This window comes from Anopheles moucheti, chromosome 3 (assembly GCF_943734755.1).
Source record: "Anopheles moucheti chromosome 3, idAnoMoucSN_F20_07, whole genome shotgun sequence".
NCBI lineage: Eukaryota > Metazoa > Arthropoda > Insecta > Diptera > Culicidae > Anopheles > Anopheles moucheti.
In genome coordinates, this window is record NC_069141.1 from 10336878 (window position 1) to 10621111 (window position 284234).

At 46.0% G+C, this 284234-nt stretch overlaps 23 protein-coding genes across 26 annotated transcripts; 14 read left to right on the forward strand and 9 right to left on the reverse strand.

Moving 5' to 3' along the window:
- Positions 1-3827: 3827 nt before the first annotated feature.
- Positions 3828-11060, forward strand: LOC128301749 (uncharacterized). Of its 3 annotated transcripts, none has more exons than XM_053038369.1 (5): positions 3828-3945; positions 4040-4150; positions 4346-4546; positions 9130-9376; positions 9452-11060. In XM_053038369.1, exons 1-5 carry the CDS (start codon positions 3916-3918, stop codon positions 9736-9738), a joined length of 876 nt encoding a protein of 291 aa, XP_052894329.1. In that variant the 5' UTR covers positions 3828-3915; the 3' UTR covers positions 9739-11060. The 3 variants fall into 3 exon arrangements, with proteins under 3 accessions (XP_052894329.1, XP_052894330.1, XP_052894328.1); XM_053038370.1 differs by having other exon boundaries at positions 4349-4546; XM_053038368.1 differs by having other exon boundaries at positions 4040-4546.
- Positions 11061-17362: 6302 nt separating this feature from the next.
- LOC128303987 (uncharacterized) lies at positions 17363-20951 on the forward strand. The gene is made up of 3 exons (XM_053041097.1): positions 17363-17432; positions 19283-19537; positions 19610-20951. Exons 1-3 carry the CDS (start codon positions 17363-17365, stop codon positions 20521-20523), a joined length of 1239 nt encoding a protein of 412 aa, XP_052897057.1. The 3' UTR covers positions 20524-20951.
- Positions 20952-30399: 9448 nt separating this feature from the next.
- Positions 30400-36802, forward strand: LOC128304670 (uncharacterized). Its single transcript, XM_053041879.1, has 3 exons — positions 30400-30547; positions 35010-35471; positions 35544-36802. Exons 1-3 carry the CDS (start codon positions 30400-30402, stop codon positions 36596-36598), a joined length of 1665 nt encoding a protein of 554 aa, XP_052897839.1. The 3' UTR covers positions 36599-36802.
- Positions 36803-37015: 213 nt separating this feature from the next.
- On the reverse strand, positions 37016-39444 carry LOC128303290 (F-box-like/WD repeat-containing protein TBL1X). The gene is made up of 4 exons (XM_053040190.1): positions 39318-39444; positions 38274-39229; positions 38096-38212; positions 37016-38029 (listed from the first exon to the last, which is right to left on the reverse strand). The coding sequence occupies exons 1-4, from the start codon at positions 39373-39375 to the stop codon at positions 37646-37648; spliced, it is 1515 nt and encodes a 504-aa protein (XP_052896150.1). The 5' UTR covers positions 39376-39444; the 3' UTR covers positions 37016-37645.
- A 436-nt stretch (positions 39445-39880) lies between these two features.
- Positions 39881-40839, forward strand: LOC128301900 (60S acidic ribosomal protein P1). Its single transcript, XM_053038570.1, has 3 exons — positions 39881-40066; positions 40375-40627; positions 40702-40839. Exons 1-3 carry the CDS (start codon positions 39992-39994, stop codon positions 40713-40715), a joined length of 342 nt encoding a protein of 113 aa, XP_052894530.1. The 5' UTR covers positions 39881-39991; the 3' UTR covers positions 40716-40839.
- A 203-nt stretch (positions 40840-41042) lies between these two features.
- LOC128304305 (ribonuclease H2 subunit A) lies at positions 41043-42160 on the reverse strand. The gene is made up of 2 exons (XM_053041476.1): positions 41911-42160; positions 41043-41851 (listed from the first exon to the last, which is right to left on the reverse strand). The coding sequence occupies exons 1-2, from the start codon at positions 42110-42112 to the stop codon at positions 41061-41063; spliced, it is 993 nt and encodes a 330-aa protein (XP_052897436.1). The 5' UTR covers positions 42113-42160; the 3' UTR covers positions 41043-41060.
- Positions 42161-42513: 353 nt separating this feature from the next.
- On the forward strand, positions 42514-45642 carry LOC128302320 (E3 UFM1-protein ligase 1 homolog). Its single transcript, XM_053039116.1, has 5 exons — positions 42514-42672; positions 42756-44204; positions 44305-44769; positions 45102-45313; positions 45384-45642. Exons 1-5 carry the CDS (start codon positions 42599-42601, stop codon positions 45536-45538), a joined length of 2355 nt encoding a protein of 784 aa, XP_052895076.1. The 5' UTR covers positions 42514-42598; the 3' UTR covers positions 45539-45642.
- A 5144-nt stretch (positions 45643-50786) lies between these two features.
- LOC128301793 (monocarboxylate transporter 10) lies at positions 50787-61286 on the forward strand. Its single transcript, XM_053038423.1, has 4 exons — positions 50787-51129; positions 58179-59315; positions 59381-59452; positions 60624-61286. The coding sequence occupies exons 1-4, from the start codon at positions 50802-50804 to the stop codon at positions 60656-60658; spliced, it is 1572 nt and encodes a 523-aa protein (XP_052894383.1). The 5' UTR covers positions 50787-50801; the 3' UTR covers positions 60659-61286.
- Positions 61287-62353: 1067 nt separating this feature from the next.
- On the reverse strand, positions 62354-93468 carry LOC128302171 (uncharacterized). The gene is made up of 6 exons (XM_053038923.1): positions 93400-93468; positions 93001-93184; positions 77541-77645; positions 77043-77403; positions 64834-65189; positions 62354-64491 (listed from the first exon to the last, which is right to left on the reverse strand). The coding sequence occupies exons 2-6, from the start codon at positions 93122-93124 to the stop codon at positions 64376-64378; spliced, it is 1062 nt and encodes a 353-aa protein (XP_052894883.1). The 5' UTR covers positions 93125-93184; positions 93400-93468; the 3' UTR covers positions 62354-64375.
- LOC128302174 (uncharacterized) lies at positions 78546-79470 on the reverse strand. The gene is made up of 2 exons (XM_053038925.1): positions 79438-79470; positions 78546-79358 (listed from the first exon to the last, which is right to left on the reverse strand). Exons 1-2 carry the CDS (start codon positions 79468-79470, stop codon positions 78546-78548), a joined length of 846 nt encoding a protein of 281 aa, XP_052894885.1.
- On the forward strand, positions 84436-85482 carry LOC128302172 (uncharacterized). Its single transcript, XM_053038924.1, has 2 exons — positions 84436-84498; positions 84577-85482. The coding sequence occupies exons 1-2, from the start codon at positions 84451-84453 to the stop codon at positions 85417-85419; spliced, it is 891 nt and encodes a 296-aa protein (XP_052894884.1). The 5' UTR covers positions 84436-84450; the 3' UTR covers positions 85420-85482.
- LOC128302175 (uncharacterized) lies at positions 86667-87538 on the forward strand. The gene is made up of 2 exons (XM_053038926.1): positions 86667-86770; positions 86843-87538. Exons 1-2 carry the CDS (start codon positions 86726-86728, stop codon positions 87467-87469), a joined length of 672 nt encoding a protein of 223 aa, XP_052894886.1. The 5' UTR covers positions 86667-86725; the 3' UTR covers positions 87470-87538.
- A 569-nt stretch (positions 93469-94037) lies between the features above and the next one.
- On the forward strand, positions 94038-97553 carry LOC128302434 (dnaJ homolog subfamily C member 16-like). Its single transcript, XM_053039255.1, has 6 exons — positions 94038-94207; positions 94285-95650; positions 95718-95949; positions 96141-96315; positions 96381-96585; positions 96663-97553. Exons 1-6 carry the CDS (start codon positions 94038-94040, stop codon positions 96894-96896), a joined length of 2382 nt encoding a protein of 793 aa, XP_052895215.1. The 3' UTR covers positions 96897-97553.
- Positions 97554-97762: 209 nt separating this feature from the next.
- Positions 97763-100953, forward strand: LOC128301396 (TBC1 domain family member 23). 2 transcript variants are annotated; one of them, XM_053037846.1, is made up of 3 exons: positions 97763-98007; positions 98235-99568; positions 99686-100953. In XM_053037846.1, the coding sequence occupies exons 1-3, from the start codon at positions 97991-97993 to the stop codon at positions 100408-100410; spliced, it is 2076 nt and encodes a 691-aa protein (XP_052893806.1). In that variant the 5' UTR covers positions 97763-97990; the 3' UTR covers positions 100411-100953. The 2 variants fall into 2 exon arrangements, with proteins under 2 accessions (XP_052893806.1, XP_052893805.1); XM_053037845.1 differs by having other exon boundaries at positions 98235-100953.
- A 495-nt stretch (positions 100954-101448) lies between these two features.
- On the forward strand, positions 101449-130644 carry LOC128302093 (protein pinocchio). The gene is made up of 5 exons (XM_053038820.1): positions 101449-101902; positions 103061-103428; positions 127760-127859; positions 128801-129068; positions 129150-130644. The coding sequence occupies exons 2-5, from the start codon at positions 103173-103175 to the stop codon at positions 129384-129386; spliced, it is 861 nt and encodes a 286-aa protein (XP_052894780.1). The 5' UTR covers positions 101449-101902; positions 103061-103172; the 3' UTR covers positions 129387-130644.
- Positions 130645-131454: 810 nt separating this feature from the next.
- LOC128300161 (uncharacterized) lies at positions 131455-142318 on the reverse strand. Its single transcript, XM_053036131.1, has 16 exons — positions 142261-142318; positions 140094-140457; positions 139703-140037; positions 139213-139628; positions 138931-139141; positions 137790-138025; positions 137579-137709; positions 137179-137516; positions 136687-137111; positions 136555-136620; positions 136451-136487; positions 134889-135121; positions 134341-134812; positions 132497-132948; positions 131763-131828; positions 131455-131682 (listed from the first exon to the last, which is right to left on the reverse strand). The coding sequence occupies exons 1-16, from the start codon at positions 142316-142318 to the stop codon at positions 131503-131505; spliced, it is 4020 nt and encodes a 1339-aa protein (XP_052892091.1). The 3' UTR covers positions 131455-131502.
- A 2006-nt stretch (positions 142319-144324) lies between these two features.
- Positions 144325-166367, reverse strand: LOC128300814 (facilitated trehalose transporter Tret1-like). Its single transcript, XM_053037013.1, has 5 exons — positions 164649-166367; positions 146834-147197; positions 146544-146736; positions 145325-145475; positions 144325-145200 (listed from the first exon to the last, which is right to left on the reverse strand). Exons 1-5 carry the CDS (start codon positions 164692-164694, stop codon positions 144524-144526), a joined length of 1431 nt encoding a protein of 476 aa, XP_052892973.1. The 5' UTR covers positions 164695-166367; the 3' UTR covers positions 144325-144523.
- A 6640-nt stretch (positions 166368-173007) lies between these two features.
- On the reverse strand, positions 173008-176644 carry LOC128304043 (facilitated trehalose transporter Tret1-like). Its single transcript, XM_053041166.1, has 8 exons — positions 176542-176644; positions 174639-175005; positions 174362-174554; positions 174110-174272; positions 173739-173959; positions 173382-173582; positions 173228-173293; positions 173008-173160 (listed from the first exon to the last, which is right to left on the reverse strand). The coding sequence occupies exons 1-8, from the start codon at positions 176585-176587 to the stop codon at positions 173008-173010; spliced, it is 1410 nt and encodes a 469-aa protein (XP_052897126.1). The 5' UTR covers positions 176588-176644.
- A 2368-nt stretch (positions 176645-179012) lies between these two features.
- Positions 179013-187524, reverse strand: LOC128300164 (gustatory receptor for bitter taste 66a-like). Its single transcript, XM_053036133.1, has 6 exons — positions 187004-187524; positions 186042-186860; positions 184078-184219; positions 182449-182517; positions 179237-179326; positions 179013-179138 (listed from the first exon to the last, which is right to left on the reverse strand). Exons 1-6 carry the CDS (start codon positions 187522-187524, stop codon positions 179013-179015), a joined length of 1767 nt encoding a protein of 588 aa, XP_052892093.1.
- Positions 187525-188398: 874 nt separating this feature from the next.
- On the reverse strand, positions 188399-190042 carry LOC128304916 (uncharacterized). The gene is made up of 6 exons (XM_053042159.1): positions 189531-190042; positions 189036-189452; positions 188843-188969; positions 188703-188774; positions 188545-188634; positions 188399-188467 (listed from the first exon to the last, which is right to left on the reverse strand). The coding sequence occupies exons 1-6, from the start codon at positions 190040-190042 to the stop codon at positions 188399-188401; spliced, it is 1287 nt and encodes a 428-aa protein (XP_052898119.1).
- Positions 190043-192690: 2648 nt separating this feature from the next.
- LOC128300166 (leucine-rich repeat-containing G-protein coupled receptor 5-like) lies at positions 192691-194887 on the forward strand. The gene is made up of 2 exons (XM_053036138.1): positions 192691-192725; positions 192793-194887. Exons 1-2 carry the CDS (start codon positions 192691-192693, stop codon positions 194885-194887), a joined length of 2130 nt encoding a protein of 709 aa, XP_052892098.1.
- Positions 194888-196574: 1687 nt separating this feature from the next.
- On the forward strand, positions 196575-198785 carry LOC128304796 (uncharacterized). The gene is made up of 2 exons (XM_053042031.1): positions 196575-196609; positions 196676-198785. The coding sequence occupies exons 1-2, from the start codon at positions 196575-196577 to the stop codon at positions 198783-198785; spliced, it is 2145 nt and encodes a 714-aa protein (XP_052897991.1).
- Positions 198786-254409: 55624 nt separating this feature from the next.
- Positions 254410-267712, forward strand: LOC128303324 (zwei Ig domain protein zig-8-like). The gene is made up of 8 exons (XM_053040249.1): positions 254410-254668; positions 260971-261128; positions 262242-262319; positions 263200-263332; positions 263433-263552; positions 263725-263830; positions 264054-264151; positions 267270-267712. Exons 1-8 carry the CDS (start codon positions 254599-254601, stop codon positions 267527-267529), a joined length of 1023 nt encoding a protein of 340 aa, XP_052896209.1. The 5' UTR covers positions 254410-254598; the 3' UTR covers positions 267530-267712.
- The last annotated feature ends 16522 nt before the right edge of the window (positions 267713-284234 follow it).

The following is a 284234-nucleotide window of genomic DNA, read 5'->3' on the forward strand; positions in this document are numbered from 1 at the left end:
TCACGAATGAAATACTACCCCCGGCCAGAAAGGAATCGTGGATACGCGAAGAACAGGACTGGCGAAAAGTGCTACCAAACACCTTTACGGTACCATCCTGCCAACGTTTGTGTCACAGCCGAATGCCACACACTGCCGTCTGCGCGTTTCGTAATTGAATTGCATTCTCACTTTGAACTGAGGCGTAGACAAACAGACTAGACGAGACCGGACGACAACCGAACCCTGCAGACAGTAGCGCACACAAACAGAGAGAGAGAGGAACAGGCGGCAGGGTTTCCATCTCGCTGTACGGTTCGTTTGCTTCCGGTTTGCTTTGCACGTGGGCGAGGAAAAAAAAAGTCAGCATCCAAGTCACCAGTGCACCCGACGACTAGTGCGATCGACTTGAGTGGCTTCGACGTGCGTTAGGATGTTTTAAAAACGTGCTTTTACTTCCTGTTCTGTTCATTTCACCGATGTCTATTTTCGATTCTTGGTGGTGCTCTTTTTCTAGCGTTTGTTGGGATAACTTATTCCAGTGTCTGTTTGTGGATTGTGAAGAGCACGAGGAAAAAACCATTTGGCTACGAAATAATCTCACCTTATAGAATGGGGAGCCTCCACCATCGAGACATTGATTTAATTAACTTGTCCGACACTTTCACTCTGCCAACTTGCTCAACACCTTCTGCTAGATTACATCCCTGTTTGTGCTTATGGCTAAAGTCCACATCCTACTCCTGATGCCATTCCTCCCCGACTGACCTAAGGCTTTCAAACGAACAATAGGGCACAGTGGGATGTTTTGGCCAACGTGCCGAACATTTCGTGGATCACGTTTGCAATCAATTCTGAAGTAAATTAGCGTAAACTTGCAGCACACAGCTCAATCGAACTTTATCAAACTCCACCGGAAAGTCGTGCGGTGCGCATTTGTCGTATGCAAATGGACGGATGGTGAAATCTTTGCATCTTCTATAAGGCACGTATACGAAGGCTTTGGAATTGAAAGCAATGGCCCTGGCAGAACTCATCGCCTTTATCGCTAGCGGGTGCCTTTTGTGATGGCTTCGGCCCACCTACGGCGATGCAACAGACGAAGGCAATTGAATTAGTCTAATCTGGAACGCCATGCATGCGTCGCGACTGCAACATTGAATAGTTTCCGTAAGGTACTTGGGGATTGATCACAATCCTCCCCAAGGAGCTATTAACCATTATCAACTGGTCGTGCAGTGTCGCCTGGTGTCTCCGGGGAGTTTGGTGGAGATTGGGCATTTAATCCCATGAAGAGTGACACATCCTCCTGGTTGTGGTGGGTTTGCGTAGGTTCAACGAATGTACTCCACGCAGGGAATATACGTTGCCAATCGCATTTACCCATTCATTCCCATGCTGCCACCCTTGAAGGAGCTGCGAGCTCGGAATCCAATTGTACTTACTGATGGAATACGAATAAATGTACTGTCGGGAAACCGAATGGAGCTCCATTAGTCGACGGAGAGACGAGCGAGAGATCGTTGTGGAATGGGAAGATTTGAGGTAATTAATAAAAAAAAGCCACTCGTCTTCCAACCGGCATAAGGGCAATGTCGTTCATAAAAATAATTAACATGTCCCACCATTAATTAATGTAAATGAACGTTCGGCTCACTAAACGAGGAATGGTGAGCGAGCGGCAAAGCGGCCGAGAAAAGTAATGGCATTAATGTTAACTTTTAATTAAATTTCATGCGAGAAAATGGGCTGCCATAAAGGAAGATGATTTTCTGTTGTTTGTTTTAATATTAATATTAGAAACTTTATTAGAAACAAGAACTCGTATAAAGCGTTTCAGGGTATGGCACACATTGCCATTTGTCCAAAAAAAAAGAATGATTGTAAGCACCATAACTCTCACGCTACGACGAAACATTGTCGCTCAAATTAAAACGTGTTCGGGACGCGGCCCTTGATTACAGACCGTCCGGCCATGAGAAAATGGGAACGGAAAACGGCTCCTTCTACCATGCTGGTATCAAGTTGATGGATGAAAATCGTTCATCATGTGAAAGCAATTCCGCCTCACCAAGAACCCGGAAGCATAAGGGCATGGGGCGCACAAAAGCATCAACTGCACACCGGAGAGCTTTAAAACAGCTTCCGTGTGTTCCGGTTGCTCTCGTCGTTGTTTGACAAAAAAGAGAAAAAACAATCCCCGCATCCACCACCAGATGCGAAGGGTTTCACCATCATGAACTCAAATGATGATGTAAAAGCGCCAAGAAAGGAACAGGATGTTTCTTGCAAGAAATGTTCCACCGCTCGGTACAGCGGGAGTGCGGTTTCATTCTCAACTCATTTCTCGTTGTCGTTGGCAAACGGATGCTTCAACGTCCTGAAGGAAAAATTGTGCGGTTGATGGTTTTAAAGGTGGCGGCCAGGCCAACTGCACGGATCACTTTACCGCCGGTTGGTTGAACATCTTGCGTCAACAACCCCCGGGGGGGGGGGGGGGGGGGGGGCAAGTAGGGTAAGGCAGATGAGTTGCTCACTTTTGTTACTGTTGTGTTGTTGTTGGCCTTCCGCGTTGCATTCCGAGCGCCAACCCTATCAAACCGCACTATTTGTCCACGGGACGATGGGTTTGTCCTAGTTTCAGTTGATTAATCATTTCATTTCTTCCCATCCGTCCCGGGCCACACGACCGATTGGACCGATCAACAGCATCGTCGTGGATGTCCGTGTGCTACTGCATCCTAACGGAAGGATAACAACGGACAGTTGTTGTCGCTTCTGTCTGCATGGAATTGAGTTTTTATGTTGATCCACTCCATTTCAGCGAAATGATGCAAAACGAATGTTTTTCCTTCTGATTCATTGCACAAGGGCGCGTGTAGTTTGGCACTAGCTGCTCCGTATCGCTTCTCTTTAAAGCACAACTGAATGCCGGCTGAACACAGCCTCAAATGTGTTATTCTATATTTCATAAGATATTTAAAGGGTCAATAATTCTGCCAACCAAATCTTCCAACAAGTTGCTGCAAAATTATTTCCACGTTTAAAAGGTGAGTTAGGCCTACGGCAAAAAAAACCTTCATCGACGAAGAATTGCAAATGCCCGCAATCCGGTCGATGAAAACGGTTTCTTCACCCAGGTGACAAGCCGATGACGAGGGTTCATTTCAACAAAGGTGTGGGCGAAGCAACTTTATCTAATCAGCATGATAGAACCTAACACCGGTAAATGTTCCCCACCGCCGAAAGGCTTTCTTCCAAACACAAACAATCCGATGACGCTTTATGTCCGGAGGTACGGAGCGTATTCTGGATGGCGTTTTTTTTTGCCTTCTTATCAGTTACCCACCAGACATTGGCGAAGTTAACGTCTATAGCGTCTGTACAATCAGGAAGAAGTTAATGTTAATGATTTGTTCAATTTGTGTTAATGATATAGCTTCATCATCAACATTTTAGACTATTCCATGGAATATTTGTATATTTATTGAAGATAATAAAAATTTGAGGTTCAGAAATGTTTGAGCATCGTTATCGTTGGTAACCACATCACGATATTGTGGAATATTATTTGAAGTTATCATATATGACCTTGCGGTTTATCGAACAGCTCACGAAATATGCTAGCACGGAAGTATTCTAGCCAACCATTTCAATCGCAATACTGCGCACACACACACTTACTCAAACGCGTATCATCGTAATTGAGTGACAATGTTTAGTCTTATCATCGATGGTCTATCACTATCACTAATACATCACAAAAAAGAAGCCTTCACACATGCACTTCCCGGTGTTTGAGGCTATACACTGAAAGCAGATGCAGTTTCTGGGTCAGCCTGTCGAATGGTGCACGTATATCTTGTAGTAGTCAATCGACTGTTGATGTGACCGAGCTTGATTCAAACGCTGCCGACGCGAGGAGGAATAATAAACATGAGAAAACTGTTGCCAAAACCACCGCATGTAATGAGCTATGACGATGCGTGAATCGCTGAAATCGCCCCTCCCGGAACACAAACTAATGCAGAATTTTTATCGTTTCTTCTCTCGCCAACAGATGACACACCTCCAGCGGCACCGGCTGGAGTCAGTGAGTGACCACAGCGGTCCGACCAGCTCGTCCAGCAAGTCGGACAGCTCGGACGGTTCGGCCTCGGAGATATGCGAGGTAATGCAGGAGTGGTCCCTGGACGGTAGTGATCCCCAGTCACATCCGATGCAGCTGCACCACCCGAACAACCATCAGCACCTAGTCCATCATCAGCATCACCATCATCATCACCATCACCATCATCACAACCATCATCGCCATCAGTCGCACCACCGTACGCTTCTTACGACTCACGAACATCTTCAACATCAGCAGCCACAGCAGCAGCAGCAGCAGCAGCAACACCTGGGTGGACTGATCTCACCCAACTCCAGCTACACCCAGGAGGACGTTGACGAGCAGGATGACGATCTCGAGTACAGCAAGCACGACCTCATCAGTCTGGACAACGGCATCATCACCGACTACGAGCGGGCACAGGTCGAGAGCTTCTTCAGCGGACTCGGCACCGAGGTGAGTACAGACATCGTCGGGGCGTCGATAAATCAATTGAGTGGCCTGTGGAGTGTTGCGTTGATGATGATGTCAGTGTGGCATCGACCGAAGCCGAGGTGATAATTGGAACATGTGCATGTTCGCTTTGACAGTGCGCTGATTGCACAGATGGGCAGGAATTAATGTCATGTGCATTCGGGCAATCGATTGGTTGTTGCTTTAATGGACATATCTTCGTGAACTTCGGGACCGGCGCTTGGTAGTCGGTTGAAATTGGTGAGACATTGGAGTTGCTTGCTATGCTTGTACACAAAGATCTGCAGTTAGTAGAGTTCTTTATCGTTACGGACGAGGGTACGATAGGTGTTTTAATTGACAATTTATATGACCTTACCGAACATTATCTAGAGAAAACGATTTATTATCTATAAAAATGGTCTGTTTGTCGCATAAATCCCACACAAAGATGTGTGTCACGTCGTACGTTTTGCAAAAGTATCCTTCTTATCGATGTGGCCGGAAGCAACAGGGCCTCAAGAGTAATAGTGCCCGTCAAGCAGAAGGTGTCAACAAACAATTACCCTCTTTTCGGCCTGCCACACGGTGAGCAACAGTGAGTCATTAGCGCACCCCCTCACACCCTACCGTCGCGGCATAACACGCAACAGTATGTGGAAGGGCTCAATTTTCTTAGCCGGCGGCAACATTAGTGACAATTATTATTGCCACATCGTGAGTCAGAGTCGTTTGGTTGTTTGCTGAAACAGTGAATCCGGGTCACGTGGTTCCCCGGTCGGAACGCGGACGGGATGGGAGAACGTGTTTCATGGAAGAATCGCTCGTGTGCTGTCACCTACAACAAAGGCAAACGCATCAAATGGCTGCTCGTTTCGCATTTTATCCTTCGGATAATGTTTCGAGTGTCCAAAGATGAGTGTCACGAACCGCACATCACTTCCCGATGGTTGTTTGGCGTGCCGAAGGAAACGAAAAGCTTCATGCGAATAATCACGATTGAATGACAGCGAGCGATTTCGGGATCTTCCTGAACCGGGGGTCGTGAGAAGTAAAACTAATACACACACGCACATATACGCGAATTTCAGTGACGCACGCAAAGTCATAGGCAACGTGATTTTTCGAAAAAAAAAGTGCCCATCATCAACCGGAAGGTTGGGTGATGAACCACGTGCACGCTACGGATACACAATCCAGGCTTCAACATTCGAAGCTCAACAAGATGGAGAAGCTGTAAAAGTCAGCAAAAAGCTCGACTACTTTGATATTCCCTCTGCTGCTGCTGCTGCTGCTGTCGGTATGTCATCGACGGGACGTCACAGTGATTGGGTCGTTGTTTTTTCTTACCTCCCCCCCCCTAAATTCGCAACGGTTTGTTATTGTTGTGTGTTGCGCCCTTTTGCTGTGTATAGTTCGCTTTCCTCCCGAGGGGTGGATTTACTTAAATGCGAAATATGTTTATACTCGTTTGGTTTTTTTTTCTTTATTATGACACTTACGCTCTTTCGCACAGCATCCTTTGCTGGAGCAGTAGTGAAGAAAGCCAGCGCACAAAACCGACCCAGTGCGCTTTCTTTCGCCAAATGAGGATTCTGCCGCGAAAGCACATTAAGAAAAACATTCGGAGCAGACGGAGCACAAACAACGGTGCCTCCCCGAGATCGACAAACAGTCTGCGCAAACACATCGGTGTCTTCCCCGTAGTCCCCAAAAAGAAAGGGAAAAGGAAGGAACACCCCCGGGGGCAACAAAGAAAAAGGTGATTTTGCATCTTAAATCGAAAAGTTATCATCTGTTAATGATGATTTGTGGCTTCGAAACGTCTTTACTGGCAGATGGCGTTGCTCAGAGTGCTCACAGATATATTTTTTTTTGGTTATTGTTGCGAAGTCCTTCTCCTTCATGCTGCCTTTTCGCGCCAATAATGATCAATACAGTTTGGAGGTGCCTGGAGAATATCCTCCAGGCACTGCGTGGAGACAAAAAAGGCATACGCCTCGTGCGACTAACAAAGAACGTCCACAGCAGGCAACACAGGATGGTGATGCGCGTCTGCAGATGATCGCTGATTGTGATTTTGGGAAAGATGAAGAAATTTGTCAACACAAAGACAACAGCTTTGGCGAAAAGGGCGAAGAATCATGGCCAAGGAGACAGGTTTTACACAACTCCATAGGGAACCAATCAAGCGATTGAATGTTTGCTGAATCATTGTGAGATATTCGTGCATTGCTGAAGAAGGGGAGCTTAATAAAGGTATGCTCGTTTGCTTACAACCATGCCATCCCTGCGTACATATATTTACGAAATATTAAATCAGATTAATCTTTAAGCCTCCAAAATCTTCAATAAATTAGTGATCTTTTCAGTTAATAAATTGGATCGTTTATTAATAGGTAAACTTTGCGATAAAACCAAACGCTCACTAAGAGAAATTAAGTTCACATCTTTACAATGTGATCTGTTTAATTATATCACTATTAAGAGAAGCTTACGAGATAATGAATGGCTCACTGTTTTTAGTCAACACTGTCATAAAAAAAACCACTCTATTACGGTGGAATTGTGGGACGAGAGAAAGATGCGACCTAACTAATATAAAGCATCATAACAATTCCGCTCATTTCTGTTCGTGCTGTTGAGATCTTCGTTTTTGTTTTGCGCCAAACAACCACCATAACGATTCCCAGTGGAGTCATCCGGTATGGTTATGCGGTGAAAAAACGAAACCACCAACATCAACCCACAATCAGCACGCAACTCATTTGCTCACTTGCTTTTCTTCGCTTCATTATAAAGTCTTCAAATTGGTGAACAAACAGAACAAAACTTCTTACAAGACTGCCACCATTACCATTCGGTGGCCCTATTATTTTTCTTTCACTCTTCACCAACCAACCGCCGGTGCCTTATTAGCATTGAAAATGGTGCAAAAATGTGTACATATGAGACCCGCGAGTAAAGGCATGCTGCCGTGGGGGCGGTGCATGTTTTACACCGTAAAAGCATCCGGAAAAACGATGGCAAATCTGCCGCAGCAATCGTTCACGGGCCGTACACCGTTGGTTGGTGTGCCCGGTGTGCTCGGTTTGCAGGAAACACGGGAGCTACAAATAAAGTGCCATAAAAAAGGTCAAAATGGCCCAAACTTTATCAAACACATTTAGCATAAACTTTTCGCCCGGTGCTTCTGTTCTGACTTTTGCCTTATGGTGTACTACACGTCGGCTGCACGGCTTGCTTCGGGTTGGTTGTAAAAGGAACACACACCGGATACCACTCCATCATGCCTGAACAGTTCCAATCATTCAGAGTTGAAGTTTTGCAGGATAAAAAGGTACACCTGAATGGCTAAAAAAAAGCATCCAAAGGCACGTACCAACTTGGAGGAATGAATTGATAGAAGACTGTAGTCCTAGGTCCTCCGGTTACTATGGAAAGACACGGGTCTCGGTCTACTATTAACATATGCTTCACAACTCCTTCGTCAATCTAAATTGCAAATAAAATCCCCGATACGACTTCACATATTTTTGCCAAATGCCGTTGCAATTTCATTTAATTTCGACTTCATATATTGCGTTTATCTTCCTTTAGGGGATACAAAGATACCTCATCCTCTACTTAATAACCATGTTAAGAGGTTAAGAGGAAGATGGCGTTAGCAAATGAAAAAATAGGGAGGGAAAAATTAGGTGTTGAATATTATTCAACGGTCGATTCGAATGCGACAGCTGGCTTCGACCATTTGACCATAGAGGGTGCCACATCGAACGGTGCAACGGATCGAGCCGAGCACGCCCGAACTAAGAGGATCAACGACCGGCTGGGAGAGAGAAATGGGACTTTTTTAGCTCCTCTTAAATAGCCAAATCTAAGGCAATCGATTTGGCAAATAAAGTTTGCTAAAATAAGTCCTGTTTGTGTGTTTTACTATGCTTGTGCATTAGTGTTTTTAAGTATTTGGAAGAACGCTGTTGCTTGACGCAACATAAGGAGACACCATAATTAGGAAGAATTGGTACAAAAAGGACCCCGGATAGCGGAAGTCGAGTACTCATTTAGTACTCTGAGTGAAGTTTCACCGAATAAACAAAACAGAGAGATAAACCAAAGATTTGGAGCCTGAGATTTTAAAGACTACTAATTTTTTAGAGGCCTGAATGAGACTTAATCTAATGTACAATTCATATTTGTTTGAAGGCATTTCCTCCTCCAAACAGTGAAAGGTCACCTCATCCTGGGTGTACTCGGCGAGAAAAGATTACTAATTAAGTTAAAAAAGAAAACTAAATCTAATGAAGCGTCTTCATACCAGCTGCTACAGGATGGTGTTACTCCTCCAAAAGTATTCCACAGCCCAGCTGCAAAAGTATTAACAGAATAATATAGGCTCCGTAGAGCTTACCCGAATAAGATAGGATACTACTATTCCGGTATCTAAATAAGATTCATCGCACTTTCCTTAGACCATGCATTAATAGTAATTTGCAAACATGTTACCCTTGCGTACGATTCCAGTGGACTTAACCTTACATTCTCCTTTTCTCTCGTTTCATGTCTTTTTCTTTACCTATGCGAAGGTGTACGTTAGCTCATCGTTGGCCAATCTGTACGAGCGCGTCGGCAAGGAGGACTGGCGTCTAGTGTTTACTGGTATACCGGTGCTGCTACACGACAAGGGCAGCACGCGGTCACGCTGCACACCGAGGGTGTCGTTCGTGCTGGCCGAGCGTGGTACGTGCTTCGCCCTCTGGAAGGATACCATCGACAACCTGTCCGACTACAAGGTAGCAGCGGCCGCCTTCCATACGATGTGTCTATCAGCAGGTAACGTCCCAATGTGTTCATTCGACACCTCGACGCTTGATTGATGTCTAATTGGTGCATTTCCCTAATTCGCAGATCATCGGAAAGTGATCGGTTTCAGTTTCGATTCGAACCAGGCGGCTCGGGAAATGTGGGTGCGGGTAGAGGAGCTGACGAGCAATCCGGAAAACATTGCGCTGTCGGCACCGGGCAGAAAACGAAAAACCCAGAAGCGTGCGAAACCGATCGTGCTGCCACCGAAGTCACAAATTTCGCAACCGTGCCAGTTCAACCACGTTACCAGCGTTACGACCGGTGACACGCAGCGTTACTTCAGTCTGCAGGCGTTCGTTTCGGCACCGATGAAGCACCGAAGTCCTTAAATGAGGACCACTTAGAGCGGATCCAACCGGGGATCAGCATCGAACCGAACCGATCTTTTGAGATAATCTCGAAAGGAATCGCATGAAACATCTTGCTTCTCACGTTTTTCCATGACACGAATAGTAATGTGTCCTGGAGTAGGAGTTTATTTTCAAACTCATATATATATATTTGCTAGCGTTTTTTTTTATTTGCGTCCTCAACATGGGCGGTTGTGCAATCACGGGGTGGTAGTATGGACTTTATGCTGAGTAACTAGAAAAGGCGTTACTATGCCACTAAGTAATGTAACGATTGTATGACATTCAACGAGGATAAAGTACGAGCAAGATAGGAAGTACGATTTGTGGAGGAAAGGAAACGAAATATTCTACAACTCCAGCAATTCTGTCCTCAAAGCGAATTCAGGTTATTCCACTCAATTATGATCAATGGTTTTATCTATACTAGACTTAAGATTCACATCTCTTCATGTAACACACAGGAAAACAAACAAAAAAGCATATACCCCCTTTTTCAGCAGCAACGATTGCTAATTGGTCCGATACAGCTGTACCAGTACCAAAATCGATCTTACGCTAGTGCTGAAAACTAGACTGCAGTGCCACATTTTGTAGATGCTTAAGAGATTTAGCTTTAAGGAATGTAATAGCAACCAGGAACAGGAAAACTGTTGGAAAAATAATGCGGTACCAACGTGTAACCATATTTAAATACCACCACCATCCGCGCCGGTATCTAAAATGGAAGAATGGTCAGTTTGAATATAAATGTATGTCTGTGATAAACGAAAATAAGACACATGAGACATCATCGTACGATGTGAACGCTGGTCGGTGCGACCGGCAGACAACGGGAACGGAAACGAAGCAAAACTCCACAAAAACTGTTAGTTGTTAGCACATAGATGAAGTTTCTTATTTCACATTTTCAAATATATAAACTCTACTCAAAAACCCAGCATCGAAACATTGGCTTGCACTTGCTGCCCCTTTGCCAAAGCATCAATTACAATACATTCCCGTAAGATGTGGTTTTTTGCCCATGAATAACTTTTCACCCAATATCAAGCGATGCAAAACTCCACCCCTCAACTGTTGTAATGTCTATTAACAATCATGCTTTCCAACATGTACAGAACAGAAGGCAGCATTCATCACATCATATGAATGAAACCGACAATGGTCAAAACGTTTGCGATGCGCGTTTATATTGATAAATGTATCTCGGAAGGAAGTTGAGAAACAGTTCCACGTGCTGTAAATATTTGCAATGAACCTTATGTGTAGTTTGGAAAATAAATTTCAATTTTATCAAACGATTGGACCGATGTTGTGTGTGTTTTTGTTTTAGATTATGTTAATATCACACGAATGCAATGAGAACAACTAAAAAGTGCCGAATCTATACGTTTGATATTAAAATTCAACTGTTTTCGTATTTAAAATTGAAATATTTCAACGCACGAAATGAAGTATGAAATATTTCAACACAATCTGTCCAGACGTCAAAATGGCATGCAAGCGTTTCATTGATGTTTCACGGCTATTGCTGTTTAAGAGCTGTTTTACGGTCTTTTTCAGCAACGATGTCCTCTCTTGTACAACAATGATTGTTGTTGAATTAGAACTTTCTACGTAGAAAGCAAATCAAGCAATTAATATCTGCAATGTCTTATGTACAGTAGAAGGATTTGCAGCTTAACATGCATTGGAATTAAGCTAAAAAATCAAACGTAATTTGTCACGTAAACATTGGTTTAATGAAGGATATTAATTCTGCAGGATCTTATGAATTCTTATCAATAAAAGTAATACTGTAGCTGTATAATTATGTATGGATTAAAAAGTAATGGTAAAAATCACACCATCCAACAACTCACGCAACATTTGCGTGTCACATTCCGATCCATCACCTAGCTCCCATCCGCAGTTATAAAAACGAAGTGCCTGCAATCGCCATTAGAAGCAGTAGATGAAGGTGGACGACAAACGACAAAGGAACGAGATTCGGTAGGAGATCAATCGAATGCAACAAGCCACCAGGTGCAACTTTCAGTTTTTATGTCCCTCACCCTTATCACTTCCCTCCCGTACCGTCCCGTCCTGCCTATCACTCCGTTCCGGCGTGTGTGATCGGTTTTGTTCGTTGCGGAATGGTGAGAGAATGAAAGCGAAATTTTCACGCCACGTTCCCTTTAAGAGAGTGACATCACTGCCTTATCGGTACGGTCTATTCATCAATCTGTCATCGATCGATCGATGCAGGGTCCTACTCATCGACCCTCCCCGAACGATGACGGACAACTGGCCGGCCACTGTTCCATAGTGCACCCGTGCAGACCCGAGGTGGAAAAATCCTGAAAAAAAAGGAAATGGAAAAAAGTGCACACGGGGATGCACACTGCCGCAGTTATCACCGGCAAACCTGGTGACAGTCCGTACATGGTGATGCCGGTTAACTGCGCGCTTAGATCATGCGTCTTATATATCGTGCATCAGCGCGCACGGCTGGTGCGCCGTACGGACGGTCGGATTTTACGTAAGGCATCCCTGGAGGGGAACGAGGGAGGGGGAGGGAGAGTCCCAGTGGTATCAGGCGGGAAAACACCCACTTTTCCAAATTCCAAGAACTGTATCGATGGGTATGTTGTGGCAGGCCACGCGAACCGGGAGTCGGTCAGCCGCCTCCATAATGGGTTGCATGCCACTAACACCACACCGTCCGGTTTTGGTGTGGTTCACTTCGTCCACACGATATGATGTGATGCTGTGCATCGTAGGCACAACACTCATCATCACAAAAATCCCGTGTGTTTGCAATAGCGGGGAGGCAGCACTAGGTCAATAACATCTACGAGGCACACGTGCACCATGCGACCGTTGTTGAAAGTTTAGCACATGCAGCCCTAATAGGGCCGTCCTATGTGTGCAATTAATTTACACCACAAACCAGATTGGGTCCGCCGCGAACTCTGGGACTTCTTCATCTGGGAGTATTGCCGCGAACTCTGGGACTTCTTCTTCTGGGTAAAACCGATTGGAGATATTAATATTTCCAGTAGTTTCGCCCAATATCAGTTAAAATTTCCTACTCTAGATATGAGAGGTACATTGCACATTACGTCATTTACAACTTGTGTCCCCAAGAAATCGTCTTCAAACTTCAAGATTGCCCTATGGAACCTCATGATTCCACAGACAATCCCGATCGATCATTGCGCATCGTCGATCGGTCGCACTGATAGCGTATCAACGCGGCGGTGTGAATCACCTCTGATCTGTTGCTAAAACAAATCCCAAAAACAGACCTCCTGCGGGATCTGCGTCTTCTGCTTTCATCATCAAGCAAAACGATACGGCATACGGCTGTGTGGCGGATGATAAGACACGATGATGCGCTCCTTCGCCAACCGGTACAGTGTTCAACGCCATCATCTGCAAGCATGGAAATGTGACGCGTCTATTAAATTAAGTATTAAATTTAGAACATCTTCAATTGACTCACACAAACTGCGTGTACACGTGACGTTACCGCGCCGTCCAGCGGTCGGGAAGAGCGGATCGGAATTGTCACTCCAATTATATACTACCGATGCGAACGACACGAGCAAACGGCCTGTTCCAGCGGAACCCGAGCATACCCACACACCCGTGGGAGCCATTTTGGCACGGAGTATCAGAAATAGCTCCAGATTCTGTAACCCTTTCCACCCGTCCTTCCGAGGGTCCCACAAACATCCTACACTCGTCGCGGCGCCATCAATTCTGGAGTTCAATCGATGTTCACAAAAAAGGCGGCCACACTACACCACCACCAAACGGAAGCGGTTTGATGCGGTCCAAAGCGGCTTGAACCTGGTCCCGGTTGGGGATACGGAGATCCGGCGGGCTCATACATTCATTCATGGGCAGAGCGCGCAAGCGTAGAGGAAACACGGCAAAAACAAGCGATCGGCGCCTGACCTTTTTTTTTGCGGACTCCACCATCGTGCGCGTCTTCGCGGGTCTTTGCGGGATTGTGAATTAGTACAGAGCGGGCCCCTTTTGCGGCTGTGACTTTGTCACTGGACAGAGCTGCTTTCCGGAATATGCATGATCTTCATGACAGAATGGGTAGCATTATTTGCGTGCGCATTATTATCGCGAAAGGGAGGCAGTTCTATAGCGTACGTTGACATGTACTAATTTGTTATGCATCAGAAAGGTAAGTACGGTTCTGAAGATGGAGAGGAAAGTTTATTTTTTATTTAAAGAACTTTTGAAAAATCTTTGACGCTTTGACGAAAGCTTTGACATTCCGACACCATCCGAAGTTCTACGAGCTCCAGCATTTTTACCAAGACTTGGCAGATCCCTGAATACGGATCTGTTGAAGTTGAGTTATTCTGTTGAAAAATGATTTGCAAAACCTCATTCAATGATTGACCTTATACAAAATGGCACGATATTGATCAGTCGTTCACTGCCTCGTTACCATATCGAACACCAAGGAATTGGAAGATGTGTCCGAAATAGAATCGTGCACAGAATTGACGTGATTAGAATTGGTGATTGTTCCCAAAATGGGCCGTCCCAATACCTCAACATATCACCCCAAGAGACCACCACCAACAAGCTGCTAATCGGTTTGCATTCGTTATATTGAACTTCGGGACGGTACCGACTTTCGGCGTCGATAGTGACCATTTTTTCTTGACCATCGTATCACCATCGTATTTTCCTGCACATCCGCGTGAGCGCATGAGTAAGCGCGTACCGTACGCTGTTATCCACTTGGAGAAATTCAGTACCACCGATGTGTATTCCGGTAAATCACCAATCACCCGGCAACCCGGGAGGTTTGTCCGGCGGTAATAATCGCCACCACCGTCTGTGGACGATGGCACGTGAGGAGCGAGCGATGAGAGCGATGCGCACATATTGGCTACATTCATGCCGCGAGTTGTGAGGCGATGAAAGTGAAGAAATAGCTCCGCTTGACACTAATGGCAAATGACAAGGGTCCTTCTCATCGGTTCCGTGCCGGCAGGCACCAAACAAGTACCGTAACGTGCGATATGCGCAATACACATCATCACTGTCACCGGGAGCTTACGTGCCGCAGTCGGCACACCAAGCAGTGCGCGTACGCGCTTCCGGAACTGACCGCCAGCCGGGGTATATTAAAGTTCTTCGACGACGTGCTGGTAATGCATAAGCGAACGCCATCGTTTGTCCCGAAACGCTAGAAACGTGAAAGAGAAAGTGCCTCACGCAGAAGGAGTTGGTGTCGGATTTTAAATTAACGTCCCATTACGCAATGCTTGGATGGTCTTGCCCGTTAGACGAGGATTCCACGGTGAAAACTACCAGAACTAGCCATCAGAAAGGGAAACTTATTCCAGATCGGCGACTCGGTTCCGGTATGCCATTTTGGATTGAAAGTTGACGAAACTCGAATTGCTTAATGGTGCTTCATTTGGTTGATGACCATAAGTCGTCACCGGAAGGGATCGCATTCCACTAACGCCTGAAATAGTGGCTCATCATGTCAAGTCGCCTAACGCTGTCAGAAACGCTCTGGATAAATCCTGTAATGGAACTGTTTCGCTCCAGAACGATCGATCGGCTAATTTCCAAGTCCAAGTAGAAGGACAAAACGAACGGCATTTAGAAAGGCAGATGTATCTGAGTGTGAATTGCCGCACTGCAGAAGACAATCATGAATAATCCCGCCAAGAAACACAATCGCCTTAACTAGGCATCGCCACCGTTTCCGTAATGAACTTCCCAAGGACGCTTGCGCCGTCTGATGTATTTTGCGTGTACCATCACCACAGTGAGTTCGCGGTTTGTTCGTACCTACCAAATGGGTCAGGCACGGTTCCTCAGAACTGGCACGGTCCCTCACCGGGCGTTATGATTGCGCCCTTTTGCGCCCCACCTTTCACCTTTTTGGAACGAGTGCTTATCAAACGCCCGGAATGCTCTGGTTGTTTGTAATTCTTTCATTCGTCACTTCTTTTCGCATTACTTCCTGCAGCTTCGACACCCTCGCCAGCCTATTCCAGTTGTGTCAGATGTGATGCCACGTTTCAGTGATAATGGGTGGTGGTATTTTTTTTCCTTCTTCCAGGAATTTACTACCAATCCTACCACACCTAGCACACCGAACCATTCATGGTCAACGTACTCTAAAACGTTGTTATCAACCCTCTGATAACGGGTAGCACCACTGGAGGTGAGGTGAGGCGAATCGAGTTCATCAAGAATTCGTGGTTCCTCATATACGGTGACGGAAAGAATTGGAAAACGTCACACGTAGCTGGTAAGCTTAGTATCCACCCAAAGTTCCTTTACCTTCTACTGAGCATCCACGACTTGCAGCGATTCGACAGCAACTCCATCTGGGGTTGAAATTATGATTGATGATGATGCTGCTAACCAGCCCCTTGTCAGTAAATGGTGCGAATAGCTCCATTACAAGTAGCCAGAATGAGCGAGTTCTCCGTCTCTCGATCTCTCCAGCTCTCGGTTTCGGATCCTTTCTACTCTCGGGGAACGTTATCGGTGGCCGTGCGCGTGAGTATTCGAAACCCTGGTTTGCTGCGATGTGTAAGTAGGTTCATTGCCAAGAGCACTACAAACTGGAGCATCAACCACCCGTCAGCTATGGTCACCCGGATTTTCATCTCACATTCTCTCTTGCTCCAAACTATTCTTCACTGCTGAAGTTCTGATCACTAGAAGAACGGGGGCAGTGTTGGCAACATTACAGACCTGCTGGAAGTCACCCAGCTTCAGGACGTTGGTTGCCCTGCACTAGTAAGCTAGCGCTAGGGGTAGTTTTCTCCCGCTCAGCGCCAGAGTACGCATCTCAGAACTCGGAGCGATCCGCGGCTCTCGCACCAAACGGTCCAAAGCATCCCCTGGGACCACTACTAGCGGAGCCGCGATCGCAATGATCATCATTCATATATGCACCGTACGCTCCGTTGGAGCACTGCTGCCCACTGCTGCCCGCCTGCTGATGGATGCCCGTCGCTCAGCCCTGGACGGGTGATGCTGTCCAGCGCAGTCCGTCCGGCAGTACACTTACACCAGCGCGCAAGCCGTATAAATTCTGATCAACCGACATCTCGCAATTTAGTTGCAGTCCGATATTTCGTACGAGCGATTGAAGACGATTTGCTACGAGCACGGTTCTTGTCTTGCGGCCCGTAGAGTTCCGCTTGTCTTTGGGCGTTCCGGAGGCTGTGCCGAGGTGAAACATCGTGTGAGTGTGTGCAAAGATTGTGTTGCCGTGCCCAATTTAATCCGATCGCGTCCTGAGAGATCAGTGAACCGACGACGCCGTACAGCGCACAAAACCACTGTTTGCCGTGCCGTGTGTCGTGATACCGTGCGTGAGTGAGTGTTTGTCAGAACGGATGTTCGCTGTCCGGTGGGTCTACTGTGTGCGACTCAGACCCCCGTGTTCCAGGTGAGCGCGTGTGCGAGTGACAGCCGACCGGAAGCGGCCAAAAAAAAACCGAACCTCCGACCCGTCAGTGATACAGTGATACAGTTCCCGTCTGTCCGACTGCTGGTTGCCAGCCACGCTGAAAGTGTTCCCTGCAATACGCCCATCGTCGTTCCCATTATGCACAGGCTGATAGTGCTGCTACTGCTGCTGGCACTGCAAATAGCGCGCCATCGTGCGGCCGGAAATGGTACGGTTCTACTCTCGTTTCACCTACGGGGGGGGGGGGAGGTTCACAAAAGTGGGTGTGTTCGAGAATATTTATCCCGCAGTTCCAAATCTACAGACGTCACGACGAACTCCACCGCGTACGTCTGTGTAGAGGTTCAGGAAATGCAACAAGCGCAGGCATCCATTTATCCAATTGCGCATTTGCCACTCTGGTGGTACGATGCTGAGCAATTTCACTGCAACAACCCACCAATTGCAGCGCCATTTGCTCCACTAGCTGCTGTTTGGCGCGATCGGTAAGATGCTGATGCACTCGCTTCCCGAATCGCGCCTTCTTGTTGCAGTGAAGGAGGGGGGGAGGGGAGGGGGGTGGGTGTAGAATTCGCCGTAGAACTTCTACACGACCCGTCAAGATCAATCAGTACACGTGCGTGGCTTAAGTAGAGGCATCACTAGCAACTCTTCTACCGTAAACACACATGTCCGGTGTGAGGGGGAAATCCAACACCACACAGAACTCCGCGTCCGGGGCGTCCTTGCTAGCACTAGACACAACACAGAAGAACCAATCCCATCGTGGCAAAACACTGGTTCGTCCGTAACCACGTTCTCGAAACAGCTGGTTGCTAAGTGAGAGCGTGAGTGTGCGGCGATTGCGATGATTTGTCGGACGGGAACGGGCTAACGGGCGCGAAATAATCAAATCAATGGCGTCCGCGCCACCGCGTCTCCGGCGGTTCGTCCAAAAGGGCAGTGACGAAATCGGTGACGATGAAGTTCGTTTGCAAGTGCGACAAAGTATCGTACACCTTTTGCTATACACGGGGCGCTACTGCTGATGTGTGTGAACCTTACACACCGGGGCAGCGATCTGGACCGCGAGACCAGAAGCATCCGCGCGCTAAGGTCAAATGAAAAACAATTTATGTAAAATCGCAATTGAAATGTTTAAACATAACAAAGAAAAGAAAAGTGTTGCACATCAGCGGACCGTTGATAGGGGTATGTGTGATGGGGCGCAGCCTGATGACTGGTGTACGTGATAACGCGGGGGCAAACCATGCCGTCAATTAGTGGCCATTTTTTAAAGTGATCTCCACGTACGCGTACGAGCGCCATCGTTCGGGGCAAAGGGGCACTCGAGAGCGGGTTGTGAAATACCCGGACGTAAGTAGTGTCCGACGATGACATTATTTCCCGACGTGGGAGATCCTGCGATCAACGTTGTCTAGGGCAACAAAGTAAATTACACATGAGTAATCTGCTGATTCTTCAGCTCTTCAGCCTTTGCTGGATCTGCGTGTGTCTGATCATCTTCATTACATGGCGTTACAGCCCACATTTTGTCTACGCGAAATCAAGAACAGCGTCTGATAACATCTTGACGCAAAGCGCCTTTCCCCGATGTGGCGCTGAAGGTTGCAAAAATGTGGAGCTGTTACTCAAGCAGCAGCTCACTTACCTTTCCACCGTCACTAAACCGGGCGGTATTTACACGCCTGCTGACCTTCGATCCGCGTTGCGATCTGCAATCACCGTATCAAATATGTTTTGCTTCACCATGGGATGCCGTCCGATCAGCAGGCTGTGGCTGTACTGTAAACAGAGGGTCACACGTTTTCCCCGGGAATAATTTGTTTCAGCTATGTTTGCTTCAGCGGGACTTTTCCATCTCCGTTTGCTCAGTAAAACTAAAATAAAACAACGGTCTACAATTTCCATGGAATTCCTGTTACGTGGTTTAGAAAATACTTTCTCCACTTCAAACTCCGTTACGACCAATGTCGGAGATTCTTCGCTCCGATCACTCTGAAATACGTTCTCGCGGTGATCGTTGAACGTAGGCAATCTTTTAAAGCGCAATATCAGTTCTATTCCGACAATTTCTCATTACAGCGGTGGAACGTAACTGCATCGTGCCGCTGAAACCGGACTGGTCCTACTCATCCCCGCTGATATTCACACAGAACGGTGTACTGATCTCACCCGAAAGCGACAGCCAGCTCATGGAGATTACACTGGCCACCGGTGATGAGGTGGTACTCTCCTGCTCACCCAACTATTTCCGTGAATTTTCCTCCGAAAAGGTGCTGTGGGCCCGATGTAAGAAGGATACAACGTTTGGTGAGTGGCAATCATGTCTAAGGTATAGTAACAGAGCACTAATCAGAAGCATTCTTCGTTCATCCTCAACAGTGGTGAACGGTATGGATAAGAACTTCGTGTCGGCATTGGCATGTAAGGAGCGTCCGATCGAGGAGATCATTGTGGCGGTGCGTGGATGTCCGGCAACGTTGCGCTCGATAGAGTACGGGTTCACCAATCCGGTCACGAACAAATCCTACATCCTCGGCGAGGCGTGCTACGACGTAAAGCTCGGTCGCACTCACTTCATCCACACCAAGGTAAAGTCCGGCACCAACAGCATCGAACAGCTGGCACTCAAAGTAAAGGACAACGCGACTTACTTCCACGGCTATCATCCGACGCAACGGTACAAGGTTGACCTTAGCAAAGCGCTCAACATAAACGACCAGGCGGAACGTTTCCGGCCCGTGTTTGGGGTGAAGAATGCACCCAAGATCGAGTCCCGCCGGTACATCAACGAAGCGCTGCTCACCCACCGACAGTATCTTTCAGTATTAAAGATGGCCTGGAACTACCAGATCGTGAAGGATCGCGATCTGCTGCTGAACCTCGACCGGTTGCTGCAGGACATCCGCGCGCTCGAGGTGTCCGAGGTGGAGATATACACCGGGGCGCACGGCGTCATGACGCTACAGGACAAACACAATCAGAGCGCGGAGGTGTACCTGGTGCGAGAGAATCGCTTCCCGGTGCCAAGACTACACTGGACGGTGGTGCGCTCGCTGGAGCGGGCCGTCGCGTTTGCCGTCTTTGGCAAATCGCCACAGACCGAGCAGGAGCAGGAGAGGCGAAGCTTCTGCGCGAACCTGTGCGAGCAGATCTCATGGCTGAAGAAGCTCCACGAAAACGATGCGTGGCAGGATGGCCGAGCCGGGTACGTACTTTGCTGTGAGCTGGAAGATTTCCGCCGCACGGTGAAGGAGATGCCACCGATCAGTGGCGTCAAGGCGGTACTCGTTTAACGTCCCCACACGGTTGGTTCGGTTGGTAGCCCACCCGACCACAGCCAACAAGGCGGCTTAGTTCAAAAGACTCGCACTCGTCATCTGCCCAGGAGAGGGGACACCTTGCTCACGCAAAAGATCGTAGCCATAATACATCGGGACGGAAGCAGTGAGTTTTGGCCGATCGGATAGGCTAGGAATTGGCTACGCTCGGAACTGCTACAACTATTGCTCTATGGCTGCTGCTAGTACTTCCACAGCTACCACAACTACTACTACTTCTTCTGAAGTCTCTCCGGCCCGGCTCGAAGCCGGTGTCGGCATTGTGATTTTAATTCATTTTTTTTGTGTGTAATGTTTTAAATTAAAACTTTAGCTGTTAGAATGTAGTATTTTTATGAAAACAACCAACAACAACAAAAAAAAAAAGTCCAAACACATGAACAAAACACTCATTGCGCAAATAAAAAGTACAATTCGTTTAGTGTGCTTGAACCGTGAATAATGTTGTGCTTTAAGTTTTAAGTCAGCGCTTTGATCGGTAGGTATTGAAATAAGGATGTTTTGTAGGAATTTTTCACTGATCGTGAAGAGAGGGATCATTGATCCATAGCAACGTTACACGCTTGGCCTTCAGTTTGCTATTGTTCATTCAGTCCTTGAAGTCCATTTCACAAATTCATTCGGTGTTCATGCAATATTACTGCAGTTGATATAATTGTAATTGTAATCATTTTTTTAAACCCTTACTTCAAACCCTAAAAATCCAACAATATTCGTCAGATATTTCTGACGTTAGGTTGATGAATTGATGTTATTAGCATGTAGAAATCTCGCCTTATTTCAAAATCTTCTTTATTGTAGATGTTCTGCTGTTTGATCTACGAGTCTTACTTTGCCCTCATCAATCGTCATTAAGTCCCACTAAAATTTAAGTAATTGACATAATGTTATTGGGTTTGAGGTTTCAATAGTGAACTGTTCTAAGAGAATTTTGAAGATATTTCACTAGGCGCTGATTGGCCTAGCATAGAGATGTCATTTCATTAATTTGATTTGGACATCGGAGAAATGAATTTTACTGAATACCAGAAAAACAGATATCGAGGTCATTTAGGCATCTTTAAGTTGTTTAGAGTAACACAAAGTTTAAGTTATTCTTAGTTATGAGGAATCTTCAACAGACGCATCTCATTGGAAGGAATGCACGAGTCCACGACAGTTTATTCCTCTTCTGAACTGATTTTATTGACCTAATCTTCTTCACATGCATTGATGCAACTCCTTCCAAATGACATTATGTGTGACATTCTCGATCGGGATTTTTAGACCATCTTGTCTGCGGCCAGGATAGATAAGAAATCGTACTGTTTCATGCCAAAGCTGGTCAAAACGTTAAATTAACGCGTCTTTTGGCAGCCGATATGAAGCGTATATGTGCAGCACGCAACATCATCCACCACCATCAGGCTAATCATCTATTTTGGCCAAACCGTGGGGTAGAAAGTGTCTTTTGGTTTTGTTTCCTTTTGTCACTTTTTGTTCACTTCATTACGTGATCGGCATTCTACACCGGTTTTGATGGTGAGGTTTGCCGGTGAAATATGCAAATGTCACTGGACCGGCCAAACGCATTTAGCCAGCAGACCGTTTCACCGACCAATGTGCGTCGGAACATGTGCTGCATAATGTGTTTCCCTCCCCACCCCCCAATCATTTGCCAAATGGTTTCTGCGGGTGCATCGAATTGGGTGAGCAGTTGGTTGTATATTTTCAGCAGGACGCTTCTCCGCTTCGATGACCAAAAGGCCAAAGAAAGTGATCGCTTGGAAACTGTTTCACCGAACCACAAACCGCTGCGGCTCCGTGCGAAACGATCACCCCGTGTTTGAACTTTCATAGATTTATGCAAAAATGTTCGCCCAAACTATCTCTTCCAGGCAATCGCTGGGAAGGTGTTTAGCGGGAGCGTGCTTGTGTCCCAGAAAGGACTTTTGAGCTTTCGGCCCACCGAGAGAAGATGGTACATTCATGCACGTACTGATTTTCCCTTTCTACAAAGGTTCGAACTCGCGGTCAATCAAATGACAACCCTTTGCGACTGTCAGTGATTCGTCAGTAAAATGATTGTGACAAGCTTTCGTTCCATTTGCGACAAACGGTGCGGTGCGCTTGGGTGCCACAAGTGTTTCTTGAGCGCATCGGTATGTGTTGCCGTCGACATCAACCGGACGCCAACGCAAGAAGTGTTGTAAAGTTTGCATACGAAGCACGTAATAAAGCTCTTGACACGTCGGGTAAATCCGAGCTGTACGATGGCGATAGTATATGGGAGCATAACGTTATACAAGCTCGTTTCGTAAGCTGTTCGTTGTAAGATGTTTGCGCACCGATTCCGGACCATCTTGCAGTTGCAAGTGCCGGTTAAAATTGGTACGCGCATATCTGAGAGGTGATACAATTCCCAGGAATGTAGATATCCATCGAAGATGCATCGAGGACCATTGACGATTCATTCTCGGTACCCAAAACAGTCAAACGCTGTGCGCACAGCGGCAATGCGGCAAGAAGTATCATCTCACAATGTTCAGACAAGTGTATACATAAGTTCACACCACATCAGCTAAATGCAGTCACCATTGGTGAATGAATGATGGGAAAACTCCGTACGCGAAATGCACGCGAAAGATATGAAGCATAATGAGGTAACTGAGCTACTACTCTTGGAAATGTTTACATTGCTCATTTAACCCAAATCAAACGTTGGATTAGCTTCATTTTTCACTCCAAATGAGTTACGTTCGGAGGTTATTTATTCAATCTTGATAATGCCTAGACATTGCATGATTTGAAATATAGATCTTTACAGACTTTGAAGAAGATTTCCATCGCTATTCGGTAGAAATGAGGGGCATTGTGGATAGCAGCGTCACATCAGGAGTTAGTCACCAAAAAATTTCGAATCTGGTGCCCAAAATGTACGCATTTCACTAGACGCACCTTGTCGCCGACGCGTTACTTCCGACATGATCGTGACAGCGTATTCAGCCACTCCAGGTTACCGGGGCTCCAGGTAAAGGTTAACTAGCGCGATTGAACCTCGATCGAGCCACTTTCGGCGCTCCGTGCAAAATCCGTTCCGTAAGGTTATGGCCCGCAACGGAACATGAAGTAAATACACAGCGCAACAGAGCGTCCTGGTTCCGCATCACCCATCGCTCCTCCGGTAGGCACTACTACGTAACTTGGAGTGGTGTGCGCGTCCAACCCATGAAGATGATTGGTAAACGCTGGGAACCATCTCTTTCGCCTCAAGGTGTTTTGGGGGGGCTCGATAAACGATCACGCGTGATCGTACACCACCCACCCACCACGCAGTCTCACGCATGTTGTTGTAGGCCAAAGCCAAAAAAAAAACAAGAAGTGCAAGTCGTCAACATTTCGCGAGCAAAGCTGGCTTCTCGAGCGCGCGCTGGGCGTTTTCGTGCCCGCCATGACCCGATCGTGAGTCGATCGGGTTTGAAGATGATGCAGACACGCATCCAAACAGGGGTGGTTTTGTGATTTTATGTAGTCTTCTTCTTTTCCTCCACCCGGCGTAAACGAGCTAGGTGGAAGGTTAGAAAATGCGAATAATACACATGCGGCCGCGGGTGTGCGGAGGAGGCCGCGAGCAGTGCGAAACAATCGCGCACAAAACAACGATCAGCAGTAAACCGATTACTCTATAACACGGCCACGCGAGATGGGGACCGCGGATAGCAGATAGAAACGTCAAACTCTGGCGACAACGACAAAAGACCCGGGCGAAGCCACAAGCCGGGCGAAAACGGTCATAAAAGAAACAAACCCCTCCACGACCATGGGGACCGTCTCTTCCACCCCTGCTTCACACAATCCAGCTGAGACAGTCAGCGAGAATCGCGAACGAGAGCACGAACACGCGCGGCTGAAGACAAATGGAAGATGACAGCAATAGCAGCGGCGGCGACAAAGGACCCCAAACGAAAGAGAGTGAAAGAAAGCGACGGTGAATCGCGGACACAGAGAAAGCCTGCGAAAGACGCGGTTGATAAGTTGATAGAAATTCGAAATTAGAAGCAAATAAACATGCAGTTTCATGCTTGAAACATTAAAGAAACAAAATATGGTTGATGCGAGGCTTTAAGGATGGTTAAATATACTGTTAGACTAATTAGTTTATGCAAGAAAAATGGCCAGGTTGAATTGCTAAGAACTAATTAACCTGTGGTACAATTCCTTTTCGTTTGAAGATGCTTCCTTCTCCAGTCTTTTCCCGGGTGTATTTGGCCCTGTTAGACTATTATTTAGATAGCAACATAAAATTATAACCTCTGCCTGAGTTAGTTTGGATTCAAACAGGCGATAATTTCTTATTTTGACATTTTTTGGAGAGAATTTCATGAGAATTCCGTCCTGAAAGACTTGTGTGTCATTTATAATTATTCTGTTATGTATATTTCCTGGTGGGGGTTTTTTTAATGCAGTATCTATACCCAGAATTTTTTTTTTGAGTAAACGCAGACATTTTAGTTTTAAATTCTCGAGCTCCTCCGCAATTTATTTTACGCTGATATCTTTGGAATGCGGTCCTTATGTCCACGTAGATTAAACAAAGGTTTTAGAGCTATTCACAAAGATTTCCGTTTAACATGCAATGATGACGCCATTTCTAGATTCTGTTCAATTGGAGCAAGAATGTTCAGGGATTTTTTGAAGCTACAAACAAAAACTGTACTTCAATATAAAATATCTTAATCTAAAAATCTATACTTCATAATGCTTCACTTATGTCAACATCGGGAATTTGAAAAACTTCATTAATGTAATTAACGAAGTGTTTGAAACCTGTTCCTTTCTTGGTAGTGTAAAAAAATAACATTCCAACCAAGTGCTACCGGTAAACATAAGAAAACGCTACAGCACCCCTTTTTCCACAAACTAATCGTGCCGCGAGAGCACGAAAGAAAACGAAACCGATGCAAGGCGGACCCACAAGCCACCGTGGGCTTCCCCGCAAATGGGAAACGCGCCCGCTTGAAACGCACGCACACACCCCGCGCGGTGGAAAAGAGACGAAAGCTGCACCGCAGCGCGCCAAGCCGGTGTGTGTTGGCACAAAAACTCGGGTAGGGGGAAAATCAACCACACGCCCGGCTCACCCCAGCAAACGGCGACGACGGCAGCCCGATGATGATCATGATTTAAAATTTAATTCATTTTCAAATCAAGCGATCATTCGATCTTCAACAGCATAACAATACGCAAGCAGACACTTTTCCTGTCGATCGCGAAAAAGGGCGACACAAACAACACAAACCAGCCGGGTGTGCGAATATTGGCGTGCGGTGTTTAGCTGCGTTTTCCACGAGTGTCCTTCTCCTGTGTGGATTGATTCGCAGTGGAGTTTGCTGTGTGTTTTTATTTTATTTTACAAGTGCGAGTTTTGCGCAAAAAAGAACGAGCAGAAAATAATAGGTTGGTTTTTATTGAATCGTGTCACAAATCGAGATGATGATGAAATTGACGGGCATTATTTGTTTTATGGGTTTTTTCCAAGTGATTGTTTACGATGTTTTGATAAAACCCGAACCAGTGTTGTACATGTGTGTTTGTGCTTGGAAGAGAGACGATTTTCCCTACCTTGGGAAATTGGTTTCGTGCATTAGAGCTACATCAGTCCGGGCCACAATCGGTGACTTTATTGTGTTGTAAATCGACTTTAACGGTGATTCTTGGAAGCCAACGTTTTCCAGTACGAGGAAAATGTAATTAATTTTCATCAAAATTAAAAGAAAAAAACAATTCTGCTTGGTGTAGCGCTTGAAGTGTAACGGCCGTGTGTGGTGTGTGTGTGATTAATTTGTGGAAGTATTAGGTCTTGTGTTTGGTAGTTTCGTAAAAGCCCTAAAACTATAACACATTCTACTAATTCGATCTGTGCATTCGAAACTGTCAACTGTATGCAAATCAAACTAGCTGTGCGCAATGTGATCTGTTCGCAAACCCCGATACAGTGCACACAAGTAAAAGTGAAAACATAAACCAAACCCAACAATCGGCCACAACAATTTTTATTCTTCGCGGGTCAGCACAAGCCGCACAAACAAAACAAAAAAAAGAGATGTATTACTATCGCCACGGCACAACAAAAAGTTTCACGTCATGTTTCACGTGGAGCGAACAAAAAAAAATAAAATCAACACCACGTACCGCCAAAAAAAAATCCAAACCGGCCCAGCCTATAAGGCACCGCTAGGTGATTTTTCTTGCCAAGAGTTCGATCCGGTTTGCAAGCCCGTTAAAAAGGTTTTGCTTGGCAGATCCGAAACCTTCCGAAAAATCATTCCGGGAACTTCTGGGCTGGAGCGACAAAAAAACATGGAAACTGAATAAAGGGGTAGCAAAAGCAAACAAAAAAGGGTTGTCAACGTGTAGCAGTGGATGGTTATTGATGTATTAATTACCCTCTGTGATTGGGCGCGGTAATGTGTTACTGAATTCAGTGGATAATGTTGGACCAAGCGATGCATTCACGGCAGAAAATTGTGTACAGTTTGTCACTGGAGCAATGCGATAAACGACGATGCGAAATTGTGAGCAGTTGAGAATCTTCTGCAAAAAAAACTTTGCGGAGGGAAAGACACCCAGAAATAAAAGTAATGAAAAGAAAATTATAGAAAGACAGTGAGAGCAGTAAATCATACATTAACAACGAAGGAGAAAACGAATCTGAACAAGAATGAAATACGGCAAGATTATAAATGATGATGATCTCAAGAAAAAAAACACAAAAAACAATACGAAAACTCACCAACAAAGACATAAAACGGCACTCGTTCTCGTTCCTTCAACAATCGTGTGTGCATCGTGTTCATAACCGATCGTGTTTTCCTTGCGGGACAAGCAACACGTGTTTGTGATTGAGGCTTTCCACCCCCTTTCGTCTAAGTGCCAGAGCTTCCACCCCTGGTGCGTGTACGTGTGTGGGTATGGTGGGTGATGTGTGAATGGTTTTTCGGAGTTTGTTCTTTTTACGTCTCGTTCGACCAACGCTGCCCGCGACCTATGTGCCAGCAGCAATGATCTACAATTCCGGAACCGATCGTTAAGCGCCCTCGCTTGGACGAGAAAAGGAACGACTCCAAAATGACACCCTTCCGACCCCTTTGTCGTTGACGAAAGTGGTCTTGGGAAAATATTGATTTCGGTCAAGTTCAAAGTGACTTTTAATGAAGTGATAGTTTTTTTTTACCAGTCCTCCTATCCCATAGCTCTCCACCGCCCTTCAGCATCTCACTTTCGTTCGTCGCCTGTGGGATCGGCTTCATTCTCGCTCTTTTGCACTTCCCGCCCATTTAATCTTTCCAGTCGACTGCATATATCCCTAAATAGGGTTTAACATGAGCTCCAACTTTTCCCTATACATACTCCGCATGCTGGTTTCGACCGTTTCTCATTTTACTTTTCGCTGTTACTTCTCTTTCCCACTGCCTGCCTGTTTCGTGTTCATCGCGCCCGCGAACCCGGTGACGGTGATGTTTTATTTGTCCACGGATTCGTGACTTCCTTACTCGGCCAGTGTGTCACTGTGGTGAGGAACGGGGCGTTTTTTTTCTGTCTTCTTAACGTTATGCGTTTCCGTCCGCGTAAACTGGATACATTAGCCGAGCGACGAGAATTCCCATAAGGTGCGCCCCCGAGAGCCGTTGCAGTAACGCAACAGTTATCGACCAATTATCTTAAGGTGAGCTAAAAGTTAAATAATTTAATGTTTTCGGTGTCATTTCAAGTGTGATGTTTCTGATATAGGTAATACAATTTATCAGTGAAAAGTGCAGTAAAAAGAATGATAGAATGGAGATCATCATGAAAAGAGCAGCTCGTTTAATAGGCACTTCGGTTTAGCCATTTATAGAAGCGTTTAAAATTGAAGTAGAATATATAGCGTTCTGTCTTGCCTTTGAAAGATGAAATCGATTTTGAGAAGGAAAAATCGACGATTCGATGACTGACGGCCAATATCTCAGTTAAGTAAAGCTTCATTTCCATAAACGAATTCATTTTGACCAAAAAGTGAGAAAGACTCCACACATTACAATTTAACCTGTAAAGAATCCAGAAAAGGTTTTTACTTCACAGGAGTTTCAAGTTAATTTTAAAGTAGGAGCCATTTTTGCCATTCAATCCAAACAGAACTAGAACGTGTCGAGGTGCCGCTGGATTCTTGTCTGAGTTGTCTCGAGTGACACACAAGATCTAAGTATTTCGGATCATCATCCAGAGGAAGATTCTATTTAAACATGTTAAATGACATTAAATGAATGTCAACAAAATCTAAAAATGAATTACACTTTAGCACATAAACTCTTAAATACTGTAACTAAAACATAAACATTGTAAAACAACAATGTAGGAGCATCTTCCTGATGATCAGGTTCCCACTTCCGCAATACTCCCCAAACAAACGAGAAAACAATTCACTCATCTGGGTGGAAAACAACGAACCAAGGCGGAAAACTTGTACAAAACCTCTCGTAACTAACGTACCTTGTAATTCGTCAGACGTCATCATCGTCCCAGCTCGTCCGGTTTGCCCTCGCGGAAAACCTGATAACTGCCCCATCTGATTTTAGCATGCCCGGCCGCCACCAACGTTCGGTAATCGAAACGATGCTCGGCGCGCCGCCCATATTACAGCTAATTTAGGGCTCTTTAATGTTTGCCCCGCATTGCAGCATGACTAGCAGGGCCGTGTAGCCACTTTTACCGTGCGGAGAAAAGAAAAACAACGCGTTGGCAAGTTTGTTGCCTGCCGCGGACAACAAAGCCCATCGTATCGAACCCTATTAATCATCTCTTTGACCTGGGCAGCGAGGCTTCCGGCATAAAGGTGCGGGCCAGCCAGGGGGAAAACTCTTCCTGCCTAGTATCGGTTGCTTCATCCTTCCCTTTAAAAGGAAGCCTGTGAAGCGATTAACTCTAATCAGTGTGGAACGAATTTGCACCACACGTGATTTGATTATCGGATATATGTTTGGATCCATAATTGGCCCAGCCTCACCCACCCACACGCAGCAGGGCGTGTAGCTGGGCTACCAAACCCATCCCACCTTCTGCCGGCGATTTGCGCGTGCGAAATGAAAACTTTTACTTTCATTCAATTACGGGCCGATAGAAAAAAGGCACCACAGCCTCGAAACAGCTGGTGCTTAGGTTGGTTAAGTAGGTTCGCTTTGTTGTTGTTTGGTTTGAAGCGTTTTTCACCGGTGTGCATAATTGAACGGTAGTACATCTTGCGCCGAAGATCGGCTTCTTTACGTAATATTGATTAATGTTGGTTGGCGTGTTTAAAGTGTTTCAGTTTTTGTTTTTTCCTCCACATAACCTAAACTGCACTGCATCATTTGAGTGTGTTATCGTTAAAGGAAATGCAAAACGATACCATTGAGAGCATTTCACAACACGATCTTCGGGCCGTGATGCTGCCAAGGAGCTATTTACACAGTGTTGCTATTAGAAAATCGAGCACAGGGCTTTTGTAATCGAACTGTGCGCGACTCTACATGGTGGCATGATTGTGCAACAAGTACCATGACAGTGCGCGGTCATAATCGATCATAATCTCGCCCGAAAAGCTCATCCACATAAAACACTCGAACGATGAGTGATAAAGCGAGTGCATCGTTGAAATGTGAAACCAACGAAAGTGTTTTGAGCCCATTGAGGCCACCAATTGATGCGGCCAGTTTGTACGATCGGGCATCAAATCAATCGCATCAGGGTTGCCTGGTTCCATTAAGTCTAATATGTTTATCTTCTACACTCTCTTGCACCATAGATACCACAATAAACGCCGTAAGTCACATCGCGATGCGCCGCAACCGAGTGTGGCCGTGTATGGTGTTGCTGATTGTTGTCTGCGCGGAAGCGACCGATGCTCACGGGCATGGTAGCGTGGAAACGTTACTAGCACATGACATTACATCGAACGAAGCTCCCAGGGATGATTTCAATAACGGTAAGTAAAACAAAAAACTACGATCGACCCGGAACCAACCTTCGTTTTCCTTCAAATATTTTTCTTGGTGCATTAGATGAAGTGGTAAAATGATTAATATTGTTTTCTTTTATGCTATAATAAAACAACTTTCTTGTAGTGGAGTAGATATCAGAGAGTCCTGGAAAACGTATCAAAACCAGAATAATAATGATTAATTAAGAGGAATGGTATATATTTATTTAACGGGAGATTTACTGTTGGTGCTTTAGAAAAAGTATGATTTTTACTGCACATTATTATATTCTTATGAAAAGCTGAGATCCGATTGAATTCGAATCCGATCTGACTCGCCTAGTACTGTCTTCTCAATCAATATTTTAAAATTATATTATATTTCAATATTTCTGATAGTTTCTCCATTAAAAACATCACATAAATGCCCAGTTTTGAGTTTTTAAGTGCATTTCTCCCTTAAATAATAGTTTAAACGAAATTCTAATTAAGCAAACAATGTACACATAAAATCCACCTTTAATACCCATCAAACCTGTAGCACGATTAGTTGTGTGCTGTTCTTGGCTTTTCCAACAGCCACTCAATCACACAACAACAATGCACCCATACAACCCACGGCTGAAAGTAACGTTTAATCGATCTATTTTTATGGCAAAGCTCAAACGCGTCTCAGCTCAAAAACCGTGCCTAATCCGCACATGGGCAGATCAAGGGTGGGCTTCACGATCAACGGAAACCTACCACATCGGCCCGAGCATACAATGTTGCTGTAGATACGGTGATAGCCGCGGCAAAACCTCTCTAAACCGCTCGGCAAAAGACCATTCCCGTACGGCCACAAAGGCAACATTTTGGGCCCGTGTGCTTCGCAACTGATAAAGCAAAATAGAGGCGCCCTCGACCGGCTGTGGGATTCGTTTCGCACATTCACTGCCATGGCCACGGTCACCGTGGACCGGCACGACCCGGACAAGTACGCGGGCTAGGCCCATTTTGGGAGAGTTGAACCCACCGTTCGGGTCTTAAGGTCTTCGCCGTACGTACGCCCGGGTACGCGGGATCTGGTTCCCAGGCTGGCTGCGTAGCCGCGCACTGCTCATTCGGTGCGTCAGCCGGCTTGGTGTCGTGATAATCAACTAAAATATTTTATTGATTTCATTAGTGAAACTACCCCGACCAGCAAATGGCGACACTATCGACCGTTGGTGTCGTTGGTTCGTTTTCCCAAGCGCTGAGCGATTGCTTTAGATGGTGGAGCGCTTTCGGGATTCGCAAACCCACGGTACACAGACTTGTTTATGCTACTTAACCATTTATGTGCTTTCTGTTTGTACTTCATTCACACCGAGCAGCGGCATCGATCGGCCACGAAACGGGTGGTGATTGCGACATGTGGACATGATCTGCGGCTGTCTCAAGGGCTGTTAGAGCAGGTGGGATCGTGTGTATCATACGGGCGCTTCCCAATGCTGATACATGAATGGGCCGATAACCGATGGGCGGCTCTGCTGAACGTACCAAACAAGCGCACTCCATTGGCGCTGCGGGAATAATGCGGGACGAAAAAGGGGCGAAGAAATGTTGAATGAAGTCGATAGCAAGCGTAGATCACTTGCAAAAACAAAAACGGGTGAAAACAAGAATTTTCCTTCATTAGATTGTGGATGTTTCCGAGGGTGTATGTAAAATTTGAACTGCAAAACAAAAGACTTCAATAGTCGAACAAACGACGAACCTTTCATTCACGTAGCATATAAAGCATTTAGAAGGACACATTTATGCTTTTTCGTGACGATGCTTATACGCGTAAATCACATTATGTGGTCACTGTTTTACTAGCAGCGAGTTGACTAATACAGACCAGCATCACTTCACCATTCGTCACGTTCCTTAAGATGGGTTGCTTTTTGCTAACTTATCACCGCCGGGATAAATGTCTACATTACCGGTTGGCCACAAACCCGGTTCCCCGGTTTGCACCGTCTGATAAACCACCAGCCACCAAACCGATGGAACACCCAATACGCTCGTAGCTTATTGTCACTTTCTATCCACAGCATCCTTCTTCCCTTGCTCCCTTGGCGGGAAAAAAACGAACCAAGCTCGGAAGAAGATTTATCATTCAACTATCATTTAACAGTGGCCATAATTCGCTCATTACGTGCCGCCCGTGTGGCAATGGCACTGATCAATTGTGTTCCGTTTGTCTTCTGCGGCAGCAAGCGACCAACACGATTGCCGCCGGTTGATACTCGCGGAAGTACGTCGCGATCACAGAGCCCGTGTGAAGGAGAAGCAAGCATTTCGCAGGAAGAAGCATCGCGGGGCAACCGGGCGCTTCCCTGGCAGAAGCACTGGGTGTAGTGAAATGGAGAAGAAACGACCAATTAGGTAACACTGCCAACCGACAAGAGGGATCGGTTTTTCCTTTGCTTTTCTTGCATGGCTTTTTTTCATCCACAACAAAGAGAAACGTCCCGCCAAAGAGGAAGACACTTTTAAAAATAAACATCCTCTTGTCCTCCGTTGCTCCCGACATCCGACACCCAACTGATGATGATGGGAATAATGCATTTCCCAAACTTCCAGCAACATCAGCTACAGAATGGCACACACGGACAGGACAGTTACTTCCCAAGACTCAAGAGGTGCAAGACGCGCCAATGAAAAAGCGACGTGATTGCCTGTCGGAGAAAAGTGATCACCTATTCGTGGAGTTCCGTGGTGGCTGCTGAGATGGGAAAGGGATTTGGTAGGAGCGTCGTATTGAACACACTGCACTGGTGGCATTCGTACTGGATCCAAACATTCGACATGACCACGAATCAGTAGCCACGAAAAGGCGGTGTAGTTCAATGGTTAATTCAGCACCTTAACCATGACCTAGGGTGAGGAAGAAGCTGAAAGTAGAAGTCAATCTGTTCAAGGGCTTAACATGGTTAATACAGTGCGTTTCAAGCCATTAATATTAGCTTCGCTTAGGGTAAATATTTAAATTACTAGTGTAATCTTACAGAGAATGTCTATTCATAATATCTACCCATTATGAAAAAATTCATCCCAACATTCAGAAATACTTCACTACCTCAGCTCAAAGAAGTAAACTTGGAACTCTCTGTAGTGTCGGTTCTGCAGCCGAGTTCAACAGCCTTTACCGTGGCCTATGGTGATGGTGGCACACTTCCGAAGGTTAGGATCATGAAGTACCGATGATCGCTTACCAACCGGCTCCGAAACAGGTGCAGTTGCGCAGTTCACCAACTGCCATGCAATGCGGGCTGGCGTGAGGCTTGTTTTTTTTTTATTGGCCATTGTTGTCTCCCAGCTTGTCAGGCCCGCAACATACCACCAAACGACCCCCATAAACGAGACTTTCCATCTCACAGGTACTTGGCGCATGATCACATCGTTAGAAAGAAAAAAATGGTTGCGGGATTGCGCTTGCTGCTTTTCCGCTGCTTCTTCGCCTATTTCACCTGATCGAATGTTTGCATTTTGCACCAAGAGGACCAGTTCAAGGGGATCCGTTTTCCACATAGAGCACCACGCAAGAAGAGAACAGCACATTCGAAATGCGATATAAAACAAAACGCAATCTCGTCCGTTTGGGTTTAAGATCATCGTGGGTAGGAGCCATTTCGCACATGCGTTAATTCCGCGACTTGGTTTCGTGAATCGCCATTGACAGCTATCTAAAAGCAGAAGCAAACCGCAGATTTATTATTTAATTAACAAGAAAACTCCCGGAGTTCAGGGGGCATGAAACCCAATAAAAGATGATCAAGTACCGGCACCGAAAATGAAATCTCAAGGTCTTTTCCCTTAGACCAGTGGAACCCGTGAATCTATTTTCAAGCACACGCTGAAGCTTAACCGTGCGCTTTGCTTTCTCTTTCAATCTTTATCCCATCCTAATAAAACCAATGACAATGGAACTGCCGAAAGGAAACACAAACGATGGAAGGTCTTAATTAGGTGCATGAACTGTCTAATTGAGGCGCGTAACGAAACGGCGCAAATCTATCACGATGATCACAGATAGGTAATAAGCATTATGGTTATTATAGAAGTAAAACAAAGCTACAGTCGTATTGTTTACAGCATGCTTGTGGCACTAGAGAGCATTGCATCTTGCAAAACGGTACCTTATCGTTTGTTTGATTATTTGCAATGTTGATAAAACGGAACTGTTTAATTATATATTCACTTTTCGCCAACTATATCTCCTGCAAGCTTTAAATACGTGCTACCGAAACATAAGCATAATAGCACACTTGTGGACACATCGAAGGTTTGGGACAAAGAGAACAGTACGCTACACGTTTTGCGTTGATCTCCCAACGACGCAGCAGTGCTGCCAACCAGTAGTTTTTCTTCCAGAGTGTTTACAATATGTTGTTCTATTCTAGTAGAATACCATGAGTAGATAGAATAAATGTATAATGCTATATTGACCTACGAACAGATTTGGCTCGGAACTTTCACTCGCCACGGTTGGAATACAACGAATGGTTGCCGGTAGGACGAGGTGATCCACTGAAGAATGATCCAACGTACGACTACAGTCCACCGGTGCTGGACCGCGTCCGTTACTGGTCAGACGGCGCCAAGGATAAAACATCCGGCAACGACATCCTGCTGCTGGGCGTTCCCTCAAAGAAGACGGTCGGCGTCAGCAAGGAGTGGAACAGCTTACCCGTGCGTCGTAACTACTATTCACCGGCGCATCACCAACATCATGCGGTAGCAGGTCCGAATCAGTTGCCTCACACCGTACTAATGCCACCACCACTGAACAACTATCCGGCTGGTATAGAAGGTGCTGGATTCTGGGGAGGGGCAACTTCTGTTTCACAACGAGTCGACACACAGCCGGGAGATGGGTTTAAATATCGTGCTGGAAGCTCTTATCAAGGACAATTCACTGGTGAGTTGTGCCTCTGCGATGGTTTTCTTTTATCCACACTAAATATCCTCTTTTTCTTCATCTCTTCCAAAGGTGGAAAGCCACATCCGGAGCCGCCGATTTCGCAACCCATCACAGCACAATTTCATCATCATCATCAGCCTCAGCTTCAAAGTGGAAGTGGGTTTAACCGTCAACAACAACCGTACGTTACGACGATTCGCCTTACGACACCAGCCGGTGACACTGTAAAGCGACCGTTGCTGAAGACAATTCTGCAGAATGAACATTCCTATCCGTTCACTAAAACTGCTATGACAAGCACAGTGACTGAGTACACTTCCGGCGGGTTCTACGATGCACAGAACATCAACGCCATGGCACAAACCATCTTTCATCCTCCGCAAACCACAGAATATCTACAATCGCAACCATTGCAGCAATCTACTAAAACAGCTCCAAAATTAAGCAAAGATGCCCGTCCCCAACACGTTACGCATGCCGGTCCATTCGTAACACCAGTGAGTACTCACCTGCCAACTATGATGACCACAACGACTTCACGAAGCCCAACGATGACGGTACCGAGCACTTCTAGCACAATTCACACTATTGTAACGACACAGCCTACACCGCAAACCATGACGACCGATTCTATTTTTTCACACTACAAACAACCAGCCGCGCCGGAACGTTGGTCACCATACCTCATTATCGAGGGTCACTCAAAAGTAAAGACGTACGGTTTAAACACGAACGATACGCTAATGCAACTTCCGCGAATGGTCCCGGTCACTAGCACAAAAGATCCGATCGTACGGCACGTGGTCAACCGGGATCCTGAAACCGGAGCGGAGCTAGGTGTGACGCACATCGCTACCAAGCGTCCCCCAGTGTACGAGGTGCACACGGAAGCGGGTCCTCGATCTACAATGAAAAATGATTCTGTAAAACAGCGGCAAGAGGATGCGTCAGTCAACACACTACTCACACTACTCGATGAAGCTTCCTATGACGACATGCTCAAGCAGGAAGGAACCGCAGAGAACGTGCTGGACGCAAGTGCGGCCGCTTCCGGCAGTAAGGATAGCAAGACGCGTCGAAATGTGCGCATCACGAGACAGATTTACCGGCTCGAACGGCCATGATCTTCACAACGCGATCGGGACTACAACAACTATCCTTTTGCCCCCTTTTTTTCCTTTGCAAGGCACACGCAGCACAATCTCAAAGGCCATATACCAGGACAGGACCAACTTTCACTGTACCGCACGTAATCAATCGAACAAAACTAACCATAGTTTAGAAGAACACATTTTGCCAACGCCTCGGTGACAATCAGAGATAACACACACACAACAAAGAACCAACGGGATCGTTTCGTCGTTAGTATTCGTGTTTGGTAGTAGATACGAGTTTTATCGGCACAAAGGTCATCTGTAAATAGTTTGCGTATATGTTAGGTTATATTTTGTAAGCACAAGTAGGGTAAGTCGATTTGTGAATAATTTACGAATAAAAAGATGAAACAGCAGAAAATTGTACCATAAACACATTTTGAAGGCATTTACAGCTGAATATTTATTTATTCTTTAAAAAAGCCCGGCCTTTCGAATGCGAAGAAGTTGTTGCCTTTCGTCTGATTTTTTGCACGCGAAAGTCCCTACCGATAATCGAACTATTCCTAAGCATGATTTTATTCTGCACGATAATGAAGATGTCTAATGTCTAAAATTTACGTCTTAAATCTTTAAGTTTCCGTTCTGTTATGTTTGCTCTCAAGAACGTTGGATGCCTTCAAACAAACCCCTGCTCATCAATTGGAAGTCGATGCAGGCTGATAAAATAAAAGCTTATATCGATCTGCACACAATATGCAATCTCGTCTCTTTCCCTACAGAGGCCTAAATAATCTAGTGCGCTAATGCCGAACACACGCCAAGTCTTCCGAAAGCGGTACAATGGGGGGCGAATAACGTTAAACACGGATATTGTATAAAGTGAGCGCCATTCCCAGCGAACAATCCACGACGAGTACCGATGGATGCGAAATGCTCCTCGCCATTTTACTTGGGATGTGTTCGTCGGGCGCCTGTCAATGATTGTTAGGATTTTTTCTCGGCCGCCGTCAGCAGTGGTGGCGGTGGTCCTGGTGCCGATCCGGGTGCTCCTGTACCAGCGGACGGTACCGTCGCTCATAACTTCCGGAGATCCAGCACGAACACACTGCCGTCACTGGCACTGGCGCCGACTTTGCTGCCGCGCGAGTTCCAGCACACCTCGAATATACCACCGGTTCCCTTGTAGCTGTGCACCAGCTGTCCGCTTTGGGTGCTCCAGATGTGGACACACTTGTCGAAGCTACCGGACGCAAGGAATTTGCCGTCCGGGCTGAACGCCACCGAATACACCGGTTCCGTGTGTTTCGTGAGCGTGTGAATGCAAACGCCTCGTTCAACGTCCCATAGACGTACGGTCGAATCGAAGGAAGCGCTTGCCAGTATGAGGTTCATGTTAGGATTCTGTGTACCCGTACCCGTTGGTGACCATTTGATCGTGTAGATCTCTTTCGAATGAGCCTGAAAGGGAATAGTGCGCAACGATGCATTAAACGTCTATGGATGTTACTACCTAGCCTGTCCTACCTGAAGATCATGCACACAAGTGTCTTGCTTCATCGACCAAATCTTCAGCGTCATGTCGTCTGAACAGGAAGCCAACAGCTGTCCCTGGGGGTCCCATTTGATAGCATTGACTTCATTCTGTAAAAGATCATTTCAATGAACTGACGATCGTTCTAGCACGCAAAACATTCATTATTACCGTGTGTCCCTGGAACGATTTGATGGGTTTGTCTACGCCTAGCTTACAGACGTGAATGCATTGATCTGTGCTGCAACTCGCAAACGATTGATTCGACTGCCAGTCCACATCCAGCGCCGGTGCTGAATGAAAGCTAAATTGCTGCGTACACTGGCCGGTCGCAGCATCCCAGATGATGGTCGTTTTGTCCACACCAGCGGAAAGAATGTAATTACCCCGTTTGTTCCACTTCAGCGCGAATATGGGTCCTTTATGTTGACCGAGCGTGCTTGCCAGCAACCCATCCGTACGCCAAATACGAGCATATCCGTCGTATGAACCCGTCGCCAGCAGTGTACCGTCACAGTTCCAATCGAGCGATGTAACATCCTTGTTGCTCGGTACCTCCGTACCACCCTTCTGGATGCAGTGACGCAGTACGAGTTGATTCGGATTGGCCGGATTATCGGACATATCCCAAATGCGTGCTGTGCTGTCACCTGATCCACTGGCAAGCAAATCTGTACTCGGGTTCCAAGCACAGATGAACACCTCACTTTCGTGTCCTCGAAGAACCGTCGCCTTGGAGGCGGGAATTTCAATGCTTTGATCTACTTCCATCGTTTCTACTGGAGCTGGGGTTGTGGAAGCAGTAGTCGTCGTAGTTGGCGGTGGAGCAGCCGGTTCCTCCGTCGTACCATTCGTCTCCGGGGGTTCGGTTTTCGTAGCTTGCTTTTGCTGGTTTTGCATATTCTGCCTGTTGGCAACCACCTCCGGCATGACCGCATCGATGAGACTCAAACTTTCACCCAATCGTTGCTCGGTACCATCCTCTCCTATACTGATTTCTGCCTCGGTATATTGCAACCCTTTCTGCAAAATGCTCAACAGGGCGGCCGGTGGTACAAGGGCTCCATTGATGTTGCTTTGTGAGATGTGTGATTCGATTCCGAACGTGTACGCGGAATGAGAAAACCCTGCAAAAAAAAAAAATGCAAATGAATCAACTCGGTGATCCGATGGACACGATCGTAGATAATCATTGTTTATGGTGTGTCCACCTACCAGACTCCTGCAGATAGCGGTAAACCAGGAAGTTTACCTCATCGCTAGAGAAACTCATCTTGCTGTGGATGTGTTTTTGCCTGATCGGATGTATAAATCCACCCGAACCCAAATGCTTTTATGGTAGTAGATTGTGCACTAAGTGTATCTGGAACGTTTTGGGGCGTACTCACAACATAAATTCACAATATTCTACGCTGGAATGCGATTTGTTTTTACTTGCAATGGTTGTTTTTTTTCAATACCTTTTGACAACCGACCCAAGCTATCGTAGCGTCTAGCAAAGACACGCACCTTTGGACGAAATCATCATAATGTCCTTATTTATTAGAAGCTATTTTTGTAAAAGGGTGCCAAAAATGTAAGTGAGACTCATTAGGAAGGTAAATGTTTCAAATTTCGCATTAAATATGGTAAGAATATTTCTCATTTTATTTCCGAAAATACGAGAAGAAACCCAAACGCCCAAAAAACATGAAAATCTCTTGCAAGAAACATGCTAGTCATCATTTTCTTGACACGCTGTCAAAAGCTGAAGTGTGCTTGGCTAGCGGAACCTGTCCCGTAAACTTCCTCTTTTGTGATTTGTCGTGAAACTGTGCAGTGTTCTCCTCCGAGCTAAGGTCAATTTTTGACGACTTGCACGGTTTTATTGAAAAGAACCCCCTTAAATAATGGCTCTTAACAAAGCTGAACTAGCCTGTGTTTACTCGGCACTGATTCTGGTCGATGATGATGTTGCCGTGACGGTAAGTTGCCGGGTTTCAAAGATTGCTCCTGTGTTCTTCGTGTGGTGTGTGTGTGTGTGTGTATGGGGAGCACTTTCGCAGGAGTTTCGTAGTTTGACTACAATATAAGTTCCAAACTTTAGTCAATTTATGGTACTAGCACGAATGGCAAGCTTGAAGATCATAAGAATGTTACTTCCAAGCATGCATTGGGAATGCGGGTTTTTCCTTGCCACATAGCACACTGTGGCCAGTGCTTGTTTTCTAGGTTATGGTTGCGATCGAGTGTTTACATCGTGCGTTCTTGTTTTATCTACGGAAAATTACAGGATGAGAAGATTGCGACCATCCTGAAGGCCGCCAACGTTGACATTGAGCCGTACTGGCCTGGTCTGTTCGCCAAGGCTCTGGAAGGCATCGATGTCAAGAGCCTGATCACTAGCATCGGCTCCGGTGTCGGTTCCGGTGGTGGTGCCCCGGCTGCTGCCGCTGCTGGTGGCGCTGCTGCCCCAGCTGCCGCTGAAAAGAAGGAGGAGAAGAAGGAAGAAGAACCAGAGGAATCCGACGATGACTTGGGATTCGGTAAGTGATGCGAACGTGTTGTGTGGTGCAAAACCCGATCTAATCTGGAACTGTTTTCTTATCCTTTTCCGCAGGTCTCTTCGGTTAGATCTTTCTCGCCGTTCTGGAATGTACGATGCAAAAGAGAGTTCAATCTCTTTTTACTGTACTGGTATTTGTACAACTATTCTGTACACGTATGAATAAAACATTGATAAAAACCTAACTTGATGGTCCACACCTGGTGTTGCATTGGCTTAATGAAGAGTATTCGAAAAGGGGTTGTTTCTGCATTTGGTTACGAGAAAGCTATTTAGGTTGTGATATGTTGGTCCGGTAGATTTGGTAGTCTTCTCTTGACACGCACATGTTTTCAGGCATTTCTATCGAACGTCGCAGTGCTGATTATCCACTCACTCGTAAAAGTTTACTAGGGCGATAGGTTTTATTCCTCTTAAATATCCGCAACATGCTCCAAACAACGATCACGGAAGTACTCATTACGCTTTCTGTTCTCGTTTTTAGATGCCGAGAAATACTTGGACAGTTTCTCGCTTCCATATGTAGCCTTCTGATTACCCTTCGCGTCCCCTTCATCTTCAAACTCCATATCGTAGGCTTTCTTTTCAAGCGCATTGCTCGCAGTAGACCAACTGAATCGAACCAACCGTGGAAACCCAAAAACAAGATCAATTTCTCCCAAAAACTGCTTCGTCGTCGGATCCCCAGGATATCCGCTACCGAAAGAGTTTTCTTTCTCGTTCGGTCGTTCACGGAACTGCCACACTTTCAAGGCATGATCGCGCGTAACTTTCGCAGCAATACTTGCCGCCGATACGATTGGATAGGTACTATCGGCTTTCTTAGCGACCGTTATCTTGAACTTGGGAAAGATAGCTTTCAACTTGGCTTGATATTTCTCCGGAGGACCCACCGTGTCCACGTACACCTCGGCAATGTTCACTCCGGCTTCGATCGCGGCGTTGATCAACCCAATAGCGGAATCCATCGACACTTCGTTTAATGAATGTTTCGTTCTTCTCAACATGCTCATCGAGATCACGTTCGGTGAAATAGCTTCAATGGCCCAACCAAGCGCTTCCACAGCGTAGTCTTTCCGGTTCATCTCATCGAAAATTTGATCTCTCTTTTCCTCGGTCAGCTGCTTAGAATCGGCAAATCCCAGCTGTTTCAGGATATCCTTTTTCGACAGAGGACAGAACGCAATACCGTACACCATGGGGCCTGTGGTAAAGGCAAGGATTATTTCACTCATAACAAATAATTTTAACTCTTCATCTTACCAAGAACTGGCCCACGACCGGCTTCATCCACTCCTAGCATACAAGGCTCGTCCTTGCACAGCTGCGGGATATCGGAAACGTATACGAAGTTCTTTGCATTATTCTGCTCCACAATGTATGGTCCCAGACTTTCCAAACTGTTTATGGTGAGCTTTTTCGTTTCAGATTCGCTTTCAATTTCTCGCTTCACTTTGGTATCCATTTCAAGGGTGGAAAACGGCGAATCTTTTATTCTGCACTACCAACTGAACTTGCTGATTTGCCGCGCAAAGTTTGTAAACAGCGTTGGAAGTGTTGCCAGTTGTTTCATAATAATAAACAATTTGAATTCTTATCAAAATTACATTTGCTAAGATTGTATTGTTGATAAATGTACGAAAAAATGTGATACTCTTCTAGATATTACCTATTTATGTTGTAAAGTGATCATTTTCAGTGAAATGCTCCAATTTTACATTCTGTTCCTTCGCCAAATCTGGCAGCACATGCATTGTTGTGACAGTTACATTTGACAACAGATCCAAAACAGCTTGACGTTGGACTGTGTATGTGGAACAAATATTTCCCTGATTTCTGTCCTCTCGTTCGGATTACGTGTGGGAAACCAAAATACGGCGAAAACCCTTTTCCCATCATCAACATATTCGGTGTATTTGTGAACGTGCGCTCGACGATCTAGTCGCCTACCATGGCCGATTGGGATGAAATCAAACGTTTGGCCGCTGACTTCCAAAAGGCCCAACTTACTACCAGCCTGCAAAGGTGAAACAGTGTTTGATGTGGCAAAACTGCTCGGAACATTCCTTTCACCATGGTGTTTTCTTCTTCAACGCTTTTACTTGCAGACTCTCGGAAAGAAATTGTATCGAGATTGTAAAACTACTGATCGACAAAGGGCTTATCGATGTGATCTATACCAACGATGGCAAAGAGTACCTCACGCAAGATCATCTACTGCAGGAGGTAAAAGATGAGCTGTACGTTCGGGGTGGTCGTGTAAATTTGATCGAGCTGGCCAAGGTTTTAAATGTTGATTTTGCAAAGATCGAGTACATTGCCAAGCGGCTGGTAGATCGCGAACCTGATCTGCACCTGTTGCTTGGTCAACTGATCGAGGCGTCCTACATTCAGCGTGTGGCTTCAGAAATCAACCAGAAGCTGGTCCAGTATGGTGAAATCAATATAGGACAGTTGACTACAGCGTACGACTTGCCGACAGATTTCATCCTGAATCAAATAGTGTTGGGAAATTTGCACAAAATCATTTTTGCCAAACAGGATCCTACAAATGCGCACATATTTTTCACGCAATCGTACATCATGCGCAACAAGGCTAAAATTCGCGGTGCACTTGCCGCGATTACAAAGCCTACTCCAATTTCCGTCATTCTGAATCTAACCGATGTACCGGCTCGCATACTGTATATGTCGTTGAACGAACTTTCGTCGCTTGGTTCGGTCACGGTACAATCACCGGCCGGCCAATACATACCGCACGTGTACGAACGAATGCAGGCCGATTACGTGAAAGATTACTTCCAACAGAATGGATACATAACGAACGACACCGTGGCCAAGCTGGGAGTTTCGGATGTTCGATCGTTTGTGCGGACCCGATTGCCGGAAGAGAAGTTGATTTACATGAAGAACTGCATCGTCAGCAATCGGCTTATTGAACGCGTTACGTACGCGATGGATGTTTGCATAAGCAGCAATTCGTATCTGGACATGTCAACCATTCTGCCTCCGGCTTTTAGCAACGATAATATGGAAGAAATTTTATCGCACGTTCTGACGCCGGCAGTACGTAAGCAGACGTACGTGTTTGGGACGGTTGTACTAACGGTAAAATTTATGGATGAGTGCGTCAAAGGTTGCCAGGAACTGGTTAACGAACACGCCAAACGGGCCGTCGAAAGTGGCAACTATCAGAAGTACATGGCGGAAAAGATGATGCAGCAGCAGGATGTGGACCATTTCGCGATGGACGAAGGAAAGGTGGATAAACGGGAGGAACGGCGCAAGAAGGCCGCCACTGGAAAGGGTGGTGGTGGAGCGCAGGGTCGTGAGACCAAAACAAAATCCACGAAGAAACACGCCCGTGGAAACAAGGGCAATGCGATGGATTCGGATGACGATGTGGAGATGCAATCGGGTGCGGGAGGAAAGAAGAGTGGAAAGGAACCGCACATTGAGCTGATCACGGTGAAGGAGATTGCCAAGGTGGTGGAAAAAACGCTCGAACCGGAAGGTCTGGAGATGCTCGACAAAGACCTCGCAAATCATTACTACCCGTAAGTGACCCTTGTTTGATGCTTCAACTTTTCTATTCCACTTTCAACTTTTGATTTTTGATCTATTCAACTTTTCTCATTCCAATTTTTATCGTTACAGCATTCTTAGCAAACAGGCCTTGGCCAAAGCGCACGAATTGTACGAACTGTCGCTTCAGAAGAGTAATCAAAATCGGCGCCAAACGCATGCCAGCATTCAGGAGAAGCTAAACACGCTCTATAATGATATTCGTCTGTACGAGAAGGGCTTGAAGCTGTTCCCGTCCGATGTACAAGGCCAGCTGTTAAAGTATCTGCTGAAAACGTTCGGCACGGACGTGTGCAACGAAATATGCCTGTACGTGGCGGCCGAATGTAATCTTAACACTAACTTTAACGCACCACTAACGGCCGAACAGCGCACAAAGATTGCGAATGACAGTGGCGCGGAATATCGGGCCTCGCTGCAGACGCTCTGTAAATCGCTCACAGCCAGCGAAACCGTCGAAGATTTTCTGGAGAAAACAGAAAAAGCGATGCAGGCGTGCAGCATGATGTTGAAAAAGATTGACAAGAAAAAGGATAGGTACGTGTGGGGGGTACGGTGCGGAAGCGGAATCCGTTCATTACGGCCAATTAACGTAGATAACGAATTTTAATTTACCGCTCGTCCGATCCGATACGCTGTTGCGATATCGATGCGATGATGCTGCATTTCCCAATCGTTCGGTCGCTTATGTTGCTAAATTGGACATTAATTAAGTTAAATTAGTCGTGGGGAGGGTGAGCGTAACACGATTGATACGTCTTGGAAGTGCAACACGTTGGGATCGGTGTTTTTTTGCCATAGTTTAAAAAATTCTTTATTTTTTATTTATTTACGATTGTTCGCTAACTTGTTCCCCTTCGTTGCTCTAGAAACCTAATTCTCTGCCACAAACATGGTCTGCTGGAGCAGCTTACCAACTGTACCGATCCGGCATTGGTACTCCATCTGGCCGTACTGATTATCTTTACCATTTCCACCCAAACGATGCTTCACGCTTCCGGTCGCCATGTGTCTTCCATTTTAAGCTTCCTGCAGACGGTGCTGACCGCGGATGATTCGAAAGTGTTCACCAACTATCATGGTAAGTAGAGCACCTTGAATGGGCTGCATATAAGTTTAAACACACAATAATCTATGCTCTGCCTTGTTAGATCTTGTACTGAAGCTGCTGAGTACGGAGAGTGTCACCACGGAGGAAGCCAAGTCAAATGCTGAAGATATTACCAAGCAGCTGAGCGAACAGACACCGATCGTGAAGAGCATTGCTGGCAACTTCAAGAAAGCGGGCGTAACGGCAGTAGAATAGTGAGGAGCTAAACGAACGGCCGATGGGGTTTTACTCTTGTGTGGAAGTATTCTTCTCTTTCCGCTTCAATAAAGCTAAGCTTGTTAATTATTTCGCTTAATGAATTAACGAGATCTTGATAACTTCTTTACATCCTAACGTGATGTAGGTCGGAATGAATTCTAGATGTTAGCTTCGAATTGTTTGAACACTACCACACACGGCCCATTCGTGAGCCGTACAAACTTAAGATGGATGTATGATTGTTGATCGTTTCGCTCAGTTGGTAAATAATTACAGTAATTCAATGATGGGGCACAGTAACCAAGCGTTTTACCGACAACGTGACAAAACCCGATTATTTGTATGCAAAAAAAGAGTTGCGTTCTAATCTCGTTCATCTCACCAACAGCACACTGAAGCGCGAGAAGACGACGTTTATCGACGAATTGCGGTCACCTCTCGCGCTACACTGTGGTGGTCAAAGCGCCCGGCGTCGTAAAACTTGCGCTCTATGCTTTTGTAAGCAAATTAACGCGTACGAATTGATTCACAAGTGGACGTGTACTATTATGCCGCTAAATGGTGGTTCAATGGAGCTAGAGCCTAGGAGAGCACCTCCCCATCCAAAAACACGAAGTTGAAGTCTACAGGAATTGACGACAGTTTGTCCGGATCGGAACTAGTGTGGCGGTACGGGTGAATCCAGTGTGCGTGTTTTCGGTGTTCGGGGGTGCAATGAGAGGGTTTTGTTGTTGTTGTTGCGCTCTAGATACTTTCTTAAAAGTGTGAAAACTGATACGAACTGCTTCTTCACCTAATTGAAACACTCAGCCACAATCTTCACCATTTGCCATCACGTGGAGACCGTTCCTTAATTCATGATCCAAGCGCATCGAGTTGTGCGAGGAAAGGGAGCTCCACCGCCATCTCCCTCACTTGTCGGCCATTTTAGCCGGCTGATTCAATCGGCAGCGAATGTTACATCAGTTTTCTGTTAGAACCCGCACACCGGCGTGTTGCGCCAGGGTCAAATGTGAATCCCTATGGTTTTTTTTTTTGCAGGGGTGGCCTTCGGTAGGCCGCTCGGTATGGCATTTTTTGATTCCGTTTCGTCCGGTAGTTGGTGGTGGTAGTGTTTTTCTCGCCTGCTGGTGTTTCGTTTTTCGTTTCGTAGCTTTCTATTTGCTGTCCCATTTTCACCGTTGCTAAGGAAGTTCAACGCAGCAAACCCAACAATCGTTACGAACTGCAGCGAAAGTGTGCGTGTGTGTGTGTTTTGTGAAGAGTTTGAACAGCAGGTGAATGTCAAGATTTGCCTTTCATTCGCTTATCGGGTCCCTGCACGTGGACCACGCATCCCGGTTTCGACACGATCGCGCTGCACCGTATCGGAAAATCGTACCTCCAACCGACCACCGTCCTTGATTGGATTCGCCCTGAGTGTGCTCGGCCCGTTGTTGATAGTCGTTTGGTGATAAGATTTAGCGGCACGATAAGATTAACGATCGTGGCACCTATAGGATTTCCCATTAATGAAGGTGCGTAATGAGAACGAAAGACTTGCAAAGGACCGATACAACACACACCGTGCGAGCTGATAAAACCGCTCCTGTCCACGTATTCTCGAGTGTGCGGTGCAACGGATTGGTTCATTCAGTGTCTCGAGGGTCGTTATCGTGGCGTTTTCTTGTCGGGTTTCCCACACACGGCGTGCGTAAACGTCTCGTTGAAGCATACGGTTGATACAATTTTCACGGTCACTGGCGTGTAGGCGCCAAAACAGGAAAGAAGGGTGGGACCGCCACTACACGTGATTCTGGAATTAAAAATAGCTGCTTCCCGGCTTTTCACCGAACCGAATACGCCAACGCATCGATTCGTTTCGGAACTTGTGTGTGTGATGTGTGTAGATGACTAGTGAAAGGTTAGTATGAGTGAGTGAGATTTTCACAGGCTTCTTGGAAACGCTCGAGCATGTCCAACAGGCGGGCAACTTCCACGCACTAGTATCCTGCACCCGGAATGTCAGAAACCGCGTGCTTTTTCGTGTTACGCAGTGTCTAACGCCATCGTGTTGCGCGCCCCGTTCAATCGATAATTATAGCACGCGACGGGAGTGTAGTGTCTAATGAAGGGTCCCCCAATACAAGCACACGCGCGCTGTCCATTTTGGTGAATCAAACCGGCACGGTCGAGTACGTCAGAGGCGCCGGCCGCTTGCATAATATCGCGCCCCATACCCCTGGGTGCGCTGAGTGTAAAAAACACCCCCCGATAAGAATAGTGTACGCGATGGGTTTTGGGTGTGTGAGAACGTAAACAAAAGGGTGACGTTAAACGTGGCCGAAAAGAGGGAAGCAAGATTCAAATCGCTGACGTGCTGTAGTGGTGCGGGTTGCTTGGATATCATTGGACGCTAGTTGACGTCGTTCACTCCTTCGTCCGGTTTCTTAGGGCAACTAGCTTGTAAGCCGAAAAATTCCGTAGTTTTGTGCGATTCAAAGACATAACATTGAACGTCGAAGATCGTACGTTGATCGATGCAGGTCGGCAGATAGATGCATGTGTCGTTGCACGTGCGTGCCTCACGTTGTAAGTTTCTCACATAACGCGAAAGATATCTCTCTTTCAATATTTGAAGAGTTTCTATTGCGATCTTGACCCTGATTTATGCGTCACGATAAGTGTAAGGTAAAACAAATTGTACGGATATCTGATGGCATTCTTGGACATTTATGATGTCTGGAGATGGACGATCGGGAAGATTCCCTATTTGAGGAGGTGGAAATCTTATCTTTATGCCAAATATTTGATCAAAGGCCTGTCATTTCTTTGACTTAATTTTCCCGAAGCCGGGTAGTCAGTTCTGCCTACGGAAGATTGGTCCGGATAAGATTTTGGATCGATCCTGTCGTGTGAAAACCGACGCCGCTACCAATACACCAATGCACCGGGTCGCACCCACCAAGAGTCCACTAGTAGACCAAAATTCCTCAGAGAAATAGGCAAATAGACCTGTCCACGGATATCGGAACGAGGTGTGAACAATAGTTAGTCTATTATTCTGTTTATTGGGCATTTATATCTATCTACTAGCTTAGTTTATAACATAACTCCTTAATTTCTTTAACGAGAAGCTTCCGTCGTATAGAATATCCAAGATGACTCTTTCGTTTGCATAAGATGGTTTTGATATCATAACTTCAACTGACATCTTCCAATATTGATCGACTGGAAAGCTTTTACGAAGATGAATAAAACTATCCCCGATAACATTTTTCGAAGGAATTTGTCTTATGACCAAAACACACACCCCCCATTAGAACGGGACGGAAATGTGATCCCTTGCACTTTTATCAACCGCTTCCACTGCGTGCGTTGGGTTAAAAATACATTTCTTAAATATTCACCGTCCTGGCTACCGTTGTACGAACATGACACACTGCTGGCCAAAAAAAAATGGCAAAGAAAGCTAAAAGTAAACAAAAACACACAAAAATATGACCTCAGCGAAACTTGACTCGCACAAGAAAGGTGTGTTGAAGGTCCGGGTGATGGCGCAGGTTGTTTTTGTGGGATTTCGGTTTACGCACGTGTTTCTTTGGCTTTCGCGCCATTACTACGAACGATTCCTGAACATCGGCATGCCGGATGGGTGGTAGAAGAAGAAGAAGAAGAAGAAAACACATACAAACAGACACAGGTAGTGCAAATTTAAATGTTAGGGGTGGAAAACCAAGCCTCCCAGTAGATGCCCGCTCACGTTAGCTGCTCGCGTAAAGTAATTCACGTGGAAACGCAGCAAGAATGAAAGAAGCGCCGGTTCGCTCTCGCTGTAGAAAGAGATAGTTTGCTAGGACGTTTCGAGTTGATAAGTATCGAGTAGAGATCCGGGCCGGTATGATCTGTTTTGTTTCGTAGCCTTATTTCAAGAGCATTGTATCTATTGCTATTAGTCGCTGATATACTTCGTAAAAGTACTCCTTTCAATAGGCAAAATTTCGCACAACGAACCCAATTCCTGGAATTCTTGTTTATTGGATGAAGCAGCATAAATTACTTTTTGCCTGAATCTTGGACGAATCTTCATTCAAAAAGAATCTTAAAAAAAGTGATTCAGATTCTTCATTCTGTTCAAATATTGAATTCAGATTGATGGTTCAGAAGGACAAGTTCTTTGGAGGTCTCTCAGGTCTTCAGGTTCTTGGATGAGTCATACATTTTTGAGGAATCTTGAACCTTTCAAGATGATTGAATCCTTGAAGTAGAGTCATTCAGTTAAAGGTTTTAATCAAATTTTTGAATCTGAATCAGATTCGGCCAGCACTATTCTTGTATAATCAGTTAAAGTATTTACAAAATTGAAAAAAGATATTAGCTAATGAGTTTTACAATAATCTTATCTTGTCTTATTAATACACGTTAGCAATGGCTTAATTGTTAGATGTCATGATATTTCCCATCGCGATATCTTGGTCCGTTATCATACTGTTGCATAATTTCCTTCCGTCTTCCGCAAACTTATCATCCGACATGCTGGGCGGAACTCACCCCTGCGTAGGGAGAGTTGCACGCTGGCTCACCAATCCGGTGCTTTCGTGCAAGACGAACGCACCCGATCGACCGCGTGTGTACGGTTCGCGCGCGCGCTTGCCTGTGTTTGTAGTAGCACAACGTGAACCACCAGTACAAATGGCCGACACGGTCGCACGATGCCGCACGCGTGCGGCTAGTGGTGTGCGAGCAAGCGCTGAGATTCTATACTTTCTTCTATCTTCTATTTAAAGCTGCTGCCGGGACATGCTCCGATCGCATAACGGCACCGTCGCTTCACTTGCGCTCTGGTCGTTGTCGTCGTCGTCGTCGTCGCTAACGGCAGTGGACCACACACGGTACGGTCGACCACCGGTAAACCACCGGCAGGCGCATTCGCATCCCACTTCAACTCCAACGCTTGTTCCGTGCGGGTGCGACGTCGGGACGCGAACGATCCGCGTCGGCACACATCCTGCTGCGGCCGACAATGTCCCACTGCCGGACGGTGATACACAGTACGCGAATCACGTCGAGTGCGTGATCACACCGGGGAGCAGTGAGAGTGATTTACCGGCGCCGTTGATAATCGACTCGATCGAGCGGTTCAAGTGAAACTATCGATCTCCAGGCACGGACGTGTGATTACGATCAAGGCGAATCAGTAGCTTATCAGTGCTCGGTAGTTGGTGGGCGAGGGTTTGTGCGGTTTTGAGACAACGAAGACGCGCCGATCGGGCTGACCGATATGACCGAGAACTCGAGAATCGTTAAAGATAGTGTGGCGCCCGTGATCGTCAAGGGTGCGACAGTGAACGGCCACCACACGCAGCTGAACGGTGGCCATGCGGCACTCGGCAAGGATGGCAAAAAGGTAGCCGCCCCGTTGCTGGAGGCGGATCCGCACGCCACGTTCGAGCCACCGGATGGAGGGACCCGGGCCTGGCTGGTGATGATCGGTGCGTTCCTCTGCAACGGTGTCCTGTTCGGGGTGATCAACACGTACAGCGTCGTGTACCTGAGCCTCCAGAAGCAGCTGCAGGAGATCGGCGACAATGAAGCGTCCAGCAAAGCAGGTAAGCCACACGGCAACCGGGCCACGTGTTGCGTTACACAAAATCGATGGAGGCGGATGGTGATTCACGGCGTAATGCTTTCCCGTTATCGTAAGCGTGTTTGGAGTTTGGGACGCGCGTGTTGGGAAATTTGTTTGTATAAAATGACGCATTCGTTTAAGTGAGTGCGAAAGAAAACCAAGACGAAGGAGAGGTAGTTGGGATATTGGGAAGGGCGTATCGGCGTATCGAAAATAACTACAACAGCGCCGTCCTGGCCACACTGTCGGGTTTTAAAGTTGGCAAGGGCAAGGTTGGCGCATCTACCCTTATTTCGCACAGCTTGCCGGCGTGCTTCTCGCTCGGGCGGCAGCGATCTGATGCAATTCTGGCGCCGACTTTCAAAGCAACTTTCATTATTCGGGCTGATTAACGTTAGCTAATTTGGTTTGCCGGTTTTTGGCCATTTTCTTAGCGCAAATGATTTGACCTGCGTTCGCTCATGCTCATGCACCCTGATCATGACTTCGACTCCGAAAGCAGCACAATCAGGGGAAGGGGGGGGGGGGATACGACGAGAATCCAAATAAACAAAAACACCCGCCACGAATTTCTTGCTCCTTTGTCTTTCGGTGTCTTTCGGCGATAAGGGTTCCGATCGTGAGCGGAATGGTTTGCTGGCGTTTGCTGGCGAGGTAAACAACTGCTGATTATGCTACACATTACACAATGGATTCTTGCCGATAGGGGGCGCTGCTGGTACGGGAACGCATTGTGCAGATGGAACAGGTCGTTGTAACACTTTCATTATTACTGGACCAGTTGAACGACCGCAGCGGCATAGTTTGGTGGGGTGGGTTTTTTTGGAATGGTTTTGTGGAACCTTTACTCTCAAGAGCCCGCATCCTTTGTGATATGCAGTTCTAAACCGATGGCAAAACAAAAAAATAAACCCTCAAACACCTTGGTGACAAACAAGTGAATGACGGGTGGGGATTATGGTTATTTGCCACTCACTGCTATCACTGCACAGTATGGGAACGGAACTAACTGCTCGGTAGTTTTGTGGGGCGGAATTTATGGCACTCTTGGACGGTATTAAAACGGTCCCGGTTGCTCTCCCACTTATCAACTCATCTTCTCCCTCCCCGAGCGCGGTGAATTGCCGTGGTGCGCAAAATTATATGCAAATATAATTCGCATCAAATTAAACCACACACCTGATAGTGGAAGGCACACCTCCACCGGGGTTCGGTACAAGGACCTTGAGTGTTTGATGTAAACAAAACTGGTGTCGAAGGCGCTATACTTCCAGCCGGGCCGTGTTGCTAGGGAAGGCATCTCTTGCATTTATTGTGCTTTCATTACGATTATTGCACGAGCACGGCGGGGCGCACCGTCCGATCGCTATCTGATCGAGAGCCGGCAGAATGTGGTAGATACGAGATTAGCAAGCTTGTTTTCTGTCTCCGGTCGAGTGGTAAGCGACACGCGGCCACTTTGAATAGCACGGCAGACTCGAGGCAGCAATCGAGGAATGATTAGTAATTTTCGGACCCGTCTACTTGACGACCGCGCACCGCGCTGGACTGTTTAATTCCATCGCCATCATAGCGATTAGAAGTGTCTCGTGCATTGTGGTGCTGGCAAAGGGCTACTAGATTGACAGTGATCAATCATCAAAGCGATTTGTAGCTTATTTTGTTTATTTATGTGACCTCCGGGACACGTTCGACAACAAATTATATCACAAAACAATGCACTCCGTCAATCGTGCACCTAGAAATATGCATTCTGCTAGACAATGCATAGAAGATCGGTCTGTTTGTGCTCCACCAGCAGCATTCTTTATCATCACCGGTCAGCCGATCCGCCTATCGGCGGGTGATTGTTGGTGGGAAGGAACAAAATAAATGCCAACTGATTGCGTGAAGCGAGCGAGCCCCCCGAAAAAAAAAACACTCACACTCACAATTTGTTTGCGTTGCGCATTCACAACACTGCGGCGTGCGCACAGCGCCAAAACAAGCGGCAAGCGATGAATGTTTGCCTTGGTAAAGAAGAAAGGATACCGTTTTCTTCCCTGCAATGTCCACCCCGAATGTATAATACACACACTCACACACAAACATAGCACAGCATAAGCGCAAAAACATTGCAAACCGAACATAAAAATAGATTCGTCTCGATTTTGCGTCTCAAAAGTCTCGCAAATGGGCAAGGAAGACAGGGCAAAGCGGTAGAAGAGAAAAAGGGTGAGTCTACACTTCAATCACAATCATTAGTGGATGTTTTTGTCAATTTTTAGCTTCACTTTTGTTACACTTTCTCTTTACCACCGTTTGGCATGGCTTATGTGGTACGACCCCTATCATTAATAGGGGTAGTAAACAATTCAAGATAAAAAAATACTAGGGATGTTTTAGCTTAAAGCTTCAAGTTTAGGAGACACATGTCAAGTTCATGAGTTTCAAACTCTTACTTTCAAATGCTTTGCTGCGGTTTAATTTTACGAACTTTTCCTCTATTCTGTTTGTTATTCTACGTAGTTTTTTCTAACTTAATATTGAAACATTATTTCGTCGTTGTCGTTTTAAAATATTATTATTTGTTTTATTTTTAAACACGATAACAAAAAAAACCTGTTGAAAATTAAGGCAAAAATAATGATTTTGCTCTAACTCTATTGGTGCGACCCTTACGATGCCCGCCTATGAGTAAATTGTCATCAGAGGTGGCGACGACCCGTGGAGTTATCCTACTTAGACCAAAAAATAAATATTTGTAGAAGGAAAAAGGCAGAATAAGCTTATTTGTTTCAAATTCTCCCATAAATTATCGTTATCTTGTGAAAAAAATTGTTTAAAATCGCCCTTTGTTAAGGCCGCCACTAGCAATGAACAATGAATCTTCGGTCACATGACGCAATTTTTTTTCTATTGACGCTTAACACTTCAGGATAAGCCGATGACGCCAGGACACAGTGTTATGTGACCATCCGCGCAGATCCGTTCGCATACGCAACGCAAAATAACATACACGAAAAAAGGGAAAAGGCTTCTTGTGACACGTGCCAATCATTCCCGGTTGGTCGTCATCGGCCATTGACGCTCGTCAGGTGTGCGTTTTGTGTTCTTATGCATGCCATTTTGGGACTTTAGTTTTTTTTTTCATGTTGGAAAACATACTTTAATTTTGGACGGAAACAAAAAAAAAAGCGTCTCCCAATTTAGTAGTAGAAGCGACCGCATGCTGGTTGGCCTGAGCGCGATGGACGGTATTTCTTCATCTTGTATCGCTAATAAAGGCACGCGTAACGCGATGTATCAATTGTTGGCGGTTGTGTCTAGGAGGCCCGATTCATCGTACGATAGCATCCTCATCAACCGCTACCGCAACAGATGGGACAGTTCAATTGATAGATAATTCGTTTGACCGATTCCTTACTATCAGCTCGCCATCGCCGGGGAGTAAATTAAGCCTTGCCCAGCTCGTTCGGGCACAAATTGTCTCCAAATTTAGTGATCGCAGTTTCATTAGCAGCGGCACAACAAATTTGGACACAACAGGGCGCAATTTAAGGGGTTGAAGGTAAAGCGGAACGCAATCGCACATCACATCATTGACATAAGTTTAAAACATGAAAACAGTATAACGCCATCTTAAATCACACATGTTCTAGCGCATAACAAAGCCAGAACAAGTTTATAAAAAAGGTTTTTGTTTTTAGTTGTGCGTTGTGTGTGGGAAAACATTTTGCCCACAACAAACGTCTCGCATTCCCCCGATTCTTTACCAGCTTTGCAAGCACGCAGCGGCGATCAGTCAGGGTAAGGTGAGCTGGCGCTAAGTGAGTGTGCAACCTTGCAAACGCCTAGAACGCCGTATCACCTGCCGCCGTTTTGCTATTTACTTAAGCCGGTGACGTTCTGCCTGCTGCCCGAGCCTAAACATGTTTGATCTTTTAAATAATTCATTGCGGGCGCACGTAAGGCGAGCAGTAAAGACGACAACAGAAACGCAGTCAGCAGCTCATTTGCAGTGCCGTTTTATTGCGTACTTAGTCACGTTTTTTTCTTCTTCAGCTTCAAACGGCTCATTTCAGCTTCAACTGCACTTCCTGCATGCCGGAAAGGTGCAGGGCAGGTCGGCGTTTAACGTAAACAAACCGCACTGGAATGCCGTTGTATGGGCGGCAACATATGGGGGAGGTTTTGCCGCTGCCATTATCAGCAGAGCCGAGCGGGATTGAAAAGGTTGAACCGAACAGAGCGGGTATGGCGGGATTCTACGATTAGCTGGCAACATAAAGCGACTAAGTAATGGGTTTTTTTTTGCGCGCTTTGTTAGTGCTGGCCTATAATACAGTGCATTCTTTGTTTAGGGGTTGCGAAGCAGTTAGAAACAGCCGCATAATAGACGCTTCTGAAATAATACATTAAAAAGAGAGAAGTAACCTAATTTATTTTATCATCATACAAGTCAACTATTTCCGTTCGGATCGATGATTATAGTGCGAGTATTGTGAGGCGTGCATGATGTCGATCAAATAGAGGAGTTAGTAACGCAGGGCTCACGAACCAGACCCGGTTAGTGTTCAAATCCCAACTGGATCGTGTGTCTCATATAGCACATAATAGCTTTTAAGTTGTCCACTTATTAGGTCCCCTAGGGGTGGTGGCCCATCCAGGCCAATCCCTCTCAGCAATGACTTGACTATCCGGTTACGTTGCAAAATTATAAGTCAAGTAAGTCAGAAATAGCAGGCATATATGACCTAGTAGCTCGTTACGCCAAGAAGAGAGAGAGAGAAGAAAGTTGGTCCAATATCCTCAAAAATTGAAAAATATAACAAAAAGAAGACAAATGGGAGACATTTATGAGCTTTTTCTTTACTTTTCCTGTCTTGCCAGTATGTCATTAATTCAATGTAATTATGACAGTAGTCATAATATAAAGCAGAGCCTGGTAAACCTCTAAGAATAAGGTAATGAACTAAAGAGATCATCTGATATTGGAGGATGGATTCTTATCAGACGGCGTTTAATCGCCGTTATTACGTATTTCTCAACAGTTTCAAGAATTGCGAAAGACGGTGTGACGTGACATTTACTCGCAAACTTCTACGCGTTAACAGACTTTTACGTTGAAGGAACGTTTTGTCGCCACTTCTGTTCGGTTACGCAGTTTTCGAAACGGTTGCGAGCCAATTCTCCGCCCTGTCGTCAACATTGTTATCCATCGACGGCACCACCAGCGTGTGGACATCTTACAAGCTGACCATATTTATAGCTAACAATTTCTGACGTACTACACCTACCTGCGCTTTGCCGTAGGTCACTCTCCAATGTATGGCTTCTAGTGCTGAAAGTGTTGGGGAGAGTTGTTGGAAAGAGTAACAACCCCAAAAACCACAACTCGTAATAGCAAAACCTGCTCGCTCGCGTTGCAAGTTCGGGAGGCTTTAACATCGTTTCATGGAAAGAACACACATTACACTGCTCAGTTTACACCTTTTATGCGCTGCTGTCAGTCCTCTCAGGTGCGATCAGCCAGTAGCTGTGATGGGGACGATCCGCATCGAACGGCTAAGCCGATCGAATACCAGCATATCGACGGGGGGTTTTGTTTTTTAGATGGTAGGACAGATGGATTATGTTTCATTTCCGTCTAGTCGGTGGGAAACAATTCTATCATTCACATATATTTGCCACTAATTCGAACAAACCGATGAATGCACCCTCCGGGGTGCCATATGCTCGGATGAAAAATCGGAAGAGACAAACATAACATGGGAGAAGAATCCTTACATGGTCGACGCTCCGTGTTTGGCCGCCAGCTATAGCGAACCTCCGCTGTCCATTTCAAATCCAATTACGTTACCAATAAATCATAACATAATTTCGCGTTTCGTACTTTGGTGAGAGAAGAAACGGGTTGAGTTGGCTCGGTATTGACGATAAAGCGCCTCTTTTGACATGTTTTTTTGCCAATGGGCGAACGGAATGAAGCGTTAAACGCCACGTGTTCCTACTAAGCATTTTGTTTGGTGACAAGCCGGGTAGATTAAATAAATGAAAGCCTTTAAGACGGGTCATTGTACTTTAGTTGAGTTTAAGCTAGAATGTAATTTGTGACTATTTTAGTAGATGTCGCAACTATTTCGTTGAAGTGTTATTTAACCTGTCATCCGTACAAGCCAAATCCTATCATGTCAGGAATTTTATAAAGTGTATTTGGTGGGACCAGCTAGGGGATGTGTATTATGAGCTGCTTCAATTAAAAAATTCTACGCGAGGACTACTGACGACAGATGATATGTTTGAGAGGATTATTACGAGATATTGTCGCACATTATCGCGAGAGACTTACCTCACCTAAATGAAGAGTCCTATCAACTTTTTAGAGTATCGCATTATTCTTTCTTCATTCAATTTCTATAGCTTTAATTAATTCTAGGAAAATACTATGAATCATGATTAAATAATCAATTATTCACACAAAAGCGACAGATTTCCTCCTAATTCGTAGTATTATGATGAAGTTCTTTCACATTTTTAATTTCTTTTATTAAAAATTACCCAGAGCTTTTGCATGGAGATTAGAGAGAAAACTTAACGAAACTTAAGGAAGGCAGTTAACTGACCCGAGACACCTCAGTAGCCTGGTGGCTACATAATTGAAGCAGCACGTAGAATTGCCCCGAAGCGCATTACAAACCAGTGATAATAATGTAGCACAGCAACCTTTGCCACAAAGTCATTGTTATTGAGAGCAATTAAATAGTTATGCGCGATTACTTTGCGGCATTGGATCCCTGTGGAGCCTGTGGAGGATTAGCATCAGAAGCGTACGGTGTTTGAACTGATGGGTGTTCTATTTGAACAAACAAACCCCTTTCCGGCCACGGTTCCGTCGGTTGACCGGTTGCAATATAATCCGATGCAAACAAAGCGTTTATGTGGGCCACTCGGAAGGGTTGCCGGACGCTTACGATAGTGATTTCAACTCTGTTAGTTAATCAAATATTAATTCTTGTTGTTTTTTATTTCTGCTTTCATTTTCTACAGCTCTCGTCGGTTCGTTAACGATTGGTACGACCTTCCTGCTTTCGCCGGTATCCGGCATCCTGACGGACAAGATTGGACTGCGACGGACTACCTTCATCGGTGGTTTGCTCACGTGCGGCGGTATGTTTGCGTCGTCCTACTTCACGCACAATGTGACCGCCCTGTGCTTCACGTACGGTATCATGTTCGGGCTGGGAGCTGCCTTAGCGTACACACCTTCGCTCGCAATCCTTGGCCATTACTTCAAACGCAACCTGGGGCTGGTGAACGGTGTTGTGACGGCGGGCTCGAGTGTCTTCACCGCCATCATGCCCAACTGTTTGAACTATCTGGTGGAGCACAAGGGACTGGTGACGTCCTTCCGCATACTGGCCGTCATCTCGAGCTTCGTGATATTTTGTGCCCTGCTGTACAAACCGCTGCAACCACCACCGCCCCCACCGAAGGTGAAGCCGGGCCGATCAGCCGTCAACACCTTCCTGCGCTCGTTCATCAACTTCGACAACTGGAAGAAGCGCAAGTACATCATCTGGGCCGTATCGATCCCGATCGCACTGTTCGGGTACTTCGTGCCGTACGTCCACATGGGCAAGTTCGTGCGGGATAACTTCCCGGAGAAGGGTGAAAATTTGCCCGTGATGTGCATCGGCATTACGTCCGGCTTGGGTCGACTCCTGTTCGGCTTCATTGCTGATATGCCACGCATCAACCGGGTGCTACTGCAGCAGATGTCGTTCGTGATGATCGGCACACTGACGATGTGTTTACCGGCAACCGGTTCGTTCCCGCTTCTGCTAGCCATCACACTCGCCATGGGTCTGTTCGACGGGTGTTTCATCTCGCTGCTGGGCCCGATCGCGTACGATATCTGTGGGCCGCGCGGTGCCACGCAAGCGATCGGGTTTCTGCTCGGTATGTGCTCACTGCCACTGACGCTGGGACCGCCCGTCGCCGGTATGCTGTACGATCAGACGGGATCGTACCAGCTGCCATTTATTCTCGCCGGTATTCCACCACTGTTCGGTGCCAGCACCATGTTCCTTATCCGATGCGTCAAGGATGACGATCCAAAGCAGCAAACGATGGGAACGACGGAACCGAAGCTGGAACCGCTGGCACATGCAGCCTGGGACTGTGGTTAGTCTTGCTGTTGTTTTATACGCAAGCACAAATAAAGCTATCGTTATTTTGTACCATTTTAGAAAATCCAACCGATGGCAAACCACTGAACGGACTGCTGCATCCCGAGCGCCGTGCAACGCTTGCCAGTTCAGGTATTAATGCAAAATCTCCACTACTCACTCATGCTTCTGTGTCGTCCCTGATACTGGAAGCCTACATTGCCGACAATCCGGTATTTCGGCTGTACTCCGAGCGCAAATACTGCTACGGTATCCTCTAACTCGCCCGCATACCTGAGGCTTCCAGTGTACAGATCGCAACCTTCATGCTTGTGTGCTAACATATGTAGAACAAAAAAAAACAATCCCTCCCGAAGCACACGTGGCATACAGTTTGGTAGCTTTAATCGTTTCGTAGCGCTTTCATCATCAACCGCATTTTGCTAATCTTCTTCAGCTCTGATTATTTGTCTTTTTTTTTGGTGTGCATTTGTGGGCCGATAGTAGTACGACAGTACGGAGTTGTCTACCGATTTTAATTGGTACTTTTAAAAGTGTTTGCTGTCCCTTTTGTTGGTGATCATTAGGGCGTTATCGGTTGGTGTGATTGGTCATACCATTTCCGGTAGGAACAGACCGTGTAGCTGTATACAGTTCGGCTTTTAGCGACTACAAAGCGATCTAATCGCCAGATTACATAATGGGTGTCTGCAGCGATAAGACCATTCGCCAGATTTTGTGCGAACGTGTCAGTATTATGTATTATGATCTTCCAACATAATCTCCATCCCGGGGAGGGGAAAATCCCGTATGTGTTCATGCAGATGTTTAGTGGCCAGATCACGCCTACCAGTGTAGATAACCGCATGCATGGTAGCAAATTACGGTCAACCAGATGACCGTGGTGAGACGATTTGTTTCGATTCCGTACGAAAACAAGTGAAGGTCGGCCAAGAAAGAGCACAAAAATTCGCGTAAATAAACCACGCACCAGTAATAACGAATGGTGTTTTTGTTCCCGCGAACCTTTCCTAACAAAATCGCACACTTGCTATGTATGCTTTATCTGTTAGCTCACCGCTTTCTATCTCCGCTTGTTTGTGTGTTGCTTCTGTAGATTATGTTTTTGTGTTATTTTTTTAACTGCTGTTGTTTTTCTGTTTTTGTTTTGTGCTTTATATTTTTCACGCATCAGCTTTTGCTGTATTCTTTGTTTTTATTTTTGTTTTTTTTGCTTATTATGTTATTGTTGTTTTGTTGCCCAAACAATTGATAACCCCCATTTTAATTGTCTCACATTTTTTTGGATGAATCTTTATTCCAGAATCACTTACAGCGGAAAAGAATGAAACGGGTTAGGCGCGGGTGAAATGAGTGTTTGGTTGTGTAGTGCGTTGCGATCAGGCAACAGGTCTGATCCGATTCCGCGTGCAAGTAAGGACTGCCGCACACGCAAATGAAACACGATCGGGTACGCTAGGCTAATGGGGGGTGTGAACAAGTGAACAGACCCCCGATCACTCCATACCTAGCGATGGTCCAATGCTAGGTGCGTGTTTCGTCGTTTTACGTGTAGATAGTTTGTGACTAGATAGTGAAGCCAGACAGAATAAACAAAAAAACAAAACTACGGTGAACATTAATGCCCCACTGTGGGGCGCAAAAGAATAAAATCATACCCACACTCACGCGTAAACAAATAAATAGTCTCAAACCAGCCAAAGTGGGTTGGGGACGGCATAGCCGGACACTGTATCGTGAAAAAAGGCCGCATTTCTTGAAGAGAATACACACTGTCCAGGTACAGAGATACGCTTTTGTACAATATTTATGTTCTAGTAAATAGGATGTTATTCTTTAAACAGGAAGAGAGGTGTTTTTTTGTTGTTTTATAGGGAATAGAGAGAAGCTAAACTAGTTGCAATGACGCTGCAGCACGATAGGCCGTTGCAGAAGAGATGAAAATAAAACAAAACAGAATCTTAAGCTATTGTACGGAATGCGTCTCCGCTGTTTGGTGTTGATCAATCCGAAACGAATTATAATCCTGAGAATGACACCGGACGACTCCGTCCGTAAAGTCTTTTGAAGTCATTCCCCGTGAATGTTGATACGTCCGCAAGAAACGTTGGGATATTAGATCGGATATTGGAGAAGATGCGTCGTACGAAGCTGAGAGTTTATAGAACTTATATAGTTCCAGTACTCACATACACCTCTGAGACATGGACTCTGTCCAAAACTGACAAAATCCTCTTAGCCGCGATCGAGAGGAAGATACTCAGAAGGTTTTTTGGTCCCCGTATGCGAGAGAGGACAATAGAGAAGCAGCTACAATGACGAGCTTTATGAGGTGAACGGCGAACTCACTGTCGTACAGCGGATTAGATTCGCCAGGCTATGGTGGGCTGGTCACGTCATGATAATGAAACCGGACGATCCATCCCGTAAAGTCCGTTTTAGGTCTTCCAGATGGATTGGAGGAGGCGTCGATTGAGATGGAGTGATTGTGTTGATGTGTCCGACAGAAATGGATGGAATTATGGATTGGCTAACGATGGCGCACGACTGTGAGCGGTTTAGAGGACTCCTGTAACAGGCCAAGTTGTTGCGCCTGATAAGTAAGTAAGAAAGTATTGGAGTATACGGCGCTCAGTTGTTAGCGGTGTGGAGCACTCCTGTTGTAGGCCAACATCGCGATAAGTCTGCGGAGTAAGTAAGTAAGTAAATAAACGACTTTGTAAAAAAAATCTGCGTTAAATTAGGAAAACTCAACAATCCACAAAGCAAACGCTTAAGCATAAAGCGTTGAAACGCTTGATAACGTAACTTTCAAATTTTACGCAATAGATGACGCCACCAGCAACGGCAGTGTGTCATGATTTGAATAATACGTTTGAATTGCTTCCCAGATTCCATTGCTGCTCAGCGAAACTGGTGAACAGCACAGTAAAAAATGAGCGAAGCCCTTCTGTGATTTCTTTCAATTTCAAGATGTAAGCCAGCAGAAAGCGATATTGTAGATGTTAAACAAAAATTTGTATAATTGCAGTGTAATAAATGCCAACAGAACACAATCACATATCAGAACCATTGCGAGCCGTGTTCAACGAAAGCAGGTGTGACCACTAACGACAACGATACAAAAACCAATCAACTTACTTCCCATTTTGTGTGGCAAAAAAATGTCAACCGTAAGCCTGGCGCCATACTTGGCGCATGCAAATATGATGGTGGAAATAAGATGTACATGACAAGTGAATGTTACTCTCCCCGTGCACCATCGGCACGACGGTTCTGGTTCAAATCAATGACCGTTTTTAATGTCTTTTATTTTTGTTGTTGTTGTTTTTGTTGTTTGTTTTGTGAGTTCTTTCGATTCGATAGCTTTTTTGGCATTCAATTCGTCCCGCTAACTCCCAGCCGAACTAGCAAATGGGTCGAAAACTGGTCCAAATGGAAATCTTCTTTCTCTACGCACTAGTTGAAGTCTTTCCCAATCACTGGCCGGTGCCGATGTTCAAAACCTTGCATTACGCGCTCCTCCTCTAGCGGAAAACACTAACCTCTGTTCCTTTGTTTTCTACATGGTTCATGCTCATGCAGTTTGACATGTTCATGTTTTGATTATAGTTTCGCCTAAGTAATACGCCGGCCATCTTTGTGGTGCTACCTGGTAGGCGTGTGTTTGTGTGTTTGGTTGTACTGTTTCTCTTGCCGTTCCTAGGTGAACCATGTCGTAAATGTGCATGATGTATAGGCGTGTGTCTGTCATTCGACGAAATGCCCTCCATTGAAACGAGCTGTTTTCGACAATTGTTATATGCTTACCGCCTTGACTGTGTTGTTTGTTTCGGTTTGTTTGGTTTGTTTGCCAGTTTATCCATTTATTTGTTAAACCACTTGTTACCAATATAAAGATTCATTCGCTACGATAGTATACTATGGGTGAAACGTTTTGTCTTATTTGTGTTGGGTTTTATCCTTCCCCACGTCGATCAATATGCAGTTCACGTGCTGTTCGATAGTGTGCCATACTTTTTGCCTCTTGTTTGTTTACCGTTTACAAGTTTACATGGTAGTGATAGAAGTGTATAATTGTACGATTAAAGGGTAGGTGCTTACGATGCTAAACATTATTTACCTCTGAGCCAGTTTCTTGTCATGTTATCATGTGTGCGCGGTTTGTGCGTACCGGCGCCAATGTAATTATTATAGGTGGAGCTTGTATGGATTGATACGATAATATACATCTAACGTTCATTTAGCCTCTATATTGGAATACACTAACGACCGTGCAATGTAACCTCGAGTAGCTTTTGGTTGTACATTTATGTAGGTAGGTAATGTAATATTGAAATGCATTAAACATTCTCCTCATCATCATCATCATTATCATCATTGTGCCTGTGTCTTTTCACAGCTTTCTGGTAGTATAAGGTATATAATTATATGTATATATGTATGAGTCTACAACGAGCAATACATGGATGTCTTCTGCAATGGTAGCCATTCAACGTTTAGAAAGTGAGTAGAGTAGAGCAATACGATATATTGTATAACCGCTTCCGCGTGAACGGCCGTGCCGGTATATGATCGAAACGAAATCCATCCCTGAATGTCACGACAGCAACGATGTCCAAAAGGATGAACCGTGAATGAGCCTCAGCTTCACATTAATTTTCGACCGTATGCAATATGGTAATTGGGGAACTCTCCATTACGCCCCAAACAGCAGTGCGGGTTTGCAACTTAGACGATGGCGATGGAATTGTAATTGTAAGTGCCGTACTGTCGGAAACGGAATGCTTGGGTAGTAGTAGTAGTAGTAGTAAAATTGCGCTTTTACGATGTGCCTCATCAAGATGATTTTTTTTTCTCTCTCTTAAATGCTTTTGCTCAATGTGGGAATGCTTAGTTGCGTTACAATAATGCGTACGTAGAATAATAATTAACACGTGGTACATTGATTTGTGTAGTTTTCCGGTATCTCGTGAGCCTTGGTACTTGTGTTTTGTGTTTGGTCTGGAGCCTGGTTCAATGTTTGCGTGGATCTTCATCCGTGGCCGTGGTGCTTCAAGCGGCAGCTTGTATCGTTCCTCCCTGCTGCTGGTGGCCGGTGTTCGGTGACGCTGCCTGTGACACGCTACGCTTTTTCTTCGACACCATGAAGCGTTTCTGGGGCAGGTATCCTAAAACGGGAACGAATTTTAAAGGACATTTGTTAGAAAAAGTTGCGTTTATTATTGGGTCTGAATGTAACAGGGAATTTTCTTGATGAATGGTTCAAATTTCGGCTTGAAATTAATGAAATTAAGTAGAAGAAAAAGTAGCTTTAGAAAGAGCCGAAATTATTAATTAGCCTACTAGATTAAGTGCAATTTATTGAAAAAAAAGCTAAATCAAGCTTTGGGAAAGTACAGTAAAAATACATTTCCGTTTTCCGAGCTTCCAGACTCGATATCTCCTCTTATGGTGATTTGAACATCAAGAACCTGCTAAAATATACATTTTTCTTCTATACTCGTACTTACCATTCATTACACCAAAACCTTTGCCATCGTTGAGTGCACTGAGAGCATCCAGATCGGCCATCGGAATACCCATATAGTCGACCGATGGTTCCGTCCATCCGTTCATCCACTCGCCAGCATCATCGTACGCATAGCCATCAGCCGGCAGTGTTCCACCCCGAGCACCGAGAAGTTGCTCCAGGGCCAACGGTAGTGCTACATCCGGATACATTCCGTTCGGTGCGTAAGCCAACCCCTCGCTCGGCTGGTCGTCCGTGATGTAGTCGGACAATGGTCGGTAAGGATCGCGCGAATCCATCAGAGCCAGCAGAGAAAACACTTCGGCCGGTGACAGCTTACCCGAGCTGCGCTTTAGGCTGTGAGTTTTTCGGTGAAATACAATTGTAAGCAGTAAAATTATTCCTTTGTTTTCCGTAACAAGCTCATAATGAGGTTTGGAAATGCATACGAGCAATTGCCCGCACAGTTTATAATTAATTATTAATCCTCACAAGGATCAAAGGGTCCCCCTATCGAGGGGGGGTTATCGTTAAACAGCATCATGTCACGAACAGCTTTCACACCGTTCGTTTGCAAGAATTAAGTTTGTGTTGTAAGTGTAAGAACCCCGCAAACACCACTTCCAACACAATCGCTAGAGTATGCTGTTGAAATTAATTAATTGTATTGTAATGCAATCATTACCACGCAGCGGATAGTAATTGAGTTCGCTTTTAAATTCCAGAGAACTGTTAAGCTGTGGTTGGAACCGAAGTGTATAGAAATTCATCCCATATGGAAAAATCCGCACCATCTTTAACCATCGACCAGTTCATCGATTGACTCCACAGGTGAGCTTTTTTCATTTTTCTTAACTCAGCCTCCCCAAAAAAAAAAAACCACAGTTCAAATGGCCTTTCGGTTCGATCTGAAATCTCCGATAAAAATGTCATCCTCTTTCGAAAAACCGTTCCACCCCGTGCGGCTAAAACCCTGATAGCCTTTTCCCGAAATGAACATTTAATTCGATTGCCGTGGAGTGGAGTGTGTTTCAATAATGGCATCCTGAAGCGTTCTCATGCCGTGTTGAAGGTGGTGGCCATAGAGCGAGAGAAAGGGAGAAAGGGAGAATTGGAGACGAAATGCGTACCATAATTCAATTCCAGATTCCCCTCTAGCTAGGGGAAACATCCAGCTGGTCAAACGGGATGGGAATGGGATCATTCGTCTTCGACCTCGCAAGAAGACACCCGTCTCACACGGTCCTTGCCGTGTCTCGCATGTAGAACCGCTGTACGACGACAAGCACCTGTTCGATTAGCCGATGCGATCATTTGATTCGTTAGTGGCAAACTAATGGCTCAAATCTGTTCGCTCAAGTGTGCCTGAAGCTGGTGCTGTTGGAAGTTGATTCCCGAGTCTTAATTAGGGCCAGCTGCAGTACGGCGAGTGCCAAACATCGCTGTGTTGGCGTTCGTAAACAAGCAAAAGATCAGGAGATGCATGGTGTCTCACCTTCTTGACACCATCTTGGTGTGATAATTGATGCAGCAACAACACCTTGGCAACACCATCCGGAAAGAGGGGTTTGTAGCCAAAGTGTTAACACTCTGTTAGCAAACGCAATAAAAGGATGTTTGGGTGCATCGTGTCGGAAAGCAGAAAGTGACTCCTGAACAATAACAAACATCTCACACCAGGACACGCTCATCTCGTTTCTTTGCGATAACACGTCTTTTATGATATCTAATTACTGCAGCCAGAAGTCTGGGGGAGGGTGATTTCTTTTTAGATCAACACGCGTTGCTCTTATTGATATTCGTCGGAGACAATCGTGACCGCCCGGTAGATGGTGTCCGGGTGGTTGTTGTTCATTAGTGTGATGACAAGTGTGTTCTTCCGGAACAGGGAAGATAACCCCTGTACGGGTGAGAAATGGGCCCACCTTTTGGTCGTCTAGTCGGTCGAGGTCGAGTTTTCGGATGGCAAATTCGTATTTCTCCATTTGCTCTATCGGAAGCACTAATTAAGGAAAGGTAGTTGGACCGTATCGAGGCAGCAGCAGGATAACAATCCGGAACAGAAATAACAGCAACAGTTGTGTGTTTGCTTACAGTGCAGAATTTGACCCAAAAATGAAGCGAAAGCATAAAGTAAGTGAAGGATAAACGTGTGTTGCTTTAGAAAACACGATTTACTTGATAATATGTTATATGACTTTGATTAATATTAAAAATTACAATTTAGTGAAATTAAATCAGTAACCAAAATTATATTATCAACAAAGAATTCTATTATTTAAAACAGTTTAAATGATAAATATTCCGGCCCAAGAACAAGATAATTCCATTCGCAATGTAATTATGTCCTATATCTCTAAAACTAGACCAACATATGGCGCACTAGCGGACACCCACCCCAAACGCCATCCCCAAACAGTATCCCGACGTGCATTCAGAAGTAATTGCACCGTAAACCCCTTGCGGGTATGCAATCTCACCGATCCGCTTAGCATCATCATGACAATCGCTTACAACAAACCGCACCAGCGGCTCGCCCAACGCCATCGCGGCGTGTGAGTCTCCCATTAACGGCCTCACTTATCAACAGATTGATGAAACCCAATTACCCGAACGTGCGATATCAACCGGTCGCATCAACGGACGGAAGTCCTTGTGCGTCCTTGTAGGCCGTGCGACGTCAAAGCACTGTTTTATCGTCCCGACGGACTCTTTCCCGCTCGCTCTGCGATATCTGCAAAGGTGCGTTACACCCGATCGTTGCTGGAACTGGTTGTTATTCAATTAAAAAATCACTTCACAAGCACCACCGCGTTCCAGGGCTCCTGGTGCCGAACCTATGCAACGGCCAGGTTTACAATATCAGAGCACAAAAAGCGAATTCGCATCCTTACGAATAATTTAACAACTATGGTACGGCTGTCGGATGATGTTATCCCACCGTCGCAGGGCAAGGGTGTTCCGTACCAACCCACCAACCTCTAAAAACACACACCTCCTGCAGATAAAAAAGTAAAAGTTAGTTTCCGACGGGTTTTTGTTTACCTTCGTTTGTTTTGGGTATTGCATTAGTGCCTTTGGCGCATATCTTCCAGCGAAGGTGTGTTAGGTGGCCATGAAATTCGACAAGTTTACTGCGACACGGGAAAGACGATCCGATGAAAGCGCCTTTGGCGCAAAACTTGCTCCGAAAAACGAGCAAAAAAGGAAATTGAAAAACATGAAAAGAAAATGGCCACCAAAGAACTCCGAAACAAACCGACCACCAACTAAACGATATCTTCACGAGTTTGCACGAAGCAAAACAAAAAACCCTCGGACCAATTCCGTTCCAACATTTATCACCACACTCTGGTAATCCGGTAATGGTTAGGAAAGTGCGTAGCGTTGCCGGCAAAAAGACCGTTCATTTTACTGCTGAAAACCAGCGTAGAATTGATTTTCCAAAGCTGTACACGTTTTTGCGATAAATTTCAAATGGCGTGAGTAGGAATTAAACTTTCATTTGCTTAAGCACCGCTAATGAATTAACTTTAGCAGCGAATATTTATCTGCATAGGGAGCAAACATTGTCATGTTTTTAATTATAAAGTTGCCTTTTGTAGTAAATTTTGTAATAAAAATATACTAATAATTAATTTATTCAACCATTGCATCGTAAAAAACTAATATTGCCCTTTCCACCAACAGATGGCGCTAAATGTCACAAGCAGTGGTTACTATGGTTACCTTTAAAATTCAAAACAATTATCACTAACAGCTTCTGGTTGGGCAAATGTAATTTTATCACAGCTACTTCCTTCTGCAATACAGTTGCAAGCACAAAGCAAAAAAAAACATACATCACAATTCACCTTTCATTTTAATCTTTAATCTTCCGCACACACCCTTCGCGATGAGCCAAAATTAGTCTTTCGGGATTTGGGTGTTTCCACAACAACTTTCCAGGGCAGCAAAAAAAAAAACAAAAGTACAACACATTTAAGCAAAGTGGCCCCTAATTGAATTCTTCCTGTGCGACCTTCGGAGCGAGCGTTTGGGTGCGCACTAATGCTTTGCCCGATTTAAACTCGAACTCTTCGTGATTTGCGCACCGGTTTTGTAGTTTATTGTGCATGATTTGTTTAAATTTCATGCAGCATTAAGCAATTCCTACAGACCCAATGTAGGTTATTCCGACAGAAATGGAACAGTTTTCTAGGGGACAAAGTTGTCTGCAGTTGTTGTGCTGAATAGGAGCAAGTTTACCACCATATTTTCAAGGTTACTCTTCTATTCCATATGAAACTGGTGACGCAAAATTGAACGTTAGTTGACGGAGAAGCTTTTTTTTCTTCCCCACCTGTCACATCACGTCGGTGGGAGAGCTGTCCCTGTCCTAACTGAACCCCATTTTCCCCAGGTCCCCAACAACCTGTTGCCGTCTAATTACATAATTTACGCGCTCACTTCCTCCGTAATCGAGTTGTGTCGCTAGTTCGTGCGCTAATGGCCCTACTGCCTAGCCTGCCCTCGGGAAGTGGTGAATTACATTCCATCATTATCATCCCATCGCCTTGTCATCATCACGATCAACACCCGGGATGTTCCTTCCAGCGTACACACTACCGACACCGATTTTCGATGCAAACGGACTCCGAGTCCCACTCGGAAGGGAAACGCTTCGACCAGGCAATAGATAATTAACTAACTCGCTAATTAGAAATGATATATTTCCCAGGTGGATGAATAATTAGGCCTGGCCGTGTTCGTTGCCGTCTTGAAGAAATGGAGCCTGGGGTGGAGCTGCAGTTCCAATTTTGGTGCGCTAGGAGTTCGTGTGTGATGAACGATTTGCTTCGAAAGCGAGCAGTGTTAAATGCGCTTTTTGCCCTGCATTCCATCACGCTAACGAGTGTGGTTATTCGAGGCCATGCTGAGCTGTAATCCCAAAAGCAAACCGTACGACCCGAAGAACCCGTAAGAGATCGAGTGCGCCCTCGATTGAACCTGTACGGGCGTTGATGGGAATCATAATTTACCAGCTCGATCGTAGCTCAATCCGTACGATGGGCTTCGAACCGATGGTAAACGATGAGGGTAAATATTTGTGTGCCACTTGACTGGGAGCTTCTGCCGAACGAACTGCCCCGGCCGTTTCCGACCAGAGAGGCAAAGAAGAATAGTGGACTAATCCTATTTGTGAGCTGAACTTACACTTAGTGTTTGCTTGTGCGAAATGGGATGGTACAATGAGTCACAAATCGGTTGACCGGAAGTACCTTCTGGAAATAGCAAGGTGCTTTAGAAGATTAAAATCATGCAGCTTGAGCTGTAGGTAGTAATTTGAATATAAAATTAGTAATGTTTAGAGAAGAATATTCTCGGAAAGATAATAAACAAAACCACCTTTAAAGAGCTTTAAGTAAGAAAACCCATCCAGCCAGCTGGTCAACTCCATCTGCTGTCGCTTAACGTATCCGGTGGCATAAAAGTGTGAAAGCAGACGGTCGCTTTCCGTCGCCTTCCCGTCACAGGCTGGGGTGTACATTATGTGACATCATAAAAGCATAATGCATAACACTGCTTCGCTGCAACAGTGCAACGCGGTCCCACACCCAAAAGACACCCGAGAGTGTGGAGCATCGGCTTGACACCGTACCCAAGCAACCAGCAGCAACCGCGCGCAGGAAGGGAACCGTGTGCATGGAAAATAGCCCCCAAGCATGGTAAGAGCGAAAATGCATTTCCTTTTCTCCATTGCAACAACGATCCGACTTACGGTGTGGTCCGAGAAAGGGATCCGAGCAAAATGGCGAGCAAGTGAGTGACTTTCTCCTTAGCTTGTTGCGTTCCTCGTGCTATGGGGGCCGGGCGATGGAAAACGGGAACCCCGGGCAGGTGCTGTTAGCTTGTGGTTGGTTGCTTTGTTGATTTCCCCAGAGCAAAAGAGGAAGGATGTAGGTTTGTGTACGTCGCCCAATAAAAGTACACTGTCACTGTTTGCGATTTGAATTTTGGGACGGGTGAAAGAAAAACAGAAATGGTGCCACAAAAGTAACGAGTTTGAAACTCGGTTGTGTCCAAAAGGGAGGATGCAGGTGCGGATTTTTCCAAAAACGTAATCTGTGACAGACAGTGGATTCTAATTTTGTACAAATGTGTTCCAATGAGTAGCATGATTATGATGATGAAAGAAAACCGAAACATGTGTTAGGCAAGGGGGGGAAATGGTAGAAATATTATCATTGCTACTCAAAAGGGCAACTTCACCCAGTATTTATAAGTCAGATGATAAAAGTATAGACATAAAAAAGAATAGGAAATGTCTGGGCAAAGTGATAACTTCGAGCAGGATATCGGTGATAATATGAAAGGATGTGAGATAACAATGAATAACTGCAACCAACTGGAAGATATGCAAATGTATTTAATTGTTTAACGAACGAACGAACTTCCCATTTATACGTTCAATGTGTGTGGAAATGGATAAAAGCGAGCTATTAATATTTCTGATCAATTACACACAAATCTCACAGACACACAGAGACAATGCGATATAATAAAACTATTTTCAGGTGCAAATGTTTCTAGACACAGCCATAAGTACTGATAGCTTTGTATCTAACAGCCCTCGGAAGTGCGTCAAACAATCGCGTTTTGTTCGATGGAGACGCATGGTGGTTTATAAAACTGCCACGATACTTACGATGGAGGCGCCCAGTACTGTTCGATGGAGACGCCCGGTTGTTCATAACACTTCCACGACATTCACGATGGAGGCGCCCAGTGTTTGCTGCCAAACGGTTGGTAGAATTTACCGATAATTGCGTTCCCTTTTTTTCTGTGCTTCTTTTGTTTTTGTAACAGACATCCCGGAAAATGTTTGCATATCTTTATCGGACGCCAGTGAAGTTCCCCTTCGGTCTGTCGTTGGCAGCAGAGGACTAGTTGTTTTGTTAATTTGTACCGTCTGCACCGGACTGCGTGTTAACGGGACCAGGGTTTTTTTCATGCCGTAACTTCTTTCATCGTAATGAATTCAAATGTAGTTCGTAATTATCAACGCGCTAGAGTTGGCTTCAGGGTTGTAACAAACGCATTGTCTGACGTTCATTTGTGTTTCAAAATTTGCTTCAAAAGTTTTTTTTCCATTGTCTGGGAAATATGCTTTTCTGCTCCCGTGTGTGTATTTGTGTTTGCGGAAGAAACGGACGGATATAAAATTCAATCATCCGTATCCTAATGGGTAATATAAACGGAGACGGAAGGAAACGCTGGACGGTGACGTTGGAAAATTGATTTCCCAAACAACAATTGCGCTGACGACGATACAGCGCTGCTGACGACGACAAGCGATCGCCGTTCATTGTGGGATACAGTATCGTTATACTGTCGGCGATCCTAACATACTCACTGTGTTTAAAAATTTCTGGTATTTCAGTTGCGGTACACTCGCAGGGTAAACCTTCGCATCGGTAAAATTCACTTAAAAGCCTCCATCCCTGCCGGGGATATTAGGAACCGAATTGTTGTATCGGTTGCTGTAGCCGCACCACTCCGTTTTCGGCGTGTAGGTATACTTTGTATGCCTTTTTACACGAAAAATTCTCGCTTGAAATCTTTGCGATATAAGCTACACCTGGAGTCGGGCTTAGTTCGATGGATGAACCGGCGATTCGTGTGGGATAAAACGATAGCAGCTTCAAGAAGAAAAACGATGTAAAATCGGACGATTTTGGGATCGATTTACCCGCAGTCTTTAAATTCTTCGACTGCCAGCTGTTGCTGTGAGTGTTTGCCCATCCAAAGGGCAACTGACACTGTGGAATGCAAAGCGTACGTCATCTCATCGGAACTGTTGCTGTGTGGTGTTTGCTGTTAAACACACGTGCCTTCGGTTCTTCGTGCAGCAAATGGAAGGAAACGATGGCAAAACGTTACGCTAACGCCACTCAAACAGCTCGTCGTTGCGAAAGGTTCAGGAAACCCCTGAAACAGTACGACGCTAAAGCCGCATTACGGTATTCTGCATGCCGCTACAACGCTTATGTGGATATCGGGGTAAAGAAGAAGCGTAACAACGCAAGCAAATCGAAACGGAGCTGCAAGCGACCGGGGCCACGAAGACAAGAATTTGATTTTATGGAACCCCCTTACACAGTTCGTTTGCATTTGGGAGCAATATTTAAAAGGCGTCACGCATTTGCAAGCGACACTCTTGCCCGGGTTCGGTCCCGGCCTTGTGTGCCGATGCACGGTACGGGAGGTGAATGTTTCCGTTCCCGTAGTCGATTCTGTGGCACGGTGGCATAACTACGAACGTAGAAATGGTGCAGCACAACTTTCGAGTGGCAGTTATCGTTGATTTTGAGGGAGGCCGGTGAGAGCTTTCGCACGATGGATTAGGAATCCGGTGACGAAGGATAAAAACTTTTAAATCTTCGCCTTGCAACCGTTCTGTACGCACAACGACATACGTTTGGCAGCGTTTGTGTGGTTTATTTTGCAATTTGTACAAAACGTTAAGCCTGACCCGTTTGCAGCGAGAAATACAAGATGAAAAATCGATGAACAGCGGGAAGTATTGAACAAATGTTGGAATTAAATTCTATTTTGGGAAGTTCTTGAAAACATGAAAATAAAAGACGAGACTAACATTTTATGCACTGCTCTTTTATATCAATAAATCATTATTATTATGAGTGTTTCATACTGCCACAATCAGTCAAAGCTCTCTGCTGTTTTGGGAATCACTATCCGAACTGAGACACTCTATGTTAGGCTATCTTTAATGCTCACCTCTTTAGATTAAAACTGCTGATCGCAAAAATTAATTCATCAATTCATAGATGAATCGAACGCGTTAATTAAAGGGGTTGAAGGTTCAAAATTTTCTAATGCTTTAATGCATCCGGTTTTTTCAAAAAACACTGTACAACAGCTTTCAAAAAATTTCAATACAAGTTCAAGTTAATACCTTAAGAAATGTGTGAACACTGACAAGAAATGTGTGAACACAGCAATTAAATTGACAATTTAATTTAAGAGATATTTTATTTTTTAAGAGACGATTTAATTGAATTTAATGATTTAATAGACAATTTAATTTAATTTAATGAATTTTCAACAGTTTAATTTAGTACAAAAACCTCCCGTAGTGAACATTTTAGTTAAAAGCTAGTTGATGGAGACGCCTAGTATTTTAGTACGACATTACTCTACGCCTGTTTCATAATTACATCAAATTGAATTCTAAAAACTTTTTATCAAAACTAGAACCTTTACTAACAAACAATACTGTAAATAATAAGTAATAACTCCATAAAGGTGAAAATACGGCACTGCCGTCATACTATAAATTAAATAAAAAAAATAAACTCCATAAAGTAACGATCAAAATCGTTCCGTACCAAAGATTACATCGTTTTAATGTTTTTTTCAATAATTTGAGTACAAAGGACTTGTTCTAAGAAGTCAGATAAGGCAGAGATTCAATAATTAGAATTTAGTTTTATTCTAATGTTGATAAAATATTCATATTAAGTTGGCTGTAAATAAAAATTTAAATTATGGACTTTTTCTCGTCGAAATCCAACCGTGTAAAGGCGTAAATTTCATTTAAATTTATATCTACATAAAAGTTAGCTTACTCATCTCACTGCAAAACAAAACAAGGCATCAAAGATGAGACATTATATGTTCAGCAACACACAGATACACAAGCGTTAATTGTGGCAATAACAATGTTTACAGCATCAATACAGCGCCATCGAAACCGGCACGACACGATCTAAGCATCGTTTGCATTGATTGATTCTAAACAATTGCGCATAACATCGGTACTTTCAAACCGTTGCAGACGCCGACTATTTGCATCAATTTGCATCACTTATCCGTTTGTTCGGTTGGGAATGGGACGGGCTGCGTAATGATGCTGCTGACACGCGCTGCACAAATCGTTGGTCGGTTGTTTTCATCCATCGGGATAGAAAAATTGGTTTCGTGGCACACCACAGGACAGGGGTGGTGAACTTTACAGTGATTTTGATTCACCCCTCACTCGCATCAGTAAACATAGTGTTTTCATCTCACGACCCCGGGAATTGGATGAACCGGCACACTTATCGCCAACTGAGCTGCCCGGAAGATTATTAATATTAATGTGATCCGCACCTTCCGCCCCACTCGGGGACGATCCATCGTGCGGTTCTGCATATCATCGGCAGGGAGTTGGCAGGGGATGATAATATGTTTCCACTTCCTTCAAATGCAGCATAAATCAGACTCTTCGGGCGAATTTGTTCAATGGGGCATAACAAAATACTGAAAGAAAAACGAAAACTTTCGACAGCTACGGCAACGGAGTGTCCCGCTGTCAAACCCCGGGTCGGTCAAGAGCAGTGTGCAAACTGCTGTATGGTTGGGATTTGTTTGCAGGACATTTGACACATTTTGCCATCGAATATCCCTGGCCGATGATTGACGTCAGCTCAACGTATAATGACACACATCCGCATCAGGACACGAGGCTGGGCGGTGATGGAAAATGATAATTTTTAGTCCCATGTTCGACCTTCAGTGATCTAAAGTCGGATACTTTTTTTCCGACGATTGAACCTTGCCTTATTGTAAAACACCACTGAAATGTATGCATTTTTGTTGTGCTTCTCTATATAAATGCAATCATCAGTGAGTTTCCGACACAAAAGCTTAAAATTGTCCATCACCGGCCGGGATCAAATTATCACCGGAGACCAGCCTGAGTCGTTTGGAAATCAATTCACTTGGTTGGCGTTAAAAAAAAAACAAAAACCCCACCGGGAAAACGGCAAATCATCATTCTTCTTGCCACCCAAAAGCTTCTTGGGCGGGTGTGGATTTAAGGGCTTTTAATGAAATCGAAAGGTACGAATGACGCTCGGGAATTAGGTTTGACGATTGTTGCCCGTTTCGTTGTATTTGTTTCCGAGGTTCCATTCCATTTTCTTTTTCTTTCTTGTTGTACTTGCTTTTTCTTTTCGTTCTCCCCCGAGAAACAAACACGGGGCGGCTTTGTTGACAAATGGTACACCGTATCAAGAGGGCGTCTGTATGATTTGTTCCTGCTGTGGTGACGTTAGCCACCGTGCCGTGGTTTATTTTCTCACCGATTGTGGTGAGAACACCGATGGAAAAAAGAGGTCAAACACAAAACACTGGTTGGTTGGTTGTACAAACAGCTATTACCGGTTCGTCTGTGACGTAAAGGTAAGGTCTAGCAATTTGTTTTTAAAATCAATGTCCAAACGGCTTAACGATATTGCCAACCAATCGTTCACTGACTGGGTGGGCTGCTGTTTGCGTGGGAAAGATATTTTTATCACGGCTAGTTTGTTTTATCACGATTATTGGTTACTTGAAGCCACTTATCTTTGAATTGTCATTGTTTTCTACTCTCACTGCAAGCATAAAATCAATCTGCATTGATAAACATATTCCAGTAAAATGGTTTCTTCATAATGCGCATTATGGTGCAATATACACTACATTGCATAAATATAGGGGAAATAGTTTTTTAATAGAATAAAATGCGGATTTATCTTCATCATCGGCACAACAACCCCAAGATTTGTAGTAGGCCTGCCATTTCTGGCTTACTTTGATTTATTTTACCACGTAGCGGGATAGTCGTAGTCTTGCTACGGCGGATTGGTCCGGATGGAATTTTGGTCCAGTTCGTTCGTGTGAAAACCGGCGAATCATGCCACCGGGCCACCCCGTTCAGGTCTTTCATAATTCCTTAAAAAATACAGTTTTTTTTAAAGAGCCTTGAGCAATGTTTCTATATAACAATTGATTTCTTCCAGGAACTACTAACTTAAACAGGGACTCCAACATTTAATCTGAGAACTAACATTTAATGTCTTAGTCCAAATATTAAATTATAAAATAATTAATCAGGAAATCAAACAAATTAACCAACGAAACACACTTTAATAGATGGCCCCATTACAGCTTCCAGTTTGTCCAAAAGTCGCGCAAGGGAATAATTAATTTAGTTAAGCTAATATCATACAATAAAACAAGCCTTCATCCGAATGGCATCCACCTAATTGGTAGCAATCCATCTTCGCACCGACTGCAACAACGGTGCGGCCACCCAAAACTGTCTAACTATTGTTGGAAATTCGTTTAAAACTTTCACTCCGCAAGATAAATACGCGCACAAAACCCTGTCCCGGAACTTACCGCATCAGGTGGGGGTGCGATTTTCCGGTTGCCAACGTGCGCTTCTTGCGTTCGCCGTAACCACCGCCACCGGAACCGACGGGCATTCGTACCGGGTACCCACCGGACACGGGCCTGCCGACGAACAGTGGATTGTACGCGCTCGGACGGTTCAGCAGGCTCTGCAGCACATCGTACGTTCGCTGCTGCTGCGCGCCGTACCGTTCGAGTGGGCCTGGCTCAACCGGTGCATCGAACAGCTCCATCGGATACGGCATGGCCGGCAACGGTACACCGATATCCTCCCAGGCACCGTTCTGCGGGATGGAGTTGCCGGAAAAGTCGTTCCGAAGTTCGGTCTCCCGGTAGAGCAGCGGGTTCACTGGAAAGGCGGGTTGTGGAAAGAAGCATTGGTTGGTTTCGTGCGGAAGAAAGTCAATGGGGCGATGCGCATTGGGGTTGAATTAGCAAGATGTTACGGTTTCTCGAGTTAATCATCACCGTGAATCTTGTATGTACCTCCGCGCTTCTGCGGGTTCGACGGACCCGACCGGTCGTCCCTGTACGAGGCATCATCGGTGGTCAGTTGGTTCTGCCCCGGGGAAGCCGTTACATCGCGATGACCTGCAAAGAGTGAAAGTGCAAGAGACAAGACATAGTTTTGCTTCAGTTTTTAATATCACGATCGTACTAACTATTTAAGAAAACAAAGCACTCCAAATATTACAACCACAATAAACATTTATTAAAAACTTTAATTAGGACACCTTCTTCAGACAAACATATTTTGGTTTTTGGGGAGAGCAAAAACAAATTCTCGCCATCTCACTCTGTTAGTTATTCATGGCATGCTCAGATTTATATTAAGTTTGGTTGCATCCAAAAGAGCAGCTACTGTGGCCCTCGTTCCTGCTGCAGGGCCAATGAATATTTAATGTAATATCTTATCGTAGGAGCTAGAGGGCCAAAAGCCAGAACAGACATCTCCTATCTAGAAGGAGCAACACCGAACCAAACAATCTAACGAAAGCGAGCACGGCTGAGAAAGCAAGCGGCAAAGGTGTTTGGAAATGGAGGTGGCCATTTCTTTTTCATACCGCGCCGAAGCAACACTCGCACCGTGGTGGAAGTTGTTTTTGAGCCGGTAGAGAGCCGTCTATTGTCTTTGCGATCTAATCTAGAAGGATTAAATTTAGGACACAATAAAAATTAAATTCATTCATAATTATGCGCGATAACGCGATGCGTTTCGCTGGGGATATACGTTGATAACAACGCGAGATAACAGCGGTGCAATGGTCTACATTGGGTGGACAATGTTGGACCTCGTTAATCTCATTGGTGTACTTGACGCTTATTATGTTATTACCATTAGCGTTGCAACAAATCACACATTTTCGTTTTAAATTAACATTTTAAAAGTTTATTGATATCTAAAACAGCCAGCTGACATTTTATTGCAAATTTTATTTTTAATAACTTCATTTGAAAAGTTTCTCCTGAGTATGGGTTTCAATGTTCCGGTTATGGCTCTGGTACCGGTTCTGGTTCTGGTACCGGTTCGGGTTGCGGTTCCGGTTCGGGTTGCGGTTCCGGTGCCGGTACCTCTGGCTCAATCGGTTCCGGATTGGGAGGCGCCGGTGGGCTATCTTCCGGGACAGGAATGAGCTTGGCATTGCAAACCACCTCCAGCTGCATCTGAGCCAATTGCAGGGCGGACATGAGCAGCTGTTCACCCATCGTCATGCAGCTCACATAGTTCATCCGTACGGCGTCGAGCGCGCTGGTGAATCCGGCCACAGCGTCCAGCAGCTCGCTACCGATGTGCGTGGGGTAATCTTCCAGCCGGAACATGCGGCTCTCCAGCTTCGAGATGATGCTGTTCGGATTGAAGAACACGTTCTCGTCGCGGAACTCCTCGAACAGACCGACCCCAACGTAGGCCGCCTCATCCACATCCAACCGTTCGTAGAAAGACTTGACGGTGGACACGAGCGTATCACCAGCGGTCGTAATGCAGGTACTGTAGGATACACCGGCCAGGTTCATGTTCACCTCGGCACTCTGGCGCACGAAGCTCAGACACTGCTGATCGACCGACAGCGGTTGGCCGTTGATCTGGGTCAGCAGGGTTTGCTCCTGCCGGATCGACGTCCCGAGGAAGGTGCTCTTGATCATGATGATGTCCCGGTGGAAGTCGTAGATCCTCGCCGAGCTCGAAAGGCGCGCATCTGCGATCGTGTTGATCACATAGTCCTGGATCTGTCTGTACAGTGGGTGCACCTCGTACAGCTTGTCGATAACGGCCACCGTTTGGGGACGCTGTGCCAAGGCAACCTATAGCATGGACGGATGTTCGAAATAATGTCACAACATCCTTTATCCTATCCCGCCCAGCCCCAAAAAAAATACTTACGCCTGCCAGAAGCAGCACCAAAATGAGCTTCATATCGATATGAAAATTTCGTCGTTACTTGGTGAACTGAACTACTCCGAATAATCTACCCAGGGTACCAGCACTGGCCCTTTATACGGCCAGTGGGTTCCGGGTTTTCGGTAGCCAAATCAGCGATCCCAACTTTATCACAGCCACGCACGAAAGCAAGCTTATCGAGTGCCGATTTAATCTTTGCAGTTCAGATTTTTATTGTCGCCACCGATAAAACATAAAACGTCTCAATCGATGCTTTCTTGGGGTCGTACTGTCGCAACGGAACGGTATGAGTTGCGCGATTCGCAGCGTAGATTAGTTGCAATTGCACAAGGTCATGCCGGTCGGTCGGAGATTGTCCCCGAATGTCGGCTAATCCACCTTCCCGCCACGGAAGTGCTGGATTATGGTGGTTGCAAGTGAGAGTAAGCGAAGCGTGTCGCGAATAAACAATTCCCGGTAATGTTGTGACACTTTCGGGTAGCATGATCGTCCGGGGCGAAGGGCGGACATGCCTGTTCAACTGGTTCAAGAAGCTAAAACTTGTCAATACGTTACGCAAAAGCAAAAAAACAAGTTCAAAGACCAATAACTTACCGCGGGAAGGACACATTGGGACACGAATTGGTGATGCGAAAGAAATATTTCCAAAATTCAATTTCTCACCTTTCTCGAAAGTGTATTTCGCACACCGAACAAAACCACAACTCATGCCCATGTGTGTAAACCAATCAATCACAATTTGTGTATTATGTGGCACTGGTCCACCCTTGCCTTCAATCTTTTTCCTCCGCCATATGTGTCAGTACGCGCGACCATCTGGATATCCTACCGTCACAAAACTTCACAAAAGTGAAAGGTGTAACCAAATAACGCCAGACGCACGGTGTGTTAGGTGTTTCGTGCACGTGCACGTGGTGAACCCCGGTGGGTCCGGCGGGAATCACATCCTTGAAAGCGTGAAAAGTTTCTTTTCCCAAACGCTTTCGGCAAAGCAACAGCTGGTAGCATTAAAAGTGGATAAGGAAAAAATCAAATGGAACTCTTTAAACTTTGTTCTCACTCTCTCGCTCTCTCTCTCTCTCTCTCTCTCTTGGGTGAAGGATTTATTGAAGTTTTGTGAGGCTTTTTAAGAAGTTTTTTTTTCGGTAGTGTCCCACGGTTCGGTTTGCTTCTTTCTTGCATGTGTTACATTAGCTAAGAGCGTTGCTTATTGTGGGTGCCTTCAAAGAATTGTCGTGCCGGTATTTTTTTATTTATGATACGTTCAATTTGATGGTTGACACAATATTTTATGTAGAATGGTTATTGAAGGAATAAATCATATTCCTATATTCACTTGAAGCACTCCTACAGCACTGGCTCTACTCGGCAAGGGTCGTAGAGGATTCCTCCTCTTCCAACTGTCCCAGACACACCTTTACCACCTGGGTACGTGCGATCTCCAGCGTGTTTCGCAACAGCTCCATTCCACTCTCCAGACACCCATCGTAGCCCGTCTTCACCTGCTTCAGTTCCTGCTCGAACTCCACTATCATATCGAACAGTTCCGTGGCAATGTAGGTCGGATTTTCGCGCAGCTCTTCCAGTCTTTCGTAAAGCTTCTGCATGAGGCTTTCCGGCGCATGGAAAATGTTCTCTCCACGGAATATGCCGAACAAATCGCTGCCGGTGTACCGTGTTTCGTCCTGTTGGATCGTCCGGTAGAACTCCTGCACAACGGTTGCCAACGAGTCATCCACACGCACGATGCAGTTCGTGTACGAAACGCCCACCAGGTTCACGTTCATATCGACACTGTTGCGCACAAAGCCGAGACACGTGCGATCGACCGATTCCGGCTGGCGGTCTAGTATCGTCAGTACGCCCTGCTCTTCCTCGATCGTATCGCGCACGTACTGATCCTTCGAGGTGATCACGTCGGTGTGGAAGCCGAAGATCACCTGGGAGCTGTTTAGCCGTGCCTCGGTTAGGCGATTGATGACGAAATCTTGAATTTCTCGGTAGCGCGGTTGCAACTCCTTCAGCGCGTTTATCACCTCGATCGAGGGATCCCGTGTTTGGCCGAGCGCCAAACCGAACGACGCAAGTAACAAAACGAGCACTATATTCACAGCCATTTTAAAGGTGGAAAATGGACGTTTTTGAAAGTGGTGGAAAGCAAACCGTGTACGAAAGCTTCTGCTGCTGGTCCGGCTGGATTATAACTTTGGAGCAGCGCCTACTGCTCATTTTATAGTCAACTATTCCGTCCGTCTCCGTGCCCATGACGGGTGAATTATCATTATTTCCCATGGGCAGCATTGAACTGCACTTCTTTGTGCAATTTTTAATCAAATTGCTGGTGCTGCACACGGATGAGACAATCGCGTCCGAACGGAACTTATCAGTGCGTTAGACAGATCGGGACAGGTGAGTGTTCTCTTTGTGTGGGTCAACTTCTGCTTCCGTATCGGACTGCTGTCTAATATCCGATTTGCATCGACAGGTGCAACTCTGTTGGGGAAGGTCCAGGTGATGATGGTCCGATTGATTCACACGTCCATCATCTTCAGGTCAACAACACTCGGAGCTGTGTGTGTATTGCAATTAGCACGAATCTTCCCGCTGGCTATTGTTTTTACTCGCGAGAAACTAATCGATCATTTACGATTGCTAGGACATTTGGAACGGGGTGTAATGGGAGGACCTTCATCCATCGACACCTTTCAATCACCATCCACCGCAATGTCTGCCGCATGGCTCCGTCCGCTACAAGTGTGCGATAATGATAAGGCCCCAGTGCTGTGTGAATCACCGGAACTTGGTGGAGATTGGGTTCGCAATCGCACCTACCGCGGCACGATTGTAGTATTAAGGCGGTTTTCAGATTTTGTGAAGCTTATCGATTGCCAACTTCAGCCACGCACTTTACAAAGTTACGTGCTATAATTAGACCACATCCGGGATGGTTCTATTTTTAAGTTTTGTAAGCCACCCAATCCCATTACATTGCAGAAATGCGCTCCTCAACAAGACGTCACAAGTGCCGCAGATAAAAATGAGCGATTCCACTGAAAACTATGACCCTAGCATGCCGCAGAACAATCCCCGATGGTCATGTTCCCGGTGTGCATAGTTCAAACAAAGTCACCGACTTTTAAATTCTGGGTCACTGTAAATTACTTCCTCGTCGGTAGTTTGTCAACTCCGTACAGTTTCTGCGGAACGTGTAACCAGAGGCGCACGAATCGTTGGAAGTGCGGACACCGGCAGACCGGGAAAGCACATTGCTTACGAAATTGGGAAAGTTTGTACCGTGAAATCCGAAATTCTTGCACGACAACCAGGGAAGAAAAAAGCCGGAATACCGGTGGAAACAAACAAGACGGAGCAAAAATGGAAAGCAAAATAAAAAAAAACGACCGATCCAAAACCCCAAGTCGTCGTGCATGTCCTTTGAGGTGCTTCATCTACTCTGTCGGTCGAGTTGAGTAAACGTTTCGTTAGAGAAGTCAGTGAAAATCGTCCGCCCGAGAAAGCGGGAAGAAAATTTGCGGTTTTGTGGGATAGGGAGTGCTGCAAGAATGATTGTTTTTTTCTGGTTTGCGATTGTTTGCTGCTGGGACGAGAGACGATTTGACGCGGTGAGCTGAGCATTAGCTTCGAGAAAATTGATAACCAAATGCCAACGGATCCGGAAGATAAAACACAACTGGTAACTGTATGAATAATTAAATCATTCTAAATAACTAAATGGCGTGAAAGTGAGCTTATAGTTTGATCTTCAAACAATGAAAAAAGATCAAGAACTTATTTTTATCTCCCTCAATGCCATGCGCATCCGAAGAGGTCTCAGAGAGATTAATGCTCAGATCCAAAAAATGTCCACAAATCTTCCATTCCAATCCAATCTTCAAGTCACACGCACCTGTAGTAGGATCAGTTAGACATCCACTTCAAAACGTCACATGCGTCACTGCAGACTGTTGACTCTGGCGAACAAAGCTCAAAGAGCATCATCGTTACTAAAACTTTCTCCACAACAATCGATCGAAACAAACAATTGTCGTGGCACTTCAGCGACACGATTGTTCCAGGATGTCAATTCCGCGAATCCGATTGCGCGATACCCTGGACTGCACTGCAAACTCAACGGCACGTTTTGGCTCGCGCAACACCCTGGGAACGAACGTCGTGTAACGTGCTGGTCCTCTAATACATTCCTGGTCATCCGTTCGAGTGGGTCATTCTATTAGCAAAAAGTACCGATTAACGATCTGGCTGCTTGAAGCGGTGGCGCTCGCTGACCCAGTGCATCCCCTCGACGGGGTATTTGAGCTAGTGGATGACACTATTCCACCCCTACGAGTGCCATAAAGCTGTGTAAATCACCCAACTATTGATAGGCCGTGATCTAATCTGACGGGTTTGGAACGTAGGGCTGTGTGTGTGTGTTTGGCGTTATCATGACGCGCGGTCCGCAGTGAAGTTATCGATTTTAGACCATATGCTTCCGACCCGGCATCAATCATGCTCCACTTAACTTCTAATTATGCAAACGTGCAATTTATGAGAAGGTCCCGTACAAACCACCCACCCTTATCACTCGCATACAGGTAATTCGATAACGGATCGTCCGCCTCCCCGAAGATCGGTAGAAAACTTCTTGCGGCCTGCAAACCGGTGGCATTTCGATGATTTCAATCGTGCAAATGGTTGATTAGAAATTTCTTGAGCTGGTGTGAGGCAGGCAGGAAAGTACGACCGGAACGAAGGCTGCCCATCGCTCGTGGACACCACTCGAGGGGCTAACTCGTCGAATGCGTGCGCGCGATAGTAGAGGATGATGAAGTACTTGAAAACTAATTCCAACTTGGTATAAAAACTTCTGACCTTCCCGGTTCCGACAGACAGTACCATCCCCACAGTAGACACTAACGGCTCGTTCCGAAGCAGACGAAGTAGAATAGAGCAGGAACCAAAAAAAAAGAATATCTTCTCCACAAATTCTTCAAAATGAAAGCGTTTCCTTTGGTGGTTGCCGTGTTCTTGGGTGTTCTGAGCGTAAGTTATTCGTCCGGGCCGGAGTGCAACGATAGCCAGCAAAGCTAACCTTTTCTTACGGTTTCTCTTACGGTACAGGTCACGCTAGCACAACGCGAATCCTCCCTGCGGGTCATCGACGCTTTGCGCGAGCTGCATCCCGCTTACAAGCAACTTCGCGATGTGGTAGTAAATGCGGTGGCCGGAGCAAAGCTCAACAGCTCCGAGGTGGTGTACAAGTTCAACATAGACATTGCCGCGCGCAAGGAATCGTTCATGCAGACGGCCATCAAGACGGAAGCGAACGTGCTGCGGCAGGTGAATGGGCAGGGCATCAGCATCGATACGAGCTGTCTTGGCTTTTTGCGCCAAAGCGTGGACGTTAACATGAACCTGGCCGGTGTGTCGTTCACCAACTGTCTCAACAACGTCGATGCGTCGCTGTCGTCGGAAATTGTCCGCGTGTACAGCGAGCTGGCGGTGAACGAAACGAGCTTCGTGAATCTGAGCGTGTACGATGTGTTCCGCGGCCAGAACGTGTTCGTCAATCCGCAAACGATCGTCGATCGGTTGGTGGAGAAGCTATCCTCCCTGCAGCAGGCTCCCGCTGAACTGGCGCAGGAGCTTTCCCTGCTGGTCGATGCGTTCGAGGGACGACTGGGGGATGTTCGAGCGGCGTACACCAGCTGTCTGACCATGAACGATCAGCTGCTGCAGAACACACTCGGCACGGTGCTGCAGCAGCTGCAGCAAATCTGTCTCGGAGCGTTGCTGCCGGAAGAGCCGACCGAAGCCACGGAAGGTACGACCGAGGCGGCGACAGAGCCGGCCACAGAGCCAGAAGTCGAGCCGGAATTGGATACCACACTGGCGGAAGAAACGGAAGTACCGGAGGAAAATCAACCGGAACCATCCACCCCAGAAGCGGCTTATGCGTTGTAAGACATGATCGATGCATCACAAACTAGCAGCTAATAAAGATGGGCTTTTTAATTAATCACCTAATGCGATATGGGTTTTAATTCTTGTTGGTATAATTTTGAAGTTGTTGGCGGAGAATAAGTATTAATTGTCGAGCTCATCTGACCATTCAACAGGCAACGATATGAAGAAATAATCCTCAAGGTCAGAAATGTCAGACAAAGGTCTCAAAGCCTCCTGTGATTGAAGTGTCAATAGATCGATAAAACCTGCTCTATGATGCACCGGCTAGACATCATAACCTTATATTTGCAATTTGTATTTGATTAGCAACACTTGGTACATATTGATGTAAGGAATTTAATTTCACAAAGGGAGTTAAAAAATTCTTGTTAGATTCCAGTTGAATGACTTAAAAAGGTACTTTTATGTGATTTCTGAGTCGTATCTCAGTAAGAGATCAAGTAAGAGATAACAAGTCAACCGATTCAAATGTATGCTTTTTCCATGGAGATCAGGTGAAATATTCCTGAGGTCTTCAGATTTAATAAGGAAGCAACAAACAAATGAAAGTCCGTCGAACATATTGAATGTCAATCTCCCAATTATTTCATCAACAAGCTAGAACATCCGTAAGATGATCTAGCCCTCTTTACATCAACAACAAGTCTGTTCAATTGAACGTATTTCCTTTTTGAGATCTTTAAGTCACTCTTAACTCTTAATCTTCAAATTTTGCAAATATGTTTTGCCGATGACATCATGCATTCCAACCAAAAGTGCAGTATAATGTTTGTTTTGTGCTGTGCATTTAAATAAAGACACGTCTCCAGCAGTAAGCTCCAATTCTTCAACAAAATTGAGCGATACATTCCACCGTATGATTGAACGTTGTCTTCCGCTTTATCGATCAATTTTGCATACGAGTTGTTGTTTGTCCCATTGTACGCCTGATTTTGCAACACTTGGCCAGAAAATAATACCCTTCCTCAAGTGCACACCATTACACCATATTTTTTTGCCGAAAAGGTGAACTTCCGATCCATTACTACTTCATGCGGGATTCGCTGGCGGGTGCTTATCGCGACGGTGCTTTCTTAATTCTGCCTCACGATAGCATCGGATTGATAAGAGACACGGTGCTGTTGATCACACGAACTTGAGGTTTTGAGATAGTGAAAAGGTGGTCCCCTTCCCGATGGGAGTGGATGAGAGGATATAAAACGTTTGGGCATCGTCGGGAGCTGGTTCATTCGCTTGCTGCTACCTTGGGAGGGCAGAAGTTATCGTTCGAGGAAGGCTAACTACCATCAAACTGGAAATCAAAATGAAGGCACTGCTCCTGTTAGCACTGCTGTCCGTGACTATTTCGGTGAGTTGAGATTCGCTTCGGGTTTGCACGTGAAAGTGGATTAGGTTGAAGCTTATTCCATCCTTATCGCAGGCTATCGCAGCTGATCGCGATGAGACACTTAGTCTGTTTACACAGTTGAAACGCGTGAAAAAGGGCCGGCTGTTTGGAGCGGAAGATGATTTCGTGTCGCTCGTACAGTCAGAGCTGTTGCTGGCGGAGGAGGAGTATGTCCGTTCGTCCATCAATGGAGAATCCTCCATCCTGCAGGAACTGGCTACCGCCGAGGCACAGGCCAGCGGTCCGCACTGTGTAGACTTTATCCGCCAGAAGACGGCACTCATGTTGAACCTTGCCGGTGTATCTTACACGTCCTGCCTGAACCAGGTGGACGATGCGCTGTTCGAGAAGCTGTCCGGGGCTACGGGTGGGGCTGTATCGCGCGACCAGTACGACCAGGCCAACGTGTTGAATGCGTTCCGGGGTGAAAATATCTTCGTCGATCCGGCACGCATACGCAGCAAGCTGCAGGAACGTATGCGGGCCACGCTTAAGCTACCGTCGTTGAGTGCGGCAGCGGTGAGAGAGATTCGTGAAGAGTTGGGCGAAGTGAAGGGACAGTTTGTCGGGTGTATGACAGAGGCACGGGCTGGATTGGACACGGCACTGGAAGGTACCTCGAAGCAGTATCAGATTGTGTGTGCGAAAAAGGAGCAGTAAGATGCTGATGGTTATGCAATAAATGTTGTGAGCTTATGTTTGTTCATTGAATATAATAAATTATTGACCTTAAGTGACTTTCGCGGTTCCAATGTGTTCCAGGGACACATAAATATGGGTGGTTATAGAATTTAATTTGAGAATACACCCAAAGGAGCAGGTTTTACGTCGCAAATCAACATTGTATCGTTCGCAATCCCATTGTGAGAAATCTTATCTGGCGATATCATATGGTACTCACCAGTGAGATGTGAGAGCAAACATCACACTTCATTCATGTTTATTAAAGAAAGCCCATTCATTAAGGACATTTGTAACATGGGTGATGTGGTATACAAAAGGCCAACTAAGCTTTGAGAGTGGCCACACGGTAACGATTGTTGACATGGCGCTGAAAGTGTTAAAGAATTTCGCCAACGAACACATCAGGTACTTCCAGGGGTATTGAATTTATGAGCTTTGCAGCGAACACTCCATTCAGTCTACATAAAGCACCGGAAGATACTAGTAAACAGATAAACCTTGGCACAGAAATTCGGGATTCGTTTTTTTGTAGATACACAAGAAAAAACAGATAATGAGTGGCAGCTTAGCAATGCTAAAATTGTAATCTAATGTAAACAGATCATTGCACACGTTATGTTATGCGGTATAAAAGATCTTTTCCCGTTGGGTGTGTTATCCAGTTTGTTGATCCTCGCCGAAACGCTGAAAGTAAAACCATGAAGAGCTTTATCGTGCTGCTGACCACGATCGGCATCGTTGCCGCTGGTCGTCCAGAAACGGAAAACGTCATCACCACATTCAAGCAGCTTCTGCCGCTCTACAGCTCCAATTTGGACGAGGCGCAAACGGTAATCACCGCCATTAAGAGCAACGTCACGAATCAGTTGGCCAACATACATCTGTCGATTATTGAGAGTAAGGAGCAATTTGTGCATAAGGTGATCAACCGTGAGGATGAAATATATCGCGTGGTTGCGGTCGAAAGCACGGCCGACATACTGTGTCCCAGCTTCATCATGAATATCAGTAAGATGAACGTGAATCTGGCGGGTGTATCCTTTACGAACTGCATCAACGAAGCAGATGAAGCGATAAATGGCAACGTTTCAGCGTACTACGGTTATGTGAACAATTTGGAGCAGCAGATATCGTGGGTACGTCTGCTGGACGTGTTCCAGGGATACAATGTGTTTCATAGTCCGCAACCGATCATTGCCAAGCTGAATGCCAAGATGGAATTACTGCGCAACAACAATGGCACGGCAACGGCTCTAGAGGATGTAGTCGACCAAGTGTACAACGATCTTAGATTCATCCAGGATAACTACGATGCTTGCATGGGCGAAGCATTCAAACTGTACGAACAAGGTGCCAACATGTGCAAGATGCAGCTGGCGATGATTTGCGGATACCACACGGCATAGCGAATGAAGTATATAATAACACGTTCAAAGTTAGTAGGTAGTTAATAAAATTGAATTCAAAACCCATGGAGTTGTTATTGCAATTATTTTCTTGCTTTATATTGCCAATCGTTTCTCTGACTACTAATTAGTTACTACTAAAACCCCCTTCTCTCTTGGTCTTAAGTGAGTCTATAGTTTGTAAAGATCATCCCGAATGATCGATCGATGAGGTGTTCTTTTGAGATGTATATTATGTATGATATATTACATATTATAATAATAAGTTACTCAAAAGGATGAAAACACATCCCTTTATCAAGCACAGAAAGAACAGTAAAATCAGCAAACCCTGAAGAAATCTTTAAAAAGAAAACACTATCACAACTCTTAATGCAACTAGATTACTAAGAGTTACTAAGATTACTAAGAGTCAATTTGAATGCAATTGGACGGACTTCGCCAACAAATAAAGCCCACTGGGCAAATTCTGTCCTTTAAGAATACTGTAATTGTTGACATGATCTTCTTTAATCCACACATCCGTTAGCGAGATAAATCCTTCTTTCCGGCAGATGCTAATCTTATCTGAACCATCGCGGCAAGATGCAAATGGCCCAAAGCCTTGAACCGTTGCTGCTATACATATTTGGCAGTATTTAAGGTAGCGTGTGGCAGTGCTGCTTTGATCGTCAAGTTTTCTGGTGCGCACACGATAGAGACCGCGCGGGACTGATATAGAGAGATGAAACTCTTCGTTCTGGTAGTGTTGGCAGTGATCGGAGCAGGCAATGCAGATCGCCCCGATGCCCTGCTGGTGATCGATACGTTTAAGGAAATTGTTCCCCGGTACCTGGAAAAGATGGATGGCGATCTGCGGCAAATATCCACGCTGGAACGTGAAGGTGCGGGAGCGCTAGCACAACTTCACACCGACGTTATGCTCGCAAAGGAAACGTTCGTCCGGTCGGTCATACTGCAGGAAGACAAGCTGAATGGTTTGATGCGCGCTCAGAACACATCCGTTACCGATGGGCAGTGCATGGCGTTCATCGGAATAGCTGCTCAGCACACGGTTAACCTGATCGGTGTGGCGTACACTAAGTGCATCAACGCGGTCGATGAATCGATAGAAAATACCGTGCTTTGGTACTACACGGCCATGCGTGCGTACGAGCAATCGACCGTCAACTTGCAGCTGCTGGATGCATTCCGGGGCGATAATGTGTTCTACACGCCGGGCAACATTGTGGACAAACTGCGCCAGAAGGAGAAAGATATGATACTGCACGCCCCAACCTTGCCAATCTTGCTGGATTCACAGAGGACAGCATTGCAGGACGATTTGGTAGGAATTCGCGGTCGTTACATCGAATGTATGACCACCGCGGAAATGTCCTTCCGAGCGTACATCGCGTTGGCTCACCAGCAATTGAGCAACATTTGTGGTGGAAATCTTGAAATCGCTGTAGGAACTGAGGTGTATCCGAATCAGGTGAATGGTGGAATAATTTGAAGCGAGTTTTAATAAACACATCCTGAAACAATGTTTCCATCACGGCCGTGAGATGGGAGAGCTTTGTCTGCAATCGAGTGACGGTACGGAGATGTACTTTAAGCGTTTTGTAAAGCGGGCTTCGTGTTTCGGAGCTAGACCAACAACGGGTGTAACGCATTTATGTGCAATTAAAAGGAGTTGCCCCATGATACGAGCCGTGGTTGGTTTTTGATCCTAAGCAAACAACCAACGCCCAAGTTTTCGACAGTGTCGGATTTGAGGTCAAATGGCAGCCGCTCGAAACAAGGCGAACAGGTAGACATTCATCTTCCAAGTCCATCCCACTATCAACTCGCACCGTAAACCCCTATCACTGTGCAAACTGGGTGTCTCATGTGCTTTTGCGTGAGATTGCGCTAGGAAATGGGGAACTGAATTTTCGACAGCATATCACCCGAAAAGGGCTTCCAAATGCAGGCCATTATGGGTAGATCAAAAGAGCACACGTTTTTAATGCAATGTCGAATGAAAACGGGAGGCCAAAAGGAGTTTGAGAAATAGAGTTAGAGGCATTCACAACACAATCTCAAGAGGTCTACTAAAACTATGGCCAGTCATTATTTCTGGCGCCCTTTGTGCTTTATTTACCCGTAGACAGTCCTGCGTACGTGGGGGGATGAGTTCGGATGGGGGTTTACACCACGTCCTGTCGTGTGAAGATCGGCGCCACTTCCAATACTCCACCACGGCCAGTGCGGTTCTTTTGTTCTACACATTACACGCCAACTCGTTTTCATTCTCAGAATGACCAGCTTCATGTTACGCGCGGCTGATAAGCTGATGTTTCCATATGAGATACTTCCAGTTCCGGGGCAAAAATAACACACACACACAGAAAAAAGAAGTTATTAAATGCGAGATTTGACGGTTAATGTGCTCAAACATCCGACCGCAGATAAGTTCGCCACCGGGTTCGCCAACGCGGTGAAGGATGCGAACAACCTGATGTCCATTAACGGGACCGGACCGAAGTAGTATCGTAAATTAAATTTTATTATTTCATTACCTTTTCCGCTTCAACTCCGCGCGCGGGCAAAAGGCGGCCCAGTTTGATAGCGAGGGCCCCTGTTAGAGCTGTTCCTGCTGCTAGCAACCTGTTGTTAGGATGGATATCAACCTTCTTCCCGGCACAGTATCGTAAAGTGAACCGGATTGAGCGCCCCCATTTGAGACTCGTTGGGGACAAACGATTCTCCGTGGATTATAGATTCTGTGCGGTGAATCATTACGGTTCGACCGTGCTGCATGCGGACAACGGTCAACGCCATAAACCACGAAACCGAATCGTCCAACCTCAAGCTAATATGTTTCCTTTTCCGACTGAGTTCAACAACGACAAAAAAAAACACTGCAGGCATGCACTTATGCCGTAGTTCCAGCCATAATCTGCTCAATCTCCCAGAACACTGATGACGGCGGGCGGTGGTTCACAGCTAAAATGGTTCCCAAAACTGACCAAGGCTCACAAAAAATACCTCACCAAACACACACACAAACACGTACACATTCCACTAGGTGCACGAAGCCTACGGCAACTGGAAGTTACGGGGACCCAGTGTGAAGCGTAATTGAGTTTACCAAACCGCGAATGAAATTTTGGACTGATTGTAATTTCCTCTGCACTGTACCTCATTTCGGTGCTGCATTGAAGGGGATTTTGAGGCGATGAGGTGATGAATTTCAATTTCTGACTTCTTTCAATATGCAAATGCAAAGAGTTTGAGGCACTGAACTAACAAAACTTACATAGATTGTTTGAGAGACCAGATGAGGTTTTTTCTTCTGTTCTGTGTTACCACGTTAGGACACGCTTCTGCCGATTATTCCCTCAATAGCAATCAAATACAGGTCACCAACGTTTCGTTTTCACTTGTAAATCATCACTCACAATTGGAAGTGTGGTGAAGTTCTTCCATATGTGCTGCATCTGGAACATCTGTCCCAACCAAACTTTGGCCAGGTAACGTGACAGGATACCTATCGTCCTTCCGACGACTAATGAAAGCCAGAGTCAAAGTGTCAACGAAGCTACCGGACAACGAAAGGAGGTGAAAATGTGATACCGTTTCCGTTTCGTTATTATGTCTCAAGATTTCACACGTGGTCAAGTGGGAACGGTGTCACACATGGGTGCCGCCGAGTGTACGAAACAAAGGTATCCTGGGTTTTCGCCACTAAACAATTCCTGCCGTTCAGCGTAGGTGATGGCAAAGCATGGTGTAAAACAAGTATCCTCCATCAAGCTAGGAGTCATCGGATCACCATGACATCCACCATGGAGCTTCAACGCCACGTGAAAATGCAATTTTCTGTAGTGGTTCGGCTGCAAAAACAGTGCAACAGTGCTCGTTGTTTCACAGGAATTTCTTATTTTCTTATCATCTCGCTGCAGCGGAAGATTGGCTCACCAGTGTGCCCGGTGTAGTAATCTCATCGCCATCGCCTTTGGAAGGCAAATATTATTCCAGTGCCATTTGCCGTCGCTTTCAATTATTACAATACGGAAGACGGATGGGGAGGGAAAATGATAATTTATCGACGGACAAGTCCATGTGATCACTTACCGTTGGCATCCTTCGAGTCCGCCAACACCGAGGTCGGAATGGCACCAACCGTGGCCAGCGACACCAGGATTGCTAGTGCCGCCGCTTGGCCGATGGCCAGGTTCGCTTTGGCGGTCGGTCGCATCAGTTCAAACGAAAAACCGGTAAAACCTTTTGCACAGCACTTGCAATTTTACGTTTCACCCTGCGAGTTGTAACCGTTGGGACGAAGATATAGAGAATGCAATCAGAATTATAAAACTAACGATGTACTCATGTAAAATCATATAATAGCAAGTCACATGTATAAAATGGTAATAGAACAAAACAATTAAGAAAAAAACTTTTCAACAAGTAATGAAACAACAGCGATCGGATGTGTTCAATCACTTTGCAAAAACCAAAAAATGGACGGCTCACATGTAAGATTCACTTTTATCCTTTGCTTCACCCACGGGATATAACTGCGTGCAAAAACAACTACTATTTGCTGACTGAGTGCAGGTGCCAGACACCTGGAACTAGCGCGACGGAGTCACACTCGGTGTGTCTCCGACGGAATTCGAAGTCAACTGGTGGAAAAACACCGTTCAACTGATTTTTCCCGGCACATTTTCTTTTGATATATACTTTTTCCGGAGCACTCACACAGGCGCGCGCAATACGCAAAATGATAACGGCACACATGACGACAGCGGAAGCTTCGGGGTTGTAACGCGCGCGTATATGAAAGAATATTTTTAGAAACAAACAAAGCTCCAGGAACATGTGTGAAGCTTTGCACGAAAGTTTGCTGTTTATTAGGTGGTTTGAATGGAAAAATTCATTAATAGAGCGAGGGAAATGGAATGGATTTTAGAGCAATCGTAGCGAATCTTAGGAAAAATCCATGCAGGGATAAACAAATCCTGATGATGTTGGATCAGCAGGTGCTGGATCGACCACAGTGCGAAAAGTGCGAAAGTCAAACCCTGCATGTCAAACTCCGGACTGACAGTGACAATTAATAAACACAACATTCAACACTTGCAGCTCGTCCTGTTTAGAACTTACCAAAGATGTGCCGTCGACAAAAAACCGTAGTTTATTGGATTGGGTTTGCTTTAGTTTTTGGTACGTTTGGCTTAAGCTTAACCGCCTCGAACGATCCCTACACAATCCTAGCAGTACATAAACGAGCAACGACGCAGGAGATACGCCGAGCGTATAAGCAATTGGCCAAGGAATGGTGAGTACTGTCATGGAAAAATCGATTCGCTAACAAAAGTAGCCACTTTGCTTACTGCACTACACTTTTTTCCATAGGCATCCGGATAAATCGAACCACCCTGATGCGGAAACCAAATTTGTGGAAATGAAACAAGCGTACGAATTGTTATCCGACACGAATCGTAGGCTCGCCTATGATCAGTACGGGATCACGAACGAGGACGCAGTGCTGGATCGAAATCGTCCAGATAATAGCAATTTTGGTCGGTTTCAGGATGCTTTCGAGCATTTCAATGGTGCCCATAACTTTAACTTTCACGATCAAGATATAGGCTTGTATCATCGGCTTTCCATTACTAGCAAATATTACGAAACGAACATTTTGCCGAAAAGTCGCGTAACTCCGCATATACTGATGTTTTATGCGGATTGGTGCTTCGCATGTATGAAGGCGGCAAATTCGTTCAAGAAGCTAATCGACACACTCGAACCATACGGAGTGGTGTTTGCCACCGTTAATGCCGGTCACGAGGAACAACTTGTGCGGAAGGTCGGGGTACACTCGCTGCCGTGTGTGATTATGGTGTTGGATGGTCATAATTACGTGTACAAAGATAGTGTGTTTAACGCGCAGCATGTGGTAGATTTTATACGCCAAAAGCTGCCATATAAACTGTTGACGCCGGTAACAGACAGTACGCTTGATACATTTTTGGGCGGATGGGCAGATAATCGTGTTCGGGCTCTTATTCTAGAACCGAGAGCTCAACCCCGACTGCGGTATCTCATAATCGCGTATTACTTTCGTGAACGTGTTGCATTTGGCTTCGTGCAGCTAAACATCAACGATACCTCGAACATACAGGCAAAGTTCAAAGCTCATGCCTCACTTGATACTTTGCTGCTCTTCAATGAATTCCCATCTCAACCGATCGCTTCAGTTACCATGACGGATATACCTACGGCGACCTTGAACAACATCATTTCGCACAACAAATTTCTTATTTTTCCACGTCTATCCTCGCAAGATATGCTGGATAGCGTTTGTCCTGCCGAATGGAACCGACCGCGGAAGCGATTGTGTGTGGTACTGGTCACTGAAAATACGAGCTCGCATGATGGAGCTCGCACCATTATGCGTAAAATAGCGCTCGAATCGGGTTTTAGTCGTGAAAGAGTCCGATACGCTTACATATACCAAGAGAAGCAAAACGATTTTATCGGTGCACTTTCCAAGCACAATCAACCCAAAGAAACGCTTTTGCAAATTGTGATTTTCTGGCGCCGAGATACCAAACAAATTCGCTACGAATGGGTCCAAGAGGTTGTGCTGCCAGTAGATAAGGCGCTGGAGAATGACACAGAGGAGCAATACTTTAATTATACGAAGCAGAAAATGGACACTACAATCCATCGATTGTTACGCTCGTCAGAAGCTCTTAGCTACGAAACCGAAGTGAAGGTAATTATACACGTAAATGTCCCGAAACATTTTTACCGTACACTAATTTAATGCTTTTTTCTTACAGGCCCTTCTAGATGAGCATGCCGAACATGCAGTGATGCGAATGGTGAAACGTGTATTGCTGGCATTAGAATATATGGTCGACAATTTAGGACAGGAGCACATTCTACCAGCGATATCGGTTATTGGAACAATAGCCTTTATACTTGGCATTGGTTATTTTATGTCCTATCTACTACATTTGGAAGAGGAAGACATACAGCAGAAAAAGAGCAAACACGTGGACAATACTAGTGGTAAGCTATTGAATAAAACAGCATGGTTCCCTAATTGTTTGAAATCGTAAGACTTAGAAAGGCAGATTTCCATGTTGCTTAAGTTGCAATTTAATGCAGTTTCTAATGTTTACTCTATGTGTTTACTAGTTCGACATATTTTCTCTTACAGTATTTATGAATGGTACTAATTTTCGTCGTTTTATTTGTAGGAAAACCAGTGGGCTATGTCCCCGAGCTTCGTCTACATGAATTACGCGCTGAAAAATACAACGGATTGGTTAGACTACTTAAACCCGGTTGCCGCACGATAGTATTGCTTACCGATATGCAATCAAGATCGAAATTGATTCCATCATTTCATAAAGCAGTATGGCCGTATCGAAAGTATGGGTTTCTCGATTACTTCCTTTGTGTTATTTTCGATTAACGCTTTTGTTTCTATTCTGCAGGAACAAAACACTAATGTTTGCCCACATGCTAATTGAAAAAGGTATTGGATGGTACGCTGAATTATTACGTTTGTCGCTGTCAGAATCACGTGAGATGGAAATCAATCCACGGAACTGTATTGGTACGGTCATAGCTTTAAATGGGCATCGCAAATACTTTTGCATGTACCATGCTAAGCATCCAGAGTCGAATCGTGGAGCAAAGGTAATTGTTTACATTGTTCTGTTATATTTCGCTCAAATTACTTAATTTTCTATGACAATTTATCATTCCATTTGTAGCGCATGATGAAAATTACGCGCCATCTCAGTTCGATGCCATCTGATCCCGAGGCTGGAGCATTCCTCGGTATGGATAGTTCTGATTCCGAAACATCCACGTCCGACATATACGAACCAAAGATTCTGCTTGAAGAAAATCTACTAGATGGGTTGCCAAACTGGCTCGATCGTTTGTTTGAAGGGAGCACGCATCGGTACTTCGTCAACTATTGGCCAGACTTTCCTTCAAAATAAGAGCAATCAGTAATGACTATTTGCGAACTTTTGGGTATGTCTCTAGTCGGATTGTTAGGGCTTAATCTGGTTACATCTTCACTTGGGAAGACATACAATCGCAAAGCTTAAAGACGATATTTATTAGTTAATGTATACGTTCATCGTTGTTCATCGTTTGATAGTTTGTTAGAAATTTTGTTTTGCATTTTCTATTTGACAAAAAAGGAATACAATTGTTCAGATAGATTTTTAATTTTTAAAAAATGTTCATTACTCATTCAATCAGCCACAATTTATAGTCCCAACAATTCAATGCATTTAATATGACAAATGTCCCTAAGAATGGGACTTGAAAAGGAGCAGTAGTCAAGCTGCACTTCAGTAGTGTTTAAGGAGTGATGCTACAATTTGGATATTTAAACTATAGACACCGTTTAAGCTCATGATCATTAATCAAATGGTAGTGCTAAACTATGCTCAGAGACAGTACTTGCCGATCTAGTCAAAGATTCGTTTTATGTAAACGAATGTTTATGTTTCATGTTTAAAGGTAAAACAAACGGCTTCTACCAAACAACCCAGCTAACAATTATCTGAATAACATCTGCCTTTTAGGTCGAAAATAAATAGGGCTTGTCCTTTACGTCCACCACAAGCAATATGTCCCACAATTTCTAAAATTATATCGTAAAATAATCGAACGAAATAAACGATAAACATTCAACAACGGAATTTTAAAAGAGCAGCTCTCATTTCATAAACATCTTGGCATCATGCGCCCAACTGTCAGAATGACATCCAAGATGTCCATGTCAACATTGGCCCCCACCCTCAATGCTCAATAAACCTTGGCTGGCACTTATTTTGTTGGCCAGAAAGTGAAGTCAATTAGAACCGAATCGGTGCAAACAACAAACTGCTTACGAATAGTACCGTAGCGCTAGAAGCGTTAGCTGATTGGTTTGTAGTGTTTGGTTTGCAATGACGATATTATTTCCACGACGCGCTGCTTGAGAAAATACGTGAACGGCGAAGGATACCTGCTCGGAACAACAACACACTTTCTGCTGCCACCCGTATTGCTCAAGCGCCCTGTGCCATTGCACGGTAGGATGGAGGACGGCTTGTGGTAAGAAAATCGACGTCACGGTACGGTGAAGACGGTTTCGTGCCGTGGCACTGTACCCTTGATGTGATAAGCGGATGATAAGCGAACCCCTTTGGCAGGCGCTTGACTCACACTCGCCAGTAGGCTGTCTTTTGGGTGTTCGCATTCTTCTGACACTTTTCGTTTGTGCATACGTGTGTGTGTTTGGTTGCTTTCGTCATCTTTTTGCTTCTCTTCTCCATGGACAGGTTGATTGAGCTCGAATCGGCGCTACAGGATGATTGCACGGTGGACGACATTTACGCAATATGCCATGGCAAGGCACTGCCCGAAGCGTTGCGGCTCGATGTGTGGCAAGTGTGCCTGGGAGTGCGCAACAAAACGGACCAGCTGGCACAGTTCAGCGAGATCTACGATTTACCCTTCCAGGCACAGTTACGTTCGGATTGTGAGGAGTTTGTCAGCAAGCTTGGCAATGAGGATGAGGACAAAGTGTCGGTAGTGTGCGATCTCGAATCGATACTTACGTTTTACTGCAAAAACCGCAACCTTCTGTACGAGGCAAACAATGGCTGGGTGGAGTTGATGTTGCCGCTGCTATCCTTGAAGCTGATCCGTTCCGACACGTACAACCTGTTTGAAGCGATCCGCGATACGTACATTCCAAAGGGCTGCGCCAAGAACGGCACGGTGTTTAATGTGTTTCGTCTGTTGCTGCTTTACCACGACCCGGAGCTCTGTACCATCCTGGACACGAAGCGCATTACGCCGGATTGTTATGCGATGGGATGGTTCCAGACGCTGTTCGCTTCCACCTGCACGCTGCCGGTCGTACTTTCAATGTGGGACCTGTACTTCCAGCAGTCGGATCCATTCCTCGTGTTCTTCCTCAGCTTGATCGTGCTGATCAATCAGCGCGATCAAATACTGACGATGAAATCATCCTCAAAGGAGGAACTCGTCAGCTTTCTAGTCAACATGCCCTGCAATATCGAGGCGGACGATGTGCTCGATTTCTGTTCGCTCGCCCAGTATTACTCCGTAAAAACGCCGGCCTCCTTCAAGCGGGATTTGCTGCAGGTGCTGTTTGGTGCACAGCGAGGAACCAGCAAACCAGAGGGTTCGGTCGTCTCACAAGCTCTCTGTTTGCCAGTGTCGGTAAATGAGCTGATCGAGAACGCTTCGATACAGAATCCCCATCCGGAAGCGGTACGATTCTTCCTGGTGGATTGCCGTCCGGCGGAACAGTACAATTCGGGTCATCTTTCCACAGCGTTCCATCTGGACAGTAATCTAATGCTGCAGGAACCGGAAGCATTCCAAACGGCGGTGCAAGGATTACTTCGCTCGCAGCGCAATGCCATCGATGCCAATTCCAATGCCGGTGGAGAGCATCTGTGCTTTCTTGGGTCCGGTCGGCTGGAGGAGGATCAGTACACACACATGGTGGTGGCTTCATTTTTGCAGAAAAATACCAAATACGTGTCGCTGCTGACGGGTGGATACGAAGCGATACATGAATATTTCGGTGAGAGCATGGTAGATTGTCTGGAGGATCACGATCCGCTGAAGTGCTTATTGTGCAACAAGGAGCAGCTTCGGTATGGAGGTAAAGGAGGCGCAAATAACAACAACCAGAAAGTCCTAAACAGTGGTGCCAACAGTGCTAGCAGCAGTGCAACGAACAGTCTCAAACGAGGCAATCAACGAACGGGTCAGACGGCCAACAATAATGGCACCGCTGGCGATCGAAAATCAACGATTGATCTGTTCAGCAAACTATCGCTAGCGATGAAAACCAAATCGGCCGAAGTGAAGGAAAAGCTTATTGATTACATTTCCAACCCCAGTGCAACCGAGCCGGGATCGAGCCGAACCGGTAACGGTGGCGAGAAGCACGTTTCACGGAACGATCGTAACGGTAAGCGGTACCGAAACGTGCCACCGGTGTTCAGCATCGGCGAAGATCATGAAGAGGACGATGAGTTAAACTCAGCCGCTAGTGAATCATCGTCGGTGGCGCGTGGAACTAAAACAAACTCTCAGCAGCAATCCGATCCGAGGGAGGAGATCGTTTCGATACAGGGCTTCTTGAAGGGTCCGGATGTGATACGACACTTCAAGTGCCAGGAGGTCCACCTGAACGGGTACATGTACGACAGCTATCTGTTGGTGACGGCGACCCACATGATCGTGCTGCGAGAGCTGGAAACACGTCGCGATCGGGCTCGCATAATCGTGCGACGGTTGCTGCAAAGTATCGTCAAAATTACGGCTAAAAAACGACATCGGGATCTGATCACGTTCAAATACGGCTACCCGGAGGAGGAGAACCTTGTCATCACGGACATGGATCGGTTTCTGATACCTAACGCGAGCGAAGTGACCGATTTGATATCGCGACACATTATAAAGCAGACGTGAACATAAACGCGAGGGCTTCTGGACAGTAGTGTGTCCCCTTCGAATAGGTTCTGCGTTTTGTTACCCCGCCCACTACCCAGATAGCCATCATCTCAGAGTACTGTAGCCAAGAAGTCATCTAACCTTATCGTTGTTAAATTCGTTGATTTTTGTTTTGTTTTACTTTTTGATCGTATTTTGCTCCTTATACACGCACGAATAGTGATGCTTATATATTTTATTATACTTACGTATTCTAAGTCCGCCGTCATGTCGTGCACCAATGTCCGTTACTTACCGTGCGTAGAAGATTCGACCGTGCTGTTGTAGCATACTGTGTAGATGCACACATAAGGCATACTGCCTGGCGAAGTTTTAAATTGGTTTCCTTATAATCAACCCCCTGGAGGAGTATTATTTATAAGAACAGTGAACTGAATCCGAGATTTCTAATGGTTCCCGTAGTAGTGAGATGTGAGCAAATGGAGGAGCAAAAGCTTTGTGTATAGAAATAAACCGTAAACCAAAAGTTTTCCTTCCCCCGTCATGCAGGTAGCAAGCAGTGGGTGTTGTTACTTAAATTTTAAAACCAAAGAAATGCGTATTTTATTGGGTTTGCAGTTCAGTGTTGCAATGCATCCGAACCAGGGAAAGCTTCAAAGAGATGCGTTCAACTGAAGGAAAAAATCATCTCAGACACATAAGATAACTTTACAAATTTAACGATAATGTAATAAGAAATTTCTTAAAATTCTAATGAAATTAAGTGTGCTTTCAAACATTTTAATATTTGGTTTCACAAAAAAACAAATAAAACTGTCATTTCAATTTGTAAAATGATGAAATTGTTGAATTGATGTCCGTTGGGCAAACCACTGTCATACCGAGCGACATGTCAAAATCAGTTGAAAAACAAAAAATCGTGGGAAATCTGTGTGCGATTTTTGCTTGTGCGCTAGCTTTTTCGGGGAATAGCTGATTTTCCTGCCGAAAACTAGAACCATTGCTAGAGATATCGGCATTCGTTTGTTGCAATTGTCGTGTAATGTTTGTGAAACTGGTAATGTAACTGTTCAAATAAAGTAAAGTTGCTGTAGGTAACAACCGTTGGGAGAAATTTTCATCAGTGAAAGTGGCGCGTGTGTTCGTGGTCCGCTTTTAGTAAGTGGAGCATTAGCTGGTGAACTATTTTTGTTTGCTGCTAGATTTCTCTGGTGCATCTATCACTCGGTCGGTTGCATCTATCGGTCGGTAGCTGCAAAACGCATACGCGGGTCTGTGAAAAATCAATAACATCATCACACCTGAAGCGGTGCTCTCCCCAGTTCGGTGCAGTGGGCTGAAACCTGACGAAGGAATTACGAAAAGCAAAAAAGAAACAGTTTGTTTTCATCTGGGAAGGTGATAATTTTGATAACAAACATCCAACCCACACTGAGCATCACGCCATCCTACGCCCCTGTACTACGCTTCTCCCGTTTCGTTAGACCATCCCGCCGGAGGAACACCACAGGTGAGCCTTTTTATCTTGTTGCTACGCTTAATTTCGCTCGGTTATTTTTCTGCACGACCATTATTTTTTTCCTTAAGTGTCCACTGATGTCGCTATCAATGGATGGGCCCGAATAATATACCCCCAGAAACACAGACACACAGAAACTCCACACCCGAAACCCGGCGAATCACAAGCGGGTGGCTATTGCGGGGTCACGATTTCAACAGTTTAGCTGTGTCAGTCTATTTGAGCGGTGAATATTTGCCGACCCAGCAGCTGTGCCAGCGGTTTTGGGGTATGGTACAATTGTCAATCGAGAAGACAAATTTTCGAAAAAGGAAGCCTATTGTTCGAAGCGAAGGTCCCTTTATGGACGGAAAGGTTGGTGTCAATTATTGTGTGCTTCAAACGAATAGACAGATTTAGCTGATAGTATAGATAGATGATTTATGCATTGGTCATCTGGCGCATCGCATCAGTGGCCGGAAAGTAAGACTATTTTCAGTGCAGATGGATGCACTTTGAACGGTGTTAAAAATAAGTCAGACTGTTTATCTGCACGCACGTGTAGGCATCGTTGGTTTCTAATCTTCCCCCTCAAAGCTTTTTGATGCCTGCTTTACAGCGGACACGTTTTGTAGATCTCCCTCCGTTGTGACCGATAAGCGTTTGTCACTGTGAAGCGCAACGCTCGGCACGCCACCCTCACGTGAAACCTGGTGCAAGAAGTGGCCAGAAGTAGTCTCGCTAGTAGGAAGTCGGATTGTGTTCTCGATGTACTCTAACCTCCTGCTTCGGGTTGTCCCATTAAAACTACAATCTGTCACCTTGCTTTGGGCCGGTAGAGTGGTCGCTCCCAAGAAGGTGTATGGGTCTGCACACTTGCTTGCTTTTACCTGATTTGAATAAGTTCACCTTTCTTGACATCGACATCCAATGCGAACGAATCGTGTGCAGCGAAATGATATGCGTGCGTACTGATATACCCTTGGCGGTTGGCCCTTAATCCAACCGGGAACTGGGGAATTTCTTTGTCCCGGGTCACCAGAAAAAAGGAGCTTCAAACACTACAACCACCCCATCCGTTGATAGCTAATTAACCGCCTTGAATAGTCATGATCCTTCCCCGTTAAATCGCTTTATTCTAACTGAAGGAATTGTTATTTTTTGTTTTAGGTCAAACTTAGCACCCCATCGGCCTAGCGGACAACCCAAGAGTGGCGATTATAGATCCCCAGGAAAACGAGACGGTTCTCTTCATCGCAAAGTGCGTAAAGACTCGCCCACAATGAAACCATACGATAATGGCACATTCGCACCGCGACATTTTGTTTCCGAATGGGAGGACAATGTGATGTTCGATGCGGACGATCCCGACTTTTCGGTCGGCGGTACCGGTGCGGCGAATGTTTTAATGCGCTCGACCACCGGATCGCAGCAGTTAGCCCGGCAACTTGTATCGACGAATATGACCCGATCGGTTACTACCTACTACGGGCTTAACTCTGCCTCGGTTGTGTCGAATTTGAACCAGCTAATGAAAGGTAAGTGGATAAAGAAAGGCAAAATACTGACCCAAATTCACATTTAAAGCGTTTTGCGATTTGAATGTTAAAGTTAGAATATTGGGTTGATCGCACTGCTTATTTATAATGATTTTATTTTGATCGCGTACTGTTTACCTCTCCGGTACTATTTTAAGCTCAGTCGGACAACAATTCCGGTTGGTGTGAAATGTTGTAGATCGCTGGCGAAAGAAATATTGATGTAATGTTTTAGCAAACTCTTTATCCGTAGTCGACGACCTATTCATTTCGGTTCGAAGTCAAACATTAGCCTGAATGGGAGGATCATTGTAAAAGCTCCGTGTCAGAAAGTAAATACATGTCACAGCGGTAAACAGCACAACTAGCGCTGACGTCCTTTCCCCCACTAATTGTTCACTGGCCCAGTTCCTGTTGTGGTTGGAACATGCAAAACATTGACAAACTAATAGTTCGTCACCTGGACCGCACAATAACATAAACCTGCAGCTTATAAACAAGCTTATTTTTCAACCGTTTGCTGGGAGATGCGGATAACGTCCTTCCTTGAACGGTACATGTACGCGTACTTGCCCCAATGTGTGTGTTGCGTGTGGGTTGCCGTCTTTCTTGTGCACCATTTCTTTTCTTGCCCGATTATGGTATGCCCTGGTGTCCCGGTGACACTCTGGGGGAGCGACCTCTCCGTTGATCGAACTTGCTCTGTTGATCGTATTCATTCGGCTCCGACTTCTAATCGGGATCGTCAACAGAAATAAGGAACTTGTTTTTGAAGATTTGCAGCTTCACTGTTACTTTGCTGGGCAAACACAGTGGAATATACGTGTAATATTGTGCTAATAATCCGTACTACAAACACAATCGTACGATCGATTGGTGCTGATCGTGTGAGTTTTTTTTGCTCATTGTCGTAAGGAATTGCTAAGCAAAGAAAAAGATACATCCCAATTAGTTTTTCAGGATGTTTCAATAAAGTTAACCAACTTCTATAATATATAACAGAAAATAAATTGTCCGTATCGGTATTGGACCGTTCGTGGAGTGATTTCACTTCTGTACACAACTTTTTTATTGTTGTACAAAAAAAGGCACGGCTCGTGTGTGTACACCCCGTTTGCGGGTGTTGTTTGTTTGTTCTGGCCCGGTACCACCGTGTGGGCTTTCGCGGGGATGAAGAGGTGGAACTGGCAAAACGATGCAAACATAATCTAATCGACAGGACGAAGGTTCGAGGCCGCATCGAGATGGCCTCTCGGCAGATGCGCGGTGAGATGATGTGAAACCGGGCACTGATGTGTTTATTCGCATACGCCCCTGCTCAATACGATGGGGTCCACTTGGGTATTGCCGCCGTATTGATTGCTCTCGGTAACGGTACGAGCCTCCTTCCTGATTATGATGATGGCACATTTCATGTCTGTGTACATTTTTCTCCCATCTGTTTGATACCCGATGTTTAATCCGACAACGTTTGCTGGTGATGTGTTTTTTTGTGTTGTGGAAGAGGTCAGGCAAAGGTTCCGCTGCAGGTACTCCTCGTAGTGTCGTTTTTATATTATTACCATCTCCCATATCGGACCACCCCCAATTCGTTGGTTTAAAAGTTGTTTTTTTTTCTTCTTCATCTTAACATTAATGTCCAGTTTCGTCTTCCAGCGTCCGGCGTCATCGACTGATGGAACTGTGCTGGCAAACTTTACACACGCGATGACGTCTTTCGTGATATGATCTGTTTACGAATCGTACATAACCTACGCAAACAGCTTCCACCAGGGCAGTAGAGTGGCTGTTTGCGGCAATTGTCCATATGATTTTCTGCGCTCCGATTCACTTTCAACACGATGAATCGATATGTACATGAATAGGTATTGGAAGGGCCTATTTTTTAGCGCTGAATTACTTCCGATGATAAGATTGCGATCGATAATCAACCGTCGTGCGATATGTATGAGTTGGGATGACGCAATTTCTCTGTCCCGTGGCGTTACCATGCGTGTAGGAGGCAGATTATAGGCGCTAGACGAAAATTAAGGTATCTTTCTATTATTGCGCACAGTAAAGGTTTGTTTATATCACGCTTTGATTACGATTTTCAAATCTAACCAGAAGACCTCTACGGTCGGCGTATATTGCGTGCAAATAGGTACGTTTTTCACACTTGAGACGAATATTTGTCTGGCCATAGCTACGCACCGTGCGACTGCACAGATGTGTTTTTTTGAAGAATAACATGTTTTGGTCCTACGTGTTTTCCCCATTTGCGCATTGTTTAATGAGTCACAGTTTTTTGGCATGATGTTTTTATTTATTGGGAGGCAAAAAACATAAACAATTTGAAAACCTCTGGAAAACAAAGCATGTTTGGGAACCAGTGTACCCACAGGCATTGTTGGGGGTATAAGGAGTGAAATAAGAGTAATAATGAAGGCACTAGTAGACCTATCTTTCGCCTTTCTGGATGCTGTCGGATACGGGTATCATAACGGATACCTTGGGGAGAAATTTGGAAAATGATCGATAGGTTCCGTTTGATCCTAACGAATCTCATAACAAGCTACAAAGCTATCGAGAATCGAGATGATTACCCACCTATTATTTGTTTGAAGAAATACAGAGATTAGTCATCAATTTACTTACATAGACTTTCTCTTCTCTAAAGCGATATATTTCGTGTTTAATAAATTTGAGCGCAAGTCACGTGCAATACCATCTTGAAGGTACATTTCTCTCAATGCGAACAATTTGGACATCAATCAATATAGTTCCAGTGTGATAATTGAGGGAATACCGTGGGGTTTTTATCCACACTACTAACCATTCCCACTTACGAATATCCAATCGCACGGAAAATCACGTTCCATTAGCATAGCCGTTGCGACAAAAGCCCCTCGATCGTTGAATTGATCATGAACTCCTTCCAGGCGCTGGAAATTAGCATATTATGGGTTTTCTTAGTTTCACCACACCCGTGATCGATCACCAAAAACCCGTTTCAGGCGACGTTTCAAATTCTTGGTCCACGAACCATGAGGCAACGCGGGAAGGGTGGGTGGTCGTGGGTTGCAAAATTCCTTCCTTCCCATATGAAAACAAACATCACGTGACCGTTTCGAGCTAGCGGTGAAATTTTATCCCACCTCCAATCGGTCGATTCCGCCGGGAACTGTGTGACACACGTGGAACAGGTTTGTAAACAATCGATATCTACAGCACCCCGCTTATATCGGGGAATACTCTGGAATTGGTAAGGGTGACCGTGACTTGGGTGCTGGGATGGAATGCGGAAGAAACCGTACGTGGGGCAGAACTGCAATGTGCGTGCGGGTGATGGGAGTTTACGGCCTTGCCCGAGTGCTCTGCAATTGGTCTAACATACGTAAGTGGCGTTTGATGTCTTGTCGTATCGATCGCAGACTGCGGTGTGATGTCGACGGATGTTTGTGGCCGGGAAATTCCACCCATTTCACACCGTCCAGCCGACCCGGCTTCTTATCAAGATTACTCGCGCAGTTCTATGCGGGAAACGCGGGAAAGCCTCTCCGACAGTGTCCGCAGTTTGCGCGATGTAAACAAAAGGCGATGCTGCCCGGACGACTCTTGGTCGATGCGGCCCGAACCGGTTCGGACCAGTTTGGATGACACCGGGGATCGGGTTTTGCTAACCCGCCATTCCGCCACCATAACCATAATGTTGATGTTTGTATGCTGCATTGAGGCTGTGTTCGCGCTCTCCCTTTTTTTAATGTCGTGTTCGCATCCATATCACAAACCGAGACGATCTTAATGGCATTTAATCTCTGTTATGTTTACTTCTCTCTTTTAGCCGCGCGTAGCCGAGGGGGGGTTGGATTTCCCTGTCAACATAAAATTCGGCTACAGCCTGCCCTAACCGTACCGAAATGGAAGAAGGCTTTGCATTTATGACGCAAGTGACGTAAATTTACATCCCCGAAAATTGCGTTGTTGATTAGTGCGGCTAGTTAGTGGCGGGGCTGACGATCAACCTTCGACCAGGTCAATCTGCATGTGACGTCGCACGCGTAAACATGCGTCCCCCCACTCCCCACTCACCACGCTCCGCACACTGTTTACATACGGTGTCGCTCACTCTCTGATACCGGATTATCCACCGCGTGCTGTCTTTGTGGTATCCGTTTTGGGTGGGTTTGTATTGCATTGACGGTGAAGGTTGGTATGATGTGCGCATTGACAAAATGTACAATTGGTAATGTGCAGCTTATGCTAAACTGGGGGGAGATCGGTGCGATGGCTACGCGTACCACCACCGACCTTGGCTCTGTGTTGGTTGTCTCTTTCTGCAATCCGGCCACCCGGCGGGAGGTCGTAGTATTGGAGATTTGTTTTGGGATTCCCGGCCGGGCGAGAGGTTTGCCGCTTCTTGAACATTCGGCCACATGCAAGACATTTGAAACAAACATATCGATGTGATAATATCTACACATCGTTGATTTGATTTCGACCCGTACTAATAAGAGTGGGCCGGTCTCGGTTGTTGGTCTCGTGCTGTTGTTTGCTCTTGTGGTGGTGAATTTCCGCTTGGACCAGTACGATCGTGCCTGTGGTGTAGAATTTTCCAGGGATTTTTTTTCCACTGCTTGTTTGTTTGTTTGTTTGTTCACAATTATAATGCATTATCGCGACAAGAAATAGTTTGTACCGAAACGGAATTGATACGCACGCCAAGCCACGTTTGAAGGACCTTCTGTGTCGAACCTTCGCTAGTTCGTTCATCTGTGCTGTCCCCGTTACTAAATGTACGACAGCGATTCATGACTCATAAAACTAACAGTTTGTGAGATAAATCGTACCTATCACTGTGTACACCTACATGGTCACGCATCTCAGTGACAGTGTCGGATGATTATTATGCGGTCGTTTGTAATGTCACCACGAGGAATTAGCACCATGTAAATGGCTTCTTAAACGCTGGTACTCTTCTTAGAAAGATGAGCTGCAGTGCTTTGGGGAGTATTATTTAATTGCAATTATTTATTTATTTTTATTCAAGAAGATCGTCCATGCCAGGGAATTGCTTAGAATTGAAGGTAACTTAATCTAGTATACAATTCACATTCGTTTGAAGACATTTCCTTCTCCAAAGAGTGAAAGGTGACCACCTTATCTCGGGTGAACTCGGCCATAATTGCAATTTTTTAAAGTAAAACCGGCTTGATTTTTTTCTGAATGATTGCTTAAACGTGAAGTTCATTCAATGTTTGTAATTTGGCCGGCGAGTACTGAGTACTACTGCAATGCATTGCAATGTTTGTTTAGTGGAAGAAAATTTCTATTTTGATTCTAATTCGCCAACATTGCAAAACAATCGGCGCGGGATTGACGAGGGCGAGAGCGATAGAAACAAAATGTTTGTCAAACATTGCAAAGTTAATGCCACCACCGCCGGGGGTCGGACCATTCTTCGCAACAAAACTCCTCGCTGGGGTAGCGTGCCACGAGACGTGACACGCTAAGTTGCGATTGCATCAGCAAGCATGTACCGAGTTGCACCGGGCGTTCGTTGCGTTCGCGTGTTGATGCCACCAACCTCTCCTCCCATCCGACCCCCGTCCGGGATGAGCTATCGGGCAGTGTACCTACCGATGGAGATGAATCTCTCTTTACATCCCACGGGAATGAGAGCGAGATGCATCGGAACGGAATGGCATGAGCTGCTGGCGTGATGTTCGCGATGCAGCGTACTGCAAGTGTCGGTGGAAAAGTACGGCACAATGGCCGAAGTCTGTCCCGAGCATAATCTACTATCCAGACGGGATTTGTCCTGTCAATCGCATCGTTCGACTGTACCGCAACAACAGGTGTCAGCTACAGCTCCCCGATGAAGATCACCGGTCCGGTGTGATCTAGCCTGAACAGGTTTTGTTGGAAAATACAGTCCCAACACAACGCTGCGGGGACGTATGGATTGTGTTGTTTGGAGAAATGATCATAGTCTCAGGGCTCGCTCGGCGAATTTATTTTGAGATGAAATTATTTTTAAAATACAATATACAGAGCTTCACTTTTTTGGCGATCGCCGTTGCTTTTTCGTGCTCTTTCTTTTCAGTGCTAAGCTGCCCGATGTCACCAACCGAAAACCCGGTGGTGCTGTGCTGACAAATAAATACCAAACAAACGCTGTCCGAGGTGTGAACCGCTGAATGGGCGGGGATGATATACATTTAACGATCCAACAGTACGGTGGCGCGCCAGTGGCGTGACACGGGCGCACCGAGGATTGTGATAAATGATTTTCGGTGTGCCTAGCAACGGTGTGATTTTGTAACATGCAATATATCTGTGTGTGTTTATATAATATGTAATATATCTGTGTGTGTTTATTTTTTTTTTTTGGTTTTACTTTTAGGGGTGTATCGGATCTACAACCCTCCGCGTACCCACACAAACTTGCGGCGACACATTACGACTATAATTCTTGAGGCAAACGAATGTCAGCCACACACGCTGCGACACCTTATCAACTGTTGAAGAAGCTGCACGCGTTTACGCTTATGTGTTTTAACGAATTTTTCAAATCGAATGCATTAGAGCGCGCATACCGCGTGCTGTAGTGTGATGGGACTCGGTCACCGTTGGCTCTATTATATTATCAGTTCATCTGCGGGGTACTAATGACCGGGTAGAAACGAGGGGTGATATCTTATTATATTATCTTATCCCGAAAGGCTCGCTTTTATATTTATCTGCTCGATATAGCGGCACTCACCAAAGGTCTTTTCTCACTCCACCCCTACCATCGCTTGTTCCCAGGCGGCCCCTCCGTGTGTTGGTGTTGCATTTTACAGCTGATTACTGTTAATCCCACTTGACACGAATGCCAGTGCCTGTAGGGTTTTTGTGCCACTTTTTGTGTCCTGCTGCCTTGCCGCCTTTGACACTCTCATCCAATGAGAATGTCATCGTGTGCCGCTCGAAGTCCGAGGGATGATTTTTTTCTGCTATCGGCCTGTAGGGGGTCAAAACGCGCGTTGTTGCCAATTCGTGATAGCGCAGCTTAATGTGAATCTTTTTAGTCAGAACAGAGAAGGTGATTATATTTGTCGCGTTTAAAAAAAAATATATATGTATCCCCAGTGTGGGTGAGTTTGCATTTGCTGTATCATGCGTCGTGTGAGTGTAAAAGTTTTTTTGGCGTATTTTTTTCGTCTTCCATGTGTTAAACTTCCGCTGGGCAATTTCTTTCCCATTAGACCGGAAAGGTAATGATATCCTTTTTGAGGGCAAAAGGTTATCGGGTTTGAGAAGGTTCGATTTTAGATATCAGTTAAGGCCACACAGGAGAGAGTCTCGGATTTTGTTTGTCATAATCTTTTGTGCTGATGTTCATTTTCTGTTGTTGTGATACTCAATTTTGGGTCTGGATAGGAAAGTTTCCAGTGTATGGAAAAAAAAGACGCCATGCGGTACATTACGGCTAAGCATATCAGTACTCCCCCTCTCTTTTCTTGGTGTTATGACCTTCTATTGTAACCGGATTGTCCTTGCTATGAGGGATTATTGTCCGCATGGGATTCTGGAACGGTCCTTTCGTGTGAAGATCGGCGGTGCTACCTACTGGGGAATTATTATATATTACTGGAGGGAATCACTAATTGGCAGCTCAAAACACTGTTCAAAAGACGCAAATGTTTGGATTCAAAAGAAAGATCAGAGATTTATTCTGGTTTAGAATTCACAATTTTGACAGAAAAATTGGGAACGTTTGTACTACGTTGAAGAACTGCTCTCGCGTTAGATTCGTCCGTATTTTATCCGCTCCCTTCTGTCTTTCAGTGTTAGCGATTCGAATTAACCCATCGATCGTGACGATTTCATGACGTTCTTTTTATATTAAAACGACACAATCAATTCGTCGTCCCGGCACCATTCCCTTGACCGTATCTCCAGGGCTCAATTATCGGTCACGTGTGAAAGAAATCGTTGCAACGGCAAGTTGTGGTAAAAACATGCTACCTTCATGGCAAGTTTTTTTGTTGTTGTTGCCAGTATTGGTGCTGTATTAACCTCAAGTGAACAAAAAGGAAGTGGAGATCGATTGGAGGAGGATTGGTTTTATTTTTTCCTCTCCCTCCAAGTTTGCATGTGCATATTCGTGTTTGAAGCTTTTTTTTTTGGAGTTGTGTATCCATAGACCGTTCGTTCGGGGATAGGAAGTTGATTGGCACGTTCATCGGCACCGCGCGCACCTAAGTGTGTCCGTGAGGGAAGCAAGACAAATTTCAACCACCGATACGATGGCACAATGCATGTCATCATTAGAATAATGGAAGAAGTTAACGAAAAACCGCACCGCAATGCAATTACTCTCCTCATTGAAGGTTATTTAATGAATCTTTGTGGGATCCTGGTTATATAATTTCGCAATTACTACACCAATGACTGCCTGAAGCTGACTCCTGCTCGAGGCCAATTGTATGCAAATCATAGGCCTGCACTCTAACATCTTCCCGTACATCTTCCCGAAAGGTTGGTGCCGGTGATCTACGTGACACGATAAACATATCACTTGATATGACAGTTTTTCTTTACCATTTCCACCTTCACACAGCCACCAGCATATCGAAATACGGCGTTCGAGCGGAAAACAAAGCTCGGTTGGACAGCAAAACCATCACCCATCCGGTGCACCGGTGATGCTGCTGCACGCGATTTGCATAATCCTCACGTTGGCCGTCACATGCGTCGCAAGGGGTTTTCTTTATGTGCCGCTTCCCACGTGCAGCAACTTAGTACTAGATTTCATATTTTCTCTCCCCGCCTGCTACCTACCCCACCGCTACTATTGTTCTGTCACAAACGATACACGCACACACGGGGCGCAACCATTTTGATGATGATCGTGTGTCAAGTTTATTTTTCCACCTCAGCTCACCATTCGATTTCGATCGGTTGCCGCCAGAGGGAACAACAGTGGATCACGATTGATTCGCAATAATAAAATGGATGATTAAGAAACGCATTCAACCGTCAGTCTTCTGCTCCAGCACCAGCAGGAGGGGGTTCGTGAGGGAGGAACCCACCTGTTCGGAGCCTCTTAAAGTCTAACTCTTTCTTTTGCGCGTGACCGACAAGAAACAAGCTCTCCAACAGTCTTGTTGGTCTTTGTTTGAACAGTTTTTGTTGGTCTTTCTCTGGCACTTTCTGAATATTGGTTATTGATTGCTACCAAAACCCTGCGGTCACACACGATTTGCGTCATCGCACGTAGTGTGGTCGAACGATCGCGACTGATCGGGAAGCTGTCACAACTGTTACCGTACCGAAGTACGGAAGGATATTGCTTGTTTGGCAGTTGTGAGAAAGAGCAAAGAGGACGTATTATTTAAGTAAGTTTGTAAATGAAATAGTAGATTCAATGAAAGGTGTAAAATATGCCTCCTGTCCCGTGCTATTGTTCGTCTTGCTTTTTGTTACCAGGAGCTCTGTAGAAGAAAGACTGTTTATACCGTATATAAACGTTACAATCTTCAGTTGAATGCTCACAAACTGTGTGTTTGAATTTTCTTTCTAGCACAAAGTAAAAACAACATTCTTTCAGATTTATTCATGCGCAAATACGTTTGCGTACAAATTTCCTTCCCTTTAGTCGTTGCAGCACATTTCCGGGATCAATTAAACCGGTATTATTGTTACCGTACGGAACAACATCCGAATTCGCCGAATTGCCACCATTCCGGTTCCAGATGTTCGTGGCCCGTGTTCGGACCAAAAATCGGTCATCGGTAATATTAATTTCGCAACGTATTTACGCTTGCCGGTCGGAGCATTTTGTGGAAAATTTAACTCCCGCCAAATTCCTACTTCGAAATGGTAAAGCGCGACGCTTGTTTTTCCCGGTACAGGTCCTACTTCGCCGGGATATGAGCTGGGGCATATGGCATTTAACCACCTACACACGGTATAAAACGGCACCCTACACATAAATCGTGGGCAGCAGTTGGATGTATTTGTGTATGTTTGGTCGTACTATCAACAATTGATTCAAGCACACGCGCCGCGAAGCGTTCGTCTAATCACTTTGGGTGTCGTTGGAAGCATGCAATTGAAGGCATCCGGACGATGCGTGGCTGGGGGACGGAAGTTCGCGTGCGAGAGTCTCCAAGCTCCGGCGGTATGGCGAATGGAAACACGAGGATGAGCGACTCGTTACTATAAATATACACCAATTCGATGTGGTGGTGGTGGCAAGTCCAAAAGGCATTTTGAGCGTTGGAGATTAACTGATTCATCTTATCATCAAATGCGGTTGAATGCATTTTGTCGCGATAGCGTACATGGTTCATTCTTAACGGGTGGCTCTTTAGTTCTAACAATTTCCACTTTGAAAGAAGAATTTTAGACCTTCTGCAAATCGAATGTACTAAATTTAATACGAATCTTTTATTTTTAGGCAATCAGTATGCAAGATACGTTATTATGGTAATGATCAGACTGATGATGTGATGAACTTGAATTTCCCATGAACTTGAAGTTGAAATTGGAAGCCCTATTTCTGTTGGTAAATACTGTCCGGATCAGCTTATATTTTCAGACAACAAAGTAAAGGAAGGCACGCAACAGAAACATTAAAAAGGCTACAAACTTTGGCATGTTGGCTGCGAACTCGTCACGGTCACATGACGGTGCGGCGATGTCCATCTTGGTACACAGATCTTCGCATACGTGACGCACAGGAGCTCGCACAGGCTGGTACATCACATAGCATCCATCCCATATGACACCCGCCGTCCCGTGTGAGGGAAACGTCGACTGGCCGGTAATGATGCTGAGTATTTTTAACATATTGGTTCGTAGCGAAACGACCACCACCCTCCCTTGAATCCGTCTGTCTGTGCTATTTTTACACCCTCGTGGAAGGATAAAACATACCGGTTGGGGAGGCAATATGACGGCCGGTCGGTAGTAGTAGTACGGTGTACTATATGCTCGTCCGATAAGTCCGTGTCAAGCACAAGGGCACGATTTGTGTGAGATTTCCACCCTTTTTCCCAGTTACATTGCGGTGCCAGACGCCTTCGCGGTACAATAAAGAATGCGTCGTTCTGAATGACTTGCTGCGGGAGGGCGAAACAATACCGTATGTCCATCATCGGCATTGAGTACAACGGCGGAGAAAGTGTTTTAAATTTATTTGTGCGCACCTGATGGGTAGCGATGAGAATAATCTTGCTGGCTAGACAATGCCAGACGTGGATGGGGTGGAAAATTCCGGACAGGTGCGTGACTATACGGGGCACCCTTTGGCGGAAATGCGAAAATTGCTCCATTCGAATGCAATACGATTAGCACTATGGGTGAGTGAAGGCATTCTCTCAGTAGACGACATAGTAGACGACGCTTTGACGCCCGCCAGCAGTTGCATTCTGTGCTATTATTAGCGGCGTCGGTGAGTTATTTCTGACGGCCATTGTGTTCCATCGTAATAACGTGCCGCAAACGGAGGAGGACTACGCGATCAGGGTGTAAGGAGAAGTGTCATTCCAGCACCAGAGCGCACAGGTAGATGTAACGATCAATGGAAGCAATGTTTTGTAGTCTGAATGAGAAATTCTAAAGATGTGATGCTAGAAAATGGGTTGCTTCTGACGTAATGTGCAAAATGTGTTCCTTTAACAGTCGTTTCTAAAAGCTTTCGTGTTACGTAAAACAACATCTCAATAATGTGCACGTTACATCCTTTTGCGGAGCATGGTACTCCTATTTACAACTCCTTTACGCTCCCTGTTTCCAGCGTATACTTTCGATCTTCTGTTTGATGTAAAAAGGAAAACATTCGCATCGACATCTGTTCCCCGGAAAAGGATCGTGCGCGTCGTAAGCCATTCACTCCCGGTACGGATTGGCGCGACGCCCGGCCTATTGGTGATTGATTGACATTTAATGTCTGTCGCGCCATGCTCCGGAGGCGTCGGACACTAAACCGCACCGTGTGTCCCCAGCCGGGCGCATTCGAGTTGATTTGAAAGTGCACCACCATTTGCACCATTTGCGCGGCGACTGAGCTTACCGCTAACGGCGGCCAGAATAGCGCCTTAAGCATCCTCATTCCGACCGGTACGGTGCCAACCAATGCACAAGATTTATGGAGCTCAGGTGCAACCGGGAGACCCGGGCTTTAATTCGCACTCCGAAGTGCTTTTTTCCTGAGTTGCGCGCGCCAGATGCAAAGAAAGTGTCCTAGTAGCCAGCCTACACACCGTTAGCTCTGGGTGCCGTAAGTGCGTGTGTATCCCTCTCATGCGAAACCGTGTTTCAACAGGGATCGAGTCGTAAAAGACAGACATTTGCGCCCTCACCAAGCGGGAACCATTTTACATCATCTCATCTGCGATGCGAGCGAAGTTTCCTTATTGACCGTTCACTACGCGATTACCCTCTTTAGACCCCTTGTGTGTCGGTGTGTGTGTGTGTGTGTGGGAAGACACGAGATCTAGTCAGTGAAGTACCTCGATACTTACATTCACCCACCCGGCAAATGCCGAAGCCACACAAAGCTGTTCCAGAGCATAGCAATCATTCACGCGTTCGATTCCCCGTTGCTCCCCGTGTTTTATGGGGAATTTTAGCGAACTGAGATTAACACAGCAAAGTGCTACTTTGTGTAAGAAAGGGGGCTCACCTGGTTGGGTAATGGTTTCGGGTTTATCCACGGCGAGTTGTGCAACCGTTGCATAAGTGCAGACTTAAGTAATTTCTGTCTGACCAATTTGCAAATCATTTTTATGTCTGAATGCAATTGTTGGGAAATAGAGTTTTATTGGCACATTATGTCTAAACATACAATTTTCGACGTACATCATAAAAGGTTAGCAAACATGACCCTGGCGTCTGTAAAGACGTTTTATCGATGTCCGACATGATCGACTTCGCTTGGGTACTTCCTTTTTCCCCTACGTTAAGCGGCGATAAGAGACGTTACAGCACGTCGACCGTTGCGTCAATTAAAACATTCAATAGCGCAGCGACACTCACATGCCACGCTTCAACGCGACTCAGAGCCACACATCTCGTGCAACGATCCTCACACTTACCGATTGCTTGGAGCCACTGCTTCCACACCTTCAAGATCTCGCAGGAATGTTGCAGATACTCATTACGGATGTAACAACTCCACGAGAGTTCGACTGATTGGATCACGTTCCCGGGGGATGATGATCTTCCGTGTTCCACTCACGAGTGGGATTATGGAATTTTTCGGGATTCACAACCACCCGGGCGGTAGACGGTGGAACAAACAGTGATTGAAGGTGGTGCGAGTTCTCGCCGAGCAGCACTAATTAATAGCCTGGTAATAGCGCATATTGTCCGGTGCTGTTGTTACATCACCCAACCGGGCTTAACAATGGCTGTCATCGGAGGTACTGGGAATGAAGGTGGCATTTAAGTGGTGTCGTCTAGAATGAGTACGACGTACTGATGTGCTGATAACTTGGTACAATGAACTTCAAGAATGTCAGATTTCAAACGAATGTGAGTTTCTTGGAGTTTGGTTGGATGACTGGGTTGAGTAATCGCAGCTCTGCAACTACTTGCAGGAGAAGAGCTGCGAATGGGAAGTTTTCCAATATGTCCGCCTAATGAATTCCGATTTTACTTCCAATCGTACCGAGGAAGAAGAAACGCATCCTCCGTTTTTTTGGGAAGATAACCGCTATGAGGTAACCGCGCTGTGAGGAAACGCACCCCATCGCCGGACGCTGATGCAAGAAGCTTTGTGGATGTTCGTTACACACCGGCGAGTAAATGTTTAATTCGATTTATCTACAGAGGCAACAGCAGCAGCAGCAGCAGCAAAACACACGACAGCAAGATGGTTCGGTTTTCGTTATGTGTTGTGTGTGCCACCTTTTCCGGTGGGTTGACGCCCGCGGAAATGATAATGGCCACACGTGGGAAGGAAGCCACGTTCCTGACGTGCGGAAAGTGATTGAAAGTGGTATGAAAGTGACAGTGTGTGCAACGGAGACGAAAGAAGCCGAACCGGGTGGTGCTCAATTGACCGTTTGCTACACCCGCCGGTACCGGTAGCAGTAAAGGATATCGAGTGGCTCGAACGTTATTGCGGTTTGTGAGATGTTGAGAGACTTGAGTCTTACAAAACGACCTGCTGCATACGGTGGCACACACACACACCTGTCGATAGTGATGATTGGTGGTGTATTTCTCTTTTGGGTTTCCACACGTACTTGCCCTTTTTCGTAACAATCTCACCTATTGCGCAGATGTCGTGCAACAATTAGCCCCTGTACATATTTCGCCCAAGTATTCCGATGCTCGTGATCACGTTGAATGCTTTCATTGGCCCAAAGCATATCTCGCTTTGAATTTGGCAGCAAAGCAAACCCCCAGAGTCTTCCCGCGCGGGCGTTGAGAGAATTAATTTGTAAAGGAAATTAAAAATGGAAGCGTACCGTGAACATGAAATCGTCTCGATTTCATTCAGCGAAACGAACCCTTCTTGGCGTCAGTTACAAGATAGTAGAAACGGCGACAAATCGCGTGACGGCGCCGGTCGCCGGGAACCGAACAGCTGCCAATAGACATTGGCGACAGTACGCCCCTTCAGTAGCGGTTTGAGCATCGCAATTTGTGTACATGCGACGGGCCAAGGCACACCGGCAACGGGGGCAATTCCGACATGATAGTAGCGTCATTCTAATTGCCTTATAATGAGGCTTGCGAACGGTTAGACATCGCACCGAGGGGATGATCGCGGTGAAAGTGATCACTGATGACCGCAGCGAATATTGCGCGTAACTTGAATGCGTCCACGCGCGATCATGATCGTCGCGTGGTTGTACGCTGCTCAGGGTCAGTTGCTAGTAATTGTTGCTGTAGGTCTGGTCGCCCGATGGTTTGTGCCTCTCCAAGGAACGGGTGATCGTGTCCTGGTGTTTTTTTGCGTTCTTCCAGGAACAGTACACACGCCCAGACGTGGCGTGTGGAATGCGATACCAGCGAGGAGTACCATGCGCGGAGACATTTCTCTAGCACACCAAACATTCTGAACATCCGACCACGAGGTATCGCTCCATCACCAGAAAGCGTTAGACACCTACGATCAGTAGCCAACTCTCGGCTCAGGCAAAATCCAGTCAAAACAAACGCTGAATTTGATAACCGTTTGCTAGTGCCGGGCAACAGAGCAGGCTTCTCAGGTTGGTGGTGTGAAACCATTCGGCTTACCGCGTGCAAGGGTCGTGCCACGCTCTCTATCACAACGTCTCCGCTCGACTGAAAGACGAGCGGCACCGTCGTACCGGGCCACGGTCCCGATGCCGGATGATCAAGTGACAGGAGCGACATTCGTAGCTCTCTGTGCCCCCGGTACATGTGTTTGTCAGTGGCGTTCAGGGGCGTTGAATCATTCCGTGCTGCGTGGCCCCGTTTCAGTTTTCCAGGCGCACACACTTACCCACTCGGATTGCGCGGTACTGTGCATGGCCGGGGAGATCATGAGCTGCCGGAGCTGTGGGGCTGCTCTGATTACGCGTGGATGATACGGACGTTTTAATGTGACATTTGTCGTCAGCGGTGATTTCGGGCGGGAATGTTCCGGTTGAGATTGTTGTCGTCTTACTTCTAATGTAATGCTGATCGTTTGGGCAATAAAAAGCACACTTTAACACTGTAGAACATCAAGATGGATGTGCCTGGTAGCTTGGTTTGCAGCAGTTGAAATGGAACAGCTATTTTAATTTACATTTTAAATGGTCCATATTCTCCCGTTGGGGGGCAAACAACAAGCCCCTCGACTGTCCCATGATAGCCAGAATGCAACAAGACAAGAGCTATCTTAAAATAATCGGGACAAAAATTTAATAAGGCGACATTGCAGCAGCTGTCATCGATGGGATTAAATATCTTGTGTTGTGTTGACTTGTATACAAAATTGGTTCACATAAGTGCACACGTGCAATCTGTCCCCAGCCACAGGTCTCGCACTGCATCCAAAGTCGGCAAACGCAATGGTCTTTTTGCCGTAGCGATGGCCATAAACATGCTATAGGTTTGTTTTGTTGTTGGTGCTCGCATTCACGTCTCGAAAAACCCTCCACCCAACGAACAGAGTTTTCGTGACCGACTCATTCTTCGTCCTCAAAAAGCAACCTCACGATCACCTTCACTCGCGCACAAAACGTTGTGTGGCGTGTATTTATTTACCAGGACGCGCTACCGTTTGTTGGAAGGTCGACGTATCCACGTGCCGTCACCACCGGGGTACACCCGAAACAGAGCGATGCGTGTGTGAGATGCATTCGTGCTCGGGGTTTTCTGTTTTGTTTTGCGTTAGAGTTCGTTTTTGGGCTCAATCGGTGTGGAAAATTAATTTCTCCATCCAACCTCACCCAGCCACTGCTGTGCGCGGACCAGGCCCCCCGATAATCAGCGCCGATTGCTTTCTAGCAGCGGTAACGAATGCCACCGAAACTTCTTCCGCAGTTTGCTTTCGCCAGACGGTGGCCCCGTACGGCGGATCGTTCGTTCAACCTCAACAACGCCGTACGATACCACCATTGGTTTGGTAGCAAATTAGTTAAACACAAAGGTTAAAACCCTTTTTTTGCAAAACCGTTTAAACGATGAAACATTAAACTCTTTTTTATCGACTCAACAACCTCAAGAGGTCTAGAGAGGCCTGGAAATTCTGTGACTTTATTTACCCGAAGCTGGATAGTCACAGCCCTGTGTACGGTGGTTTGTTCCGGTCCGTTCGTGTGAAGACTGCGGTCGCTACCATTATGCCACCGGGCCGTCCCAAAAAAACTCTAGTTGGGACATGCCCTGTTTTCTTGGAGAATTCTATTTCCTGTGTTCGATTGTTGAAAATGGGCTACTTAAAATGCTCGAGATTAACCATTCTGTCCACGCAGTTCGTACCGTAATCCACAAACAATGCAATGCAACTGATAGCAGAGATTAGAAGCAAAATTTCCCCTATCGATAGACGTCAAGTGTGCTAATGGACGAGAATATCCCAGGAATTTATGACAACGTAGTCCGTCATTCAATACTTAGCGTTGATGGTTGAAGAGTAAACAGTATTGCGTTTATTCGATTTCCAGATATACGTAACAAATCACCTTATTTATTTCATTTTGAAGCACAATAAAGTTGTTGTTGATTTCTCATTGTCTCTCTGAACGTATTTTTGCCCTGTATGCGGTTTATGCTCTCAGGCATTATGTGGTGGAAATAAAATTCGCTTGAAGCAATCCCGCAACCAACCATACATCATGGATCGTATGATCGATACTTCGTTTTCCCCCTTTTTTTTGCTACGACGCCAACTATTCGCAAATGTTGCATTGACAGCAGCATTTGTCGAATGATTCGAGCGATCGATCGCGATCGCGACTGTTAGATCGCGTCGCTATACGCGCTGCGCATTTTACACGCGTCAACAAATCCGTATTCCAACGTAATATCGTGGCCTCACCTTCTATGAAGCTGTCGATCTGTCATTCGAACCGAATCCGATCGGTTTGCATCCCAAAACAAACATTGACCCGCTTCGGCGCAAGGCAGTCAACTTCTCCCGTTCCGGATTCCCTTTCCGGAGATGTCCTCTTATAAGGGTGTGCATGTGAGGGTGACACCTTCTAGCTCTGGCTGCGTCATGAATTTCTTGGAGAGAATACTCTGGTATAGGTTTCACTCTACCCTGCGCCCCTGTCACGGTATTGCTTGTAACATGCATTCAAACTCGCATCCATTCATTGAACACCTCCAAACCGAACCATTATCAGCATATGAGATACGATGGTGAACGCGTGGAAGTTTGGTTCGGTATCGCTTTTTCTGTAACCATTAAATGATGTCAATGATAAGTAACCTTTTTCCAACAACACATTATGACGAATAACACGACAGACACGGTGTCCAGTTTGAGATTTTAGCACAGCATGACTAACGTATACAAAACCTTACTTTTCAGGGTCCTATTTTTAAAGTGCATCAAACTAGTGATGGGGAAATCCGAAGTTGATTCACGAATCCACAACGGCGCTCGAGGTTGCAAAACCGGATTCTACTAAAGAAAATAAACTCCGAATCGGAAATAAAATCGGAGGTCGAATATGGAATCGATACTGGAATTGAATCCATAAGTGAATCAGAAATTGAATTGCATAATTGAATCATGGAGCTGTATTGGAGGTCGAAACCTGAGGTAAACCTGGAGTTCAATTTGAAGTTGAACCTGGCGTCCATTCTAGACTTATATTCGGAGTTGCACCCAGAGAAGATTTCGGAGTTGAATATGCAATTCGAAACCAGAGCTCCAGAATTTGAATCCAGAGCTCGGGAGTCGATATTACTCTATCTCCAACCAGCTGTTGTGAGCCGACAAGAATCCGTGTAACAACCCCCACCAGTCCAGGGGTCTCCAAACTGCGGTCCTTGAGAGCCTTCAGCCTCTGTGTAAATGGCCCCCATCTACGGCAGTTTCAACTGCCCTAGTCAGTAACTATTTGAAGTAATTCCGTGATCACTTTAGAATGTCCCAGAGTTGGGTTTATTCGACTTTCCGATGAATGTGGATTTTACTTACCACAAACCCAATGTTGAAATAGTAAATTCTTTCTTCTCTCTCGGAATAATTTCCGATTTTCTACATCTGTTTTAAATATCGCTTAAGCAGCTATTATTTAAATATTATGGCTACTTACAAATGACGCACTTTTAGTAGAATCACCCAGTAAAGATAGAACCAATGGAGAATGACACATAAGAAGAAAGATATTGCAATCGCCCACTCGTGGAGTGAAAAACAAAAATCTTACGATCACGATCTGTATGTCCTTATTTACGCGGCTAATGCTTACTTTCTACCAAAAACACGCTTTCCAGTCTCCCATTCGCCATGGATGCACGACATTACGACCCCTCGGCCCGCCAAACGTCCGGAGTGGGTGAATCCGACTATTTTTCACAACCCCGCAGCGCAGCGGGTTTCCCAAAAGTACTCACCCCCCCCGCAAGAGCGTACTCGCCCATTCACTCTGGCGCACATTCACAGTTCCATTCGCTTCTTTTTTCGCCCAACACACGCATCACCCACGATAACTGTCCTTCCTCCACCCCAAAAACCAACCCCACATACAAAAAAAAAAAACAGGCGGTTTGTGGAGGAATGGCGGTCTCTCTCCTTCAACGCGCGGTCTATCGTTCAATTCGTTGCTTTATGCGCTTGCCTTCTTTTCCTTCTCAAGCGCCAAGCCTCCCCTAATCTCGTCGGCATGCGTGGTGGAGGGTGTGTTGTTTTGTGTGAGCAGGGTGCAAAAAGAAGAGGGCGCCTGTTGGCCCCCGTTCTCGCACACGATACTATGGCGCGTTGATGGTGGTGTGTGTACGATTGCGCGCATTCGAGTTCGCGCGTCGATTTCGTCGCTAGTTTATAAATACGATGGTTCGGTTAGTGCCGATCGTCAGTTGTCGTTCGTTTGTTCGTCCGTACGGAGGCTACCAAGCTACAGAAAGTACCGTGTGCCTAAGCGCAGCAACCTTTGAGTTGATTGAAACCACTTGCGAAAATCTATACCCCACAGCCTACTGTGTCGTCCAGAGCTGATTCGTTAAGTGGAGTTTGAAGTTGGAACTTGTGTCATTGTGCCTTTGGAAGAGTGAGGTGTACGCAGCGCAAAAGCGTCCAGCCCGAACAGACCCAAAACTAAGTGCCTATACCGTCGTGGTAGTACATCACCAAATTTAGAGTGTGTTGCAGTTGACTCTAGTGGTGCAGAAACGCAAAGCCGTGCAAACCCTTGCCGAGAGCATAAAGTGAACCTCACAGCAAAAGTGGATAGAAGTTGGTGAAGAAACGTTAAACATAAACATTCGCTTCAAGCCAGCAGTTCAAAGCTCTAACGTCAGCATCATCCATCCGTCGTCCGTCGTCCGTCGAGCGGAATTTTGTTTTGAAATGTAAGTTGAGCAAGATGCAGTCAGATACGCACCATAGGCGAAAGCGCCTCGTAAAAGCCCTGGGAGGGAAAGTGAAGCAATTGACGTAAATGGATGTATGGATGCGATTCTGCCGTTTTTCGTTTGCCAAGATGAGAAGCAGAATTGGGGAAAGTTGTGAACGTCGGTGGCGGTGCGATGGGGTGGGGGGACACGATCGTGCTGCACTTGCAACCATAGGTCAATGCCGCCGAATGTAGACGGAGTCTTGCGTTGAGTGGAACACATTGGAAACATTTGTTAAAACAACCGAGCGCGTACTTGTGTGTCGCCAACCCGGTATGTGCCGTGGTGGAAACTACAACAAACTCACGGTTGAATTATGCACTTGAGAGCGAACACCACAAGGAAACGGCGGCTTTGGTGGGGCCTGCTCATTACTCCTTCGTGACACGAATTCCTTGAGAGTTCTCTTACCTCGGCGCCAGTTGGTGCCTCGATCTAGATCGCAACATTGAGCGCCCAATGAAATGCACGATGGCGAAGTCCAAGTGTGGAATCATCAGCTGAAGGTGGAATTGCAATGAAGTATCGTATAGCAAACCACAAAGCGGACAACCTCTCCATTCGAACTCCATCGCGGATGCTTGCCAATTCCCGGTTCCTCAACATCCCGCCTTAAATCCGGTGCCCAACCGACCGTATCCGATCGATGGCGGATCATACCGATGCAATCTTGCCCGATCGAGACGCGCTGGAAACATTTCAATCAGTGGCAATTTAGTGACGCTGTCCTCCAGAGTTGCCGTTGCGTCCCGATTGGCGCCACTCCATTGGTGGAGCTATATACGAGGTGGAGGTGTTGCTGAGTTTATTGCGGGATAATTGAGTTTCAACCAGTTGACACTGGCCCGCACCGAGACGGGTTGGGGAGGGAAACCTTTTTGATTGACGAATTCATTTGCACTCCCCGGAAAGGGTTCCACATTGCTGCGATCCCTAGCGGGAAACAAGGGAACTACGCTTCCCTCAGGAGGATCCTTAAGGTCGCTTAGCCATCGGAACTCAGGTCGTCCATCCATCCTTGACACTATTTTCAGGAGGGGGCCTGTGCCCTGTTTTGATTTTTGATTGTCATTGTGTTTGCGTTCGCAGTGAGCCACGTCGTAAAAAAGAGGAACCAAGGACATTGTTTTGCCCGGCTTACTGACGCACGAAGTTTGTTGTCGGTGCTCAAAAGGTCGGTCCCACAAAGTAGACGGGTTAATGTCTAATCGAACAAACTTTGTCCTCGAGAGAAACAAAGGACACTGAAAGTAAAGATTTGGAAGTCATGATTTTTGGTTGTTTATCCTGAAAGAGAGGGAAAAAAACACACATTTACAGCGTTTAGTCACACGACGATGTCTGTGGGTAACTTTTTGGGCAATAAATTGGTATATAATTACATGAGACCACCAACTCTTCCTACTACTCCTCCACCTTCCCAGCACCAACTGATGCAAAAATGCAGCTGAACTCTTTCTATTTGCAATTTTCTGTTCGGCGGTGAAGTTTAGTTTGTTTATTTTCTTTGTTTTTTGTTTCGGTGGTCCAAATCGCTTTCCATCTTTGAGAGTTGGTAAGACTTAAAAATAGCTACTTTCACTGCAAAAAACCAAATCACCGTGGTGAAAAGTTTGTAGTTTGGTAGCATACGCGGGGAGGTTAGACGAGAGAGGAGCGAACATTAGCTCGGGATGAAATGTGTTTGTTGCACACCCAAAGTTGTGTTGTGCAGAAACACGCAAAACAAAAAAATGGTGGACCATTAGTAGGGTGCCTTTCGTGACCATTTCTTCGCTGTGATCGATGGAGCGAGATTGTCCAAAGGGAAGATGAATTTATGTAACGCGAATTTGCTTTCGAATTCACTCACGCTCCAGCATAACGATGGGCCTCCTTCAAGTTGGGGCCAATTCAAATACAATTCGCTAGAAAATTAAATTAATGCATCATCCCTTGAGGCGCATTGCGAATCGCGATGCAACTGTGGTCCCGCGTTGGTGCTCTTGTGTCACAAAAGTGGGTCAAGAAAGATCATCCTCACCACAACATCGCCCCCCCCCCCCATCCAATCTTTAACCCCCTTTTCATGCAGTAAGATCTGCGACGCTTTCGCTCTGCGTGCCCTCCGATATGGTCGATATTGCGATGCGATCCAATAGCTCAATAGCTGGCTGAAATGTGCAACAAGGCCACGGCGTCATCAGAGATCGGGTCACCAACGTTGTTACCCACCAGCCAAACGTGCGGAGAAATCTACGTACAATTTCGAAGTGACATTCGCTGCACACGGATAAAGCGATTTTCCACCACTAATTTTCCACCATTTGAGCGCTCGGGCTGTGAACGGCCGCACGGGCACTTCATTTTGGTGATGTTTTATTAAAGGAAATGGAAGTGTGTTCCATATGAGGGCGATTAAAAACGAAAACATTGACAGGCGGTTGCGGAATATCATGTGTGTGTGTGTGGTTCAACCGCGGGTGAGGGTACGCAACAAGGAAATGGCCGCGAACAATCCACTACCACCCTCTCCGATCAACCAACAGCTGCAGCAGCAGCAACAGCACATAGTAGTAGCGCCACTGGTTGCCTGTTGTGGTTAAAAGGTGTTAGATGGGCCTGCACACTGTCTGCGAGCCCAACTGCCCTTGAACCATCGATGCGACCCACTTTCCGGCTTGGTGGTATGGTGGCATGGTTACAGCAAACCGAACCACTACCACCATCACGGCAAGGTGTGTAAATCCATTTGTGTTCGATTAAGATATGGGTTTCACGCGAAACCATTAGAGAGAAGGGGTTCCCTTCCATCTGTGGAGGACTGTGATGCGCGATCGGTAGGACAAAGGGCTTAATGATGGCTCTAGATACGGACGCACCAGCGCAAAGCGCACACACTGGTATATCCGGGAAGAATTCTAGATGTGCCACTGGTAGAAAGCTCGCACTCCGGGTGTGATGTAAGGAAGGTCGTCGTGCCATTAGCACACACGGCGTACGGCAGAAACCATTGCGTAATATAGCGACCGTCCGCTAATCAACTTCTGGAAAGAACGATCGGTCAAGCGTGTGCACAAATCGACCAATGAAGGAGAGAGGGAAGTTATAACTCGCGGTGGACAATTGTTCTACGACCGGTGCGCCGTTGAGCGAACCAGAGCGCGATAGCAGGGCCGGGTAGAATTACCAGACTGCAATTGCCACTAACCCACTGCAGCAGCACTCGCTGGCCTCTGGGTGTATGTGTTGTGTGTCAGTTGTGGAATACGAAGCAGCACTGCTCTGCATCATGCCCCAACTCCAGATAAGTGACGATGACAAATATTTAACGCGGAACTACCGTGTGTACCTTAATCGAGTTCAATCACGACCATTCTCCGGTTTCCTCCACATCACGAGAATACATTCCGCCGCCTGCTGTCCGCATGGAAGCTTCACGTGCTTGGGTGGTGATCTCGATTGCGAAGCCCGCTGAGATTGGGCGGTGGTACGGTCTGGGCAGATCTATCAAGTGGCGGTTGATAAGGATGCGTCCGAAAATGGATGATGTAATGGAGCAGAAATCCTTGAAGTTTGGCACGGAACAAAATCACGCATCAGCTGATGGATCCGCTTTACCCTAGTGGCCTAGAGTTCGCCGGAAGACGATCTCTCTCGATAGGAATGGTGGTGATTCCCGGCATTCGGGATTGCAGGGTCAAATGATTATAAGAACCTGCGAAGCTAAGTAGAGCTTTCGAGAGATAATACATCGACTCCCTCTTAACATGGCGTTATGGAGTGGGCGCAGTGTTGTTAGTCGTGTAAACTTGAGACAATCCAATACACGATAATGTCTCCACGAAGAAGGGCAAGCACGGCAAGAGAAAACAATTCGTGCGAATAAGTCTGTCAATAAGATACCATCCCGATGGTATCCCCACCAATCTTACCCGGGATATACTTCTGGGGGAAGCCTTTGAAGGTATGGAGGCGTCATAGAGTCCACACAGTGACTGACCGGATGCAGATGGGAAGGAGAGCCGACAGCAGGAATGTCACGCTGCAGTTTGATGATACAATTCAGCGTGACTAATCCCAATGACATCAGCGTACGTCTAGACGACACGATTCTACGAATATGGTTATCTGTCCCTTGCGCGTGTGTCCCACAGCTATGTGTGGAGGGTGGTGGAGGAAGATTTACAGAGTTGGAGTTGGATATTACAAATACCTCCTGGAGTGAGAAACCCGGGAACCCCTTGTACGATGAACACCGGTTGATCGGATGTAATCCATTACTAACAGTTTGTTGTTGTTTTTGTTTTTCCTTCTCGTTTCCTTTCCACCCGATGTACAGTATCTTCGAGTGCGAAGCTATCAGCAATCAGTAACAGCGCCAGTATGTCGGTGGCCAGCGTACAAGCACCCCATCTAGCGGATTTGTGCAGCTCTCTGAGGTAAGTTCCGCAACAAAAAAAAAAACCGCACACAAATCTTGTGTGGAATTCGAACAAAGAGATCGGAGGAGGCTGGGTTTTCCCGCAAATATTTTATGCCTCACCAAAAAAAATAAATAAAGGTTCATTTACTTTACCGCGTTTACCCACATTACACGTTTAATGGTGGAGCACTTTTTTTATTACGACCTGGTACTAAACGGTCGAATGCTTTAGATTATTTACATTCCATCACGTTCCATGCGTCTCCCGTTGCGGGACGGCGGTACTGGAAAGGAGGCAGTGTAGGGTGTTCGAGGATATTACCGTCAATCGAGGGTTTATTTTTAGCAAAGTGCTCATCTCTTAAACACACCGTGCTGTTAATCTCCGTTAACACCAGCTGGTGGCAACAAGTGGCAGTTTAAGGCTGTAGGATGGAATGTGTTTGAACGGAGTTAGAGTTTAATTTTAGCGGGTAATGCCACAAGATTGTGGCGAACCGCTTTATCATGGAGGTTTCTTCATTCATAAATCGTATTCCTCAAACACGCGCACCTGGAACACAAACAAACATTTTTATCACACGCAGAAATAGAACCCCACATCGACAAATCGTATGATTGTCAGTTAGACGTATCTTTACAATGCCTTGGCTCCTTGTCACAAGCCTAAGAACGACTTGTCCTCAATCTACCCCTCCTACATATGACGTAGTTGTCTGAGCCGATTGTGTTTGTCTTGCCGTGTTCATTCAGTGCAGGAAGAAGGTTTGTTTGTTTGTAGGTCTCTCTTGCCTGTATTTGCGATGCGTCGTATGAGAATTTCAGTCGGCGTAGTAAGAATGAATCGTCAAATCATTTCTTCCGACGTCATGTGATGTGGCGTTTACGCAAGTTTCCGAGTTGCCATTGAATGAACGTTTCTTTATTTTTCTCTCCCTCCAATCTTCTTATTTACAGCGGTACCAGTTTGAGCATGTCGTCGTCGCTGTCGGATCTGGTCGGCAGCCCATCGCTCGGTGCCGTGTTCGACTTCCACTCGTCGGATGCGGTGCTTACGATCGAGGAACTGCGCGAGCAGCTTGGCTCATGCTACACATGCGGCGTGTCCTGGACCGAGGATCAGGTATCGCTCGATTGCAGTGAATGCGGCGGTTACAGCCTAGAGCGACCGTGCCTTATCTGCGAAGGCATCTGCGGTCAGCTGTGGAAGCGTGATTTCACCATGGTAGGTGTTACTATTTTGCCCCACCCTCGTCATCATCAGCCTAGTTGTACTAACGCGTGCATTTTCACTCTCTATCTACAGAGCCACGCCTGCGGTAAATCACGCTGGCAGGGTGTGTGCACCAAATTCCCGGCGCAGATGATTCAGCTGCAGTCATCCGCACCGCTCAGCAGTTGTGCCAGTTTCGGTAGCCATCACCAGCTGACGGGTTGTGCCGCGGCCGCCAACAATGGTGCCAGCACTGCCAGCCAGCAACATTTCCTGCAGCAGGAACTGTGCGCCCGGCTGGAGAAGCTTTCCGCGAATGCGCACTCGTAAGGCGCGGGCATCCTTTCCCGGGCTCGGTTGGTCCCGCGTGCACCGCGTTACCGGTTTTGTTTAGGTGTTAATGCAGGAAGAAGAAACCCCCCCCCCACCCCCCTGACGGAGGCATATCCGTGTTAGATGGTAGAAGCCTCTCCAGTTAAGCGTGGCATTGTTTTCCTCGAAGAGTGGTGGAATGTTTCCGCCTTCCATAGCGAGGAGAGATATGCGAACGTGCATATGAGTTCCTACTGATATTGATTATCAAACCGGCACTGTAACACAGAGTGCGAGGCGGTGCAAGGGAGCGTGAATGAGAGACAGAGAAAACTAAGGAAAGGCATGCTTCAATAGTCCTGGAATATGGTTAGGATCAGGATCGCATTTGATGTATAATACTGTATCCTGCTTTTGATTGATTTCCTCAGGCCTTTCGGCGATCGTAGTAAGATTTCATCACTAGTGATTAGCTTTCTTTCCCACGTTTTTTTTATACGTGCAGCAAATATCAGATATAGCTTCATCCCAAAATTATTAGTCCAAATCATCGTAATGATGACCCCCTTTCTAAATCATGTGATAGAATTCGCTCAATCAATGATTAAAATCAGTGGTGAACAAAAATGAAAACAAAAAAATACGACGAAAACGAGAGGAAACTTCTATCAATACCAGAATGTGTACCGTACGTTATTAGCTTAATTATGAGCGGAATGTTTTTCTGTGAAAAACATTAAATATATTATATCGCTAGGAGTAAGGGAAAATCACCATAGAGTAATGGTAAAAAAAGATGTGCTAGACAGAATATATGGCGTGTAGCAACGCCTCAGATACAGAGGCACTAAATGATGGTAAACATTATAGGAATAGACGTTATCCGTGGCAGCTGCAATGATTCTCTTTGGCATTGCACGACACTACCAAACTGAACATCTCGGATATCTCGGAAACGTAGTGAAACGTGAGAGAGCGCGTAAAGTTTGATATTAAACGAGTTATCCAGCATGTTTGGTACGGTCACCACCAATTGCACACAACAGCGCACAAGGCGCGGTGTTTTATTTTGGTAGTTCAACGTATATTTACATCAGTGGTTGCGCTAGCATATGCAACACAAACCTTGCAGCTTAATTAGGCTTAAGGTGTTCTTATTAAGAGGAACCATATTCGGTCGAATGTTATAATGGTTTTGTGTTGCTTTGTGGTTTTGATGATGAATGGAAATGTGGCGGAATCGAAAATCGCAAACAATAAAACAAACTATACTAAAGTATGCATTGTGCTCTGTCGAAATGAGAAGAAAGTTTGTGGTTGTATGATTATATTACCTCCATTTACAAACTTGTGATGAATACAATCCGATTTGCGGTGTGTTGCGATTCCTCTGTAGCAGGCACAACTACCTCAAGAGGCCTGCCAATTCTGGCTACCTTTGAATTATTTTATCAGTAGCTAGATAGTGCATTTATTTGTGCTAGTGATTGGTTCGGATGTGATTTTGGACCGGTCCTGCCGTGTGACGACCGGATCCGCCAACAAATATAACACCACCAATTTGATTCAATTTTATTTTTTTAAAATATTATAATAAGGTCGGCTATCAAGCCTAAAAAAACATTTAACACGCTGCAATATATTGAAGCTCAAATTGATAAAATTGTTAGTAAAGAAAAATTGTACTTCGAAGTACTAATTAGTTCCAAGTTTTGGGTCGCGCGACCCTTTGGGAATGTTTTGTAGGGAGAAGTTTGAGAGCTAGATGGCGCTCTCATCGCACATTGAAGGGAATTTATGCTGCATGGGCACCCAGCACTTTTGACAGTACAATCGTCAAGAAGTGTGGGCTTTGAATAGGCAGTTATCAGACATAGAAATTAACCACCTGGTTTGTAGACTTGAATTTATTAGCATGACATTATTTTCGTTTAATTTTATTGTAGATCACTAAGAAATAATGATTCCTTCTGCAATAAGGAGATGTAGATCTTCGGGCATCTAGAGAAAGCAATAAGTCCTTTTATGTAAAGTTACTCTGAAAGGTTTCGTTTATTCCATGAAGTTCGATTTTATTTAAGTTCGATTTTATTTAAGTTCGATTTTGTCATTTATCACATTTCTTTAAGTTCGTTTAAACACCGTCAACTCTCCCATTACCTGGTGGTTCTTCACTTTCTGTGGTAGACAACAGTGACTTGCCACGCGTTTCTGGTAGAAACAGTATGATTAATATAGCTCCAACGACGCAAACCAACGCGAGTCCTCCCATAGTTCCCGCCAGTCCGACCGTATCAAGCAAAACCGGGAACAGCTTAAATGCAGCGAAATGGAACAATGGTACAACAGTAGAATGGTGCGATGATATTAAGTTGAGCGAGTTTTCTAACGTACCTTCAGCACGAAGAACGCGGACAAAGCGACGATCGTCATGCAGATTGTGCTGCCAATGTTTCTTATCTGCAGACCGCATTCAGGCATGAAATGGAGAGTCAAAATAAAAATTAAACAAATGAGAGTGCATAAACAAGCGTGTCCGATGATGGTATGAAATGGAAGCGAGGGGATGCTGTGCATGCTGTGTCGCATGCAAGCGGTTGCACCCGTGTCGAATAAATCGTCGTGAGAATGAAAGCGCAGCGAAGACATTGAAAGCCCAAGCGAAATGACATCCAGACGACTGCCATACAAATGGCAGGGGCAGAGAGAAAAAAAACGCTGCCAACAAACAAACAAACACACACACAAGAGGCAGAAATAATAAACATGCACCAGGGATACGACAAACTGCGACATAACCCTAACCGCAGCGGCTACCACATCCCGATCGTGCATCCCCATTCTCACCGAGCAGCGCATTTTTCTAACGGACGCGGGCGACGCCGGAACCGGAGAATGTCGATGAACGATGCGCGATAGCCGAATGCCAATGTCAAGGTTAAGGCTATTTAGATAAACCAACACGCGTACGAGAAAACGAACAGAGACAGACACAAGCAAACACCGGCCAGATGTACGTCCACCGCGAAGAATCCGCCAAGTCACTGTGCGGGCGATCGTCGATCATATGGAACAAGGAGGATGGCGTTTATGGCGTTCGTTTCGTTTGAGGGAAAAATTGATCCGACCTTCGACGGCAACACCTCGGCCATGACGACGAACGGCACGGTAAGCAACCCGATCGAGGCTAGCAGGATGCTAACGGACAGGCTGCAGATGGGCAGGAACTGGCCGACACCTGCTGGTATATCGTCCGGAGCTGATGATAGGTAAAATTGCACATAACCGGCCAGGGTGAGATATCCGATGGCCACACCAAGGCATGACACGATCAGCAGGATCTTGCGCCCTATCCGATCGACCAGCGCCAGTGAGAGAATCGTTCCGAGCAGCTGTACCGTGGCCAGTACGATGGAGGATAGTGAAGCAGGAAGGATGGCGTATTGTCCGGTGGCTGACGGAGGCCCAGCCAGCTCGAAGATACTGCTGGCGTAGGTGATAAGGGCTAGTGTGCCACTGGTTTGGGTAAGTAGCATCAGAAGCATACCCATCGCAAGACCCCGGCGGGCTGGTTTCGTGGCTGTACAAGGAGAAGGATATGAGAGGCATCAGAAACTTCCAGATTACTTCTATTAGTGAACAAATGGTGTTAGTGAGGGGACATATCAGGAAAGTGCCACCGTACAACCCAGAGAAGGAAGTCGCCGAAGGATGGATATTGAAGATGTCCAGTATGGGAGGTAAGTAATTATTTTTCTTGTCTTTTAAAGAACAATTTGCAGTATCTCCTACATAAAAGAGATAGGATATAATATAGATCAAATAATAATCTGTTGACTGAAGAGTTCCACAAATCATAAAGCATGGAGCTATTGGAATCGAGAACCATCCAAATCTTTTGCCTCCATTAATAATAACCTTCGTTGTGGTCAATTGAACTGCGTCCCTACCGTTATGTAACGCAAGGAACTCAAGACGTAAAATCGGCCGAAAAGCGAAGTAAGAACGCAAACCTCAGGAAAGAAGCAATGGTTCGATATGACGAATGGAGATGCCACGTTCCGATTCGTTACACGCTGCAACAACCCAAACTTCGCACCCGCCGATAAGTAATCAAGCTACATTCCCCTTTTATTTTTATGCCGCACCCGATAACGGCGACACTTCCAAACGCATCCTATCGCATCACACTGGTTTTGGAACCGCACTGGATGTGCATTATGTGTGGTGCATGGTACCGGCCGGGTTAGCACCGCGGCCGGGGTGTGCTGCGGTGATGATGCAATTTGGCACTCGCTAATCACACCGGTAATCGGCGAGATTGGATGCGGACTGCGACGCACTAGCACTAGAAATGCGTTGGGCCGGTGTTGCATTCCTTTCACGATACAGTAACTACGCGGGTGAAGTGCGTTAACACTGCAACACCTGCACATCCCCTACACATCGTACGGTACGGCCAGCCATGGATCACGGGAACTCTTTGCCGGCATTTGGAGGCAAAGCATAGAAATAACAAATCATCAGCATGAGCGAGTGATTTGTTTGTGTTCCCGACAAGGTGTTTGTTATCTCTCAAGGTCAGGTTTGTTGTATTCCTGAGTAGGTGTACCTATCAGCACGACCGTGTGTGTGGGGGGCGGAGTACGGGGATCCCGATAACATGCAGCAGAGTGCGTATGTGGGAGAGGCTTGCACGATGTAATCGGTTCAGTGATTTAATTGGTTCTTGCTTGAAAAGACATTTGTTTGGCAGCTTTCGACAATGTTCCAATAGAATTGGAATTTATCTTGCTTTCTCGTACTTAAAGAGGAGTTATTATGAATCTACCTTTAGAAATGTTGGCTTGTCATTTGGTGTGGCTATCCGAGAAATAGAACCTATCTTATCTGTAGCCATTAATGTGCGCAAATATTTGCTCTATAAACTTATGCGTATTAGCACGAAGTTCGAGTATCGTTTCACACTCACCGAAGTCTTTCCACGACAGGGCAGCATCCGGAGCCGTCCTTTCGCGCTCTATCACATCCTTTAGCTGCTGGAGCTCTTGCCGGAATGAGTCGGATTTTCCAAAGTGTCCTCGTACGCCTCGGTAAAACATGAGCGATCGTTCCGCCTGCTCGTTCCGGTAGATACGCAGCAAACAGGCCGGTGTTTCTGGGAGAAATATGATGGCAATCATGAAGACTGCTGGCAGCGCAAGCACTACTAGAGGAAACGTTCCAAACGGCACGAGCGTTCCGAGTATGAACGCTAGTACGGTGCCAAGATTAAAGCAGACGGGTAGTAGCGATCCAAGCATGCCACGAATCCGAGGATCCGCAATGTCGGCCACAAAGAGCGGCACGATGCGTATGATGCCACCACCGGCAACACCGGCCAACACACGGCCAACGCATAGCTGTACGACGTCCGTTCCGAAGATGACAAACATCCAGAAAGCCTACAAAGAAGCGGGATATAAACTGTTTGCTACTGCTGGAAGATGCAGAATTACATTTGAGTCTATGCGGACATACCACATGCGGAACCGCGATACACTGCAAAGCCTTGCGTTTGCCTATCCGGTCGGCGAGTGATCCGTAAATCGGCACCCCAATCATTCCGCCGATGCAGAGCGATGAGCCCAACCAGGAGATCTCTTCGACCGTCATCGGTCCTCCAGCGAGATGCGTATCGTTTGATCGCAAATATTCCAGCGAAGGTGACACCCAGCCGAGTGTGAAGCCATGAGCAAGTGCGATGAGATTAGCTGCGGTGGACATGAAAAAACGTCACGCTTTGAAACTCGCGGTTGTTGTTCCGTGTGGAAAGAGCTCATTAACAACCTACCGACGAACGTTCCCAGGAACTGATTTCCTATCGACAGCAAGGAAAGCTGAGACTGCATTCCGCTGCTAAACACCTCTGCACCGACTTAGACCACAGTAGGCAATGGGGTTCGGTACTATCGCACCTACTATGATGTGAGGGTGGCAACGTTCACTAGATGAAACTGCTATAAACTGCGCATCCTATCATGATGCCGTTTGTAACGAAACCCAAACAAATGCATCCCGTATGTCAGTGCCATAGTACGGATGGATTAAGTTTGATGCTTATCTACTATTGCAAGCCATTCTCTCAAACAACGGCACGTGTCAGTGGCTAAGTAGAGGAAGGATTCGTAGGGTAAATAGAACCGTGAAATTATACACAGCCTCTCTGATCTGTAGATCTGTCGTTTAGCAGCAAAGTGTGGCGAACACAAAATAAGTCGTCCAAATGTCACTCTCACGCGGAAACGATGGCTGATGGTGGAGGGCCTGTTCTCGAAAGATAACTGGCTATTTTTATCGTACATCAACCGAATTTATCTAAATAGCTTCGTCTGGATATACGAAAAAATCTTATCTTCTGGGAGGTTGGGTGTAATGAGCTCATTCAGAGGACGGATAAGAGTCTTCGTCTATGTCTCTTAAGGAACTTTAATGTACCAAGATAGTAGGTATTCCGCAGAAACTTGTTGAAAATTGCAGAACAGCAGTGCAAGGTGAGTGTCTCGACATTGTTGAAACTAGCTTCGAGTGCTTGCTCAGAGAGGGCGCTGCTGCTGCCAAGATTTCTGTTCTGATTCGAAGAGGAGTAATACAAATGCCAAATTTGAGGCAACCTATTGAACATAAACGGAAGTTCTTAGTGTGATTTGATAGTGTGAGTGTGATATATTTAGTGATATTCGGGCTTCGACAAGCTGTTCGAATCGTAACTATCTTACTTCGTGGCAGATGAAAGATCTCTCCATTTCCTAAACGTGCATTTCTAACAATAGTTTAACTTACAGCTATATGACCAACCACAAAAACTTTTTTATAGTATACAATTTATTTTCTCCTTGTTTCATGAGATCCATTCAACTATACTAAAATATTTCCATCAGATATTAGATGTAAGTAATCACAAAGGTAATTGATTTAGTCGACGGTTAGTCATCATTACACATTTTGTGCGGAAATAAGATTTTTTCCTTTGGTCTCTGGTACGATCAGTGCGATAACTGCAACGCCAGCGAATGATATTCCTGCATACACTCCCAGCATACCGTACAGATTGATTAGCTCAACCATTACGGGGAATATCTGAAGAAGATAAGTTTTAATAGCCAACTGGTTGACAGAGCATAGGAGGACAGAAGTTTCGTGTTACCTTTAGGCTGATGAACGAAAATATCGTAATAGAAACCATGCTTAGGGTGTTGCCAGCATTGCATATCTGTGGGCAATTGGAGTCAGAAATGAAGCAGTAGTTTCATGTCACTGTTCATACCATTCTACCTACCTTTGGTGGTAGCAATTCCGGCAGTACGAAGAATGGAATACTGCACAGCCCTATCGAGAAGAGGTACACCGTTGCCGAAAGGCTTACGATGGGGAACCAGCTGTAATCCTGCAGCCAACTTCCAGCTGAACCATTAACCGTAAACCAGTTAAACACAGCCAGCAAGAAAAGCCCCAGCCCGGTACCGAAGGTGGAAATGATGAGCAGAACTTTCCGGCCAGCTAGATCAACAAACACGAACGACGATAGCGTACCAACGATCTGGATCGTTCCCATAATGATGGCGGACGTGTTTGGGCTTAACGTGGAACCAACACCAGCGAAGATAGAGGCCGCATACGTGAGGATCGCAAAGATGCCACAGAACTGGTTGATGAACATTAGAAACACACCGATGAAGATGCCCAGCTTGGCTTCGTGTGATTCTGCAAATATAGCGCGCATGGTCATCAGCATGATCGGTTGGGAAACAAAACAGTTACAGCAGCTTACTAAAGTCAGCCAAAGTGATGCCCGAGCTCTGTCCGGCGTTGTGTTCGATGAACTTCTCCATATTGTCAAAATCCTGGCGGAAGGCACTGGTCTTTTCTGCCGGTGTTTTAATACCCTGATAGAACATGAAACACCGTTCCGCTTCTGAGGCTTTTCCCATCTTGAGACACGTTTGCGGCGTGTCTGGAACGAAGCACATCAGCACGGTGAAGAGCAGGGGCAGAACCAGCATTGTAAGGGACACTGTATGGTACGACAACACATCACCGATGACGTACATAAGCAAGATCCCAGCGTTGCTCGTCAGCGCCAAGAAGGAACCGAGAATACCCCGAATTCTAGACGAGGGACAGACATCTCATTAAAAAAGGCGTGTTGCTGGAGGCTCACAATCACTCACTTCTTATCGGATATGTCCGCAATGAACAGCGGGAAAACGACGATGATTCCACCGCCAGACAGACCCGCGAGAAATCGGGCCAGATACAGCTGATGAACGGAGGTAGCCACGTAGGTAATAACCCAAAATGCCTGTTGGATAACAAAAAGCAAACGGAAAGATGGTGTTGGTGGGGAGTGTCTAGGGAGAACGAGGCGAACCGGATACTTACGGAATGAGGTATGACAAGTGCCTGCAGAGTGCGTTTGATGCCAATCTTTTCCACCAAATATCCATACAGGAACGCACCGAAGAGCGCTCCGAGACAAAGAATCGATCCTATCCATGATCCCTGTTCTACCGTGACGGGTCCATTGTCGAGCAGTGTTTGGTCCGGAGACATCAGCACCGGCAGATATGGCGAAACCCATCCTAATGCAGCTCCATGCGACAGGTTGATCAGGTTCACTGGAAATCGTAATATATCGTCATGCGGTACACCTTCGAAAGAGCTTTCCCCCACAGTACTCACTAACACCGGTGGCAAAGATTTGGTTTCGAACACCCTTGCTAGCAGTCATCGTGATCTGATCGAGTTACGCGCACTAGTAACCCTGAAGAGAGCCCTACAACGAACGATGTCCAGCTTGCAAATCTGACTGCGACTTGTGTGGTCGTGCTCGCGTTGCCTCAAACTTATTCGCCATTAGCACACACGGCCATGCGCCATGTTCCTTTCCGGGTGCGAGAGGGCGTTGTTTGATAAGCGTAAATCAATCCACATTAAGCTGGAAGAGGCATCTGGCCATGCACCCGGCTGAATAGTAAACAGTGTCACACCACAGACGCGCGTTGATCTGGGAATGTCCACCGGGTGATTTGACAGTTGCTGAGCACCTGGAATGGAAATCGTTATTATAGCCGCTGTACTCCGTGACGTTGGCAGTGTGACGTTGGCCAGAACTGGACAATACCGGTAGCCGGACATGAGCAGCCGAGATGAGTTTCAGTTAGCTCCGGCCATTATCATGCTGATCATCTGTTCAGCGTGTGGAAAATAATGTTATAATCACAACCGGAGATAAGACAGGAAGCGATTAGCGCATGTTGTGAAACTGTGCTGGGGCTTGGTTGAGGGTTTAGACAAAACGTTTCACTCATGCACGTGTGGGTTCATTTTAGTTCTCTTTCGATTTTGGAAATGATTGTCTATACCTTCAAAGGTAGATAAACAGATTGGTCTCCCGGTACAATTAATACGAATAGAAAATAAGTTTATTGACGATATAATTTGCAATCTCGACGGGAGAAAAAATATACAGGACGCATTATTTGTACTGTGTACTCGAATGTCGTAGCTCGAGTGGATCATCTTTTGGGTTCGCTTTGTATGTTTAAGTTTTTCCCCTTTGTCTCCGGTACTAGGAAGATGATGATGAACACGCTGACCCCGCAAACAGCCGACGATATCCAAACCGTACCATGGATGTGGATGGTCTCCATCAGGATGGGGTAGAGCTTTACGCAGACGAACGCAAACATGCACAGCAGTGTGGCACTAATAGTGCTTCCGATACTACGCAACTGGAAGGATATGAAAGATATACTTGAATGACATTGATGTTTTGTAGATGAGATGTACAGTCGGATCTTACTTTCGGTGGCATCACTTCCGGTACGATGAAGAATGGAATATTGGTAATACCGATGGCGGCTAGGAAGAGTGTTAAGGACAGTGCCAACACGGGTAACCATTCGACACCTTGCAGGTTATAGCCGCTGGTGAGCAGATAGGAGTGAACACCAAGCACGGCCAGTGCCAAACCGACCCCAGTTGCTGATACGAGCAGCAATATCTTGCGCCCCACACGATCAATGATGGTGAACGAGGTGACATTACCGCTGATGTTCAGAACAGCCAAGAGAACCAGCGCCAAGTTCGGGTCAATCCCCGTACCGGACATCTGGAAGATTGTGCCAGCGTACGTGAGGATGGCGAAGATGCCACTGAACTGATTCAGTGCCATCACGAACACACCGATGAAGAGGCCTCGTTTCGCTTCCGGTGTGGCTGCAAGTAACATTAAGGTTAGTGCGAATGGAGTGGAATGTCCCTCAAAGGACGAGCGGTGAGTTAGTTCTTACTAAAGTCAGCCCAACAGATACGGGACTGCGAGCATTCCGTGAGGATAAAACTCCTCATTTCATCAAACTCCGTCGTGAACTCGACCGTACGGTGTCGCTCGTCCGGTATATTACGATAGAACATGAGAGACTGTTCCGCCTCTAGTAGACGACCCTTGCGCAGCAAACAGTAGGGTGTTTCCGGTAGAAAGCTCACCAGGACAATGTACGCAACCGGAGCAGCAAGCATAATCTTCGGTATCACATAGTACGGTAGATAGTTTCCTGCCGCGTAGATAAACACTAGCCCAATGTTGATGAAAATGATCGTCAGCGATCCTAGCGTTCCACGAATCCTTGAAGAAAAGCGAAACGATGAGTCACGGCGTGGAAGACGTCTAAGCGGAATTACCTTTTATCCGCAATATCAGCAATGTAGAGTGGCACGACGCTGACAACACCACCTCCGGTAAGGCCGCTGCAGAAGCGAGCCCAGTAGATGTACCACACACTGTCACCGACGAGTATCAAAGTCCACAGGATAAGGTGTGGCACTGACATAAGCAGCAACGCCACCTTCTTGCCAAAATGCGTATGGATGAGGGCGAAGAGTATCGTGCCGATCGTACCACCGATGCACAGTGTGGCCCCAATCCAGGACGCTTCCTCCACCGTAACTGGTCCACCGGGGAGCGGCGTATCCGGAGACCGCAACAACGGTATGATCGGTGCTGGCCATCCAACCGTCACTCCATAGCTGGCCGTAATGATGTGAACTGTGAACGATCGAGAGCGAGAGAGTGGAAGAACGAATCAAACCCGTACCGTGCTGGGACGTCACACTGAGCATCCTGCAATGGTTTCACCATACTTCTAAGCACTGCCAGCAGCTGGTTGACATTTTCACGGGCCCAAAAACTTATCCGACGTGGCACAGTTGGTTGCACGTCCACCATCGTCGGGTGGGAACTATTGGCATTGTTTACGATTCGCAATTCAACAATAAAAACAAACCCAACCGTGAGGGGCTGCCTCGAGCTATAGACACTTTGACAATTATCTAACCGATTCTAATATTAAACGCGCTGCATCCAACTAACCAATTCGCGCATGCGCCCGTGCCTCACGCTCATGTTCAATTCACCAACTCGGACACGCTGTCAAACGGCTTTATTGGCGGACTGTTTTTTTTAATCGAGGGAGAGTTCCATTTGTTTGAATTAACGAACTGCTGGAGGCTGTGGTGGAACGGGATGTTTTGACGTCTTCGGAACCGTCCACGATGTGGGTATGTCCTGTGCGTTCGAGTATCATGAATATCGCGGCTAACTTTGATCGAAAAAGAAAAACATCACAACTTAACATACTGCTGTAAAGGGGCAGCTTTCCTATAGGGGCAGTGAACCGTTTCTATCTGCATTGCAAGTATGCCATGACTGCTCGCCGGATGAATAATGCACCCCGACTCATCCATTTATGCATCGTGTCCTCTCGCTTGGGGTCGCCCGTCAGACAAGACATCAACGAGCGATGTAAATCGTGTCCTCAAATGTGTGTAAAGGTTTGAATTTGAGAGTACAATTTTGCGACGGAGATCCACATCCCGGGCGACTTTGTTGCTTGTGTCACACCGAAGTTCAGCAAATTATCTACCGAGGTTTATGCTTGGAGCAGTAATCGGGAAAGAAGATGCTCTTGTGTTGGGTAAATAACGCACAACTCTCGGCCGGACACCGGTGCGCGACTGTCTAATGAACAGATCACACATACCTCAGAATCGATTCTAAATGGCGGAACGTGCAGGCATGAGGCGGTCGGTAAGAGAAGCAAATTGAATGATAAAGCGTAAGCAAAGTTCAAAACCCACCCGGGGAGGGGGTTCTCTTCCGGTTGGGTTAGAAGAGCTTTTTCTAATGCAAATGATTGTTTGTGCGGCAGACTGGACACCGCGATGGACTGGAACGGCCGGGCCGGGCTCGTTTCGACGTCATTCGCATGCAGCTTATCACCCGGCCGGTCCCAGGTCCCGGTCCCGGTCGGGTGTTCTAGCGAAAGGGGTTCTATTTGTCCATTTATTATAAACTGTTTGCCAAAGCGCGTTCGGCTTGGTACTTGTGCTTAACACACACACACACACTGTCGCACTGTCTCCTTCTCCCACATTCTTTGTCGCGCAAGAATGGTTCGGCTAGCAGAACGATCGTGTCTAGCTGATCTGGAGTCCCGGGAGTCCCGGAGCCCCAAAGACAGGTTCGCACCTTGCCGATTGGCTTAGAGTTCGTTTCGTTTTGCCTCTTTCTTCCTGCCCTTTCCATTGCTGTATGCTTGCCCGTTGGATTCCGCACCACCTTCACCATCTATCCACGCGCGCAGGTGCCCAGCCATTATTAGCTGTCACCGACTAACTCACCATCAACCCCAGGGGTGGGAAAGGCAGTTCAATGAACCGAATGCGACTGGGACTCCCCAAGTACCCTACCCGCACCACCACCCGCGTTGTGGGTGGGTGTAGTGCGTCATCATTACCACACGGCGACCCACTCGCCGATATTGTCGCGTCGCCCAATCCGCTTACTTACCGGTCGCGATGGCAGCGAACTGTTTCCAGTATCGGCGTGATAGAAATTCCAAAAACATGCTGCCCGCCACCAGGTTGGAATGCACGGAGAACTTGCGCTTGGGGCACGCACCGTTGCGATACTGACCAGCAGCCTGGTGCCGGCTTTCGGCACGCTTCCGACAGTGTGGGTGACCATCTGGGGTGGACGATGGATGGATGGTTATCTTTATTGTATCATCTTGCGTCGGAGGCGACCCGGCGGCACACCCGGCCGTGATTTACGATCTTGCGAAGATTTGTTCTTACCGACTAGATGGCCCAGATAAGCGGGCAGATGTTTGAGCGCGAGGCCAAAGTTTGTTTTGGCGGGGGAATGGAAAGCTTCAGGTGCACCGCTTGACGAGTGAAACCAAATATCTGAAGCGGGAAGCTCTACACAACTTTCGATTACAGTTTTGGGTATTTATTTCCATTGAAAGCATTGCAAGTGTCATAAAGACAATGATTGCATCCCGGGATAAGCTGCATCCTAATGGCGGAAGAAGCAAACGTCTGCCCACCACATAGCAGTATATTTAGTTGTTGATATATTAGAGATCAAGATATACGGCACGGCTGTTCTACCGATAAAAAATATTTATATGAGCTCCAAGTTCGATATAGGTCCAGACTTAGAACTCCCTCTCAGCTTCTGGAGATTTTTCTTAAAAACTTCATCTTTATCATTCAATGATCTTCTAGTAAGCAAGCTCATAAATGTCAAATAACATACTACTATTATTATTTTCATAAAAAAAATACTTCGTTTAAAGTTTGTCAAAAGTTATATGTTTTTATAGAAATGTTTCATCATATCATCATTACTCGCTTTCCGCTCGTTGAAATCTTCGACTTTTCAAGTGCAATAACAAAAATTTCATAACGTCAACTTCGAAGTCAAGAGAGGTGATCATTACCACAAAAGCAGTGCTATCATTCCATCGCTATTTGGTCCCTTCACATCTTCGCTGGTCAAGTGGACAATCTAAAAAGGCTGGTTCGTCCGGTATCATTTTAATGACATGATCAGCCCACCGGAGGCTAGCCTAGTGAGATGAAGCAGAAAGAGAGAAAGGAAATTTCACCCTCCTATACTTACTTCTGTGATGCCAAGCAGCTAATGCTCAATATTAGTGCGCAAACAAAGGAAACTGCTAGACTAAATGCTGGAACAGCGGAATGCAGAAGGATCGTCATGTTTTTGTTCTTGAATATTTCAACGATGGAAAACATATGAGAGATCCGCTCTGCTTCGTGTGATATAACTTCACTAACAATTACTTTTTGATGATCATTTTATAAAAAAATCGAAGACCTGGAAAATGTTTAAATATATTTTTTACTTCATACCTTCATAATTTTTTTACCAGTTCAAATGACTGGACCGGTAGTTCCAGTGTTCAATCTTATCATTCATGGCACCTGATCGACCTCTGCTGTAGTTCCATTTCAGCTAAAGCTCATCACACTACTTACGTTCAACTTGTGCTCGTCCATCAGTAGTTCTTCTTTCACGTATAAAACACACCAAGCTGCAAGTCTTACAACGCCAATGTTCTATTTAGTTTATTGGTGTATAACTTTATTTCATGCCCGCCGTGTATACAGGCACCAGGTTAACAAATAGTCTTTATTAAAGCTTAGTAAAAAGATTTTCTTGCAAAATGCTGCTCCTACCAGTCTACCTTCCTATCCTCCCTCGCCCTACAGTATATCTAACCCCGGCTTATATCCCTCCCCATTACAATTCTCGATACGCATTCCAGTGTACCTTTTGTTTTGTTCCAGTTGTGTTCAGTATCAATCTCCTAAATGCTTTGCTAGCTACTACTTAATTATTGTACCGTATCGTATCATATAGTATTGATACTAGAATATATGCGGTATGTGTGCGGGTTTTGTTTTGTGGATGTGGATGCTAACAGTCAACATCAACCACTTCGATCCGAGCGCGTTAGCACTTGGGATGCCGTTCTGCATGCGCGCTACTGTTTTGCCTTGTGTTGTGCGTGTGTGTGTGTTTTTTTTTCATTGCTCTCACACACACGCACTCACACGTCGGTTCAGATAGAAGGAAAAGTATGCTTATGTCATGAAAAACGTGTATAATACAATTCAAGATGCTTCAGGAGGTAATTCATAAAGGGTATAAAACATAACGAAAACAAACGTTTTAAAGCGTACGCCAGCGTGCGGAGGCGTACGCGGGTGCGCGTGCCGTCCGTCGCACGTTAGGCCGTGTGTCAGACGGGCGTCGGGGCGACATCCTTGTGGCCGGACTTCTTGCCACCGTTGAGAGATTCGGAGATCTGCTCGAAGCTCTTGCCCTTCGTTTCCGGCATGCAGGTAAGGACGAAGGTGGCGGACGCGACGCAGCAGCAGGAGAAGAACCACATGCACGCGTACATCCCGAGCTGCTCGACCGCGATCGGGAAGTACTTGACGACTAGGTACGCGACGCCGGAAAACTCCAGCAGACAGAAGGTGACGACCGAGCCGCGGATCTTCGGCTCCAGGATCTCGGTCATGATGATGAATGGCACAATACCGATACCGATGGCATTGATGAAGACTAGTGCGGACATGCTGGCGACCGGCACCCACCGGAACCAGTCCACCTCCATGCGCATCTCCTGCAGGAAGGTGTACGTGCCCATCGTGATGGTACAGACGGCACACCCGAGCGTGGACACCACCAGCAGCACGCGGCGGCCCGCCTTCTCGACCGTCATCGTGGAGACGTACGAGCCGATCAGCTGCAGCGTGGCCACCACGATGGAGGACATGGCCGGGCTGAGGTTGGACTGGGACTCCTGGAAGATTTTGGCCGTGTACGTGATGAGCGGTATCGAACCGGAACCGGCCGGGAACATGATCACGATGACGCAGATCAGGATCGGCTTCCAGCGCGATCGTGTCACTAAAGGGCAAAGGGCGCGAAGGAAGGATAAAAAGAAAGCAAAAAAAAAAGGAAACGAAAACACCACCAATCAATGTTGTGTTCGGCGGACGGAACCCCTTATCGCACAGGTGATCGGACTTACGGAAATCTTTGATGTGTATCTGGTTGGAGTCCTTCTTCTTGAGCGGGCCAACATTGTGGATGTCCTTGAAGCGGGCCACCTCGGCGGTAAATTGTGATGTTTCACTTTCGGCTTCCTCTCCGCGATAGAACCGCAGCGCCTTTATCGCTTTCTGGAAACGAACAGAAGGGATTGTGTCCGTAGAGAAATCGAGCAAAAATTAAAACAAATCCAAGGAGGCAAAGCGGAAATGAAGACTTGATTTTTTTGTTGTCCTTGGTTACAGTGCTATTCACTCTTGTATAAGCTTATACACTAACCTATATAAAGATTAAGTGCATTATCTTAGGTCACGGTACTGTTTGACATACGCCGTTTTTTGTTCTTCCTGTTGATAAGAAGCAGCAGTAAGTAGTTTTTTGTGTCCCACAATCGATGGAATTGGTAACGGATCATAGCAGAACGTTACGAACGATCGTGCATCGTTAACCTTTCCGACCTGACCACGCCAAGATTTATTCTAATGAGGCATATTCAGGTCCGCCCTATCATTGCACGAGTTGTCACTAATGTTCTTCATTTTTTGCTTCTGCTTCAAACGGATCTACCCTTTTTTTGAAGGGTTTTTTTCACGCAAAAGATTACATAACGCACCGTTTGGTTATCAGGCTTTGAGATGAGTCTTCTATTACAGAGACAATAAAGTTTAATTTCGTAGGTCAGGGGCCCTTCAGACGTGACGTAACCCGCGAATTTGCCCTTTGTGTTTTTTTTTGCTGCTGGAGCCGGCATCTTAGACGTGTCCATATTGATTCACAATGGGTTGGCAACAGGCCGGTTACCGTACATTTTGAGAGCGAACCTAAATCGACCTTTTTGATGACAAAATACTCAAATAAAAAAACTACTCCTGATAATTTAGCCGGAAGTTTTAAACTTTAACACTGTTGATAAAATTCACAGAAGCGATAGAGCTACTGAAGAGCAACAAAAATTGTAACACTTTGAAGTTAATAAGATTTAGACATACAGAAAGACTTCAAGAATCGTTACTATATGACTCCTGTGTAGCTCTATGGCTACTAAAGAAAAACAAAAACTGTTAATCTGTGGCTTAGTACTGTGACTGTGTTCATAAGACTTAGACGTACAAAGAGACTTCAAGAATCGGCACTACGTGACGGTCACATTCATCTTAACTGCTTCCATCTGCAGATTAGCTTATCGCGCTACAACTTACCTCCTTCTTCTTCTTGACAAACAGATACTGTGGAGATTCTGGCAAGAAGCAGCAACCAAGCGAGTATACCACGCACAGCAGCAGCGCAAGGTACGTCACGGCCCAGCAATTAACGTAGTGAGATATGATGAAACCGAGCAGGATTCCAAAATTGCATGAGATGGCGAGCATCGTACCAAGCGTTCCTCGTATTCTGTATCGAAACGGCCCAAGAGAGAGAGAGAGAGATGTATAAAATTCAGATCTAATGATTTTGCAGCGGAGGCTTGCGCGGCTTAGCGAATCCTTACCTATCCTCCGATATCTCCGACACGAACAATGGCACTATGGAAAGTGTTCCACCGCCGGCAAAACCGCCAAAGATGCGCGACGCATAGATCACGGACAGTCGGGTAGCGAACGGCATCACCGCCCAGCTGATCAGCTGCGTCACACCGATCAGCATCAGGGCGGACTTTCGGCCGGCAATTTCGGCCACCCAGCCGCACACCAGCGGTGCCAACATGCAGCCGATCGTACCGATCGACCCGACCGTGCCCTGTTCCTCGCTGCTGATCTTACCCGTCACCAGCGGTGTCTCGTCCGAGGACATCAGGATCAGGTTCGGCGAAAGCCATCCTATCGACAGCCCGTAGATCAGTGTGGCGAGATTCGCTGTAACGAGAGAAGCGAGAAGGGCAGATTGATTAACAACGTGATGGTGGTGGTTCTACCGACCGGAGTCGCAATGGGGTTAGCAAACAGCCCATAACTCATCAGGGCGTGGGTTAACAGGCTGGCACATATTATACTTTCCGTTTCCGTCGAACCTATTCGAGGTCACCTGTTCCCGTGTTTTTGCTATGGAAAAGGTTGCCCATCGTTAGTTGTTAGCCCTATTTTAGCGCGGAAGGTATGGGTTTTTTTTTATTTCTTGTGCCCCCCCCCCCCCCCCCCTCCACCGCTCTGTCGGGACGGATTGATAACGCGCTATCACTTTGCCCTTGAATACCAAGCACACCAAGGTGGGTGAGAAACTGGCTTTCAAGGGTTTACCTTCCCCACGCTTTTTTTTTCGTGGCATTCCAGCTGACGTTCCGAGAAAATAGCGCAACTATCTCGTACATTGCAAGGCTGTTGACGTAATTCGGCCTGATTAATATTGATTGAGGCCCTTGTATATCGGGGAAGCGGGTTGGGGGGTTATATTGTGGGTAGTAAGCCGCCCCTGATGATATCCCCAGGTCTGGACGACGATGTTAATGTTCGACGAAGCAAAGAATCTTACCAGCAGTGGAAATATTTTCGTTCGGAATCAAAGCCTATCGGTTGATAGTGACTTTACCGCGATGACCCCGGGTTTGAAAATGCGCGCGCTATCAACAGGCAGCGAAGTGTGAATTCCACCATTGGGGCGCGAGAATAGACCGCGAGACGGATTCGACGGGTAGGAAAAGGCGTTTGAGGATAATTGAGTTATACGTTCGCCGCGGTGTGGTGTGTGCCGTGCTCATAAGTGGGCATCGCAAGCGACAAGATTGAATCAGCTGCATTTCTGGTCGGGCTGCAATCGAATCAAATGCACCACCAGACCGTTTACTGCGCAGTATGATGCCCGCCAGCTGGCCCGGGGTTTCACTTTTCAGCCCCAGTGCAAGTTGATTTAACGAGCCTAAGCCCCCGGGGCCGCGCATTCAGCCGCGCATGAAAGCATGATAAGGTGAATAAACATGTACAAACAGACAGCCACAAATTGGAACAGATTCGCTGGAAGACGGTTCCCCCAGTTCGGGTGTCCTTTCGCGTGGGACATGTGGGACACCGCGCCGGTTTCGGGGGCAAATTTTCCAGCCAGCAGCCATGTTTACCGCGCCATGGTGGTGTTTGCTGCTAATCAAAGTGCAAACAATCAACGTGGCGCGCGGTTGATCGACCGTATCACCCCGCTGGCATGATGATGGCGGCGTTGCTAGGTTGGCTGATAGTGGCCATCACAAACCAGGCCATCCCGTGTGTCTGTGGTGGGGAGAATGTTTGTGAAATGTTCTGTTCGCGATCGTTACCTTTCAGAAGACTTCCCGCTTCGGGGCGATTGTTGATGAAGCGATCGTAATGGAATTGGCGAATTGCAAAACAAAGAAAAGGGGCCAACGTCCTCTGATTCACGAGGAAAACATTTCACCGACCATCAAAAATCCGCTCAAGTACCGGGGCGGTGGAATTTCCCAGCAAAACCACTCAGCCACTGACTCATCAAACGCGTCCCGTTTCGATAGCATCGGCCGGATGGAAACATTCCGAAGGTGGGAGGGAACAAACGATCAGAAAGGTCCCTTTGTTGCCAAAAAGGGCACCAACCAATGCACTTTTGCGCGCATCTCAAAGCGAGCGCAACAGAAACAAAAAAAAAACCTGTTGCCTTTCAGAGTCGTTGGAAGCAAGAGAAGAGGATTAACGTTTCGAAAAAACGGCGCAAAACGAAAGATAAATAATGATTTAGCAGATTTCTTCACTGGAGAAGACGTCCGTTTTTGGCGTGATCTAACTTTTGGCGGTTGCGCATTTGCGCCGAGGGATTGTGTGCGTGTGTGTTGCGCATTACGCACCAAAGGGGAGCTCAGCGGGCACTCGCGAGTTTTCTTATCTGCCGTGAGGTGAGCTACGCGTTTTTTTCCATTCCTTTCCGGCCCGAAGAGAACGAGGAGAGATTTAGAGCGCGAGAGAGAGAGGTGGCTTTTGAGAGTGAAAAGAAAATAGGAGAAACGGAGCGCGAGAGAGATAAAACGGGTGGGTTGTGTTGGTGTTGGTGGAGGGAAATTAATGAAGGGGATGATATTGAGATGAATCGATGAAGAGATGTGTTGGGGTGTGTTTTCCTTTTCGTCGAGAAAGGTATAGACACAGGGTAGCTCATCTGTCAGCCCGTGAAGGTGGCAGTTTAGAAGTATACTATCACGAGTAAGGGTGGACCGATGTGTGTGGGGGATGAATCGTGCATATGCGAACCGAAGGACAGCGGTGTATCCACTCAACTGTCTTTTTTTTTCGCTGTAAAGCCACCACCAACAACCACTTAACCACATGGTCACCCCCTTTTTGCTGGCCCCAAAACAACCCCCACGGCGTGGCCCACAGTGCTTTGCGTGTGTGTCGCGCGTGTTATCTTTGCGATGGTAGTGATGAGTTCGGCCAGAACTAGGCCATCGGTAACGTTCGATCAGAGCAGCTGTTTGCTGGGCAGGGTTTGCATGGGGTGGTCACCCGGTGGCAGAACGGCGCACACGGTGGGGTCCACTGCTAGGTGCGTCGTCGATGAGGTCGATTTATTTTTTTGGATGTGTTACTGACTCGAGTTTTTGTAAGAAGGTGTGTGTGTGTGTGTGTGTGTGTCTGTGTGTGACAAAAATATTACCCCCCCTAACCCCCAAAAAACAAAAGGAAAAAACCACAAAGTATATGACGAACTGCAAACAAAAGACCTTCCCACTTGTTTGGGGTCGTCTCGCACGGAACTCGTCATACATGTGTCTCGGGGGGGGTTTTTTGTTTTTTTTTTGGGGGTGGGTATACCTCCCACACCCTTACATTTTAAAAGCAAAATATAAAGAGCAACACGCAACAGAGGAAGAAACCCCGAAATATTTGGCCGACATTTTGGGTTTATCAGCAATAATTTAACAACGGCACACAACTAGAGCAAAGCAACAACCCCGTCCACCGGGTACGAAGACCCGACGTAGGTGTAGCGGGTATTGTTTTGCCTCAGAATGCGTCTGAGGGTGTTTGTGTGCGCGCGTGCGGTTTCTCGGTGCTCCCGGTGTTACGTCCGCTTCGCTTCGCGCGCAAGATGTTTACGCGCGACGTCAGCCATGTGCGCGGACGGAATTTCGTTGCGGAATGCTAACCTGCACAAGAATACGCAAAGGTAACGTTCGGTAGCAACACGGGAGGAACACCAACGCGCAAAACACTAGACGTACCGTATTTGCGTTTGCAGCTGTGTCGGGTACTTGCTTGGGATGGCGAATTTCGTGCCAATTGAATAACAACGCGTTCGGCAACTTGAACACTATTGTCCCGGCCCGGTGAATGCTTGACGCGTTCGTCTAAGACCTATCGTCTTTTATCTACGCGAGGTCTAGAGTACCAGCCACCAACTCCGCATAGCGTGGAGAGCAATTGTTTGGCGTTGAAACCGATCGATTGAACCAATCAAAGGAAAGCGTTTCGCTCAACATTGCGCTGGAAGAACAATTGTCAAGTGTCAAGTATGGTTGATCGGTTGGCGGAACGAAGCATGCGCAAGAGAACCCGCCGGAACTACGACCGGAGAACCAGCAGATGAAAGTGAAACGGTAAGGGGCCGTACTTCAGTGGGCTCTCGACAAGCCGCGTTGAGTGAGAGAGGCTGGCCATAAAACAGGCGAGACCAAAAGCGAGATGAAGATCGTGCGAGGGAAGCATAATTTAAATATGTCACGGGCATAGGTGAGAAGCGAAGGCCGCTGGACCTAGTTTCGCGCGCTAATGAGTCAGCCGTAGGGCTGCATGGAGTTCCAGCACACCGTCGTCGATCGCCCTTTTGCTGGAGCTGGCTGGATGCGAACAGCGAGAAAGGTGCCCTCAACAATGTTGTGCCGGGTGGTAACTTTAACGACGATCTTTGGGGAACTTCTTGTGTGCTGCTGTCAGCGTTGCGTTGCGATGAGGATTGATGCATGTTTGATGAACATGCTACACCCGTGGGTGATCGTGGTGATTGACGTTGTAAACATATTAATTGTACTCGTTTAGTCGCAGAAAACTGTGTAAGCATTTTATATTCACACTTCTTTCGCATACGCCAAGGGAACAACATGCGGTATGCTAGTAGTTTTGTAACGAGTCGGTATATTACATGAAATATGGCTAAATCGCGAAACATAACTTGTGCCTAATGGACACGTGACTCCTATGAGAATTATTACCGCCCGGAAAACCGGTTGCCGTTCCAAAATTGGGAAAGAGATAAAATGTTGGCTGACTATGAAAGGAAACTTGGAGATATGTTTGTTGTTGCGGTTGTTGCTGCTGTTGTCCACGTATGTGTGAATGTGAATTCAAAAAGAGCTGCAAAAAGCCGCTTATTGAGAGTTAAACCCCCGGGTCCGGTATGGCAAGTATGATCGGAGACAGATCGTCAGACAGGGTGGGAGATTTAACATGTAAATCCAACCGTCGGCGGAGAAATCTGCAAACGGTGCACAGGGAGACCCTGAAACCTGGCGCAGGTGCTCCCGCAACCCGTCTGCCATAGCGTCAGCCGACGACCAGCAATGGGATCAGACAGGTGGAGCAGGTGAGGCGATGGCGATGTAGAGTGAGGAGAGAAATCGAACACGGCGCGCACGATCGCGTGGTCACGAGACTCGACGTTATTCATAATTCTCTCTGAGTCTTTGGGGGTGACTGGGTGTCAGTACTGTCACCACTACCATGATCGGTTTCCCTACTACCCCACGGCACCTCACGGGGGTGTCCGAGTCGAGTCAGTCGAAATGCCGGCGGGCAGAAGACGACCATTCGGTAGTCCGAGGCCCACAACACCCGTGAACCAGTTTGCAATTTAGTAATAATAATTTCACTTTTGTTCCACTGGCCACTGGCAACACTGGGGAAGAAAGTTTTCGATTGGTCATGTTGGGCCGCGAAGTTTGTATTGCTTTGGGGTGGTAATACAATGTCACGCGGATGGGAAACGGGTTGATGAGCGTTAGGTTAAACGGAAGCCCAACAGCCCGTGCACAACCATGGCAGGCTGTCGGTGTAATTCGTAACCGAACCGTATGTACAGTTAGGAACGCTGTCGTAGTCGACGGTGGCTGTGGTTTTGGACTGCGCTCGCACGGTCCCGCTTTGTCCATCCTGTGGAAAATGCAAATTCAACGCTTCGCTCGGCAGATAAACGCATTCGGACTTCCAAATGAGGAACAGTGGACCCATAAGACCCGATGGAGCGGCTGGATGGTTGGAGTTTGTTGAGGGAGTTGGGTGACAATTTATGCGTGGACAAGTCAACTCGCGCTTGTGGCTGTCAAACGGTTGTGTCCGCCGGTCATCCGGTGTGTCATCCAGCACGGACGATGATGCCAAGACACGATTGTCGGTCTAAAGCGCACCTCAAGTTGCTGTGCTGTAGCAGTGGTGCGATCTTCAAGCTTTTCGGCGAAGATGGCTCAGGGATAATGATGTCGTGGCCGGGGGTTCGCTGTTCTTGTTTCTTTCACTGCCTTCAAGAGGAGTCTAAGCAGTTGTAAAACAAACTTGTTGTGCATCGGGTACGTTGTGCAAATAGAGATAAGAGCGGCCAATATGGCTGAGGTGGGTGAAGGTTGCAAAATTAAAAATACAACGTAGAAGGAACCCGGCAGTGTGTGAGACACAGTGTGAGCTACCAATGGACATAATGGTTTTACGGTTTCGTGGTTTATGGTTTTTGAGCGAAATTTGCATTTTACGGCTTATCTATAACAGTTAGTGCCTAGTTTTTATGTGCCCCGAGCACAGTGTGCCCGGTGCGCCCCCATTAAGCGCAGGTGTATTGGAGAGTATTTGATTGCGACCTGAGTCAAGTTACCCTGGAGTTCGTCCAAGTAGCCAAATAAAGTTTGCAATACAGCGACAGATAACAACGCAGCAAGCGGTGCCGGTTAAAAGAGCCACATTTTTGTCCAATTAATTTACATCGATTAGCTGACCGTGAAAGGGGGGAGAATGCAAAACCACAAACAGGGAGGTACGCCGGCCGGTGTACCGGGAGTCCCGGGCACCTTAACCACAAAACGGTAGTCTTGAAGAATTTGCCCAACGGGCAGAAGAGCAGCAGCAAAGGTTCACCCGAACATTGCGAGCAAGGGATGCCCGCATAACGGGCACAGGATCGTCCCGAACTGCTGCAGCAAGAGGGCTCGTTAGCGACCTGAACAGCCAGTGGCAAGTGGAATGATCCGCAAGCTGTTTGTTTAATGGCACCCGAAAATGGACGTTGATTTTAGGAAGCTGGCCGGTGCATTGACCACATTTAGGGAACGTTGGATGCTAATTGATTATTTGCGCGATCGGCAAGAATGCAGCAGAAGATGGCGAAAATAACAAAAAAAACCATTGTCAAGAACGTTCGGGGTTTTGCAAATTATCTTGAGGTTTTGTGTAAAACCACCCGAAATTGAGTCGGACAGTGTCGGTATTGCGAGCAGCGCCCGACTGCGTGGACGAGTTTAATGATAAGCAATTTCAACACCAATTCTGCACTGCAGCAACACAAACCACGAATGGAAGGAATGATTGTTATAATTAGTTATAAAATGTCTTCCTTCCAGGGTTGCTGGGAGTGTGTGTTGGGCAGGGAGTTGGAGCATAGGTGCCGACCAGACACTTTGTTTTTCTTCAAAAGCAGATCGTGCCGCCTGTGTACGATCAGTCGGACGGCAGCACGGACAGCGCCACGAGAAGATATCGCTCTTAGCTTAGGTTTCGTGTGCCCGCGTGGTTCTCAACCTGTCCATCGGCGATCACCTTGTTTTTTGTTATGCGAGATCGAGGAGGCGTTTGTAATTCCTTTTTTATTTTTGTGTGTGGCGCTGTTGAAGTTTTTTTCATCTGCGTTTCTTTGCGACTTGCTTGGCCTTTTTGGCTCGTACATCGCAGTACTGCGGTTCGTTTGCTGTGCGGTTTTTGATGTGTGTGCGCGGCCTCATAAATGAGCCCACAGGTACGGGTAATTCGTGCACGGTCTCGAACATCCATCCCCATGTGAGAGGGTTTTTTTTATTCCTGTTTTGTTTGCGTGTGTACCTTCTCCTGTTTGGCCACAAATCGAGCATCCTTTTATCCTGGCCAAGGGTGATTATGGGCATTGTGGCTGGGAGGGGGGAAGGTGGATGATGGAGAATTTTGGAACACGGGGGGCACGTACTCTGTCGGCAGGAGCGCATATTTTCGCAAGTTCAATGAAATATACGCACCGACCGGTGTGCGAAGGTCAACCTGAAGGTGAAATTACTCCTGGCCGAGGTTGTGCAGCGAGAACAGCACAATAAAAAACAAAACGGAAACAAAACGGAGCATTATTTTGGACAAGAAGATTCCCAACCGCGGGTATGTGATCCGCAACAGGCGAACAAAACCAAAATTAACACGCAGAAGATGGCAATTTTGTTAAGGCCGGGGGTTGGTTTTTGTATTCCAATGTGTTCTCCCGAAACGTGCCAGGACCGGTCGCTGCACACACTCACATCAAGTGTGGTGGATGTTTTTTTTTTCTCTCATGTCATGCATTAATATGCCGGGGTAGAACGGAAACCGCGAGATTCGCCACCGCAAAAAATAACGACAAATCGCGAATCTCCGGCCGGTCGGTTTCGTTTTCGGCGTAAATATTTGCGATCTTTCTCGTGCGTGGCGGGAGGGTGTAGTTTGCTGCGATGGTGGTTGGTGAAGCGCAAAAAATGGCATCTGAGGTAATGCGAAAACTGCACACCGAGGACGACGGGTTGTGTGCGATCGCGATCGTGACAACTTTGTGCCTCCGCTCGCAATACACAGGACCTCCCGCCGCCGGTTAGGATGGAGGTGCCATCTTTGGCATTGTTCATTAACGCCTTCAACGGTGCGACATCGTTTCGGGCGTTCGAGTTGGCCCCGTTTCGAGTCGAGTCTTAAAAATCGATTCCGCAGTGCTGTTGGATCCTGCGGACGCTTTTTTTTGTTGGTTGGTCCCACCTCCCAATGTGTTGCTCTGTTGTGGTACGGTGCGTTACCTTAGCAACTTTTCGACCGCGGGGGGTTTAATGACCACCGAAAATGTTGGGGCTGCTACTAAAGCCATCCAGACTACAACCGCAGACGCTGAAAGGGAGCGCGTTGTATGTCTGGCCCGGCTGAAGCTTTGCATGTGAATAATTTATTTCCAGGTTAAGCGATTGTCGGTTAAAGGGGTCTAATAATGGGCCAAATCATACATTTAGTTAGAAAGCTAGAATCTTCAGACGGCAGCTATCAAGTAATCCTGAAATCAAGTTGGATATTTCTAAAGAGGATTGTAAAAGAAATATCACTTGTACATTGTAGAATGGCACTACATAAATTAAATTCGTGTAAAACAATATACGAGTATGATTATTACAAATCGTGTCAATAACTTTGTTCCAAAAGCCATCATAATATGCAAACCGTGTTTAATTAACCCTCAAACAGATTTTGATCCCACGCAGTGTTCGAAGAAACTTCAAAAGATTGTTCAAAGCTTATTAAAATTGTTGCCTTCTGCTTAACATAAAAAGAGATTACAAGATTAAGCGTTAGACAACCTCGCTACGAAGCGTTTTTTAACTAAAACTAAAACTACGCTGAGCGAAGATTTTGTTACAAAATCCGCCATATTGGAAAAGCGGAAAAGTCACCGTCGCCATTTTGGAAAAAGTTTTGACGTTTATGTACTTGAATGTGGTTTTTCACATTTTTACTCACAAAACGATACACATCAGCAGCGAAAGCTCGAATTTGTGGTTACTTTTTAAGAGGATGCAATAGTTTAACAACACTGAGTTGAAATGCAATATTGTGCAACACTATGCAACACTGATTAACGATCAAATCCGCTCGCTGTCAAATTTTTGTTTCATTTTTCTAAAGCGCAAATGTCAAATCGTGAGGGATAAGCCTACCTAGTTACTTTATCCACTTTGAGAAAAAACATTCTAACCCATATTTTCAAGGTTAACTACAATTATCAATTTGTATGGGAAAGTGACAGCGGATAAGCGGATTATGAATTCATTGTTCAGGGTTTTGGTGGTTAATTCAGAAGAAGTTCCGCCATTTGTTTTTTTACCTTACTGGCTTACATCACACTGCGCCATCTTGATCACTTTTTTCCAATAAACAAAAACGTTAAATTGCGCATGGAAACGAGAAGCGTTACCACCATATCCATAGCGGCTGCAAAACTTGGTCAGTGCTGCACCGAATTGCAACGTGTCAACGCTGCGGCGCATCTTCATCCTGAAGGTCTACCAGTATTCATCTGTCTGTCCAATAGGACAAAAGTCACCGTAACCGGATACTTCTTCATCGGTGTGTGTTGTTCGTGTTATTATCTGATACCTCACCTGCATAAATGGAACCACCACCAGTTGGGGTGGGGGGAAGGAGCTGAGGGAGTCGGAGGGATGGTCAGCCACGTATGAATGTGTGTTCACGTAGCGCCGGCGCGGACCGGAACCGAATCCGGCATAACTTTACACACGCCAAAAACAAAACAATACCAAAAACAAAAAATACACAGTCAGACAGCGACTACCAATTTACTTTTGGCTGGCTGGCTGGCTGCTATATGTGTTTTGGGCCGTTTGGTAAATGTATTTTGGCAGACTTGAATTTTAATCAGCACACACCTGATTTAATTTCCAATCATCAGCATGCGGGGCGACCGAGTGCGGTCCCCGGGCCAGTCGTGCAAAACTTTCAAACCCAAAGACGGTGGAACGCAAACACTTCGGCAAACCGCGTCGGGCTTTGGTGTCGCTGGCTGGCCGCGCGAGGTTTGTGTAGTGTGTATACGCGTATGCAAGCATTATGTATGTGCACATGAAGCGATGTGACGATGAGACGACTCGCTGGTTATTTTTTTTTTGTTGTGTTTTGGTGGAGTAGTGCAGGGAGGGAGGGCGGAAGAGGAAGGAAGGAAAGGGAAAGTGTAAGGACGGGAAAGCTGCCCAAATATGGTGGCGAAGAAACCGCTGGCGCTCCTGCTGGTTTTTGTTTTATATTTTGATTTAAAGTATTCGCGCACAGCGCAACGAAACCGAAAGGAGAATATTTATGAGACTGTAGGGTTGGTGGGGGTTAGGAGGTGGGAAAATTTATGGAGCGCATCCGTTGGGTTGGCAAGGCTTTTTCGGCTTCTTGTATAATTCTTGCATTAAAACGCAATCAGCCGATCCGGTCCAATTTATATGCCGTTTTGGGGTTGAGATTTGTGGCATTATTCGTGCTTTATTGCCATGCGAGCCCCCAACAACAGTTGGTTGCAAATTAGCGCTCGAAGGGTTGCTATAAAAATGTCGCTGCCATGTTAAGCCGCTGGCTGGTAGCCGATATTGGTGCGGTGCTGATTGCCCAATCAGTAGCCTAATCATTCATGTTCACAGCACGTGGTGAGGTATTAATAATCGCATTACATTCACTCGCTAATTCGCGTTTTTATTTTTTGGGAACATTTACCACAGAGTATCCTCAATGTCACCTACCAGCGATCGCATTCCGCAAAACACGCGGTACCTTCGCACCGAGCGCACCGGTTTCGCACCGAGAACCTTAGCCCACATTCGGTAGGGGTGAACTAAAAGGAAAAGTTTCGTTGCACACATTCGGGTCTCGGTGCCGGTCCGAAAGGAACATACACCTTTAAACCCCCACCCCCCCTTTGTGGAATGGCAGTGCAGGAGAACCTTTCTCGGTCGAAAATAGTAGGTCGCCCGGGGAAAAACGGGTTCCCCAGCGTGGGTTTTGTGCTGTTTTTTTTTGTTTCTGTGCGCAAATTGCAAATAGTCGACGGCCAGTTTGACCCGTGCGCCGAGTTTCACAAATCTCAAAACCAAACTCTTTCCTGGTTGCAAGCTGCAGTTGCCCCTTCCTCCTTTTTGGCGTGGACTGTGCAGTTGCAACGTTTCGCTTTCTGGTACCGATCGCTCGCCTACTGCGAGTACCCAACTTTGACCCAATAAAGTGTGCCGTTCTGTTCCTTCAGGTGGGGGGATTTTGAATCAGATCGAGTACGAGATCTGTGAAGGTAGATGTCGGAAAACGAGCTTCATCCGTGCCAGGCAGGAACATGTGGGGAGCGAGAACATGTGGAGAGTCTTTGGAGTTGGAGTTTGTAGACGACGTCCGAAGAAGTCCCCGACGAAAGATCGATTGTATGGAAAATAGTGCTGTCTGGATGGATATGTAGACGCGATTGCACCAAAACTGCTCCAAATCACATGGTGAACTTGGTGGATCCAGTTGAAGATTGGAGGTTGTGGAGCGCGTATTGCAGAAAGTAGTAGTTATGTACAGACGAGTTGCTGACAGGCACTGGGGAACCCAACTTAATTCATGTCTTTGCCACAGGGGGGAAATGTAAGTCTCTCTTTTCCAATCGAACTGCAAGTAAACGGCTTGACACCGGTACGCGGCACTAGACCGTGCACAGGAGATACGTAAACTTTCGGTAAGTGGAACCTGTGTCCAATGACTTCAATGTACGCGCGGAGGCCAGCTGTCTGCCGTTCGCAATCTTTGTGTCGCCTTTGGCGGTGAAGTGAGTGTGGTGGCCTTAGGAACAGGTCGACAGGTTGTGGTGGTGGCGGTGGAGACTCTAAAATCTGGAGACATCTAAAACTTCAGGTGGCATAAACGCAAAAACCCCCCCTGTTCGATCGGATCATGCCGCACACACACACACACCGTGTGGCTGTGGATGTCGAAATTACCGGTTTTTGCTGTTTGTGTGCTTTTCGCCATGGTTTGGTTCATTCGAACCAGTCCCCTGGTGGTTCGCCCCCCAAAGCTACTGGTCTCCACCATTCCTTCCCGTTTCCCCGAGGTGTGATGGGTCTAAAGTTTGTTTATTTGGAATCCCTCCAGATCCCTCACCCGGCTTAAGAAACTGGTTGGTGGCCGTGCCCGGTGTATGCGCTGGACCGAAACAAGTTTTGCCTTTTGGCGAAATTCTGTGTGTGTATGTCCATCATTGGGAGGCAGTGTAGTATAGTGAGTTAGCACCAATCACCAATCACCCTCCAGTGCCGTAGAATTGGACGGTACGCCGTGGAGTTGTTTTGGAAGTGTGCTGATACCAAAAACCTTCCAACTGTCCACCTACCACGTGACCTTTCCGAGCTGGCCGTGTGCTTCTGAGGACCGTCACGAGGTGGTGGACGGGTAAGAATTGGAGGCATGAGGGTAGGCCTTCACTGATCATCAATTGGTACCGCGCCGAAACGGAAGCAATTCCATCGCGGCTAAACGAAATAATTAAACCCATCCGCGAGGTGCTTCCTGACTCGACCGGCCATTCAAAGCGAGCGCTAGAGAGCCGCTCGGAAGGTGCCGTAAAGACGGACAGGTTACAACAAGGAGGGAGGGAGAAAAAGAATAGATGACGATTGCTGATCAAATGATGATTGTTTCGATCTTATGACTTCCATATCCTCTGGCTGCTTTCGATTTCCTTCTCGCCAGGGAGGGAAACGGCGGTGGAACCGCCTGCGATCCATTCAACACTTCCTACCGTGTTCTTCTTCCACCTGAACGATTTCCTACACATTTATGCGTATGAGCACATACTCCTTTTGGATTTCCTTCTTGCGCCGTTCGTCCACCCGTTGCATGCCGCGTCCAACCGTCCTCCCTGTTCCAGTGACAGTATCACTTTTATACGCGCGCATCTCGCTCTTGCTACGTCTACGGCATTTGATGATGATGATGGTTCGAGACGGTCTCCTTCGGCTGTTGGTTGGTCTGTGGTGTGGCGCACCGTGCTTCCTTTCGCTATCCGCGAGTCACGGTGTTTCTGCTTTTGCTTTCGTCAGTCGCTGCTTGTTTCGTTCGCCTTCTTCGCCGCGTGTTTCGTATGCGTATCTTTATTTGTTATGCTTTTTTTCTCCTCTCTCTCTCTCTCTCTCTCTTCTCTATCTCACCTGATCGTGTCTTATTTCTCGTCTCTTAAATCGTACTTTTTTGTTGCTGTTTAAATCCTCCTGCCTTCCCGTCCCGTGCCATTGCGGGCGTGTGATGCTGGGAGGCGCTACCGGGCGAGGAGGGCGCGCGATGATCGCGATGATGATCGCTTCGCTTTCCACGATCACGCTCTTTGCATGGACCGCGACCGGTGGTTCGCTTTTCTCTAGTTCGCTTTTCCTTTCTATTTCGCTTCCTTCACTTTCTGACCTTCAAATCCAGTTGGTGGGATCAACCGTGCCATGACCCAAAGGCAATTTAGCCTATTTCTACGGGGATTTATCTGTTATTTATTGTCTTTCCATTCCGTACGTGTGCCGATACATCCGTACGTCCGTCCCGGGTGCGATCTATGCCGCTGTTAGCCTGTTGCCTATCTTGCCCTCTTCTGCCAAGTCATTGCTGGTGTATTTTGTTGTGGTGGGATTTGTATTTTTTTGTGTTTTTGGTACACGTGTGGCAATTACCCACATTGGTAATATCAGGTGTGTGTATGTGTGTTTGTTTGGGGGTTTTTTGTCTAGTTACTTGCTCATCGCTCGCCACACTTGTCTATTACATTCGAATGATTGTCTCGTTTCGTTTCGTTGTTATTTACTACTATTTGAGCAAGTGTAATAATGGTTTTCTATCTCTTCACGCGATCGTTCCGTTGCCTTCGGTTGCGTACTTTCGTTTTCTTGCTTTATTACCACCACGAAAGGAAAGGAAATGTGTACAAATTTTTAATTTGATCTTCATTTGTATTCCATCGGGAGCATTTCGTATAGATTCCCTCCCTTTAAGTGGATCGTTTTTTCGTTTTTGTTTGACGCACCCAAAAAACCACATCCCAAAAAAAAAAAAAACTTGTGTACTCGCAATGTTTCGATTATTACGTGATCGGTTGTAAAACGGCTACCGTATGTTGTTTACATTGGTTTGAAGGGGGGAAAAACCAAAGCAAACGGAAAAATATTCCACACAAAAAAAAATCGCACAATTCGCCAACAGGAGCACAAAATTAGCTTCACCTTCATCGTCGTTAGTATGGATTGTGGTTGGTGCTAGTGTGGGGAGGGTGCTATACGTGTGTGTGTGTGTTTGGGGCAGTAAAAAATCCGCTTTCCAAATTTACTTTTTCAACCCCCATGTGTAACCCAATGCACCTGCAGTGTGTGTGTGTGAGTAAATCATTATTTGAGACATGCCACCATCCAGTGGCAGAATGTGCGACACGGGCCGCAGGGTGGGAATGCAACGAGGCGGTACACATTATCCAAAGTACAGGGTGCACTTTTTTCTTCGTACGATGTGCATCGTACCCCTCCACTCTTCGATCTTCAACTCATCCTTCTGAGCCTCAAAACCACCACAAGGGTCGAGCGATCGAGTGCGGCATGCGCGTTGCACCCCGAAAGTGTATTTGGTGATATGACAGAAAATTGATACCCGTTCACCGGTTCGCGGTCAGTTCGGTGGTTTCGGGAATGTCTCTCCCTTTCCCCGGGTTAACCGACCAGCCCTGGCCCGGCCCCCCCGGCCCCCACAAAACCCGTGTGTTTGATCGGTTTGGTTTTTTGTTTTGTTGTAGCGTTATTTGAAGCGCCGTGGCGCAATTACGCATCATTGCAACCGGGCCCGGGTGTTCTCTTCCTGGAAAACAGTGGTCCGGATCGTCAGGGCTGGGATTCGCAGTTTTTGTTTCTCGAGAATATGAACCCCTCCTCCTTCCCCCGCCTGCAGTTCGGTTCGATTCCTTTTGGTTGGCTTCGATTGGTCGAGTGCATGATGGTTCAATGCGATTTTATTCCCTTTTTTGTTGCACTCGTACGTTGCTTTTAGGTTGCTTGAATGGTGACGGTACAGCGCCGTTTGGCGCTCCTGGATATCGGCGGGTGCTCCCGTATGGGTACGAGGCCGTGCCCTTGTAAGCCGACACCTCGCTTCAAGGGAATCGGAAATGCAACGGGAGCTGACGCGTTGCATTCGCGTACATTCGTGAATGGGTTCATAATGCAATCTGTGAGCCGGTGGTGAAGTTTGCATGCACAGATTTATTATATCGCTTCAACATTTTGCAAGACGATCTGTATGTTTAATAATAAGTATAGAATATACTGTATAGAATTTATAAATAGATTTCTTTTATCGACTATAGCGTGGAGATCAAGATCAAGAAAGTCTCATAAAGATTAATGGCGAAATCCAAGTCAGCAAATAACGGAGTTATCTATTAATTTTCCAAGTTATGAATCCCTGAAGTTATTGAAGAATCGATGATCCGATCGGCTTGAAGGTTTTGCAAGATGTTCTTACAATTTAATAACAGGATTATGGCGATAGTTTCTATTGATATTTTAAGGATTTGATTTCTGTTTTTTTCGCTAATAAAATCATCAAAGTAGACAAATCTATCAAGCCGGTCAAAATAGACAAATCTATCAACCAACAATTGCTCCCTTATCTTGCAACACCCTTCGATTTGTTATGAATTGATATCTTCAATATCTGGCGTATCTAGTATCAGTTTATAATGCCTACTTCCATTTGGAAACTATAATTTTAGGTAAATCATTCAAATTGATCTTCTGTGAGGATTAATTCGTCAACTCTCAAAAGATTTTTAATCCTCTGAAGTTCACCAATGTCTGCAGATTCGTGGACGTCTATTAATTAGAGGAGTTCTCAAGATTCGTGATATAAAGTTTATAAATGTAATGTCCTCGAATTACCACGTAAACTAGAAGATCTGGAGCTTCAATAATTGAACTTATAAAATGATTTTTTTTCCGTACTTCTGAGTCTATATCTCCATCCCAAGTGTCCATCGTTCCAATAAGGACGAGTTCTGTGTTTAATGTCAGAAATAGCCGGCACACCGACATCTGTACCGCAGCAAGCTGAACCTCAAAATCCTGTTCCTTGCCAACCGTCCCATCACAAAAACCCATACGCACACACTTCCAGTTCGTCTGATATTCTACGCTGCGTACCATCTTATTTATATCTTCACATATTCACACCGAACACGATCCGGAACACGGGCGGCAGGGTTGCCCCGTGTAGGTGAGTATCTGTAAAACCTGTTTCAATTTTATTTGTCGCTTTTCAATCTTAGCGTCCTCCGGCCTAGCAAGCGTCTGGTGTGCTGTTGTTCAAGAATTTGTGTCTTGTTTGCAGCGCGCATTAGTGTTTGCTGGTTTGCTGTAAAGACGACGCACATCCCCGCGTCCGATCCGATGCTCTAAATGATCGAAAAGCGATCTGCCAATCTAACGATGGTTGATGATATTGGACGAGGTGGGCATTCAATCCCTCGCTTCCTTCGACAAGACCCCCGAAATGGGATATAAATTCTCACACCACCCGTATGGTGAAGCTGGTGGTGCACATACCCGCCCCGGCAAACGTCTGCTTCACGCACTCACAATTAATGACAGTTTTGCTGGTGTGTTGCTAAAGTGTGCGTGCGATGAGTGGGTTTTTGGTTGCTTAAATTAAGTAAATTATTGATGTTCCCGTACCTTCCAGCCGCCTGCCGGGCCGTGCTGTTCATCAATTTTCGTGTTAAGCTGCTGCAACCTCGCCTCCGGTACCCGGTTCCCGGGGTGTACTTCATTAGCCCGAGTGCCATTAGCTGTTAGACGTTGTGGACTATTTGAGACAAACGCTTCGGTCTTTAGTATCAACCAGCGCTGCGTGCGTTGAGTGCGTGCGCATGTCACAAGTTTGCGATTGTGGTGACAAATGTTGTTCCCACTCCACGAAGATATAATTCCGCTGTAACTGATCGCGGCCGCCGGTTTGTTGGTACCCATTCATGCGTTCGACCACTGCCACGGGCAGCGAAAGAAATCGTCATGCGGCGCTGATCAATTTCAATGATCGAGCAATCGAACGACGATTCGTACGCATTTCAATATCGATGGGAAGCTTCATTGAACTATTCGCAAAAGGGGAGAAGTAACAGTAGGCTGGTAAGGAAACGAGCGAGTCCAAGTGAATGCGTTGGACTAGCGTATGGTTGGTCGCTAGGCGACCTATTTCGTTTGTGCCGGCGGCGATGCAAAAAAAGGGAGAGTTGCGAGATGAATGAAAGTGCGAGTGAAAACCGAAAGTGGTTCCAATCTAGAACGTTGGACTGGTTGAACTAAACGCGCACGCATTCTGACTGTTTAACCTCACCATCAACAACGCCTTCCATCAACACAATTACAAAGTTGATCAAGAATATATTGAGGTGTAGTGGAGAAATCTGAGGAGTTTTCGTGCGGTCACTGCCATCTGATCACTTTTAATCAGAGCACGAGCCCTCTAGGAGTATGTTTAGGAACTACGAAGCAGGAAGTAGGAGATATTTTAATAAAAAATGACACTTACCACAGTACGTCGCTAGGTACTGATTTCGGACACCTTTCGCGACCATCTTTCCGGTGTTGTCGACTTGGCGTTCAATGAAAGTAGTAGTAACACGATAGCTTCTTAACTTCTAATTGTAACAAACGTTCCGGCACTTCAATTCCGAACTTTATATGCACGTTCCCACACGACACTCAACATTCCCACCCGAATGTAACGCCCACACGCCGCACGGCACGGTCCTTCCCACCTCGGCGTGGTTTACGAATAAATGCAGTACTGGTTTTTAGGCGAAACCACCGGAAATATCTCAGGGGGTGCGTTTTTTACCCCCCAAATTAATTCCACTCGAGTAACTTTCAAACAACCAAAGCAAACCCTCTCACTTTCACTATCGAACCACACTCACAGCTTACGGTTGACACCAATTCGGCGATTTTTGTTTGGCTATTTTTGCGTGGCCGCAATACAAAACAGAAACCGAAAAAAAATCCACAATGCACACGATGATGGCACAATCCGCTGCACAAGGTAGCTCCCACTCACCACTGTGGCACCAGGGGGGGAGGAGAAGGCCCTTTGTTGTGGGGCGAGGAAGGCAGGTGTGGTGGTGCAACGCCAGAAACGAGAGCGAGGTTGTGTTTGCCGCTGGCAAGCGTCGAAATTATGCAACGAATGGTGTGTGCACGCACATGCATCGGCTGCTGCAGTTGCACTCACGCACGTGGGAGCCGTTTTTTTGTTTTGTTTGGAAAGAATTCTTCCCCTTTGCGGCTAGACTTTCCTGCTGTGTTCTGATTCTTACCGACACCGGCAGCAACGTTCCTCTCTCTGCGAGCAAACTTCACTTTCACTTTCACCTTCGCACATGTGAATTAATTGTCATTAAGGAGATTTGCTAAACAAAGTGTTGCGGCTTCGCAAACTTTTCGCCCGTTTTTTTGTTTTTTTTTGGGGTGGACGCGAGCGAGCCAAACGAGCGTTCGCCGCCTTGGTCGCCGAGTCTGAAAACGAGACTGAGGACGGCGAGTGTTGTGTGTGCCAATCAAAGGCGACGCACTGTGCACGACCGTCGGTTGGCGGTCGGCGTTTTGCTCACCGCGCGAAGCCCGCGTGCGAGACCGGCGTGAGAGGGCGTGAGAGCGTGTTGGGTTCTTTTTTGTTTGTTGTGCTCAAACGATCATGTTCCGTGCCAGGCGTCGTTCGGCAGGACGATATTGCGTTTTATTAGCCGCGAGGATGCACGCACGCATGCAGCATTGCCGATCACGTCACGAGACACCACGATGGGGGTGGGGGACGAGAGCCCTGATGCGTAAACTCACCGGAAACACTCACGCGCCGTCACTCGCGCGATCCTCACAATTGAGTTGCCGGGGTTTGTATTAACACTCTCTAGCTTTAATACACAGTCACGCGCACGACAACACTGTTAGCACATGTTGATGTTCTTTTATCCGTTTAATTGTATTTCGCGTTTCTCGTGCGTGTACGCACCCCCGGTCTGGCTAACTTTCGGGACCGTATGTCCGTAAAAGCAGAAAAAAAAACACTCACACTCACCGCCCCTAATCGGGCGTTACGTTTTCCGATTCCTTTCGGTTTCCGCGCGATCGTGGCCGCTCGAAGGACGGATGCCGACTGCGATCGTACGCGACCGTGCAGGGACAAATGTAGCCCGAACCACCAGCCACCGTTTCACACCCTCCCTCGTTTCACCACTCGTGCCGCGTTCCCCTCGCTTCCACCACTGAATTGCCCGCGGATCCCGCTGCGCCTCCTTGGCTGGATGCTTCAGTTGATACGGCCGAGACTGCTGCTGTTGCTGATAATCTTGCCGTTGCTGCTACTGCTGCTGCTGCTGCTGCTGCTGCTGCGGCTAATGAAGATGATGTGTGGTATTTTTGTGTGTAACATTATTTACCACCTCCACCATCTTCACGCGTATCTTGCTCTTTCTGTGCGCGTGTGTGAGTTTGGGAAGTGTTGTGTTTTTTGTTTACGTTTTACGCCACACCACTATCTGACTGTTTCCCCGCATCCGGGGCGACGATCCGGAGGTGACGATCGAGCTTTTTGGTGCCCGACTGCAGCCGCACGATTATTCTCCGTTTCAACGCGCTAGCAAAATTGTGCAAAGCAACGCTGACGATCATGACGATCTTGAAACAAAACAACAACAACCGCACACGGTCGATGGTGGTTTCGTGTTCGTGCGCGTGTGCGTACTGTATTAGTTGTGTTTTAAGCGCCCTTCCCAGCACCGAAACTAACTGCCACTACCCACCCCCGGGAGGGGTGTTCCTCGCTTACGGGGGTTGATTGGTTGAGCACATTGTAGCGGTGTTGCGATGTTTGGTGGTGCGTCACTTCTGATCACTTCGGATCGGCAGATTGGTGGACCTGGGTGCGCTGAGTACCGTCCAAACCGTCCAGCGTCCGATACGGAGTTTTCCTCAGTTTTTCAAACTTGCACTTTTCTTTGTGTGTGTGTTTTTTTTCCACCACCGGGTTTCAATGGTTTCACTCTCTTTCGCTTGGATTACGCGACGCACGCGATGGAATCGTAACCGCGCGCAACCGACAGATATATCCGCACCGTTTCTCTATCGCTCGCGGACTGAAGGAGGGCAACAAAAAAACATCCGAATGTCGGTGGACAGGTCGGCAAGTGGTGCCGTTTTTGTTCTTTTTTTCTCCCCCCGCCTGATGGCTCCAAGTACAGACACGCGGCCGTACAACACGCGCGCGCACAATTGCGCGGTGGTTCTCTCGCGCGGTATTACTCGCGCGGTGCGTTCACTGCTCTCGCCTGCTCATGTACGCAGTGCACACGCACGCACGGTTTGGGGGGGGGGGGGGGGGGGGGGGGTTTGGAGAGATGTAGAGAGAGTTAGATGGAACCGACGGTGCGAGAGCAACGAGAATCGTGGAGAATCGTTGGGGTCGCTCCGGTTGAGGTTCCGCACAGTGGACGAGGTAACTCACGGCGGGCATTTTACTGTGCTGACGGAGGGGTAGTTTCGGATGGGGTGGCTACTAGATCGAGCAGCGCATGGTGAGTGGGTGTACACTTGTTCGCTCTAGCCAGCATCTAGCATCGTTGAAAAGTGAATGGGGGAGTCGCAGTGCGTCGTGAGTTGTTGCTGTGACGTCATCGGCAGTGCGTTCTTCCTCGTTCCATCGACAGTGGAGCGTGAGGGAGGGGGGGGGCGGATCCGATCTGGAAGTAAGGAAGGTAATCGTCAAAGTAGGGTAACAATTCAGTCACTGTAAATGGTGATAACAGAGCGTGACATGGCGAGGGTGCGTATGATATCGGGAGGATGATCGTACTTTCCCTTTCATACGCATTCACGGCATAGTCGCAACTGGATCGTGGAAAATGCAACAAGCGATAATTAAGCTGATAACCAATAAAATAAGTAGTAAAAAACATTTAAATGATTAATGTAACCATTAAATGTGGCTATAACAATTTTGACAAATTTACTGTCCAGAGGCAATTAAAATAAATTACAGTCAAAATGAGTTTTTAGGGATTGTTTATCTTTAGGGTAACATAAATGATGCATTTTACTTTAATGATCAATTAACTGTTACTAAAAACGAGTGAAATAAGGCATGATAAAGGTTGTTAAAGCTGAAGCAGTTAAGGGAAGATAATGCTCAACGTAAATTTATTTTTGTAATTATCTACACTTTAAAGATGACTTTAAATAATTCGTTCGTGAGTGTTATCTCTAGATAACACTATACGAAGATATTGGTATAATCTTACAACAAGATTTCGCAACAGTTTTTTGGGAAAAATCATCAAATGCATTCTAATGTATGTGGATAAGGTTAAAATTTTGGAAATTTCAATTTAAAAAAAAAAAAGATGAACATTCAATGTGCAATAAGCTATTTTATGCATGGACTTCTAATCCACTTGTTTGACCTCAAAAAAATTGATGTAATTAAAATTAAGTATATCAGTCAAAGTGACTCCTTTAGTTCGAATGTTAATGACCAAAAACTACTGTAAAAATTGTTTTCGATTGCTATGTTCTTCCGTTCTTTCTTTTTTTGTTGAACTTCTTTTAAATTTTGAACATAAGCCACTTAAGAGGCTTCTATTTTTTTCTGCTTATTTTTTGTTGTTGTTGTTGTTTGTTATTCTGATTTAATTACGGCTCATCCAGTTTTCATCAAAGCTCACAGTCCAAAAATTCCCACAAATTTGGGAGAAAAAACACTGAACTATCGCGCAGCGGAAGCCGTTTTGTAGTACACTTCTCCATAATCAAAGCGGCACCGCTTTACGCAACTTCAATCGATGTTTTTGTGTCTCTTGTACTTGTTTACAACATGTCGAAATCTTACTGCTCGTATTGGAATAGGTTCGGGAATTATCGTTAAAATTACCTATTTGTTTGTTTTACTTTTTTGCCCGAGCTTATCAACACACAAATTTTGTACATTTACGAACAACATGGCATGGAACATTGTGGAGGTTTTCCCATTATAAATGGCGTAGCTTGTTCGAAGGAATGCCGGCCGCAAAGAATTCCCTGATCGGCACAATCAGTGGTTTTGTGTATCGGTTTTGGTTGTTTTTCGTTAAGAGTCTAACCGATAACAGGGAAAGACCGCTGTGAAGACGCTGCGAGTCGCGATTAGTCGAGAATATTTAATCTACAGCCAAGATGCAGCAGCATAATGATGTGAGATCGTTCCAGTTGATCAAGCATTGGTTAGAAATAATGAGCACTGAAAGCGAGAACTGATCAACGTTCTAATTAAACGGATCATGTGTACTGGAATTTGGGTCTCTTCACTATCTCCTTCTAGTGAAAATTGCAACAAAAAAAAAACGCATTTACCGCATGCAACTCTTGTGGCATGATTAAGTTAACAATAAATCTGTGTCTGTCTTATTTTGTTTAAATTCAATGATGAAAGAACACTCGCAATTTCAATAATTAAACGATAACGTGCTGCACCCTTCTAGAATATGACTTCAGTGCAGTTGGACATCATTAATTGGGCGGCAATTTATTGTTTAAGGAAAGGTTTTAAGTGAATCTTTTTTTTCCAAAACATTTTCCCATTAATCAAATTGTGACGGTTCAAAGCAATGTTTTAAATCAATGCGCACGTGGGCTACTATTGCGCAACGTAACCTAATCGACGCTTCCCCGTTTTCGCTCAAATCTTCCGCCTCGTTCGCCGAACGGCTCGATCACAGTTTAAATTTAACGCTGTCACTTGTCTGGAGGCACAATTTGTGGCTTATCAATTCAATCACCGGCAATTAGAATATCGTTAGAAAACGAAACCAAATCGTGCGATGCCGTGGATCCGTTCCCCGGAGGAAAGAGGAGGAACAGAAGGTTGTCACAGTCTCCTAAATGTTGTGACGATCAATGCGGGCAGCAGAATCTCGTTCACTGTTCCGTTCCGATAATTCTGATGATCGATGCACTAATACACGCGGCGCGCGTCTCGAACATACAAAACCACTCACCGGTAGTTGCATCGTTTTGCAGCACGGTCTGGTGAAATCACGTATCCAAAACATAAAAATGTTTGCCTCGCAACAAAACACGGCCGGACGGGTGTGGTCTATTACGGTTCGATATTGCCATCTGATTGTGGGCTCAGCATGTCTGTGCATCAGTTCAGTGAGCGAATCTAAAATAGAATGCACTTTGCAGCAGACGGGCGTCAGTGGTGAGTTCCACCCCCCACCCGGAATGGGGGAAAACGGCGGAATATGGTAGACGACCTAATGTCAGCGAATGGTTTCCAATAAAAGAGCCATTGTCGGGGTGTCATGTTGCAACATTTTAACGCAACCCCAACCAATTGCCCCAACCAATCGGTCGACAAAACTAATAATCATCAATAAAAATTTGCATACTTTTATCTTACTGTACCTTGCGCGCGACACCGATGCGATAGCATTAGACGATGGAATGGAGTAATTGGAATGGAAATAATGTGAACGACAGGATTGATTTTATGCAGATGAAAATATTTCTATGCTGCTGGTAGCAGTAAGAAATCCCTGTAAAGCTCTCATTTCAAATGGTGAGCTTTGTTTTGTCGGATGTTTGCGTTCTTTGCTTCTAATTTATGACGTCTGGAACCGCTGGTTGGCATGCTGCCAAAACTAGGGCACGGAATCGATTACCCATCCCTGCGGTGCACTTACCGCCAAGATGCGTTGATCTAAATTACATCTTGCTGTCCCACTCGGCACGCACACCAGCTTACAATGTTCGGTGTGTCCGTCGCACAAAAACAAACACTAATTGCACTTCCTTCCGTACGCATTGCACTGGTGGTTTCGTGTGGTCAATGATCAATCTGGTTAGCACAATCCCTAGAACTGCTCTTGAACGGTGGATTAGACCGTGTACAGCATCCCGAACTTTCACTAACAGACGATGGGACGAATGTTTACGTTTGCATTGTGCGGAAATGTTTTTGTTTGGCCGTCCAGACTTGCAAACGACTTTCTTTCACGTTTGACAGTTCGTGAGTGGCGTACGTGGGTTCGATGAGTGTTCACGTGCACAAAAAAAACACGCACACATTAAGGGAGTGTTCGACTGTGTGCGCCGGAAAAGTAGGGAATATTCTAACGTTTATAAACTGCTTATCAATTATACTTACTAATTGAAAGCTAAGTTAAGATAAAATTGGCGTGAGATTTCTTTTTTTACTATATTTACACAAATAATTTCTCAATCAACCGACGAAAGCGAACAAAACAATGAGTGACTTACAAAGCATGCGCATTTGCAATCCCATCTCTCACTGTAACTCGCACGTTTTGTTTGGATCCTCGGGCCTGGGGAAGGTCGCCCTCAAGACGATGAAAAAATGTCGTAGCATTTTCTCCGTTGCGTACAGTGTCCCGGGTTTACCCTTAAAGTCACCCTTCCCTAATGTACGGCGAAAATGTGCGCCAAAGTGACCCGGTTGTCGGGTTTGGTACTGCCAGCTGCGGTCGTCAACATCAGCCGGTCATCGTCGGTTGGCCTCGTTTTGGGTTGCTTCGGCCCGTTCGTTGAACGCAACACAATACAACCGCGGAATGACACACATGCAACGTACGGTGACCAGGCAGAATGAAGCGCGCAAAACAAAAAAAAATACTTTACCGTCGGTCGTTACTGTCTTCTTGTGCTTCATTCAAGTTGACTAAAATATGAAGAATTTGCGAGTTTTTCTACGCAATTTCTTTTTGTGTGTGTGTTTTGCACCGTTGTCACCAGCAACGTGATGATGCTTTTGTCGATAAAAGCTACAGTATGGGCAGCGAAATATGATGAAGTTACCAACAAGACAGCAGTGAAAGCTGCAAGCTGCGCAAGACAAAAAACGTAGATACGGTAATTGATCGTGTGCTTAAAAAAAAACAAATGCGAAAGCAAATAAAAAATGTACTCAATTTGTTGGTCTTATTTTTTCTCGATTCTACAAAACAAATATTACTTTGCCCGGCAGAAATGTGCCTGGGTGGACGGGTCGATGGAGGCGGATGGTCTTTCATTGCCGACTGCTGGTGGAAAGTGGGAAAATAATTCCGACGAGAAAATGAAAGCACAAGTATCACGTATTTAGCATTGCAATCTGTTGCCACAAGCCCTGGCAGTGTCCTTGGTCCTTGAGTTCGCCGGTGTGGGGCGTGCCGGATGACAAAATGGCGTACTTAACGGAAAGCAATACAAAGCCTACTGCTTACATTGCGGTGAGGTTATGTCCAGTGGAGAATTTTATTTTACCTTCATTGAATATTGTTTGCCATGAATCATTTCGAAATGAACAGTTCAGTTTACTGGAAGGTAAAAAACCGTTTAAGTAGAAAAGTTGTAACATTGTACCACAAACAGAGAACTACCACTTTAACCTTCTGGCCTTCTTCATAGTAAAAAAGGCGTATATTACATTCACAAATACGACACCCAACGCTTTACTACAACTGTTTTTCTGTCGCGCGAATCGGTACTCGTGTCACGTGTCCCAAACGGCTGTGGGCTTTAGCGAATTAAGTGCTCATTACCGGACAATGAAATGTTGTGCGCGTTGTAAAAATCGCACCCTCCCCATTTGACACAACTACCCTCACGGCAGCGTTAGTACCATCCGAACCCCATCAAATGGTAATTAACGAAAGGTTGAAACGTGTTACGGCAACCTTCCGCCTGGGGGTGGACAGTCTGCGATGAGCAGAAATTGTTTCTTTTATGTGATCTTTAAAGCTTGAATTCTATTATACTGGAAGGTTTATGTTTTCATTCACTGTTATTGCGGTAAATATTACGAGTTATACTCCATAACTTTACGTTTCTGTTTCGTGTTGGATTGGTTTTATATTTGCTGTCTATTTTTCCATCATGTACTGAATTTCTTGAAAGCTTTTTCCTTTCGTTTCCGGCATGCAAAGCATCACGAACAGTACACCGACGAATGAACAAATGGCGAAAAACATCAATATGCCGTGCATGCCCATTGCAACGCTTAGTGTCGAGAAGTACTGCAAAAGAAGAGAGAATGTTGTAAATAGTGGGCGATTGCATAGAGTACGAACTGTTTCGGCCCACCTTTAACGCAACGAACGCAAATGTCCAGTTGATCGCCATGCAGAAGGTTGTCGAGAAGCCTTTGATCTGGAAGGTAATCAATTCGTGTTGAAATACGTACGGAAAGCACTCAAACAGTGGGGAACAGGAATTCGCTGTTGCCCATGCATCATACCTTCTGCGGCATGATTTCTGCCAGCACGACAAACGGCATCGTACCGACACCGACCGTGCCAAGAAAAACGATAACGGAAAAGCATACCAGCGGCAACCAACCGTACGCCGCCAGATCGTAACCGAGCTGCTGACCGTAGCAGTACGCAGCGAAGACACTCTGTCCGAGCGTTAGCCCAACGGACGAGACGAGCAGCAGTATCTGTGGCGCGGGGGTTTTTGTGGAATGAAACAAAAATACTAGAAATTGCTTTTGGGACCAGCCCGGCGAGATCTTTCCAGCTTAAGGAACGAACATTAACCCCTCCATCGGGCACTAGCCCTTGCGACTTGGATATTGGACAGCGGGTCTACGTACCTTGCGGCCAATACGGTCGACCAGCAGCGTGGAGACGTAGCAACCGATGAGCTGTATCAAGCCGACCACTATCACGGACAGGCTGGCCGGCAGACTGAGCACCGAACCGGACGCGGCAAACACCGACTGGGCATAGTTCATCATGTAGAAGCAACCGCAAAACTGATTTAGCGCCATCAGTGTCACACAGATCAGCATACCATTCCGGGCGTGTCTGCTCGCTGGAATGGAGGTTTGGAATGGAAAGCGGAAAAAACGGAAACCCCAGTTTAATATCCGGCTCGGGCAAGATAGCATCGCAACCAAAGCAGCATTGAAAGCATTGGGTGGCAAAAAAAAAGCACAAGCAAGAGGATATTGGGAATTTTAACTGAAATCGCTCCACGATAGTACGGCGGCGCCGGGATCCTTTGCGGTGGTTTGGCCGGTGTGCATGCGTTGCAGCAGTTGAAGTTCACGGACGTATTCTTCATCGCCCACAGTGTCCTTCTCCGTCCGGATGCCACGAAAGTAGCGTAGCGAGTGTTCAGCAGCCTGAGGAGAGTGAGAAAGAGAGAGATCCAGTGGTGAGATGGTGGGAGAACTGCTGTTCCGGTTTGGCGGAAGCGAGTTAATAAGCTTACCTCCAGCTTTTGCACCTTGGCAAGGTGTGAAGGCGTTTCGGGCAGGATGCAAAAGCTTACGAGAAAGAACAGCGGGACACCGATGGATGCCCACGGGATGCTGTGGTAATGCAGGAAGGCCCCGGCTAGATAGGCAAGCTCCACACCGACACAAACGGACAGGATTAGCAAGGAGGATAGAGTGCCACGATGACTGCAATGGAAAACAAGTGCATAAAAATGTGATTTAATTCCACCGATAAGATAAACATATTTATCCATTTTTCCCATGCCTAACCTTGTGCACGCTATCTCCGATACGTAGAGTGGCGTCACGACAAACTCAATGCCACCGGCAAAACCGCCGAGAAACCGTGCACCCATCAGATAGTACGGATGATCGGCCACGATGACCAGCAGCCAGCACACGACCAACGGTATCCCAGCTACCCAAGCGGTCCACTTCCGTCCGATCTGCTCCACAATCACACCGCCGACGAGCGTCCCAAGGATACCGCCCAGACAGAGCGCTCCACCGATCCAGGACGCTTGCTGCTGCGTTATGGCGCCATACTCCAGCGGGCTTCCGGTGGGTGTCTGGAGTGTGGGCAGTGCACCCGATGACCATCCACTGATCATCCCATAGCTAACACCGAGCAGGTTGACTGCATGTGGAAGGTAAAGAAGGCACGATAAGTTCTTTAAACATCACACTCCGTCCTGAATGTTGGAGAGCACGCCCGCGTTTGAGCGTGTCAACAACGAGCAAGACAGACGCTTTCACTTATCAAGCTTTAATTTACTGTTTGTGGCTCAGTTACCGTCAGGTTGCCTAGCAACGGACGAGATAACTTACGGGTGGGAAGTGTGCTTCCAAATACAGTGGACAAACATTTGCCTGAAGAAGCTCCAAAATATGTTGTCTGTTTCCGGGTGCTCTAAAATGGACGACACCCGGGACAGGAACCAGGGTAAATAATTAAAATGCAAATCAATCCCGTTGAGGTAGCAACCAAACAGCGTCAATCATGCTGCACGGAGCACTTCACTGTAGCACACGTTTCAGTGTCGATCTCAATGGAAATCGGAAAGAAACATGCACTGCACTTTAAGGAGCAGCAGAGCATGCTGATGCTGTCCCGTTGATGCTATTAGTCCAACCGGATGGCAAACGGTGCCGTGTGCTCTATGCAACTTTTATCCGGCGTTGCTTCTAGATCCGTACCACGAGATATTAAACGATGCATAAGTAAGCAAATTGGTTTATTTATACCTTCGTGCAGCAAGCTGGAGGACGTGCTGTTATTTTTTTTTTCTTCGCCCATGCTTAAGAGATGCTGCAAAAAGAGCTGTTTGTTAGAAGCATATCTTTAATGAAATCTTTCTCCATCGCATAAATGATGCAGATTGGTTTTATAGGAAGTGTTTTTTATCTACGCTTTGTGTTTCCTTTTTTTATTTTTAATGAACAGTTACGTTTCTTGTAGTGTTGTTGGGTGTATTTGTTTCAGATTATTGATGCAAAATGCACCTTTAAATCGCATAAGGAAGTCTGCAGATTATAGAATTCAATTCAACATTCTTTGAAAACTCCCCAGATGAATATTTAAAACCATTCAAAGTTGGATAAATAGGTTTTAAAGTTTCCAGAAAATTGGAAGAATCTTCCAAGAATAATAGTCTCACAATATTTTTGTTGATTTTCAGGATCTCCAATCTGAACTACACTTCGTTATATTATTAAGGAACTGCATTTAAGAACAATAGAACATTTACTTAACGTTTACGAAAATTGTAACTGAATTGGTGTATGTCTTCGATGGCCAACAATTTTTGGAATATTTCAGAAATCCTTAGGAATTCTGAGGACTGCTTCAATAAAGATTCATTTGCAAGACTATTTTCTAAACATCATTTGAACACTGCACTAGTTTTGTAAGTTAATTTTACACAACTATGTTCCACAGCTCGCCCAAAATGGGCCATCTTCCGCTTCGCCTTTTGAAGGCTGCATAATTTATAGCACACTCCATATGCACTCGTCGGAAATGCACCGATGTGCCTCAAAATGCACCGATTTCAATTCATACCGTTCCCGAAACATGAGCCGATTGTGGCTATTACACAGCCCATTAAATCACAAATTGTTCCTGTCACATCCTGCACACGCCCCCCGGTATACTTGCGTAGTTGCTAACTACCTAAAACGGTGGCCATATATTGCCGCAGCACACCCACACGAGCCATCGCACGGATTGTCACGCGGTAATGAGCTCGGCCCTGTGCTGTCCTGACGCGCGCTCGCGGGCTACACACTGTCACTGAACGCTGTGCACGATGCTGTGCGTCTTCTTTTGGGCGCTCTCGGGTCTATCTGGGGTTTGTGTTTGCTCTGATAAACAGCGGCCGTGCCCCAGGGCTCACATCCACGCGCGGTTCGGGCGACCAGTTTACACTGTCTTTGGCTTTGATTTATATGCCCGGCAGCCGGACACAGCATCAGCCATCCGTCAGACGGAGGTCGGCAGTCGGCGAGTGTTAAACAATTTCGGTAGAGTGTCATCATATGTTCCCTGGGGATGGATTCATGCCCGGGGTTCCGGGTGCATCATGAACACACAAGTTTACGGACCGGCTTTGGTTGTAATGAGGCGAGGATTGGATGTAAATCCAGCAGACAACGGAAAGCTTCCGTCCTGTTCGTGTATGTGTGTGTGTGTGTGTATTAATTTACATGTAAGGTGAAACGGGTAGCTTCTTTTGTTAGTGTTGGTGATTAATACATGGTTGCTGTACTATAAATCTGTAGAATGATTCCAGCCGATTAGTGGGAGGGGAGTCTGTTTATTAAAGATTATCATTTGGAATCGCATTTCGTTCAAAACCATCATAATATGAGTTCGAAATATGTGAGAAATATTTATTTATGACACCTTTCTTTATACTATTTTCACAAAAATTGTAATACCTTCATTTATAAGCATTTTATTATAATCATAATTTTAGAATCACCCTGTAGCTGTGTCTTCGCTGTCAATGCGATTGCGCCCTCTAGCGAGCAATAGCGAAAGCCCATCATTGTAATTTACTTGTTTTTTCTGGTTTATTATCAGTTTTCGTAACAAAAAGGAAGAATAAATTAGAATTATTCCAGTTTGCCATATTTCCTTTCATAAAAAAACATATTAAACATTTAGTTTAGTTAGAGAAACTATGTTTAAAAGCTATTTTTGGCTATCAATTTCCCCTACCCTGGTTTTAAAGCAACGGAAATCGGTCATAAATCCCACCGTTTAACAACAACGTATGGAAATGGATTTCACGAAAAGGGTATTTACTGCAACTTCAACCTACGGTCTCACGTCTGCGGGCTGCACATGTACGGTCAACGCGCCGTCTCCAATCAATTCCGAACCCGACGATACCACTCCAGACCCGATGGCACGGTCGAATTTCTATCAGCAATAACAATAAAACATAATTAATTATGCTAGCGAGAAAGCGCGTTAGGGCTAATTTTTATGATGCTTTTTCGATGTTCGGCGTCTTCATACGGGGCGGGCTAAGAGGGGGAGGGGTACAACTTCCGGCCACGCGCTGGGTGCTGAATGCTGCCGGTGGTGATCCCTTTTTCCGGGTTTCGCAAACACTTCGAGACGGTTTTTAGCATCGTTTCCCACCGTACGGGTCACACGGACTCTTATCGTTACGGAAGTGTGCTGTTTCGGTGGGATGATTTATGAGTCGCGCGCCGGTATTCTTCTACATGTGTTTTAGTGCGCTCGGGGGTTTTTGGGGTGAATTAACTCGTATCGGTGGTTAAGGTAGTTAGAACAACGTGTGATGGTTTTTTTTTGTCTTCACCCCCCAGCTGTATGAAGATTTGATTAGCTTGTGAGCAGTGTGAGTTAAATGTGAGGGGATTATGAATGGTTTGTTTAAGAGCGCATCATCATCATCCAATATTGAATTTTATTGAACAAAAGACACTTGAATGTTGAATGTTGAATTTTATTCGCTCGTGTCAAATACTACGCAAAAAAAGGCAAAAAATAAACAATAACCAAACAATCTGTCCATGATTTGCTTCGTAATAAATCCGTAAGCTTTTAACGTGACAAGCAAAAGCATTTGAAACTTGTTCAAAACATTGCTCGTAAATTGGTGTCGCTTGAAAGACTGGGCGCCTCCTTCTCGGTGCTCACGCGGTCGTCACGCTGGGAAGCAGAGCGGTGAGTTTGTTGGATTGTTTGTCCGGGCCGGGTGTGTTCTTGAGAATATCAATAGCATCCCACCACCGACGGCCGGGATGAAAGCCAACGTACACAGGTCAAACGTTTATCATCGAGATTAAATCCACCACAATGCTCATTGGTTTTGTGGTGTCTCGTTGCGCATTCGATGTACGGATGCGTTCGCTTCTTATCCATTCTAGCTTCCAGGGATCGGCGAGCGCGGGCGAGGAATTTCAGAGCGTACAGCAAATAGTTGGTACAACGATACAAACAAACGGTGCTGTTGCAGTGCGCAAGGATGTCGCGGCTGGAGGTTTGCATGGATTATGAATTCCGATGCGGCTGGTGCTTTGATCCTTGGCATCGTTTATCACGATGACTGGTGGTGGTGTTGGTGGTGGTGGTGGTACGGATGGAACATCTCCAGCGTCCAGTTCCTACGAAAGCTCCGGCTGCTTGGTAAAGCCCCCGGCCGCCGGCTGTTCCGCCTTCCACTTTGCACCATTCTGTGCAATATCGAATTGTATCAATATCAGAAGGTACGTTGCGAGCGAACCAACGATCTGCGGGCGTCACAAATAGAAACAATTACCGACGGTAAATATTTTGCGTACCACACCGAGCGCCGGCCGTCCTGCCAGCACGGCGATGTAATACTCACATTAAACATTAGCCCATGATCGATGGTGAATAGGCCACCGGCGGTAAATTCAATTCGCTGCTGCTGCAGCTGCAGAGAAAGTATACGCACCTGTTGTGGAAACGGAACAATGGGCCAACCGTTGCGTCGATGCGGATGTGGTGCAAGGTATTTGTTAGCAAAACAGTTTGAGGCCGTGTTCGATTAGTACGCGATACTTTCGTGTGCGTTTAGTAATGAGTTTTAGTGCGAACGATTATAAATTATGATGCTTTACAGGCACCACTATTTAGTCCCTCTATGATCCGATTACCGGTTGAGGGCGAAGAGATGGATTGAGTGTTTGAAGTGTTTGAATTAAAACCCACCGATGATCCTACCGATGTAGTGTCGATAATAAATAAAAACATGTGCTTTACCTAGCTCGCGAATACTGGATCTCCCGGCTTATTATGACCCGTCTAATGCTGACCATCAAGTTTCCACCTTTATTTCTTTTATGTACTGAACTGCGATTGGAAATTATTTAACTGATTCCAGTGCAATAATATTCGGTCAATAATATCAGTTGTTATGTTCTACCTTATTTAAAGTTATATAGCATTATTTCTTTAAGGCGGGTTCTAAATATTAGTATTTCTTCTATTTTAAAATCAGTTAGTTCTCCTGTCGATGTAACGAATATTTTGCCAATCCATTAATCCGCCCTTTCTGGCGGACGCATCTACGTCCATGTGGATGACTTAAAAGGATTGCGTGGTACAGCTTTACCCGGGTTATGCTATTGTATGTGGGCTGTATGTGAAGTCAATGAAGAGATGGAAGGAGTGGAGCTGTTGGTTGGCCATCTTCTACAAGCTTGGTGAAAATGTGATCAGTGGTTAATTTTCCGTTTCGAATTCCCTTCTGCTAGTTTCCAACTATTCTTTGGTAGTATAAAGATTTGAATAGACTGAAAAGTAGTCTGAAGATTTATTTCATGTGCTATCGAATTCTTGAGAATATAACAGAATACCGATTTCGACAAACAAATCGTCTTCCTAGCACTAATACTTGGGAAATACGCCGACTGATGCGTTCGTTTTTGCATGAGAATCTAGACAACGAGCCGGCTTGTAAAACAATGTAATGATTTGACAGCTTCAGTAGGCGCTAAATTCTTTCCAAATGAGATGAGAGGTTTTTTTGCGAGATTGAGCTACTTTGCGAAATTTCGCTCTAAAAAAATCGCTGCATGTCTATTTGCACGGTTCGATCAATTAAATGCTGAGAAAAATATCGACTCTGTGACTTGAAAGAATAAACGAAATTGCACCAGGATATCCGAATGTATAGTACCAGGAGAGCATCCACTTTCCCGTTGGTCGAGAAAAATTTCTTCGAAAACTACCAGTTTCCGAATGTATAGTACCAGGAGAGCTTCCACGGAAGAGGTAGCACCTAGTACAGCGCCTAAAGGTATGCAATGTGTTTAAACATTGCATACCTTTAGGCGGTTTTCGAGCAAAATAGCTGTACTAGGTGCTACCTCTTCCGTAGATGCTCTCCTGGTACTATACATTCGGAAATCCTGGTGCAATTTCGTATATTCTTTCAAGTCACAGAGACAGAAACGTTCCCTTGAAAATTATGCAATAAATTATTCTTATACGAACGTTTAACATACCAGCAGTTTCAAAAGTTTGAGGCAAAGCAACCAAATCCTTCATCATGATCAAAGTATGGTAGTTTCTATACATTGTTCAACATTTGTACGATTATTTGGCAGATACCGTCGTAATACTTAAGCTTACTAAAGCTTGCTTGTTAATTTCCATGAATATGTTATGTTTATGTTTAATGATGTTTACATATAATGACCATTTGTGTTATGATCTGAACATCAATCATCCAAATTATCCTTCAGTAAATCAATTCCCTTGACAATAATTATGGAGCTTTTAACATGGAAGCCACACTTATCATGCATTGTTCTGCTTTAGTTCAATCGAATAATTATAATTCGATAATAGAAAAGAGAAAAAGGGGCCATTTTTAGCTTCCTTTCCTTACACTATTTCTGTATTGAATATAACGACAGTAATGTAAAAAGCTGTAAGTCTATAAATTTACGTCACTATGGCTTTAATCGCCTTTTACAAATTTCTTGCGAATTGCCCACTCGTGCCAGTTGTTACACGTGAAGCTACCCCAACATAAGCTATTAACAAAGCGCTGCCTCCTCCCATACCATTGGCAAGTCAGTTCCGCATGAACTGCACGCATCCGCTCCGATACGTACGACGGCGGCGGCGGCAGTAAAACAAGAACGAAAAAAAGCGTAACAATTCATTCCTGTGTCCGGACACCCGCCAGGCTAAGAAATAAACGATTGCAATGCAGCGCGCAAATGGAAACCCCCAGTGGAAGGGAAGGGAAATTATGACCATTCATTAGCAAGCCGAAAACGGGCAGCGTAAACTACTCCAAAACCCAACCAGAGCACATCCGGTTGGGCAGGGCACCGATGCATGCACCAAATGTCCGGCCTGGCGGGCAGTCCCAATATTGACCACAAATCATCGCCATCGTCCGTGTGAAACAATTCATGCGCCCATTCGGTGCGTGTGAAGCACGGCAAGGACCGAAACCCGGGCCCGTTTCATGGTAGGGGGCATACGTACGCGCACAAAAAGACGGATATCGAATCAATTTACCGGAAAGTTGCAACAATGGGGCGTTACATAATTCATAACACATTCGTTGCGTGCGCCCATTCTAATGCAAATTGCTGGCCCATCGGTTTTGCGTCCGATCAGCAGCGGACCGATGCAATTGGGGCGAGCGGTTGTGCATCGTTGGGCATCGACCCGTAGCTGGATCGCACGGCATCGGGTTGAGTGAGTTCCAACACCCGGGAAGAAGCGATACGATACGGCCCAAAATATACAACCCAACGGATACGGGGACATGTGTGTTTGCGCGCGTGTGTGTGTGATATCCGCTTCCTCATTCCTTCCAACAACCCCCACTATCAGGCGGCGTTGGTCCGGGCTGTCAAATCCGGGTCAGCTGGAATAGCATATTAAACGCATAACTTTTCCTCCTGAGTGACAATTGCACCGCTTGGAGGGGTAAGGTGTGAGAGGGGAAAGGTTGAAGGGGCCATTAACAAAAAACATCCCGTAAAAAAAGGAAAAAAAACGTACCCCTTAGCAGCGAACAAATATCTACGCAACCATCCCACAGCTTACCATCGATTTCGTGTCGGGACAATTTGTTTTCCAGCCCAGTCCGTGTATGAGGCTGCCTATTTTTTGTGCCTTTGGTGTGCATCGTTTGCAGGCACCGTGGAGGATGAAAAGGAGGGCCAGGGATGCGATGGGATGATAATGAAACGAAGGAACAATAAAAAAACTCCAAGTGCAGCGCAAGGGTCACAAGGGCGAGCAGAAACAAAAATGTCGGGTTGGTGCATTGAGGGACGGGATTTTATGTGCTGCAATTTCAGGTTCCAAAAACTACAATCCTTTAAATGCGTGCAATATACACAAACACAAACACACAAAAATGCATTTTATGACCGCGAGCGTTGATCGTGATCAATAAAGCAGTGCAGAAATAAGTACAAAAAAAAACAACTTAGCTGCACAGCTCCAAGAAACAAATAAAAGTGTCATTCCATTTCAATGGCCTGCGTTTTTTTTCTGTTGTGCGAAGTGTTTTCCCGGATCTAATGGAAGTGGGAAGCGGCGTGTGGAACTACTTAATTTGTCATTGAAATGCAAACGAAATTGCGAAATCACAGCGCACACAGCGCAAACAACAATCTGCCGATCTGATTTATTATTCACGTACTTATTCATTATAATAATAATAAATATTATGTTCATTATTGTTACTGGCGGGTTATTGGGTCGTGCATAAAATCGGGACGATCATTATCAGCCGCGAGCACCGAACGAGCGTGCCATGGAAAAGCATCAAGGTTGCAATGAGAAAGGCAAGGCAACGAAAAGCTCGTGTTGCTTTAATGTTCAATGGTGCATTTTTTTTTCGTCACTTTGGAAAGCTTTTCCGGGAGAATGATTTACCAAGACAATAACAAAAATGAAAAAGTGAGTGTTCATGTGAGTGAAATGTAAGCCGCAGATGCTCAAAACGGAAAGTGATTTTCAACCCAAACCGGACGGGCCTCGGGAAGGGATTTTATGTAAAACAATTCCACACAGCTTGCCGGTGCAACCGATACCGGCCAGCAGTCGGTGGTGTTTGTTTCGGTGTGCAAAGCTAGTGCTCTGGGCATTCTGTTTTACAAATCTAATAGACTCTCCCTTCCGGTGTGAGGATTTGAAATCAGGAAGCTTCACAGCGATGAACAATCAATGCTGTTTGTGTATGTGGCGAAGCTTAGAACATGCAGCTGTGTGCAATCGAAAGCGAACCAAGTGAATGTGCAACCATTGCTGCCGGGTGTCACTTAATTAGCATATCTTTTTGCATGCATGCGATACAACATTCTGCCCGGTGTGTCGAATATGGAAGCTTCTACCCCAAAAGCACAAGTGCTTACGAATGTGCGAATCCACCCACGATGGTGTGCAGTGATTTGTGCGTTTGGGTTGCAGTTGAGTACACCCTCGTGTTGTTGCTTTTTTTTGGGGTGGTGGGGAGGAGGAGGGGGAGGGAAAAGGGTGGTCCATGGTCAGTGATGCTGGATGTGAAAAATGTATCACACTGGTTGCTACTGGTGCAAACTATTTCTGCTGACCATCCATCATGGTTGGAGGGCAGGATTAGGAACCTCCTAACCCTTACCTTCCCCTCGCTCCCCCACCACACACGAAGGTATGGATCTGTGTTGAATGTTTTTCCTCAATTACCTCGTTTTTTGCCGAATTACACACGTTGCAGATGCGCAGGATGCGAAATGTCGATATGAACGCCCAGGAGAGTGTGCTCAAAACCGCCCAGAAGGTTAGCATCAGCTCGCTCGACGATGCCCACCGACCCATCCAGAGCATTCTGGAAGTGCGTGTGTGTGTGTGTATGAGAGACAGAAAGAGAAAAAGGGGAAAAATTGGTCAGTTTCACGCAGCTCGGTGGTCACTTTTCACGCGCTTCCAATCGCCATCGTGTCCGGCTAGTTCTGGTGGTTAATGCTTTTGTGGCTACTGGGGTGTAATGGCAGGCGAAGGCATGTGCGGTTTTTAACGCATTCCGTTACGGTTCGTGTGTAAAAGGGTAGAGGAAAATAAAAATGTAAATGCAAAGCTTTAAATCAATTACCGGGTGCGAATGGGGATTGATTGAATGTATGAAACGTAAGTATGGGTATTACGCTTGCAATGAAAAGTCAGACAGGATTTAGTGCCGAACTGTGTGGTTTCGTTTTGTAAAATTTGTTTTCTAATAATTTACATTATGTTTCCCAAAGTCTTAGTTAGAAGGGATCGTTTAGCTAGTCACATGAGTATATTTAAAATTTTCTATTTAGTCTTCAAAGTCTTCTTAAGTGATGACAAATTTGTGAAAAAAATGTTATATTTTTAATATTTTGTAATCGAATGTCTGGATGAGCTGTTCTTCTACCTATCAAGCAGCTTCATCAACTGATGAAACTCCGGAAAACTGGTCAAACTGTGAGCAGTATTGTCGTGGGAAGTCGAATTGAGACACATGAAAATTGGCTATAACAAAACCATGCCAACAAATTTACCCAATTTGAATCGCTTAAAGAAATATACAGTTAATGTGATGCTAGGAATGTGAGAATTGTTGATTTTTCTTAGAGGTGCACTTCGTTAACACCCGACACTTCCCGCGAAAATGAATTTTAGTTTAAAAATTCCGTACATTCTGATGGTGGACAATCCAAGAAGGAAATAATGGTTGGTGGTTTTAACGAGGAAGCTGGACTCTTGTCCTACCAGGAAGAAGCGCGTCAGTGACCGGTTTGGGACGATGCGTAGAGAAGTACAGTAAACTCGTCCATATCGATGGAGGCGAGCAACCCTCAATCATATTTCCTAGAAATAGATTAGTTAACTGACCCCAGTAGAAGAAGAATCTAAAATACCCGTGAGTCCTGCAATCTCATTTTTTGCTTCACTCCATGGCAACGTTTATACAAATATTACTTTTTAGATCTTTTTTATAATAAATATTACTCCAGTTACTTTTGAAATTGTCCATAAAAAAACTCTCCCTATCAAATATGCGAAGGAATTTTCATTAGAAAAAACGTACAAATGGTCTACAGTTCGTGCTTTATAGTGTGCATCTTCCAGCAATTTGTGTAGCAAAATTACTTTACACGAAGTAAATGAACAGAACCTTTAACAAGCAATTAATTTTCAATTTGCTACTCATTATACTTGAGTATTGCATTGTACACATGCCGTGTTCTGTAGAATGTTTTTTACTTCTTCTTCACCATGAAGTGCATTAAGTCGGTCCTTCAATGTTATATCCTTTGAATATGAAACGAATAAAGGTAGGCAATTTATTACGCGTTTGTTAGAGAAAACAAGCAATCAATTGAGCAAAATACAGCACGGAGATAAATAAGTCTCGTTGGGGTCAGTACGTGTGTTCAACGGCTCACTCACTCGTAAATCGCTCACAAGTATTCGTCGTAAGCGGATCTTTTGCTTTGTCCCTTTTACTGTGGCCCCCAAAATTCCCCCCACTGCTTGGGCTTGGGTTTTTAATCGCCGAACCATTATGCACGGTATAATGATCAACAGTCAGCGGGATGCAACGCGTTATGCAGCAAAAGCCAAGTGGAAATGAAAGGAAGAAAAAAAAAACACGTGGTAAAGCGATGGAAGAAAACAATACGTACCGGAAAAGTTTCATCGTGCAGTAGTAGAGCAGCGTCGTGAGCGTTACGAACAGCGTCAGCAGGATGAAAATCAACTGCGCCCCGTACGCTTTATTAATATGCAGCGATAATAAATGCAAATGTGTGTATAAATTTTTTATATCATTAATTATTTTCGTTCTGATGTGTTCGCACGCTTTCGACTGTGAATGCATCAGGCTGGCAACGAGCAGCGGAAATTGGCCCGACAGTGTACCGCGCTCGCCGTCACCATCGCCCGGAGCATTTTGCGATCGCGATGGAGGCGCCTGGTTGACCGTAATTATTTTATGCTGCTGCCTGATTTTATGCCATTGCCGATCGCCCCGGGGGATTGATGGTTGGCCGGCCGCTGGTGGGTCACGCTTGGCGAAGGGATTTGTGCTGAGCCCCGGATCGGTTAACGATTGATGGGCCCGTGGGTATGATGGAGTGATTTCGCACAGAAACTCCGGCGAATGGCCGGTCGCGGTTGTTTTCCCACCCGCGGCGCAATCGCGCGGGTGAATGCTTTTGGTGGACCGCTCGAGCCGAAAACGGTCGTAGTGGGTCTGTTCCTCATCGCTGGTGTACGCGCTCAACTCGCCGAGCAGCTCGTTGATCAGCTGGAGACGATTTTTAATCAACTGCACAAAGGCCACGTACTGAATTTCGACCGTCGAGCTGGTGAGCATAGTGATGAAGCACTGGAAGATGCAGTACTCGGACGCGGGTATGTAGTCGCTCATGTACATGATGCAGTTGTGATACTCGGACACTCCGATCGCGAGAAAGATGAACGCCGTATGAAGGCAGATCGATCTGTCGATGGGAAGCGTGCGGGACGGGGTCATTGTTTTGGTTTGGGCAACGAATCAATCAGCATGAATTGGTGTATGCTTGTATGTAGTTATTGGAAGTATTTTAAAGTCAACGTGAATATACAGCAGTGCATCGTTTCTTACCGGCACCATTGGGCGTGGTTCGGCACCAGCGACAAGCGTTGCACAATCTGTGCGTCAATCAGCAGCACGCCGGAAACGATGGCCACCAGCGAGCGTTGGGTGGCAAGGGCAACGGTATGCAGCAACCAGAACAAAACCAGCCCCGAGTACCGGTTGTAGATGTCGATCACTATCGAAACGAAATTCGCTTCCACCTGTTGCTGGGTGGTGGCGGTTGGAGCCATTTGGCTGTCGGCACTTGTCTCGTTCGGTGCGATGCCGTACCCGTCCGTGTAGTTAATGTACAGATGAAACGCACTGTACGCCGTAACGATGGCAAACACGTACAGTACGCTGCACCGCGTGCAGCCCGTACCGCCGGCGACCGGTCCCGTCCACTCATGAGCAGCAAAGGGCCACAGGGCAAACGTGCTCGATAGGATGTGGAGTGGTCGAAAGCAGCGCAGAAACTGTGCCCGTGAGCTGTCCGGGGAAGCGTCCGCCAAGGACTTCCCTTTGCACCGGGTAGAATCCGTAACCATGTGGGGGGTCAGTGATGTGAGAAGCTCCTCTAAGACACCTATCGGCCGTAGCTGTATGTTTTCTTAAAACGATTTCAGTTACACATTCAACACAACACTCCACAAGGTTCACTGTTTTCTCTCCCGGTGGTAGCAATATTCTGAAGCGATTTTCTGAAACGTACCAAACATGATTAATGTTCCGGGTTGACGGCTGGCAATTATCCTGCAAAGTAAAGTGCTCATAATGGTGTACGGCTGACGTGTTGCCGTCCGATGGGTTGGAATGAATTATGCTTTGGAGGGGTTTATTAATGCATGTTAAGTGTTAATTTGATCACTTGTAGCACTCGAGAGCGGTGATTGCAGCGGTAAATGCTGTGAATGTGCCAGAAGACAGATACTAAATATTAATCTCATCGATGCTTATTTGTAACATGCACTCTTTGTTTTATTTGTACAATTTGATAGAATATTAACTTAAAGCCACAACACAAAAACTGTCCTGACGTCAACCTATCTTAAAGCAAAGCGCTGTCGCAAAGCGGAACCATCCGGACCGTCCTTAAACGGTTGAGTAAAGCATGTGCAGCACGGCATTATACCCATCTGTAACACACGATTGGTCGCATAATGATGTTTCCCGGGGCGTTTATTGGACGCATTCCCATTCATGCGGGCCCCCGGAACCGGATTCTCGGGCGGCTTCGGGTGCGATGATTATAATCATGATTGCATAAATTTCCCGTTCACTGGGCGGCCGGCCGGCCCGTTGTAGCATATGCATTTAAATCGGGTAATTAAAGGGCAATGGGCAGCGTGCAATCAGCTCGTTGCCTGGAGTTGCCAATTTTTCGAGGTCGCCCGAAGTGGATCCATGACCAAACTTAATGGCTTAATCACCGTTAAACGATTGATCGAACTGAATCAGTATGATTAGATAGGTTGTTGTGGCACCGATAATCTGCGGATATTAAATCAATAAAAACGAAGGTCGAACGTTGAAACGCTTTCGTGTAACACCCAATGGCACGAACGTACCGCATGGAACAGTGTCAGATCTATGGTGAAAAGTCCTCCACAGGAGACGGACGGTTTGAGGTTCAAAAACACTGTCTGTTCTTGAGAAATCTAAAAGAAACTGTATTCAAAAAGGATGGCAAATTGGGGGAATTCCAAGGTAGGAGGTTATAGTTTACCAGCCGGAAGTGGTTTCTTTGGTTCATCCGATAAGCGGTGGGTGGTCGTAGCAGATGAACCGTCGCTTGTGCCTGTTTTGATGGGTGAAAACAAAGTTCAACTCATAATCCCGTAGCTTCAGTCACGTCTCCTCACGTACCTCCTCGACAGTGGCGTGGCTGAAGTAGCAGAGTGCAAATATTTCCATCACAAACCAAACGATCCAGTATACCGTTTCGAGAAAGTCCTCCGTGGTATCGCCCTGCTGGACGTTTGCTTCCGCATACCTGCAGCGCGAAAAGTGTAGCAATGTAGCGCGAATCTGCTTACTTCAAAGCCATGTTGCTACCTACCGAACCGACATCATGCATGTATTGTAGCCCAGCTCAACAAGCGTGATAAACTGGAAGAGCAGTAAAATTGTATTTTGTACACCGAAGCATCGATTCAGCAACCCGATAGCGCTCAACAGCTGCCCGTGGATGTGTGCGAGATGACGCACCGATCCGTAGGCTGACTCACTGCCACGTGCCAGATGGGGCTGCAGCTGCAGCAGCCAGCGGTTGAGCAGTCTTAAGCGGTCCCTGATTAGCAGCGCATAGGCTACAAACTGTAGCTCGCTGATAACGCAAAGCGTTTGCGGTATGATGCAGAGCAGCAAGCAGTTGGACGAAAACGGTGAGCCACTGTCGCGTATGTACATGAGACAGTTGGTGATCTCCAGTGCTGCCTTCACACCGACACCCAGCACGAGCATCAGCAGGACATTCCTGGGCGAGGGAAGCGGACGGGTCAAATTACCGGCTAGGTGACGTAATTAAACGCCTCACGCGATGAACTCTACCCACCTCAACCAGACCGCATTGTTGACCGCCGTTGGCTTGACGTCCGATTGTACGACCGCTCGTACCATCACCGGTATGCGCTGGTCGACCTGCAGCAGCACCTGTATCAATTGATTGAATGCTGGCTGGCGCAACAAGGACACGGTGACGAGGCTCAGCACCAGGATGCATCCAATGTACTGATTCTTCAGGTCGATCGCCACACGCACCAAGTTCGAATCCGTCAGCTTGCTCGACTGGCTCAGCGACGATAGGATGTGATAGCATACGTATGCCAGACTGCATCCCATTGCATGCAGCAGACCAACGCAGGAGAATGCTAAAGCTTTGCCGCTTGGTCGGGTGGAATCCACCCCCGACGTGTTGCTGATTTTGCACGTGCTCTTACAGCCGATGCACTTTTGGAGCGGTAAATAGGTGAATGCATTCAGGCAGCACACTTTCGAGACGATATAAAGCGGTATAATGGCGGTTTGTAAATTGATTTTCCATCCGCCTGCCTTTCGATTGGACATTCCTGGATTGAATTGCCGTGTGCAACCGCGGTAACACTGATTTCTATTTTGTCCGAGTTTAATATGCTCGCTAGAAAAAGCCGTTTATCGCTATTATTCATGTGTAACTGACTGTCTGACGTGTGTGACGAGAAGTGTCACTTGGTGCCCGAACGATATTAATTGTGTTTTAATTGACCCGATCTCAGAACACCCCAGGGTTACTTCATCCTATCGAAGATTCTCTCGTTAGTTTCCATTCGACCCGTTTAGTCGCGTGGAGTACGTCGGCCTGCTAGTTTGGTTCTCGCTTTAATTTTGGTGGAACACTTGGGATCATTTGCTATGCTGGTGTTTACGTACTTTATTTCGGCAATCTTGTACACACTTTACCGATGCGAAATAATGTTCGCATTGCTACTACGTAGCGTCGATCATACAGCAGATCGTTAGGAAGCTGGAAGAGGTTCCTCTTGACTAAAGCATTGGTGACATTGAGGCCTTACCTTGGGTAAGAGGACGCTCGAAACTCTAAGTAGGCGAATAGTTCTGGAAAGCAGTAGTATCTAGCTCAGACGGTCCAAACCAGCGGCGGATCAAACGGTAGGCGGAGTAGGCGGTCGCCTAGGGCCTCGCCGTGTTGGGGGCCCCAAAAAATGTATGCCGATTGTGCGATTTTTGAAAATTTTACAACAAAGTTAATTTATAGCAAAAAAAATTAATTTACAAGGTAGAAAATTGATCAAAAATATCTTCCTTGGTTATATAAAACATTTGTTTCTATGTGATAAATTAAATACAGAGAAGAATATCGACTTTGTGACTTTAAAGTATAAACGAAATTGCACCAGTACCAGGACACTAATTTTCCCGTTGGTCGAAAAAAATTTCTTCGAAAACTACCTGTTTCCGAATGTATAATACCAGGAGAGCATCCACAGAAGAGGTAGCACCTAGTACAGCAATTTTGGTCGAAAACCGCCGAAAGGTATGCAATGTTTAAACACTAACTTTCCCGTTGGTCGTGAAAAATTTCTTCGAAAACTACCAGTTTCCGAATTTAAAGTACCATGAGAGCATGCACGGAAGAGGTAGCTCCTGGTACTGCGCCGTAAGGTATGCAATGTTTATACACTAGGTATGCGCCGTAAGGTATGCAATGTTTATACACTAACCTTGCAACCAACTTGCAATGCAAGTTTGGTGCAAGCAAGAAACTTGCAGCAAGATGGCGCGCAAGATGGCGCCCAACTTCGTACTTGCATGCAACAAACTTGCATGCAAGCTTGCAAGTTTGCATGCAAGTTACAAGTTTGCATGCAAGTTTGTTGCATGCAAGTACGAAGTTGGGCGCCATCTTGCGCGCCATCTTGCTGCAAGTTTCTTGCATGCACCAAACTTGCATTGCAAGTTGGTTGCAAGGTTAGTGTATAAACATTGCCTACCTGACGGCGCATTGCAAGTTGGTTGCAAAGTTAGTGTATAAACATTGCATACCTTACGGCGCAGTACCAGGAGCTACCTCTTCCGTGGATGCTCTCCTGGTACTATAAATTCAGAAACTGGTAGTTTTCGAAGAAATTTTTCTCCACCGACGGGAAAGTTAGTGTTTAAACATTGCATACCTTTCGGCGGTTTTCGACCAAAATTGCTGTACTAGGTGCTACCTCTTCTGTGGATGCTCTCCTGGTATCGGCAATCTGAAAACAGCTGGTTTTGTATGGAATTTCGTACCAGCTAATGGCGATCCAAGTAGTGGCGTTATGGTTCTCCTTAGCGCATACAAACGTTTATATATAGAGACTAGCTTACTAGGCCCGTTTACAGGGCTACGCAACAGAACTCTGAGATGTACGCAAGGGAGCTTTCTTTCCGAGACTTTGCTGGTGTTGTTACATCATGTTTGAAGTACATCTCCCTAACACCGATAATGCCGTAGCAAAATTATGGGCACCCCTTGAAAAATTCCGCCCTGGGCCTCCAAGGGGATTGATCCTCCACTGGTCCAAACGGTTCTGGCGCGTCCAATTTAAGATCGAAGAATCTTTATTAATACTCTGTTCCATATAGTGGTATTACTCTATTTGTTTAACTTACAGGGGAAGGAATATGAGAAATGTTTTGTCTCAATATGTTGGCAATGCAACAATAAAGAAAGTTTCTTGCTGTTGTAGTTCAGCACTGGTAGCCTTGTGTTTACGCGTATATTAAAACATGTTTACTTTGCGTTCCTCAGCGCCTCATAATGTTTACTTTCAAATTCTGGAAACGTGATCTGGCCACGTGATCGGAACACACAGCTCTTATAACGTCCCCGTGATCAAGTGGTCCAATGGATACAGTCAGTTAAACCGAATGCGCACCAGAATCAGAAGCCTTAATAATATGAAGCCTGTAGTTGAATGTTAGATGCGAAAATGAAGAATATGCACGAATAGTTTACTTATCGGCAACACAAGCTCGAAGAAACGTGCAGGCAATCCTCGTGAAAAGTCAAGACAAAGCAAAAGAAAACGGATATACTTACATTCTTACACTCTTATCTCACACACACATGCAGACTGGGGAGGGGGGGTTCTGTTTATAAGAACTCAGGGAATATGATCTTCACTTTGATGCGGTGAAAACAGTTCAGCTTGGGCAGTGATCGAGAGTGGTTGTGTTTCATCATGCAAGAAAAGTGTGCTGTTTGCTTTGTACTACTGTGAGTAAAGATTGTGTGGCTAGTGCAGTTTAGATTGCTTCGAACTCATAATCTTCCTTTTGCGCAGGTGTTTAGCAGTTGGTGCATCAGGATATTCTTGTGAAAAACAAGACTATTACTCTACAACGGCAATATTTTATAACATGACTATTGAAGCCTCAACGATCCCGCGGTTTAAATGTGATTCATACTATGGGTTAACAATAATATCGTTTAAAAACTGCACCGTGGAAGAGTTGCCTAAGCAGTTGTTCGACTCATTTAATAGTATACACATTGCAAACCTCACTCGTAGCGGTATCAAATATGTGAATCGTTACAGTCTCGAAAGAGCCATTTCGCTACAAATTCTGGATCTATCGTGGAATGCGTTGAGCGAGCTGACCGCGAATTGTTTTGCCGGGGCAAGTCAGGTTACCAAACTCGTTTTATCATACAATAGTATAAGCTCTATTGATGCTATGGCCTTCAATTCGCTGGTAAATTTAAACTTCCTTTTGTTGACAGGCAATAAACTACGCTTATTGCACAGTACGGTTTTCAAATCGCTAGTAGCGTTACAAACCATTTATCTAGACTCCAATGAGCTTCAAGTGATAGAACGCAACCTCTTCTCCAACAATGGTCAACTACAAAACATAATTCTGAAAAACAATCGCATCAGTGTGGTCGAGGAGGGAGCATTTACTACCGATAAACCGTCCAATTTGAGTATTCTTTCATTAAGCAACAACAACCTAACAAAACTCAATCTGAGCGGGGTAAAAGTGAAAAAAGTTTATGCGTCCAACAACAAGCTCGAGGAAATCTATCTCTCCTCCTCGATTGAATTGGTTCACGCTAGAAATAATACAATATCAAATATTTTAATGGACAACTCATCGAAAATGGACCTCACGACACTCGATTTGGACAATAATTCCATCACGTCCTTTGAATCGATTAATCATTTGACATCGCTCGTGAACCTCTTTCTATCCAACAACCGGATCGGGCCAGTGAACCTCACGAGCTTTGCGAAGCTTACCAAACTCGAACAGTTGGGACTGGAGCGAACGCACATCTCCAACCTCCAACACGGTACCTTTGCCCAGCAGGAGTCACTGAAGTGGCTGGACCTGAGCTACAATAATCTGGATCGATTCGATTTCGACATCCTCACATCCTCCACCGCACTGGAGAAGATCTTTCTCGACGGCAATCGGCTAAAATCGCTCGACTTCCAATACCTCAGAAAGACGTTCCCATCACTCGTGAAGATTGGTCTGTCCGATAACAACTGGAACTGCACATACCTGATCAAGCTCGTCCGCTATTGCACCGAACATTCAATCGCGCTGTTCAAATCCCAATCGTCCGTGCTGAACCAGACGAATGTGAAGGGTATCTACTGTTACGACGATAAGAATCCTCTCGCCAACTTGAACACTACCATGCAGCAGATGCAGATACTGCATCCACATCTCAACGGTTCCACAGAGGACGGTGCTCTGCAGTCGTTGCTCCAAAGCGTTCTGGAAGATGTGCGTCGTTTCAGCGATAGCAATGCAGACGTCGCGAATCAAACCACCAAACTCGATGGCGCAGTGTACGATCTGACAAAGAATCAGTTTGCCCTGCAGAAGGATCTCAACGGGCTGCGGCAGTCGCTGTTCGAGATACGGTTGGCCTTGATGTCGAACCGAACAAACGGTAGTGCCGGTGTGAATAATGATGAGTTGCGTCGCATGATCGAGACGGCGAACAATTTAACGCTCGACAAACAGGAGCTGAGTGCTAAAACGCTCGAGTTTAAGGTCTACGAACAGACATTCAAGGTGGATAAAGCACTGGAGCTTGCGAAGGAGAACAGCGATAAGATCGCGCTGCTGGCGAAGGGTAAACAGCAGTGTAACAACAACGTTGCTGATTTCAGTGGCGTAAGTTTGATGGCGCAGGACAGACAGCAGCAGCAACATCTTTTGCAACCGAGTGCGGCACATGCAAGCGGAGGCAGCGGAGATCATGGGTTGATCGTTACATTGGTGGTAATGATGTGTCTCATGATGGGGGTGATTGTGTTTGGCGTTTTTAAATTTAATCGTCGTTTGTTCAATGTCGAACGTAACCGTTATGCAAATAGAGATAGTAGTTTGGCAACAATTATCCATGATCAAATTTAGCATGTAACACTTCTTGTACTTTTCTTAATTAAGCTCTAATTAAGCGCAATGAAGGTTAAATAATAGCAATTTGTTTGCAGTAAATAAATATCTAAAGACGAATCTAACAATATTTTTTGTTGAATGATACTTTGCTGCTTAAACGTTATGAGTTATGAAACGAATTTTTGATAAAAAAAAACCTTCTGCAATATCTCCCGAGGACACCTTCGAGCACAGCTGTTTAACATACCGGTTGCACAGGCGATGATACTATTCTTTATACGATAACCACTTACTTCATAAGCGATTGATCGTTCAGGCGATCATTAGGATCTCGTAGAGATTTCTCTTACTGGGAAACGCTGGTGACATTGAGGCCTTATTTTGGGTAAGGGGAGAATTCTCAATGCTCATGACATGAGAAGACGAATAGTTCGGGTGAGTTGTAGTACCTAGCTCAAACGATCCAAACGGTTCTGGCGCGTCCAATCGAAGGCATCTTTATTAATACTCAGTTCCATATTGTGGTATTATTCTATTCGTTTAACTAGGTGTAGGGAAATGATTGTGAGAAATGATTTGACTCAAAGGCAACAATAATGAAAGTTTCTTGCTGTTTTGTTGTTTCGGCCTTATCAGTCGTGCGTTCTTCAGCGCCTACTATTCTTTATGTTTGCATTGGTTGCTAGTTGAGCGCAATTGCTATTTGTTATTTCTTTCAGCGGTTTGTCACAAAGTCTGTTGACATTTAGATGAAGAAGTGTTTACAAAATCTAAGTAACGAAATTACCACAAAACGTAGCAACTGTGGCCGATTCAACTACTTGAAAACCATGAGCGGTATGGTAGTTAGGGCTTGGGACCCACCGGTAGAGAGAACATCGCCGACCTTCAAGGATTCCTTTTCTCAAACACAAACACTTTTATACTATAGCTTTCTGCCGAGTCCCCCTCTACGAGCGGCCCCACATCGTATGCAGTAGGATCCGCCAGTGATTGTTGGTCACTTTGTCACTTGAAGTTCGGGTCCCTAAATGACCGCTTAGTTCGCTCTACGGAAGATCCGCCTCTGCGTAACAATACTTTTGTATGGACGATGAACGTAAACAATTTTTCATTTAACTGCCACAAAAGTTCCCAAAGCTATTCGTCATTTTACTCTATTTGCATCGATCTGTTTCCTATACTGACTATGATTCCGTGCAATCGATGGGTGGATCGATCATGCTCTTATCTTACCATGATCACCGATTAGATAAGACCTTATCTGTACTGCATGCAAAAGGCATGTCTAGATCTGTCCATACATAAGCACTTTTAAATTAACCACGTGTGACTCATCTTCAGTAGTATTTTCAGCAGTATTTTTTGATAATACCTCAGCATTCCAAGAAAGCAATCAAGTGCAATCAATCCGTTCTGCGTTTGGTGAAAATTCCATTGAGTAAAAACTTATAGCAATTGACCCACAGACTGTCGTATTGAGATAGGCAATTTAAAAAAAAATCGCTTCACGGAACGAAATGTAATTGCACTCGTCGCCAAAAGTCCAAATATAGTAAAAGAAAGCGGAAACCATTTATCAACGTTGTTATCAGCACTTGCATAAGCCGGTTCAGCGCAGCTGGTTCTGAAGTTTCTTCGCTTTGATGCCACAGTTTAGCTTGGGCAGTGTTCGGGTGTGGTCCTGTGGTTGTGCGTCATCATGCAAGAAAAGTGTGCTCTTTGCTTTGTGCTACTGTAAGTAAATATTTGGGGCTAGTGCAGTTTAGATTGCTTCGAACTCATAATCTTCCTTTTGCGCAGGTGGTTAGCAGTTGGTGCATTAGGATATCGAACAGAAGAATTTCGATGTGAAAACGATGGCTACTATAGTTCTGCAATAGCGACATTTTATGATGTGAGCATTGAAGCCTCGACAATGCCCGAGTTTGTGTGTAACGGTGGCTACAATGTACAGCAAGTAAAGTTTGAAAACTGCACCGTGGAAGAGTTGCCTAAGCAGTTGTTCGACTCATTTAATAGTATACATATTGCAAACCTCACTCGCAGCGGTATCAAATATGTGAATCGTTACAGTCTCGAAAGAGCCATTTCGCTACAAATTCTGGATCTATCGTGGAATGCGTTGAGCGAGTTGACCGCGAATTGTTTTGCCGGGGCAAGTCAGGTTACCAAACTCGTTTTATCATACAACAATATAAGCTCTATTGATGATATGGCCTTCAATTCGCTGATAAACTTAAAGATTCTTCTATTAACTGGAAATAGGCTTCGCTCGTTGAACAACAAAATGTTTGCAACGCTCGGCGAATTACACACCATTTATCTAGACTCCAATGAGCTTCAAGTGATAGAACGCAATCTCTTCTCCAACAATGGTCAACTACAAAACATTCTTCTGAAAAACAATCGTATCAGTGTGGTCGAGGAAGGGGCATTTACCGTCGAACCGTACTCAGGATCAGTTCTGAGTATTCTTTCATTAAGCAACAACAACCTAACAAAACTCAATCTGAGCGGGGTAAAAGTGAAGAAAGTGTACGTGGCCAACAACAAGCTCGAGGAAATCTATCTCTCCTCCTCGATGGAATTAGTTTCCGCAGGGAACAACAGAATTGCAAACATTTTAATGGACAACGCAACGAGCATGAGCCTAACGACACTCGATTTGGACAATAATTCCATCACGTCCTTTGAATCGATTAATCATTTGACATCGCTCGTGAACCTCTTTCTATCCAACAACCGGATCGGCCCATTGAACCTCACGAGCTTTGCGAAGCTTACCAAACTCGAACAGTTGGGACTGGAGCGAACGCACATCTCCAACCTCCAACACGGTACCTTTGCCCAGCAGGAGTCACTGAAGTGGCTGGACCTGAGCTACAATAATCTGGATCGATTCGATTTCGACATCCTCACATCCTCCACCGCACTGGAGAAGATCTTTCTCGACGGCAATCGGCTAAAATCGCTTGACTTTCAATACCTCAGAAAGACGTTCCCATCACTCGTGAAGATTGGTCTGTCCGATAACAACTGGAACTGCACATACCTGATCAAGCTCGTCCGCTATTGCACCGAACATTCAATCGCGCTGTTCAAATCCCAATCGTCCGTGCTGAACCAGACGAATGTGAAGGGTATCTACTGTTACGACGATAAGAATCCTCTCGCCAACTTGAACACTACCATGCAGCAGATGCAGATACTGCATCCACATCTCAACGGTTCCACAGAGGACGGTGCTCTGCAGTCGTTGCTCCAAAGCGTTCTGGAAGATGTGCGTCGTTTCAGCGATAGCAATGCAGACGTCGCGAATCAAACCACCAAACTCGATGGCGCAGTGTACGATCTGACAAAGAATCAGTTTGCCCTGCAGAAGGATCTCAACGGGCTGCGGCAGTCGCTGTTCGAGATACGGTTGGCCTTGATGTCGAACCGAACAAACGGTAGTGCCGGTGTGAATAATGACGAGTTGCGTCGCATGATCGAGACGGCGAACAATTTAACGCTCGACAAACAGGAGCTGAGTGTTAAAACGCTCGAGTTTAAGATCTACGAACAGACATTCAAGGTGGATAAAGCACTGGAGCTTGCGAAGGAGAACAGCGATAAGAACACGCTGCTGGCGAAGCGAGTCGAACAGTGGAATAGCAATATTGCTGGTTCCGGTGGTATTGCTTTGCTAACGCAGGATAGACAGCAACAGCTTGTGCAACCGAATGCGGCACATGTAAGCGGAGGCAACGGCGACCATGCGCTGATGGTTGCGATGTTTGTAATGATGTGTCTCATGATGGGGGTGATTGTGTTTGGCTTTTATAAATTTCATCGCCGTTCACTTAACGCCGAACGCAATCGTTATGCGAACAGAGAGAGCCTGGCAGCGATGATCAATAACGATATTTGACCTGCTTTTGCCGCTACCCGGTCTAACAAGGATTATGATATTAAACTATAATGTTTAATGATATAAATAAATGAGCCAATACTCAATGAAGCATACTAAAAGCGTGTGAAGTTTGTCTTATATGTATGCAAAAAAACGAATCGAAATGTAAAGAAAATCATCAAATGTTTTTAGTACTCAAACCCTTCTCAATGGTTGTTGATAGGGAATACATCATACCGATAGCATCATGTTTGAAACTTTCCAGTAAAAGTTTTTGAAATTCTTAGATAGCAACTATCCCATAAATCGTATAAGTGTGTACTAATTGATCAGGAAACGACCGATCCTCACAGCCCGCTCGTACAGCATAAATACCACATTTGACTTTCAAAGAATACTGCGAGTGTCTGAGTAGGGAACGCGTTGCACGCTTGAGCCGGCTGGGATTCGCTCTCGTCCGCACAAAAACTTTCACCCGAATTGTCGGTTTTAATCAATTTATACCTGCAGGCGGTGGTGCGTTCCGTGAACTGTCGCGCACACTGGTGCACAACGTCATAATCTAATTATGCGGTAATGTTATCGGAAGATATTAGGTGATAAAGTTTCACCTCGCTGCAAAATTTGCTAACGTGTGCCGTGCCGCGAAGACGGTGGCGCTTCCTTCCTTGTTTTAATTATTTCATGAGGTTGGTGTGGTTTGCTCTGCGGGAAGATGGGACGGAAGCTTGTGCGCAGCAGGAAGGAAGTTAATAATTGACTTTTCAATTTACGAAGATACTTACATGCACTATGATATAGTTCGGCCATGTATCCAGTTTGGTGTTGATACAAAACACTTCAGGCTAAAGTACAACTAGTGTAGTTTGTAAAATTAAAAGTGCACGACTATGCTGTTTCACTTATTGCAGTGTGTTTGTTTTCTCTTTCCTTAAGTCACACTGTTAAATTAAATTTTTCACCTAGTGGTTTTGTTAAATATACTTTTACTTTTAACAAAAACACATACCCCATACGTCATCGTTACGGTGCGTAGACTCGCTTCCGCGGTAAAACGCGCTGTTAGGCGCGCAAAGTTTGTAGGGTGCACTTTTTAGTTGGCCATAAATTATGCTCAATGAAATGGGTAGGAACAAAAAAGCAAAGTACTCAGTTGGCCTAAGTGCTCTGGCTGTTTTGTGTGCTGCATGGGTGCAAGTGTACTGGAATTGTTAGGGTTACGGTGCTGCAACAGAAGGAATACCATCCAAGGGGTCCAAAGTGCACAATCACGTGCACAGAATTTTGTCTGTTATACAACTTTGAAGTGATCATTATAATGGGAGTTGACGTTTTAGCTTGAACATTGAGCTCATACCATATTAATTAGTTGTCCTAATTAATGGAAAAACCTCAAAGCCTGCTTTCAGCCCGCAAGCATGCGTTGGGTTCTTTAATACCACACAAGCAGCGATATCAGTGTGACAGCTTGGTGACAGCATGGGTTGTGGTGAGCAAATCTAGCATGTCAAAGTAAAACAAAACACTTTAAACACACTTTTCCATACTAAAACATACATCTCGCAATTTCGAAACTATATTCACTCCAAACATATGCTAGTAATACGATACTCATTAAACTGTGGCAAAAGTAGGTCAACAGTACAGTGCATGGGAGCACATGGTGAGTGTTACAGGGTTTAACAAGTCACTTTGCCTTTTGAATGGCATACTTCGCCGACTGAATATGATTTTAGCGATGATTGCTTTAGCTTTTTCACTGGGATTTCGAACTGCACCTGGTCGAGAGTTGCATCATACTTTAAAAAAATTATGTTAACTACTTTTTTGCATATTTTTTAAACAAATAAGTTTTGTTTAATCGTCACTAAAATCATACCGAGCCGGCGGGTTTACATTTTGAGCGAGAGGAAATACTTGCTAGGATACAAAATGCATTTCAAGACCGACGAAGTATGCTATTCAAACAGCAAAGTGACTAGTTAAACCCTGTATTTCGAGTCATGCCCACCCTCCGCCCCTTCTCCAACAAAGGCACACAACTACAACCGTTCCCATGAAGCGAAACATTCTTTGCAAGCCAGTTTCCTTGTTACAAACAAAACACGTTTTGTATCGGAAAATCAAGGTAATGCTGGCACTGGTGCTGCTCGTTCCGCTCCCAAAGGTATCGGAAATGGTAGCATATCGAAGGAAATTGGAGCTCGTTCATAATGGATTTATGAAGTGTACGCCCAATCCGTACGCTGCTCCTTGAGCGGGAATTGGCGGAAGTTTCCATTCCGGTGGCGAAACACACAAGGCCTTTGCAGCCGGAGCGTGCTTCAGCTGCGGAAAACAGAGATGTCAGTCTAGCGAGATCACTTCACGGTGGAGAAGATTTTGGCAAAACATGGTACCGTTGGTGGTACTGTTTGCCATAAATAGTACAACGAGACGGGAGCAATCGATGGCATGGATGGAAAACCAGAACTGTGCTACCAGAACCGTTCGTGTGTGATTGATTCCATAATGCAAACGTTGCACACGGAAGAGGTACAATCATTCACGCGGAAGTGCAATTGTGCGATTGCAGTCAAGGGGTTTCCGCAACAACATACAACGGGTATCGATTTCGTGGAGTGCATTTTTATCGACTCGTTACGCTTACGGGCGATACGTTGGAGAATTGGAAAATGTTCCTCGAACGGTTGCTCAAAATTGAATAATATGGTAATATGTGCACGTCCCAGGTAGGGAACATTGCAGAGAGTTGGATCTTTTTTATTTTACAGGCTGTCTTCGTGGTTTGTCAGGCTAGTACGTTTTACGAATCAAATTCGCTGAATGTGACAGTTTAAGATGACAAGTTTACAATTTCAGATATTAGATACCTCAACGAGTATCGAGTGAATCTTATTTAGACTCATTAATCTGAATGAATCACTCAACAAAATGATTCTAATCCAAGGAAATTCCAGATTTGAAAGACTCTTCACTAAATATTCATAATAATGACTTCTTCTTAAAACATACATTAAGTACAACACTAATTTCGAAAAAAATGTTGAACAAAATTCACAAGATATTTATTTATTCGCACCTAATATTAGTTTATTTATTGTTACAGCTTCAATGACGAAATTCAAGTCGCGGTTCCTCAATACTGCAATGTATTTTCGGTGGATGTTTTGCTTTAAGTCTAGACAAGAAATTACTCAATTTCCTACCTATTTCCGGTATCGTTTTTGGGGAGTCTCCGCCCCATGTGTTCGTGTAAATTGCATTTTTCCCCCCCCCCCCAATTTTATTCAAAATTCAACAGGAGCGAAACAAAAAACCTTCACAGCTCTTTAATGTGGAAGGAAATCATCCACACGCTTTGATTGGTTCGCAACAAGCTGGCCGAAACGAACAGAACAAAAGGCTGTAAAACTCCTCGGGATGTCCCTTACATCTTGCACGTGTAACGGTGGCCCGCTTGTAGCGGTGCGCCTGTGGGAATATATGGTTCTTCATATTTGGCTTGTTCATGGTCCTTAATCCCACCCGAAAGGCAAGTTGCTGCGTGTAGTAGGTGTGTAGTAGGCAAACCTTTACAAACAAAAGCATCAAGTCACGAAGGGATGATGCGCAAGTGTCCCGGGAAATTTTTCGCACCATCCGTTTTATCCACTGGTTCCATCGTTGTTTTTTTTTTCGCCCGGACTGACACCAAGCGAACCATCATCCGAAGGTACTGCGACTATCGATTGTAGCTTCATGTTCAATCTCGATATTGGCAATCGAGCGAGAGTGTCTATCCGGTGGCTGTTTTGGAGCGGGATGAATCTCACCTTTTGTTTAATTTAGAAATGGTAATTTCGACCCTACGGCAGCGACGGAACAGAACGCGGCCCCTGAAACTCACGTTCACGGGACGGAAGCGAAAATGGGCCAATGGGCATATCGTGTGCTGGCGTATTAAAGCTGTGAGCGTATGTTTTGTAATGCGATACACCTACGGGGCAATCGGCTAGCGTGTGTGGTGTGGCATGTAAGACGCTAGACGTAGACACGAGCCAATTTCCGCCCAATTTGACCCACGTAAGCCGTTCACTTCAGACCGCCACGGATTATCACCGGCCACAATCATCGAATCTAATTAATTCGGGTTATTCATTTATCCCGTCGGTATTGGCTGGTGCTTACGGTAATGTTCTCTTAAAACTTCAACCAGCCGATCCGCAATACGTTGCGCAAACCGCAGTGACGCCAATCGCTTAAAGTACCTTTAAACTCCTCACTGCAAGCGTGCGGATAAAGGATGAGTGTATTTTGAGAGGCAACGATGTAGTTTTACTTCGCCCAATGATGGGACATGGTTACGTGCAAAACGTTACCGGAGTTACTTAAAATTGATTTTCTCAAAGCACTCCAGAGCGAATGGAACGCACGGATGCCGGTTGACGGCCCGAGTCGGAAGGGCGGCCGTTGAGTTTTGGCCATAAAAAGAAGGATTTCGAAAGCGGCCAACCACATATGGTTGGGTACGGTACTGCTTAGACGGCGAGACTGCTCGATGCAGCTGGAGCTCGTGTGTAGGGATTAGGACACAATGCTCATGTGTGAATTTCGGTCCGGTTACGGTTCATCATTGTTCCGCAGTCATCGTCCAGCAACAAAAGCACCCACCACCATCTGTATGGAAAAGACCGTACACCAGATCGTACGAAAAATCCCCTTTCTTCAGCTATTATAATTTATCATAATCAGGTTTTACGACTGTTTATGGCGAAAAAAAGGTACCATAATCCTTTTGTTCTGCAATTCCCACCGAGGAGCTGGGCTTGGACGCTGGTATCCAGCGGCGGATCAAACGGTAGGCGGAGTAGGCGGTCGCCTATGGTCTCGCCGTGTTGGGGGCCCCAAACAACTTGCGCTGATTGTGCGATTTTTGGAAAATTAACAGCAGAGTTAATTTATGGCACAAAATCTAATTAAAAAGGTAAAAAAGTGATCGAAAATATCCTTGGTATTCCTATTCACGTATTCTATTTCTTGAACGGGATTTTTTCATCTGTTCGTAAATGATCCTACCTTTAGATGTTAGAACAGAAACCATGCTTGTTTTCACTTCCGCAATATTCGCCAGATATTGCCATTGCGATACTCGTGGTGTGGTATTGTTTTCTCTCACCGATTGAACCGTGAAAATGTCCTGCCTGCGTGTTTCGGAACAGTATTGTGGTGGAGTATTGTGTTTAGTATTTCGATTGTCATAATTTCTGCAAGTGCAGTGAAGAACCTATCATAGTAGTCTTGCTAAAACGTTGTCGCGCGTGTTGAAAGTGGTCTCGTTTTTTGCATTTAAAACCTCAGTTTGTTTGAGAAAAATTAGTGAGTGCTTTGTGGTGTTGTATCCCTATAATTTGCTACTGACTATCAAATTGTGCATGAGGAGCTCAAAATGTGTTTCATACTGATGTAAATGTGCAAGTGTAAATGTGACGAAATGATCACAAGTGTCTTCACGATGACCGAAGAGATCGGCCCAGAAATTCTTGGATTTCTTGACGCACGGACAATCGACCTAAAATTGGAGCATCAATTTCATACGCGAAAATCAAGCGAACGATCGAAATTCACATTAATATGTGCAGGGCCAGGAGAGTTGACAAAATGCTGACAAATTTGTCCAATGACCAAATCAGCTGGTCAACTGTGAAAACCGTTGCCCCTATACCGTTGCCGCGCACACAATTGTTTTCTGATTTTCGATACCAGAAGAGCATGTTTTTCAAGAGGTGGAATAAATTTGCGCTGCAGGTGAAATAACCTGCAGCGTGGAATAAATTTGGCCATCACTAATGCATTGCATACTATCGAACCCGTGAGAATGTTCACTAGTTTAAGGAAGATGGATAAAACGGAGAGCATCCTTTATTTCGCTCAAACTTCTCGTCGGCTGGTACGAAATTCCATACAAAACCAGCTGTTTTCCGATTTCCGATACCAGGAAAGCATCCACGGAATAGATAGCACCTTGTACAGCAATTTTGGTCGAAAACCGCCGAAAGGTATGCAATATTTAAACATTAACTTTCCCGTTGGTCGATTCAAAATTTGCAGCAATTTTGCTCTAAAACCGCCGAAAGGTATGCAATGTTTAAACACTAACTTTCCCGTTGGTCGTGAAAAATTTCTTCGAAAACTACCAGTTTTTGAATGTATAGTACCAGGAGAGCATCCACGGAAGAGGTAGCTCCTGGTACTGCGCCGTAAGGTATGCAATGTTAATACACGAACTTTGCTACCAATTTTCCGCCGTAAGGTATGCAATGTTTATACACTAACTTTGCTACCAATTTTCCGCCGTAAGGTATGCAATGTTTATACCGTAACTTTTCACACAATTTCAGATTTCCGATACCAGGAGAGCATGTTGTTCAAGAGGTAACATCTTCCATCCCTCTCCCCCCCTTCCCCCTCCAAGATGGCGGACCAAAATGGCGGACAAGATGGCGGACAAGATGGCGGCCAAGATGGCGGACAAGATGGCGGACAAGATGGCGGACAAGATGGCGGACAAGATGGCGGACAAGATGGCGGACACAAGATGGCGGCCAAGATGGCGGACAAGATGGCGGACAAGATGGCGGACAAGATGGCGGACAAGATGGCGGACAAGATGGAGGACAAGATGGCGGACAAGATGGCGGACAAGAAGGCGGACAAGATGGTGGACAAGATGGCGGACAAGATGGCGGACAAGATGGCGGACACAAGATGGCGGACAAGATGGCGGACAAGATGGCGGACAAGATGGCGGCCAAGATGGCGGACAAGATGGCGGACAAGATGGAGGACAAGATGGCGGACAAGATGGCGGCCAAGATGGAGGACAAGATGGAGGACAAGATGGCGGACAAGATGGTGGACAAGATGGCGAACAAGATGGCGGACAAGATGGCGGCCAAGATGGCGGCCAAGATGGCGGAAAAGATGGCGGACAAGATGGCGGACAAGATGGCGGACAAGATGGCGGACAAGATGGCGGACAAGATGGCGGACAAGATGGCGGACAAGATGGCGGACAAGATGGCGGACAAGATGGCGGACAAGATGGCGGACACAAGATGGCGGACAAGATGGCGGACACAAGATGGCGGTCAAGATGGCGGAAAAGATGGCGGAAAAGATGGCGGACAAGATGGCGGACAAGATGGCGGACAAGATGGCGGACAAGATGGCGGACAAGATGGCGGCCAAGATGGCGGCCAAGATGGCGGACAAGATGGCGGACACAAGATGGCGGCCAAGATGGTGGCCAAGATGGCGGACAAGATGGAGGACAAGATGGCGGACAAGATGGCGGCCAAGATGGAGGACAAGATGGAGGACAAGATGGCGGACAAGATGGTGGACAAGATGGCGAACAAGATGGCGGACAAGATGGCGGCCAAGATGGCGGCCAAGATGGCGGACAAGATGGCGGACACAATATGGCGGACCAGATGGCGGACAAGATGGCGGACAAGATGGCAAACAATATGGCGGACAAGATGGTGGCCAAGATGGCGGACAAGATGGCGGACAAGATGGCGGACAAGATGGCGGACACAAGATGGCGGCCAAGATGGCGGACAAGATGAAGGCCAAGATGGAGGACAAGATGGTGGACAAGATGGCGGACAAGATGGCGGACAAGATGGCAGACAAGATGGTGGACAAGATGGCGGACAAGATGGTGGACAAGATGGCGGACAAGATGGCGGACAAGATGGCGGACAAGATGGCGGACAAGATGGCGGACAAGATGGCGGACAAGATGGCAGACAAGATGGCGGACAAGATGGCGGACAAGATGGTGGACAAGATGGCGGACAAGATGGCGGAGAAGATGGCGGACACAAGATGGCGGACACAAGATGGCGGCCAAGATGGCAGAAAAGATGGCGGACAAGATGGCGGACAAGATGGCGGACAAGTTGGCGGACAAGATGGCGGACAAGATGGCGGACACAAGATGGCGGACAAGATGGCGGACAAGATGGCGGCCAAGATGGCGGACAAGATGGCGGACAAGATGGCGGACAAGATGGCGGACAAGATGGCGGACAAGATGGCGGACAAGATGGCGGACACAAGATGGCGGCCAAGATGGCGGACAAGATGGCGGACAAGATGGCGGACAAGATGGCGGACAAGATGGCGGACAAGATGGCGGACAAGATGGCGGACAAGATGGCGGACAAGATGGCGTACACAAGATGGCGGCCAAGATGGCGGCCAAGATGGCGGACAAGATGGCGGACACAAGATGGCGGCCAAGATGGTGGCCAAGATGGCGGACAAGATGGAGGACAAGATGGCGGACAAGATGGCGGACAAGATGGCAGACAAGATGGCGGACAAGTTGGTGGACAAGATGGCGGACACAAGATGGCGGTCAAGATGGCGGACAAGATGGCGGACAAGATGGCGGACAAGATGGCGGACAAGATGGCGGACAAGATGGCGGACAAGATGGCGGACAAGATGGCGGACAAGATGGCGGAGAAGATGGCGGAGAAGATCGCGGACAAGATGGCGGACAAGATGGCGGACAAGATGGAGGACAAGATGGCGGACAAGATGGCGGACAAGATGGCAGACAAGATGGCGGACACAAGATGGCGGACAAGATGGCGGACAAGATGGCGGCCAAGATGGTGGACAAGATGGCGGACAAGATGGCGGCCAAGATGGCGGCCAAGATGGCGGACAAGATGGCGTACACAAAATGGCGGACAAGATGGCAGACAAGATGGCGGACAAGATGGCGGACAAGATGGCGGACAAGATGGCGGACACAAGATGGCGGACAAGATGGCGGACAAGATGGCGGACACAAGATGGCGGACAAGATGGCGGCCAAGATGGCGGACACAAGATGGCGGACAAGATGAAGGCCAAGATGGCGGACAAGATGGCGGACAAGATGGCGGACAAGATGGCGGACACAAGATGGCGGACAAGATGGCGGACAAGATGGCGGACAAGATGGCGGACAAGATGGTGGACACAAGATGGCGGACAAGATGGCGGACAAGATGGCGGACAAGATGGCGGACAAGATGGCGGCCAAGATGGCGGACAAGATGGCGGACAAGATGGCGGACAAGATGGCGGACAAGATGGCGGCCAAGATGGCGGACAAGATGGCGGACAAGATGGCGGACAAGATGGCGGACAAGATGGCGGACAAGATGGCGGACAAGATGGCGGACAAGATGGCGGACAAGATGGCGGACACAAGATGGCGGACAAGATGGCGGCCAAGATGGCGGACAAGATGGCGGACAAGATGGCGGACAAAATGGCGGACAAGATGGCGGACAAGATGGCGGACAAGATGGCGGACAAGATGGCGGACACAAGATGGCGGACAAGATGGCGGACAAGATGGCGGACACAAGATGGCGGACAAGATGGCGGCCAAGATGGCGGACAAGATGGCGGACACAAGATGGCGGTCAAGATGGCGGTTAAGATGGCAGACAAGATGGCGGACAAGATGGCGGACCAGATGGCGGACACAAGATGGCGGACACAAGATGGCGGCCAAGATGGCGGCCAAGATGGCGGACAAGATGGCGGACAAGATGGCGGACAAGATGGCGGACAAGATGGCGGAAAAGATGGCGGACGAGATGGCGGCCAAGATGGCGGACAAGATGGCGGCCAAGATGGTGGACAAGATGGCGGACACAAGATGGCGGACACAAGATGGCGGACAAGATGGCGGCCAAGATGGCGGACAAGATGGCGGCCAAGATGGCGGACAAGATGGCAGACGAGATGGCAGACAAGATGGCGGACAAGATGGCGGACACAAGATGGCGGACACAAGATGGTGGACAAGATGGCGGACAAGATGGCGGACAAGATGGCAGACGAGATGGCAGACAAGATGGCAGACAAGATGGCGGACACAAGATGGCGGTCAAGATGGCGGACAAGATGGCGGACAAGATGGCGGACAAGATGGCGGACAAGATGGCGGACAAGATGGCGGACACAAGATGGCGGACAAGATGGCGGACAAGATGGCGGACACAAGATGGCGGCCAAGATGGTGGCCAAGATGGCGGACAAGATGGAGGACAAGATGGCGGACAAGATGGCGGCCAAGATGGAGGACAAGATGGCGGACAAGATGGTGGACAAGATGGCGGACACAAGATGGCGGACAAGATGGCGGACAAGATGGCGGACAAGATGGCGGACAAGATGGAGGACAAGATGGCGGCCAAGATGGTGGCCAAGATGGCGGACAAGATGGCGGACAAGATGGCGGACAAGATGGCGTACACAAGATGGCGGCCAAGATGGCGGCCAAGATGGCGGACAAGATGGTGGACACAAAATGGCGGACAAGATGGCGGACAAGATGGAGGACAAGATGGCGGACAAGATGGCGGCCAAGATGGAGGACAAGATGGCGGACAAGATGGTGGACAAGATGGCGGACACAAGATGGCGGACAAGATGGCGGACAAGATGGCGGACAAGATGGCGGACACAAGATGGCGGCCAAGATGGCGGACAAGATGGCGGACAAGATGGCGGACACAAGATGGCGGACAAGATGGCGGCCAAGATGGCGGACAAGATGGCGGACACAAGATGGCGGACAAGATGAAGGCCAAGATGGCGGACAAGATGGCGGACAAGATGGCGGACAAGATGGCGGCCAAGATGGCGGACAAGATGGCGGACACAAGATGGCGGACAAGATGGTGGCCAAGATGGCAGACAAGATGGCGGACAAGATGGCGGACACAAGATGGCGGCCAAGATGGCGGACAAGATGGCGGACAAGATGGAGGACAAGATGGCGGACAAGATGGCGGACACAAGATGGCGGACAAGATGGCGGACAAGATGGCGGACAAGATGGCGGCCAAGATGGCGGACAAGATGGCGGACACAAGATGGCGGACAAGATGGCGGACAAGATGGCAGACACAAGATGGCGGCCAAGATGGTGGCCAAGATGGCGGACAAGATGGAGGACAAGATGGCAGACAAGATGGCGGCCAAGATGGCGGACAAGATGGCGGACAAGATGGCGGACAAGATGGCGGACAAGATGGCGGACAAGATGGCGGACAACATGGCGGACAAGATGGCGGACACAAGATGGCGGCCAAGATGGCGGACAAGATGGCGGACAAGATGGCGGACACAAGATGGCGGACAAGATGGCGGCCAAGATGGCGGACAAGATGGCGGACACAAGATGGCGGCCAAGATGGCGGACAAGATGGCGGACAAGATGGCGGACACAAGATGGCGGACAAGATGGCGGCCAAGATGGCGGACAAGATGGCGGACACAAGATGGCGGACAAGATGAAGGCCAAGATGGCGGACAAGATGGCGGACAAGATGGCGGACAAGATGGCGGACAAGATGGCGGCCAAGATGGCGGACAAGATGGCGGACACAAGATGGCGGACAAGATGGTGGCCAAGATGGCAGACAAGATGGCGGTCAAGATGGCGGACACAAGATGGCGGCCAAGATGGCGGACAAGATGGCGGACAAGATGGAGGACAAGATGGCGGATAAGATGGCGGCCAAGATGGCGGACAAGATGGCGGACAAGATGGCGGCCAAGATGGCGGAAAAGATGGCGGCCAAGATGGCGGCCAAGATGGCGGCCAAGATGGCGGACAAGATGGCGTACACAAAATGGCGGACAAGATGGCGGACAAGATGGCGGACAAGATGGCGGACAAGATGGCGGACACAAGATGGCGGACAAGATGGCGGACAAGATGGCGGACACAAGATGGCGGACAAGATGGCGGCCAAGATGGCGGACAAGATGGCGGACACAAGATGGCGGACAAGATGAAGGCCAAGATGGCGGACAAGATGGCGGACAAGATGGCGGACACAAGATGGCGGACAAGATGGCGGACAAGATGGCGGACAAGATGGCGGACAAGATGGCGGACAAGATGGCGGACAAGATGGTGGACACAAGATGGCAGACAAGATGGCGGACAAGATGGCGGACACAAGATGGCGGCCAAGATGGCGGCCAAGATGGCGGACAAGATGGCGGACAAGATGGCGGACAAGATGGCGGACAAGATGGCGGCCAAGATGGCGGAAAAGATGGCGGACAAGATGGCGGACAAGATGGCGGACAAGATGGCGGACAAGATGGCGGACAAGATGGCGGACACAAGATGGCGGACAAGATGGCGGACAAGATGGCGGCCAAGATGGCGGCCAAGATGGCGGACAAGATGGCGGACAAGATGGCGGACAAGATGGCGGACAAGATGGCGTACACAAGATGGCGGCCAAGATGGCGGACAAGATGGCGGACAAGATGGCGGACAAGATGGCGGACACAAGATGGCGGACAAGATGGCGGACAAGATGGCGGACACAAGATGGCGGACAAGATGGCGGCCAAGATGGCGGACAAGATGGCGGACACAAGATGGCGGACAAGATGAAGGCCAAGATGGCGGACAAGATGGCGGACAAGATGGCGGACAAGATGGCGGACAAGATGGCGGACACAAGAAGGCGGACAAGATGGCGGACAAGATGGCGGACAAGATGGCGGACAAGATGGTGGACCCAAGATGGCGGACAAGATGGCGGACAAGATGGCGGACAAGATGGCGGACAAGATGGCGGACAAGATGGCGGACAAGATGGCGGACAAGATGGCGGACAAGATGGCGGACAAGATGGCGGAAAAGATGGCGGACAAGATGGCGGCCAAGATGGCGGACAAGATGGCGGACAAGATGGCGGAAAAGATGGTGGACAAGATGGCGGACACAAGATGGCGGACAAGATGGCGGACATGATGACGGACACAAGATGGCGGACACAAGATGGTGGCCAAGATGGCGGACAAGATGGCGGCCAAGATGGCGGACAAGATGGCGGACAAGATGGCAGACACAAGATGGCGGACAAGATGGCGGACAAGATGGAGGACAAGATGGCGGACAAGATGGTGGCCAAGATGGCGGACAAGATGGCGGACAAGATGGCGGCCAAGATGGCGGACAAGATGGCGGACAAGATGGCAGACACAAGATGGCGGACACAAAATGGCGGACAAGATGGCGGACACAAGATGGCGGACAAGATGGCGGACACAAGATGGCGGACAAGATGGCGGCCAAGATGGCGGACAAGATGGCGGCCAAGATGGCGGCCATGATAGCGGACAAGATGGCGGGCAAGATGGCGGGCAAGATGGCGGACAAGATGGCGGACAAGATGGCGGAAAAGATGGCGGACAAGATGGCGGACACAAGATGGCGGACAAGATGGCGGCCAAGATGGAGGACAAGATGGCGGACAAGATGGCGTACGCCATCTTGGCCGCCATCTTGTGTCCGCCATCTTGTCCGCCATCTTGTCCGCCATCTTGTGTCCACCATCTTTTCCGCCATCTTGTCCGCCATCTTGTCCGCCATCTTGGCCGCCATCTTGTCCGCCATCTTGTCCGCCATCTTGTCCGCCATCTTGTCCGCCATCTTGTCCGCCATCTTGTGTCCGCCATCTTGTCCGCCATCTTGTCCGCCATCTTGTGTCCACCATTTTGGCCGCCATCTTGTGTCCGCCATCTTGTCCGCCATCTTGTCCGCCATCTTGTGTCCACCATCTTTTCCGCCATCTTGTCCGCCATCTTGTCCGCCATCTTGGCCGCCATCTTGTCCGCCATCTTGTCCGCCATCTTGTCCGCCATTTTGTCCGCCATCTTGTTCGCCATCTTGTGTCCGCCATCTTGTCCGCCATCTTGTCCGCCATCTTGTGTCCACCATTTTGTCCGCCATCTTGTCCGCCATCTTGTCCGCCATCTTGTCCGCCATCTTGGCCTTCATCTTGTCCGCCATCTTGTGTCCGCCATCTTGTCCGCCATCTTGGCCGCCATCTTGTCCGCCATCTTGTGTCTGCCATCTTGTCCGCCATCTTGTCCGCCATCTTGTGTCCGCCATCTTGTCCGCCATCTTGTCCGCCATCTTGTCCGCCATCTTGTGTCCGCCATCTTGTCCGCCATCTTGTCCGCCATCTTGTCCGCCATCTTGTCCGCCATCTTGTCCGCCATCTTGTCCGCCATCTTGTGTCCGCCATCTTGTCCGCCATCTTGTGTCTGCCATCTTGTCCGCCAGCTTGGCCGCCATCTTGGCCGCCATCTTGTCCGCCATCTTGTGTCCGCCATCTTGTCCGCCATCTTGTCCGCCATCTTGTCCGCCATCTTGTCCGCCATCTTGTCCGCCATCTTGTCCGCCATCTTGGCCGCCATCTTGTGTACGCCATCTTGTCCGCCATCTTGTCCGCCATCTTGTCCGCCATCTTGTCCGCCATCTTGTCCGCCATCTTGTGTCCGCCATCTTGTCCGCCATCTTGGCCGCCATCTTGGCCGCCATCTTGTCCGCCATCTTGTCCGCCATCTTGTGTCCGCCATCTTGTCCACCATCTTGTCCGCCATCTTGTCCGCCATCTTGTCCTCCATCTTGGCCGCCATCTTGTCCGCCATCTTGTCCTCCATCTTGTCCGCCATCTTGGCCACCATCTTGGCCGCCATCTTGTGTCCGCCATCTTGTCCGCCATCTTGTCTGCCTTCTCGTCTGCCATCTTGTCCGCCATCTTGTCCGCCATCTTGTCCTCCATCTTGGCCGCCATCTTGTCCGCCATCTTGTCCTCCATCTTGTCCGCCATCTTGGCCACCATCTTGGCCGCCATCTTGTGTCCGCCATCTTGTCCGCCATCTTGTCCGCCATCTTGTGTCCGCCATCTTGTCCGCCATCTTGTCCGCCATCTTGTCCGCCATCTTGTCCGCCATCTTGACCGCCATCTTGTGTCCGCCATCTTGTCTGCCATCTTGTCTGCCATCTCGTCTGCCATCTTGTCCGCCATCTTGTTCGCCATCTTGTCCACCATCTTGTGTCCGCCATCTTGTGTCCGCCATCTTGTCCGCCATCTTGTCTGCCATCTCGTCTGCCATCTTGTCCGCCATCTTGGCCGCCATCTTGTCCGCCATCTTGGCCGCCATCTTGTCCGCCATCTTGTGTCCGCCATCTTGTGTCCGCCATCTTGTCCACCATCTTGGCCGCCATCTTGTCCGCCATCTTGGCCGCCATCTCGTCCGCCATCTTTTCCGCCATCTTGTCCGCCATCTTGTCCGCCATCTTGTCCGCCATCTTGTCCGCCATCTTGTCCGCCATCTTGTCCGCCATCTTGTCCGCCATCTTGGCCGTCATCTTGTGTCCGCCATCTTGTCCGCCATCTGGTCCGCCATCTTGTCCGCCATCTTGTCTGCCATCTTAACCGTAATCTTGACCGCCAGCTTGGCCGCCATCTTGTCCGCCATCTTGTCCGCCATCTTGTCCGCCATCTTGTCCGCCATCTTGTCCGCCATCTTGTCCGCCATCTTGTGTCCGCCATCTTGTCCGCCATCTTGTCCGCCATCTTGACCGCCATCTTGTCCGCCATCTTGGCCGCCAGCTTGTCCGCCATCTTGTCCTCCATCTTGTCCGCCATCTTGTCCGCCATCTTGTCTGCCATCTTGTGTCCGCCATCTTGTCCGCCATCTTGTCCGCCATCTTGTCCGCCATCTTGTCCGCCATCTTGGCCACCATCTTGTCCGCCATATTGTCCACCATCTTGTCCGCCATCTTGTCCGCCATCTTGTCCGCCATCTTGTCCGCCATCTTGGCCGCCATCTTGTGTACGCCATCTTGTCCGCCATCTTGTTTCCGCCATCTTGTCCGCCATCTTGGCCGCCATCTTGTCCGCCATCTTGTCCGCCATCTTGTCCGCCATCTTGGCCGCCATCTTGTCCACCATCTTGTCCGCCATCTTGTCCGCCATCTTTGCCGGCATCTTGTCCGCCATCTTGGCCGCCATCTTGGCCGCCATCTTGTGTACGCCATCTTGTCCGCCATCTTGTGTCCGCCATCTTGTCCGCCATCTTGTCCGCCATCTTGTCCGCCATCTTGTCCGCCATCTTGTGTCCGCCATCTTGTCCGCCATCTTGTCCGCCATCTTGTCCGCCATCTTGTGTCCGCCATCTTGTCCGCCATCTTGTGTCCGCCATCTTGTCCGCCATCTTGGCCGCCATCTTGGCCGCCATCTTGGCCGCCATCTTGGCCGCCATCTTGTCCGCCATCTTGTGTCCGCCATCTTGTCCGCCATCTTGTCCGCCATCTTGGTCGCCATCTTGTCCGCCATCTTGTCCGCCATCTTGGCCGCCATCTTGTGTACGCCATCTTGTCCGCCATCTTGTCCGCCATCTTGTCCGCCATCTTGTCCGCCATCTTGTCCGCCATCTTGTGTCCGCCATCTTGTCCGCCATCTTGGCCGCCATCTTGGCCGCCATCTTGTCCGCCATCTTGTCCGCCATCTTGTGTCCGCCATCTTGTCCACCATCTTGTCCGCCATCTTGTCCGCCATCTTGGCCGCCATCTTGTGTCCGCCATCTTGTCCGCCATCTTGGCCACCATCTTGTCCGCCATATTGTCTGCCATCTTGTCCGCCATCTTGTCCGCCATCTTGTCCGCCATCTTGTCCGCCATCTTGGCCGCCATCTTGGCCGCCATCTTGGCCGCCATCTTGGCCGCCATCTTTTTCGCCATCTTGGCCGCCATCTTGTCCGCCATCTTGTCCGCCATCTTGGCCGCCATCTTGTCCGCCATCTTGGCCGCCATCTTGTGTCCGCCATCTTGTCCGCCATCTTGGCCACCATCTTGGCCACCATCTTGTCCGCCATCTTGTGTCCGCCATCTTGTCCGCCATCTTGGCCGCCATCTTGTCCGCCATCTTGTCCGCCATCTTGTCCGCCATCTTGGCCTTCATCTTGTCCGCCATCTTGTGTCCGCCATCTTGTCCGCCATCTTGGCCGCCATCTTGTCCGCCATCTTGTGTCCGCCATCTTGTCCGCCATCTTGTCCGCCATCTTGGCCGCCATCTTGTGTCCGCCATCTTGTCCGCCATGTTGTCCGCCATCTTGTCCGCCATCTTGTCCGCCAACTTGTCCGCCATCTTGTCCGCCATTTTGGCCGCCATCTTGGCCGCCATCTTGTCCGCCATCTTGTCCTCCATCTTGTCCGCCATCTTGGCCACAATCTTGTGTCCGCCATCTTGTCCGCCATCTTGGCCGCCATCTTGTCCGCCATCTTGTCCGCCATCTTGTCCGCCATCTTGTCCGCCATCTTGTCCGCCATCTTGTCCGCCATCTTGTCCGCCATCTTGTGTCCGCCATCTTGTCCACCATCTTGTCCGCCATCTTGTCCTCCATCTTGGCCGCCATCTTGTCCGCCATCTTGTCCTCCATCTTGTCCGCCATCTTGGCCGCCATCTTGTCCGCCATCTTGTGTCCGCCATTTTGTCCGCCATCTTGTCCGCCATCTTGGCCGCCATCTTGTCCGCCATCTTGGCCGCCATCTTGTCCGCCATCTTGTCCGCCATCTTGTCCGCCATCTTGGCCGCCATCTTGTCCACCATCTTGTCCGCCATCTTGGCCGCCATCTTTGCCGGCATCTTGTCCGCCATCTTGGCCGCCATCTTGGCCGCCATCTTGTGTACGCCATCTTGTCCGCCATCTTGTCCGCCATCTTGTCCGCCATCTTGTCCGCCATCTTGTCCGCCATCTTGTGTCCGCCATCTTGTCCGCCATCTTGTCCGCCATCTTGTCCGCCATCTTGTCCGCCATCTTGTGTCCGCCATCTTGTCCGCCATCTTGTGTCCGCCATCTTGTCCGCCATCTTGGCCGCCATCTTGTCCGCCATCTTGTGTCCGCCATCTTGTCCGCCATCTTGTCCGCCATCTTGTCCGCCATCTTGGCCGCCATCTTGTCCGCCATCTTGTGTCCGCCATCTTGTCCGCCATCTTGGCCGCCATCTTGGCCGCCATCTTGTCCGCCATCTTGTCCGCCATCTTGTGTCCGCCATCTTGTCCACCATCTTGTCCGCCATCTTGTCCGCCATCTTGGCCGCCATCTTGTGTCCGCCATCTTGTCCGCCATCTTGGCCACCATCTTGTCCGCCATATTGTCTGCCATCTTGTCCGCCATCTTGTCCGCCATCTTGTCCGCCATCTTGGCCGCCATCTTGGCCGCCATCTTGGCCGCCATCTTGGCCGCCATCTGGGCCGCCATCTTTTTCGCCATCTTGGCCGCCATCTTGTCCGCCATCTTGTCCGCCATCTTGGCCGCCATCTTGTCCGCCATCTTGTCCTCCATCTTGTCCGCCATCTTGTCCGCCATCTTGGCCGCCATCTTGTGTCCGCCATCTTGTCCGCCATCTTGGCTGCCATCTTGGCCACCATCTTTTCCGCCATCTTGTGTCCGCCATCTTGTCCGCCATTTTGGCCGCCATCTTGTGTACGCCATCTTGTCCGCCATCTTGTCCGCCATCTTGTCCGCCATCTTGTCCGCCATCTTGTGTCCGCCATCTTGTCCGCCATCTTGGCCGCCATCTTGTCCGCCATCTTGTCCGCCATCTTGTGTCCGCCATCTTGTCCACCATCTTGTCCGCCATCTTGGCCTTCATCTTGTCCGCCATCTTGTGTCCGCCATCTTGTCCGCCATCTTGGCCGCCATCTTGTCCGCCATCTTGTGTCCGCCATCTTGTCCGCCATCTTGGCCACCATCTTGGCCGCCATCTTGGCCGCCATCTTGTGTACGCCATCTTGTCCGCCATCTTGGCCGCCATCTTGTCCGCCATCTTGTCCGCCATCTTGTCCGCCATCTTGTCCGCCATCTTGTCCGCCATCTTGGCCGCCATCTTGTGTACGCCATCTTGTCCGCCATCTTGTTTCCGCCATCTTGTCCGCCATCTTGGCCGCCATCTTGTCCGCCATCTTGTCCGCCATCTTGTCCGCCATCTTGGCCGCCATCTTGTCCACCATCTTGTCCGCCATCTTGTCCGCCATCTTTGCCGGCTTCTTGTCCGCCATCTTGGCCGCCATCTTGGCCGCCATCTTGTGTACGCCATCTTGTCCGCCATCTTGTCCGCCATCTTGTCCGCCATCTTGTCCGCCATCTTGTCCGCCATCTTGTCCGCCATCTTGTGTCCGCCATCTTGTCCGCCATCTTGTCCGCCATCTTGTCCGCCATCTTGTGTCCGCCATCTTGTCCGCCATCTTGTGTCCGCCATCTTGTCCGCCAGCTTGGCCGCCATCTTGGCCGCCATCTTGTCCGCCATCTTGTGTCCGCCATCTTGTCCGCCATCTTGTCCGCCATCTTGTCCGCCATCTTGTCCGCCATCTTGTCCGCCATCTTGTCCGCCATCTTGGCCGCCATCTTGTGTACGCCATCTTGTCCGCCATCTTGTCCGCCATCTTGTCCGCCATCTTGTCCGCCATCTTGTCCGCCATCTTGTGTCCGCCATCTTGTCCGCCATCTTGTCCGCCATCTTGTCCGCCATCTTGTCCGCCATCTTGTGTCCGCCATCTTGTCCACCATCTTGTCCGCCATCTTGTCCGCCATCTTGTCCTCCATCTTGGCCGCCATCTTGTCCGCCATCTTGTCCTCCATCTTGTCCGCCATCTTGGCCACCATCTTGGCCGCCATCTTGTGTCCGCCATCTTGTCCGCCATCTTGTCTGCCATCTCGTCTGCCATCTTGTCCGCCATCTTGTCCGCCATCTTGTCCTCCATCTTGGCCGCCATCTTGTCCGCCATCTTGTCCGCCATCTTGTCCGCCATCTTGGCCACCATCTTGGCCGCCATCTTGTGTCCGCCATCTTGTCCGCCATCTTGTCCGCCATCTTGTGTCCGCCATCTTGTCCGCCATCTTGTCCGCCATCTTGTCCGCCATCTTGTCCGCCATCTTGACCGCCATCTTGTGTCCGCCATCTTGTCTGCCATCTTGTCTGCCATCTCGTCTGCCATCTTGTCCGCCATCTTGTCCGCCATCTTGTCCACCATCTTGTGTCCGCCATCTTGTCCGCCATCTTGTCTGCCATCTCGTCTGCCATCTTGTCCGCCATCTTGGCCGCCATCTTGTCCGCCATCTTGGCCGCCATCTTGTCCGCCATCTTGTGTCCGCCATCTTGTGTCCGCCATCTTGTCCGCCATCTTGTGTCCGCCATCTTGTCCGCCATCTTGTCCGCCATCTTGTCCGCCATCTTGTCCGCCATCTTGTCCGCCATCTTGTCCGCCATCTTGTCCGCCATCTTGTGTCCGCCATCTTGTCCGCCATCTTGTGTCCGCCATCTTGTCCGCCATCTTGGCCGCCATCTTGGCCGCCATCTTGGCCGCCATATTGTCCGCCATCTTGTGTCCGCCATCTTGTCCGCCATCTTGTCCGCCATCTTGGTCGCCATCTTGTCCGCCATCTTGTCCGCCATCTTGGCCGCCATCTTGTGTACGCCATCTTGTCCGCCATCTTGTCCGCCATCTTGTCCGCCATCTTGTCCGCCATCTTGTCCGCCATCTTGTGTCCGCCATCTTGTCCGCCATCTTGGCCGCCATCTTGGCCGCCATCTTGTCCGCCATCTTGTCCGCCATCTTGTGTCCGCCATCTTGTCCACCATCTTGTCCGCCATCTTGTCCGCCATCTTGGCCGCCATCTTGTGTCCGCCATCTTGTCCGCCATCTTGGCCACCATCTTGTCCGCCATATTGTCTGCCATCTTGTCCGCCATCTTGTCCGCCATCTTGTCCGCCATCTTGTCCGCCATCTTGGCCGCCATCTTGGCCGCCATCTTGGCCGCCATCTTGGCCGCCATCTTTTTCGCCATCTTGGCCGCCATCTTGTCCGCCATCTTGTCCACCATCTTGGCCGCCATCTTGTCCGCCATCTTGTCCGCCATCTTGTCCGCCATCTTGTCCGCCATCTTGTCCGCCATCTTGGCCGCCATCTTGTGTCCGCCATCTTGTCCGCCATCTTGTCTGCCATCTTGGCCACCATCTTGTCCGCCATCTTGTGTCCGCCATCTTGTCCGCCATCTTGGCCGCCATCTTGTCCGCCATCTTGTCCGCCATCTTGGCCTTCATCTTGTCCGCCATCTTGTGTCCGCCATCTTGTCCGCCATCTTGGCCGCCATCTTGTCCGCCATCTTGTGTCCGCCATCTTGTCCGCCATCTTGTCCGCCATCTTGGCCGCCATCTTGTGTCCGCCATCTTGTCCGCCATGTTGTCCGCCATCTTGTCCGCCATCTTGTCCGCCAACTTGTCCGCCATCTTGTCCGCCATTTTGGCCGCCATCTTGGCCGCCATCTTGTCCGCCATCTTGTCCTCCATCTTGTCCGCCATCTTGGCCACAATCTTGTGTCCGCCATCTTGTCCGCCATCTTGGCCGCCATCTTGTCCGCCATCTTGTCCGCCATCTTGTCCGCCATCTTGTCCGCCATCTTGTCCGCCATCTTGTCCGCCATCTTGTCCGCCATCTTGTGTCCGCCATCTTGTCCACCATCTTGTCCGCCATCTTGTCCTCCATCTTGGCCGCCATCTTGTCCGCCATCTTGTCCTCCATCTTGTCCGCCATCTTGGCCGCCATCTTGTCCGCCATCTTGTGTCCGCCATTTTGTCCGCCATCTTGTCCGCCATCTTGGCCGCCATCTTGTCCGCCATCTTGGCCGCCATCTTGTCCGCCATCTTGTCCGCCATCTTGTCCGCCATCTTGGCCGCCATCTTGTCCACCATCTTGTCCGCCATCTTGGCCGCCATCTTTGCCGGCATCTTGTCCGCCATCTTGGCCGCCATCTTGGCCGCCATCTTGTGTACGCCATCTTGTCCGCCATCTTGTCCGCCATCTTGTCCGCCATCTTGTCCGCCATCTTGTCCGCCATCTTGTGTCCGCCATCTTGTCCGCCATCTTGTCCGCCATCTTGTCCGCCATCTTGTCCGCCATCTTGTGTCCGCCATCTTGTCCGCCATCTTGTGTCCACCATCTTGTCCGCCATCTTGGCCGCCATCTTGGCCGCCATCTTGTCCGCCATCTTGTGTCCGCCATCTTGTCCGCCATCTTGTCCGCCATCTTGTCCGCCATCTTGTCCGCCATCTTGTCCGCCATCTTGTGTCCGCCATCTTGTCCGCCATCTTGTCCGCCATCTTGTCCGCCATCTTGTCCGCCATCTTGTGTCCGCCATCTTGTCCGCCATCTTGTGTCCACCATCTTGTCCGCCATCTTGTCTGCCATCTCGTCTGCCATCTTGTCCGCCATCTTGTCCGCCATCTTGTCCTCCATCTTGGCCGCCATCTTGTCCGCCATCTTGTCCGCCATCTTGTCCGCCATCTTGTCCGCCATCTTGGCCGCCATCTTGTGTACGCCATCTTGTCCGCCATCTTGTCCGCCATCTTGTCCGCCATCTTGTGTCCGCCATCTTGTCCGCCATCTTGTGTCCGCCATCTTGTCCGCCATCTTGGCCGCCATCTTGGCTGCCATCGTGTCCGCCATCTTGTCCGCCATCTTGTGTCCGCCATCTTGTCCACCATCTTGTCCGCCATCTTGTCCGCCATCTTGGCCGCCATCTTGTGTCCGCCATCTTGTCCGCCATCTTGGCCACCATCTTGTCCGCCATATTGTCTGCCATCTTGTCCGCCATCTTGTCCGCCATCTTGTCCGCCATCTTGTCCGCCATCTTGGCCGCCATCTTGGCCGCCATCTTGGCCGCCATCTTGGCCGCCATCTTTTTCGCCATCTTGGCCGCCATCTTGTCCGCCATCTTGTCCGCCATCTTGGCCGCCATCTTGTCCGCCATCTTGTCCTCCATCTTGTCCGCCATCTTGTCCGCCATCTTGGCCGCCATCTTGTGTCCGCCATCTTGTCCGCCATCTTGTCTGCCATCTTGGCCACCATCTTGTCCGCCATCTTGTGTCCGCCATCTTGTCCGCCATCTTGTCCGCCATCTTGTCCGCCATCTTGTCCGCCATCTTGTCCGCCATCTTGGCCACCATCTTGTCCGCCATATTGTCCACCATCTTGTCCGCCATCTTGTCCGCCATCTTGTCCGCCAACTTGTCCGCCATCTTGTCCGCCATCTTGTCCGCCATCTTGGCCGCCATCTTGTCCGCCATCTTGTCCTCCATCTTGTCCGCCATCTTGGCCACAATCTTGGCCGCCATCTTGTGTCCGCCATCTTGTCCGCCATCTTGGCCGCCATCTTGTCCGCCATCTTGTCCGCCATCTTGTCCGCCATCTTGGCCGCCATCTTGTGTCCGCCATCTTGTCCGCCATCTTGTCCGCCATCTTGTGTCCGCCATCTTGTCCACCATCTTGTCCGCCATCTTGTCCTCCATCTTGGCCGCCATCTTGTCCGCCATCTTGGTCGCCATCTTGGCCGCCATCTTGGCCGCCATCTTGTCCGCCATCTTGTCCGCCATCTTGTCCGCCATCTTGTCCGCCATCTTGGCCGCCATCTTGGCCGCCATCTTGTCCGCCATCTTGTGTCTGCCATGTTGTCCGCCATCTTGTCCGCCATCTTGGCCGCCATCTTGTCCGCCATCTTGTGTCCGCCATTTTGTCCGCCATCTTGGCCGCCATCTTGTCCGCCATCTTGTGTCCGCCATCTTGGCCGCCATCTTGTGTCCGCCATCTTGTGTCCGCCATCTTGTCCGCCATCTTGTGTCCGCCATCTTGTCCGCCATCTTGTCCGCCATCTTGGCCGCCATCTTGTGTACGCCATCTTGTCCACCATCTTGTCCGCCATCTTGTCCGCCATCTTGGCCGCCATCTTGGCCGCCATCTTGTCCGCCATCTTGTGTCCGCCATTTTGTCCGCCATCTTGGCCGCCATCTTGGCCGCCATCTTGTCCGCCATCTTGTGTCCGCCATCTTGGCCGCCATCTTGTGTCCGCCATCTTGTGTCCGCCATCTTGTCCACCATCTTGTCCGCCATCTTGTCCGCCATCTTGTCCGCCATCTTGGCCGCCATCTTGTGTACGCCATCTTGTCCGCCATCTTGTCCGCCATCTTGTCCGCCATCTTGTCCGCCATCTTGTCCGCCATCTTGTCCGCCATCTTGTGTCCGCCATCTTGTCCGCCATCTTGGCCGCCATCTTGGCCGCCATCTTGTCCGCCATCTTGTGTCCGCCATCTTGTCCGCCATCTTGTCCGCCATCTTGTCCGCCATCTTGTCCGCCATCTTGTCCGCCATCTTGTCCGCCATCTTGGCCACCATCTTGTCCGCCATATTGTCCACCATCTTGTGTCCGCCATCTTGTCCGCCATCTTGGCCGCCATCTTGTCCGCCATCTTGTGTCCGCCATCTTGTCCGCCATCTTAGCCGCCATCTTGGCCGCCATCTTGTCCGCCATCTTGTCCGCCATCTTGTGTCCGCCATCTTGTCCACCATCTTGTCCGCCATCTTGTCCGCCATCTTGGCCGCCATCTTGTGTCCGCCATCTTGTCCGCCATCTTGGCCACCATCTTGTCCGCCATATTGTCTGCCATCTTGTCCGCCATCTTGTCCGCCATCTTGTCCGCCATCTTGTCCGCCATCTTGGCCGCCATCTTGGCCGCCATCTTGGCCGCCATCTTTTCCGCCATCTTGGTCGCCATCTTGTCCGCCATCTTGTCCGCCATCTTGGCCGCCATCTTGTCCGCCATCTTGTCCTCCATCTTGTCCGCCATCTTGTCCGCCATCTTGGCCGCCATCTTGTGTCCGCCATCTTGTCCGCCATCTTGTCTGCCATCTTGGCCACCATCTTGTCCGCCATCTTGTGTCCGCCATCTTGTCCGCCATCTTGGCCGCCATCTTGGCCGCCATCTTGTCCGCCATCTTGTCCGCCATCTTGTCCGCCATCTTGGCCTTCATCTTGTCCGCCATCTTGTGTCCGCCATCTTGTCCGCCATCTTGGCCGCCATCTTGTCCGCCATCTTGTGTCCGCCATCTTGTCCGCCATCTTGTCCGCCATCTTGGCCGCCATCTTGTGTCCGCCATCTTGTCCGCCATGTTGTCCGCCATCTTGTCCGCCATCTTGTCCGCCATCTTGTCCGCCATCTTGTCCGCCATCTTGGCCGCCATCTTGTCCGCCATCTTGTCCTCCATCTTGTCCGCCATCTTGGCCACCATCTTGGCCGCCATCTTGTGTCCGCCATCTTGTCCGCCATCTTGGCCGCCATCTTGTCCGCCATCTTGTCCGCCATCTTGTGTCCGCCATCTTGTGTCCGCCATCTTGTCCGCCATCTTGTCCGCCATCTTGTCCGCCATCTTGTCCGCCATCTTGTCCGCCATCTTGTGTCCGCCATCTTGTCCACCATCTTGTCCGCCATCTTGTCCTCCATCTTGGCCGCCATCTTGTCCGCCATCTTGTCCTCCATCTTGTCCGCCATCTTGGCTGCCATCTTGTCCGCCATCTTGTGTCCGCCATTTTGTCCGCCATCTTGTCCGCCATCTTGGCCGCCATCTTGTCCGCCATCTTGGCCGCCATCTTGTCCGCCATCTTGTCCGCCATCTTGGCCGCCATCTTGTCCGCCATCTTGGCCGCCATCTTGTCCGCCATCTTGTCCGCCATCTTGTCCGCCATCTTGTCCGCCATCTTGGCCGCCATCTTGGCCGCCATCTTGTCCGCCATCTTGTGTCCGCCATCTTGTCCGCCATCTTGTCCGCCATCTTGGCCGCCATCTTGTCCGCCATCTTGTGTCCGCCATTTTGTCCGCCATCTTGGCCGCCATCTTGGCCGCCATCTTGGCCGCCATCTTGGCCGCCATCTTGTCCGCCATCTTGTGTCCGCCATCTTGTCCGCCATCTTGTGTCCGCCATCTTGTGTCCGCCATCTTGTCCGCCATCTTGTCCGCCATCTTGTGTCCGCCATTTTGTCCGCCATCTTGTGTCCGCCATCTTGGCCGCCATCTTGTCCGCCATCTTGTCCGCCATCTTGTCCACCATCTTGGCCGCCATCTTGGCCACCATCTTGGCCGCCATCTTGGTTGCCATCTTGTGGGGAAGGGGGGGAGGGGGATGGAATATGTTACCTCTTGAACAACATGCTCTCCTGGTATCGGAAATCTGAAAATAGCTGGTTTGTATGAAAAGTTAGTGTTTAAACATTGCATACCTTACGGCGGAAAATTGGTTTCAAAATATGTGTATAAACATTGCATACCTTACGGCGGAAAATTGGTTGCAAAGTTAGTGTATAAACATTGCATACCTTACGGCGCAGTACCAGGAGCTACCTCTTCCGTGGATGCTCTCCTGGTACTATACATTCGAAAACTGGTAGTTTTCGAAGAATTTTTTCACGACCAACGGGAAAGTTAGTGTTTAAACATTGCATACCTTTCGGCGGTTTTTGAGCAAAATTGCTACAAAATTTGACTCGACCAACTGGAAAGTAAATGTTTAAATATTGCATACCTTTCGGCGGTTTTCGACCAAAATTGCTGTACAAGGTGCTATCTATTCCGTGGATGCTTTCCTGGTATCGGAAATCGGAAAACAGCTGGTTTTGTATGGAATTTCGTACCAACCGACGGAAAGTAACTCTCTTTCCTTGGATTTGGTTACTTTTGGTGTATATTACTAGGATCAATACGTGATTTCCATACCTATGGAAATTGTACAGTTTAGCTGCTATAGTGCTAAAATATATTGAATCTCAAAGTAACCAACATTTTAACCATTTAATTAGCCATGCTTTAATAAGAAAATAAATAAGTTAGTACCTGTAGGTAGCGATCATTTCGCATTTCGGATCATCCACACAAACCACAACCTGAAGAAACCACACACTGATGGATGATGTTTCTCATCCAACAGTTCCTACTCAACTGCCTCTTGTGTATTCTCCTCAACAACATATCCTTTTTTGCTTTTCACGCCTTTGCTTTTACTCTCTCGCACTCTCCCGTTTCCCTCACTTATTTCTTATCAATCCTAGTTGCTACACTCCTTGTAAAAGGTTTGTTTTTATTTTTTCGGACCTGCTCCGGAGCGTTATTTTTGAGTAACGGTTACGATACACCAGGTCCAACCGTACTTTCCCATCACTAGTCCAGACGACTTCAGTTCAACTAGTCGATCAACCAGCACAATGACCAATCAATTATATTCGTAGTCGATGATTTGTGTTACCCGAAAATCTCTAACATATTATCCCACATCGATAGAGCTGCTAGTGGTTGTTACTACGAAAAACTATGCCACCTTTCCGCGCTCATTGTAAAATCAATCAAAAATATCATTTTATTTTCAATTACCGAGCGGGATGTTCGGAAAAATTGCCACAAAAAAAACAGACACACTACTTTCCGAACGACCACCATGCAATCAACATTAATCACGTTTATTGAATTGCATCTGCAACGTGCAAAGATTATCATCGCAAAGCTTATCTCCTCAGCGGGCTAGCTGGCTTGGCGGAAGTACGGAACACAGCCGTTCACAGCCAGCGCACGAATGGAATGGAAACACAGAAGAGAAAAAAAACACAGGTCTGAAGAAGAAAACTGCTACAAACGAATACAATTTTCAATTTCCGGTCGATTATCTGGATGCGATGGTATTTGATTCGCAACGGCTTTTTACCAATTCATAGGTGAATCGGAATCGTAGCAGATAAAATAATATCACAAATTGAAAGATTATCAACCGCACGGAACACCGGAGAACACTGGTGCTGTGTGCAGCAAAAGCCGACCGATTGTTGGCTGATAATGAAATAGGGTCACACTGCACGCGTGAAATTCGTCCCACAATTGGTACGGGCGCAACAAAGCGTGGAGTGAAAATTAAATATAAAAGCAAGCAAATTCCCTGTACTATTCAGATTCAATATGGTTTTTCGCGATCATTTATGTTGCGCGTTGAAGCTTGTCAGCTATCAAAGCTATTTTTTTTTTCAACATCTCTAGGAAAGTACCTTCCAACAGTGAGCATGATTGGTCAGCAACTATTGAAGTGTGCAATGTTTTTCGTGTTACTTAGCCCAAAACTTACCCTAAACACACCAGTCTTTAGGATGAAAAATCACCGAAAAGCGAGCTTCCAAGCAAAACATCTCATGGGCTACTGTTCGACGTGAAGGTGGAAAATTGCTTTTCGGCACTTTGAGGCACCCATTTTTTACGGCATCGCCACTTTCACCGAAAAACGCTTCCAAAACGCTTCAGTATCACTTTAAATCTGTCCCATGCAGTGCTGTGTGAGCGCCAGCAGTATTCAAGCGCCGAAAAGCTGATTAAACATATAATGCTGGCTTGCGTGTGAGTGTGTGTACGGAGAGGACTTTGTTTTTTTTTTTTTATTTCACGCTTCTGTCGCTTTTCTGTGTGAATTATGCCTCATTCAAAAGAGCAGCGATGCGATGTGAAGGACGGGCGGAAAATTAGCGGGCAGTATCAACAAAAGGTACAAAATATGTTTTGCCAGCACGACCACCGTTGCCGTTGAAAAGCTTCCCAGGGAGACATCAGGTACACGAGCAATGACTTGCCGGGTGCGAGTATGTGCGAAAAATAGTTCGTGGAATATATCACTTCAAAAAATAAAAGAAACAGAGCAGAACAAAAAAAAACCAACAGCAAACATAAGACTTCATCCATACCGGTGCTCTGCTTACGGGGACGACACCCGTAGTGGAAAAGTTTTGGAAGAAAATTCATCAGCACGGCCCAAGCACCGAGCGTGTGTATGTGTGTTTGAGTTGTTCTATTTGCAGGCTCAGTCAGCTAAGTTCCAAATGGAGAGAGAGAGCACAAAAAAGAAATGAAAGAACTTGCGCTGCAGGTGAAATTAAACCAGCCAGTTCTGTTCCGAGCTGTACCGCAAACGTGGTCCGACAACCGTACGACCAAAGTACGTCCGCTGAATCCTTCCCGCTGAAAATGGGTACTTCTGCAGGAAGTGCGCGATGACTCTCCAAGATGAATTTATGGCCAGACATGCGAGACAGTTATCAAACACTGCGAGCGAATAATGGCCGAAAGCTTGTTTGGGGTGGATGGAAGGAATGAAAGGGGAAGGGGGCTGGTTGAGTTTAAAAGTGGAACCGATTTTTAGGCCTTAACCCTTGGAACGGGTGGAAAATCGATGACGATGAAATATTATAAAAGCTGCCTGGTGCTGTTAAATGGTATTTTGGACAGCGAAACTAGGTCACTGGAAAATGATTAGTGTCTGGACGATGGAGTAAATCAACAAATGTATTTTTATTTTACTTACTTTACCAATTTTGCATTGTTTAAATAATGTATATCCAAAACTAGCAAAACCAGCCAGTATATTTACGAGATTATCCATTTTCCTATTTACTGCTCACCGATTGCGCACGGTACAAATCTTCAAAGCAAACTCCGATTTCTTTTGTCCAACTAACGCTCTCCGACCACTTAAAGCTGGAACGAACCGAAAGAAAATAGCGCTAAACCAGCCCCAAAGCCAAGTGGCCGGCATGACATCACGCTCCGGACAAAACTACATTCCAATCCTCCTCGCAGGAAACCCCGGAAGCAGCAGGAAGCAAACAAAAAAAAAAAACGGTTCCGTTCCCGGGGTATCCGTCCGTGGAATAGTGCGCAACTTTTCAACCGACAAAAAGAAACACATTTTCATTATGATGTCAACCCACCGTACGCCACCATGAATAGCAAACAAGCGTGCAGGCAGGCAGCAGCTGGACGCGACTAGCTGTGGAAGGGAAACCGAATCGGCCCGGCCAGACAACAAAGTGAGAATATTTCAATCAACCGGGTTGCGTAGAAGATGAAAAATTCTTTCACGAAACTGCATGCCGTTACGGAATGCTACTAATACAATTGGCTGGCATGCGGAAATGATAGCTCACAGTCTTGCAAGTACAAATGAGTATTGGTACGTAGAAGGAAAAAAAAAATGGTACAAACTCGCGATGCATCAAGCACGAACCGGTAACCAGTGCAGTGGAAAATGGAGAATTAAAGTTTGTTAAGAAACAGAACAACAAATCCAAACAATTATAACGAAATCGCTACAGTTCCTGTCATAACTATAAGGTAGGATTATGTTTTTTTTTTGAAGTAGAAGAAAAGATAAAATGATACGTAGGTTATGCTTATTGAAGAGCAAGATAAAAAAAAAACACGTCAGACATATTAAACGGTACCTTTTGTAAGAATTTTGTAATTGTTTTTCCATAACAATAAATAAGTATTATATTAAAACTGTTTCTTTATTAGCTTAAGTAGCTTTAGTTTTTTTATTAATCAACTTCGCATTGCGTGCATTACTTCGTAAATCTACACTTGTATCTTCAACATTATCTTTTGTTCTACATAACCACAACAAACCCTACAAGAACGGTATTATGTATTATGTATTATGTATATTATGTTAAGAACGGTATTACTGAAACTACTATTCCATGTTTGCCGTGTGGTCAATATGAAATCAAATCGGAAAGAGCGTGAAAGACAAAGCACAAATGTGATGAAGTAACAAAAGGATTTATTTATTTAGCTGGAACATTTGCTCCATCTTGTTCTGTTTGCAATATTTTGCATGTTGCGTTGTGCACGAGCGTATAAAAATAAACACATAAAACAAACAAAAATTATTATCCGTTTCTCCGTCCATCTCACGGCGAGCTGATGCCGCCTCCTTTTGCTTTCCTTCCCGTGGCGGCCACCCTGTGGCACAATGAAGCAGGAATGAGCCCATGAATAAACATAATCACGAGTTTATCTTGCCTACATTTGGGCGTGATAAAATTATCATTTGGAATGTTTGTTTGTTTGCTGTTGTCGCAGGACGTTTTTCAAACGCTTGCAGCCCGGTCCCGAGTCCCACGGTGAAGCAAATAACCGAAATTGATTATTAGTGTTCGAAACGGCAGCACGGCCCTCAGCGAACTGACGGAAGCATCAAAAGAAACCCACCCAGCTGTAAAACTAAAACCATCTTAAAACAACACAACACAATCGCGCGATAACAGCGGATGGGGACGTATCTTGTCGTGCGGAAATCCGCAAACATTCTTAAGATGCGGAGACCCCAAAAATAGCGCTGCTAGTGTGCCACCGGGGAGCACTTGGCGGTCCGGTGTTCCGATGGTGCCGGGGGCTCGAGGATGACGATCAATGTTTGTGGAAAGTATCAATGATGGTTTGGCCAACATGCAGAAGCGTTGTATGAAGTAATATTTAGTGACAGGAAATGGGTCCCGAAACCCTTCCGTTGGTCGTGCGCTGCGACACTATGGGACGGAGTGCCGTGTTGGGAAGCTGGGAAATGTCAAACCTGCCATTTGAGAGTGAAGATGTTGACTTTGCATCTTTTACTATCGGAGGGAATGGAGTGCCGTTGAACGAGCGATTCCCGGTACTGTCCTGTACCTTTTGTTTGCAGGAACTCCCCGTGCGAGTGTCACGGTTATGCAATGATACTCTTTTGATGTTTGCAAGGCATCCAGTGATACCTGCGGCGGAACAAAACGCTAAAAATATGATTTGCTCACTGTGATATCTTTCACGTGCAAATACGGCCTTCACAAAGGATGTGACTGGTGTGATTAGAAAATGGTAATGGGTAATAGCGATCCTTTTGCGATGATGTCCAGAACCGTGACTGCTGCAGAAACCTTTACCATAAACTTCCAAGCTTGAAAGCAAATAACTTAAGTTCTCATTAACGATTCACAACTAAATATTCTAGTTCCATGCTATTATCGCCTTACAGCAAAGGAATGCATTTTTCATGCCAAATTGTTGAATAGGAAAAGCACTTCACCTGTGGGCTGCTATTGGTCTCTATCGGTTGAACAATTGAAGAAATCTCGCCGCCCAAAATCCCATAAGCTCGGGCGTCAAAACGTTGCAAAAAAAAAAAAACGAAGTGATACTTTACCGCAACCCAAACTTTCCAACCTCATTACAAGGTAACGATAGTTGTGGGAACTTTTAATTGAATCCATAAATTTCTTCCCATCGTGGCGGGCTTTCAGCACCGCCGCGAATCGTGAGCATCACAGTCCACAGGACCATATTGCGGAGCGATGGTCTGTCCGCTGGAACTGATGAAATGCTTCAGCTCGCCCGATGCGAGATGGATTTCAGTACGGATGGAAGTTTGTTGTAGCGGAAGAAGACATTTGCCACCGGGGATACTATTGCCAGCCTGTCGAAGACGAAGCCGTCGAACAATATGCTTATGAGTAAGGGCTTCGTTGAAACATGATAGAATCGGGTTGGGGTGTCCTCGACAACTTAAATGACTTAGCTCAGACCTAATAATTGAATGGCAATTCGTGCTAGTAAGAACGCTTGCATAATACTGTTGTTTGTTTGTTTGTTTGTTTGTTTGTGAAAAGTGTTATTATTGCAATTAATATTAATTACTTTCCTCTGTTTCTTCGGTCAGTATTACAGTTGGATAACTGTTTGTGGTAAAAAAGTTTCCATTAAATTCTATTTACCTGCGAGATGCAGATGCATCTTTACTCCTGGGAGTAGGAAAACTACTTCCTGTACACATGTACACAGAGGTCATGCCCCGAGGAATATCTTTGCTTTGCCGTTCTTCCATGCGACCTTCTCGCATCGCTGTTACAATTTTCGCATCGCACTTTTATTTCTCCGAAACGGGTGATAAACTTTTTCCAACATTTTATGCACTGCGATAGTGTGCTTTCGGTGCCGGTGGAACATTATTCCACGAAACATGGAAACCCTAAACCCACCCGACCGGCTCGCTGGCCAAGGTTGAAGTTTTGTAGCGCATCGCGGAAGTGCATAAATAACTGCACCTGACTTCATTTGGTAATGTGAAAAAAATACCGAGAAGGTCGCTCCGGGCGCCTATCTCCCCAGTGTGGTGCGCCCGTGCAAATGGTTATGCAAAACAGTGCGAAGCAAATATTGACTTTAAGGTAACTGAAAGTGATGTGGTAGGGGAATGGGTGAAATGTTCGAAAGTGCAGTAAAAAAGTATGTTTAGTGAAATAAATGAAAATCCCCATTGGAGTGACATTTAGGTGGCGTTAGAGTGCCACCCTCGTACAGCAGCTGCTATTTGTCGCTTTGTTGTGAGCTTTTGTTGTTTTTTTTTGCTCAACCCAACACTGGAAAAATAAAACCCATGCATAAATCATAGCCAATCATAACTGTTTGCTAAGAACGGTTATTAAATGTACCTGCCAAACTTGATTTCTTTTGTTTCACCTTTAACAAAACGCCACCTTAAACAATGGCACCCGCAGTCGATGCCTGTTCGGGCACCGATCGAACGTTTTGTTTGAACTTAATTAAACTTCTGCTCAACCTTCATCACAGCTGCCACGGAGCGATTGTAAAGGCTTTACTAAGAAAAAAAACGATCAAACTTCCTCAAAACCAGCATGGCGACGTACTTGAATTTCTAAGCATTTCCCAAGCAACACGCAAATCTTAAGGAAAAAGAAAGAAAGATGGCATGATTTTTTTTTTCATCACTAAAAAACCAGAACACAAATGTTAGGGATTAATTAAAAATTTCAAAGAAAACTCATTTATCAATTAACACCAAACGAAAGCTCTATCGGCTAAGCGTACGACTGGGAAAGTCGATGATTTTAAAGACAAAAGCATTGTTCGAAATTTTCACCAGCTGACGATAGCTTTTTGTTTGCAGCAACATGTGCTCGATTTTGCTAATTAAATTGTAAAAGTTTGTAAGGAAACGGAATAAGAATTTCTAATGCTTTTTCAATTAACAAAATGACGCACAACATTGTTTGAGGAAGGCACATGAATGGAAACCGATTTCTTAATGTTTCTTTAGTGAGCCGCATGGTACAATGCGTATTAGTGTCGCCCGTTTGGACTCTTAAGGACACCATCCAAACCACTATTGTTGCACGAACATTAGAAGCCAACCGTCCACAAAGTTACTTCGCAAAAGCCCTTTTGTGTGCGCACTAGTAAACGGCATGGGCAATTGTGCGACTCATTCCATGGCCTGCTGCAAAGCTTCCTTCCTATCCGTGCAGCTAATAGATTAATAAACGGTTTGACCCTGATTTGATCAAGAAAGTATGCTACGCTGGCTGGGTGCGGAACTACGCCCGCAAACTATCAATCATCATCTATCCCGCCTGCCGGAAGTGTGTCTGTTTGTTTCGCGACGGCCCAACCCACCGGAACAACCTACGAAGGAGTCAATTTTTCATCCATCACCATCGACCCCGTCTTTTGGGCACGGTTTGGTCTTCTGCATTTCGTAACGTATATGAAAATGAAAATTCAATTAGCGTTACGGCTCGAACGGAACGAGAGATCAGGATCGTTGAAGGCCAATCGTCTTGTAATCTCGACCGGTCGGGTTCGATCTGTCGATCGGTACAGCACTTCGGAACCGCCGGTGAAGCGTAAAGTTGTCGCGTCATGCGAAATTTTAGAAGCTGTGGCTAATCTTCAGGCCACAAAAGGCAGCTAGCTCCCATGAACGTATTGTTTGCAGGCGAACGACTCCCAAATTATCGCACCGAAATTCGACTGTTTCGTGCCGGAAGTGCCGTCCTGCGCCATATGCTTTCCGACGACGGAGATGAAATTAACATCCATTATCGAACCCGGCACCCGGACTAGATGATGCAGCTCGTTTCATTATCGGTTTCCTGGGAAAAATAACTTAATTTGTCTTACTTGGAACACTTTTCATAAATCATCTTTCGTGATAAATCATGACAGCAGTCCCAAGGTTTACGCTGCTGCCGTCACCGCAGAAGCTAATGAAATATTGATTTTGTACGATTCGAGCTGGTAGCGCTTTAAATCGAGTTTAGTTTATTTTAAGAAAAAAAATATGATTGCGTAAACATGAACATCCACTGTCTGCAGGAAGGCAGGAAGTTAAGTATTGCTTCTATATAAAGTACGAAATCGAACCAAATGAGTGCTTCTTGCCACCAAAATTGGCCCCCAAACTCAATCCCGCTCAAACCTTCTTCAAACGCCCAAAGACAGTGTACGGTGCTGAAGTTCGTTGACTGATGGTTTATCCACCAGCCGATGACGATGCCCCATGATGGGGACATTTATTTTCATCCTCACTGTTTGCACAGCAGCCATTTTGCACGTGGGGCACACTGCACACACACACACACACACCCACACAATCACGGCATGATTTAATGCGGCCGCTATATCTCATTTTACAATGATTGAGCTGTGTGCTGGGTTTTGTTGATAAATCAAACAGATTTCGCTCAAACCGACTCGAATAACATCATCCATTGATGACAAGCGGCTTGGGTTTGGTGTTTGGCTTTTGTAAAGGTCTTAATCACTCTGTAAGTTACAGGCAAACGCGGGATGTTTTTCGCTCCTGGCGCATTCACTTCTTCCGCAAGCAGTCGTACAAAAGCTGGTATTAATAATAAGATAGTCTTTCCAACATTTCGCAATACCTCTATACATTTATTCCATCAATCTTGGCCTAAGATTAGACCGGCCCGAACACGATTTGCCGGTAGCGGCAGGTGGAAGAGGAAATAAATTGCAAAGAATCAAACAAGAACCCGAAAGGACGAACTGCTTAGGCCAGCATGCAGCTAATAAGAAAACTTTTCCGATCGATTTTTCGCATCGTATATCATTTAAGGGCTTACTGCGCCACGGAAGCAAAACAGCGGCACAAACTTTCGGCTGGCTTTCGTTGCGCGTTCGTACATTCGGGCGAAATTAATCAAACATGATAAAGGTTGAAGCGAGCAACAGAGAATGCAATGAAAGCGGGCCACTATTTTATGACACCTGATTGGAACATATTTGTGCTAATTTGCGAAAGGGAAATGGTTAATCTCTGCACCATGCTCTCGGCCATCAGCGAAACGGCGTCGAAGGGATTGATTAAACAGGCGCAAAAATTAAAAACACAAAAAGCCACCGATCTTTTTTTGTGATGAATTTATTGGTCCGCCTGGGAAATTAATCGCTACCGGCGCTACAGTAATTGTGAGCGGTGGGGACATATGGTTGCGAAATATGCAACGGAATATCATTTGCACAGCTAATGAAGATTTATCGCTATTGATAATTGGAAACGTTAGCTAATTTTTAATTTATGCACGTAAGAGTGCTGTCATGTGCCATGCTTTTGTTGATGCCAATCGTTTGTACGCTTTTTGTTGTTGTTGTTGTTGTTATTGTTGAGTCAACAAACGATGATAGGTTACGTTTAATCGCCATTAAAACAAGCAACAAATCAATTCCAGCGGAAATGTTGTCATAATGGAAAAATTATCCGTCATCACCCGGGGGGGTGGGAGTTGAATGATTTGTAGTACTTTCGTGCTCATCAATGATTTCAGTCTGCTAGCGGACTATTAAAGGACAAAAAAAAAAAACAAACCGGGAAACGAATAGTGTCTGGTGTCATATCCGTACGCTAAAAGCTATAACGCAATGGACGGACAAATCTTTAGTCGTGGAAAGAAAAAGTTACACCACAAGTCGTTTCTACCGGTTGAAATGATACTTACAAAACAATTTGCTCCTGCGGATGGGAAACTTTCCGCCCAAAAATTACCTGCCACTAAAGCCCGGTAATGAAAGGGTCCCATGTGTTAAACATTCTTTCGAAAGCACGGTTTCCACTGGCGAGAAGTGGAATTTCTTTACGACGCTCACATACTCTTCCGGTAGTTTGGGCGCAGCTTTTTTTATTGTGCAAAACAAAACGCCCAGATATTCCTGCCGAAAACTTTGCCCATCCAGCGCACCGAAAAACGGCCCATCGGGGGTGGGTCCCGTATGGTGTTGATTGCTGGCTGGAATGCTTTGCGCACGTAAACATTTTCCCGCACATTCCCAGAGATATTCGATCTGCTTCGCCACGTACATATGCGTACGTGGGAGTACGTGAATGGACAGTTGGCATACGCATTCAGACACCGGTGACAGTACCGGCGGTGTACGGGTCACGGTAGGGCGATTTACGCACTCAGCAAGATGGTCGTCTTCCATTAACACAAATCCGCTTCTGGCTTTGCCTTTGAGCATTGCGTTTTTTCTGGTTTCGTACCATGTTTTGTTTTAGTGGATGGTTTTTGCGAACATTAAATAAGTTAAGCTGACAGGTTGGAATCTTTGGCAGTTTGCAGATTTGCAAACTACATCAAGTCGCATTTCACGTTCAATAACAACAAACAATAATATAAGAAAACTTTCTGTGGAGCTTTCTGAAGATGTAGAGCTTTCCTTTAACTCATAAAGTTAAAGCATATTTTGCACATTACCCCGTCGTGGTTATCTTCACTTAATAATTCCCGTTCGTGACTCCCGCAGTGTCTTAAGCAAATGATGGGAACATGAGGGATCTCATCTTCCTCCCACAGCGCAGATCGCAACCGGCCGATAACCTTACAGCGGATGATGATTCTGAAGATGCATACACCCGTAAGGATACGTACTGGCGTTTATTAATTAACCTTCAGGTGCGTGCCTCACACCGCCCTGCAGTGTCTCTGTTCCGGTTTGCAACAAAACCTTGCACCGCTGTGGACCATTCGGGGCCATTTCCTTGCGCCAAAAAAGGGAACCACCCTGGCATAACGAGAACGCATGATAATGAAATGTGTCCCATTCGTCGGGAAAACCCTTCCGGTACATCCGGCACAACAGTTGCGTTATGAAAGCGTAGCGTTCCGTTGTGGCCGGAAATCGATGGAATATAGCGCAGATTACGCACGCATATGGCCCGAACAGTCGGCATCCCTTGTACACCGGAATGGTTCTGGTCGCACGCACTTTGTTTGGAAGAAAATCCGTTTTCCATCCCTTCCGGGCCCTTTCGTTTCTCCGAGTTCTCCAACAGTTGGGCCGTGATTCTTGCCGAGTCCGTGGGCACTTCGGAGCGTGAGCGTGACACAGCCGGGCGGGAAAGATTTATCACCCCCAACAGCAGTGGTCCTTTTCACCTGCTTGCGGGGTTGCGGATCTGCGTAGAGGGATCGGTTTAATTTGTCGTGCAACAAATTTCACCGAAGGGATCTGGTTCGTGCTACCTGCCCGAAGGTCGTCTGTGGGTATCAGGTGACATTCATTCGTCAGTAATGATAAATCCTTCCGGGGCTGGAAAAGGATAACATGGCTTTGTGTTTAGCGCAGGGCAGAAACCGCAACGGGGGACTGTGCGTGTGTGATTTCACGACAAAGAAATGGGACACAAAATACCCGAAAGGAAATTGTCAGTGAATAAAAGAGGGAGTTTTCTTGGGTAAATGATGGATTTCTGGAAGTTTTTATATCAAATAGTAGTTCTTTGGAGGATCGATGGTAGCGGAAAATGTGTCCTTCGGATGGTGTGGTATACGTACGTGCTATCGGTTCGCTGGTCAAGAAGCAAGAGAGCTAATTTTATTTTATCACATAAATCTGTGACATCGCGAATCTGCACATAACGCTAGGCTCACGCAGATAATTTATACTCGCGGGTTGAGTGTTCCTATCTACGCTTGCATGCAATATGCAGTGAGCTGCTACAGTTCAATTGCAGTAAGTATCATGTATTAGTACTACCGCGTACGATCAGTGACGGATCAATCCCCTTGGAGGTCCTTTTCGGAATGATAGTTGGGCCCCTTATTTAAGAAGGTTGAACTTATGGTCATGGCCCCTAAAATGAGACTCACAAAATGCGTAGTTGGAAGGGGCCTTACAACCCTGTGTGGCCCACAAGTCCTGTGCATATATCAGAGGCCCCTTGTGATACACTTTCATGCCCCCTCTAGCATACGTGCACAGTTAAAAGGTCCTTTTTTCAGACCCTTTCCCGGCATAATACATCTTTTACCACTTTTTCGAGGTCACCACACGGCGAGGCCCTAAGTGGCCGCCTACTCCGCTCACCTTTAAATCCGCTACTGCGTAAAATACATTCGTATCGTCCCTTGGATAAATTAGTAGTCTAAGTCGAGACATCGAGCTGGACACACGGAGTTCAAGTAGCTATTGAAATACTCTTAAATCAATTATAAAAATTAAGAATTTGCAATGTCCCACAACATCTTTTGGCCACAACTTATCACTAGAAAATGGGCGAGTCTTTCTTACGGTTTGATGTTACCATTGATGAGGCTATTAAAACATCTGCTTATACACTTTGCTTCCGAGAAGCAGCACGAAAAGAAGCATTTCCCGAAATCTACGCTATTGTGAACAGGTTCGTAGTACGGTTGTAATCCTAAGCATGAGCATTCATCAAATTGGTAATGTGCATTCAATGGAAAAAAACCGCCCCTTTCCCAGAATGGTCCTTAAACAGCTAATATCCCAGCGCCCTGTCGATTCGTTGTATATTTGAAGAATGCTGCATCACCGTAATACAGGAAAATGCGCACTTCCAATTTGCCTCTTGATTTTACACTGATGACCTGTCAAGTGTTTAGCCCGGTCGCTTTTTCTGCTCAAAGATCCTGCTGGGATCCGGGACCGGTCGGACTGGTTCCCGCGGTGTACCGAACACACATTCGGATCGAATCGATGATCCTTGACTGTAGGTCAGCAGTTTCTCTGGTGTACTGCCGCAAACGATAGGTAACACACCCCGGGTGGACCATATGCCACATGTTTTCCTCCCCCCGGGCATGAGTGAGTGGTTGATTCCCGAGCGTTACACATGACCCGGACAGAAGAATGTGTTTATTCGTCGAAATTTATTCCATCAGGCGGGCAGATTCGAGATGACTGTGCTGATGTTTGCAAGCCATTATCGGAAATCAATCGAACACGTGTCGTTCGGGTGTGTGTGTTTTTTTTACTCGGTGTTCTGGGGAATAGTACAGGATGGTGCATGAGGTAATGGAGTCCTGGGTGGTAATGGTGCCTCGTACTCGATGCGTGACCCGACAGCACTTTTGCAATGAAGTCTCGCCCACGTTGCACCTTTCTGACCTTTGATGGATCAAGACAGATGTCGATAAACTGCGTGCCTAAACGCTGGGATGGGAAATACGTACGCTGTGTGCAAAGCGGTATAAGTTTTCACTTAAAGGACACACGTAATGCATATAAGATTAGTGTGTTGCAATCAACGAGGACGTCGGGCATTGTGTTACATCACAGGTTGTAATGTTTGGATAACTTTTTGCAAGTCTTTCTAGACGACAAGTCGTCATGCATCCTGTTGACATCTTACAAATTTCAACCTCAACATAGACAGAATTGCTCAACTATACAAACGCACAGGAAATTCCACGAACAAATCCAATTCCAATAAACGAAAACTTCCACATCGCACGTTCATCAGGGATCCTTTGATTCGGCTTCGAAGATCGTTTGAAATGCCGCACAGCGGTAGACAGCCAATTACGGTTCCGTTTTCTCATTCATTCCCGACGATTCACTTTCCATTTTTTAGTTACCACGTGTACAACTTTCCAACTATTTGCCATGGTCAAAGTTCGACCGAATTGCTCGCTTGTAGCTGTATCTGTCGGCGGTGTTCTTTGATTGCTGTTTCATGACCACCTTTGTGCATTGGTTGACCGTAGTCTGGTGTCTGTTCCGGTCTGTCTCGTGTCCTTCCCTCGTTGATATGGGGTCTATTGGTAAGGATTTCCTGTCAACCTTCATTGACCAGGCAGGGAATTGATGCTTTTTTTTAACACATCGCCCTCCCAACACGTCTCGATGACATCTGGCTAGCGGTAGCGAAGCACCGAAAGGCAACGACACAACACGCTTTTAGGTGAGAACGTGTGGCTTTTTATTGCCCGGTGCTTCTAGGAAGCAGACAGACGCTAAACGAAGAATCGTGAAGCGTTTGCACCGTTTTGTTCTTCGTGTTCGAACATCACCAGCACCGTTAGTATCATAATCAACTTCATCGTTATCATCATCATTTAGCGTTGCAATTGTGGTTGTCAATTGGGGGTTTCCTTAAAAAAACAACAAACGATTCGTCAACGGATACGGCTCAGTAGGTGCGATTTTTCGAAGTAATAAATGGAGTAAGATGTATTGCTTCCAACTGAGTGGGAGAAGATTTGACAAACATTGGCTCTGAAAGGTGTTAAATATATTCTATTCTAGGTTCTATTATTTTTTGTTTATGTATTTTCGAATAACACCTAGAGTTGGCAAGGAGTAAAATAGAACAAAAAATTGAAGAAGTCCCGTTCCGGACTTGATGAAATACACAGCAGGGCTCAATTTTAAGAGTGCCATGCCGTATGGCACGTTCGACATCCGTACCAAGTGGCACATGCTTTCTATGGTGCGATCGTCCAGACAAGTAGGAAATTGGAGCATAATGGATTTATGGCACGAACCTTAGTCCACCCAGCATTCGTTATGCTGTTTCGGATGCCGGCAAAAAGGAAGCACTGTTCTGGAGCAGTCAGATCGATAGCGGCCGATGATCGACCGGGGCAAAAGGTACAAATTTCGGGGAAAATCTCGACTCATTCATCACACACACCCCCCCACAGAACGTTTGGCAGGAAACCTTGAAAATTCGATGGCAAGCAATCGATGGTTGCGTTCGTGCGATGATGCAGCATTTGGTAGGCTTCGTTTTGCGTTCATGGGCGTACGGAAACAGCACGATGCCGTAGATGATTGAAGCAAAACGAATCATATTTGGATGAATTTCGGGGTACAATTGTCCAACGTAACTCGGTCCGGGTGGGATTCGTTACGGGGTAACACGACAGGGCCGTGTTTTTGTAGAACCTACCTTCACAACAATCTGTGGAATTAGACGAGCATAATGTGATTGGGAAAGGCGTTGTTTGGAGGACTCTGGTGGGATTCGCAGTGTCGTTGGAGCAGAAATATTTGCAGCAACTTGTTTTGCACACACACGCGTTGAGTAACGAAACGAGTTGATTGCTTTAGTTCCACTCCTTTCACTCAGCTTGTCGAGTGGCTTGTGAATATATATCGTGCAGAATAAAGATTAAAGTGTGCGAAGGGAATTATATCGATACAGCATCACAGAAAGGACTTCAAATAACTGCTTTGATTTTAGTACGGGGTAAAAAAATAAATCAAATATACCACAAACGCTCCAAGCAACTTCACCTCGCTGCTGGTGTGGAGGTTTACCCAGAAAATAATCGTCATTGTCCTGCCGTCGACACTAATCCTACTCATTTTCGGATGACAATAAACTCCGATGCTATTGCACAAGCACCAGTGCGAAGCGTGTGTGTGGGCAGTGTGTGCTGTGTGTTTGTTTTGTCCTTCGAAGTGCCGGTTCCATCTATGAACCATTCGCTTTCCGACCTGGTTTTATTGACAGGAAAGCGTAATCATTCCCGCTCGAGAGAGAGAGAGAAAACTCCAAACTCCCCCGCCCGCACTGAAAGCGGCTCCTAATCACACGGCCGAATCTTCCTTTATCGATGCTATCAAAAATAGCCAGCCTCAACAAACAACCACTTGAGCCGCCGTAGTAGCCGTTCGTTTCAGGATGTGCCTCTTTTGCGACCCCCGGTATCGGACAGAATAAATAGTGTCAGCCCTGGGGGGCGAGAGAGAAAGTAGCGCCCCAATGCACGGGAAAATGGCGCAATTTATTTCAATAACAGCACTGCTTCCGGTGGTACGACCGTCCGTTGAGGACCGTGTCTTTGAGGCAGGCGGCAAACATGGATGTCGGTTGCTTGGGAGAAGCAATGAGCCTACTGGTTTATTTGCCATCTTGTTCTCATCTTCGGCAATACGACTATCCCGTTGGCTCCGCTAACGGCACACGTAAAAACCAACCCAAACACGAAAGCAAACATGATAACGAACGGAATTCGTGTTTCCAATTGTTAAAATATTAACTTTTCAACTTTATGGCCACGACCGGTGGGAGTTCCAACCGGAAGTAGTGTACCATGTTGAAGCGCAGCATCGCAAGAAACCTTTCGTCCGATAGTATCGAACGAGCGTATGATGTGGGAACAAGAGCATGAAGGAAGAATCTAATGACGGGACAAGACTTTAAAATAACGCTCCATTGTAGAAAACGAAGAATTTGCTAGTCGTACAATACACGTACATTGAAATGTCACTAAATTTGCCTTTTAACGTGAGTGAATTGGTTTGACTATAACAAAAAAAAACATATCATAAAGAGAAGACAAGTTGTGTGTCGTTCTAACAGTCGATGGAAAACTCCATGAAACAATTGCCCTGGGACATTTACCACATTTAGCTGGTCCGTTCTAAGAAGTTTGTCGATGTATCTCTCGAACAAGATACATAAACATAATCAATTTCTTGTAGCTGTTCGCAGGAAAACTGTTATTGAATAATTTAAGATGAAATTGATATTGATGTAAGGCAATTATTCATCTATCTTTGAAAGCCCATTATAATTGTGGCCATAAATTGGATTTTTTTTTTGGTGTATAAAGTACAACAAATGCATTTGTCTTGCACGGGACATCTGCCGGTGGGTGTTTGTGAAACAGGAGCTAACATCATTGCAATGCTTTTATTGACTTCAGAATATTGTTCGGTTTATTGAGAAGTTGTTTCTTCTGTAGCAACTTCATTGGAATTCCACAAGTTATTCTGTGAATTATTAATATGATGCTATGCTTGGAAGGCATAGCTGTTTCATTTTTATCTTTTAACTAGTGACCATCACCAGAAGTTCATTAACAGTTAATTGTCTTGAGACATTGTAATGGCTTCCATAAATTCCAAAGCGGTACAAAGGATCTTCAAAGGATTAAATAACCAGACATTCCTAGAGCAATATTTTGTTCTTCGATAGTGTTGGTTGTACTTATTGTACATAGCGTTCTTAAAACAATGGCAAGTTTAAAAAAAATCAATATAATGTAATAATGTGAGCAAAATTGAATTCAATCAAAAAGACGAAGGTAGAGCTAAGTTCATCATCCTATTTTCCATTACAGAAATACATTATATTGTGCGTTAATTCAAGCCTATTATTTTATGAACTATTACACCCACACATAGGATTAGTGATGGCATTGTCATCGTCTTAAAACTACACGTTCTTTGTATTTGAACCCATAATGCATCGATCGATTCCTTCGATTTCAGCGAAGGAATAATACAAACAGCCCTACCCACCGGTGTATCCCACACAGCTTTGTTACGCTCCGTGCTGTGCTTTGTTTGAAGTAACGAACCTTTTCCGCAAGCTATTTAATTTTCCTGCCCAGGAAAACCGTAACCCACTCCTGGAAGAAACGAAACGTATCGATGGTCATTTGCGGTCGGCCTTAAACGGATCACAAATCGTATGCGCTGCTAGCATCGGGTTGGAACCCTTTTCCTTCACGAAATTGAATCGAGCGATGGGTACCTTTTTCCGATCAACCGTGACAACCTTTTTCCCCGGCCGGTACGGAGATGGATGGGCTTTGGTACGCGTGTACCAGTTGTAAGAAATCCTTCCGTCTACTTAGTGCCTTTTTCCCATACGCCTCGGGTGTGTATTTACTCCTTCAGATTAAACCGTATCGCGACTGTGTGCAAGGTAAACGGTGCTAAGATACCTTTAGTAGTTAGTAGCTCATTAACAAAACATACATTTTACTCACCAATTGTAGCGACTGTTGGATAGTGAGAATGTGTTGAATAAAAGTTGACTTTAGCACATTGCACGCAAACTTTAAACTATTTTAATATCCACACCGAAAAGTTACACCATTGGTCTAGACTGGTGGAAACTCGAATCTTCGAAGACCGTCCTCGACCACCCCAACGCAACCAAAACTAATTTCGGAAAGTTTTTTGAACTCACTTCGGCGTCATTCAGGCGTCGCTTCACAGTAACAATCGATTCCAATATAAGCTTTCACGTATGTGTGTGTGTGTGCAACTGTGTGTCTGTGTGTATGGGTTCTTTTTTTCCATCTCCATCTGCCCTTAATGACGTATGGCGTTCCGTTCGTAATCGAAAAATCATTGATCGTGCCAATCTCCAGCAATGGCGATTCGGTGCTCTAATGCTTGTAAACGCACACACACACACACACACCCCAAAGCACAGATAAAAACGTCTGTCGACAGGAACGACAGGGTTCGTCTCCGACGGTCGAGCGAAAGCAACACCAGCAACAAACGGGCATGTTCTTTGTTACAATTTTCAACTTTCCGTTACATAGCACGTGTTCGGTGTGGCAAGAAACGATGTAAAACCATCCATCGCAAAACGCCTTCTACCAACCATGATCAATGTGCTCGAGCGTGCTCGACAATCGACATCGGACAGGCAGTATCCTTCCGACGATGGTGACGGAATCGATCGGAGCGCATTAAATATGCAAAGGCAAGGGAAAGGCAACGTTTAACCTCGCAGACGGCGTGCTGATAGGGGGAAGTTGGTAGAAGGCGAAAGGGATGGAACGGATCGACTCCTACTCGGGGCGATTCCGGTACCGTCGATCCGTTCGACAAGCCGCACGACAAGTGTTTTCGGATTAGCGCTCCGGCGCTACGGAGTACCACTCGTTTAACCTTGAGGCAGCATAAATATGGTAGCGTCTTATGCCTTTGCTGAAACTTCAAGTGGCATGGAAGGAGGCCCCACGCACACACAACAAAAAAAACTAAGGGCACCCGGCACAAAACAGCTCGCATCCTTCCATCGTATGAAGTTATGCTTGAGATTGCAGGAGTTTAGAGCTAACGAGTGGAACGGACTTTCAGTTAGCGTAAAAGGAGAGCACTCACAACCGATTAAGACGGCACCAAGTGGCGTTCCCATCTCGTGCAGCATTATAGGCAGCAGAAGAGGAGGAAAAAAAAGGGAAAAGGACAAGATAATAGCAAATTACAATAGAAACATCAATGCGCTACCGTGCTACATGCGCTTTTTGTGTAACAAATTTCCTCCATAAAGACGATTTATGCCACTAGAATGGATGCCAGACACAGCTTTCAACACAAACTAATCATTCGGTGTGGTTGCTTTTTCTGCTGCCCGTACGGCACGGCGTACGTAATTAGCTTTGCTCGACAAGAATCAATGCAGTTTAGCAGATAAGTGGGCCATTCTTTATGCTGCGATGTATTTATTAGTGATTTAGATTAACCCGGCGTCCGACAGTGGGAGCGCTGCTGAAAACTCTTTGCAGATGGCAAATTACGTATCGTGGGTTCTTTATGTAGCTATACGCATATAAAGGAAGCATAAACAAGCAAATATACGAGATCGAGGAGTTATGATGAGAGCAATACCGTATGATGGTTATGTACCAACTGCATTTGTTCACACACATGAGAAATAAGGCCTAGCCCGGTTAATAAAAGACGTGTTCTTCTATTTTTAGATTCTGTATCGCTTTATGAAGGTATTGTCAGCCCGAGCCCGACCTCAACAGCAACACCGTCATAAATTAAAACAAGCATAGAATATGCAATAACGCTACATACATATCACGAGCAGGTACTAGCCATCTGATGCTTTCTCTCAATTCCGCTGCTGCACGTTGGGCATTTGTCGGGATAAAAGTTCAAAAATGAGTATTTAATCAGTATCAAACTGAACTAAGTAAGAGTCATTGAAAAGATAAGATAACATTAGTCTAAGATTAGCTGCTTGCATTGAGTCTGTATGTTTTGTGATACATAAGAACGAGACTGTTAATTCACAACTTTTATTGAATAAAACTTCTTTTTCTATTTGATAATTTTTGATAATTACCACAGTGGCCAAACAGATGGCATAATGGAGGATTATTTTGCGACATTGTAAATTGCATTTTTTTTGTAATTTTCTAAAATATCCCAAAATTTAATATGTTTTTTTAATTTCGACATTACAAGTTAAGTATTTCTTGTAATTTTCCGAAATATCCTTTTTCATCCGACATTCGACCCAGCACTGCCCACTGTGACACTGTGGCAGCAAATAAAATGTCCCCAACCCACACACAGTCGCACTGTCATAAAAATGTTGTCCCAACATCAAATTAATTTGCACGAAAGCTTGCACATTGCGTCCGCACGACTGATTCATTGACAAGCTTTTGGTTGCCTTTTGTTTGCGTTTGGTTGCCTTCTTACCGACCGACCAGAAACGCTCACTGTACAATGCGAAACGTGAAGTGAACCGGGCAATTTAATTTCTTTCTCCATGCGTCGCCAACGTGCCATTTTCTTTTTGTAGCTCTGTATCGGGGCAAACTCCAGGGTCCGCGGTTTTTGTTGCTGCCGTTTGGCGAAAACGGCAGTCACATCTCTGGGGTCGCGGTGCCGTGGTGCCGAAAGTTGTCCTCACACGGCCAGCACTAACATATATTCTTGCACACCATTTCTAACACATTTAATTAAGCGTACCCAAAACGGGGCAACCGGGGCCAGTCCCGTTGCCGGCTTTCGGATGGCATAAAACCACCATTTATGAGCGGAGAATCATTCTGTCCGCTTCGGCTGCCGCACAACGGTTGGTTGGTGTGACGCAATCAACATGGCTAGCGGTGCTGGCTGAGCACCGGAACAACCGACGGCAAACGCGGTGAGATTTGTTTCCCAGAAAAATAAGATGTGGAGAAGGAGGAGCGGAAGGAGCGAGCAAGAAAAGAAAGGAAACCTGAGCTGCTTTATGGAAATCTGCCACCGACATTTGCTGTGACTTTTCGCGGGTTCTTCATTTTTTATTTATTATTTATGCTCTCGCTTCGGGAACGACATTCGTAGGCGCGCAACCGTTAAAGGGCCATAGCTAACGCGCGTCCGTTTGCGGATTTGTGCCATAGAGCAGGTACTGCTGTTATAAGGCCCGGGTGTAATATTTCCCCGGTAACCGGTAACGAATGCGAAGCCAGAAAATGAATTGCTTAAAGTGAGCAAAAGCAACATTTGCGCAAGCTACGGCGTGAACATTTTTCAGCATTCACCGAAACAAACTTTCCAAACGCTTCGGTTTGGGACATTATGTCAATGCCACTGGGCTCTACCAGACATTGCACAGCCGTGGGTGGGATGTTTCGAATCGTTCGAGGGTTCTTTCTGTGAATGAAAATAATTGTAACCTTGTGCGATTCGGGTTGCTTCCGTGGAAACACTCCCTTCACGTTGCATGTTTCATTGGGTAATGTTTGAAGAGTGAAGTGTTTTAGGCAAATTCTGGCGAACATTCGCTTACTGTTGCTCCCTGGAACCAGTGCTGAGGGTTCTGAGTAAAGCAATTGGATTGGTTTTTTTTCTGTGGCAACGACCAATGTAAAGTATTTTCATTTCCAGCTAATTTAGAAAGCGTTAAGGATATTGCTTCGTTTTAATAGCTTAATAATTCTAGTTCTTTCCACGGAATCCACCGAAAGATTTTAATAAATTGCTAGTTTTTAATCAATTAAAAAAAATGCAAAGCAACGATTAGAACTTCTTTTCTTGGTTTCGAAGAGCAGCCATATCAAATTTAAACGGATAAATGCTTTAAAACGAAGTAACTCTGACAGAGTGACCGGGTGTCAATCATGGGAATCACGCTCCTGATGTATCGATCGTACCTGATTCCAACATCGTACGCAACCGATCGGCAGACAAACGCTCGCCGTCATGTGACTAAACAATCTCTCAGTCAATTGCACCGGAAAGCTTGGTTTTCGGGGGTAATTGGAGACTCCAAAACCTTCCCTGCGGTAACGGAGCTACTGGCAGATGCCAAAACTTTATCGCTGGCTTAGCAAAAGTCGGTAGCGAGCCCAACTGGAGAGCTCATGAAACACTAGCAGCACTAGCCCGAACGAACGATACTAATCAATGGAAGGATAAGAGGCGTGTTGGAGAGAGTAGAAGACAAGGAGAGATTCATGCACCGACCAGAACTTGTTGAAGCGATCCACTGAGTACGAAGTTTCCATTTCTGCCAGCAGCCTCGAACTGGCGCGTCTAATCCAATTGGACATGCCGGGGGAGTACATTACGATTCTGGCACAAAAATTGGTTTCCCCTCGTTGCTGGGTACATGCCGCGAAAAGCAGAAGATCCCGACCCGTTTCCAGCGCTGGTCAGCATTATTGAGCGGTAGTTCCGCGTTTCGGTAGGCCTTCCCGTGTCCGTGAGTCGCTTCCAAAACTAGGCCACCGGTGACTGCTGACATGACGTGCGCATTCGATAGCGAGTACCAACTGTCCATCTGTCGCCATTCCAGTAGCGGCAGTATCGTCTTCGGTTTCCGGTCGGCAGATCCCTGTTCCGCTTTTACCGATGTCAGCTGAACGCTTGACTCCAGCCGAGCGAAACTACGCCGCTGCCCGCCAGGGAATGAGTCTCGGAAAAGGGGATTACACATTTGTGCACACTTTTTTTTTTTTTTTGCTTGCCGCCTGTTGTTGTTGATGCTGCCTGTTTTTTCCTTTTTCTCACATTTCGGGTGATGATGTTTCCTGCCCAGAACGCAAACCGCACTGGCTCGCGAGGGGCCGTACGGGTGGCGACCGAGAACAATACCGATGCCGTTGCCTAGCTGCTGTCGGAATGAAATGCGAAATATTGCTCAGTGAGGCGGAAACCGTCAAACAGTGATTTATTTCACGGCCACGGTCTGTGCGGCGCTCGGTGCCTGGGTGCTAGTTTGGCCCATATTTTCATGCTTACTGCCGAAGTGTTTGTTGACCATCGTTATGAATTGTAAGTGTCGATCTCGGGATGGGATTTCTCCCCCTATTTTTTTCCTTTCGCTCGTTTTTCTTTTTTGTTTCGTTCTGCTTTTGCGCCTCTCGGGGATGACGATGTGGTTTCACCCAAACAATTTCGGTAAAATTGGACAACATGGGATATATGGCAAACGGTTGGGCCGCACTGGAAGCGTAGTCTTGTAGGTTGTGCTGTGATGAACAACTGTGTTATACGATCGTTACACGAGCTCGTCAACCAATAAAAGAAACATTTCACCTATACTGTTGTATAATGTACAATTTGTATAATAACTTGAAATAATTTAAATGATATTGCTAATGCATGGAAACACCGTTCATTGTTTGGTTGGAATTATGTAACTCAATGCATTATTACACAAAGACCTTATTCCTCCCGGCAAATATGATCGGTTATGTTTGATCGCGTTTGAAAACTGTTTGTATTTTCGGTCGGTTTCCCATTTTGATTTGAATTTATTGAAATGCAAATACGCCAACCTTGGAAGCAACGGCTATTGTGGTAGTGGCAGCATATTTTAGTTTCATCCATCCAACCTAACCATCCCGAAAATTGGAATGTCATTAACATTGACAATGAACGAGCGCATGGGATAGTTCTGTGGTAGTGTTTTCTGTCATACATAAACATTCCGATTGATTGTGGAAGGCAAAAAAGCGTGCAAATTAAATTCTAAAAGCTTCGCTTTTTTATCATAAATTCACAAAGAGAAATTTGCTGTGAAAACGCATCCATCCGCGTTTACTGTTGTACAATGAAAGGGGCTTGTTTAATTGAAAAAGTCGCGTACGTGATTACACTAATTACGCTGTTGAAAAAAGGAGCTGCATTCATGCTGAACCCCAATTACAATAGCTCAAATGGAATTATTTCATTCTTTATTATCTGTACCAGAACCATCAACCGTATAACTGTATTGAATTCGTATATTTATGGCAAAAAAAGGAAATATGCAACTATACACAATTCTAAACAAGAGAGTTATATAGCTCTTAAAACTATTCAAATCGTATAAAACAATACAAAATATGCATCGAATCAAAGTACTGGGTCGCTCCATATTAATGATCGGATGGAGGCGCCCAGTACTTTTAACAATTAAATGATATTTTCATGATCCGATGGAGGCGCCATATACCTTTAACAATTAAATGATATCTTCGTGATCGGATTAAGGCGCCCAGTACTTTTAATAAATAAATGGTATGTTTATGATCGGATGGAGGCGCCCAGTATTTTAAATAATTAAATGATATCGTCGTGATCGGATGGAGGCGCCCAGTACTTTTAACAATTAAATGATATCGTCGTAATCGGATTCAGGCGCCCAGTATTTTTAACAATTAAACGATATTTTCATGATCGGATGGAGGCGCCCAGTACTTTTAACAATTAAATGATATCTTCGTGATCGGATTCAGGCGCCCAGTATTTTTAACAATTAAACGATATTTTCATGATCGGATGGAGGCGCCCAGTACTTTTAACAATTAAATGATATCTTCGTGATCGGATTAAGGCGCCCAGCATTTTTAACAATTAAATTATATTTTCATGATCGGATGGAGGCGCCCAGTACTTTTAATAATTAAAAGATAAGTTCATGATCGGACGCCCAGTACTTTTAATAACTAAATGATATGTTTTGTGATTATGTCGATAATGATCTGTTTCGTTTCACATTCCAAGTTTAAAATAACTCTTTGGATCAAACGAAGTGACAAAAGAGACTTACAGCTTCTTCTACGTGCAACCCTTCCCACCAAACTAACACGTGCTACAGTGCACTCGCACCCGAACCATTTTCATCAGCTGACGGTCACTCACGCATTTAGTACAACTCTTCCGACCACGAACTCGTGTCGCTTCGGAGTTTGATCTCCCTGTCCCTTTACAGCTAACGGAACGTTCGCAGCTGTTTATCCGTGCGACCGATTTAGTACAACAGCGGCCACTCACCGGTCCGGTTCCACATGCTCTCGGACACGTACAGGAAAATGCGCGGCACTTGCGCTGAGTTCCACGATGAGTTCCCGTTCAAGCGGGCTGGTACCTCAACGAAACCGCTTTAGCGCAGCCTACTTCAGTGCAAATCGAGCGGTTTCTGTCGATGTTTGCAAATTGCGGTGTTTGCACGCGGAACGTTCGCTTCGCTACCATTCACAGTAACGGGCGGTTGTTGATTTTTCTCCTCTTCTCGGGTTGAGCATCGACTGGTGCAAGCGGTACAACCATTCGAGCGAATAGCACGCTTGTCAGGAGTGTCCTGCCCGAATTGCGACCAGTGCTTGTGTAACACATTGCGCGGAAGAAAGTTAGCAGGTGTCGTGCTTTGATTGATGCTGGATAACCATATTTCCTGCCGATGCTGAGGAGTGGATCTCACAAATCGGCACGATTGATGGAAGCAAATTGTGGACGTATACTTTAAGCCAATCAGCAACTGTTGGCATCGGTGTGTATGTAAGTGTGTAGGTGTGAGCGACGATTCCATGATTTACGGATTTATTGAAGGAATAAACATGTGTGATTGTGACAGTGCGGAGAAGTAATGTCATCAACAATATCTGGGATTTACATCAAAAGATTGTGTGCAATTTTCGGTGGAAGTTTGAGTGGGAAAGAGTTCAATACAATATCTTAATTATTGGCAATTTGTTGCCATGCGTGATTGTTAATTACTATTAAATGGTTGTGCTGAGTGAATAAATTTCTACTCAACTTTACTGACAGTGCGGTAGTAATCGAATGCTTTCAATCAGGAGGATAGTTTATGGCCAGTTTCATATTGCTTCTCTGAATTCGCATCAGTAAACGAAAAACAAACGTTTAAGGTAAGTCAGTTTCAAACACCCGTCAAAGTGCGTTCAAACCCTCATTCCAAGAGAGACATCAACCAAACTCCAAACAGTGATCTGCTATTTTGAAACTTGTGTATTTCTTTTAAATTAGCATATTTTCGATAAATTTGCCCCTTGTTTCTACGCTTGCCGCCTAAATAGGCCTGGTATCGGAAAACTACAAGTTGCTTGAAAGAGCAAATTGATTATGTTATGTTAATACGGTCACGTACACAATAAGAGTTTCTATTGATATTTCTCCCTGGGCAAAGGACAATTCTACGATCGGTGTGAATATGTGTGTAGGTAAGGAATGCGTGTGTGGGTGTGTGTCTGTGCGTGCGCGTGTATGTGCACCAGTGTTGGCAACTTTGAACCTACTTGACACCAGTGTCTTCGTTTGGCGTAGAAAAAGGTACACACGTAGGTGTTATGATTGAATTATAATGGTTTTGTACGATAAGAATGAAGTTATGGAAATTGTGTAAATAGAATTTGCATAAATTATTTACCGAAAAAGCGCAGCCTGAAATATTGATTTTATTGGTAACTATTTTGGCAGTTTTATTAAATAAACAATTATTTGGTTGGATGGTTGAACTTGTTATGATTATTTGAAACCAAAAAGCGAAGCATATAGGAAAGAGCACAATCCAAAAATACAAACTGATCTTAAAGATTGAGTTTTAACTATTTATATCCAGAATCCCATCAATTCTAAGGGTAATCAATACTCTCAATCGATTTGCTCAGTACCCTCAATAACAACTCATACGCATTTGTCTATCACATTGCACTTAAACGAACTCCACGCACGTGTGTTTTCGATTCCGCTACTCACTGCGTGCGTCGGGAACGGATTATACACCATCTGGGTCGGTATATGATACTGTATGCAGATGTTTTCCCGCTTGAATTACGAGACGAGCGACGTACGTGGCACCAGCTGACTGTCTTCTCGCCCATCACGAATCCACGAATAAATGTGGCATGTCTTTCCAGCAGGCGCCCTTGATGCTGGCGTACAAGTGGACTGCTGGATAAAAAGCAACTTTCGTAACAAAAAACCAAACAAAAAAAAAATACTCACCGACATTCTACATTGCAGTCATATGCAAATTGAGAACGACGAAAACCGTGTACAGACGAAATCCGGCTCACATACACACACACAGGATACGATACGGTCGCATGTTGATCGTACGACGCGTACCGGACGCGGCGCTCGAATTACAGAGCCGCTATTGAACCGCACCAGGTATGACAGTTGTTGCCTGCTGTGCCGGCTCGAAAACGGATGTTGTTTAATCATTCCACTCGCAAGTTCTAATCTTTAATTCATCGAGCAAGTTGAGCAGGTTGCGATGAAATGGGTACAGCATGTTATTGCGGTGGAGGGTTTTAAACATCACTCTGGTAATCAAATTGTAATGAGTAATTCTTATTAAAGCTGCTTCTATTCAAATGTTTCTATGGAAGTTGTTCGTATCGAACGTCCACAGAGCAATGTGAGACTGCGCATAGCAGATTGATTAGTTCGCATCATCCTTTAAGCTGTAAGTGAAAAGTAGGCTGAAGATAGCTTAAAGATTAACTCACAATCAAGCAGGCCAATTTGATCGTATTAATTTTCCCATCCCATTTGCTTTGTCGTTTTAAAGAAACACCTTTTGTTTGTCTCACTGCAACGGGAAGTGGAATCCGTACATTTACTCGTTTCGCAAAACAAACTTCCCAAAAGTTTGGGCACTGTATTTTTATTTGGTTCCTTCCCTTAAGCATACTTTAAATCTTTGCCGCAGCAACAAAAAAAAACGAAGAGTGTTTCCGTCCAACCGTTCCGGCCCGTGTCAAAAACGAACACGGAGAAAAAATAACTCCAGGGTTCGAAAGTTTGTGCAAACGATGCTTCCGACCGACAAATGAATGCGCCACCCGAGCTGATTCGAGCGATAAAATCAACAACTTATTTCGATTATTGCTTTCCCACTGACTCCAGTCGTGTGTACGGTTTGGGTGTATTGCTCTTGGCAATGATAACATTTGGCCAAGTTTTGTGTCCCAACAACAACACCAAATCAAACAAAAACTGCCGCTCCTCGCCTCGGCGCGAGTTGCGATGCGTTTCACGGCGATACGAAACGGCCCTGATGGGGAAAGTTTACTATAAAAAGTACTAATTTAGAGCTACCGCTTATCGGCGCGCTTGTCATAAGGTGCAAATGGTACCACTCGGGGAGGAGGAATAAGCTCCCGTACACGCTGTAAAGTCTAAGGTCAGCTTATCGAATGCCTTCGAGGAGACAATATCCTTCGAAAGCTCCGCACCAAAAACCACCCTAACCCATCCGGCTTGGAAACCATCTCATGCGGATATTTATTCGAATTTTCATGATGTTTGGTTGTTTGGTTGTGCGCATTTGTCCAAGTGTCGAAAAGTGTCTTTTTCTGTTTCATACTACGTCAAAGCGAAAAAAAAACTGCAACCAAAAGTTAGGCGATAAACAAAGCCATTGAAATTGCGAATATAGTGCCCTTGACGATAGTGCCGTTTGCTTCCAACTTTCGCTTAATGTGTATGCTGAAAAGTTGTCTAATTGTATAAACGAGTCGTACACATCGCTTGTTCACCCCGGTGCCATGAACGATCAGCATCGTTGCACAAGCAAAAACATATCTTAGCCGCCAGATAATCCCAACCACTCGCAGCGGAACTCAGCTGGCAAGCAGCCGCAGCCACCCGTGTACTTCAGTAAACAATATTAAGCAGGACTTGTTTTCATCGAAGCTTTCACACGGTGAGAAGCGAACAGCTTATTTTGGGGTGATATCCATTTTGCCCGAGCGCTGATTAATTCAGTGCCGAAGAAACTTTGCTTCTGTGATTGCTTGTTTTGGTGCAGAGATTTTCGCTGCTCGCGTAAATATTGTGTATCATTTCCAGCCGAACGCTTTCACCGCCACGGTTCACGTAGATTTGTGCTTTATAACTTATTCAAGAGCTTTTTTATTCTCTCCTCTCACTCACTCACTCACTGCTTTTCTGTTCTTGTCGGCATCGAAATGATTAATTCTGCATCGTGCTACCAGTCTGGGCCCGTTTGATGGGTGAACATTTCATAACAACTTGTTTACAAATTCCAGCTCGGATAGAATTTTTCTGCTCTTTGCATCATTAAACAACAATGACAGACCTGTCCATCCATTTACAAATGATAAATTTTCCATTTTCTAATTGCAGAGTGTTGAGGCCGTAAAGAAAACCACCGGAAAATGAGTTTCCCCTTGGACACCAGCCACACCAATGGATTAATATTACACCTCATCCAGGCATTGGGATGCTTGAGGTAAACAGTGTAACATGTGATGCCGTTGTAATTAGCCAACCCAGTGGTACCTTTTACCGGTGATAGGCCCCTCACCGGACGGAAAGTGGATAACGTGTGCTATTTGTGAGCTTTGTTTAGTGTGTGTTGCGAGTTGGTAAAATGAATGACCGTACAGTGCCGAATCGAAGATAAAAATGCAGTATATCATCATAGGTGGATTATTCGTACTGGCAAATCTGCATTTTAACCATCACAACGCAATGGGTAAGTGACAGGGTAAATAAAACCCTACATTAAACAGTAAACAGGATACCCGAAACGCAAGAGGATCCTTTGCGAGAGTTCATTTATAATTCAAGTTGACTGGTTGCTTCATTTCCATAAATAGATCGTTCCGAGGGCACACTTGTCCAACGCAACTAAATCAGTTTTCATCTAGCGTTTTGTGGAAATTCATTACGGGACTAGTCACCAACCACAGTTGCAATTGGAGGCTTGGTCGCTTTATTATTGGTGGTGATAGCATCTAAATTCCATTAGCAAGTAACAAAACACCAGTAATGTGAATTGGATGGACTTTCGATTGGGACTTTAAAATGTAAATTCAGGGATTTTAACTCATTCTCTCTCGACAGATATTTTCAATGTTTCTTTTCGATGCTGTACGCAAGAAACTTGATGAAAAAAAATGCCAATTTACTTTGTACACAAGATTTATTATTCATGGCTTATTTTGGCCTGAGACTGTAGTGCCACTTAAGATAAAGAAAATTTCCGCCTTAACCTTGCGGAAGAATCTGTAAACTAATGTTAAATTTGACAGATTGTAATATTTTTAATTTTAATTTTAAACGAAAATTGTACGATAGAGAACTTTTTGTCGGTATTTTACACAGTTGAGTATAGCCGCAAGTTTTACAACCCCAAGCACTCATATCGACCGATGAAAATTGTCCGTTTAGTGAGTCGTGTTTATTCAACATTGTAAAAATAAAAAATTCGCACAATTCACACATCATCTGTGCGCTATCGTAAACGCAAAAGCAGCATTGCCCAATGTTATTCAGTTTTAAAAATAAATATAACATAGCAGCACTGCACTACAGACGCAAATATAAATAAATGCACCGACGAAGTTTCACGCTCCGAGTTTACACTGCATCATAAATTCCATCCGTGTCTCGTTTCCGGACTGACTGAATTTCCGCTACCATCATGTCAGTGGAGAGCACTCTTCAGCGTGAAGTGTTATTTTAGCAGCAGCAGCAGTAGCTGTGCCAAACAACCCGCTTGAATCGGGTGCCGAGAAGATGCCAGGAAGCAAGTGGCTCAAAGCTCAAAAGTACATCCTTCACCTTCACGAGGAGTGCATTTCATTCAAGCCCATCGAGCGGACAGGGTAAGCCTCGGTAGCACCGAGCAGCTGCACCGTCTGCACGGCCGAGGGTAATGGGTTTCGTCTGCTGCGTCAAATGCTGCCTAGCAGTGGCGTTAAGCGAAATGGGGCTAAACGGCAGCACATCAACCAATGGGGTACGGAGAAAGCAGTTGCCTTTCTGCGAGACAGCAAAGCTAAACCCTTGCGTGTGCCAAGCCGTTGGTGGATTTATTGCAGGACGGAGACTGCGAGAGCCATCCGTCACGGAACATTAACATGCGTCGTCTCAAGCATCGTCTGACGAGAATTTTGCATATCAGAACAAGATGAGCAGCAGACAGACTTTACTTTTTGTTGAGCCTTAAATACACGCAATGACATGAAACTGTTGGTGACACATGCTGCAAACGACACGAGCCTTGGGTAGAGGCACGAAAAAGACAAAACATTCTTTTCAAAACTACTTGCTAGTGCTAGCATTTCGGTGGATAAATTGATCCATAAGCTGCCGAGATTTAACCAAATCGATAGAAGAAAAGGACACTTTTCCTAGATGAGGTTTCCGAGCGTTGCAACATCACACCAGAAAAACGCTTCCGTGCAACACTAACCCCATTTTGAATTTCCAATCAGCTAAAAGCGATTGATGCTTATAGAAGCGTTATAATATCCAATGCCGGAAAAAGACATCAACTTCAGTCCATTTCATTATAATGCCGTATGGCTTTACCGCAAATCGATGCCATAGACAACCTATAGGAGATGTTGGTTTGCGTTAGATAAAAACGGAACAATGTGAACGATAAAATTGACAAAATGTTCAAATGTGTGGTATTCGCCACAGTCTTCAAACATCAAGCAAAACTAATTAGTTGTTATCCATCTTCCTCGCGATGGGTAATCATGGGCATCACGATTGGCACTGCTGTTGACCAACCATTCAAGGGCTGTATTCAATGGCTTGGAAAATTAATCAATTAATTTTATCAATCAATCTTGTTGCTTCAAGTAATTTGCTTACAAAAACACACCGTTTGATGCAGAATCGTGCAGATGGTGATTTTGGAGCAAATATTACTTACTTTTTGACAATCATTAATCAACTAATTAGGAACTATCGATTGACCAACGCAATTGAAGCTCTTTGAGGTTTGCCAAAGATTCTTGGTTATTTTTTTTTTGTTTATTTGAGTACAAGCAGCGGCGGATCAAACGGTAGGCGGAGTAGGCGGTTGCCTAGGGCCTCACCGTGTTGGGGGCCCCAAACAATTTGTACCGATTGTGCGAATTTTGGGAATTTAACAGCAGAGTTAATTTATAGCACAAAATTTAATTACAAAGGTAAAAAAATGATCAAAAATATCTTCCTTGGTTATATAAAACATTTGTTCCTATGTGCTAAATTAAATGCAGAGAAGAATATCGACTTTTTGACTTTAAGGTAAAAACGAAATTGCACCAGGACCAGGATAGTAATTTTCCCGTTAGTCGAGAAAAATCTCTTCAAAAACTACCAGTTTCCGAATGTATAGTACCAGGAGAGCATCCACGGAAGAGGCAGCACCTTATACAGCAATTTTGGTCGAAAACCGCCGAAAGGTATGCAATGTTTAAACACTAACTTTCCCGTTGGTCGTGAAAAATTTCTTCGAAAACTACCAGTATTCGAATGTATAGTACCATGAGAGCATGCACGGAAGAGGTAGCTCCTGGTACTGCGCCGTAAGGTATGCAATGTTTATACACTAGGTATGCGCCCTAAGGTATGCAATGTTTATACACTAACCTTGCAACCAACTTGCAATGCAAGTTTGGTGCATGCAAGAAACTTGCAGTAAGATGGCGCGCAAGATGGCGCCCAACTTCGTACTTGCATGCAACAAACTTGCATGCAAGCTTGCATGCAAACTTGCATGCAAGTTCTTGCAAGCAAATTTTTGCATGCAAACTTGCATGCAAGTTTGCATGCAAGTTTGTATGCAAGTTTGCATGCAAGTTCTTGTATGCAAGTTTGCATGCAAGCTTGCATGCAAGTACGAAGTTGGGCGCCATCTTGCGCGCCATCTTGCTGCAAGTTTCTTGCTTGCACCAAACTTGCATTGCAAGTTGGTTGCAAGGTTAGTGTATAAACATTGCATACCTTACGGCGCATTGCGTTGCAAGTTGGTTGCAAAGTTAGTGTATAAACATTGCATACCTTACGGCGCAGTACCAGGAGCTACCTCTTCCTTGGATGCTCTCCTGGTACTATACATTCGAAAACTGGTAGTTTTGGAAGAAATTTTTCTTCACCGACGGGAAAGTTAGTGTTTAAACATTGCATACCTTTCGGCGGTTTTCAAGCAAAATTGCTGTACAAGGTGCTACCTCTTCCGTGGATGCTCTCCTGGTATCGGCAATCTGAAAACAGCTGGTTTGTATGGAATTTCGTACCAGCCGACGGGAAGTTTGAACGAGATGAAGGATGCTTTCCGTTTCATCCATCTTCCTTACACTAGCGATCGCTCTCACGGGTTTGATAGCATGCAATGCAATAGTGATGGGCAAATTTATTCCACACTGTAGGTGTCACCTCTTGAAAAACATGTTTTCCTGATATCGCAAATCTGAAAACAATTGTGTTGTTCATCGCCTTAAACATCAACATGAGCGAAACAGGTTTCTAAGAAATTTCTCTGATTGTTATCGAAGTAGTAAACAGATTGAAAACAGCAGGAATCGTAAATGTACGTAAATCGTAGAAAATGTAATGTAACAGCGTTATGGTTCTCCTTAGCGCATACAAACGTTTATTTATACTAGTTCAACGGCCCGGTTACAGGGCTACGCAACATAACTCTGAGGTGTACGCAAGGAAGTTTCCTTTCCAAAACTTTGCAGGTGTTGTTAAATCATGTTTGAAGTACACCTCCCTAATACCTATAATGTCGTAGCAATATTATAGGCTCCTCTTTAAAAATTCCGTCCTGGGCCTCCAAGGGGATTGATCCTCCACTGAGTACAATAAACGAATAGAAGTGGTCCAATAATGTAATTTCTTATGAAACGATAGCTTTTCTTGGAACTCGACAAGCTCCTGCTGCTTATCGCGGTGATTACAAACATGAATTTCAATCAAATTGAATTGAATTTGCCGTCCTAAGGCGATAAAATTCTAACATACGCTTCGAGCGGAATCAGTGAACTCGGTGAGAGAAAAAATGGCATGTCATAAAATACACACTGTCCAATCGACTAGAGAAATATGTAGAAGCAGTAGCAAAAATGTCCATAATTCCACTCGATGAAATGCAGAAGCAGCAGTCCAACATTGCGCTTCGTCCCTTACGAACCTGGGCATGTGCAGTGCACGGTACTTCCATTTCATGTTTGCCTATTAAGTGGTTTATGACCTACAAGAAATAAAATTCCACAGCACAAACATAACTTACATTCTGCCCCCGCATAACCCACCCATACACAAATAGCGGCGCTGGTAAATATTGACCGAACAAAAGAGAAAGTTACTCGCCGTGTATGCGTCTCATAAAGTCTGATAGTGAGTTGCACACTATCCAAAGGGTGTAACGAGATTGTTAAAGGTTTTCCTGTGTGGTGTTCTGTCAGATGTTTTAGATAGATGTGGGAAAATATTAAAATACTGTACAGGGGTGTGTTGGTAACGATGGCGAGAAAATATGACGAACAAGTGCTTACAAAGAATTGACGAAGAAACGTTCCGATTCGAAAATGTTTGTGCAGAATAATAAAATAATGATTGCTTATAAAGATTTTTACAAATATGTGGAGATCTTATAAAGATTAATATGTTAGAAATGACATATCTTTGATACCCTTATTTATTGTACCAGTCGATCGATCTACGACCTGTAAAAAGTGATCGCTCATGTTTCGGTTTTCTCTGAAGTAGTCCACAATTAGGTGTTTGAGCGGCTTACACCAAGTTCATCAAGCTATAAAACCACTTGCTCCCAAAACACGCTTTTCTCACAAGACTTACTAGTCACATCTGTGCAAAGTTTCACCAAAGACGTATAAGACGGCAAAGCTCAGCCTGCGGGGGAAAACCCCATTTGCCACCCTCCGACTTCTGTGGTGGACATTTATCCGGATATGGAAGATGTGCACGATGCTCACAGAGCTTTAAAAGAACACCGTAAAGAACACCGGACCAAACGCGCCCGAAACGGTGGGTGGTGTTGGAGATGGGTCTGAAATAATAAACTTTTCCGTACGCAAGCACAAGCGAGTGCCTAATTTGGCCCCTAGTTAAGCTCAAACATGATAAAATAAATTGCTCCCCATCGATGGCCTTCGGGCGGGTGAGACCCGGTTGGCAATGTTCCAGAGGCTAGGTTCCGGCAACAGGGATAATTAAATTTTGCAGCACACACTTTGCGCCCAGGGCCAGATGCAGCGTCGGTTTTGGTGTGTTTGGCAGGATCGAACAGACGACGGCGGTGTGTTAGTTTGATTAATATGATTGCAAAAAGGACGCATAATCACTTTGTGAAAATGGAAACATAGTTACATATACGGCATGGGTCCTGTCCGCCCGGGCAGTGCCCTGTGTAATTGTTTTAAAAGAATGGATCATACGACGTGAATATATGCATGTAAAATTGGCCCAACAAGCGTCAAAACCTTCTCTTTTTTGCAGGCTATCAAAACCAATTTCAGTTAACGAATACACCCTGGCATAAATACACCTTAATCAACACGTGTTGTTTCATGCTGGGGTGTGCCATGTCAAGATGTCAATAACAAAATAGCCATTTTCAAAACGGTGCAGAATGGGCCACAATCATGAGATCAGGCTTTATTTGTACAATTTTCTACAGCAGCATGGGACGGGAGTACGTTCGTTTCAATCGTGGTAGGCTTTGGCAAAGCATCAATTCAGCACCGTATAATAGAATCCTATTTTGCAATCATTCGTCGCACACGTTCATTCGCCACTTGTCATTCGCAGAAAATGCTATTGGGGACTCCCTACACACACACACCTGTAATTCAATTGCCGAGAGCCTCCGAAACCTAACGAATCCCGTGACGCCACCCGGGGGTTCTTTTTTTTTTAAATGTCCTTTATCAAAAGTCTCTACACGGTTTTTTTTTTCTTTATTCGGTGTGATCTCATTCTCATCTCTCTTTCACGCACCGTGCGTGGGCCTTTCTCTTTCCGCAGGTGTAGCTAATCATCTGCCGGCACCGCAGGAAAACAGAATCATCAAAAAATTTTCACCCCATCCCTACTTCGACTTCGATGTGCCTCGGAACATAACGACCCGCGTCGGCCAGACGGCTTTCATCAACTGTCGGGTCGAGCAAATGGGTGACAAATCGGTGAGTATGGGTTTTATCTCGATGTGAATGTGTGTTTTTTGTGCTTGCTGCTCGTAGGCGACGGATGTTTCGAATGTATGCCCACCGGTGTGGGTAGACATTTCGTGAAATTAATTCCATTACCCAGCGTCGGGATTAGGACATGAAACGAGCCCCAGTGAGGCTGTGTATTCGTCACGGATGGAGGTTGTACCGCCGTCACAACAATAATGCTTCGAACCTGTTTATTAGTAAGACTTACAACGGAATTTACGTCTACTGACATGACTCAAAAGCCTCTTAAAGCATTCTGCCAAAGAGACACATTCAATCGTGGTATTAAATTTGCGTAAATGATGCTTCAAACAACAGCAATTCTGGCACGTGTCGTGTATCGTGTCAGATGCAACCTTGTGCCTCGTGCGTGTGTGTGTGTCTCTCTCTTCACAAACCCAAAAGGCCCTCACATGTACCAGCTCTAAAGAGTAATTAATCATATGCATGAATCTCATCACTACCGTCACCATAGCACGTCGCTTTGCGTACCGAATTTACATTTCAAATTCGGGGAAAAATTATCTTCCCACAGCCAAGAATGCCCTACTAGCGTTAAAATCGACTATGCCCACCTTTTTTCCACTTGAATCCACTTCCTTATGGTTCCCCGGTAAGATGATTGGTTGGGAGAAATTTATCAACTCTTATAAACACATCAATCATCAGCGGCACGTATTTATCTGTCAGTACAGAGTGTGGTGCTTGCTTAGCGCCCCACATCCGTACGCCTCCGACGCCTGTCATCTCGTTGGAAACAGCTCGCAAAAACGTGCCGAGGACAGTATCACTCCCCAACCGCTTCAAGTTGGTGATTTCCATTTGGTTCGCCCTTCGGCTGTGTAAATAAAATTCAATAAACGATTTGGCCCCTCTCGCGAGGGGACTTGTTTTTGTGTTTTCTGTTCGCCCGCCAGTTGTATTGCCGGGGCTCCCTAACTTCACGTTCAATTTGTTCTTATTTCAATCGTCCACCCGTTTATTTTTCGTACACTTATCTTTCCGGGAAATTCGGCGGCTGCATCAAACGAACGGCATTCCAATAACAACACGACACCGAACACGTTTTCGGGTCAACAGGTCTCCTGGATCCGGAAACGAGATCTACACATCCTGTCAGCAGGAACCGCCGTCTACACGTCGGACGAACGATTTCAGGTAAGTGTGGGCGATGTAGCCATTACGCTCACTTTCGGGGAGGTTGTTGTTTATCTGAATTTTCCTTCGCGTTTCGTAATGTAACGAATTATGGAAACAAGTTGTCAAGCTGTGGAAGATTTATAATAAGTAAGGCTTTTTGCACGATACGGTTCGATAGTAAGGGAGATGATTTTAATATTGCGTTTTGTTGCTGCTATTGGGTCAGATCATACTTTCCACTAGTTCTTCTATACGCTTTCTGACGTTTGGGGACTAACCCGCTGTCAGATTTTCATACAAATTGGCCTAAGAAATGAGGGTGAGATTGTTTTTCTAATAAAAGCTTCGGTAAGCTGCTACCCGTTATCAAAGCAAAGAATTATTCTAGCAAGATTGAATCCCGTATACAAACAATGTTATCTAAAGTTCGTTCTTTAAATATGTATTTAAATTGCTTCCTTTATTTTCCTTCTTTTTACTTTGATCACAGTCTTCAAGGTACAATAAATGATTTAAAGTTTTGATTTGTTTCTACATTTGATTTGTGTTTTCAGCCCCGGGTTTGATTTTTGTCTTATGATAAGCCTTTCAAGTAATTATCAAGTTTAAGTTAGTGAAAGTAATTATCAAGTTTAACATTTTTCATCCCTTATATTATGATAACGTTGTTTACGAGGCTTTCTCACAATTAATTTTGTAATCTATTTTCCTTTTTTACAATTAATATTGTGTTATTATTGTAGGATTATCGCTACCTTGATCAAAGTTTACAGCAAGATAATGCTGTGATTTGTTAAATAAAAATTAATTTAGACGATTTAAAAACCTGGGACACCCAAATTGATAAATTGTTTAGCGTCGAAATGTGATTCAATTCCACGTTTACTTCTCGTTCAAGGTGATACGGTCCGATAAGGCGGAAAATTGGACGCTACAAATAAAATTCGCCCAGCAGCGAGACTCCGGCATATACGAGTGTCAAGTGAACACGGAACCAAAGATGTCAATGGCATTTCGACTGAACGTTGTAGGTAAGGAGAATCGTTCAACTGTTCAAATTATCACGCTCCCGTTGCGTATGGCACGTAAACACGCGACTAATTTCCCGATAACTTTTCAACCATTTCCCAGAGGCAAAAGCGATTATCCTCGGACCAACGGACCTGTACGTAAAAATGGGCAGCGTTGTGACGCTTACATGCATCATTAGCCAGGGACCACATGATCTAGGGACAATATACTGGTACAGAGGTGAGAACGGATCATGATCTCCAGCGATCTTATTATTGCGCTACATCTCATTATATATTCGCGCCGCACCATTCATCACGCGCGGTGAAAAATAGTATGAAAAGTGGTTCACCGTGTACCGCTCATGCTAATTAGTTTCAATTTTTTTATCCACAACGATTTCATCTGTCAGGGTCAAATCTCGTGCAGCCCATCGAGTTGCATCCCAACGATCCTTCATTAGCATATCCACATCGAATATCGGTAGAGCTGAAATGGACCGAGGCACTCACGTCACGGTAAGCATCCTTCACGTCCACTGGTGCGGGTCAAGGTTCAAGACCCCACGTACAATATGTTGCCACATGTTGGGCTGTCCGCTACTTCCCGTCCAATCAATCGTGCCACTGACAGGCGACACCCATTCCCGTTTTTTAGTGTGGTTGCCACCCATCCGCACGGAACAACTTAAAGTGCGTGCGTTACAATGGTTTTTGCTTTTCCAACGGCTTTATCTTTCAGGCTGAAAATTCTCGATGCCAAGCTGGCCGATTCGGGGAATTACACGTGTCTGCCAACGTCAGCGGAAGGAACCAGCGTAATGGTGCATGTGATAAATGGTAAGCTTAATTACATCCTATATTATTTGTGAATTACCGAGCGCCGATATGCTTTTTCCCCCTCAATCCCAACTACAGAAAAAGGTTGTATTTGTTCTCGGTCATGATGCGAGAAGTGCTGCAAATTATCATTTTGAGCTGTGAAGTTTAATAACATTAAGCACGTTAAAAGCGTGCCAATAAAATTTGATTAAAATAAAAAAAACTTTTAACGAGCAAAATCGAGCAACATGAAACCGTGCAAATGAAAATGCAATTGAAACGTGCGATTCGTCGCGTGCCGAGTCTCGCCTCAGTTGGCAAATTGGTTGGGCAAAACCACTCTGCTCTGAATTTGAGCGTCGATGCAGTAATTGAGTGATGTTGATATTCGGTAAATTAAATACTTAATCGCAAATTGTGTTTGGCTTCGTGGAGCTTCTGGACTGCGGTTTGAAATGGTTCAAGCGGTTTTTTGGGCTTTCGCAATTTCAGTAACACTTAAATTACACACCATAGTGGAATGTAAGCGGCTTTGGCGATCGGGATGGCAAATCGTTTGGGTAAACATTTGAGCGGTTTGTTTGGATTGAATTAAGCAATTGCGAGGTGCTTAATTGATGCCAGTGGGGCTCGATTTTAGTAGGGAGGATTTAATATATTTTTGAAGAATTACACAACAAAAAAACTCACAGCAACAAATCTCTTTCACTATTCTGTGTGTGTTTAAAAATATTGCTTCCCTTCATGCACTTCAAATCATGAAAAATCATACAACCTGTCAGTGTTTTCACTCCAAACCAACGTGAAATGGTTGTCCAAAGACAATGAGCGGAATATTAAAACAGAAAAGAATTATTTTGATGATCCATCATTTCGAGATGAAAGCAACAAAGTGCGCATTTCTTCGTACCACCCGAAAGCCAACTGTGCAAAGACCTTGGAACGATGTTGGTTTTGTGCTCACGGTTGTCTCACGGGCCAAACACTCTTCCCCGACCGGAACGGAACGAGTGCTGAATAGATGATAATATCTTTTGTAGTTAATACAGCGAAGTGGAACGGTGAACCTGGCCCGAAACGGATCGTTCCTCTTCCTAATAAAAGTGGTCGAGTGGGGTTTGGGAAACGTTGTGCACCGCCAGGCTTTATTATGATGATGTGCTGTTAAGCAGCAGTGCCGTTGTTAAGCAGCCGCGCTAATGCAACACACGGAAGCGAGCGAATTCGTGCACCGGTTCACGGCAAGGCGCAAGTTGGGCGCAAGAAAAAGAAACATAATTGTTATCTCTCCGCGTACAGTGTCGCGAACACAAGCTCCGAGCGCAAGACGGAGAATGGAGCGTAAGAAAAGAACGGCGCAGAAACTGTGGCTGCTAATGTATGAACGTACATTTGCATGTAACGCTGGGCATGGTCTTTAACACGGGAGGTAGTTTGGGTTTTTTTTTGTTTTTCCTTCGCTTTGCTTTATCCCGACAACTTTCGTAAGCAAGCGCTCAAGCCCTAACGCACTCGCCAACACTAAATGATTTTCGTTTATGGAAATGGCGCTGGGTGGTGCTGGTGTGCGTCTGCTGGTTTGCCGGTGGCAGATGAGAGTATAAGTCGAAACAGCATGCAATGCTGAAATCCTTTTGCGAACCAAAAATCCGTTCCTCCGTTGTAGTGGCAATTTGCGCTGGTGGACAATGTAATCCTTATCACGGGTTGCAATTGCAGCCAGGACGCAGATGCAACGTTGCAAAGGACTCGAAGGGGCATTTTAAATATGTGGGCATTTGCTCCTGCGCTTAGCAGAAGTTAAGTAGCATTATTGGAGGCAAACAGTTACAACTGTTACAAAGGATTACCTTTTGGAATCAACTTGGCAAAGGGTTGACATGTAAATAAAAGATTTTCCATCAATAACTTGTAACAAGATGTAGATACGGCCAAGCCGTTCTAACGAAACAAAAAAAAATTGTAACAAGATACAAAGGAAAGGGAAAGTTGCGTAGAAACCACCACAATAATGTGGTGGACCTGTAAGGCTAAGGATAACTGAATTCCTTTGTTTCATTCAAGGGTTCATCTACTCGGGCACATATATTTCGACTAAAACAGTTCGACTAAACTTGAACTAATAAGTGTTGAAAGTGTTTTTTTTTTATTGATGGTCATTTTTAAAACAATTTCTAAGGTTTGGATAATATATCAACATTTTATATGAGGTTCATTGGACAGAAAATATATATGAAAGAGTGCAACTGTTTAACCCCAAATATTAATATTATTGAAAGGAGCGTCAAATTGGACGATTCACAGGACGAAATAGAAGATGTATCCCGAACAGAAAATTTATTGCAATTTAAATAATTTTAAATGTTCAATAATTGAAGAAAGGAGATATTCTTAGTACGGATTGCGAACTGACACTTGCAATCATTGATTGATGAACAAACTTCTTATGGTTTTACTAAGTTATCCTACATAAAATTGTGTTCTCGACTTTGACATTAAGATTCAAGATCTTTTGACACATTTCTCTCAATCATCAACTTGGTACTGGCTAAAGTTTTGATTTAAAGAATATAAAATTTACTTCCCAAAACAGTAACAAACAATCAAATTACATCAGTACTCGAGGAAATAGAGTCATTCAAAGATCTTTCAAGTTGATTTGGCTTAAACGTATTTTTCTTTTGATGATTTAAAGTGTTTACATCAACCATCACATTAATTCAAACAGAACTCTAGTTTCCAACAACTTCTTAATCGTACCTCAACAATCGATAGCAATGCTCGCATTTGAAACGCCACTCCTTTGGTGTGGTTTGCTGTGATCTCAAGGAAATAAATCAAAGCCATCGATCGTTTCGCTTCGCTTCGCTTCACACACACCCATGCTTTGTTCTCATGCCGATTGATGGCCATCTTTTAAGCTCGTTACCATGAATGCAACGAGCGATTGGAAAGGTATCAGTGTAACCGGCACCGGCACGGATATTGCCTCGCCTGGAACGACACAAAACGTCTTATCTTTCACGTTGCGCAAGCAAAAATTTGTTTTCGATTCCCTTTTTTTACACAACCAAAAGCTTCAAGACTTTCATGCAGCTTCTTTTCAAATTCTGGTTTTTGTTTCCCTTCCCAACAGGAGAGCATCCGGCGGCGATGCAGCGCGGTTGTGCAACGACCGCGAACAAAGATCAGCACCGGTGTGTGCAGCTGCTGACGCTGACGATGCTGATGGTGGTGATGCTGACGCTCGTCTGGCATCGAACCGATCTCAACACCTTCGTAAGACCGCGGGCGATAGCGCCGCCAAGTCCACGACCCACCCCCGGGACTTTGTCGGAGTGTAAGGTGATAACGGACCGTCCCGTCGGCGCACTGGCAGCTTCGTACTGCGCGTAATGCACGCGTACCCCGGGAGTGGACAGGAACGGCAGGGTGCATTTGCAAATCTTTGCCTGAAAATCCAGGTGCTGAAACACGTTGCACACGGGGGGATGCTGCAATCTCGAGCGTTGGTGCACCGCAGACGATGCCACACCATTATTGCTTCACAGCGAAAAGAGCAACAAATGTTGTACGTCTTACCGAACCGTTGCGAACGGAGATGAATGCGTTTAAAAAGTGGCACTCCTCCGGTAGGGAGGAATGAAAAAAACACACACACACACACACCGACGACATTCACCGATAAATGAAATCAATTCAAAACTAATCACACCGAACGCAGTATACAACACTTGGGAACTCCCACTGGAAGGAACACTCGTTTGCAGGTGCAGGGCGAATACGAACAAGTGTAAGTGTAGGAGAGTTCCCACGAACTTCCCTTAACTCCCTCCCTCCTCCAGGCCACCCTTTCTCCCCTCTTTGGCTTAGTGAGTGCACCTTGTGGGTTTATACAGTAAGTCACACGTTTTGCGAACCTTGTGCAAGAGTTACAGTTCTTCAAAGTCACGCCCCGTAGCATCGTCGACGAATAATGGTTGCGCGGATTGAATGTTTTAATGCTGCCGGAAGTGACCGTGAACGGAGTGAAAAGATGAGCGTGCATCAATGAAGAAGTGATGAAAGCTTCAAAGAAGTTTTTATTCCTTATCTGCATGGTTGAGGCTGTCGAGCTGATTTTATTCGAAAGTGTTCGAATCGTTGTGAATAATATCCGTCGTCGACGGCATTCCGCGGCATTGTTTCGCAAGATCAATGGGAAAAAGCACACCTAGACAAGCATTAGGACGAGTGACTTAGGCTCGTTCGACCATTAGAACCTAGTTCATCTTTAAAAGACGCATAATTTGGGGTGCACACGAGCAAAAACGGAAACGGATTAGCCGTTGAGGGAAAGAATCAATAAGTGTAGATACGAGAAACCAGTCGACGGAGCGACACTCTGTCAGTGTTGGGCATAATGTGGTGTACAATTAAGAGGGCAAACAACAATTCCAAGAAACGTAATTTTACTTCATCGAATCAACCGTCACACTATAAACATCATCCAGATGAGGTAGAAATTGAGTGAAATTATTTAAGTGAAGATCAACAACAACCAGCGAAACGAAAGGCGCCGGTCGCTCATCGGCGTCGGTGGAACCATTCAAGCGTGTGTACATTCGAAACTTCATTAGGATTGATAACGGAACTTTATGGGATGGTAGTAAGCGCTCTTCCTTCCTCCTTTTCCATACGCCCCCATACCTCCCCTTCCCTCCCAATATAGAGAAATTTTTAAGAAACAGATCCATTTTCTTTAGACGAGTTGCGAGTGGAGCGCGATCGGTGGCGGTAGCACCATTAAAGCTATTTATTTGGGAAATAAACTTTGAGATTATCTCAAAACCAGACAAAACACAGAAGATGAATGCTAATGGCAAACAGACCGGTGTCGACGAGTTTTTTTTTCTTTTTTTTTTGGTTTTTGACTTTTATGTTTCGTTTAGCTTGTGTATATCACAGGTAAAAGCTTAGCGAAAGAAAACTCTTATCCCCAACCGATGGTTTCTTCTTTCATTGCAGGTTAACGCTCTGATTTGCTTGCGGTTACTGAGTTTCCTTTTTATTACGACGAATTCTTGTTGATTTCAAATGATAAACTGATTTCACTCTCGGTCGAGTTGGCTGAAACTCAACGCCAAGTTCCCACGGGCAAACGATGACCTTTCGCGATAAGTCCCGCAGCTTCGTCTGGGAGCGTACATTTGCATGAGTTTCAATTTTGCCGGACGGCTTTGATGGAATTCCTGTTTCTGTGAAGGATTGTTTATCCAAAATGACTCTCAGCGGTCCGAAATGAAGATTTGGAACTGTTTTATTGTGAAATGGTTTGGTGAGTCTTTCCATACTGACATTTCTAAACCTTGCAGAAGAACTTCAGTGTCTGTGTTGTCCACTTGTGTCAACAAAGACATAAAGAAGAGTTTTCCCTGTTTGTCCCACATTTTCTGCTTTTGGCAGTTTGCGAATGAGAGTGTGTGGTGTATACAATTTCTTGATTGCCACACAACAGTATAGCACCATTAGGACGTAATTTTGACGATTATTTTCCCTCAACCCGGCGGATATCCCGTAAATTTCGAAGCGGCTTGTTATTTCAAGCCGCCCCTACTCTACCGGCTGGTTGGCCGATTGTCCTAATAACCTTCCGCTGCGCTACATTTCGCTACAACCGTGCCAAAACAAAAAAACACCATACAATAACCCTTACAGCGTCCACCATCGAGAGCAACGTGCCCGTTTCTGTCCCGTCCAAAGCAGGCAAGATAAATCTTACCCGACGAATGACACGGGAACGAACAATGACCACTTTGTCCCCTTTTTGAAAACGATCCGGATAAGGTTTGAAGCGAGCCCGTGGAAGCGTGCCCATATTCTTTTCCCATCCTTTGTTAGCTCTTGTTTGCTGCGCAACGGCTTGGACGACGATGGACGCAGGCGTAAGTGAACGGAGGTCACGGAGCAACCTAGAAATAACTATAACTGCTCACCTTAATTGCTTGCTGTAGTTGCGACCCAGACCATCCATTCGACGCAGCTTTTGTATTGTGTACGCAGCCATACAGCCCCGGGATGGGATGTTTTTGAAGTATAATGTTATTGTTCGGGTGCAAACGAATGATCTTTGATCTGCACCATCCCAACGGTTTCTGGGATGGGCCGGCAAATGGGAGCAAATTTTCTTGCCGGCCCGAGGCAGCGCGCGTGTCGCCGGGATGGGGCGTAACATGTAAGCTTGTCTTTCGAACGAGCTTTGCTTGCTGCGCTGGAAAAATGTGGAGCCTCTTCCTGCCGGGGGTTGGACGTGACACGAAGAATGCAACGTTGCGCTTGATTGCGAACGTTGCGTTACGTTGCTTTGATCGTGCGGTACCAGGCGTCTCCATTTGGGGAGTTAATTTCAAGCGCTGGGAGGAAATACACCGCCACAAAATCACATCTCGTTCCTTCACTGTTATGCTTCCTGGTTTGACCTTCAGCGAAGAAGATGTTTTTTTTATTGTTTAAAGCTCACTGAGAGGAAACTCTATTCCGGTAGAAAAGAAAATTATTTTCAACAAGATTGATAAAGCCCTTTTAAAGACATACTGATGGAGACAGTTTATATTTTCCCTCCCCGTGTGATGCAGTCCAAAATTGGCTCTATTTGGTCAAGCCTTATTTTCTCCAAATTGGAGTCGTCTGCAAAAATTCGGTCAGTGCCTGTTTTGGTCCCTTCAGTTCTATTTTAAAACGCTCACATTGACTTGCGTGTCTATTCGCTCGGTCTGTCCAATCTTGACACAGACAAAGCTACCACATTTCGATACCACGTTTGGCAAGCTGCCTAATGGATTGCACGAGAGCCGATTGTGTTGGTTCCGTTTAATGGTCCGCTTGTCGATGTTACAATCTCTCCATTGTGTTGGGGGGGGAATTGATTCTTGAAATTATTAGAAATTATTAAAACAAAAATGTTGCTTGATGAATTCAAAATTGCCATTTAAGTATTTTAATAATGTTATGCAAAATGGTTTTAACGATTCATTTTTTTCGCTCTTTGGACGGAAAACTACCCCTCAATGGTTTTGAGAGCGATTTGGACATGATCAGTACAAAATCCCGTCCGAACCATTCAATCAAAACAATTTTTGTAAATGAAATAAACTCATTTTTTCATCCTTTGGTATTCAGTGGCAAGCTTTTGAAATGGTACTGACACAGCAAACGCAATGTAAAAATCACTTAATACCAAAGCAAACGGCGTTGGTTTGCCAGGGTAAGCTAATCAGAAATAAGTTGCTGCCAAAATTATTCATATCACTTGCACTTGTTTCCGGTATCAACAACATGTTTGTTCCCATTTCCTCTACCATTACCCATGTGTTTGCCTTACATGCTTCAATGTTTAACTGCAAATCGAAATCATTGAACCGAAACCAATGACTTCCCACAATTCGGTCTAGCAAGGCAAGTAAGAAACAATGCTCCAGTACCGTAGTAACTCAACCCGGGCAAGAAAACATGGCACCTACTATTTGTCAACTTCCACGCCAAGTCCTCGGTTCTCGGCACTCGCTCGGAAAGTTATAGCCTTTTGCATATTTGATGATACGAGATCGTTACGATTGGCTCGGCCCGTATCGAGATTGATTGGACATCGGTGGATGGGGAGGACCAGGAGCAACACATGACGGTACGCTCCAAGGTTTGGATCGGATTTTAACACAACCCAAATATCTTCCGAGTTATGTACCATTCGGCTTAAAATTCCCATCGACAAGTGTGCCAGCATCACCAGCAGATTCAATCAGCATTCCCTCGTGCACAGCGAGGGTTGACGGGTTTTTCCCCCCGAAGGCTTAAGGCACGGAAATCTTGAACAACGTAAAACAGCACACACACACTCACCACACATGGCCAATATTCTATGCACCCGTAATGAAAGGTCATAAATCATTCCGGAAGGGGTTAAATCGATATTTTGCCTCTTCGTTTCGGCGACCTGCATGAAGCGATGACCGGAAGCGGAAAAATATTGATTCTACCACTTGGCCATCGTACGATACTTCATCCATTCCGGTAGATGGCCAAGTTGGATGGCCGGTTGGAGAGTTCACAGCGAGCGTTGGCCAAAAGTTTGACCGAAGGAAAATTATGCTGACGAAATCATGCTGGGTGGAAGAAACACAAAAGATTACTTCCAAATGGGTATTGATTTTGCCAATCAGTGATTTGTGTCGCCCGTACCGGGAATGGGACTGATGATTTTCGCTTCCCCAAAACTAACTTCACCGCCAGCAGTTTCGCAGGCGGGTGTCTTTGGGTTGTGTCTTTTTAAAGAATTGTTCGCCAAAAAAACACACACAAGCGAGAAAAGAATGTTACGGCAAAGAATTTCTACCTGTACCTGCAAAACTTTACGCCGGCTCAAAGTTACACCGGTGTGGAAAAAGTTTGCACCGTCGCTTACATGCAACCGAACCTGCCACTAAACCACCACCGGGAAGAAACTACCGATTTGAGCTTGGTGAAGCTCGTTTGCTTTCTGTATTCGAAAGCAGAAATTTAAACCGTTTGAAAAATGTGCACGTGTGCAATCGGCAGTTTTACGATGGTTTTTCGTGAATTTTGCACCATAAATTATCCGCAGTAACAGTAATGCATGATCGATTCCCGCCGCTTTTCCAGTTGATGGGTTGATGAAAAATTGTGCCGACCAAAAAAAAGAAAAGGAAACTCACGGCATGCTACGTTACAATAAATCAGTTGTTCGCTTCAAATGGTGTTTGATGAACAAGGAACTGGAACAAGAGTCATTATTAGTTTGGGAATTTATGGTTCAAAGCAATTCCAACTGGAATCGAATGTAACGGTCCACATTAATTGCAATACCTTTCAATTTATTTGAATAGTTTCAATTGATTTCATCGTCGGCTGAAGTATAACTACATCAAACGTCGAGCAAACTAAACGTCAAACCTTTTATTTAATGCTAATAAATCAATATTAGCTTCATCGATAGAGAATGTATTTGTTTGTCCACGTTTTCGTGGAAGTCAGATAGTTCGATTTATAGAAAAGCACAAACATCCATAAATCAAAACAGATAATTGAATATAATTAAATTCTGCTGTGTCTAGGATTCTTCAGCATGCCTAAAAGTGAGATTTCCTTTCCTTCGTTAACATTTACATTAAACCACCTTCCCCAGAAAGGTTTGACTCGTTAAACCCACAACACAGAGGAAATTTGCCTACCGAAATAAAACAGCTCCAGAAGGGCCTTCATGGACCAAGGGTCCAAAGGCCGTGGGTTTGCTCGATTGTCTTGACGAAAATTGGAGTAAGAATGTCGGACTCAAAATGCCTACCATTGCAAGCCTGTTGACTGTCATTAGGTTTAACGAGAAAGATTATTATTATTTATTCAACTTCACCACTCCATAACGCTAAATGGAGCGAGTCGAAACCGCCATTGGTTTGATGGCACTCGGTTGATAGCCTTTAGTAAAAGCGTCCCTTTGCTTCTAATTACCGAAGAGCTCTTGAAATATGTATTAAAAATTCAACAATTGCGTTCTTTGCAATACCCACACCTAAACTAAAACTTCCATTTTCCAGCTTAACATTTTCTGTTCGTTCTTTGCGAAATGTTTTGTTTTTGTTTTTGGTTTAATTTTAGCACAACGAAGTACAACAACACAATATCAAATCGTTGCTTCGCAACGATGGTACACGATATCAGTGAATTTGCATCAACTCGCTTGATTGAATTCGTTGCAATCTACGGTCATCACACTGATCGACTTTCATCCGCTGCAGTTGCTACCCCAGGCGAACAAAACAAACCCATTCTATGCATCCAAGCTCATGTTTCTCCTCTCAACAATTTCCAGAAAGTATTCGATAGTATTCGACACTCGTGTCGACACTCCACACACTAAAACTCACGTACAGCAAAACAATGGCGCTGATGGAAGTAGTGGAAAATAAATTATTTACAGATTCTGTTGGGTGATGCTACGAAAAGCATCATGCAAACTAAAGAGAGTTGTGAGAAAGCTCTAATCTTCCACGAACATAAGGTTTTTAAATAATTGAAGTTGATGATGATCGACAAGAAGTACTCTCCAGATGAAGCTAGTCCGAACAATTCAAACAATCCTTGTTTGATAATTTTTTCAAAAATACAAGTTCACCCATTTCTGAGCTTAATAAGCTCTCGAGTTTGTTTTTGCTGGGGCCTAGCACACAGTATCATGCCTTTCATTCGTTTATTACGGTATCTGTCCCAAATCTAAGTAACGTCATGATCCACTCCAAACACGCTTGAAGAAGTGTCCGCTTTTGATTCGCTCCAGTGCTGCATTCCAACAACATCCCCAGACACCGACTGGCACGTGAATGTGATTTGTAGTTACAATCCAAACAAAGACAAACGATAGTTTAACACTGCACCAGACTCACTTTCGCCCGAACCGGTTTTGCATGTCCTTGCATAATCCCATCCCCCTCAAGCTCGACAGGGATAGTGCGGCTGTACGATAACACCGAGACACTTTCGCTCCATTGCTCGAATGATCGGAATTCTTGCTTTTCTACACACCCGCAGCGATCGTACAGCCTCCACCACCACGCTGGAAATATTGATTTTGTACGCTTGTCAGAATTTCGTAACACTTTCCACCCTACTTTCCTCCCATTCTGGCACCCCACTCGGTTTGTGCCAAAATTCCATTGGGGATTGGGAAAGTTTAACCGAAACGGATACGTACGGTACGCTAGCTAGTGCTCAAGAGCTGGTTATATTTGCGAGAGAAATCGCTCACCATCGCCACCAACACCGAAAAACTCCCGACCAGCGACAGACAGTGATTGTGACTGTGATTGGACCGTGTGTGTGTCCGTGTGTTTGGGTATTGTACGGAACAGTTGGAACGGTATTTCCCTGGATGAAAATTAAGCCCACAACTGATCTCCACCCGATACGACGATTTTTTCCCTCCCACTGTTTACCAATTCCATCCCGTTGAACGTTTGCTATTGATTTCGCGATACAGTTTTTATTTTTTTGCGACGCTAAGCTTTTCAGCGATTGGGTAGCAATTTTCCGACAAATTGTATGAAAAAAGTTAAACGATTTCAATTCACGTACCGACGCCTTTTGCATTCCCTTATTTTCTTCACCAATCATTAACAATCCGGTCAATTGTCCGGGATCGACAATAGCTTTTGAAATTCTGTTCCCATTCGATACTTCGAGCACGCTTTAAACATAAACTATTGTTTTCTTCCATCAACGAGATCGAAGTGTTTTTTGTTTTGTTTTTTCGAGAAGGTTTAAGATATTTCCACATAAAAACCTTCATCAAACGTTGCCCATTAAACGTCCTCGGTCGTTCTTTCTCCGCTGGGGGGAAGGTAAGAATAAATGCCTTCCAAGCAATCGGGAAGAAACCTCCGCACTTGCTACTTAATTTTAATTTACTCGTTAAAAGCCTCGTCTTGCGATGGACAATAAATCACCAGGATTTGCAAAAGGATTTGTTCGCGGGCATCCCTTTTCTTTCGGTGAACGTGGCGAGCCTTTTCAATGGAAGAAATGTTTCAAGGTTGAGCAAGACTTTAACCGTTTTCTTAGTGGCGCTCACTCCGAAACCTTCGCAGGCCGTGATAAATAGGAAGCCGATTTTCTGGGGTTTATATCTGATGGGAGTTTTTTTTATTATTGCAGAATCAATAACACAAACTAATCTATAAAAATAACACAGGATTGATATCTAAATGGGGGTTGAAATCCATTGAACTAAGTGAATGTTCAGAATGTTAACCAAGCAGAAGCGACATTACAATTACATTCTCCAACAAAAAATCAACTCTAATAGCAAACCAACCACCGTGCAACGAACGAATCTTATCAACCCGAACGCATCGGGTACGGTACACCTAATGACTATAATTTCATAAGCCATCGACATTGCGATTGCGTCTGGTGCGGGCAGACGATAAGCGAGGGCGAGGTAAATTGATGCTAACAAATATGTGTAACGTCCCACTCGGCGTATTATGGTTCAAGTGTTGTGCATGAAATCGTATCACAACGTACCGATTGTTGTCATTCTGCCTTTGATTCTACGCCCCGCCCGAAAGCATCTTATCATCACCCACGGTGCGGAACACCCGAAGAACACTCGACGGCACTGCAGTGCTCGTTTCGCTGCATGCGTATAAAACTGGAACCACAAAAACCGGGACACAATCGTGCACCCACTCTCTCGCCCTCGGCCCATCCCTCTTACCCACAGCTCTTTTGTGCGGTGGTTACGATGTGCAACAGCAGCATCACAGCATCAAATTGCCCTTCGAATGAAAGGCAACCATCGTCCCATCACCGGCAACCATTGAAGCCATCTTTTGTCAGCATCTTTTTGCAACTGCTGCTACCACGGCTGCTGCTGTTGCTGCTGATGCACTGCAAAAAAAACAGGGCTTCACAAATGAAGAGCTTCGGGAACAGCTGCACGTCACGTGGATTTTATCATGTCATTTTGTAAGGAGACACCCAACCGAGAGGCTATTTAGTGCTCGTTTTATAACCGCGCATCTTCAAAAACCGTTTCATCAGCCACAATACTCACTCGTTGAATGTAGAGTACGTTTGCTGTTTTCGTTGCCCTTCGGCATGAAGAAGTGTCGCGCGAGAAGTTATTATTAAAATAAAAAGTGCACAAAACTAAAAACATCAATGATGTCTTGATGGATGCATTAAAGATTTCAAACCAGCCAGAGATACTTAAACATTCATGCAAATACAATTCTTAGAATGGATTTAATGTCCAAGACGAAGCTATCTACTGCAACATCTTCATTCATTCACAAATGCAATGCTAAGTTGATTACCTATCGTGGAACTGATTGCAAAGAGTGCTCTGATCTGTTTGATAGCGAAATGAAAGAAATTCTCCCATCATTATAACGTTTCATCTTACAGGGTGCTTCCGAAAGTTTTAACAAACATATTTATCTTCAAGCATGTGTCATTCTCAAACATTTCATCTCAAATAACAAACATTTTCATCTTCAAGCGGAATGAATATAAACGTAGCTTACAATAGCAAAAACTAATTAACTTATTTTAATCGTAATTTAATAAATGTATTCGAACTTACTAAACATCCTGTGCTATCCAATACAGTAATAGCTACAAATATTGTAGAGTTTGTAAATTGACAGACGCTTAAAAACGGTCGACTTCCAAACATTTCTACTAATTCTAAAGCATTTCTTTGTGAGATAGTTTTTTAAAACCACTCTAGGGAGTTAAAACCTACCTTAAAGCTTCAAACATTCTTTGATATTTGATTGGCACGTTTCAATCTAGTCAGCTGTGGTTAAATTTCCGGTTCCTCAGACGAAAAAGTTCACAATGCTCATAGACACAAACCGATCTTTACCCAGCTGTCCGTCAACGCGTGGGAATGGAAAACCACGAGTGTGTAGTCATTCCCAACACCGACTGTCTGTTTCCGCTGAGGTTTTCGGTTTTGGTTGGGCTATACTTTTCCCCGAGGCGTGCCATGTGTCAGTAATGTTCGGATAAAAGAAGGTAAAGACATAAATGAACGTTACGTCCGTTAGACAAACATTGCCTTCCCAACCTGTCACTTGTCCAAATTTCATTCAATGCCGATTGAACGAGCGCAACAATTACGGGCGTTTCGGTTTGCTTAAAGCTTAATTATTACTGAACACCGGTTGCTCCATCGCCCATTTCTATGAGAATGGATGATTTAAAACAATGTTTAATTCTCGTAAAGCCGTGTTTGAACGCACTACACTTTCCCTACCCCACCGGTCCATAAGGATTTATGCTTTCTATTCGCGCTTAGCATAATTCCTTATCCTCGTTGGCGCGACCTGTAAGCCTTCATCAACGTCAAACTGGCCCGTCCAATCTGCCATATTTTACCCGCCAGTGTGTTGTTTGCTATTTCTAGCAAAACCCTTCCCAACTAGGTGCAAATAAAACAGTTAGTGTAAAAAGCATTCACCGTTTATTGGGCACAAGCGGTAGAGCGACGGCAGGCATCGAAGAATATCCTCAGGTTGATTACGGTTAGAGGTTCAGCGCGCGGAATTTAATGAGATTATATTAAGGCTAAAGGATTTAATCTCTTTGATTTTTGCCGGTGATCCCTGCAGACGACGAAACCAGACAGACAGAATCTGTCCGTTCCTTTTTGTACTTCACACCATTGGGAAACTGATTTTTTGTTCGATGCCCTTACCATGCCCTGTTTTGCGATTCTCGACACAAAATCGACAAAACTTTTACCTGTGCTGGGGAGAAGCTTAATATTGGAACCTTTTTATGCTATATTTCACAAAAAAGGAATCAGGAAAGCAGGTTTTTTGCTATCCCAGGGATTTGTGTGTCTTTGAAAAGCACCTCTTTCCCGTTATGCAATCAGATTTTTTTGGTTCAATAGTAATTAAGGAGACAATCAAAACTTCTAGGTTGAAAGAAAAATGAAGTGATAATCAATAAGAATATTGAGAAAAAAAAATCAACCAAACAAGAGTACAGGAAAATACAAAACACATACACCTAAGTCAACAAGACATAATTGATCACCATGACTGACTACAAACGCGCCTGAGTGGCTGTGTTAAAAATTGCTATCATGATGTTGATAATTACAGCCATAACCTTTAGCATGCGATGAACTCACTTCCTAGGCAAATTAAACTTACTCAGAACGTTTACCCACGTTCGTACACTCAAGCCCACGCCCTCCGCACTCGATCGTAACAGCGCCGAACAGAGAAACTTCATTAATCATTTCGCGCGCTAGCTTGCCGCCACGCTTGCCCGAGCATAGATATTAACATCAATAATTTCCGGACAAATTGCGCTTTGCAAACTCTTCACCCGTCGACGTCGACAACTTCCATTCGTCTACGGTTCACCCATCATCCAATCGAATTCGCGAAGCTGGCAAAAGGTCAGCTGTTGTTGGTGCATTAATCATAAGCTTTTAATTTGTGAGCTAAATTAACAATCGCACACCGGTAGTTGGTATTTTTGCTCATTACAATAACTTCCAACAGGATGCGATAAAAATAGATGAATTTTGGAACTTGTTAGCCTTTTCGTCGGGTTATATTTTTACAACGGACGATCTATATTAGCCACCAACCCATATTTAGTGCGAGCTTAAAGTGCCTGTGCACAGTGCTGAGTATCGAACGACGTTAACCTTCAATTGTGAGTGCCTTCCTGTGCGCCCTAATGCACTGTGCTCAACCATTTTGTTTTAATTAACCCTCTTTGTCGACACTCACTAAACATGATGGATTTCAATTTACCTCCGTGTGCATCGTACGCCCCACAGATCTGCTTTCATCTTGCCACGCAACCACATTCTGAAACCGTAATCAACCGCGCGAGCCCGCCACGCGCCCTCCCATGCGAAATCACCTGCCAAGCCTGCCTTCCGTTCGGTTTGGGTTACCGGATCCATTAAGCTTCTGTTACAACACTTACCGGCTGACACCTGCCAGAGGTTTTGCGCGAGAAATTTGCTGGGTAGACCGCACAGTTTCGATTCTGCAGCCTTTTGCAGTTAGCTTGAGAGCACCGCGAGCATACGACGTCAGCTAGTTGCGTTTACAATGTGCAGTTGGAAGTTAAATCGGTTTGTTTTCAATTAATGCTGTTTGCGTTGCAATCTTTGGAGAATCTTTGTCTTGATGGATTAATTTTAAAAAAATAAATTTACAAACTTTTTGAAGCCTTCAAATACAAGAAGTTTAATGTTGTTGCGTTTCGGCAATAAGTAACGTGCGTTACTTACTTTAACAAAGAGTAAGTAACACAAGGAATTTCAAAAAACCCCTAGTCCCTATTATGAGTTTTTCTGTCATTTTACTATGTGCTATGCTCTTCTCGGATTCTGCCCATCCATTTATTTCCTAAGCGATTCATCGAAATAACGTACAACCTTCAACTCGCCATGCTTAAAGCGAAGATAAAGATACAGAGGTCTCTTAAAAACGCATCTTCCCGACCCCGGCACTTCGACCTCTGCGAGACACAGACCGACCAAAAAGGGAAAAAGGAAAACAAGCGTACCAACGTACCGCGCTCACCGACCAACCTCATGAAAAGAGCATAAAATAACAGTGGCAATAACGGGTGGATAATAAAAACCCCCGAAACATAAAACACCGAGCAACTGCTACGCATTAAAGGGTTACGCTCTGTGCTGACGCACCGACATGCCGGTTTCGGTTTCTCGATGCTCTTGCACAGCGAGGATAATGCTTTCTTGCAGCAATGCGCGCCCTGGGACTGGAAGAAAACTCCCCCCCCCCCCCCCCTCCCCCCTTTTTCGCTTCACACCGCAAAACTCCTTTGTCTTGTGGGATAATTTCTGCAAACGCCTTTCTCCGTAAGTACTACCACCGCGAGTACTGCGCTGGGACACGGAATTTATGTGCCGGAGTGGTCTGATAGAAGGCGGTACGGTTAAGCCGGCTGACTGTTGGCGGGTACCGTTCGGTGCGCGTCCGATGACTTAAAGGGGTTTTCTGTAAGGGCTAAAAGCTGTCATTTAATGGCCATATCACAGTCAAAGTCTGCTGACGTTGTGGCAAATGTGTTGTATTCTCACCCCTCTCCGGTTTGTTTTTTTCGACACTGCACAGCGACGGGGCCTAGCTTCTGTTTCAATTTTGGATGTCAAGGGCAACGAACTGGATCTGTAAGTGCAGCAGTCTGACAGGGAAATAATGAACGCACAGGAACAATGTACTCCAAACGAACGCTTTTTTGTTTGGCAATGATGGCGCCCTGACGTAGGGTAGAGATTTGGAAAGAAATGAACGGCATTCCAAGAACTGAAGGCTGTGCTGTAATGATTATGATTGTGCGCCATATTTGTAACTTTCTTTGTTACATTCCATACTCCTATTGATGATGAAAAAGCAAGATTCTTCGTAATTCTTTCCAAAGCGATGCACATACATGTCTATTAATTGGTTTTTTAGAGTATCACATTGCCGAGCTATTCACTCTATTTTTAACTTTTTTTCTCAGTTTTCCCATTTCCCAGTTCCATGTCAATCGAAATCATAGGTAAAGAATTTTTAAATAGAAAACATATTTTAAAATAGCTCAAAATCTCAAATTACGCTTTATTACGCAGAGGTATTGTACACAATTTTCAGAAATAATATGACTTAAGCTACAAACACAATGGTTCCATCGTTCCTCGGAGCTCATTGGTAGTATCATATGTCTACAAATCAACAGTCGAACTTGCTTTAAATGTCAAAAATGACATACGGTTCCCACCATCTTTCTTTATTTCCACCCTATTGCGACCAAATTGACAATCAACCATTCGTTCGGAGATGCGTCTCATGACGTTCCTGAATGAACATCAAATATTGGAAATTATTTTTTCCCCACATTCGACGTATGCTTTCTCCGCACCGGATAGGTTGTTTACACGCCCACTATAAACGCTCCGAGCATAAACCGTGCCAAAATCAACAAGTCACACCAATCTTGCATCCCAATAGCTCATCCAATCCATAAAGGCACCTTTACTGCTTTTGTTGTAAAGCCCTACCCCAGCCTAATAAAGGGGCCAACCTTCACCGGTAAGCCGTAAAGATACGTTCGAGTTTGTTTGTTTTATTTCCTTCTTTCGCCCCATCGAGAAAATGATTTTCCAAACCTTTCATGCGTAAGGATGACGACTTTTGAAGATGGCGTTGCTGTTTTGTTAACGCAAGATGAGGAGGAAGCTTTAACAAAACGAACGGTGAATCAGGAATACTGAATTTATCTTTTGGAGCACCTTTATGGTAGGACGCGCATAAAGATCTTTTATCATTTTGGTGTGGTTTTATATGATATGGTAAATGCCATAAATTTATATTTCAACCTGTAAGCAAACCAATCCAAAAGAAATAAATGATCTCCACTACTTTTTCCAATGGCAGTTGAGAGCAAATTTACTACAATAAAGGTAATCAGAGAGTCATGATTCACTCTGGCGAAAAAAACCAGACTTTGCGAACATCGTTCCCAGCAAAAAGTCCCAATTAAGCTAATTCTCAGTTGAATACTAATTCCTCCCATCACCCGCGGGAGTTTCAATCTGAAAGCGGCACTTTACTTAAACGCAAAATTCAATTGATCCCAAAGCCCAAACTCCCAAACCGTACAACCCGGTACCCGGTAGAAAGCAATCGACTGATTCGACCAGATGCTGCATCTTGTCGCACCGGCATCAGCAAAACGGCGCTCGCCGTGGAGCAGATGCGACTCGTTGCAGTGCCTGCAACTGGCAGCTAATTAGCACCGAGCATGTACACGGATGAAAAGCAATCATTAAATTTGCATCAACCGAGGGCAAACATGAGGCGTACGTTGATTTAAAACATAGTCGCTAATGCCGTCTACATTGCCGTCTACTAAGGGAGGGGACCGTCCGTGGGCTTAGCACGTGTGGATGCGAAACGATGACAATGGCCGTGAAAGGACACGTCATGTTGAGATACAATGTAGCCGATGGGTTATTAATTTGAATTGATTATGCTGGGATTAACATTTCTTTCTGTGCAACCCTCAATTTATCAACATAATAAGACTAATATAACGCTAATTTTCAACAAAAAAACTCAACAAAATCCAACATATTGTGGCTAAAGGTGGTCCATTGCTTACATATATTGCTACATTGCTTCGTGCCTCGAGATCACATCACAAACCCATGCGCAAATCCCTTTTCCTTTACTTTGTTGAACTTTTCCTACTAAACAAAACCCCGCTTTCAATTCGGCCGAGAAAGAAACTGGAGGTAAGTGTTCAATTTATTCTGCCCGGGAGCTTTCAATTCAAAACGTGCAGATAGGGCTGCTTGCATGCGTTTTGTTGGCTAGTTGACAACAGCTTGTGCTCGATGGTGGTGCTGTATGTCCTCTGTCACACTTTGCTTTCACTCGAGAAGGTTCTCCCACAGGCAAAGGCATGGACCAGGATGGGAGAGAAAAAAGGTGTATTTATATTGCTAAGTTTACCAATTGAACGAACCCTCACGTTCAATTGCCTGAGAATGGCATTCCTCCTTGCAAAAGGGATAATAATCATCGAAACAGGACTTGTGTGTAAAATTTCTCACTCACCGGGCACTAGTGTGTGACACCGTATTAAAGGCGAAGGTGAGAAGTCCGCTACACCTGCATGCAGTCACGTACGATATGCGAGAAAAAGGCTATTCTAGTTAAAATTGGTATCGAAACTTTCGTACGGTAACCCTGCACGGTTGCTCCGCAGCACGTGTCTCGTGGCTAGGAGTGGGCAAAAATAATTAAAACGCCTTTCAAATTAATAAATGAGCCAATGTTGGATTAGGGTTAGAAGGTGTTTGCTTAACGAAAATACTTACTATTTATATGAGAAACGCGTCGGCGTTCCTACGCAACATGATGCCAAAACGTGTTAACGTTATTGCTTAACGGTTCGAAATATTAATTTTGTTGCTAACTTTGATTTCCAAAAACAACATTGATTTCTTATGACATTTGGGCACAATGGTATTAGCATAAAACATCATGTTTTCAATTCACCTCCCTCACTGCTTGTAACGGTGAGAAATGTTGCACCTTCCAGAGGAATAAATTTTCCTCTTGAAGAAGTTACGATTACTCTCTGCAACAAATCCTTCCGCTTGGTGAAAAATGATTACGCCGAGGAAACGGATTTCCTGCAGCCATCGTACGCACACACACACACACACACTGGCCCCAGTGTCATTCCGCAAACACTTCTCTACGCAAAAAAGCACAACGAAACGAATGAGTCTTATTTATGCTAATGGTTAGCCAAGGCAAGGTCAAACAAACGTCTTAACATTCCCACCGTTCATCCATCTATCAGGGCGGCCTGTCGCTTCCGGATTTGAAGCAGCTCCCAGTCCAGTTGCATTCCTCACACACTCGACGGGGTCGACCGTATATGGGTGTGTGTTTTACGCATGTTTTATCCTACCGGGATCCGGTGCCATTTTCCCGGGGTGCCATTGCGTCAAAAATGAGCATCCATCTTGTCGCTCGGTCGT

Bases quoted from the DNA above. Each gene is read 5' to 3' on its own strand.
- LOC128301749 (XM_053038368.1), top strand. From the start codon at position 3,916: ATGAGAAAACTGTTGCCAAAACCACCGCAT. The intron at 3,946-4,039 runs GTAATGAGCTAT...TCTCGCCAACAG, and splicing joins TGTTGCCAAAACCACCGCAT to ATGACACACCTCCAGCGGCA. The intron at 9,377-9,451 runs GTAACGTCCCAA...CCTAATTCGCAG, and splicing joins TACGATGTGTCTATCAGCAG to ATCATCGGAAAGTGATCGGT.
- LOC128303987 (XM_053041097.1), top strand. From the start codon at position 17,363: ATGCACAGGCTGATAGTGCTGCTACTGCTGCTGGCACTGCAAATAGCG. The intron at 17,433-19,282 runs GTACGGTTCTAC...GCGCAATATCAG, and splicing joins CCATCGTGCGGCCGGAAATG to TTCTATTCCGACAATTTCTC. The intron at 19,538-19,609 runs GTGAGTGGCAAT...CATCCTCAACAG, and splicing joins TAAGAAGGATACAACGTTTG to TGGTGAACGGTATGGATAAG.
- LOC128304670 (XM_053041879.1), top strand. From the start codon at position 30,400: ATGCGCCGCAACCGAGTGTGGCCGTGTATGGTGTTGCTGATTGTTGTC. The intron at 30,548-35,009 runs GTAAGTAAAACA...ACCTACGAACAG, and splicing joins CAGGGATGATTTCAATAACG to ATTTGGCTCGGAACTTTCAC. The intron at 35,472-35,543 runs GTGAGTTGTGCC...TCTCTTCCAAAG, and splicing joins TTATCAAGGACAATTCACTG to GTGGAAAGCCACATCCGGAG.
- LOC128303290 (XM_053040190.1), bottom strand. From the start codon at position 39,375: ATGAGTTTCTCTAGCGATGAGGTAAACTTCCTGGTTTACCGCTATCTG. The intron at 39,230-39,317 runs GTAGGTGGACAC...TTTTTTTTGCAG, and splicing joins CCGCTATCTGCAGGAGTCTG to GGTTTTCTCATTCCGCGTAC. The intron at 38,213-38,273 runs GTAATAATGAAT...GATCTTTTACAG, and splicing joins AATCGTTCCAGGGACACACG to AATGAAGTCAATGCTATCAA.
- LOC128301900 (XM_053038570.1), top strand. From the start codon at position 39,992: ATGGCTCTTAACAAAGCTGAACTAGCCTGTGTTTACTCGGCACTGATT. The intron at 40,067-40,374 runs GTAAGTTGCCGG...GGAAAATTACAG, and splicing joins ATGATGATGTTGCCGTGACG to GATGAGAAGATTGCGACCAT.
- LOC128304305 (XM_053041476.1), bottom strand. From the start codon at position 42,112: ATGGATACCAAAGTGAAGCGAGAAATTGAAAGCGAATCTGAAACGAAA. The intron at 41,852-41,910 runs GTAAGATGAAGA...CCTTTACCACAG, and splicing joins CGGTCGTGGGCCAGTTCTTG to GCCCCATGGTGTACGGTATT.
- LOC128302320 (XM_053039116.1), top strand. From the start codon at position 42,599: ATGGCCGATTGGGATGAAATCAAACGTTTGGCCGCTGACTTCCAAAAG. The intron at 44,205-44,304 runs GTAAGTGACCCT...TTATCGTTACAG, and splicing joins CTCGCAAATCATTACTACCC to CATTCTTAGCAAACAGGCCT. The intron at 44,770-45,101 runs GTACGTGTGGGG...TCGTTGCTCTAG, and splicing joins ATTGACAAGAAAAAGGATAG to AAACCTAATTCTCTGCCACA.
- LOC128301793 (XM_053038423.1), top strand. From the start codon at position 50,802: ATGACCGAGAACTCGAGAATCGTTAAAGATAGTGTGGCGCCCGTGATC. The intron at 51,130-58,178 runs GTAAGCCACACG...CATTTTCTACAG, and splicing joins TGAAGCGTCCAGCAAAGCAG to CTCTCGTCGGTTCGTTAACG. The intron at 59,453-60,623 runs GTATTAATGCAA...TCTTTATTCCAG, and splicing joins TGCAACGCTTGCCAGTTCAG to AATCACTTACAGCGGAAAAG.
- LOC128302174 (XM_053038925.1), bottom strand. From the start codon at position 79,470: ATGAAGCTCATTTTGGTGCTGCTTCTGGCAGGC. The intron at 79,359-79,437 runs GTAAGTATTTTT...TCCATGCTATAG, and splicing joins TGGTGCTGCTTCTGGCAGGC to GTTGCCTTGGCACAGCGTCC.
- LOC128302172 (XM_053038924.1), top strand. From the start codon at position 84,451: ATGAAAGCGTTTCCTTTGGTGGTTGCCGTGTTCTTGGGTGTTCTGAGC. The intron at 84,499-84,576 runs GTAAGTTATTCG...CTTACGGTACAG, and splicing joins TGTTCTTGGGTGTTCTGAGC to GTCACGCTAGCACAACGCGA.
- LOC128302175 (XM_053038926.1), top strand. From the start codon at position 86,726: ATGAAGGCACTGCTCCTGTTAGCACTGCTGTCCGTGACTATTTCG. The intron at 86,771-86,842 runs GTGAGTTGAGAT...TCCTTATCGCAG, and splicing joins TGCTGTCCGTGACTATTTCG to GCTATCGCAGCTGATCGCGA.
- LOC128302171 (XM_053038923.1), bottom strand. From the start codon at position 93,124: ATGCGACCGACCGCCAAAGCGAACCTGGCCATCGGCCAAGCGGCGGCA. The intron at 65,190-77,042 runs GTAAGTTCCGGG...AAAAACTCACAG, and splicing joins TCGCACCCCCACCTGATGCG to CCTAAAGCGCAGCTCGGGTA. The intron at 64,492-64,833 runs GTAAGTACGAGT...TTCCCGTTTTAG, and splicing joins AGGTTTTGGTGTAATGAATG to GATACCTGCCCCAGAAACGC.
- LOC128302434 (XM_053039255.1), top strand. From the start codon at position 94,038: ATGTGCCGTCGACAAAAAACCGTAGTTTATTGGATTGGGTTTGCTTTA. The intron at 94,208-94,284 runs GTGAGTACTGTC...TTTTTTCCATAG, and splicing joins AAGCAATTGGCCAAGGAATG to GCATCCGGATAAATCGAACC. The intron at 96,586-96,662 runs GTAATTGTTTAC...TTCCATTTGTAG, and splicing joins AGTCGAATCGTGGAGCAAAG to CGCATGATGAAAATTACGCG.
- LOC128302093 (XM_053038820.1), top strand. From the start codon at position 103,173: ATGAAACCATACGATAATGGCACATTCGCACCGCGACATTTTGTTTCC. The intron at 103,429-127,759 runs GTAAGTGGATAA...CCCGATGTACAG, and splicing joins TTTGAACCAGCTAATGAAAG to TATCTTCGAGTGCGAAGCTA. The intron at 127,860-128,800 runs GTAAGTTCCGCA...TCTTATTTACAG, and splicing joins GATTTGTGCAGCTCTCTGAG to CGGTACCAGTTTGAGCATGT.
- LOC128300161 (XM_053036131.1), bottom strand. From the start codon at position 142,318: ATGTTTTTGGAATTTCTATCACGCCGATACTGGAAACAGTTCGCTGCC. The intron at 138,026-138,930 runs GATGATCCACTC...TACGATTTCCAG, and splicing joins CATACAAAGCGAACCCAAAA to TGAACCTGATCAACCTGTCG. The intron at 132,949-134,340 runs GTGAGTGTGAAA...CTCCTTGTACAG, and splicing joins CCTGTCGTGGAAAGACTTCG to CCACGAAACCAGCCCGCCGG.
- LOC128300814 (XM_053037013.1), bottom strand. From the start codon at position 164,694: ATGGTCGCGAAAGGTGTCCGAAATCAGTACCTAGCGACGTACTGTG. The intron at 147,198-164,648 runs GTAAGTGTCATT...CTCTCGTTACAG, and splicing joins GTACCTAGCGACGTACTGTG to CGAATCTCGCCACACTGATC. The intron at 145,201-145,324 runs GTAAGTCCGATC...TTTGCCCTTTAG, and splicing joins GATACACATCAAAGATTTCC to TGACACGATCGCGCTGGAAG.
- LOC128304043 (XM_053041166.1), bottom strand. From the start codon at position 176,587: ATGGCTCGTGTGGGTGTGCTGCGGCAATATATGGCCACCGTTTTAG. The intron at 174,273-174,361 runs GTAAGCTTATTA...CACTCTCCTCAG, and splicing joins CCAAGGTGCAAAAGCTGGAG to GCTGCTGAACACTCGCTACG. The intron at 173,583-173,738 runs GTACGTAGACCC...CCCGCGCCACAG, and splicing joins TCGACCGTATTGGCCGCAAG to ATACTGCTGCTCGTCTCGTC.
- LOC128300164 (XM_053036133.1), bottom strand. From the start codon at position 187,524: ATGGTTACGGATTCTACCCGGTGCAAAGGGAAGTCCTTGGCGGACGCT. The intron at 186,861-187,003 runs GTAAGAAACGAT...TCCCATCGACAG, and splicing joins AACCACGCCCAATGGTGCCG to ATCGATCTGCCTTCATACGG. The intron at 179,327-182,448 runs GTAAGCTGTGGG...TTTCCACAACAG, and splicing joins GTCCCGACACGAAATCGATG to GTGCGTATACTTTCTCTGCA.
- LOC128304916 (XM_053042159.1), bottom strand. From the start codon at position 190,042: ATGTCCAATCGAAAGGCAGGCGGATGGAAAATCAATTTACAAACCGCC. The intron at 189,453-189,530 runs GTGGGTAGAGTT...TCCCTCGCCCAG, and splicing joins AACAATGCGGTCTGGTTGAG to GAATGTCCTGCTGATGCTCG. The intron at 188,635-188,702 runs GTAAACTATAAC...AGTTTCTTTTAG, and splicing joins AAAGAAACCACTTCCGGCTG to ATTTCTCAAGAACAGACAGT.
- LOC128300166 (XM_053036138.1), top strand. From the start codon at position 192,691: ATGCAAGAAAAGTGTGCTGTTTGCTTTGTACTACT. The intron at 192,726-192,792 runs GTGAGTAAAGAT...CCTTTTGCGCAG, and splicing joins GCTGTTTGCTTTGTACTACT to GTGTTTAGCAGTTGGTGCAT.
- LOC128304796 (XM_053042031.1), top strand. From the start codon at position 196,575: ATGCAAGAAAAGTGTGCTCTTTGCTTTGTGCTACT. The intron at 196,610-196,675 runs GTAAGTAAATAT...CCTTTTGCGCAG, and splicing joins GCTCTTTGCTTTGTGCTACT to GTGGTTAGCAGTTGGTGCAT.
- LOC128303324 (XM_053040249.1), top strand. From the start codon at position 254,599: ATGCAGTATATCATCATAGGTGGATTATTCGTACTGGCAAATCTGCAT. The intron at 261,129-262,241 runs GTGAGTATGGGT...TCGGGTCAACAG, and splicing joins AGCAAATGGGTGACAAATCG to GTCTCCTGGATCCGGAAACG. The intron at 263,553-263,724 runs GTGAGAACGGAT...TTCATCTGTCAG, and splicing joins GACAATATACTGGTACAGAG to GGTCAAATCTCGTGCAGCCC.